The 262923-nt window shown below is 42.7% G+C and overlaps 10 protein-coding genes and 1 pseudogene across 38 annotated transcripts; 7 read left to right on the top strand and 4 right to left on the bottom strand.

Moving 5' to 3' along the window:
* The first annotated feature begins 10848 nt into the window (after nt 1–10848).
* On the top strand, nt 10849–19778 carry SLC11A1 (solute carrier family 11 member 1). 2 transcript variants are annotated; one of them, XM_017645612.3, is made up of 16 exons: nt 10863–11003; nt 11091–11204; nt 11516–11649; nt 12422–12544; nt 12860–12979; nt 13710–13816; nt 14260–14330; nt 14654–14721; nt 14876–15031; nt 15679–15837; nt 17118–17207; nt 17355–17474; nt 17905–18054; nt 18499–18572; nt 18980–19133; nt 19268–19778. In XM_017645612.3, the coding sequence occupies exons 4-16, from the start codon at nt 12473–12475 to the stop codon at nt 19364–19366; spliced, it is 1440 nt and encodes a 479-aa protein (XP_017501101.3). In that variant the 5' UTR covers nt 10863–11003; nt 11091–11204; nt 11516–11649; nt 12422–12472; the 3' UTR covers nt 19367–19778. The 2 variants fall into 2 exon arrangements, with proteins under 2 accessions (XP_017501100.3, XP_017501101.3); XM_017645611.3 differs by lacking the exon at nt 11091–11204 and having other exon boundaries at nt 10849–11003.
* A 2835-nt stretch (nt 19779–22613) lies between these two features.
* On the top strand, nt 22614–29504 carry CTDSP1 (CTD small phosphatase 1). 7 transcript variants are annotated; one of them, XM_073218111.1, is made up of 7 exons: nt 22614–23999; nt 25408–25556; nt 26025–26129; nt 26241–26297; nt 26872–27024; nt 27161–27346; nt 27777–29504. In XM_073218111.1, exons 1-7 carry the CDS (start codon nt 23933–23935, stop codon nt 27846–27848), a joined length of 789 nt encoding a protein of 262 aa, XP_073074212.1. In that variant the 5' UTR covers nt 22614–23932; the 3' UTR covers nt 27849–29504. The 7 variants fall into 7 exon arrangements, with proteins under 7 accessions (XP_073074212.1, XP_036872083.1, XP_036872084.1 ...); XM_037016188.2 differs by having other exon boundaries at nt 23778–23999; nt 27818–29504; XM_037016189.2 differs by having other exon boundaries at nt 23781–23999; nt 26028–26129; nt 27818–29504.
* Nucleotides 29505–35574: 6070 nt separating this feature from the next.
* On the top strand, nt 35575–57933 carry VIL1 (villin 1). Its single transcript, XM_017645616.3, has 20 exons — nt 35575–35708; nt 40093–40177; nt 40448–40522; nt 41351–41547; nt 42930–43038; nt 43194–43304; nt 44591–44793; nt 44897–44975; nt 45148–45246; nt 45935–46088; nt 46530–46630; nt 46720–46857; nt 47429–47587; nt 48600–48779; nt 49337–49482; nt 50187–50331; nt 50738–50926; nt 52391–52459; nt 53543–53683; nt 57710–57933. The coding sequence occupies exons 2-20, from the start codon at nt 40103–40105 to the stop codon at nt 57821–57823; spliced, it is 2484 nt and encodes an 827-aa protein (XP_017501105.1). The 5' UTR covers nt 35575–35708; nt 40093–40102; the 3' UTR covers nt 57824–57933.
* A 737-nt stretch (nt 57934–58670) lies between these two features.
* Nucleotides 58671–152372, bottom strand: USP37 (ubiquitin specific peptidase 37). Of its 3 annotated transcripts, none has more exons than XM_037016216.2 (25): nt 152148–152372; nt 147933–148028; nt 143578–143802; nt 140237–140408; nt 137164–137264; nt 135024–135202; nt 134614–134691; nt 126302–126399; nt 124906–124990; nt 118195–118356; nt 103560–103691; nt 103284–103407; nt 102610–102800; nt 99095–99212; nt 97766–97845; nt 93950–94114; nt 92208–92273; nt 89384–89525; nt 87067–87322; nt 73745–73911; nt 70803–70863; nt 67582–67697; nt 64299–64368; nt 63753–63891; nt 58671–63215 (listed from the first exon to the last, which is right to left on the bottom strand). In XM_037016216.2, the coding sequence occupies exons 3-25, from the start codon at nt 143731–143733 to the stop codon at nt 63128–63130; spliced, it is 2946 nt and encodes a 981-aa protein (XP_036872111.1). In that variant the 5' UTR covers nt 143734–143802; nt 147933–148028; nt 152148–152372; the 3' UTR covers nt 58671–63127. The 3 variants fall into 3 exon arrangements, with proteins under 3 accessions (XP_036872111.1, XP_036872110.1, XP_036872112.1); XM_037016215.2 differs by having other exon boundaries at nt 147888–148028; nt 152148–152371; XM_037016217.2 differs by lacking the exon at nt 92208–92273 and having other exon boundaries at nt 147888–148028.
* A 136-nt stretch (nt 152373–152508) lies between these two features.
* On the top strand, nt 152509–177268 carry CNOT9 (CCR4-NOT transcription complex subunit 9). Its single transcript, XM_017649558.3, has 8 exons — nt 152509–152924; nt 158821–159000; nt 160408–160523; nt 161784–161893; nt 166816–166925; nt 173202–173300; nt 173517–173608; nt 174968–177268. Exons 1-8 carry the CDS (start codon nt 152901–152903, stop codon nt 175134–175136), a joined length of 900 nt encoding a protein of 299 aa, XP_017505047.1. The 5' UTR covers nt 152509–152900; the 3' UTR covers nt 175137–177268.
* Nucleotides 170464–171887, bottom strand: LOC108390507 (ectonucleotide pyrophosphatase/phosphodiesterase family member 5 pseudogene; annotated as a pseudogene).
* Nucleotides 177269–177412: 144 nt separating the features above from the next.
* Nucleotides 177413–205082, top strand: PLCD4 (phospholipase C delta 4). Of its 2 annotated transcripts, none has more exons than XM_073218109.1 (16): nt 177413–184525; nt 189014–189071; nt 189189–189347; nt 190532–190760; nt 191876–191996; nt 192578–192809; nt 197322–197523; nt 198423–198567; nt 199200–199352; nt 200740–200919; nt 202186–202342; nt 202702–202818; nt 203024–203196; nt 203741–203876; nt 204193–204342; nt 204420–205082. In XM_073218109.1, exons 2-16 carry the CDS (start codon nt 189050–189052, stop codon nt 204524–204526), a joined length of 2283 nt encoding a protein of 760 aa, XP_073074210.1. In that variant the 5' UTR covers nt 177413–184525; nt 189014–189049; the 3' UTR covers nt 204527–205082. The 2 variants fall into 2 exon arrangements, with proteins under 2 accessions (XP_073074210.1, XP_017505055.3); XM_017649566.3 differs by having other exon boundaries at nt 191867–191996.
* A 694-nt stretch (nt 205083–205776) lies between these two features.
* On the bottom strand, nt 205777–222649 carry ZNF142 (zinc finger protein 142). Of its 5 annotated transcripts, none has more exons than XM_017649559.3 (9): nt 222419–222649; nt 220131–220443; nt 217351–217950; nt 216112–216276; nt 214357–215181; nt 211995–212172; nt 208276–211201; nt 207573–207678; nt 205777–206631 (listed from the first exon to the last, which is right to left on the bottom strand). In XM_017649559.3, the coding sequence occupies exons 1-9, from the start codon at nt 222512–222514 to the stop codon at nt 206162–206164; spliced, it is 5679 nt and encodes a 1892-aa protein (XP_017505048.3). In that variant the 5' UTR covers nt 222515–222649; the 3' UTR covers nt 205777–206161. The 5 variants fall into 5 exon arrangements, with proteins under 5 accessions (XP_017505048.3, XP_036872217.2, XP_017505051.3 ...); XM_037016322.2 differs by lacking the exon at nt 222419–222649 and adding an exon at nt 222004–222143; XM_037016323.2 differs by lacking the exon at nt 205777–206631 and adding an exon at nt 207067–207481.
* Nucleotides 222184–226520, top strand: BCS1L (BCS1 homolog, ubiquinol-cytochrome c reductase complex chaperone). Of its 4 annotated transcripts, none has more exons than XM_017649573.3 (8): nt 222184–222315; nt 223997–224365; nt 224464–224603; nt 224787–224981; nt 225247–225310; nt 225548–225717; nt 225954–226071; nt 226215–226520. In XM_017649573.3, exons 2-8 carry the CDS (start codon nt 224046–224048, stop codon nt 226462–226464), a joined length of 1257 nt encoding a protein of 418 aa, XP_017505062.3. In that variant the 5' UTR covers nt 222184–222315; nt 223997–224045; the 3' UTR covers nt 226465–226520. The 4 variants fall into 4 exon arrangements, with proteins under 4 accessions (XP_017505062.3, XP_036872221.2, XP_017505061.3 ...); XM_037016326.2 differs by having other exon boundaries at nt 222264–222287; XM_017649572.3 differs by lacking the exon at nt 222184–222315 and adding an exon at nt 222712–222789.
* Nucleotides 226521–226934: 414 nt separating this feature from the next.
* On the bottom strand, nt 226935–233665 carry RNF25 (ring finger protein 25). Of its 2 annotated transcripts, XM_017649575.3 has the most exons (10): nt 233523–233665; nt 230764–230838; nt 230405–230507; nt 230248–230315; nt 230088–230157; nt 228878–228949; nt 228649–228786; nt 228210–228302; nt 227796–227930; nt 226937–227596 (listed from the first exon to the last, which is right to left on the bottom strand). In XM_017649575.3, the coding sequence occupies exons 1-10, from the start codon at nt 233561–233563 to the stop codon at nt 227018–227020; spliced, it is 1374 nt and encodes a 457-aa protein (XP_017505064.3). In that variant the 5' UTR covers nt 233564–233665; the 3' UTR covers nt 226937–227017. The 2 variants fall into 2 exon arrangements, with proteins under 2 accessions (XP_073074211.1, XP_017505064.3); XM_073218110.1 differs by lacking the exon at nt 228210–228302 and having other exon boundaries at nt 226935–227596.
* STK36 (serine/threonine kinase 36) lies at nt 233632–260620 on the top strand. Of its 11 annotated transcripts, none has more exons than XM_037016248.2 (27): nt 233632–233718; nt 234284–234458; nt 235159–235299; nt 235410–235487; nt 236594–236724; nt 237006–237255; nt 238651–238744; nt 239025–239194; nt 239359–239546; nt 240062–240161; nt 241607–241750; nt 244341–244520; nt 245672–245769; nt 246215–246320; nt 247534–247684; nt 247867–247994; nt 248496–248600; nt 248946–249044; nt 249131–249219; nt 249464–249527; nt 249718–249828; nt 255280–255354; nt 255789–255963; nt 256221–256368; nt 256597–256744; nt 257298–258044; nt 259108–260620. In XM_037016248.2, exons 2-27 carry the CDS (start codon nt 234375–234377, stop codon nt 259249–259251), a joined length of 3948 nt encoding a protein of 1315 aa, XP_036872143.2. In that variant the 5' UTR covers nt 233632–233718; nt 234284–234374; the 3' UTR covers nt 259252–260620. The 11 variants fall into 11 exon arrangements, with proteins under 11 accessions (XP_036872143.2, XP_036872141.2, XP_036872149.2 ...); XM_037016246.2 differs by having other exon boundaries at nt 233660–233798; XM_017649576.3 differs by lacking the exon at nt 233632–233718 and adding an exon at nt 233824–233949 and having other exon boundaries at nt 239043–239194.
* The last annotated feature ends 2303 nt before the right edge of the window (nt 260621–262923 follow it).

Below are 262923 nucleotides of genomic sequence, written 5' to 3'. Positions count from 1 at the left end.
GAAAGATTATCATTTAAGTTTGAAGTAGGGATTAAACAATTTCAGATAAGCAAAACTTGAGGGAATTTACCTCCCACAAATCATCTCTACAGTGTATTTTGAAGCGACTGATCTACATGGAAGTGCTCCTAGGGCTAAATAGCCATCACCAGATAAAATAAAACCACAGTAAAGGAAGTAGACCAATTAATTACTAAGCAAAAGCAAAATTAAATCAATTACCCCCAAAGTCAGCCAAGGGATACACAAAGAGTACAGAATATGACACCTAATATATAAAGAATGGAGGAGGAAGAAAAAGAAGGGAGGAAAAAAGAACCCTTAGATTGTGCTTGAAATAGTGCACTAAGTGAGTTAAGTTAGACTGTTAGTTAGTAAAGAAGCTACCCTTGAACCTTTTGTAACCACTAATCTAAAGTCTGCAATGGCAATAAATACATACTTACTGATAATCACCCTAAATGACAATGGACTGAACACACCAATCAAAGACATAGAGTCACCAAATGGATAAAAAAACAAGACTCATCTATATGCTGCCTACAAGAGACTCACCTCAAACCCAAAGACACACAGACTAAAAGTGAAGGGATGGAAAAAAATATTTCATGCAAACAATAGGGAGAAAAAAGCAGGAATTGCAGTACTTGTATCAGACAAAATAGACTTCAAAACAAAGAAACTCACAAGAGACAAAGAAGGACATTACATAATGATAAAGGGGTCAATGCAGCAAGAGGATATAAACATTATAAATCTATGCACCCAACAAAGGAGCACCTAATTATGTGGAACAAATACTAACAGAACTAAAGGGGGAAATAGAATGCAATGTATTCATTTTAGGTGACTTCAACACAACACTCACTCAAAAGGACACATCAAGCAGACAGAAAATAAGTAAGGAGACAGATATACTGAACAACACATTAGAACAGATGGACCTAACAGACATCTACAGAACCCTCCACCCAAAAGCAGCAGAATACACATTCTTCTCAAGTGCACATGGAACAGTTTCAAGAATAGATCATATACTAGGCCACAAAAGGGCCTCAGTAAATTCAGAAGGATTGAAATTGTACCAACCAGTTTCTCAGACCACAAAGGTATGAAACTAGAAATAAATTATGCAAAGAAAACAAAAAAGCCCACAAACACATGGAGGCTTAACAACATGCTTCTAAATAATTAATGGATCAATGAACAAATAAAAACAGGTATCAAGCAATACATGGAGACAAATGAAAGCAATAACTCAACACTGCAAAATCTGTGGGATGCAGCGAAGGCTGTGCTAAGAGGGAAGTAATTGCAATACAGGCTTACCTCAGGAAAGAAAAACAATCCCAAGTGAACAGTCTAAACTCACAATTAATGGAACTAGAAAAAGAAGAACAAATGAGGCCCAAAGTCAGTAGAAGGAGGGACATAATAAAGATCAGAGCAGAAATAAATAGAATCAAGAAGAACAAAACAATAGAAAGAATCAATGAAACCAGGAGCTGGTTCTTTGAGAAAATAAACAATAAGCCCCTAGCCAGACTTATCAAGAAAAAAAGAGTGTACAGACATAAACAGAATCAAAAATGAGAAAGGAAAAATCACTATAGATACCACACAAAGAATTATTAGAAAACACTATGAAAAATTATATGCTAACAAACTGGGTAACCTAGAAAAAATGGACAACTTTCTAGAAAAATACAACCTTCCAAGGCTGACCCAGGAAGAAACAGAAAATCTGAACAAACCAACTACCAGCAACAAAGTTGAACTGGTAATCAAAAAACTACCTAAGAATGAAACCCCTGAACCAGATGGCTTCACCACTGAATTCCATCAAACATTTAGTGAAGACCTAATACCCATTCTCCTTAAAGTTTTCCAAAAAAGTGAAAGAGGAAGGAATTCTTCCAAATTCATTCTATGAGGCCAGCATCACTCTAATACCAAAACCAGACAAAGGTACCACAAAAAAAAAAGAAAATTATACACCAATATCCCTGATGAACGTAGATGCAAAAATCCTCAAAAAAATATAGCAAACGGAATTCAAAAATACATCATAAAGATCATCTGTCATGATCAAGTAGGATTTGTTCCAGGGATGCAAGGATGGTACAATATTTGAAAATCCATCAACATCATACACCACATCAACAAAAAGAAGGACAAAAATCACATGATCATCTCCATAGATGCTGAAAAAGCATTCAACAAAATTCAACATCCATTCATGATAAAAACTCTCAACAAAAGGTGTATAGAGGGCAAGTACCTCAACATAATAAAGGCCATATATGACAAACCCACAGCCAACATCATACTTAACAGTGAAAAGCTGAAAGCTTTTCCTTTAAGATCAGGAGCAAGACAAGGATGCCCACTCTCCCCACTTTTATTCAAAATAGTACTGGAGGTCCTAGCCATGGCAATCAGGCAACACAAAGAAATAAAAGGCATCTAGATTGGTAAGGAAGAGGTTAAACTGCCACTGTTTGCAGATGACATGATATTGTACATAAAAAATTCTAAAGAATCTACCCAAAACTACTAGATCAAATATCTGAATTCAGCAAAATTGAAGGATACAAAATTAATACACAGAAATCTGTTGCCTTCCTATATACTAACAATGAACTAGCAGAAAGAGAAATCAGGGAAACAATTTCATCCACAATCACATTAAAAAAAGAATAAAATACCTAGTAATAAACCTAACAAAGGAGGTGAAAGACCTATACCCTGAAAACTACAAGACTCTCAAGATAGAAATTAAAGAAGACACCAATAAATGGAAATACATCCCATGCTCATGGATAGGAAGAATTAACATTGTCAAAATGGCCAACCTGCCTAAAGCAATCTACAGATTCAATGCAATCCCTATCAAAATACCAACAGCATTCTTCAACAAATTAGAGAAAATCATTCTAAAATTCATATGGAATCACAAAAGACCCTGAATAGCCAAAGCAATCCTGAGAAGGAAGAATAAAGCTGGGGGTATTATACTCCCCAACTTCAAGCTCTACTACAAAGGCACAGTAATCAAGACAATTTGGTACCTGCACAAGAACAGACCCATAGATCAATGGAACAGAATAGAGAGCCCAAATATAAACCCAAGCATATATGGTCAATCAATATAAGATAAAGGAGCCATGGACATACAATGGGGAAATGACAGCCTCTTCAACAACTGGTGTTGGCAAAACTGGACAGCTACATGTAAAAGAATGAAACTGGATTATTGTCTAACTCCATACACAAAAGTAAACTCGAAATGGATGAAAGATCTGAATGTAAGTCATGGAACCATAAAACTCTTAGAAGAAAACATAGGCAAAAATCTCTTGAATATAAACATGAGCAACCTTTTTCTGAACACATCTCAGGCAAGGGAAACAAATGGAACTACTAAAAGTAAAAAGCTTCTGTACAGCAAAGGACACCATCAACAGAACAAAAAGGCATTCTACAGTATGGGAGAATATATTCATAAATAACATATCAGATAAGGGGTTGACATCCAAAATATATAAAGAGCTCGTGTGCCTCAACAACCAAAAAGCAAATAACCTAATTAAAAAATGGGCAGAGGATCTGAACAGACACTTGTCCGAAGAAGAAATTCAGATGGCCAACAGGCACATGATAAGATGCTCCACATCGCTGATCATCAGAGAAATGCAAATTAAAACCACAATGATATATCACCTCACACCAGTTGGGATGGCCACCATCCAAAAGACAAGGAACAACAAATGCTGGGGAGGATGCAGAGAAAGGGGAACCCTCCTACACTGCTAATGGGAATGTAAATTAGTTCAACCATTGTGCAAAGCAATATGGAGGTTCCTCCAAAAACTAAAAGTAGAAGTACCATTTGACCCAGGAATTCCACTCCTAGGAATTTACCCAAAGAAAACTATATCCCAGATTTGAAAAGACATATGCACCCGTATGTTTATCGCAGCACTATTTACAATAGCTAAGAAATGGAAGCAACCTAAGTGTCCATCAGTAGATGAATGGATAAAAAAGATGTGGTACATATACACGATGGAATATTGTTCAGCCATAAGAAGAAAACAAATCCTACCATTTGTAACAACATGGATGGTGCTGAAGGGTATTATGCTCAGGGAAATAAGCCAGGTGGAGAAGGACAAGTACCAAATTTGTGGAGTATAACAACAAAGCAAAACTGCAGGAACAAAATTGCAGCAGACTCACAGACTCCAAGAAGGGACTAGTGGTTACCAAAGGGGAGGGGTGGAAAGGGCAGGTGGGACAGGAGGGCAGGTAGGATTGAGGGGCATTATGATTGGCACACATGGTGTCAGGTGTCACGGGGAAGATTGTAGGACAGAGAAGTAGTGACTCTGTGGCATCTTACTATGCTGATATACAGTGACTGCAATGGGATGTGGGGGGGACTTCATAATATGGGTGAATGTCATAACCACAATGTTGCTCATATGAAACCTTCCTAAGAGTGTATATCAATGATACCTTAATAAAAAATGTTAATAACAGAAAAGAAAGTGACTCAGGGTTGGAGGGCTGAGGGTGCAGACTTCAGGGAGGGCCTCTCTGAGGTCTCAGTTGAGCTGAGACCTGAATGACAAGGAGTTAGACCTGTGAGGAGCTGCAGGAAAGGCATTCTAGGCAGAGGCAACAGCAGGTGCAAAGATTTTGAGATGACATGTCGAGTCAGAAGGCTAGGGAAGCCAGAGCACAATAGGGTGGGAGCACTGGAGGTGCTCAGTCATTGTTGTAGGCAGGACGAGGTCACAGAGTGAGGTCACCTCATCTGTGGAGAACTGAAACCAAAGCTGGCCCAACCCCGTGCTCCCGGAACATTTCCTCCGAGATCCTGAGAGCCTCCTCCAGCCCCTGATGCTCTGCAACAGCAGAGAGGAGGGGAAGGCAGTAACCTCTGACCTACAGAGCTCCTTCCTCTGCTGAGCTCTCTTGCATCAGGTGACTTGGGAAGAAGTCTGCTCTGTGACATCCATTTTGAAACTGGCTTGGTTTTAGATCATATCATTTATCCCTAGAACTTCTATGATTCCCTCCTCTTTCTCCATAGTACAAAGATATATATGTCTCTGAACAAAGAAAAAAATGTTGAGTACTTCTGCAGGGCCAGGCACTGGACTAGGATATGGGGATGCTGTGTGAGCATCAGGGCCAGGCCCTGCATACATGGCACGCATTTGGCCTAGAAGGGAAAAGATTTCGATCAAGGATCCTATGGATGAATGTGTAAGCATCGCCCATGTAAAGTGCTAAGAAGGAAATGTATACATGCAATATTAGCTTGTTTAATGCAGACTTGACCTAGTGTGGGAGCCCAGTCAGAGGGAAATGAATAGTAGTAATAATAAGAGTAAGCCCTATGTAGCACTTACTAATCCCTCCATGCAGGGTAATTCATGTGACTTTCACAATACTCCTATGAGATGGGTTCTGTTTTTATACCCAGTTTATAGATGAGGGAAAGGTTAAGGCCAAGGCCATCAACTGGTTAGTGGCAGAACTAGGATTTGAACCCAGAAAATCTGGTTCAAGTCTATGCACAAACCCCCTCCAATAAACAGATCAGATGTGGCTTTCTGATGAGAGCTTCCAGAACAGAAACAAAGGACACCTTCCTGGTTTAGATACATCCAGAGTAGGCTTGATAGTACACTGTCTTTCCCCTTTCCAAGGCACCATAAAAACGCCCCATTTCCTCCTGCACTGTCACTGACAGCAGCCTCACTGCTGAGTTGCCTGGGTAGACAGAAGGGGCATTGTGTTGAAGGAGAGAACAGCCTGGCCCTGGAGAAATCAAGGAAGGCTTCTTGGAAGAGGTCACACCAGCACTGAGTCCTGAAGAACAAAAGGCTGTTTGCCGAACAAAGGGCATGGAGGATGTTTGAGGAGGAAGCATCATATGCCAAGTCCTAGAGATGAGAGAGAGGGAGGGAGCATTGAATGTTTGAGCCACTGCAAGGGCTTCCGAATAAGATGGTGAAGCACCTGGGAACCCAAATAAAGTATGGCCCGCCATGCCGGACACTGAGGGACCCTGGAAATGGGGTAGGCAAATGCCAGAGTGCCTACCTGTTCCTGCATTTTTCCTCCCACAAAGAGCCAAAATGTGAGTAGATAAACTAAGAGCAGGGCTACACACATGTTGAGCCCTGCAAGGACCTTACTTTCGACATTCAACAACAAAATTAAAAACCAGGGCTGGTAATGCCCTTGGAAGATGCAGGTACAGCCTTCTGGATCTCTCTTGTGCTCCTCCGTACCTTTGGCTAAGTCTGCTGTCCCCCCAACACCAGCATGTTCTTGCTCAGTTTGGTGGCTCTCCATTTTGTTTTATGACGTACTGCATCAGGATTGACCTCTGTTATGCAGTCATCACAAATGTTCCGTTTGAGCTACACTGCGTCCAAAGACTTGGGTCAGCAAGCCTGAGAATTAAAACTACCATGAGCTTCAATGCTTGTGACAGAAAATGCACTTGGACTTCCGAAGAACTGACAGTGACCAATGACATTTTGGAACCCAGTTTACAAAAGCAACTAACTGCACAGTGCTGGGTGCATTTCTTGGGACTCACAAAAACTCTTTGAGATAAATACTTTTCTTATCCCCACTTCATAGGTGATGAGATGAGGGCCTAAGAAACGTGCCTAAGTCATAAAGCTAGTAAGTGAGATTCATACCCAAGCCATTTGATCCAGAGGCTCTGGTGGGTTGTTTTGTTTTAATCAATTTTATTGAGGTATAATATTCATTCAATAATACCCATCCTTTTCCTCCTTTTTAAAAATGGAAACAACTGCAGGCTCACACATAGTGGCTAAGAAACAATTCCAGAGATCTTGAGTACACTTTGCCCCCTGCCTCCCATTGGTAACATCTTGCAAAACTATACTACAATATTACAACCAGGATTTTTTCCCACTCTTTATGGCAGTAAAATATACATAAAAATTTACCCTTTTATCCATTTTTAGGTGTACAATTCAGTGGCCTTAAGTACATCCACATTGTTGTGCACATTGTTGTATCCATCTCCAGAACCAACCATTTCTGGAACAGTTTCTATCAACCCAGACAAAACTCTATCCATTAGCAACAACTCCCCTTCTCCCTCCTTCCCCCACCCCTGACAAATATCATTCTACTTTCTGTCTATAAATTTGCCTATTCCATGGACTTCATGTAAGTGGAATCAAAGAATATTTTTCCTCCAGTATCTGGTTTATTTCACTTATCTTAGTGTTTTCAAGGTTCATCCATATTGTAGCATGTACAGAATTTCATTCCTTTTTAAGGCTGACTACGATTCCATTGTTAAGTAAGCACATTTTGTTTATTTTTCTGTTTTTCGACATTTGAGTTGTTGCCACCTTTTCACTATTATGAAAAATGTTGCTATGGGTGTACATGTATCTGTTTGAATTCCTGATTTCAGTAGACCAGGATATGGACATTGACACAATCCACTGATCTTTTTCTGATTTCCCCATTTTTACTTGTATTCATTTGGGTGTGTATATTAAGTTCTGTACAATTTTATCATATGTGTAGGTTTGTGCATAACCACCAAGATCAAGGTTCTGAATAGTCCCAACACCAAAAGACCCTTTAAGCTACCCTTTCATAGTCACACCCACCTGCCTCTCCACTCCCCACCTCACCCATCTCTATGTGTGGGCAATAATCTGGCCTTCATTTCAAAAATTTGGTTATTGCAAAAATGTCATATAAATGAGACAATATAGTTTGTAACCTTTTGAGATTGGCTTTTTCCACTCAGCATGATTTCCTGGAGATTCATCCAAGTTATCATATGTATCAACAGTTTGCTACTTTCATTGCTGAGTAGTAACCCATGGTTTGTACTACAGTTAGCTTAACTAGTCTTCTTCTGTTGAAAGACACCTGGGCTAATCTAGTTTTTGGCTATTACAAATTAAGCTACTATAAACTTTCATATGCAGGCTTTGGGGCAAACATGTTTTCATTTCCCTGGGATAAATGCCCAAGAGTATATTTTTTGGTATGGATATGCCCATAGTCTGGTTAACCATTCACCTGTTGAAGATCAATATGGGTTGTTTCCTGTCTGGGCTATTACAAATAGAGCTGCTACTAAAACTCATGTACAGATTTTTGTGTGAACATAAATCATCATTTCTCTGGGAAAAAAATTGCCCAGGAGTGCAGATGCTGGATTATATGGTAGTTTTATCTTCAGCTTTTAAAGAAATTCCCAGTCAGTTTCCAGATGGCTGTATCATTTTATATTCCCACCAGCAGCATATGAGTGATCTAGTTTCTCCACAACCCCACCAACATTTGGTGTTGTGACTATTTCTTTTTTAGACATTCTGATAAGGATATAGAGGTATCTCAATGTCTGTTCATGATTTTTGCCCATTTCTAATTGGATTGTTTGGTTTTTTACTGTTGAGTATTAAGAGATTTTTTCCATTTCTAGATAATGGTCTAACTGCACAGTGCTGGTCTGTGGTCAGATACATGGTTTGCAAATATTTTCTTTGAGTTTTTAGCTTGTCTTTTCATCGTCTTAACAGGGCCCTTTACAGAACAAAAGGTTTTAGTGTTGATGAAGCCCAATTTATCAATTTTCCCCTTTATGTATCATGTTATTGATGTCAAGTCTAACAAGTCTTTGTCTAGTCCTAGATCCTGAAGATTTTCTCTTACTTTTTTCTAAAAGTTTTGTAGTTTTATATTTACACTTAAGTCGGTGATCCATTTTAAATGAATTGAGCTTTATGAAATTTTACTCTATACATGCAGGGTTTAGTATTCAGCAAATAGTCCAGGTCCAAGGGAACTGCTATGCAGATTTCTGGAGCTCTAGCTCACATAGCTTCCCACTGTCTGATACTCTGCCCAGAACCTCTATGCTGAACCATTACACTATCCTGCCTCTTCTGTAAGTTAAAGGTTATGCAGTGTATTGATCAGTTGATCAATTATACTTACTGAGTTCCTGACTATAGATAAGGACAAAAAAGATGCAAAGAGGAAGAAATCTGTCTTAGGGTTCTCCAGAAAAACCAATAGAAAATTAGAGACAGAGATGACCAATAGACAGACAGATGGGTAAATGGATAGATATATCAATAATAAGAAATTGGCTCATAGTTGGCTCACATGAGTATGAAGACTGAGAAGTCCTAAAAGCTGCAAGCTGGAGACCCAGGAGAGTGAATGGTGCCTATGATTCCAGTCCAAGTCTGAAGACAGGAGAAGACTAAATCCCAGCTCAAAGACAGTCAGGAGAGAGAGAGAATTCTTCCTTGCTCAGTCTTTTGTTCTGTTCAGGTTTTCAGTTCACTTAATGAGGCTCATCCACTTTAGGGAAATCTGCTTCACTCAGTGTACAGATTCAAACGTGGACCTCCTCCAAAAGTATCCTCACAGACGCACTCTGAATGTTTAACAAGTATCGTGGGTATCCCATGGCCCAGTCAAGTTGTCACATAAAAGTAACCATCACAACATCCTGCCTCAGCCCCAACCCCATCCATCCCACATGAGCCCAAGGTAGTGATTGGGAAATGTGTGCAAACCCTAAAGGTCAAGGATGGCCATAGTACCTTGAGCAATAGGATTGCACGGTGACAAACCATGAAGCTGCTCTCTCCTCTCTGACCCTTCATTCACCCACACCTTTCTAGTCCCTCCAGCCTCCTCTACAAACAAGGAGCAAGGAAATTGGCTCCTCCCTCCACCTTGGCTCCCCAAGTTTCAGCTGAAGTTTTTCACTCAGTGTGGGGGTACATCATGTCCCAGATCAGGTCTGGGCCTGAGAACCTGCCTGCAAAAGCAGCTAAGTGGGAGAGCACAGAAGAAACTGGGAGCTGGAAGAGTCTTGTCCACCATTTATCCAGACGTTACAGACAGATGAACTTTAAGTAGAATCATAGAAATGTTTAGATTATACAATATTTTCAATTCTTTGAGCCTAGTATTCACATATATGAAGCACATGTATAAAATTCCAAATTTTCCAGCATCCTTGACAAATCAGATGATATGGTGAGAGTGGACACACAGTCCCCCATGACAAAGCCTAGAACTCTGTAGGCACTTCCTTCTTCAGACAGAGTATATGTCTTTTGTTTTTCTACACTCTCCACCACTCCCTAATACCCCTTGGCATGGAGGCTTAGCAGCATTTGTCATTTATCACTGAGCTGGCACTGTTTTTCTCATTCCCAATATCTCATAGCTTATCTTACTGTATGACCTTCTTGGGCACCTATATGTTTGATCTCTTAGCTAGTCTGAGTCCTTCATTTAACAGAAGAAACAAGCTCAGAGAGAAGACAAGATCTGGTGATAATTTTAAGTGAATCAGTGCAGAAATCAGGACCAGATTCCAGTGTCCTTTTCTTCTAAGCATCTTCTTATCCTAATCTTCAGTGCTGCTTTCACTTTCCAGGCAGTGTTCAGAAGGTTTTCTCCTTGAGGCACTCAATGGGAAACTAGGCCTAGGTGGCCATCAGAACTCCATCCAGCCCATGGCCATGGGACTCCAGATGGAAAAGGAGAAGGGTCTGTTTGTGTATGGAGTGGGGAGCAGTCATGTGATCTGGACAGGAATGCACAAGTGGCAGGGAGTGTCTTGAAGTCAGAGCTAACTTGGGAGGCACAGGATATGGGGCGTCTGGAAGGGGCCCAGAGGTGTTATGAGGCTCAGGCCAGAGGGGAACGGAAGTCTGTACTATGGCCACCAGTCCCTTCCGCCAGAACTGGCCACTTCTGCCTTTGGAAAGTGTTTCACAATGCCCTGTGTGTCTGAGAACAGCTGAGATCAGCTGAGGATGGGGAAGAGAGTGTGGGCTTATACACTCACATACGCCAACACCCAGAGAGGGAGCATGGGTTAAGGAGTTTCCCGGCAGACCACCACGTGTCGAGAGTGCCTGAACTTGCCATCCTCATGCCAGGTGAGTATCCCCTCCAGGGACCGCCTGAATGGGGAGTGGGAATAGGGAACAGTCAGGGAGGCAAGGGAAGCCCTTGGTCACCCACAGGAGTCCTGTTCTCAACCCAATTCTGGATGCCAGCCTGGGGTTGGGCCTTCACATCCCCTTGATCTCTGTGTATCGAGAGTCCCTGGAGCTTCCTTGGCTGCGGTAGGAGGAATGGTGAGGCCAAGGGACATATGTGTCTATGTCAGTTTGCCCTCCTAAAGACCACTGTCTCTCTCCACATCCTCTGTGGCAAGAGAGATATGGACTGTGGAATCTCTGAGTTCATAGGAAAGGATAGTAAATCTCTGGAATGTTTGGTTGAGGGGTGGAGGTGATGGACGCAAAGAGGGAGTCAAAGGACCCTATCAGCTGGGCCTTGATTTCTCCACTTTGCCAGGAGGGTGGGGGAGGTGGACAGATGGCTTTCGCTCTGGGCGGTCTGAAAGCAGCAGCACAGTTGCCACGCTTCATGGGGCCCTTTGCAGGTGACCGGGGCCCCCAAAGCCTAAGCAGGTCCAGCTATGGCTCCATCTCCAGCCCACCCAGCCCAGGGCCACAGCAAACACCTCCCAGAACAACCTACCTGAGTGAGAAGGTCCCCATCCCGGACACAAAACCAGTAAGAATGCTACAAACTTCCTTGGGGGTATTTCAGGACTTACAAGTTCATGTGGGATCTCACAGGCTGCCAGAGGGAGGTCTCCTGGAGACCCTGGCAAGTCCCTTCCAGCTCTGAACTGCAGAGATGGACTGTGGTACCTGCCCGCTTCCTGCTTCTGTCCCCAGCACTTAGCTGAGGTGCTTATTATTTATCTAAGAATTCTCAAGTGGCTTTCTAAATGAATCTCAGCTTTCCTATGATGAGAGAAGGGCGTGAGGAGAGTTTGGGCTGGAGCTTCAAGGATTTGTTGTAGCATTAAAGGAACAGACCCAGACAAGGCCATCAGGAGAAATAAAGGAGATGTAGACTGGTTTCTGGGACTCTGTCACCATGCATTTCCACAATCTTTAGCAGATCGCAGGCTGCCTGGCCAAACTTTGGAATAGAGTGGGAGACCCTAGATTCAGTGGACTCCGGAGAGGACATCCTGGGTCTGAGAAGGGGCTGGGGGCCCAGAGAGGAACTGGCAGGAAGGCCTGACCACAATAAAGACCCCTTTCATGCCTGAGGATCTGCTGAGTCAGGGCCTGCACAAGTCAGGCGAGTTAGGTGCAGACCAGTTGCTGAATGTGGCCCATCCCGAAAGTAGACCTGATGTGACTCAGCAAATCCTGCTAGTTCCTCCAACCCCAGGCCTTCCCCTGCCCCTGGGGTGGCAGCTCCAGGAATGAGGATGAGGGCAGGGCTGGCCAGCCCCAGCTGATGACCCCCCCTCCACTCCCACCCACAGGGCACATTCAGCTTTCGGAAGTTGTGGGCCTTCACAGGGCCTGGCTTTCTCATGAGCATCGCTTTTCTGGACCCAGGAAACATCGAATCAGATCTTCAGGCTGGTGCTGTGGCTGGATTCAAAGTGATTGAGTCGGGCACCATGGGGAGAGAGGGGACCAGGTTAAGTGGGTAGAGACCCCGAGCTTTTCACATTTCCCCAGAGTGGCCTGCATGGCTGGGGTTCCCTGAAGCAGGTGTTAAGTTCAGATGGGCCAAAAAAGGGTCCCCAAGGCAGACCTGACAAAGTGTGGCGTAAATGGGAAGGGGGAAGCTGGTCTTCTCATCAAATCTCCCCAACTCGCTCCCCAGGGAATGTCCTTGGTTAGAGGGTACCACTGGCTCAAGGGCTATCAGAGACCGGGTCCCCTGGCTAAGGGCTCTCCCTACCTTCTCACAGCTGCTCTGGGTGCTGCTCTGGGCCACAGTGTTGGGTTTGCTCTGCCAGCGACTTGCTGCCCGGCTGGGTGTGGTGACAGGCAAGGACTTGGGCGAGATCTGCCATCTCTACTACCCTAAGGTGAGCTTGATGGACCTGGACAGGAAGCATCCCCAGGCCCCAAAACCCAAACAGCCATCTACAGCTTCCATGATCCAATAAATATACCATCTCAAGTGGGGCATCCCAAGTCTGTTGATAGAGAAGATCGAGGCTCAAGTAAATAACACCCAGACTGACAGTGGCATTAGAGATGCCTTGCTCATTTTGCAGAAGGGGAAATTGAAACCTGGGGAAATGGCTTGCCCAAGGTGAAAAACAGGTAGGTATCGGCTTGGGATGGTTATTGACTGATGTGGACACGGGGGACATGGCTGTTGTCAGTATCCAGGCAGGAAAACGGAAATCATGCCACGAGATATTTGAAAGGTATTTAATGCAGGGATGTAATCACAAAGGTGTTGGGAGGAAGGAGGTGTTACCCAACAGCCATCATTCGCTGCCAAGCTTCTGGAGGCATTGCCACCCTTGCCAAAATGGCCATCAGTGCTGCTGGAGTCCAGGTTGTCCGGTGCCCTTGCTAGTGCCACTGCCAGAAACACCACCAGAAGCAGGAGAAAAAAATGACCTCTCCCTGACTTTCAGTCTCCCTTAACTGTTTCCTAAGAAATCTAACTGGGAAGCCAGCCAGCAAGGCTGTCTTGCAGGCTTCCAGCCCAGCAGTGTAGTGCAGGCCATGCAAAGGTGAGTGAAGGACCAAGATGACAAATAACAGGCCCAGCCTTGATAACGGGTTATGTCCTTTCCCTAGGTGCCTCGCACTCTCCTCTGGCTGACGATTGAGCTAGCCATTGTGGGCTCGGACATGCAGGAGGTCATCGGCACGGCTATTGCATTCAATCTACTCTCAGCTGGACGGTACTGCCCCAAGGGTCCCCAGTTCTTCAGTCCAGGGCTGGGGACAGCTGCTCCTTCTTCCCCAGGCCTTATACTTCCCTGAGCCCATTTCATCCTGCAGTCGCTCCTGATTCAAAGCTGTTGCCCAATTTGCCAGATGGGGAAGCAGAGACTCAGAAATGCAAAGTGACTCATCTAAAGTCGCACAGACATCGGTCACCTCACAGTCATAGGAGTGCAGCCCCAGCCCCCCTGACATGCTGGTCCCCCACCCAGCATGGCCCTTCCTAGGGTTCTGTGCTATGTTCCCCTCTCCAGCACACTCCTGCTCCCCTCCCCCTTAGCTGTCTGGGGCAACTTGGGTCCCTGCTCCCAGGAGGCCAGATTCCACAGTCTCCAAACCTGAGGATGGGAGTCCAGGTCTCTGGACCGAACTGGGCTGACCCCAGGCACTCTCGTTTCAGAATCCCGCTCTGGGGTGGCGTCCTCATCACCATCGTGGACACTTTCTTCTTCCTCTTCCTTGATAACTACGGTGGGCTTGCTCCTCATCTCACAGGGAGCTGCAGGGGATGGGTGATATGGTGGCCACACGGGTTTGGGAGCTGCTATCCTGGAAGGAGGGTTCTGGGCTCCCTTGGGCTGGCTGTGCAGCCTTGAGCAAGTTACTTAGACTTGTCTTTCTTCATCTATAATACGAGGATAGTAATAGCACAGATGTCATTGGTCTGGGGTGAGGATTCATTGAGGTAATATATGCCAAGCACTTGGCTCAGTGCCTGGAACAAAGTGCTTAAGAAATTGCCTATGTTACAATTTTGGGAGATTTTTGGTTCTGCCCCTTTGCTCTCCCCCTAGGGCTGCGGAAGCTGGAAGCTTTTTTTGGATTACTTATTACCATCATGGCCTTGACCTTCGGCTATGAGGTGGGAAGCCAGACACACTTAAGCTCTCTCTGCCAGAGCGGGAGGGGAGGGGGTAGCGGTCCTTGGCCACGCCCCCTAGAAGCCTGGGTCCGGGTGGAGGGTGTGAAGGGCTGTTCAGGGGTGGGGCGTGGTCTGACCAGGCTCCTCCCCACAGTATGTGGTGGCCCGTCCCGCTCAGGGAGCGCTTCTTCGGGACCTATTCCTGCCCTCATGCCCTCGCTGTGGTCAGCCTGAGTTGCTGCAGGCGGTGGGCATCGTGGGTGCTATCATCATGCCCCACAACATCTACCTGCACTCAGCCCTGGTCAAGGTGAGCAGAGGGGAGGAGAGGGAGAGATGCCTGCTACCTTAGGGCCATGCTGGCTTGGCCCCAGGCCTGTAGCCCTGCCCCTTGGGCTCCTGCCTTCAGGATTTTAGGCGGGAAGTGAATCAGTCTCTATTCGTCATATAATAATAGAGCATCGACTGTGTGTGGGAGCTGTGGGTCAATGGTAAGAAGACAGACAAGTTCTCTCTTTTCCTAGGGCTTGCATTCTAGTGGGGGAGACAGACGGTGAGCAAGTAAACAAAAAAAGAATTATGACTGAAAAGTGCTCTGAGGGAAACAAAACAAAAGTATGATAGAGAATTACTGAGGAGGAGGCTACTCTAGAAAAGACAGTCAGGAAATGCCTTTCTAAGGAGGTGACCTTTGAGACATGAAGGATGGGGAGGCAGATCAAGGGGGAAGATAATCCAAGCAAAAGAAATGGCAAGTGTGAAGGCCCTGTGGCAGAAATAAACTGGGCAAACAGCAGGAAGGAGGCTTGGCTGACCAAGGCCTGCTCCGCTGCCATGTATGGCAATTTCTTTACAAATAACTGGGGCTTGGGGGAAACACAGAGAGAAGTGTGATTGGGGAGCATCTTGGAGTGTCTCTGAGGGACTTAGCTCTTCCCTCCTCTTTGACCTTCATAGTCTCGAGAGATAGATCGCTCTCGTCGGGCTGACATCCGAGAAGCCAACATGTACTTCCTGATTGAGGCCACAATCGCCCTGTCCGTGTCCTTCTTCATCAACCTGTTTGTCATGGCTGTCTTTGGGCAGGCCTTCTTCCAGCAAACCAACCAGGATGCGGTGAGGCACACCTCCCCAAGCACCCTGCTTCCCCATACACACATGTCCCGCAGGCTGTGCAGGAACTCCAGGCAGTGCAGCTAAGCCCTTTGAGTCGCTGCACTGAAGACACTAGTAGGGGAGGGAGTCTATGAGCCTGGCCTCTGGCTAGAACCCCCTTCCCAATCCCACTAGGGAGACACAGCTCACCCCGGGGAGGCTCGTAGAGAGTCAACCCACCCCATGGGCTGCAAGGCACTGACATTCAAGGGAGGTGACTGGGATGCAGGAGCTGAGTCTTGCAGGACCCAGCATTCCAGCTGCACCCTGAAGAATGGGCAGGGTTTGCCTAGCAAGCTGCAGCGGGGGTGTCCTGGGAGGAGGTGCCTGCCTGAGCACAAGCATGGACTTGGGAAGGTGCAGTCATTTTCTTCTCCGAGTCCTCTCTCCTGATAATCTTCATTAGCAGATCACCTGTCATTCATTCTACAAATATTCACTGGGCATCTGTTATGTACCTGGCAGTGTCCTGCATCTTGGGGATACAGCAATGAAACAAAGACCCTGTCTCTTGCAGGTTAAATTTGGAGGGTGGTAAGCAGACAGGAAACAAATCAACAAATTAGTACAAAAAAAGACATGTGAACAACGTTGTTAAGGAAGAAAAGGGAGTGATGAGACAGAATTGGGGGTGTGGTGAGGGAGGGGCTACATTAACCCAGGTAGTCAGAAGAGGCCCCTTGGAGGAGGTGTCATTTGACCTGACTTTGAAAGAGGGGCTGGCCTGCTGCTCCCTGGCTCTCCAGGATTTGGGACCTGTGCTTGTTTGTCTTTCTGAGTGGGTCTCTGTCACGAGGCTCTAATAACTGCTGGCCAGTGTTGGGCGCTTGCTGAATGATGGGCACTTTGGGGGAGGGCGGGCCAGGCCTCCTGGGACTTGGGCACTGCCACTGCCTTGCTGTGTGACCTTCAAGAGCAGGCCAGTTCCAGAGCTGTGGGAAGTGGGTCTGGGGTGGGGAAGCTTGAATCATTGCCAGCCGGTTGTCTCTGTGGTAATGCCAGCTTTACCAACAGAACCCTGGAAACTAGGTTTTCATGTGAATTCTTCTCAATTTTATATGTTGGCAACAAATTCACATTAAAGGGAAGAAAACTGTTAGCCAAATGTAATAGATTTGGCCTGACTCAGCTCGCAGGCCACCAGTTTTCCATCCCTGTTGTCAAGGCCTGTTGGTTTGACAGTCTGAGACTTGAATGTGCACTTCATTCACATCTCCCTCCTACTCCCTCCCTGCCCGCAGTTCAACGTCTGTGCCAACAGCAGCCTCCACGACTACGCCAAGATCTTCCCGCTAAACAACCTTACAGTGAACGTGGACATTTACCAAGGAGTAAGCGCGAGGCGAGGCAGGGCAGGGCAGGGCAGGGCAGGGCAGGGAAAGGAGTGATCCGACTTGGCTCTCCGCCACGCCCACCTCAGGGGAGGAACCTCACGGGGAGGGGCGGGGTCATGGGTCTGACCACACCCCGCCCTCCAGGGCGTGATCCTGGGATGCCTGTTTGGCCCCGCTGCTCTCTACATCTGGGCGGTGGGGCTCTTGGCGGCAGGGCAGAGCTCCACGATGACCGGCACCTACGCGGGACAGTTTGTGATGGAGGTGCGGTCTGGGGAGGCGGGTCAGGGAGGGCCAAGGATCCGAGGTTAACAGGCACGCTACGGAGGGCTCAAACGCGGGCCTCCTCCATCCTTAAAGCAGCCCAGAGGGCGCCAGGATAAGCCCCACTTCGCAGATGAGAAAACAGATTCGGAGAAGTGAAGCGCCTGGCTTGAGGCTGCAGACCCAGGACGAATAGGAGCCCTTTCTCCAAAATTCTGTAATCTTCAGCTTTCAGCTGTGAGAAGGAACCCCCCAAATTTCTCCCGTCCGTCTCCTCTTCCCCAGCTAGGGACAGAGCTGCCCCCATTTAAGAGATAGAAAAACAGAAGGTTCCCCCAGGCGTGAGATGGGCTGAGGGACGACAAGGGGGTTCCTGCTCTGGAATCCCCAGCCCTGCACCCCACCACCAAGGTGCCCACCCCAACCCCAGGGCTTCCTGAAACTGCGGTGGTCACGCTTTGCCCGCGTCCTCCTCACCCGCTCCTGTGCCATCCTGCCCACCGTGCTGGTGGCCGTCTTCAGGAACCTGAAAGACCTGTCGGGCCTCAACGACCTGCTCAATGTGCTGCAGAGCCTACTGGTGAGCCGACAGCCCCTGTCATCCCTACCTGCTGTGGAACTAAATAGGCACCACAGCAAAACCCCATACTGAGCACTATTCTGGATCCCCTCCCAGGCACTATTCTAAACACATCTTGCCTACAAGCTCACATAATGCCCACAACCCTAGGGGTTGGAACCCCCATTACCCCATTTTTCAGATTGGAAAACTGATGCATGCAGTTAATTGACCAGTAGCAGAGCTGAAATTCAAACTCAGGCAGCTTAGAACAAGAGTCCCCAAACATTTTCTCCTGCTTTGGAGCCCCACAACCTTGGAAGGCATAACCGTGGAGAAACTGAGGCTCAGAGTGGTTAGGAGGCATGTAGCCAGGCAGATAATGACAGGAGGCCCAGTCCACTCCTCTCTTTACTGTATTCTGAAGGCAGAGCCCTTCAATCCCATCCTCCCACTTCTCCCCAGCTTCCGTTCGCTGTGCTGCCCATCCTCACGTTCACCAGCATGCCCGCCCTCATGCAGGAGTTTGCCAATGGCCGGTGAGTAGTCCCCATCACAAGCACTACACTCCCATTACCACATTTGATCCTCACAACCACCCAGCGGTAAGAATCACCATTTCCCCATTATCCACGTAAGCTCAGAAAGGTTAAGGAACTTGCCCAAGGTCACATAGCTAGCAAGTTGGGGAGACAGGACTGGAATTGGGGATGGGGGCTATTGATGAAACCTGAGCTCCTCAGACTCTGCTCTTGCCCTATCCTGCCAATGTGGAGCCTGGGGGGCCCAGGAGGCAGAAGTGGGCGAGGGATCTGCTCCAGGTCCCACAACCCAGAGAAGACAGCTTTATGTATTCCCCTCACACACACACCCCAGCTCCAGGCTGGCTGTGGGCACTCGAGAGGAGATGATGTGGCCAGTCCTGAGTCTTCTTCCTGTCCCCCAGGCTGAGTAAGGGCATCACTTCCTCCATCATGGCGCTCATTTGTGCCATCAACCTCTACTTCGTGATCAGCTACCTACCCAGCCTGCCGCACCCTGCCTACTTCAGCCTTGTAGCCCTGCTGGCTGCTGTCTACCTGGGCCTCACCACCTATCTGGTACTATAGAGTCAGTGGGTGCCTTGGGGATGGAGGAGGCAAGGAGAAGGGGCAACAGATGGAAGGGGAGGGGTGCACTGGGGCTTCCCCAGAGGTCTTGTTCTCTCCTACACTCATGGCCGCCCCTCCTCCAGGTCTGGACCTGTTTCATCGCCCACGGAGCCACCCTTCTGGTTCACAGCTCCCACCAACACTTCTTGTATGGGCTTTCTGAAGAGGAGCAGAGGGGATGATCTCTAGATGAAGCAGCCTGGCTGGGGGACGGACTGAGTAGGGTAGACTGGCTGCAAACAAAGGGTGAGAGGGTGGGAAGCATGGAGGCAGCAAGATGGAGAGGGAGTTTTGGAAGCAGAACAACCTGGGTTCCACAGGGACATAGCCTGAACGAGTGATTAGCCTCAGGGTCTCAGTATCCTTATCTGTAAAACTGGAACACCACCAACCTTGCAATGGATGTGAAGCACTTTAACACACTGCCTGGCACTTGGGACTTTAAAAAAAAATCATTCCAAAGTGTTTATTGAGTACCTATAGGAGTGGTCTGACAGATCAACCCAATTAGGGGCTGGACATAGGCTCTAGATTTGCACTGAAAATAGAGTCTGGTGAATGCTAAATAAATGCTAGTTCACTTCTCCTCCAAAAGGGGTGATGAAAACGGGAAAAACAGGAAATCCCTGGACCATCAAGACGGCCCCCTAACTCAAATATCGGTTCCCTCCTCCTCTCGCTGGAGTGCCCTCAGCTTTTCTGCTCCACCCGCAACCCATTTCCCAGGTAGTAAAACGGTGACGCAGTTTCCCCTTCTTCAGGCACCAGGTCAAAAGAAACCCAAGAGTCCGTGCCTCGGAGGCCCAATTCATTTGCCCTGTCCCCAGGGACGAGGCGGCTGGGACTCCTACGCTGCGCGGTTCAAGCTCCCTCTGTGCCGACTCCCAGCTTCCCCTAGGGGCCCGGAACGTGGGCATTCACCGCTTCGGCCTCACCCCTCCCAGCCGAAGAGGAGGCGGGCACTCGGTGTCGCGCCCTGGGGCCTCGGTATCCGCCTTTGCGTAAAGAGGGTGGAGGGGGGAACCTGTGTGGGCGGGGAACCCCCTCGGCCGCTGGGAGCGGCCCGGCGCCCCTTCGCCGTGTGCAAGAACTGCACTTTACAGACGCTCCCTGGGCTGTTTCTAGACTCCCCAAGTCCCTCCTCCAGCCTCTTCCTGTCCCTCGGACCCCAGCCCCAGAGCTGTGGAGAACCCTGGCGAGTACGGGCCATCAGGTGTAATCCCTGCGTTGAGATTGGAGCGGGCGTAGTGCCCCAGTTTACTGGGGATCCAACGAGACAAGCTCCGCTTTCAGATTGGGGCACTTGTTTATGAGAAGAATTTTCTTTCTTAAAAGGGCAACGATGCTTGTGGGGCCTTCCAGGAGGGCGGGATTGGACAGGCAGGTATGGCTCAACCAAAGGGGGGAGAACGTACTTGGGCAAGAAGGCCACCCAATCCTCCGCGCTTGGCCCTGGAGAATATGGGGGCCGGACAGTGGAGAGAGGCATCTCCCAGACCGTCTCCAGCTTCCTGGACGTGCCCCCTTGCCATACCTCTGCACAACCCCCTCTCTATGCACTAGGCATTAATTGGGTGCCAGCTCTGTGCCAGACGTGGAGAGAGGCAAAGCCCCGAATTAAAGATGTCAGCTCTCAAGGAGCTCACACTCCCGTTGGGGAAGACCGCTAAACACATATCAAATCACTGTAAGGCGGGCGTGGGGCCAGAGAAGGTAACTCCTGGACAGGATTTTGAAAGCTGGTCAGGAAAGGTCCGGGGAGCAGTCAAGGGGAATGACCAGGCCAGGAGTGGGGAGAGGGTCCGCGTGTGTTACAGAGACATGCAACCTTGTGCCATCGAGTCATGCAACATAGATGTTGCGGAGCAGGGCAGGGACCCCAGAGGATGGGCAGGCTGGTCATATGAATTGTTAAGCCTGCGATTCAAATTTGGCAAGGAAGGCGGGGAGGGGAGGGCGCCAAAGGACCAGCTAAGGACCTACCCTAGGCTTGGGCTACAGACTAGCAATGAGGTAAGGCCAAGGTCAATCATTTCGGGGCAGGGAGGCCCCTACAAGGGCTGCCTCCACTCCCATAGCGGCTCTCCTCCCAGTCGCCAGGCTCAGATCTAACTGGAGCAGTGGGGAGTGCCCTGGCACCTTCTTTCTCTCCAGGAGCCTGCCCAGAATGCCCAGCCTGCCTTCCTACCCCAACTTGCCTGGGTTGGGCTCTAACCAACCCCATTTGGCAGATGGGGAAGCAGAGGCGCTGGATAGAGAAGACACTTGCGCGCAGTTGCCAAACTGAGTCCTGATGTTTCTGGACTCACCACCTGACCCACTACTTTATTCTTCCTGGGGTGCAAACACATGAAACGGATAAAAATTGTGGGTAAGGTACCCCCACCCCGGAAACTGCTGGGGTGGGGTGGGCAGAGGGATAGCAACTGCCCCTCTGCACCCCCACCCCACCCCACAGGAGGAAACCCAAAGAACCCGCCCCACCCTACTAGCACCAGCTCCTCCATCCCCAGGCTCTGGACCCTGCACTGCAGGGGGCTTCCTGCCTCCCCTTAACCACTCCGCCCCTACCCCTCGGCGTGCCTGGGGACCGGGAGGAGAGAAGGTCTCCCAGAGGAAGAGGCCCACACCAGCTAGAGGGGCGATGAGGAAGCGATAGAGGAGGCAATGGCGCTGTGGTGGCGGAAGGTAGGCGGATAGCAAGGGTCCTGGGCGTCCCAGAATCAGCTACCGTGCCCCTCGCGGGGACAGCCGGCCAGGTTCCAGCGTTCAGACAGGGAGAAACGGAAAGACAGAAAGACCAGCCGTCCAGCTAAGGCCTGTGGCAAGGCCAGGGCTTCAATCAGTCCTCCGCCACATGTTTCCTTATGGGATCCGTGCGGGCCAGGCTTCTGGAGGTAAAGCTGACACCCCGCCCAGGGCTGGAATCCCGCCTCTGCCCTCGCCGGAAGGCAGGGTTAAGTCGCTTCATTTCTAGGGGCTGTTTCTTTATCTGTAAAATGGGGTAAAAAGGGGGTAGTTCTGCGAAGAAGATGGGATTAGGCGGCGCTAACAGGGCAAGACCCGGACGAAGCACTCGCTACACGTTGGCGATTATTAGGATTAAATACAATGATGGAGGACTGCGGGCGCCGTAAGAGCTGGAGGAGGACTCCGGTGTCCAGCCTGGGGTGGGAGGGGTGCACAGCCCCGGACCTCCTCCTTTCGCCCACGTCGCAGGCAAGGTCCGGAGCTGGCGCACCCACGCGTCGGCACCGTGCTCCCCCCCTTCCCTTCCCCCGCGCGAGGCCGGGCCCCCCCCGCCGCCGCGCCTGGAGGACGTGAGCCGGGCTCGCACCCGAGGGCTGGACGGGACAGGACGCGCCCGCCCCGCCCGGCTGCCGAGGCCCGGGGGGAAGGAAGTGCTGAGGCTTGTTTGTCAAGGCTTGGCGTTACTATTTTTTAAACTGTGAACACAAAATAGTAACGACAAATGGAAGGAACTCAATAAACGGGGTTGGGGGAGAACCTGCAGACCTCACGGTGCATATAACCCGGAAGTTTCCCTTGTGAAAAATCCGCGTGGAAACGTGGACCCCCCTCCAAACGGTGTGTCTGCACAGAACGGGGTGGAACGGGTATTTAATAGTCTCCGACCAGTTGATGTCTGGTCCTCACAGTCGGCCCCTGTGCCCGCAGTGATTGGGCGCCCACTCTGCGGACGCTGCCTGACCCCCACCTTCAGTAATCAGAGCGGCCGGCGGGGACACAGAGGAGGGGACCTAGAAAGCCTTCTTGGTGAAGGTGGCATTCATCGAGGTCGACCGGGTTTGTATCCGAGAAGCGAGAGGAAGTGTGTTCCAGGCAGAAAGAACAGCTTGGATAACGGTCCTGAGGCTTCGAGACGCTGGGTGCCTGGCTAACCGCGTGGATTAGTTGGAAAGTAGGCAGGGGGCATCCGGGCAGGGAGCTCGAATTTTCACATCCTACAGACTCAGGTCACCTGGGCCCAAGGCTGCAGTGGGTGGTGACAGTCACAGTTGGATCTAGAGCACAACCATTTGGGGAATAGCAAAGAGCCTTCTCTCGCCCATTACTAACTGCGAGGTGGCCCCTACGACCATCGGAAACAAGACCCACCCATTTAGCAGAACAGACATCATTATTCCCATTTCCAAATAAGAAAACCAAGAAGCTGCTAGTATCCAGGTCTCTTGGAAAGCGCAAAAGTGGATCCGCGCAGCCTCCCTGGTGTGGGCGCTCCCGCCGGGCTGGGAGGGCCCCGTCCCCCGAGGCTCCGCAGTCTGGAACCGTGGGCCGGGTCTAGGGCCTGCCACGCAGCCTCAAAGGCTCGGCCCGGCGGGCGGGAGGCAGGAAGAGAGGCGGCGCCCCCTGGAGCTCGCAGGGACCGGGGCTGGGCCCGCCTCCCTGCCAGGCAAGCAGCGCCAGCCCCAGAAGTGGTGAAAGCCGCGGCCGAGTCCAGGTCACGCCGAAGCCGTTGCCCTTTTAAGGGGGAGCCTTGAAACGGCGCCCGGGTTCCATGTTTGCATCCGCCTCGCGGGGAGGAAACTCCATGTTGTAACAAAGTTTCCTCCGCGCCCCCTCCCTCCCCCTCCCCCTTAGAGTCTGGCTCCCCACCCCTCCGAAACTCGCGGGGATCCCTCCCTCCCACCCCTCCCCTCCCCCCCGCGCCCCGATTCCGGCCCGAGCCGGGGGGGAGGCCGGGCGCTCGGGCCAGAGTCCGGCCGGAGCGGAGCGCGCCCGGCCCCATGGACAGCTCGGCCGTCATTACTCAGATCTGCAAGGAGGAGGCGCGGGGCCCGCTACGGGGCAAAGGTACTGGGGCTGCACGCGAGGGGCCCCAGCCCGGGAGCTGCCGGAGGGAAGGAGGAAGGGGCCGGGACCTTCCCTGGGCAGCAGCAGTCCCCGCCTGAGGAGCTCGCCTCGGCGGAGCCCGAAGCTCCCAACCGAAGAGTGAGCGGGCAGAGTTTTGAACTTGCGGAGGTTCAGAGGAGCGGGGCGGGGCCTGGCGCTTCTGGACACTCCGGAGAACTCGAGGTGGGGAAACTGAGGCAAGGGACGAGATGGGGCTCCTTTCGGGTTTCTGGGGCTAGAAGTGCGCTTTGCCCGAGCGTCGCCCCCTCCCCCCCTTTGGCGCCAACCGGACTGGGAAATGGGGGTGTTGAAGAGGGAGCCTTCAAGCCACCCGCAGAGACTCTACCCCCCACCCCCACCCCTCTGGGCCGCAGTCCTGTAGGGTCGCGGGACGGGGCGCCGAGGTGAGAGCGGGCTGGGGAGGGGTGGAAAGATCTCCCGCCAACAGAGCCACAGTCCCCACCAACTTCCGCGTCACTCGTGGAGGTGCCGAGCCCCTCAGAGGCACAGAGACGGTTAACGCTTCTAAGGGTCTCCAGCGCGCTCGCGGGGAGCCCCGTGCGTCTGGCCGGGCACACGGCGTCCCGGCTGCAGGCCTGTGGGAGCCGGGCCTGTGCACCCATGCACCGACCAGGGGAGCCTCGCCACCCGCCTTGACCGGGCCCCTGGAACCCGGCGGGTTGGGCTGCGGGTCTGCCCCTCCCTGTCCCGGTGCTGACCTCAGAAGCTAGAAGTCGCTCGGGATCTGCCCACCTCTGGCCTGGTCCCAGCTCTGCCCGGGACTGGGGGGCCGGGTGGAGGGTGGGCCTGTCAATCTGTCCGCCGGTGCCCAGCTCTAGGTTGGAGGTCTGGGCGGGGTTAGGGGCGGAGGGGCGGGACCAGCAGATGGCCTTGGGACACTGGCTCCTAGCCCCCCGCCCACCCACGCTTGCCTCTGGGCCCAGCCTTATGAAGCACTTTGGACCCTTGGGGACAAAGAGGATGGAAGGAGGGCAGGAGTAGAGGACAGGGTCCCAGGCCCCAGCCCTCCTTGGCAGGGGCTGGACTGAGCAGTCGGTGCTCAGGTAAGGTGGGTGTCAAGAGGCACCACAGTGGGGCCGATCCCTCAGGTGTGATGAAGGCTGTGAGGAAAAGAGAAGGCACTCTCTATAGGCCCCTTCCAGCTAGCCCACTCTCGAAGGTGGACATCTTTCCCTGTACTAGGAGGACTTGTGGGTAGCAGAGAGATGGCCTGGAGCCATGTTAATGTGTCTTCCTCAATGAAGGGTGCAAAGCCAGACCCTCTCAGCCCAGAGGTTCGCACCTGGACACATGTGGATGCCTCTGCAGGCCAGCGTGCGAGCCCCCACCTTTGGCCTTCCTGCTTCAGGTGACCAGAAGTCAGTGACTTCTCATAAGCCCCGGAGCCGGGGCATCCTCCACTCACTTTTCTGCTGTGTCTGCCGTGATGATGCGGAGGCCGTGCCTGCCCACAGTGGGGCTCCCCTGCTTGTGGAGGAGAATGGTGCTGTCCCCAAGGTATGTGGAGGCCAGGTGAGGGCTGCAGGGGCACTGGGCTCAGCCTGGAGGTTTCGAGGAAAGGGCTCTCAAGACCCACCTGCAGGCCTTGGAATGTACGGAAAAGGGTGGGTGGAGCCCGCTTTCCAAGCCCTCCACCTTCCTTCCCAGGCCTTCCCAGCCCTAAAGACGTTCTAAGACGGCCACCCAAGGAAGGGCCCCTCAGCCAAGGAGATTCCCCATTCTCCCTTCCTAGGTAGAAGCTTTTCTCTACCTTAGTCTCTTTTCCAGGTGGTGCAGTGAGGCACAGAGCCAGGCAGCCAGCCCCAGGCCCCAGAGTTGACAGGGGCAAAGCTGGGAAGGGGATGGTCTATCCCCATCATCCCAGAGCCTCCCCATGTAGAGGGCTGGGGGGAGGGAAGACCCATGTGGGAGAAATGACTGGGTCTTGAGAGAAGTGCCCACAGCCAGCGCTGCCCATCCTCTCAGCAGACTCCAGTCCAGTACCTGCTCCCCGAGGCCAAGGCCCAGGACTCGGACAAGATCTGCGTGGTCATCGACCTGGACGAGACCTTGGTGCACAGCTCCTTCAAGGTGGGGGCAGCTGGCTAGGGCACTGGCCAGCGTCTCTGAGGGGACCTGCCCTGGCCTGGGGGGATGGTCTCTGAGGGCCCCGCCCCAGCAGCTCCTTTTCCCCCCCCACAGCCAGTGAACAACGCCGACTTCATCATCCCTGTGGAGATTGATGGGGTGGTCCACCAGGTGAGGGACTGGGTATGGGGGGAGGCAGTGGGCTTGGCATCTGCCTTCCAGACCCCAGGTTCCTACAGTCCTGAGAGCTCCCAAATGGGACTTTGATAGATGTGGATGTCAAAGGCCCAGAGAGAGGCTGAGACTTGCCCAAAGTCACACAGACCCTCAGGGGGTACCTGGCCTGACTTCCAACCCTTCAGGGAGAGGGTTTCCTCCTCAGCGACCTCCTTGCCCCACCCTGCCCGGGACCCAGTTCAAGTAATTCAGGATAGGTTGTATGCTGTCCAGCCTGTTCTCCATTACTTGGCTCGGGGGCCGGTGCCCTGCAGCCTGGGGGTAAGGAGGCTGCTCCCAGGCCTCTGTACGTTTGGCTAAGGCCATAGTCGGGGAAAGAACTGGGAAGTAGTGGTTGTCCATGAGGTAGGGCACAAGCCAGGAGCCAGAGGTTCATTTTGATCCTCTCCTGGGAGGATGGGTGGTTTCCCCAGTGGCAGTTGGGGTGGCTGGTGAATAAGAGCCCACAGGCTCTGGGCCTGGCCTTCCTTCCTGTGCTCCTCTGCCTCCTCCACTGGCTCCCTCCCAGCCCTCAGATGCCCCATCCTGGCCTGAGGGCCAGCAGTCCCCTCACTGGCCCACCTCCCAGGTCTACGTGCTGAAGCGGCCCCATGTGGATGAGTTCCTGCAGCGAATGGGCGAGCTTTTCGAGTGTGTGCTGTTCACCGCCAGCCTCGCCAAGGTGAGACCCCACCCTCCACAGGACTCAAAAGGCAGCCCCGCCTCCCATCTGTCTCCAGCATGCAGCTGGATGGACCTCTGAGCAGTGATCTCTGGGGTACCTTTGACGCCCAGATGACCCACCTCCCATCCCCCAGTATGCAGACCCAGTGGCTGACCTGCTGGACAAGTGGGGGGCCTTCCGGGCACGTCTGTTCCGGGAGTCTTGTGTCTTCCACCGGGGGAACTACGTGAAGGACCTGAGCCGTCTGGGCAGAGACCTTCGGCGGGTGCTCATTCTGGATAACTCGCCAGCCTCCTATGTCTTCCATCCGGACAATGCTGTGAGTGCCAGCAGGACTGGGATAGGGGGCTGAGACCAAGAAAAGGGACAGTGCATGCAGACGGCCTTGGCTTTGCTGCCCCCAGCAGTCTGTTCCACTGGTGTATAGACGGTGCCCACCATGGGCTGGGGTCCTTGCTGGGCACTGGAGCAGTTTCAATTTTTCAAACTGCCAGTTGTGACCTATCAGCGGATCACAGAAATAATTTAGTGGGTCCTAGTCAGGATTTTTGAAAAAATGAAACAATAGAAAATATCAGAGTGTTTTGTACACAGTAAGGTTATTTTCTAAGACTCTTACTGTATGTTTATTAATGTGATTTAGTGGGAGTTGCTGTCAGAAATGTTTGAAAACTGTGGGTAAGGGGCTTCCAGGAGGTGGCCCACCGAGCAGTGGGTGCTCAGGGCTGGTCTGCATCTTCTGTGCCCAGGGCCACCTGCCCCCCTCACCACCCTACACCCATCTGCCCAGGTACCAGTGGCCTCGTGGTTTGACAACATGAGTGACACAGAGCTCCATGACCTCCTGCCCTTCTTCGAGCAGCTCAGCCGAGTGGATGACGTGTACTCAGTGCTCAGGCAGCCACGGCCTGGCAGCTAGTGAGGCGCCCTGGGGCCAGGACCTGCCCCTGACCAGTGCCTGCACCCTTCACACGGACTCTTCCTTAAGAAAACGCAGCGCCAGGGGAAGTAGGCATCTCCCTCTGAAGCCTGGCCAGGCTGCAAAGGGGGCAGCAGGCCACACCAAGGGTGATGAGCCCTGGGTCCCTCAGTCAGTGCCTTACAACCTCTTCCTCCTCCTTGGGGGACCTGTGGGGCCCTATGTGCTGCTCCCCCTTTCTGTTTCCTTCTGTGCTGCCATGTTTCTCTGCTGCCAAATTGGGCCTCTTAGCCCTTTCCAGTTCTACTTGGGGGAGGGGCAGGGTTTCTGCCGCCCCGTGCCTTGGGCCCCCAGCCTGGGAACAGTGGACACCAAGTGCCTTGCTTAGAGCCCTTTCCCCTGCCCTGTTTTCCCAGGAGAGCAATCAGGTCAGCTCTTGCCTGGAACAGTCTCGTGGCTGCTCCAATCTAGGCTGGCAGGGCAGGAACCAGTCTCCCCCTCTTCTCCCTTGGGATTGATTAAGCCCCCACGAAACTCTGCCTAGGAGGTCAGGAGAGAAGATCTGTTACCGCTTCAGAAGGAAGTAGGGGATCTGGCCTTCAGGACCCTAAAGCCCAGCCTCTCTGGGCTCAGCAGTAGCTGAGGGCTGCTCCCCACATCACCTAAGTCCTGATCCCCTCATATCTACCTTGACCACCCCCAAGGCCCTGGGTCTTGGCTCCCCCAGCTCCAAGTGTAGGGGCATAGGCAGGACCCCTTTGTGGTGCCATATAAATATGTATATGTGTATATAGAATTTCAGGGGAAGGGTAGAGGAAAGAGTGGGGGTAGAAACACCCCTCCCTCACCCTTTTCCTGGGCCCATGAATTGGGGGGAGGGAGGGAAAGGATTTTTACATTTTTTAAATCGCTATTTTCTGAGTGAACAAGCTGGGCCAAAGGGCCCTGGGCCCTGTTCTCTGTCCCTCACACCCTCTTTGCTCCCATCATTCATTCAAAACACATTAATTGAGCACCTTCTCTGTGCCCAGCACTGTGCTAGACCCACCAAGCTGAGTGTATGTGGGGGTCTCTACACCACCTAATCAGTGCCTCTCCTACCCACCCCATACTACTTCACTAGTGCCTTTAGGGGATCTGTAGGAGGCGGGATTCTTCTTGGAGGGGTTTGGGGGTCTCCAGGAAGTCTGGCCAAGCTGTGCCCCCTCCCCTGTGCCAACCCACCCCCTGCAACCCTCCATGTCGCCCCTTGCTGGCTGGGGCAGCTCCCAGTACATCCTGCCTTCCAGCTCTGACTCCTCTATCTGGAACCCCTTCCCCACGCTGAGTCTGAAGGTCCAGGCCTTGGGAACTCCCCAGGACCTGATGGGTAAGGGGACCTATATATCAGTGCCAAGGGGATGTCAAGTAGAGACGTCATTACCCCTCCCCCCAGCTCTCTGACGGTGGGAGGGAGGACAAGGTTGGCCTGGGTTGGGTGACCTTGCCATTGAAGTGCCTTCTCTGTGATGGAGAGCCCCACAGCCTGATGGGAACTAAAAGCCAGACCGCCCCCCCATCCTGCCTCTGTGGTTATTGGGAAATGATATGTGCTCTGTGTGCCCCTCTTAAGCAAACCTTTTGGAGGGAGGGGTGATAGTGGAATGGTTGCCCCAGGCTGCCTGGGGCTTGAAATGTGAAAGGGCTAGGTTAGTGCACAGCCTTGAGCGGATTTGAGTGCACTGGGCTATACTATTCAATTATTATTTTATTTCTTAGCCTCAGTTACCTGATCTGCAAAATACAGACGTGCCCTCTGCAGAATTGATTAAATGCCTGCACGGGGAGAACTAAGTAATTTTAGCTTTAAAGCCAAACCAAGAAAGGCATCCCTAGGGCAGGCCCCTGGAAGCTATTTGGAGACGGGAGGGGTGCGGTCTGCCCTGGAGAGGAGGAAGGGGCTTGGGAGGCCCCAGGGGAGGTGCGGAGCGGGGCGAGGTACTGGGAAGCCAAGATCAGCTTCAAACAGAACTTTGGAGGCTGACGTGGGCCGCCAGGTGTCGCAGGCAGGCGGGGGCGCCAGGGTCTCAGAGGAGACTGGGTGGAGACGGGCGCTCGGTGCAGCTCACCTGCGCGCCCCCTTTACGCACCCCGCCTTCGGCCTCCTGGCCGCACCCTTTACGAACCTCCGGCCCACTTCCTGCCTCCCCCTCTCCGGCCCTGGCAGCACTTCCTTTGCAACACCGGGCAGTCCCAGGCCCTGGCAGGAAGTGCCCTCCCGCCTTCCCCGACCCGCTCTCCTGCTTCCCCGGCGGCCGCTAGAGGCCTCGCTGACCTCGCGGACGCCAGGCTTCCCCGGCCGGCCCCTCCCCCAGCCCGGGGGGCTGGGAGTGTCAGCACCGTTCACCCTTCTCCGGGAGCGGGCAGCCTTGCTCCCATGCTCCCTCCGGGCAGGGGCAGAAGGGGCGGGAATTGCCCCGCCCAAAGGTTGATCCCTGCCCACCAAGCTCCACCTCGCCACCCTTCCCACCCTTTTCCCCTTGCCTTGTGATCCAGCCTCCCGGTGCCCCAGGTGCTGCTCTGCCCCCCAAGTCTGAGAGGGACCTGCCACGGTGTGATAGCCGCACTCCCGGACTGCGTTTCCCTGGTAGAAAGGATCCAGGCAACACCGTTCTGGGAAGAGAAGCCTTCAGTGTCCTCCCTCAGCTGAAGCCCTAGATCCATCAGCAGGGCAGTACCCACCAGCCCTCCCTCCCTCCAGCTCCGTCAGGGCCCTGCTGGATTTCCTGCTCTCCATGCAAACACTGATTCTCCCAGATTTGCATCCCAGAGGCACCAACAGGCCTGGAAGTCACCAGGGCGCCCAACTTTGAAGGAGACCACAGTCTTTCCCCACCACTGCTACCCACACATTCTTCACCCACAGAGTTCAGCCCAACCACATGTATCAGCCAGGCACATTGCCAGGACCCAGGGACCCAACATGAGTAGGCGGCTAGGCGATTCTCTTCTCTCAAGGAACTCACACCCTAGTGCGGAGAAAGACGCCTGAACAGATTATTTCAAGCCTGAATGCTGCCAGTGTAGTGCAAGAGAGAGCATGGGAGGCAGGGAGCACCCGCAGACTCCTCACCCCACCTGGACTGGCTTTGGAGGCCTCTGGAAATACTTCCTGCAGGGCTGGGGTTCAGAGGACTTTGGGAAGGAGTGATTCAGGTGAAGGTAGGAGGTGTACCAGGAAAGGAAGCCAAAGCGTCAGGGGCTAGCCACAGTTGGGAGTGCAGGAAATGGCCATTTTGAAATTGCATGCAAGTGGGGAAAGGATGGGAAATGATGCTACAGAAACCAAGAGGGGCCAGATAATGCAGATCAATAGGCAGTTCAAGGGAGTGGCCTTTTTCTTGTAGATAGTGGGTGCCATTGAGGGACACAGGGCAAGAGAGGTGTGTTCTCAAACCTGGCAGAGAGCTTTGGAACCTAATCAGGGGTATGGGAACTGGAGCCCCTATGTGGCCTCTCCGTGGTTCTGTAGGTGAAGGCTAAAGACCTGAACTGGGGCAGAGGCAGAGGGGAGAGAAGGAGAAAGGATGGACAGGAGAGAGGAGATAACCTTGGCAGGAAGCTGTGGCTGGTTAGTTGGTGACACGGAATAGGTTAGGGGTGCAGGAGAAGGAGGAAGCCTTTGGAAATGTCAGCTGTGAAAATGTCTCTAACCAGTCCTGGATAGATGGGGCAGATATTCACTATTTGCTTGTTAAACACATGGCACGCACACACACAGCAGAGTGCAAGGGAACAGTCACCTGATAACAACATGCAGAAGTGATGACAATCTCTTTGAGAGTGGTTGGACAATATATATCACAATAATTTTTTTAATGTAGACACCATTTGTCCCAGCAATTCCACTTATAGGGATTTATGCTGTAGACAAAATGTATATATGAATAACCTTGCACCTATAAGGGTATTGAGTGCATACTTGTTTGCAATAACAAAACACTTGAACTAACCTAAGTGTTTACCAGCCAGCACCTGGTCAAATAAATGTTGCTGTATCTATAACAGAATATCATGCAGTCATGAAAAACAATTAGGTGGAACAGTCCAACAGAGTGATCTCCAAAACATTGGGAAATGAAACAAAGCAAGATTCCTAGCAATGCTGATGGTGTAGTCTCACTAAGGAGAAATATAAAAGCACACAAATGTACCTATATACTTTCTTATACTCCAATAGGGTACACAAGAAATAGGAATTGTGGTTAATCCCAGGGAGCCAGGGCTAGGGGACAGGGTAGGAGTCATGGAGGATGAGAGGGACACTTTGTTTTCTAGAGAAACAATTTTTTTTATTGAAGTATCATTGATATGCAATCTTATATTGGTTTCATGTATGTATACAGCACAGTAGTTCAGCACTTACCCAGATTATTAAAATCTCACCCCCGCTAGTGCAGTTACTATCTATCAATATAGGAAGATGTTACAGAATCATGGGCTATATTCTCTGTGCTGTACTACTAACTCCGTGACCAACTGGAGGGACACATTTTACTATTCACAGGTTTGTATTTTGAAATATTTTGCCAGGTACATTTATTTTTTTAAATAAAAATCAATTTAAAATGAAAAACAGCATCCTAAATATCAAAGTAGATATTTAGAAAGCATAAATTCCATTTCTTTCCTTCATTCATTACATGCCTACTATGGAGGGTGCAGCAGTGAGAAAAACATGTTAAAACAGTAATTACAAAATGAATATTACAAGAGGAGAAGCAGAAAGTGGCAAACAAATGGAAAATTTTGGGCTTCCAATACCAAACCATTGCCCCAAGGTGACATCTAATTGCAAAGGGGGAATGTGCCTGGACAGTGGGGATATCTGGCAGTCACCACGGTAACCAAAGGGTCAGGCTTCACATCATTCATGCTAGGACAACGACATTATGTACTTCCTGATGCCGTGCAATGTGAAGTACCAGCAACACCTTTGCTCATGCTACTCAAAGTGTGGTCCATGGACTGGCATATCAGCATCATCTGAGAGCTTGTTAGTAATGCAGTCTCAGACCTCACCCTAGACACACTGAATCAGAATCTTCACTTTAAATAGATTCCCAGGTAATTCTTACAATATTAGTTGGAGAAGTGCTAACCCTTTTTTCAAGTACTCTCGGAAAAAAGTGTTTAAGAGGAACCTAACCCAGACTTTAGATGTACTTTCGGTTTGTAGGAAATATTGGAGGAAGAGGAACAAATTAAATGATACACACAGACTCAGACAACATTCTACAAGACAACTGTCCTTCATTCAGGTAAGTTGGTATCATTAGACTGTTTTAGTTTTACAAAATGCTGAATAGACATAACATTCAAAAAAATGCATGACCTTCATTTGATCATGAGTCAATAAAACCAGCTGTTAAAGTCCTGGAGGGGATGGTTGGAGAAATTTGACTATGGACTGGATAGAAATGATATTAAAAATAATTGTTCAAATTCTCAGATGTGCAGAATTGAGAATGTCCTCAGTCTTAGGAGATGTGTGATAAAGCAGCATCATGATATTTGAAATTTAGTTCCAAATATATATATGGTTAATTCTTGAGTCCATGAGTGTTTTTATTATACTATTGTACTATTATTAATACTTTTATATGTGTTTGGCACTTATCCTAATAAATTGGAAATAATTTTTTATTATTTATTTCCTTAATTTATTAATTTATTTTACACTTTTGCCAGAACACTTCTCTTTTTCTTTTTTTTCTTTTTTTGGTCAGCAAGGGGATAAGCTCAGCCCCTCTATATTCTATTAAGGTTTTAAGAAATTAATTTAAAATTTTTTATATTGAGATACATACAATGAAATGCACAAATCTTAGTGCACAGCTTGATGAATTCTGACATGTAACCATTGCCCAGATCCAGATAATCAAATAATCTTCAAAATAATTTTTTAAAACATATGTTTGCCAAAAACATCCCAAGGCCAAATTAAAAGGCTAGCAACAAACTGGAGAGTACACCATAAATGACAGGCAGGTTACCAACCTTAATACAGTTAACAGATAAACAACTCAACAAATTAATTAAAAAGTCACAGAGAAGATGTAGCCAAGAAACATTTTTAAATGGTTAGCCCAGTGGTCATCAAAATAACATAAATCAACAACATGATGACTATTCTCTTTTTGTCAATCAAACTGACAGAGGTTTTCTTAAAAGCTGGAGCCCAGTGCTGGGGAGAATGTGGGAAAACAGTACTTTTCTGCACTGCCAGCATATAAATAAAAAGATTGTACATTAATGTGACTTTCTTGGAAGGCGATTGGCCTGGTCACATCTTTGACCCAGCAGTCTTACTTTTCTGGGCTTATCCCAACAAAAGAATAATGGGTGCAATCTAATGGCAGAGATGGAGCACCGCAGCATTCTTTGTAGCATCAAATAAGTGAATGAATGTGGAAGTTCAATAATGAGCAATTGGTTTTATAAACTATGCTATCTACCTAATGGATTACCATGAGACAATTAAAATGTAGTTGTAAAGTAACATATAATGTGTGGAACTAAAAAGTATCTGTCCATGTGTGAGTGTGTGTGTGTGTGTGTGTGTGTGTGTGTGTGTGTGTGTAGATGTAGATATTATGTACATATAGTACATGCACAGAGTTATAGATGAGTTTTTGGGGGTTCTTTTTTTTTTTTTGCCTGTTTGAGTGAATATAGACTCCTTTCATTCTCAAAAGAAGGCGTTATTTTTCAAATCATACCTGCAGTGTGATTACACATCTTACCAGACTGTGCATGAGCATGCTCCCACAGGCACCCCCAGGCACCCACATGCGCATGCACACACACACGAAATCTGGCCTCCACAACAGGGGAAAGTGTGGTCACGAGGAGGGGCTGCCCTCGCCCAACTCACTTCATCTCACTTGCCAGAAGACCATGGGTCAAAAGTGAGAGGAAATTTCTTCAGCGGTGGGGGTGGGAGACAGCTGCCCACGGCACTGAGTGTGCAGGCAAAGCCGACTTCGAGGCAGAGACCCGCATCTGAGAGGTCTGTGCTCCTTTCAAGTCCTGAATGAGATGGGGCCCCCTAGGAACAGGGGTCGGGGACTGAAGCCTTGGCTTCTGGGAGAGTGGCAGAGCAGAGTCCAAAGGCACTGGTTTATGGCAGCTCATAAAAACTCCAGGTGCAGCAGTGCCCCTGAAGTGGGGGGACAGAAAGAGCATTTGGGTCCCCTCTGAGCCAGCATCCTGTTGGGCAGGAGAGACCCCTAGGGGTACCATACCAGGGTCCCATTTGTCCTGGAGGGGGCCCCAAGTGTGAACCCCTGGCCCTGCATCCCTGGGTGCTGGGCTCACCTGCCCCAAGAGCCATTCCCCACTGGAAAGGAGGTAGGACTGATAAGCCTCCTCCCCTGGGTTGGTAGGCGCCCCTGCCTCTGCTGGCTGGTGTTGTGCCCCTGAAGTGAGGGCCCAGGGTCCGGGCAGAAGCACACCCCATCCTGGGAGCTTGCTCTGCAGCCAAGGGCGGGGCGTGTTGGCTCTGGCTGTCAGGCTGTCACTGGGCTCCAGTGCCCAGGGACCTGGCTGGCACCTGCCTCTCCCCCCACCCCATTCTCTCTCCTTCTCTAGGGCCCTATCTTCCCTTATATGGTGAAGGCAGTTCCTAGAGGAAGGGGGGTGGGGACAAAGGTCGCTCTCCTGCAGCCAGTTTGCCACAACTGCCTGAGACCTCCAGGTGGCAGCTGCCTCCCCAAGACAGGTAAGGCAATCCTGTGGGGACATGGGGACTGTAGGTGGGAGAGCACAGGAGACAACGCAGGGCGCCCAGCTTCTTGCTGGCAGCCTGGGCCCTCCTGTAGCACCTGGGGCCGGCGGGTGTTCAGGAGAGGCTTGGCACTCGGAGAGTCTGGAGAAAGCCGGGGCCCTTGCCTGGCTTCCAGGGCCTCCAGGGAAGGAGCTGCCCAGGCCCCAGTGCAGACGAGCTCTCTTTCAGACCTCACCTGCTGCCCGGCCGCCCCCCACTGGGCACCAGCCATCCCCTTGGCCTGGGCCCAGGACCATCTGCAGACACAGGACTTCTAGATTTAAGACTTGCATAGTTCCAGACAAACCAAGACTAGTTGGTCACAATGACCTCCCTCCCCTCCCCACATCTCTTTGCCCATTTCTTCCTCACCTGAAGAGGTTTCCTTCTTTGTGCTGCCATTCGTCTGATGTGCCTGGGAACTCAGAGCTCTCCTTTCTGGGGTGTGAGCAACAGCCATCAGAGGTTGAATGGGCAAGGCAGAGGCAGGGGCTGGTGGTGTCGGGGCCCTTTGGCCCTGGTCTACGCTCGGCTGCCCTAGCATGCACCTCTGCCCCTCACCCCTCCACGGGGACCCATCCCCTTGGCCTCACCAGCCACTACAGCTCCGTTCAGCTGAAATGGGGGGTGGGTAGGGGAGGTGGGAGCCAAGTCCAGACCAAGGACTTGGTACACACTGACCACTCCCGTCCCAGTAGACTTACTCAGGCATCTCAGGTGGGCCGCGGGCAGAGTCTGCAGGCTGGGCCACTGGCTCGTGCTCACCCACTGCTGTCAGGGGCCCGTGGGAGCCGGGGGTGGGGGAGGGGTGTCCTTTGTTTCAGAGACTGCCACATCCCTGTGCAGCTCTGAATGCATGACTGGGCACTGAGAGCAGTGACAGCACCCCAGGGCTCTCTGGAGTCCAAACCCAAAGACAACAGAGCAGCAGTTAAGAAAGGAAAGATAGGCCCTCGGGGGAGCAGGAACCCTAACTCCCTCCAGGGCTCCAAGAAGGTCCATCCCCTCCATTCCACGCTTTAGCCTTTCAGCTTCATGAATACTTATTGAGCCCTGACTACAGGCTGGGAGCTGGGGGCCACACAGACAGATGGCTAGGTCCCATTTGGAGGGGGGGGTTGCCTCAGACTGATAAACAGATCATTTTGTCATCATGTACTTAGAGGGCCAAGAGAGGACTAGGTCTAGATGCTTTGGGGCCCCCAAGAAGAACCCCCTAGTCTAGCCCGAGGGTTCTGGGATGGTTTCCTTGAGGAAATGAGACCTGAGTTGAGTCTAGAAGAACATGGGAGTGTTAGCCCAGTGAAGAAACGTGGGAGGGCATCTCATAAAGGGAACCACAGGAGCAAGGACTTGGTGGGGGGCACAGCAAGTGGGCAGTTTGGCATTGCTAGAAGGTAATGTGCAAGCAGGTGGGAGATGAGGGGGCAGGATGGAGAGCTGTTCAGAGAGACAGCAAGGCCGGAGGGTGGGGTGTTGCACAAGTGGCTGACTTGGAGAACTGGGGTAATGGTGCCCTTCCTCAAGTTGGGATCGGAGAAGGGAGGGGATCAGCGGTGAGGGAGAGCCAGTGAATTCAGGTTGAGGGAGAAGACAGTACATATTTAAACTGGGGACCCTACTGTTGGCAGTGGTGGGGCGAGGGGCTCACATTCCTCCCACCAGTTCAGGAGACACAGGAAGGCTCTGTAGGGGTGGGGAGACCCCACCAGGGTGGGGCAGAAGCCAACATGGATGGGGCAGGAGCACTTGGCGGGTATCCCTGTGGATACCCTGGGAGTGGAATACGCCTCTTAGAGCCACCCTCCCGAGAATCCCCTTGCCCATCCATGGCCCTGAGGAGTCTACCCTTCCCTGTTTAGGCTTCTGGAGGTCCCCAATCCTGGTATCTCCCTAGGGAGGGGGAGTACTAGCTTTTTCAAGCCCCTGCTCCCCTGCCTCTCCACTCTGATAGGCAAGCAACACTTCCTTCCATCTGAACTCTAGTCCTCTTGTGCACTCCCAGAATCAGAGCACTTGAAGGGACTTTACAGATTATCTACTTGACTCCCCTCCGCCACCCACCTCATAGATGACGAAAGAGGTCCATGTTCATACAGCTAGTGAGCATCAAAGAGTCTTTCTTGGAGAAAGGGGGTTGTAGACAAAGGTGGTGATTGAAATAAGACAAAAAATATTTTCCTCCTTTGTACCCAAAGTGGTTCTACTGAACCAGGAGTCTGGGAGCCCTGGGGTCTTTATGGGTTGAGAACCACTTCATGGAGGATTCCATGGCCAACAGGGGCATCAGACAGGATCCAGGCACAAGGGGCTCCTATAAGTGGAGTGCTGGCAGTCAGCAGGTGGCCCTGATCTCCTGGAAGGGCCACTAATCAGAGGCTGGGCAAGGAGACTTTGGCCCCCAAACTCCAGAATGCCAGGGAGAAGAGTCACTGCTCAGAACTCAGAAGAGGGAGTTCCCAAGTAGTAAAAGGCCAGCTCATTGTTCCAAGAGGTGACTCAGTCAAGGTGCAAGGAGAGATTAGATAGAGAGATTCCAAGTGTCAGCACAAGGAGGCCTGATACCTGGGGGCCACATGAGCCTTCATTCATTGTTCATCAGTTCAAGGAGCATTTATGGAGAGTGACTTCATGCCAGGCTAGGTGGTAGGCTTGGTGGGAAGGGATAGGAAATGAGGGACAAGAATAACTGGGGGCAGGTGGTTCTCTGCCCTGGCTTCTATCAGAATCACTAAGGAGTTTTAAAAGCTTTCATGCCCTGTCTCCCAAAACATAGATAATAAAGTACCCAAGCCTGGGCCCCACTCTGTCTTAATTAAATCAGAATCTCTAGGGATACATCCTGAGCGCTGGAGCATCAGTATTGTTTAAAAGTTCCCTAGGTGATTCTGATGAGCAGCTGGAGTGGAGAACACAGTTACAGGTCAAAACAGAAAGCGGCATAAAAGATACCATAAAAGAAATTTGGGGAGGGGCTGTTTCTTCTAGAACAGTGGGTGGAAGGTGGTTCACATTGGGAAAATTCACTTGTCATACATACATACATACATACATACATACATCTACCCATCCATCCACTCACCCACCCATCCATCCATCCATACATCCATACATCATACATACATACATACATCTAGTCATCTGTCCACTCACCCATCCATCCATACATACTTACGTACATACACTCATCCATCCATTAATCTACTCAGTCACCCATCCGTCTATCTACCCACTCAGCAAAGTGCCAGCACTAGATGCTAGAAATTCAGTACTGAACAAAAAAGCATGGCCCCACCCTCATGGGTTATACATCTTGTGGGCCACTAGGACAGTAACTGAGGGGTGTTTGGGGGTAGCTAGGAAGGAACAGGAAACAGCTGCATACTCTTTTTTTTTTATTGTGGTAAAATAGACATAAGATTTACCATTTTAAACTAAAGCATACAATTTGGTGGCATTTGGTACATTCACAGTGTTGCACAACCATCACCACTACCTAGTTGCAGAATTTTTATCACCCAGAATGGAAACTCCATTCCCACTAGCTGTCACTCCCTGTTTGCTCCTCCCCTCATGCTCTGACAACCACTAATTTGTCGGCTGTCTCTACAGATTTGCCTATTCCGGGTATTTCATACAAACAGAATCATACAATACATGGCCGTTTGTGTTTGGCTTCTTTCACTGAGCATAATATATTCAAGGTTCATCTACGCTGCAGTGCTTCACTCCTTTTTATGGCTGAGTAATATTCCATCGTATGTATACACCACCTTTTGTGCATCCTTTCATCTATTGATAGACATTTGGGTTGTTTCCACCTTTCAGCTATTGTGAATAGACCTGCTATGAACTTCACAAACAAGTTTTTGTTTGAACACCTGTTTTTCAATTCTTTCGGGTGCATACACTTTTCAGCTCTTATTTATTTTTTACTTTCTTTAAAAAAAAACAAAACAAAACTCTGTGTGATCATTTTTTAACCAAGCATAGCTTTGATTAAAATACATTTCAAAAAGAAAAACGTGTTTGGGGCAAGTAAACAAGGGCCTTGAGTGGGAGGCTAAGGAGTGGGGGCTTTATTCAGTAAATGACAGGGAGTCAGGAAGGTTTTTGAACTAGAAGGTGACAAGATCAGAGTGGGGTGGGAAGGCTGGAGGCTGGGCCCTTGCCAATCTGGGCCCAGGAAGGGGAGCCAACCCCTCCCTTCCTCAGGTCCCTGAGCCCTGGCCTCCAGGCATTGCTGGGAGCTCTCCAGGGCTGGGCTGGAAGAGCAGCACCAGAAACCCGGGGTGCTCCCAGCTCCTCAGTCGTTGCTCCCACATCCACTCCTGCCCAGGCTCATCACCATGACCAAACTGAGCTCCCAAGTCAAAGGCTCCCTCAACATCACCACACCGGGGGTGCAGATATGGAGGATCGAGGTGAGGCCTGCCGGATGTCAGGGGATGGAATGGACTGAGGCCTGGGATTCTCACTGTCCTCCAGTCCTGCCCTGCTTTCCTGTCCCCATGGGCCACCCTGCCCTCTCCTCAGGCACCAGCCACATTCCCTGCTCCTTTCCCTTCTCCTGTCCTCAGGCCCTCCTCCTCCCAGTTCTCTGCCTCTCCCAGCTCTCCCAGAGGTTAAGGTGGGCAGGGAAGCTGGGCATCTGGGGGACCCAGGGCAGCTCCCGATCCCCTTTCTCTCCCCAGGCCATGCAGATGGTGCCTGTCCCTTCCAGCGCCTTGGGCAGCTTCTTCGATGGTGACTGCTACGTAGTCCTGGCTGTGAGTGGGGGACGCACAGGGGAAGGGGCTGAGCGGACAGCAAAGCAGCCTGTGGCATCAGGGAGGACACGTGAGGCTGGAGGATATGGGAGAGCTGCCTGGCTTCACCGGCGGACAGAACTCGCTGGGTGTGCCCAGAGGCCCAGCCCTGGGTAGCTCTGCAGGGTCATGACAGAGATACAAGGAGCTCTTGCTGCCCTGGGCCACTGAGCTCCCAGCTGAGGTGATCTGTGGATTTATGGTCTTGGGGGACCTTCTGAGCTTTTGGATGTCTTCCTGCCTCGAGTCCACATTTCCAAAATCCATAGTCATCGACACCACATTTTCTTGGCTTTTGTCACATCCTGTACTATTAATGCATTTGTATTTTCCTTATATTGACTCACTTTTAAAATTGAAATCTATTTATTTAAAAACATAACTCTATCTTTCCCATAAATGGAAAGCAGTGCCCCATGTTGCAAGTAGACAGTAGCTATAAAATATTTACATGTTTCATATATACATTTGTGTTTCACCTAATCACCTCACAGACCTCTGACAGTCCATGCACATCTTTTGGAAAATGCTGTCATACCCAACCAAGTTATTTCCAAGGAGAGATGAGCAAGACCCAGAGGGGAAGCCACTTGCCCATGTCTCAGAGAGTCTGTGGCAGAGCTGGGGCCACAATTCAGGGCTCCTGGCCACCAGTCCTGTGTTCTTCTCCTACGCCCAGCTAACCTGTGGCCCAGGCCCCATGTGTGGGAGACCTTGCGAAGTAGGGAGGCCAGGAGGGGGCTGTGGAAGCCTAGGACCTCAGGTGCACTGGATACCCCCTCTCCCTAGATCCACAAGACGGGCAGCAACCTGTCCTATGACATTCACTACTGGATTGGCCAGGCCTCGTCCCAGGATGAGCAAGGCGCCGCTGCCATTTATACCACGCAGATGGATGACTACCTGAAGGGGCGGGCTGTCCAGCACCGGGAGGTCCAGGGCAATGAGAGCGATGCCTTCCGAGGCTACTTCAAGCAGGGCATTGTGTAAGGAGGGGCATGTGTAGGCTGGGTAGTGGGACCAGGGCTGGGGAGGGGCACCTGAGGCTGGGGGCCACAGCTGGTGCTGGGAAAGGAACTTGAAGCTGTGGGAGGAGCCCATGAGGAGGGTCCACGATGGACTTTGGACTTTTGGTGATTTTTGTTCTCCTTTCCTCTTCCCTACCCCTGCCCTTGACTTTCATCCCTTGAGTGTGTCTTTGGCCACCTCAGAGTTCTAAAATCCTGTAACTCTTCATACCATGAATTTTTCGTAAATCGACCCCATTTCAATGTCCTGGAGAGCTCAGTGCCAGAGGAGGCCTTCCCAGGCATCATATCAAGACTTCTCCCTGGCCAATGGGCAAATGACTGTTCCTTTGTTCTCTAAAGCAGACTTTTCACACAAAAGACCCAGATTTCCAGCTTTTCTTGAAGAATCTGAAGTTCTGGCCTTCAGGCTTTTCCCATGAAATATGTAGTCAGGAACCAAGTTGCTACTGATCAGTAGGATCAACCAGGAACTCCCTAGTTAGCCATAGTCCCCACCCCTCCCTTTTGTCTTGCTCCTCTTCTTCCCACACTCAGGGCAGCAGATGGCAGCTTTGGGAACCTGAGTTGGCAACTCTCCTGAGTTTGTCTGCTTGGGTTGCTCTAACAACTACCATAGACTGAGTGGCTTAAACAACAGAAGTTAACTTCCTCACAGTTCTGAAGGTTGGGAAGCCCAAGGTCAAGGTGCTAGCTGATGCCATTGCTGGTGAGAGCCTACTTCCTGGCTTGCAGGTGGCCCCTTCGTCATTGTGTCCTCACCTGGTAGAGAAAGTGAGCAAGCTCTCTGGTGTCTCTTCCTGTAACAGCATTAATCTCACAATGAGGCCCCTACCCTCAGGACCTCATCTCAACCTCATCTAAATTTATAACTTCCCAAAGGCCCCATCTCCAAATACCATCACATTAGGGGTTAGGATGTCAACATATGAGTTTGGGTGAGGACACAATTCAGTCCACAGCATCTGCTTTCTTCTTCACTCCCACTGCCCTGTCCTGAGAGTCCTGTCCTGTCCTTCTACATTACCACATTGCCACACACACATCTTTGCAGGTCTCTCAGCAGGGCAGGGACAAGGGTGAGGTCAGTGGGGCATCTAGGGGGCAAATTTTAAGGAGGCACTTGCTGCCAAGGAATGTCATGTGCATGTAGGCAACAGACTGACCTTGCACTTGCATGATCCTGAGAATGAGTGTCTCCTTAAAATTTGCACCCAAGGTGCCCCATGCATCACCCTAGTCCCAGCCCCAACCCTCAGATGGTCGCAGTGGCAGCAAGGCAGCCAGGATCTGTCACACCTCCCAACCACTCCCTCTGGTCAGCTCATCTCTCTTCTCAGGATCCGGAAAGGGGGTGTGGCTTCTGGCATGAAGCACGTGGAGACCAACTCCTACGAGATCCAGCGGCTGTTACACGTCAAGGGCAAGAGGAACGTGGTGGCCAAAGAGGTAGGCATCAACCAGAGCCCTGGGGCAGGGACTCCTTTCCCCACTCCCAGCCTGGGTGGGGGTCAGAGGGTGAGGAAGGGTGAGAAGCTGGGTGGGTGTGGGGAAGAAATGGCCGGCGTGTGAATGGAGTCTGCACCTCCCCTATGGCTTTCTAGGTGGAAATGTCTTGGAAGAGTTTCAACCGTGGGGATGTTTTCCTCCTGGACCTCGGAAAGCTTATCATCCAGTGGAATGGACCCGAGAGTAACCGCATGGAGAGACTTAAGGTAAAGCCCGCCCATGCGCCAGCCCCGCCCCCACCTGGCCCTGCCCCCTGTCAAGCTTCCCACACCCTGGCCGGCCCTCACTTCCCCAGGCCTCTCTCCCCTGACTGCCTTGGACAGTGTGTTTGAAGTGCATCTGAGTCTCGACACATGTGGGGAGAGGTGTGCATGTTGGAGTTCATGAGTGTGTACTTGTGGCTAATCCGCTGAGATTTAATGAGCCCCTGCTGTGTGGCAGACACTGTGCCAAGCGCTGGGGATTCGGTGGTGAATGAAATGGGCAGAGCCCTGCCCTGGCTCTGGCTCCCACTGGCCATCAAGTTGTGGGGAGACAGACACATAGGGAATAAGCTAGAAGTGAGGGGTGAAGAGGCTCTGGGAAGGCTTCTGAGAGGATTGGGTTTTGTTCTCCAGGAGGCCCCTGAAGGTCACTGTGACTTCTGAGTGGAGAAATGGTGTAGAGGGGCTAAGGGGACATGGAGTCCCTGTAGCCATCAGGGAGGAGTCAGTGAGTGCCTGGCCCATTGGCCAGGAAGTGGCTAGCATCTGGGCTGGATGGGGGTGCAGAGAGAGGGTAGAGCAGATGGAACTCAAAGCGCTGTGCTTGAGCAATCATGGGGGTGATGGAGTCCCATTTTCTGGGATGGGAAAAATCAGGAGCAACAGATTTGGGGAGAAAATCAGGAGTTCCGTTTTGGATCTCTTAAAATGGGGTTATCATGGAAATGAGATGAATAGATGAGAGCTGGGCTGGAGACAGAAATCTGGGCCTCAGCAGTCCACAAGGGCCCCGGGATGGTGAGCTGGCCTGGAGAGGGAGTGGGGACAAGGCGGGCTGAGGACAGGGAGCCAGGGTGTGTGTGAGCACCTGTGTGTGTGTTCACTGTGCTGTGTGTGTGTGCATCTGCATGTGCACACATGTGAGGCTGTATGTATACGCCCGTGTGTGTGTGAGCATGCTTTGGACAAAGAGACTAAGTACTGTGATTTCAGGGCTCAGCCCTTGTCCAAATGATGAAGTCAAATCACAAATTTGAAACAATATCAAACTGAAGGCTCAATAAATCCACCCAAAACACCCTCCTGCCAATGAGGAAACCTGCTTTCCCAAAGTATTTCTACTTGGTTTGCTTACGTGCACCTTATAGGTCTGGTCCCGCCTCAAAGGGGAACAGCAGAGTAGGGGCCTTATCCCTTGCAGCTGCTGCAGGGTGGCCCGGGGCTCTCCTGGCATGGTTTGGGTGGTGAATGCTGCCCTGACCCCACCAGCCTTCATGGGTCACCTGCAGGGCATGACCCTGGCCAAGGATATCCGAGACCAGGAGCGGGGCGGGCGTTCCTATGTGGGCGTGGTGGATGGGGAGAACGAGAAGGCATCGCCACAGCTGATGGACATCATGAACCACATCCTGGGCCAACGGAGGGAGCTGAAGCCAGCGGTGCCCGACACAGGGGTGGAACCTGCACTCAAGGCCAGCCTCAAGTTGTACCAGTGAGTGCCTGATTGGCCTCCTCCTGGGCACTGGGGGACTTCCTGGAGGCAGGGGCCCAGCTGAGGGGGTCCCCCTCACCCATGCTGTTCCTTTGTCCTGCAGTGTATCTGACTCAGAGGGAAAGCTGGTGGTTAGAGAAGTCGCCACGCGGCCACTTACACAAGACCTGCTCAGTCATGAGGTGAGAGGGTCTGGAGGCCCCCAGCCCCAACTCCCATCCCCTGCACCCTGCCCACTCTCCCCCAAACAGGTGCAATGTCAGGGGCTGTGGGGGGTGTGGGAGGGGAGATGTGTTTGTGCCTGCAGCTCCCTAACCCTGGCTCTCACCCTGTGCCTGTCTCTCCGGCCTCCAGGACTGTTACATCCTGGACCAGGGGGGCCTGAAGATCTACGTGTGGAAGGGAAAGGATGCCAATGCCCAGGAGAGAAAGGAAGCCATGAGCCAGGCGCTGGTGGGCATGGGGTCCTGGAGGAGGAGAGCTGCCAGGAATGGGGAGAGAAACAGCCTCCACAGGGAGAGGGAAGTGAGCTTAGCCCCAGCCTAGTGCCAGGCAGGGGCCAGGGAAGACTCTGGGCAAATGGTCTGTAGCTGCCCTGGGATTATCTGCATGCCAGGGAGCCCACCAGCACCAGCAGGCAACCTGGGGCCTCCTCAGGAAGTGAGCTCCTACCCTGAACTCGGTTCAGAGACAGGAAGGAGAGGGGGCTGGCCTTCCTACAAGAGTGGATTGGGTCAGCAGGGGGCCAGGGCAAGGCAGATTTGGGGTCGTTGTGGCTAGAGTCAGGTACCCTGGCTGGCTTGGGGTCTGCACTGAACTGGGGGTTGGGTTTAAGGTTGCAGATGGCAGCTGAGGGTCAGTGTTGAATTGAGAAGGGGTCACAGTTGGAGTCAAATTTGGCCTCAGGGTGGAGGTCAGAGGAAGGCTGGAGGTGGTGCCAAGTTTGGGGTCTGGTTTGGGATTGGAGCCCCAGCAGGGATGGGTTGGGGTCAGCATCGGGAATGGGACTGGGTTCAAATTTGGGCCTGGGACTAGGGTTGGTTTGTGGTTGGCTCTGGTTGGAGTTAAAGCCAGGCTTTGGCTCCCACTGGGGCTGGGGGTTGGGGAAGGACACAGCCCAGCTACCCCCTTCTCTTCCCAGAACTTCATCAAAGCAAAGCAGTACCCACCGAGAACGCAGGTAGAGGTACAAAACGATGGGGCCGAGTCACCCATCTTTCAGCAGCTCTTTCAGAAGTGGACTGTGCCCTCTAGGACCTCAGGCCTGGGCAAAACCCACACTGTGGGCTCCGTGGGTGAGGGCTGGCCTGAGACAGGCCAAGGCTGGGAACCTGGAGTGGGGTCAGGGGTCACCTGCCTTCCACCCTCCTCATTCATATGCACGCTTACCCTGGCTCTGGGCTCCCCACATGGGGTGGGGACACCAAGGGACATGGGTAAACTGAAGAATTGTCACAAAAAGGGAGCTGAGAACAACCCTTTCGTTTGGAATGGGATTGGTTCTCTCTGGATGCTAGAAGGCTTCAGTCTTCCACCAGACAATATTTACTGAGTTTTGCATTATAACTCTGCCACTCTTCAGCTGTGTGACCCTGGGTGAGCCACTGAATCTCTTGGGCCTTGGGTTCCTCATCTGTAAAATGGGTCTAAGAATTGTAGCTAGCACTCGTGGCTGTCGGGAGGACCTGGGGCCCTCAGCTGGTGACAGTTGGTGTCATAATCCCCCCTCACTCCAGCCAAGGTGGAACAGGTGAAGTTTGATGCTACTTCCATGCATGTCCAGCCTCAGGTGGCTGCCCAGAAGAAGATGGTAGATGACGGGAGTGGGGAGGTACAGGTACGGTGAGGAGAGAGAGGTCTGTGCTGGGTGGGAAGGGGTTGCTGGAGCCTGTCCTGGACCTCATACCCGCCTGGTGCTGGCCCCAGGTGTGGCGCATCGAGGACCTAGAGCTGGTGCCTGTGGATTCCAAGTGGCTAGGCCACTTCTATGGGGGTGACTGCTACCTGCTACTCTACACCTACCTCATCGGCGAAAAGCAGAACTACCTGCTCTACATCTGGCAGGTCAGCCTTCCCCACTCTGCTCCCAGAGCACAGCCAACTCAGCTCCCTCTCTGCTATGCCCCTGCTAAATGGCAGTCACCCTTGTGTTGAATACCTCTGGTGATGGGGAGCTCACCCCCTTTCTATCTGGGGACCCCACAGACATTGAGTACCCCCACTCACAGTCCTTTGCCCTCTGGTTTCTCTGGGTTTCCCTTCCAATTTCCATGGCTTCCTGCACATCCCCTTCACCTGCTTTCTGTGTCCAGATGTGAGAGGGCAGGGAGGTGCCTGGGTACTGGGCACCTCCAGTGGGGTGGTAGCCATGGTATTTCCTCAAAAGGGTACAGTAAGTTTTGCACCTCTAGTCCATTGTCAAGGCTGGGGTTGCGGGAGGGTCAGGGTTGGGCTGGGGTCAGAACTGAGGTCTGGGTTAGGTCGAGTTTTAGGCCATGTCCAAGGTGGGTTTTGGTGGGGAAGACGGTTGAATTTGGAGCCAGGTCAGATTTGGGGATAGAGTTGTTGAGGCTGGAGACAGAGTGAGAATTGGGGGCTGACCCAGTCCCACCCCTTCTGTCTTGCTCATTTCCAGGGCAGCCAAGCCAGCCAGGATGAAATCACTGCCTCAGCCTATCAAGCTGTCATTCTGGACCAGAAGTACAACAATGAGCCAGTCCAGATCCGGGTCCCAATGGGCAAGGAGCCACCTCACCTCATGTCTATCTTCAAGGGACGCATGGTGGTCTACCAGGTGTGGCTGCTAGACAGGGGAGCCTGGCAGTACTGCACTTGAGGGGCTGGGTATCCCAGGAGATGGGGAAGGGGATGTGGTGGGGGCAGGGCTGCGGGTGAAGCCCATTCTTTGTAGGAGGGGACTGTTTGAGGCTTCATTGCGTAAATGAAACTGGCTAATAGAAACAACCATTCAGTACTTTAAAACATACATGTATTGGGCACTTAGCATGTACAAGTACACTTTGTCTCTACACCCCAAATCCTTGGATCCACTGCATAAAAAAGGGTGTTACTTTGGCTAGATTTGCCTAAAGGGTGGACCTGCCTGAACTGCTCTGGTGCTCACATCATGAAATATCTCCTGCATTCACTTAAGCCATTGTCTGTTTATTGATCACCTACTAAGTACACAGCCCTCTGCAAAGTGCCCTGGAGACCCCACACATTGCTGTTTACCATCTTGCTGGGAGAACAGCGAACTAACAGCCCAAGCACGGTGACTAAAAGCCAGGAATACAAATTGAGTTCGTAGGGGAGTGTGAACACAGTCATCTGGGGATAGGCATAGAAATCATAGTAGAAAGGGGATCTGGATGAGGTCTTGGCCCTGGGGTCAGAGTTGAAGGGCTTAGTGGAGATAAAATGAGGACAGGCAATGCTAGGGGCACAGCCAGGACCCAGAAGGCCCAGTGGGAAGCCTGGCTAAGCTAAACTGAGGGACTGGAGGTATCAGAGAGTGAGTCTGGAAAGGCAGTTTGCATCTTCATCATGTGGGGCCTTCAAGGGCCGGGCTGAAGAGCTGGGTTCTAGTCTGTAAGCAGTGGGGAGCCAACGAAGGGTTTGAGCAGGGGGGGGCCATGACCAAAGCCATGTTCTGGAAAGACTAGTCTGGTGACCAGCATGGGGCCCTGGAGGGCAGGCAGACCCTGCCCCAGCCCCTCTTCCTCTGTTCTCTGGGTCCCGCCACGCCCTCATCACCTGCATTAATGACTCCTGCCTCTCTTCCTGCCTTCTTCCCACACCTGCAGGGAGGCACCTCCCGGACTAACAACCTGGAGCCTGTGCCCTCCACGCGGCTGTTCCAAGTACAGGGATCCAACACAAACAACACGAAAGCCTTGGAGGTCCCAGCGCGGGCCTCCTTCCTCAACTCCAACGACGTCTTCATCCTCAAGACCCCATCCTGCTGCTACCTGTGGTATGGGAAGGTATGTGCAGGGCTTAGGAGCTCCCCCTCCCCAGGTGGGTCTCAGGGATCCCCCAGCCTGAGAGCAGACCTGGGTCCAGTTGGAGCCTCTGGCTGCATCAGTCCTGCTCTCCAGTTCCCTAGCTGCCTCTTGCTCCAGCTCCCTCCTCCGCAGCTCTGGGCCTGGACATCCTCAGATCCTCTTCCTCTAGGTCTCAGTCAGTCTCTCCTGTTTGTCTCCAACCACCCGTCAGCCCAGTGTCAGGCTGTCCATGTCTTCTTTGGCTTTCAGTGTGCCTGTGCCTGTCACTGCCTCCCTGTTTATCTCAGCCTCTTGGATCCCTTTTGTGCCCCATAAGAAGGGTGCTGACTCTTGTCTCCTCTGCCATTCTTTGGAGTGTCAAGGACAGAGGAGAGGATGGGAGAACTGTCCCGTGTTGGCCATGTGCGTGGGGTCCTGACCCAGGAGAACCCTCAGAGCCAAGAGCTCTGGACCAGTGAATGTGGCAGACTGGGGGGATGGTAGGCATGGCACTGGAGATGGTCTCCTCCAGCACAGCCGATGCCCTCATTTCCCAGGGCTGCAGCGGGGATGAGCGGGAGATGGCCAAGACAGTTGCTGACACCATCTCCCGGACGGAGAAGCAAGTGGTGGTGGAAGGACAGGAACCAGCCAACTTCTGGATGGCCCTGGGTGGGAAGGCCCCCTATGCCAGCAGCAAGAGGTAACTCTGGGGTCCCTCCCTCTGCCTCCAGCTCTCCTTGTGAGGCTGGAGAGCTTCCCAGCACCTCCACACCCCTGGGACAGAGCTGGCAGCAGGCATGGATTGAACAGTGTGTGCCAGGGCCCCAGGGCTCCCAGATGAGTAAGGGAAGCTCATGCCCTTGGAGCCTCTCGGGCACAGTGCCGGTCTGCACTTCTCACTGTGGTGTTCCCCAGGGCCTGGTGGGGTGTTTTCTTGGCAAAGGGAGTTCACAGCCAGAGGAGACAGCTCAAAAAGAGGGGCAGGGCAATAGGAAGAAGATGCCGGAGTCTGATCAGTCCCTGCCCTTACATGCTGACCGAAGACCCAGAGGCTGAGGAGTACGAGCTTTAACTCTCTTTCAAATGCTTTTTCTAAAGAAGCGCCATGATCAACTATTCCCCAGTTCTAAAGCAAAAGGGCACGCACAGCAGGAGGGACGGAGGGAAGATATCAGAAAAACTTTCCAGCAGGACTACGAAGAGCCATTGGAATGCGTGTCCTGGAGAAGCAGTGGGGCTTTCTCCTTGGAGCACTCTTGGGCTCTTGGGAAGAGGGGGCAACTTTTGTATGATCAGAAGAAAGAGCATTTTCCTAGGAGATGGGCTTTTCATGTCAGAGTTCTTTGTCCTCTATTCTTCTTTCCCTACACCTTCTTCCTGCCAAACTGTTTTCTCATCCTGCAGACTGCAGGAGGAAAACATGGCCATCACTCCCCGGCTCTTTGAATGCTCCAACCAGACAGGGCGCTTCCTGGCCACAGAAATCCCTGACTTCACTCAGGATGACTTGGAAGAGGATGATGTTTTCCTGCTAGATGTCTGGGACCAGGTAGGCCTGAGGCCTGGGGCTGTCCTTCCCGCCACCTGGCTTCAGGGAGAGATAAGGTTTGACGTTTTCACAGGTCCCATATGTGATCTCACTGGGATTGGTATTATGAAAAATAGAAGGCTAAGAGAGAAGGCAGGTGGAGAGGCATGTGCCAGGAGGCCACTCTTCCCCCAAATTTATTTCACATGGTAGAGGAGTATTTTGAGGGTCTTTGGCTCTGGAGAGGCTGGGAGTCACACATTTGCAAAATAACTTCCCAATCTGTTTATTTCCCAAAGTCAAGACCAGATGGGGCCTGCACCAATGGGGGAGTCATTTGGTTCCTCTGCTTTATAGCTGAGCCTGGGTGAACCTGGGTGGAGTCCTGTGGGCCAGGAAGGATGACCAAGTTCTGGATTCTCTGCAGGTCTTCTTCTGGATTGGGAAGAATGCCAATGAGAATGAGAAGAAAGCTGCAGCCACCACGGTGCAGGAATACCTCAAGACCCACCCCAGCGGCCGTGACCCTGAGACCCCCATCATTGTGGTGAAGCAGGGACACGAGCCCCCCACCTTCACAGGCTGGTTCCTGGCTTGGGATCCCTTCAAGTGGAGTGTGAGTGGCCCCAGCCTATCCCTTTCAGCTGGGCACTTCCTTCCCTAGGTGGCTGCTTCAGGACACACCCAAAGGCAGGCGGTGGCCCCCAGGCCTTTCTGTTCCTTGTCATATGCTTGTAAAGTGGCTTGAGGTGGCTAAGAATAAAAAGTAAGGCTGCAGGAAGACCATCAAACCCTCTGGTGAGGGAGAGGGAAGGAGAAGTCTATCAAAAACCCAGGCCAATTACTGTGCCTTGGTGTCTCCTTCATGCATTAGATGTGCTTCAAGCTGTTGGACCTCACTGGTAAGCGCTGTGTGGACTATTTAAATTTCAATTAATTAAAATTAAGTAGAATTAATGATTCAGTTTTTCAGTGGTCACAATTTAAGTGCTCCAGTGGCCATGAGTGGTAGTGGCTCCCATATAGAACAGCACAGAAAAAGAATACTTCTGTTGTCACAGAGACTTCTACAGGATGCCACTGGTGGTTCCTCATGCCAGATGAGAGGAAATGCGTCAGTTCTCAAGGACAGACAGATGTCTCCCTGGCACTAAATTCTAAGAAAAAAGGGTCATGCATGTGGTCCTTTCCTCAGAAACACAGAATCAGACTTACACAGAATTTTCCTAAACTGACCCCAGATAGAAGCCGAGGGCTGGTCCTGAACATGAGGGTTTTCTGCAGGAAGGAGGGAGGCTAAAGTAGAGTGAGTGCTGGCCTGGTCGCACTGGGGGGCTATGTTGGCACAATGAATGAGTTCAGGGAAACAGAGAACTTAGATTTCCTCAAAAACATTAAACAAATAATTTCAGTGTTTAATGGGCTGCGTTACTCTTGAGGATGGATTCAAACAAACCTCAAGACTGCAAATCTAGATGCCATAGCTTAAATTCACATCTGTGTCTCAAGTCAGCAACTCTGGCAGCCTTTCCCTCACTTCAAGTCTGTGCTGGCTTCTCTCAAACTCACTCACTCATTCATTCATGCATGCATGCATTCATTCATGCACCATAAATGGAGCTCACAATGTGGCATGTTTGGTGCCAGCCCCTGGGATATGGTGATGGGGCTGCTCATGGAGCCCAGGCCCCTTCTACTCCCTTTACTCTTTCCCCTCGAGGCTCTGAAAGGAGTCCCCAGTGGTCCAGGACCCCTGAAACCCTCTGAGCCTACACAGTGTAGGCAGGTTCTCAAGCTGCTATGGCTGCTGTGGCCTCTTGGGGTGGCCTCCATCCCCACATCAGGCCGAGTGGGGACAAATAAGCCCCTACCCCAGCCTTTTCTGACCTGTCAGCCCTTTCCATGCTCATCTTCACCAGCCAGCCTCTTTTATCAGGGCCCCTCTTCCAGCCTCCCGCTGAGCTCCGTTTTCCCCTCCTCACCCCCAGGTTCTAGGCCAGCCTTCTTTCAGCTTCTGAAGAAAAATGGTCTTTCATTAACCCTGCTGAGACCCAGGTCTGATTTGTCACTTTATATGCAGAACACCAAATCCTATGAGGACCTGAAGGCGGAACTTGGAAACTCTGGGGACTGGGGTCAGATCACTGCTGTGAGTACTGGGCCGGGGCTGATCTCTGTGGGGGCCAGGTGATAATGGTCAGCCTCATTTGAGAGAAGACGTCAGGGCCCTGTGCTTTCCTTGTCACCATGTCCTTCCAATTCTTGGGCAATTTAACTTCAATGCCTCCAGCTGTTTTGTCGCCTCCATTCCCTAAAGAAATGGTTCCCAAATTTTATCATGCATAACAGAGTCTGCATGATGGGGAGCTGGGGGATTGGTTGGGAAGGCTTACTAAAATTCAGACTCCAAGGTCCCATTCCCAAAAATTCTGGTTTGTAGAGTTGGGTTGAAACCCAGGATATGCGTGTTTTTAACAAAGGGCCCAGGTAACTTGATGCAGTTAGTCCATGGACTATACTTGAAGAAATAATGATTTCTCTACTATCCTTCCCCTGAGGATCTCTTCTCCAGGTAGAAAAACTGCAACATCATTCAACCTTTCAGTTAGTTAACAGAAATGTATTTAACCTCCTGACCTGGGATATGGGAATATGAAAGCAAAGGCTTCCCTCCAAGAAGTTCATAGGTTTGCAGTGGAAGCAAGATCAAGTAGATGCTTCAGAAATGCATCTAGAACACAAGAGCAATTTCAGTCAGTGGATATCTCGCTCCTCGGCCCCACCCACATCCTGAGAACTCCGTGGCACTCACTAAGCCCTTCTTGGCAGACTGATGGCGCAGGCAAAAAGCACAGATAGGTCAAGGCTGAGTGAATTTACGGATCACAATTTCACAACAGATAAGAAAAAGAGGGTCATAAATGTCCACAGTTGACCTTGAACATCCAGGGGAAACCATAGACAAGTTCATAAGTCACAAAATGAAAGAATCACCTTGGGCCAGCTGGCTTTAGTTGCATACAGACCACCAAGCTTCAGCTTATGGGTCCAATCCAATGTGCTGTGTTTTTATGAGGAATGTGGTGTGTCTGCGGTGGGGAGACCTGGGATGGCGGCGGTGTCAAGGAAGGCTCCTTGAAGTGGTACCCTAGGATGTGTTGGTTCACAGAGAAAGCCTGGGAGGTAGCCACAAATCAGCTGAAGTAGCCACTGGTTTCCTTTTCATCCTTAGGAGGTCACAAGCTCTAAACAGAATGTGTTCCATGCTAACAGCAACCTCAGTTCTGGGCCTCTACCCATCTTTCCCCTGGAGCAGTTGGTGAACAAGCCCGCAGACGAGCTCCCTCAGGGAGTGGACCCCAGCAGGAAGGAGGTGGGTCAGACTCGAGGAAGAAGATGAAGCCATACGGCTTGTCCATTTGTCGTTGACCCCTAGATTGTACCCAGCAGATGACAAGGTGCTAGGACGCCCTGGTGAACAAAACAGACCTGTTCTCTACCTTTATGTGAGGTTTCATCTCTGTGGGAAGGAGCTGTCAGAGGAGCCTGGTTACACTGTTACTTAATTTCAGTAATAAGTCTCATGAAGGCTAAGTGCCATGAACTGTATTGCAAAAAGGAACCTGGTTTAGCCAGAGGATTTCCTTCTAAAAGGTGAGCAGGATTTATTCAGGCAAATCAGGTTATTCCTGGAGAAGGGGACAGCACAAAGGAAGCCCAGAGGCAGGGAGGAAGCACTGTGTGGAGTTAGATGAGAAGGTAAGGGGGCCACAGAGCCTGAGGTGGGCAGAGCTGGGGCCCACCTGAGCAGGGCCTTCCCTACCACCTTAGGAATGGTGGAGGGGAGCCTTTAGGGTTGAAGCATGGGAGTGGTAGTCAGATTTACACTTCTAAATCACTATAGCTGCTCAGTGAAGAATAGATGGGAAGGTGCAAAAGCAGCACCCACAAGTCAGGCTGAGAGGTAGGTGGGGGCCTAAAATAGGCAGTGGCTGGGGAGGTGGAGGGAAGGAGACGGTCTAGAGGAATATTTAGGAGGTAAAATCAATGACACTGGGTAATGACTAGATGGTGGGCATGGGGGGGAGGGGAAAATTATGTCATTCTCTGAGATAAAAATGAAGCTGGGTTGGAATGGGCTTAGAGAACAACCATGAGTTTAGTGGTAGCCATATTATTTGAGGCACCCAGGGGACATCCAGGGTGAAATACATGTCTGGTGGACAAGAGGTTCACAGGAGCCCCAGGACAGAATCTCATCAGCATCTGGTAGCTGCAGGCCTGCCTACATGGATTACTTGAAGGGAGGGAGCACAGCAAGAAGGGCTTGCTGAAAACATCGCCAATATTCATTCCTATTTCACAAGACCCAAACAGACTGAAAATCTAGCTAGATGATGTCTTGAGAAGAGAGAAAATATGCTCTGTATCTAATAAACCATAAAGAGGTCTTACAAATGAATTAAGGCCTCTACAGAGGAGAGATGCCTGATTTCTCCAAGAATGTGTATTTTGTCTGTTAGGAGTGTGGGCCTGGTTTATATCTAAGTGTATTGTTCCCAGAGTATTTGCACCCTGCCCTCCACTTTGGAGACCCCTTTTATGCATCTCCTCCCAAATCTGCCCATCTGCATCCTCACTGTAGTATTGGGGTGATCCCAATATATTATTATTTATTAATAATATTATTTGTCCTGCCCTGGTACATAGAAAATGCTATATAAATACAAGCTGTTATTATCATTGTCTGTTCTGTATCTGAGAAAACTGAGGCCCAGAGAGGGGAAGTGACCTACCCCTGATGTGACATGACTAGCTGCTAGCAAAGTCAGCAAGAACCAGGTCTTCTGAGTCCCACTGTTACCACTGTATCATGTGGCACAATGAGTTTCTAAAAGGGAAGGCCCCAATGTTATTGAACTAGGCGACTGACAGGAGGCAAAGTGGATTGCTAATTTTGAATGGAACAAACAGAATCAAGACAGCCCCATCATGGTAGAGGCAGTCTAAGTTAAAGTCTTAGATCCCTTTTTAAAAATCAGCTGTCTGATGCTGATTTTTTAAAATCACGGGAGTATGTACATTTTTTGCCAGAGAGCTGTGGGTTCAATGCCAAGGAGAGTGAGGGAGGTCTTCAGACCTCTCCGGCTGCTCCAAACTTGGAAGGGGAGTCAGTGACAGTAAATAGTGGGGTGGTGGATCTGCCTGCAGGCAGTTGCAAGAGGGTAATCTGTTTGAGCACTAGTGAGTAAACCAGAGGCGGATGTGGGCGTGGGAGAGGCTGGTAATCAGCTGGCAGAAACACAGCATTCATGAATAGGACCAGTGGAAAGATACAAGTCCACTGGGCTGGGCAGTTCCTGCTATCTAGCCTGGGGGGTCAGAGTCCAGAAGTCTCAACCAAGCTGTGGAGCCAGTCTGGCTGGGCCAGAGAGGGCACCTGGAGCCACTTGCACACTGAGGACACTGTAGGCACAGCTGAGGGACGTGAGAGCGGTGGAGTGGTGCTACAAAGAGGTTTGGGGTAGGCAGCCCTTCCCCATCCATTGGTGCCCAGACTGCTCATTTGCTCCTTCTTCCTTGCTTGGGGGAGTAGGAAGTTCCCAGAAGCCTTGAGGAAAGCATGCCCAGGGGCAGGAAGCAAATCTAAGGACAGGTTAGAGAACCAGGGCATCAGATTCACCTGAGCTTGAAATCCATCTATAGATGTTTACCAAGGTATTCAATTCAGGACTCTCTGTGGGAGCCCACAAAATACTCTCTGGGGCAACTCCATAAAGCAGAGCAGTCTAAGATTGAAAACTCACTGCTCTCACCCCAACCCTGACCCCTCCTGGTGCCTGGGGAAGCAGAGATGAAGGCTAGGAGATGGAAGTTTACGGCGATTTTAATTGGGTTTCTTACCTGATTATGCCTTCAAGGTATTGAGCTTGCTTTAAACAGTTCCACTGTCATATCATGTTAGCTGGGAGCAAAGGTCATTTCAGGCAATCCCCTCATTTTATGGCTGAAGATACATATCCAAGGCCTAGAAAGGTGACTCCCTGTCATGATTTCCAAGCCAAGAGTAAAAAGGGAGAATCACTCCCTCTAATCTTTTAGATCATTCACAGGAGAAGCCAGCACAAAGTCAGTTATCCAAATATTTTTGTTTTTCACTCAAAATAGCTAGGCAAAATTAGACTCTGAATTTGTTCTTTGGCTTTCCTAGCTTCTTCTCTTGAGTCTTCCCACTTACCTCCTTTGTACCTCTACTGCCACCTGCCACCATCTCAGCAAAACCTGCTCCTACATAAAAGTCCGGCAGATACATTTACAGTGGCATATAAGAGACTGATGAGGTTTAACATGTTACCTTTTAACCAGCAACAAACCTGTAAGCCAAGAGGGACAAGGATATGTGTAATAGTAAAATTCAGTCAACTGTCAGCACAAGTGTGCTGTGCAGGCCTCGGGTGGGGGAAGATGACAAGCCCTCATAGTATCCCTGCAGTCACTCAAGGAAGGGGGTCAGTGTGGTGCAGGGAAGCACTTATGGGAATCAGATGGGGGTCAGTGTGGTGCAGGGGAGCACTTATGGGAATCAGATGACCTTAACTCTCTTGAGCTTTAACTTCGTTGCCTGAAAATGGGAATCTTCAAATTGGCCTCAGTGCCTTTTTAAGTGCCACAGCAGTACACTAAGTTAGGCTGCTGCTGGCTCTGTCCTTGGACAGGCCCTACGTCTCTTGTGACCAGCCTGCTAACTAGATCCAAAGCAAGGTAGGACCGAGGAGGATAAGCGTCTCCTAAGGGTAATGGGTTTTTGTTAGGATAGCTGTGTCTCCTGTGATAACAGCAATTTAAATCTTACATATGCAGACTTCGGTAGACTCCCTTCTATGGCTCATCTGTTTATGCTTTGTGCCAAGCTTATGGAAAGAAGGATCCCCTAACTGTAGGTTCACTGTTCGATAAGATGGGTGAATGAGATATTGTTTCCAATGCCCTTTCATGTGTAATATTATTTTTGTACCCATAAAAGCATTACAAAGCAGGAGAAATTGGCTTTGAAGAAACTTCTCGCACGTTATAGAGAGGAAAACTAAGATCTGAGGAGAAGCCACTCCCTAACTGAGCTAAATCAAATGTACTCTTATTTCAGAGTAAGGGTGCATTTGACCTTGGTCAAAAGGAGCTCAATCTCCCTCATGTTGTTACTGTGCTTTTATTTATGTCCCCAATCCAGGGATTAAATCTCTTGGACCTCAAAATGCCACCCATCTCCCTATCCCTATCCCGGCTCTCTTGACAGTTAACCTGTTTTTGCTCTTCATTTAATTCCTATGCACATCTATGTGATTCATCAAAGCCAAGCTTGGGGAAGAATGTGACCTTTGTCCTCTGGCCCCTCTCCTAGGAGCACCTGTCTGTTGAGGATTTCACCAAGGCCTTGGGGATGACTCCCGCTGCCTTCTCTGCCCTGCCTCTATGGAAGCAACAAAACCTCAAGAAAGAAAAAGGACTATTTTGAGAAGAGTAGCTGTGGTTGTAAAGCAGTATCCTACCTTACTTGGGGAGTTTCATTTTGCTTTTACGATTAGTCCTAAACTAACTGACATGAAAATTTACTTGTACCTGTGAGCAGCCGTCTGTGGCTATGCCATTTTTGTTTAGTGACATACTATTCCTCCAGAAAGAGCCTGAGAAGCCTGTGGGCCCAACTTCAGCTCTCAAGGTGGTCACATGGTTTCCACTCTGGGGTGTTTCATCAGGTTCAACCAACCTGTTCTAGAGCTTTCCCTGAGAGCTGCCAAACACTACACAGAACATTGGAGTGCTAAGGGACCTTCCCTAGGTTTTTCTCTGGCATGACTAATTTTTATGTGGCAGGTGGGCTTAACCATTTTGCACCCTTATATCTTTCCCAGGGTAATGGCTTTGGCCTTTTCACATGTACTTCCCTCACGGCCTTAATCAGGGGATAAATTAAAGGGGAGGCTTTCTTGGAGTTGAATAGTCCAGATTTTCATAAGTTTCACAATGTGAGAGTAATACATCTACTGAGTCTCAGCTTGAAGCCTAAAATAAAGTATGAAATGCAAATGCTGCTGCACCCCCTCTCCAGCACTCTTAGTAAGGCAAAGGAAGAGCTTTGTTAAGGCCAATGCTGAATTTACTATACAGAACCTCCAAAAAGCTTCACAGTCTCCTCGGATGAACACAGTGGGAACGTGGTCACTGGTGCACCATTCCATTTCCTTTAAGGTGCAACAGGCTGCAGGATGTCCAAGTCAGAAGACCAACAGAAGGGAATTTTCACAACTTCCACAACTGTCTGAAGAATTATGTCCTTTTTAGAAATAACCGTCAAAACAACACAAGGTTAATAAAGGCTTTAATTTCATACACACAAAAAAACTCTATGCATAATTTAAAAAGGAAACAAAAACAAGGAAAAACCGTAAAGGATAGAGGAACAGTTCTGCTAAAACACAGATAAAGTGCCGCTCCATACAAAACAATATAAAGAATCAGAATCAACAGTCACTCTGAACACAAAGAAAATTACCTCATAAATGCGGCCAAAGCTGCCAGCAAGTCTGGTAGTGGCTCAATTAAGCAAAGTGTAGGAAACCTCTGTTTTCCCCTCTGTAGCATAAATAAACAACACTGACAACAGGCCAGAGAAGTCGGGGATGAAAGGAAAAGCTCAGAGGGAGGGAAACCTGGGGACAAGAGGTGTGCACAAACCATGTATGGTCTGTCTCTTCACTGTTTTGGTATTCGAGCTAATGAACTTGGGTCCTGATCCAGACCCTCATCCACTCTATTCTTACACCAGTGGACATGCCTATACTTCAAATCTCTGTATTTTAGGTCCAATGTTACTAAAATCAACTGCCTATGTTCATACTGACACACTTTTTGTTAATAATTTCAAAATCTCAGACATACAGTACACACAGAAAGGAAAAGTTTTTGTATATAAATATGATACAATGAAAGAGACTGCCTGAAGTCTCGTAATCAGAGCATGCCACGAGGGAGTCAATGACTGGTGAGACACAGCAAAAGAATTGTCACAACTCTCAAGGTGAACAGACTAGTTTTCCAATAAAATATATATATTTTTCAGATGTTAATAAGACACATCAACAGAGACAAAATTAGAATTTTGAAGTAATGCATTAGAAGGGTGTTAAAGGGCAGAAACTGTTTAGTTTTTGTAAACTTAAGAGCATCATCAGTGTAAAACACAATGGGAAGGAGGAAAAGGACGTAGTTGGGGAGACACTTTTCTGAGACTTGCGTCCGGTACTGGGTTGTTGGCGATTTTTCAAAAAATCTCCATATATACAAGACCGACATGTACTGGGAAAGCTAGCTCTGTTTTCCGAATTTAAAACAAAAGACCACTTAAACGGAGGTTAATTAAACAGAAAAAAAAAAGGCTGGATGACTAAGCATTGATTGCAGTCATTTCAGAGGAGAGAGAAGAAAAAGGGTAGTATTTGTTTTAATATAATCTCTTTAGTAGATCACAAATGAGTTTCCAAACTACCTTTTCTGTTTCCAATCCCCTCACCATGCCTTTTTTTTTTTCTTTTTTACACTTATAATACTCAACTGTATAGAGTCACTGCCAGGAATCTCTTTAATTTAAGCATTTCCAAATATTTTTCATTATACAACTATATTTGTAGCTATGCAGGTGTAGAGCTGTATTTATAAAGTTACATAATGGTAACTGCAGTATGGAAAAATAAGTAAATTCATGAATTCACTTGCTGAAGGTTCAAATTCTTAAAGCTTCTCTTTTGTAAGAATTGTACACTTGATACAAGAGAGAATAGAAATCTGTAGTCTAACATTTGCCTCCCAGAGATAGTTAACTGATCTGTACTATCACACTGCATACTTCTTAAAATGTAAACACATTTACTGTTGTTATATTTGTTATTGAGCCATTAAGTTAGGCCTGAAATTAACAGACCATGGCAAGTAAACAATTAACTCTTGGAATCAAAATATAAATAGAACAATTCATGGATTTGCCTCTTATTCTATTCTGCTGAGACCAAACTTGTGGCTGTGTACACACAAATATATTCCCTACGAAACAGGTTATCTTCTCATAGCTGAAATTATAGTCATGGCTAATAAAGTGCTAACAGCATCTGGCTACAGGCAACTTTCCAATTCTCCATAATCTCAGGTGCTTAACAACAATTTATTAAGTTTGAAATTAGGTTAGTTTTCCCTTCCAAAAAATTCCAATTAAGATCAGTTGTGTGCAGAGCAAGTGCTGTCAAGTTCCAATTACATGTCACTTAAAGTAGTGTAACCACATTTGGCATTTTCAATGGGAAGGTTTATAGTTATTGTGCAGGCTGCCCAGGACTAAGCACTCTGTTGCTATCTAACTTGTCCCTTCCTGGCCCCAACACCCTCCGCCCAATCTAAGCAAACTGATCACACTGCAAAAAAAAAAACAATATACTGTCTGCTTACAACTTAAAAATATATACAGCCGGCTCAAAAACACAACAAACCCCATAACCATGGCCAGCTGAAATCTCCGTCTATAGTTATGAACCCTTCTCCGAACCAAAATGAGAAAGGAACTGCAGTGAAAGTGATGAGAGATCACGTAGTAGAGGGAGAGGGAAGGCTGGCCAGGCCACAGCAGTGGATTTTGAGGACAATTCAGTCCCAAACTTGCAAGCCTATAAACAGAGAGTTAACTCATCTACCCCAATAACCTATTTTTAACTAACAAGTCCTGCCCAGACATGAGGATTAAATCAAATTAGGTTTCTAAGCCACATGTATTTCTAAACCACATATACACGCAAGCTATGAAAATCAGGTCACCTGAGGGTCCTTCATGGTCTAGGCTCATGGCATTTTTTGTTTTTTTTTTTAATGCTCTAATGCACCCCTCATTTCAAATCATTCCCACTCATTTTTAACAGTACCTCTCAAACACAAGAAGAGAATAAATAGTTCAATAATTTGATCACCACTCATTTATGAGAAAACCAGTTATTTAAAAAACAAAACAAAACAAAAGAGGCTCCATGGTGGAAATAAAGCAAAATCTAAAACGGTGTAACTTTTAAAACAAGTATTTTCCCATGCTCTATACTGCTGCATATTCTATCATCACACTATTTGGATCATTCACTATAGTAATAGGTAGGTAAGTAGGAGGCAAAGCTTTCATCAGTAGTTAAACAAAAGTACTGGAGCCATTTATGATTCAAATATTAAAAGTTTCAGAATAGTTCATGGAATCAGAACACACTGACGTTCCAAGAGTGGGTCTAGAACTCAATCTTAAGACAATCTTCCAGAAAAGATATGAAAACCTGCTATGGTTTTGTCCCTACCTCAGAACTGAATCAAGAGCGTATCTCCTTGCTTATAATAAAAGCAAGAAAAAACAAGAAAGAAAATATCAAAGGTTTCATTTTGCTACACTTATCTCTATATGTGATCCTAATGATCCCTGGGCTCACCAAATCATTTTGGGAACAGACTTCTACTTTCAAACTCATTTCTTTAAGTGATTTCACAAGCTGATGAAATACAGCTGAGGGACTAATGTAGCATTTAATGTTGCACCCCCATTTAGCCTCAACTCAGAACACCTAAAAAGTAAGATAAATATATTATGCACCTTAGTTATTTCTTAGTTCTTGGGATTAAACCAATCATATTTTATTTCCTACCCTGTCTTAAGGGCAAAACCAAACAGCAAATGAATTCAAACTTTATCCTATAGCTCATATACTTAACTTCACACTGGCAGCAGGGCTTTTAGCTTTAGTGGTCCAAAATCTTACCTTTAACACAGGAATACTCCTCTTGACTTCTCTGTATTTGAGAGACAGAGATACTAGCACTCTTTCTTATCCCTAAGTATTCTTGCTCCTCCCTCTTGTTTTGGTTGTAATCTGTTAGGGTAATGCATGCTCCATGGAAGAATGATACAGAAGAAAAAAATAAAGATTCCATCTTCATCACCATAATAATATAGATGATATACAATGAACGTACTGTGTGAAGGAAATCTCTTTAAAGAAAATACAAAGTGTACAATGAATACCAAATGTGGGACCACAACACATTCCAAAGCACCAACAATCCATTTCTTGGGACTGCAAGTAAACAGCAGAAGCATTACAAATCCATGAAGTAATTCTTTTAAAAAAAGTCCTCCAAGTTAGGTGGCAGGAATGCCCTGCCCCTTCTTCACAAGGGGGACAAACTGTCATTAGTGTAACATTGAGAGCTGGCTTTCCAGTGAACTTTACTAGTAAGAAACACAAATGGAACATTACACGTGAGTCAAACTACTCAAGGAACACAAAAGATAAATGCCAACTGATACGTAAATCTTCACCCATTTCTCAGGTGAATCGACTCTTTGATAACTTCACTTCTTCTCTAAACTGCTGTGCTATTAATTTTGAGCAGGCATACTCTGGTGGCTCATTCTAATTCTTTAAGGCTCCATTCATTCCACATGTATGTGTGTGTATGTACATATGTATATATATTTACAACACGTATTCCTAAGACAAAGGAAGTGCCACTCTTGTAGGAGGAAAAGAGGATAATCAGCTACAGATGTGAGACCGAAGTGTCCATAAAACAATCAGCTTGGAACATTCCGCATAACTGCAATTTTCATCTTTTGCTTGGCCCTGAGCTGTTTGTTGCTCCCGCATCAAGTAGAATTCCAAATTCTCCTCTGGCAGAGAAAAGGTGAGCGGGCAGCAGTAAAGGAAAATACGCAGTGCACACTGCCAACCCGGGGATTTGTTTCTCATGAAGCCAGACGAGTGGTCTTCCCCACTTCTAGGCTAAGTGCCTGAGAGTTCCTTTCTGTTTCCAGCAGCTCATCAAAGATCTCCCTTAAAACAAAACAAAAATAAAACAGGAAGTTTAGTGAGCAAAGCCAAAGGATAGGCAAAAAAGGATACTGATGAAGCCTGCAGGATCCCATTTGGTGCCTCAATTTATTAAATAAGCAGCTCATTCATTTGATCACCATCTTAACCCAAGTGCCGATTTCTGAGAATACTCAGGAGGGGAACAGTGACAGCAATGGCTAGCTCTGGTGAGAATGTGACATAGTTTCCTCCACATAACTCAGATCTCCTAGCTGATGTAACTGGCAGAACAAAATGATTTAAAATAGAACAGCTTCTAGTGTAAGAGTCTTTAGTTCCTCACACAGATGTTACTATGTGATAAGTAATTAATGATGCTGAGTTAAGAGAGAAAATACTCTGCATTTTTAAGGAAATACTGATATGAGCACTAAGCTAAGATAACAAAACCCAAAAATTGTCAATCAATATGTGATGAGAACATTTTAACTCTTAACGGAAAAAGAAAGAGTTTGGGTGATTTTTAGCCCTGGCTTCAGATCTGGCAAAGTTTCTTACTTGTGCATGTAAAAGAAGATATAACCACTCCGATCCCGATCAGTCTGCACAGAAGCCTCTTGAATTTTAGATACCTCTAGGTCATTATAAGTAAACCATGCCTGCTTCTTAATGTCATACACATCACTAATGTAATGACCTGAAATTAAATAAAATTGAGATTTAAAAAAAAACACTGAATTTTTCTCAGAGGAAATTTCAGAATGAGATACAAGCAGCCACCCCATCCACATTACCCTCAACGTTTTTAAAAGCCATTCAAAGAACATGTACAGAAGTCTACAGGAGATTCGAATATGCTACAATGGGACAACTTTTTGGATAAATAAATTTTCTTTAGGGGCATCTGCATCATTTATGAGCAGAAAAATTAAAACAGTTGCACCTATTAACACATTTGACATTTACTGTGATCAAAAAGAAGATTTCTAAGTTTTTCATGATGTATTCAACTTACACTTCACAAAGCTAGGCCCAGAGCAACCTGATAAGGAGTAAATGCTGGCTACTTCATTTATAAAATGGTGAATCATGATGTCCATTTACCTGAAGAAGAAGTGCTACCAATGTGACTGACAACACTAATGAGCCGATAAGAATGAGGAAGATTTCCTGTCTGGAAAACAGAAGTGAGCATGACTTTAACTCTTCATTTGAATAAAAGCAAACCACTACATTTTAATTTATTATCAAAATCGACATGGCTAAATTTCAGAATTTATGCAGACTCAATAAAAAAATTCAGTAGTTGGTACTGTTCATACCCCCAGACCAAAGAATTCTGTACTCAACTAATAATTTATTCAAAGAAAATAATTCAGAAAAAAGAGTGTGTGTATAAAATTATCTACTGTAGCATTATCTATAATTATGAAAAATTGGAACAACAGGCCCAATCACAGTTACATGGTTAGTGGTAGAGCATCTTAATATAGTATTATTTATTTTTAAAAGTTATGGGGGGGACTGAGACTCTCTTGTCCCCTCCTGGCGTGAGCTGGGAGCTCTGTCCTTTCACTTTATCTCTAAATAAAAGCCTGTACCTTGCTCTCCTACCTTGACTGTTCGCTAAGTTCATTCTTTGACTCCACAAACAAGAAGACCCCCCTGGCATCATCTTTGGGGGCTCCTCTGGGATAACTTCGGAGCCTGCTTTTTCAGGCAGCCCTGGCCTCTGAATGAGGCAGGGGGCGTTCCTAACTCTCTCCTAACTTCATCAATTTCACGGAACCCAATGCTAACCACCACAAGAAGCCATAAAACTGCAAATATTAACAGAAATGAAACCCAGGATGAAGTACCCATATTCTGAGGCCCCCTCGATTGATCAGTGATAGAGACCTAGCCGTGCCCCTTACAGCACCCCCCCTCAGCATGAAGCAGCCAGACCTGTTTCGCCCCTTTCCCCTAGCAGCAGCTACGGTCTCTATCTGTAGAGGGGGGAATGAGACAGGGCTTAGACAGAATAGGGTGAGGGCCTCTGGAGAAAGCAAGGCAGGATATTTATAGTCAGAGCAATGTAACTACCTGCAAGGAAACCCCCTACCAAAAGTCTGTGTTAAATATTAAGCTCTAGAGTCATTCTTCAGTGAGATCAGTTAATATTCCCCAGATAAAGAAGAGTAGCACATGTTTCTATTATGCTAATCATTTGTAATCATGTGTAAGTTTCACTTTAGTATGCTAAAAGGCTCAGGCCTATGTGCTGTCTTTCCTCCTTCAGATCTGATGAGGTGATTTTGCAAACTGGGCAACTAATTTAGCATGCAGATCCAGCTGTGGGCAGCATAGTAAAGGGCAGGAAGGATTCCACCTTAAAGGTAAGACTGCATTTTAACACCCAGGAGGTTTAACAAGTAAGATTTTACAGACAATACCTCAGCCCACCTTGGGAGCTGGGCAGGCAGCCTTTTGATATGCTCCCAAACCAGGATGCGGGTCCCAAAAAGAAATCAAGGCAGGAAATTCCTTATGTTAAGTTAATTTTTAATATTCAGGGACCACTTAACAAGTCCACACCCCTAAACTTTTTTTTCATATTCCCAAATATCCTCAACTGCCTATAAAACCCCTAGACAATGCACCACTATGGGCTCTCTTGTCCCCTCTGCCAGGAGCTCTGTCCTCTCACTGTATCTCTCAATAAAAGTCTCCCTGGCTCTCCTAAAAAAAAAAAAAATGATGTGGTCAAAGTGTCCATCAGTAGATGAATGGGTAAAGAAGATGTGGTACATATACACAATGGAATACTATTCAGCCGTAAAAAAGAAACAAATCCTACCATTTGCAACAACATAGATGGGGCTAGATAGAGGGTATTATACTCAGTGAGTAAGTCAGGCAGAGAAAGACAAATACCAAATGACTTCCCTTATTTGTGGAGTATAACAATGAAGCAAAACTGAAGGAACAAAATAGCAGAAGACTCACAGACTCCAAGAAGGGACTAGCGGTTACGAAAGGGGAGGGGTGTGCAAGGGTGGGTAGGGAGGGAGAAGGAGATCGTGGGGTATCATGATTAGTGCACATGGTGTGTGTGGGGTCACAGGGAATATAGTGTAGCACAGAGAAGAGAAGTAGGGACTCTGTGGCTCTTACTATACTGATGGACAGTGCCTGCAATGGGGTATTGGGGGGGGCACTCAATAATAAAAGGGTGAATGTAGTAACCACATTTTCTTGTGAAACCTTCATAAGAACGTATATCAATGATACCTTAATAAAAAAAAAGTTATGGGGTCAGCAACACGTTAACTTCGTTTTTTAAACCCACATGAATGCATATAACAATAGTTCTATAAATACAGGTATGTAAACATTTAAATAATGGAAAACAGAATGAAAAAAAAAGAGTTGCTGTGTTGTCACTGAGATTATGCATGATTTACATTTTAAATATTTTTTTAAATGCTATTAAAACATTATTAGTAGAAAAATAAAACAATTGAAAAGTGATATTCATACACTGCAGGCAGCACAGTAAGGTACAATGCTGGGAAGGAATACAGCTGCATGTAAGCCAGAAACCATTAAAATGTTCACAAACTTTGATACAGCAATTTACTTCTAGGGATTATTTAAAGAAAATCCTAAATACAGAAAATGTTACAATCATATTCAGTTCCTCAATGCAATACTTATTACAGTGAAAAAAACAGAAACATAAAAATGCTCAATGTCAAAATTAAATAAAATAAATAGCATGTTCATTCGAGGGGACACAATACAGCCATTAAAAATAAGATGCTTAACAGGTAATTTGTCTTTAACAAACAGTACAAAAAAACTACTTATACCATGACTTTTTAAAAGCATACTTGGGGTAGAGATAACAAAAGAATGTCAAAATGCTAACAGCAGTTGTGTTAGGATAGTAGGATCCTGGGTAATTAAAATTATAACAAATTTGGAAAACATGAAAAAGAAATTGAAGAAGGGAAAAAGATTCTAATGTGCTAGTTTAATGTAATCAATTCAATGGTTTTAACTTGCATAACAACCAATTAGTTTTGGGATTTAACTTTCAAGATAACATAGTTTGGTAGAGCTAAAGGTGATTTAATATACATATGACTTTGAGAGCTATGTTCCTTAAGTTATTACTCAACATGCACATGAGGTGATTAGGATATATTTCTGTTTCTGTTTCATTTTATTTTGAATCTTGTGTGTATGAAATAAGGAGCAAAGGGCAAGACAAAGTGAAACCATTTGCTGGCAGCCAAAGGGCAGAAAGAACATGCAAAGTGGGGCCTCTGATGATAAAAGAGCAGGAGGAATAGTCCTGACCATCTGACCAGTTCTACTTAGGGAATAAAACATCACCCACCTCAGCATTTCTTTTCAGTTCCTCAGCTTCAGCTTCTGTGTACTCCATATCTAAAATATCCTCATTTCCAGAGTCCTCATCAGAACCCAATGAATCCAGAAAAGAGTTGTTAAACTCTGAAGAACAAAAAGACAAAGTCTTGTAAAAGTTCTTGGACTAGACACAGAGAGGTATGGTTAAGAAGACAAAAAAATAGCTTGAGGTATGCATTTATTATCCTAAGAAAACATAAAGCATGCTATTACTAGGTTTTCAATTTACCCAGCCCACTCTGGGGAGTGGTAATTCAGGCACCAGTTAACCATAAAAGAAATGTTCCTTTTTCTTTTAAATATATTTATATGAAAGGGAATATAATTCTCATAACAAAGGAATAAAACTGAAGAGAATATAATTTTACAGATAATTCAATTTCACTAAATTCCAAGTTATATAAATTATGTTTGAAGTATGGGAGCAACTATGAACTATCTCACAGAAAAGAGACCATAAAAGGGTCACTATCTTTTTGTTTTCTTCAATATTAAATCACTTTTTGAAATTTAACAAAAATAAGGAAAATTCAGACTGTAACTATTTTAAGTTTCACCTAACATACACTAAAAAACAAATAAATCCAAGATCCACTTTTTCTCTAATAATGTTTTTCCATGGGAAGAATCCACCTTTAATAAAGGCTTTAAATAAAGAATCCCAGAAGCATTTGTAAATAAATAGCTCTGATTGCTTTAAAATATAATTCCACTAAAATCAAGACTAAAATGAATGCCACGAATGGGAAGAACAGGAAGAGACTACAGCATCAAAATTCTGAAAACTGAAAAGTAGACATGTGGGTGAGTTAGCAGACCCACGAAAGCCAAAGCCAAATCCTAAGCCAGTAACGGAAAAATGGCGAACAATCCAATTTATATCACAGAATCTTCAAAAATATACAACTTGGGATACAGGTACCTCTGAAACTGGAGGCTAATAAGGGGATAAAAATAAGGATTAGATGAAAGCTGTTTAAGAAACACTCCTAGATCTACTTTCCCCCATTTCATGCTATTGGGCAATGACAGAAGCCAGGAGCTCTATTCTCTGGAGAGCATAAGACAAGACTGGACTGGGAGATGCTGGGCACAGGGAAGGCCATGATCACCATGCGGAAAACAGATGAGTAGGCAACAGTTTACATGTTGAAGGATGAATGTTGAAGGATGAGTATAGGCTGCTTCCCATCCCTTCCTATACCTGCCTGCCAGAACTCTGGTGGCTCCATCTTTTACCTTTAGAGATTAGAAAACTCTTCTTTAGGAATCTGATCAGCCCAAGAGAAAGGCCTAAAATAGTAACATTATCCCCCAAACAGTCCCGTTTTGTAAAACTTAAAGTTGACAAGCCCCAGCTATTCATATGCTCAGAGCTTCCAATCACCTATTTCAGTTCCTTATTCTCAATGAGCTGACAGCTAAGGATTACTAGACATCTGAGGAAACCCTCTAACAAAGAATATAAAGACCATAATAAACACACAGGACAGAGCAATCTGGAGGAACTGAATCCATTCAGGGAGTAGCTTCAAATCAACAAACAAATGAAGTATATTTAATATCCTCAGAGGATTGAGACAGTACCACCTCCATAAACAAAATAATAAAAACCTTAAACCTTATAAAAAAGGAACAATCATGTAACAAATTAGTTCTTGAAAATTAGAAATACAATTGAAATAAATTACTCAAAAAAATGGTCAGAGTTGGAGATAAGATTGGAGAAACTTCCCAGCAAGTATGAAAAATGACAAAAAGATGGAAAACTGGAGATGAGAAATTTAAGAGGACCAGACCAAGAGGTCTAAGAGGAGTTTCAAAAAGAGAAAACAAAGTGAAAAGGAGGAAATCAGTGAACATTTTTTAGACTTGAAGGACAGTTTCTAGATTAAAATAATCCACTAAGTGTCCAGCAAAATGATGAAACAGACCCACATCAAGGCACTGTGAAACTTCATCACACTAGCAACAAAGAGAAGATAATACACTTTTAGAGAAAAAAGGTGACATCAGGATAAAGCATAGCTTTAGACTTTATAATACAGCAACCCTGCAAACAAGACTTTTACAATTGCCCATTAGCATGAAGTTGGGGGAAACAAAGCTTTCATAATGATTGCAAACCTGCATTCTATATTCAGACAAACTGTCAATCAAATACTAGGCTATAATGAAACTTGCAAGGTCTCCATAACATCTAAGTCCCTCTTTTTCAAGAGAACCACTGGGATTTTCTCCATCAAAGTTCAGGTAGATCAAAAATGAGGAGGCAGGAAATACAGAAAATAGGAGATTCAAACAAAGGAGAGAATCAGAAGGAATCCCCAAGAGAATGGTTAGAGAGCTCTCAGGATATCTGTACATGCATGTAGAGGGCACGCAGTAGACTGGAGCAATGACTTGAGACAGTCATCACTACCACTACTATACCATCTTTTTAATTTGAGGACAGAATGCCTGGGTGAACCTAGCTTGAATTGTTTGTTATTTTTAATAGTTTTCAACCATGTGCCAGTGAAATTCCTGCTCTCACCTCGATGCCCTTGTGTCTACCATCAGCCTAGAACACTCATTTCATACCACCAAAGTGTTCTGCTTTCATCTATCTCTGAGAGCCCGAACCAGATCAGGGTGATCTTAGAGACAGAAAATATAGTTAACCCACTTCCTGTCACCACATGTCCCTGTGGACTTCCAGCACCTGGTCTTTACATTAGTTCTGCCAAATGCCATGACTATGGTGAACACCATGTTTCCAAATACTCACTCCCCAATTTGCCCACTGACTTCCCCAGAGTGAGCTCATGTGAATGCAAGGGGAAACAAGTCACATTACCTACTAGGCGTCCCACCAGTGGCAATACTGCTCTTCCACACAGATGGACTACCAGATAGAATGCCCTTGCTTCTGAATTTTTTTTAAATTAAAAAAGTACATTGTTTAGTGATATGGATATAGATAGTAAACTTATTTAAAAAGAACATGCAAGCTAATGATGAATATGAATGTTAGAACAATGGTTTCCTCTAGGAGAGAGGGGAGACAGAGGGGGGATACAAATAACTGCCAAGATTCTTTTTACGTGAGAGGTGTTCAAATTTGCTACATTATTAAAAATAACAGACACAGTTTTATGCTCTTCAATGTTTGATATTTCACCATTTAAAAAAATGTAATTCCCTCACCTTGAAGACTTAACTCCGTAGCTCTTTTGAGGTCGTCATCTTCTTTCTGTTCCCAGGCCTCCTAAAGGAACAAAAGGAAGGTATTTGAAGAGGTATTGATCAAACTTACTTAATCAGCTGCTCTGGAAGTAGCTGTCAAAAATATTTTCTATAATATCATGGATGTCTGGAATTTGACCTTTTGAGGGATGTGGAGTTCTTTACTTTTTCTAACAGTGTCCTAGTGAAACACAACCTTGGGGGTTAAAAAGGCTTATATGCTATCTCCTTGAGTCAGTGACATTTGGCTTACCAACTGAAAGCTATTCAATGTGCTATTATGATGTAATTCCCTTTCCTCTTATATGTATGAAATACCTGGCACATAGCAGATACTTAGCAAACTGTTCTTTTTTTTCCTCCTTATTTATAGCATTTGCCCATTTTCAAGTTATAAAAACTTCCACCATGGCCAATCTGAAGTTACCCACATGCTCCTCAATGTGGAGTTGTGAAGAGATATGTACAGTCTATACTTTAAGGACCTATTGTTTCTTTTTATTTTATTTTGGTATCATTAATCTATAATTACAATAGTGACATTATGGTTACTAGACTTCCCCCATCAAGTCCCCACCACATACCCCATTACAGTCACTGTCCATCAGCGTAGTAAGATGCTGTAGAATCACTACTGTCTTCTCTGTGTTGTACAGCCTTCCCCGTGCCCCCCACCCCCTAAATTATGTCTGCTAATCGTAATGCCCCTTTCCCCCCCTTGTCCCTCCCTTCCTACCCATCCTCCCCAGTCCCTTTCCCTTTGGTAACTGTTAGTCCATTCTTGGGATCTGTGAGTCTGCTGCTGTTTTGTTCCTTCAGTATTTTTCTTTGTTCTTATACTCCACCTATCCACCTATGAGTGAAATCATTTGATACTTGTCTTTTTCCGTCTGGCTTATTTCACTGAGCAAAATACCCTCTAGCTCCATCTATGTTGTTGCAAATGGTAGAATTTATTTTCTTCTTATGGCTGAATAATATTCATTGTGTATATGTACCACATCTTCTTTATCCATTTATCTACTGATGGACACTTAGGTTGCTTCCCTTTCTTGGCCATTGTAAATAGTGCTGCGATAAACATAGGCGTGCATCTGTTTTTTTCAAACTGGGCTGCTGCATTCTTAGGGTAAATTCCTAGGAGTGGATTTCCTGGGTCAAATGGTATTGCTATTTTTAGTTTTTTGAGGAACCTCCATACTGCTTTCCACAATGGTTGAACTAATTTACATTCCCACCAGCAGTATAGGAGGGTTCCTCTTTCTCCACATCCTTGCCAACATTTACTGTTGTTTGTCTTTTGGATGTTGGCCATCCTAACTGGTATGAAGTGATATCTCATTGTGGTTTTAATTTGCATTTCTCTCATAAAGGACCTATTGTTTCTTAATTGTACCTATATGATTTTATCAGACCATGGGGTCTTTTATATTAGAAGTAAGTTTTTTAAAACAAATGATTACTATACATTACTTGTAAAATAGTTTGACATATACATCTTGATGACAAGGCAGCTTGAGAGATACTTCTTATAAATAAAAGGATATAGAGTCAATAGATGAATGGATAAAGACAAAGTGGTAGATATAGACAATGGAATATTATTCAGCCATGAAAAACAAAGAAATCCCATTTGTTGACAACATGGATGGACCATATATATATGGGCATAAAATAAAGAAATAAGTCACAGGATGAAAAATACAGCATAGGGAATATAGTCAATAATACTGTAATAACATTACAATAAGTATAATAACTATGCTTATTGTGGTGAGCATTTAATAATGCATATAATCATGGAAGCATTATGATGTACACCTGAAACTAAATAATGTTGTTTGCCAACTATACTTCAATAAAAAAAAATAATAATTAAAAAAAAAGGATATAGAACAGTTGGTTCTGAAGTGGTTTTAAAGCAGCAGTTCTCAACCTTGGCTGCACATTAGGATCATGGCAGGAGTTTTAAAACCCTTATTTAAAAAAAGAAAAAGAAAAGAAATCTAGATGCCCAGACCACACTCCAGATCAAGTACATCAGAATTTCTGAGGGGCAGAGCAGCCCAGGCATCATTATTTTTTAAAGCTCCACAGATAATATTAATGTGCAGTTAAGATTGAGACCCACTGTTCTAGAAAAATGAGCTTTTTAAATCTAATTATTTGCAAACACTGTGCTTTCACTCTAGGGAGTCTTGGTAAGTTTTTATTACTGACATGGCTTGGACTGCATAGGATTAGGCAACCATGAAAACATCACCTTTTAGTCAGATACCTGAGGTGACTGCAACAGTGCAAATCAACCAGCTCTGGGAACTATAAGCATAAGGAACTAAAAATTAAGAATAGATTATTACATAAAGAAAGGAGCAGATATTAGTCTGTAATTAAAATCTGAAACTTTAGACAATATTCAGATAATATTCCTAAGAATTTAATGTTGATTTTTTTTCCAAAATAAGCCGTTAAACTTTAAAAAAAGAGAAAGAATTTAATGTTCAAATTAATTCACAGGAAAGGATTTATATTTGAGAAATAAACAAAACAAATACATTGCCTTAATATATTAATGGTAAAGCCACAGTGGTATACTGGCTGTTTCGATAGCTTGAAAAATTAAGTTGGACTGGGCATGCTCTCTTAACCTGTCTTGTTTTAGCATGCAATGAATTACAGTAATGGGAGATAACCAACATTACATTTTGTTACATTTGGATTTTCAAAAAAAGAAAAACTATCAATGTTTCTGCTATAGACCCACTAAGAAAGCCCCAAACAAATTTTTTTGTACCTGGACTAATGCCTGACACATAGTAATGCTAAACACATATTTAGTTATTATTATTCTATTTCTTGGGAGAGACAGGTGTGGAGAAAGTAACAGTATAAATATCTCTTACTTGTTCCTGAAGGCTCTGAGCCAATGCCTGCTGAAGCTCTTGCTCTTCCCTTTCACGTTCCATATCATACTGCTGGAGCCAATCAACCTCTCCTTGAGATCCTTCTGGAGTTTTATTTTCTTTATTTTCATCACAGTCTTTAGTTACTTCAGTAAAACTGTCAGGATCTGAGGAAGAAGAACATAACATGATGGAAAGTCCTCTCAATAAACTGAAATCTCTGGACTAGGGTGACACCTACTGTACAGAGAGTAATTTATTCTAAACCTCATACATAACTTGCTTGGGACATACAATTTCATCTTACTACATCCAGATCAGGGTTTCTCAATCCCAGCACTACTGACATTCTGGGTGGGACAATTTTCTGTGTTGGGAGTGGGGGAAGTTGTCTGGCGTACTGCAGAACGTCTAGCAACATCCTTCACCTCTACTTATGAGATACTAGTAGTACCACCTCCCCCAACTGTGACAACCATAATTGACAGACACTGTCAAATGTCCCCTAGGGAACAAACTGCCCTTGGTTGAGAACCACTGATCTACAGCAATAGTTCTGAAACTTAACCAATCATCAGAAGCACTATGGTTAAGGATAGATTAAACAGCCATATCCATAGTCACATGAGTAAATAAACAATTAGGCTATAATGATTAAGCTAATACTGAGATTTTCCCATTTATTACATTGTATGTCAAACGAGTATGTTTTCACATTAATAATCAAATACGCCTTTGTACATATTCTAAATCAAAAGAGCTACATAAAATATGTAATACACATCTTAGGTACGACACCAGTGTATGACAACATATATATTTAAAACATTCATCTAGGGAGAGAAGAAGGAAAAAACTCTCATTTCTTTCTGTTCCTTCTTAATCTCTGGACTATGGCCTGCTAGGATAAACAGCATGGTCCTGATTTTGTTCTGGTTATTTGAATTATGAAAGCAACAACATTTCATTATGATTTTTAATACAGTCTGCAAGAGCAGATAGAAGGGACTCCATCTATCTAATCTGTCTCAAACACTTTACCAAAGCAAAATCCTCATCTTAACAAGTAAATTCTCATAAAAAGAATTTAACTAGTCAATAAGAATTACCTTTACCGATTCATTTTATATGGATTGTTTAAAAATTAGTATATGCTGTTTACCTATCCTAATACTTAATTTTAACCATTTAAATGATACTTTTCCATAGCACAGACAACTCTGAAGCTCACAGCATCTTGGTTTTGGACTCTATATCAATAACTTGTCATCATTTTTAAATTGTACTGAATTCCTTACTAAATACCATTAAAACTCACTTAATTTCAATAAAAGAGGAAAAGAAATTCAAGACACATTAAATGCAAAAAGCAAGCAGTAAGATCCCAACTTTTAATAAGTTATACAAAAGGTGTCAACAATTTCTTCCTTTCCTCTGTTCTTGGAAAAACAGTCATTTCCAGAGCCTGGAAGGGGCAGCTCTGAAGTCTTTATGAGCCTGCCTGTTCCCTTCGCCTTAGCTTACTGTATGTACCAGGAATGGATATCTGAGTCAACTGATCAGATTACTTCTGGAAATCTGGAACTGAGACATTCAAAGTTAGCTGATAGGTAACATTTATTAAGGGGAAGAAAGATTTGGGAGTTGAGACAGCTATTTTAGGGCATAAGATGAATATTATTACTTATATACTCATTAAAAAAAGTGACGGTAGTTTTTCTTAACCAGTAATTTTCACTCAATGTACCAATGTACCTCACATAATCCTGGAATTACACTGGTAATTAATCCATGTGATAGAAAACAGATACAAGAAAATTTACTTTGAGATATTAAAATCAATATTCCTTTGTCTTCAGGACAAGATTATCAGATGGATACAAAAACAACTTAAGATTTATGGGAACATATATGACCACAAAGTAACCCATTTTAAGGAAATTTGCACAATGGATCAAAGGGGAACTGTGTATTTAAACTCAGCATTCTTATACTGAATAAGTATCATCTTCCTCTCCCCCATCCCAACTGAAACCTGCTCCTTTCCTACAGTCTATATTTCAGTGAATGGGATCACTGCAGTGTTTTTTAAAGACAGGAACCTGGGGGTCATTTCTGACTTCTTATTTATCCCCTCATATCAGATACATCATTATTTCCTAATTATCTCTTGAATCCATCAACTTTTTTTTTTTCAATGCCAAGACCTTGGTTTAGGGCACCATTAACTTTTTTTCCCCCTTTTCTTTTTTATTAAGGTATTATTGATATACACTCTTATGAAGGTTTCACAACATTAACCCATGTTATTGTGTCCCCCCGCAATACCCTATTGCAGTCACTGCCCAACAGTATAGTAAGATGCCACAGAGTCACTATTTGCCTTCTCTGTGCTACACTGTCTTCCCCATGATCCCCCCATGTGTGCCAATTGTAATACCCCTCAATCCCCTTCTCCCTCTCTCCCCCACCCCTCACCCTTGGCAACTACTAGTCCCTTCTTGGAGTCTGAGGGCACCATTAACTTTTGGTCTGGACTTTGCAATAACTTCCTAACAGGTCTCACAGGATGACTTTAGTTCTCTACAATTTATGCGCTATACTGCAGCCAAGATGATCTTTTTCAAATACAAATCTTTATCAAATAACTGTTTGCTTAAAATTATTCAGTAACTTCTTAATGCTTTTGAAATAAAAATTCAAACTACTAATTATGGCTTTAGGAGTAAAAACTAGTCTCTGTTTTTCCATCTCAACACTGTGCTCTAGTCACGCAGATCATTCTCAACTTTTTAGTCCACTAACTTGCCATGACCTTCCTCACGTCTGGGCCTTTGCACTTGCTCTTCCTACTGGCTGGTGTTTGGAAACAGTGAAACCCTACTTAGCCAATCTTCCTGCTCCTCCTCAGCTGCCTCAGCCAATCTATTGGGCCCCAAATATTTAATAAGAATGTACTGTGTGCCAGGCATTGTTGTAGAAGGTGGGGATATAGTGATAATTAATTAGGGCACGATAGCCCTTACCCTCAAGGAGCCTACGTGCAAAGGATCTTACCATGAGAATGATCTTAACCATATTTGAGGGACAGAGATAGAGAATAACAGTATGGCTAAGGTAGTAGAATGAAAGAATGGGAAAGTGGAGATAAGCTATGGTCAGAAGCTTAGACTGAGTGTAATGGGAAGTCAAGTAAGTCTGAAGCCGAAGAGTGATGGTGTGGTTTGATTCAGAAAGATTACTTTGCTTTACTCATGAAAGGTTTGTCTGTTGGGAAGCAAGAATGGAGGAAGAGACATTAGGAATCATGTATACTGCCCCAGGTAAGAGATGGAAGACTACAGCTGTAGCTCTGAAAATGCTGTGATAAATGGTTTGATTCAGGACATATTTTGGAGGTACAGCTAACTGGACTTATTGATGGACTGAATGTGAGGTATGGAGTAAAACAAAAAATCAAGAAGGAAGTATTTTTTGGCCTGAGCAACTGGATATATGATAGTACTATTTGCTGATATGGGGAAGGCATTTAGGGTTGGACAGGCAATAAAAATTAGACAGCCAAATGGACATTTCAGGTAGGCATTTCAATATACAAGTTTAAAGCTTAGGGGTGAGATCCGGGTCAAAGAGATGAATTTGATATTTCATCAGTCTGTGAGGCTGTGGTACTATTTAAAATCACTTAGGGAAAGAGGTTAAGCAGAAAAGAAGACAGCTAAGGACAATATCCTATGAACATTCCAATAGTTAAGAGTTCTGATGAGGGAAGCAAAATAAACAAACCTTGTAATGAGTAGTTCGTTTAGTAGGAAGAAAAAAACCCCAACAACTGTGAGGTCATGGAAGCTCAGAGAAGAACATTTATGAAGGTTTAAATGTTAAGGAGAGAATGGTGGATTGTGTGAAATACTGCCAGGTAAACTTCATAAACATCATACACCATTTCAGTGGAATGGCGGAGGATGAAAGCCCACTTGGAGAAGCTGATGAGAGAAGGGGAGGCAGTAAGAAGGTGGAGAAAATGAAGAAAACAGTTCTTTCAAAGAATTCTGCTGTGCGGGGAGCAAAGAAAGGGGGCAGTAGCTGGAGGGGAACGTAAGGTCATAAGAGGGCTTTTTAATGATGGGTGATACTAAGGCACAACAGGAATCATTTAGAAAAGAGGAAAGGTCTTTAGAAGGCACAGGCAGATGAGACTCTGGATATGACTGGAGGGACTGGCCTTAAATAGGAACAGAGATACTTCTTCCATAACGAAAGTAAAGGCAGTTTTCATCTATTGCCATCTATTTTCTTTGAAACATATACAGCAAAGTTACAACTGTGTGTGTAAGGAGAACTGGAGATTTGACAATGAGATCCTGGAGACTGAGAAATTTACTAAGGTATAACAGAACTGATTATATTTTGGAGACAAATAATATTTTGGAGACAACTGGGAAAATGTGTGTGGGCTCTATACTAGATTTATATATGGAATTACTGTTAATATTCTTAGGTGTGAAAATGGTAAGAAAATTTCCATATCTTTGGAGATTCAGGCTTAAGTACTTTAGAGTGAAGTGTCTTGTTACCTGCAATTTCAAATGGTGTATGTCAACGAACCATTACTATCAGTATTCTTACTCTTGTGCAGTCCCCCTCACAGAGCATCTGGGTGATCTTGTGAGTGTTTTAGCCAATAAATAGTGGTGGAATCAATGCTGTGTATTTTAAGCTGAAACATTAAGGAGGCCTGGCAGCTTCCCCTTTTATGTTTTTGGGAGCCTTGAGCTGTTGTATAAAAAGCTGGGCTACCCTGCTGGAGAGACCACATGGGAGGGAAAGGCTCTGACATGACATGAAGAGATGAAAAGATGAAGAGAGGTGGGAGAGGGGTAAAGGGAGCAGAAGGAAGGCACAGAAACGTTATTTAGCCATCGCAGCTAAGCCTTTTAACCAATACCACCAAGGTGAGACAGTAAGCCATCTTAGATGTTGCAGCCTAGTCAAACTCCAGCCAACATCACATGCAACAGAATCACCAGCTAAAACCAGTCAACCCCCAGAATTTTGAGAGATATTATTGTTGTTTTAAGGCACTTTTAGAGGATAACTGCTATAGAAATACACAGGGGAGGAAGTAAATGTGACAAAATGTTAATTAATGAATCTAGATGAAGAGTACACTAGTGTTCATTGTTTTTTCTTCAGCTTCTCACTGGACTTGAAATTTTTAAAAATAAAATAGAGAGGATTTGATCATATTTGACAATTTCTTAGAATTACTGTTAATTCCTAAAATATGACAACAGGATTGAGAATATATTTTTTTTAAAGAGTTATCTTTTAGAGATACTGAAATCCTTACTGATGAAATGATCTAATATCTGGGATTTATTTCTACATAATCCAGGGAATAGAATGGGATTAAAAAGGAAGCTGGGGGAGGATTAAAAATGGCAGTGTGAGAGGTGAGACAGAGGCTTCCTCCCAAAACCACATATAATACAAAAATATAATTAATATAACTAATCCTGAAAGAGCAACAGGAAAGAGGACTGTGCCAGACTGCATACACCTGGAGAAAGGAGCAGACCTCACAGAACAGGGTGACATACTAAAGCTGTGGCCAGGCATGACTCAAGCTCTTCCCCCCACCCCAGTTCACCAGCGGGAGGAAGAGAAACTGAGCAGGGAGGGAGCGGAGATCTGGGACTGCTGAATAACTAACTCCGGAGATCTGCTCTGGGAGCACAAACCTACATTTCATGGTGCTTGCATGATACTCTCGTGATTAGGGGGTTGGAAAGCTAAGACAGGCAGAATTCCTGGACAGACTGAGATTCCAGCTGCTTGTGGAAAGCAGGGATCCATATCTGGCTGCTCTGGAACAAAAAAGAAAGGCAGGCAGTCTGAGAGACTTTCTAACAAGGAAGCCCTTAGCAAGAGGGCTGCTAAAGGGGCAAGGATTGCACAGACCTTACTGCTCAGGAGGAAAGGACAGGTAGACAAAATTGTCTGTGTGCACTCTGCCCAGCAGGTTGGGAGCTTTCATGATCTTCAGGTACTCCAGCTCCCTGGCTGGCAACACAGCTCCAAGGACCCCCTCCATGATATGCAGCCTACTGCGCCTTTCTCCCAGCCAGCCCCACCTGGCTCACAAACCGGCAAATGCTACCATGGCATTAGGCCAGCCAGAGGGAAGATCTGTCTACAGCAACTACAAACGCAAAGCACAGAGGCTTATACCTGTTTGCTTGGCCCACTGGTTCAGGCAGTGGAGACAGGAATAGCAACCAGGAAGCAGGAAACTGCTCTTTCCTCCCCCCAGGCACCAATACCACTTCCCTGCAACCCCTAATGTTGTTTCAGGGGCTGAGCAGCTCCAGAGAGTAGAGCTTCTGGGTACTAGAGGGCACCATATACAAATATGAAATGCCAAAGGAACCCGGTTCAGAGTAAAATTATTAATACAACTCCTGAGAAAGATTTAAATGACATCGACCTCGTAACTCTTCCTGAAAGGGAGTTCAAAATAAAAATCATTAACATGCTTATGGAGGTATAGAAAGATATTCAGGAACTCAGGAATGAATTCCGGTCAGAGAAAATCGTTGAAGAGCACAATGGAGGGTATTAAAAGCAGATTGGATACAGTGGAGGAGACAATAAATGAAATAGACACTAGAGAAGAGGAATACAAGAAGCTGAGGCACAGAGAGAAAAAAGGATCTCTAGGAATGAAAGAATATTGAGAAAACTGTGTAATGAATCCAAATGGAACAATATTCACATTATAGGGATACCAGAAGAAGAGAGAGAAAAAGGGATAGAAAGTGTCTTTGAGGAGGTAATTGCTGAAAACTTCCCCAGTCTGGGGAAGGAAATAGTTGCTCAGGCCATGGAGGTGCACAGATCTCCCAACACAAGGGACCCAAGGAAGACAATACCAAGACATATAGTTATTAAAATGGCAAAGATCAAGGATAAGGACAGATTATTAAGAGCAGCCAGAGAGAAATAAGATCATATACGAAGGAAAGCCCATCAGGCTATCATCAGACTTCTCAACAGAAACCTTACAGGCCAGAAGGGAGTAGCATGATGCATTTAATACAATGAAGCAGAAGGGCCTTGAACCAAGATTATTTTATCTGGCAAGATTATCATTTAAATTTGAAGGAGGGATTAAACAATTTCCAGATAAGCAAAAGCTGAGAGAATTTACCTCCCACAAACTGTCTCTACAGTGTATTTTGGAGGGACTGTTATAGATGGAAGTGTTCCTAAGGTTTAATAGCTGTCACCAGAGGTAATAAAACCACAGTAAAGAAAGTAGAACAGCTAATTACTAAGCAAATACAAAATTAAATTAACTATCCCCAAAATCAATCAAAGGATAGACGAAGAGTCAGAATATGATACCTAATATATAAAGAATGGAGGAGGAAGAAAAAGGGGAAGAGAAAAAAAAATAACCTTTAGATTGTGATTGTAATAGCCTATTAAGTGAGTTAAGTTATACTCTTAGTAAGGAAGTTAACCTTGAACCTTTCGTAACCACGAATCTAAAGCCTGCAATGGCAATAAGTACATACCTATTGATAATCACCCTAAATGTAAATAGACTGAATAAACCAATCAAAAGACAGAGAGTCACTGAATGAATAAAAAAAATAAGACCCACCTATATGCTGCCTATAAGAGACTCATTTTAAAGACATACATAGACTAAAAGTGAAGGGATAGAAAAAGATATTTCATGCAACTAATAGGGAGAAAAAAGCAGAGTTGCAGTACTTGTATCAGACAAAATAGACTTCAAAACAAAGAAACTCACAAGAGACAAAGAAGGACATTACATAATGATAAAAGGGTCAATCCAACAAGAAGATATAACCATTATAAATATCTATGCTCCCAACATAGGATCACCCACATATGTGAAACAAATACTAACAGAATTAAAGGGGGAAATAGAATGCAATGCATTCATTCTAGGAGACTTCAACACTCCAATCACTCTAAAGGACAGATCAACCAGACAGAAAATAAGTAAGGAGACAGAGGCACTGAACAACACATTAGAACAGATGAACCTAACAGACACCTACAGAACGCTACACCCAAAAGCAGCAGAATACACATTCTTCTCAAGTGCACATGGAACATTTTCAAGAATAGATCATATACTAGGGCGCAAAAAGAGCCTTGGTAAATTCAAAGATTGAAATTGTACCAACTAGTTTCTCAGACCACAAAGGTATGAAACTAGAAATAAATTACGCAAAGAAAATGAAAAATCCCACAAACACAGAGCCTTCACAACATGCTCCTAAATAACCAATGGATCAATGACCAAATAAAAACAGATCAAGCAATATATGGAGACAAAAATTCAATACCACAAAATCTGTGGGACACAGCGAAGGCTGTGCTAAGAGGAAAGTATATTGCAATACAGGTCTACCTCAGGAAAGAAGAACAATCCCATATGAGCAGTCTAAACTCACAATTAAAGAAACTAGAAAAAGAAGAACAAATCAGACCCAAAGTCAGTAGGAGAAGGGGCATAATAAAGACTAGAGCATAAATAAATAAAATCGAGAAGAATAAAACAATAAAAAGAATCAATGAAAGCAAGAACTGGTTCTTCAAGAAAATAAACAAAATAGATAACCCCCTAGCCAGACTTATCAAGAAAAAGAGAGTCTACCCATAAAAACAGAATCAGAAATGAGAAAGGAAAAATCACTACGGACACCACAGAAATACAAAGAATTATTAGAAAATACTATGAAAAATTATATGCTAACAAACTGGATAATCTAGGAGAAATGGACAACTTTCTGGAAAAATACAACCTTCCAAGGCTGACCCAGAAAGAAACAGAAAATCTGAACAGACCAATCACTAGCAATAAAACTGAACTGGTAATCAAAAACCTACCTAAGAACAAAATGCCTGGACCAGATTACTTCACCACTGAATTTTATCAAACATTCAGTGAAGACCTAATACCTATTCTCCTTAAAGTTTTCCAAAGAGTAGAAGAAGAGGGAATACTTCCAAACTCATTCCATGAGGCCAGCATCATTCTAATACCAAAACTAGGCAAAGACACCACAAAAAAAGAAAATTACAGACCAACATCCCTGATGAACATAGATGCAAAAATACTCAACAAAATTTTAGCAAACCGAATTCAAAGATACATCAAAAAGATTATCCATCATGATCAAGTAGGATTTATTCCAGGGATGCAAGGATGGAACAACATTAGAAAATCCATCAACATCATCCACCACATCAACAGAAAGAAGGACAAAAACTATATGATCATCTCCACAGATGCTGAAAAAGCATTTGACACAATTCAACATCCATTCATGATAAAAACTCTCAACAAAATGGGTATAGAGGGCAAGTACCTCAATATAATAAAGGCCATATATGACAAACCCACAGCCAACATTATACTTAACAGCGAGAAGCTGAGAGCTTTTCCTTTAAGATTGGGAACAAGACAAGATGCCCACTCTTCCCACTTCTATTTAACATAGTACTGGAGGTCCTAGCCATGGCAATCAGACAACACAAAGAAATAAAAGACATCCAGATTGGCAAGGAGAAGGTTAAACTGTCCCTGTGTGCAGATGACATGATATTGTACATAAAAAACCCTAAAGAATCTACTCCAAAACTACTAGATCTAATATCTGAATTCAGCAAAGTAGCAGGATACAAAATTAATGCGCAGAAATCTGTGGCATTCCTATACACTAACAATGAACTAGCAGAGAGAGAAATCAGGAAAACAATTCCATTCAGTTGCATCAAAAAGAATAAAATACCTAGTAATAAACCTAACCAAGGAAGTGAAAGATTTATACTCTGAAAACTACAAGACACTCATGAGAGAAATTAAAGAAGATACCAATAAATGGAAACTCATCTCGTGCTCATGGATAGGAAGAAGTAATATTGTCAAAATGGCCATCCTGTCTAAAGCAATCTGCAGATTCAATGCAATCCCTATCAAAATACCAACAGCATTCTTCAATGAACTAGAGAAAATTGTTCTAAAATTCATATGGAATCGCAAAAGACCCCGAATAGCCAAAGCAATCCTGAGAAGGAAGAATAAAGCAGGGGGATTATGCTCCCCAACTTCAAGCTCTACTACAAAGCCACAGTAATCAAGACAATGTGGTACTGGCACAAGAACAGACCCAGTGACCAATGGAACAGACTAGAGAGCCCTGATATAAACCCAAGCATATATGGTCAATTAATATATGATAAAGGAGCTATGTACATACAATGGGGAAATGACAGCCTCTTCAACATCTGGTGTTGGCAAAATTGGACAGCTACATGCAAGAGAATGGAACTGGACTATTGTTTAATCCCATACACTAAAGTAAACTCAAAATGGATCAAAGACCTGAAGGTAAGTCATGAAACCATAAAACTCTTAGAAGAAAACATAGGCAAAAATCTCCTGAATATAAGCATGAGCAACTTCTTCCTGAATGCATTTCCTTGAGCAAGGGAAACAAAAGCAAAAATGAACTCATGGGACTACATCAAACTAAAAAGTTTCTGTACAGCAAAGGACGCCATCAACAGAACAAAAAGGCATCATACAGTATGGGAGAATATATTTATAAATGCCATATTCGACAAGGGGTTAACATCCAAAATATATAAAGAACTTATACGCCTCAACACCCAAAAAGCAAATAACTCAATTAAAAAATGGGCTGAGGATACAAAGAGGCAATTCTCCAAAGAAGAAATTCAGATGGCCAACAGACACATGAAAAGATGCTCCACATCCACATCACTAATCATCAGGGAAATGCAAATAAAAACCACAATGAGAAATCACCTCACACCAGCATCAAAAAGGATGGCCAGCATTGAAAAGACTAAGAACAACAAATGCTGGTGAAGATGCGGAGAAAGGAGAACCCTCCTACACTGCTGGTGGGAATGTAAGCTAGTCAACCATTGTGGAAAGCAATATGGAGGTTCCTCAAAAAACTAAAAAAAGAAATACCATTTGACCCAGAAATCCCAGTCCTTGGAATTTACACAAAGAATACAACTTTTCATATTCAAAGACATATGCACCCCTATGTTTACTGCAGCACTTTTTACAATGGCTAAGATATGGAAGCAACCTAAGTGTCCATCAGTAGATGAATGGATAAAGAAGATATGGTACATATACACAATGGAATACTATTCAGCCATAAGAAAGAAACAAATCCTACCATTTGCAACAATATGGATGGAGCTGGAGGATATTATGCTCCATTTATGGAGTATAATAACAAAGCAAAACTGCAGGAACAAAATATCAGCAGACTCACAGACTCCAAGAAGGGACTAGCAATTACCAAAGGGGAGGGGTGGGGTAGATTGGGTGTGGAGGAAGGTAGAAGGGGATTGAGGGGTATTATGTTTAGTACACATCGTGTGGGGTCACAGGGAAAAGTGTAGCACAGAGAAGGCAAATAGTGAATCTGTGGCATCTTATTAGAGTGATGGACAGTGACTGTACTAGGGTATGGGTGGGGACTTGATAATATGGGTAAATGTAGTAACCACATTGTTTTTTCATGTGAAACCTTCATAAGAGTGTATATCAAAAATATCTTAATAAAAAAATTTAAAAAACAGCGTAATTGCTAAAAAATAAAAATAAAATAAATTTAAAAAAAGGAAGCTGGGGTGCAGATGAAACAAGATTACTGGCATTTTGTTTATAATTGCTGGTAAGAGGTACAAAGGGGAAGGCTCACCATACTCACCCACTTTGGTCTTTGCTCACTATTATCCTTAAGTTTTAAAAAAAAGGAATTGCAGAAGCAACAGTATCTTTTGGTTTCAGTTACAGTAGGAAGGTGAATGAAATGGTGAGGTTAAAAAACACAGAAAACACAACTGTGACCTGCATCCAAATGAGGAAGAAGGTGGCTAAAGAATAGAGGATATTATCTAAAGGATATAATGAGTTTGCTTACTAATGAGTTTGCTCTTCTCAGAACTGCCTGTAGTTGTAAATCACCTGTGATTATTAATGATTTTGATAACCTCAGTGTTCTCCATTGGCACAAATAATCTAGAACTACTTGTACATAAGAATAACCTCCTTTGTTAACTGTAGGGAGATGTAGGACTGAGCAAAGAATTCAAAGGAAGAGGTGAAGGAAGGAAATAAAGTAGCAAGGGACAAAAGCAGTAATATTAGCCAATGATATCTAAGGGCAGTAATTATAAGTTTAATAATAGAATAAAAATCATAAGGATACTTCCATCTAGAGGGGAAAAGGAGGAATACCTATATTTTAAAAAATCATTGTTTCTAGTTAAATTGAATATATATTAATTCTTGCTTCACTTGCACATAAAATTCAAAATTGATAAGGTCATAATCCCAAGAATATAAAAAATAATTTTGTGATATACTACCATTCTCTTCATCTCCCAAATCCTAGGCTTGCTGTACTAAAACACATTAGCTAGCTAGAGATAGATATTAGGCGTATCAGGAGAAATGAATGAGTGTTGGCCATAGAGTGGTAGTAAAAATTTTCTACCTAGAAATCTTAAAATACCCATAGCGTAAGGCAAGGAGGCTCAGCCCTGTTGTTCCCTTTTTTAGCTTGAGAAATACAATATGAATAAGTTACCACAAAAATGATTTTTTATCTGTATAGTCCTTTATATCATATGTATATGATATTCTACTATCCAACATTCTACTTACAACCTTCTAAAGTATGTCTAGTAGATCCCCAAAGAGGTAAGAAAGAGGTTATTAAAGAGGTAAAAAAAAAATTAACAGTTAGTTAAATGGTATAGCCAAGACTAGAGGCCCCAGACTTGACCTCTTAGTTCAGTGGTCTTTCTACCAGCAGGGATGAACTCAAAGGAGAATAGGGAACTCAAATTATTTATACACTGAAACTCAGCACAAGTCCAGATATAAATGAAGAAAGAATTAGACAAATTTCTGAGAGCAGTGGTGAGAGAGAAGTGATCTGAAACTCACAAATATTTATTAAATGCACATAAGAATACTAACTTTTCTTTTGATATGTACCTTTCTCTTTTAATATGGCATACTTTACCACTAGGCTCTGGGACTACTCAAAATAGTTACTTCTCATTTGTTAAACTGTTAAAAAAGCATGAAAGTTATTTAATTAGCTCTGTTATACAGATCCATCTCACCTCCCATTATTTGGAAGTCACTTGTTAATATAAGGCTTTGGAACACAGTTGTGACTTGTTTAACAGTTGTTTATCTTCATTGAACCTACCTGACTCTATGATTGTTTTGGGCTTCTCAGTCTCCATAGGGTCTGGATTTTCAGGCATTTCTTGAATATCATCTTCTGCAAATCCAGTATCTGGGCTGCTGGTTGGTTTATCATCATCTTCATGACTCAGAGATGGTGAAGCTTCTCTCTTACTTATCTCTAAAACTGCTGCTAGAAGCTCTTCTTCGCTTATCCCATCATATCCTGAGTTTTCCAATTCAGATTTATCAGGCTCTATTCTGCATGATTTTGATTCCTGGTACCAAGAGAGTTACTTTTAGAGGAAAGCAGAATGCCTACAAATATATCAATCTTAAGAGTTTTAAGTGAGGCGTTTATTTCTTAGAAGTTTCCTTTCTTTGATGCTTACGTTATTTAACATTCAATAACCAATATATAAACTCATCGGCAAGCCTAATTTTCTTTCAATAATAACTACGTAAATATATGTTTATTTTCTTGATTATAATAAGTGTGGAATATGCTCTTTGTAGAAATTTGGAAAAGACAAAACTAAACTTTAAAATTCACTCAAAATCCATCACTCAGATAATTACAGTAAGAATTTTTGGTATACTTTCTTCCATATATACATAATTATACTGTAAATATTCTGTCACTACATCTAATATTCCTTTTTAAATGCTGGCAGGTCTTGTTCATTTTTTTTAACAAACAAGAAAAATAAAAACTGCATCAGAATAATAACTACTATTTTCTGAATAACCTTCTCTCATTTCTGGGAGAATTTCTGAGCTGTCATTTTTCGTTCAAGATGAGCAACCTGACAAACCACTTCTAGTTTTAAAGGGTTTAAAGTAAGATGAAACAAGTCAGAACAAAAAATAAATACTAAAATAATCGTTATCTTACCAAAAGGGAGGTTTAAAAATCAGTCACATGATATGACAGAAACTCCTAGAAAAGCTTATATTTTCAAAGTATTAACTATCAGTATGTGTCAAGAGAGATGATATAGTTATGTCCTCACACCCATTATTTAAACCTTTGGATTACCTGGTTGGCCATGTTTACTCTGTTTTCCATATTAACAATTAGTACCAAAATAAAGCAAGTTATTATTTGAGTACAAATACGTTAAAGGAGCTTGGAAGGTTAACAGGAGAAAGCAATTTATCTACAACAACTTCCATTTCTTAGAAGTCTCAATCCTGGAAGCAACCTAAGTGCCCACTGGTGGATGAATGAACAAAGAAGATATGGTATACACACACATATATACCTATGGTGAAATACTATTTAGCCATAAAAAGAACGAAATCTTGCCATCTGCGACATGAAGGCATGCACCTTGTGGTTATTATGTTAAGTCAGTCAGATAGAGAAAGACATAGAATCTCACCTATATGTGGACAAAAAATAAATAAATAAAACCAAAAAACCAAGCTCATAGATACAAAGAAGAGATAGGTAGTTGCCAAAGGTTATGTGTTGGGGGTATGGGTGAAATGGTTGTAGGGGGGTCAAAAGGTACAAACTTTCAGTTATAAAATAAGTAAATCATGGGGATATAAATGTGTAGCACATTTACAGGTAATAAAACTGTATTTCATATTTGAAAGTTGCTAAGAGTAGCTCACCATAAGAAAAAAAAATTTTTTGTAACTATGTATGGTAATGTATGTTAACTAGACTTCTTGTGGTGATCATTTTGGAATATATAAAAATACAGATTCATATATTGTACAACTGAAACTAATATAATGTTAGGTGTCAATTATACCTCAAAAAACAAAGCAAAACCCGGTCTCAATCTACCTTTAAACAGACTGGTTTGTAGCTACACATAAAGTATACTATTTAAAACTAGTGTTTGACAAAACAAACAAAACAGCAATAGATTCAAAGACACTGAGAAGTGACTGGTGGTTACCATGGGGGAGGGGTTAGATGGGTGGTAGAGGGTGAGGGGGATAAAAGGGCACAGAAAATTCTCAATCACAATGTAAGTTGGTCACAGGCATGGTAGTATAGCATGGAGAACATACCCAATGATTCTGTAATATCTTCCTATGTTGACAGATAGTAACTGCACTTGTGGGGGTAAAGATTTAATAGTATGTGTAACTGCTGAACTACTCTCTTGTATACTTGAAACCAATATACATTGTATATCAACTATACTTCAATAAAAAAGACATTAACCCCACCCCCCACAAAAAAAACTACTGTTTGAACATACCCATTAAGTTTATGATCTACTTTGTGTATTTATTTAGTTTGATGACGGGGCATTTGTTTGGACAGTAAGAAGTATATAAATCTTTGTCAGGTATTTTGATGAGAAATTACTTACTTTTTCCAAGTCTTCCTGCTGATGTTCACAGCCTGACATTTCACAAAGTCTCTGGCAAAGGGCCACAGAGCGTTTTAGCTCATCCTCACTGTCTGAATCAAGGCATAAAGCCAAGGAGCTCTTGGATTTGAAGGTGAAATTCCTGTAATTTAAGAAAAAAAAAAAAACCCTTATTTAGTCTCATAAACAACATTTGTCCTTGTTATTCTTTTGATGTAAGAATACCAATAAAACAAAAAGCTTTTCCATTATGGAAATGATTTAACAGAGGAAAAAAAAAAGATACAGCAAAAGAGATACCTTTGCCCTACTCCAAAAGAGCCATGCTTTAAAAATCAGACAACTCTTAAGCTAGTATATCATCAGTAAACCAATCACTTTGTGCCTTTTTTCTTTTAATGATCAACCCCAAAGATGTTTATTATCTTTATAAAGCAAAGTACTCTACTGAATGCATGCAGACATAGCAATGAATAAATGTTTTTGACAAGAGGGTACATGAAGACTAATTTTTGATCTTTTAAATTATGATCTATGTACTTTAAAATTAACAGTAACATTCCACTTATCCAACTATATATTAGTTCAGACTTCTGGTAACCTGTATCTTCCAGAACACAGGGATTTAAAAGTAAAAAGGCTTCTGAGGAAGCAGCAGTTTCAAAACCATGCACTTCACTTTTTAGACAGAGTCCCTTTCTTTTCCCAGGAAATGGTGTATAAAATAATGTAGCAAGTTCATCAAGAAATGAGAGCTAAGAAATGAGAGAGAATAGCCACAAAAAGGACCATAAAGAAATATAAAATCACTTAATATAAAGGTAAACTGTCTTGTAAGATGAGCCTCTGAGGGCTTTACTATATTAAAACAGTGTAATAACTGATGCTCATAATGCTGATTTTAAGTCATTATAATATTAAGTTATCTTCAGTGTATTTTATTTACAAATTTAAGGAATTCTATAGGGTTATAAAGAATATAACTACCTAAAATGGTTAAAAAATTTTGAAGATTAATACTTAAAAGGCAATCTTCAGTTATATAAAAATTCATCTCTGTGGAATATCAAATATCATTCTTCCATGATACCAGATAAGTAAGGTGTTACTGTGCTGTCTCCTAAGTGAGCTAAAGATAAACTAAAGGAAAAATGGTAAAGGTCAAAGAGCATGAATTTTCTTTGATGGAGGATAACATAAATTCATATGCTGTACTAAAAGAATATATAAAATGGAAATTGGAAAAATGCAATTAATCTAAATGTAAACATTGTAAATAAATATATAGAAAGATGGCACCAAGAAGTAAGAGGCCACAATGGAAACCAGAATTGCATAGCAATGTAGATCAAAGAAAAGAGGCAAGTGGTCAATGATAAGGCGAAACACAGCCTGTGGCTGAGAGCAGCCAGGTTATCACTGCACTCCAGCCTGAACACTTGAATAACCTTTACATGTTTAAAAGGGTTTTTCGTATAACTTAGAAATAGCCAATTAGCCATTTTAATTCTTCATTTCTGATTTCATGCTTACCAAGCAAAACCGAACATATAAATTTGTTTACCCATGCAAATAAATACTTTGCTGAAGGAGGGTGACACCTGGCTACTAATGTACCAGGGTCAAATGTGACAAATGACAAAAGACATTGTAGAAGAACCAAAGTTACTCTGATTCATAACTCAGCCTCTTTTAAGTTTGATCGGCATGACAAGTCTTCTAGGGCCTAATTATCCTTTGCAGACCAACTCTCAAATTCTTACACCAGTAGACCCTGGAGAACAGATGACCATGCCAATTATAATGATGCCCAATGAAACGATTTCTTTCTTGAAACTATAGTGATTTGGTACATAAAGAGTGCATTCCATTAATAGTTACTATATTTACAGAAGGCAGCTTGCCTGTAGTAATGAAAAATATTCATCCTGTAAATGCATCACTTGCTCACTTTCTAAGCAGCCAAGTGGTATTGCTCATTTGTATCTTGAGAACGGACAAGAGAATTCATATCGGTACCAATTCAGATTTCTAGTCATGTTAGTCATCTGGTTTTAATTGCACTGAAAAATAATTAACAGGAGGAAAAGAAAATAACAGTTCCCAAATGTCATTTTATGGTTGTATAAGCCCCCCCAAAAGCCCTTCAACAATAAAAGTGTCTCTTTTCTAAAAGTACCTTGGGACAACAAAGTTTTAGAAAAACTAATTTTAAAGACAAAATGACAAACAAGTCATTTAGAATTGTCTAATCAGGAACTGTTGTGCTTCTAGTTAAATCACAGAGGAGGTATATTTTTAAAAAGGCACTTGTTTTCCTTCTTGGACAAACTTTTGGTCTTAGGCAAAAAATACAAAACATTTGCAGAACAGCTACATTCCAGTGTATGTTTGTTTCCCTGCTTCCTTTCCAGAATTGCTCCAGTTCAATGTTTAAGACAAGAAGTCCCAGACCGGCTAGCAACAGGTAAAAAGGTATTTTGGGATCTCCATGTGTATCTTTGAGGAATGGTGCTTCAATCCTTAAAATCCCTCATCATCAATTTCTAAAGTCATAGGATAAAAATATTACATATTAATACATGACTTAAGCTTTAAAACAAATTTGAGAGGATCACCTGAACTTTCTTCACAATTAAAAAGGTGTCATACCCTAGATTATAGTTTAAGGCAGATTCAGGAAAATTCCAAAGTATAGTAATACAGAGCAGTTATCATGCAAAAAGAGAAAAAATAAAGAAAAGGGATGGGGATAATCTTGGAAATTAGGGTAAGCCAAATCCTTAAAAATACAAATCTTGGGTACACAAGGAACATAACTCACTTTGAAGGTGTAGAAGGGCTGGTGATGCAGGAATTCACCATTTGAGAGGCTTTCAATGGTCTAGAACTATCAGAAAATTAGAAGATATATAATGTATACAATTACAGTATTAAAAATATATAATTAACTTACAAAATGAATTATTATATACTATTGTCTTTTATATATCCTCTTAAAAAGCAAGCAATTTTAATACTCTTAGTAGCAATAGAGGCCAAAGGGAAAACAAAATACCACCTCTACGCTCTCCTGGATCCAATGATCTAAATAAACAGCATTGGAAACAAAGCAAATGTAATGCATATGAAAAGAACAACTTGGGAAAAATTATCTTAGTTCTTTACTTATAAGCAATAAAGTATTAATAGCTCTCATTTATTGAGGACTTATGAGATGTCAAGCACTGTAGTAAAAACTCACGTGTATTACCTCACTTAATGTTTACAACCACCCTATTGTTTTCCCTACAGATAAGTCAAGAAATTTGTCCCAAGGTTTAAAGTTATTAAATTGTAGAATCAGACAGCCTGGCTTCAGGCCTGTAATCATAAACAGTCGACACCAATGGTTTGACACAGTACTACTGACAAAAAGAGTAATAGTTCTACCAGTAGAGAGCAGTTTGCATCAAGCAAAACATCTATTCCAAAGAAAGTTCTAAGAGAAAACCAGAAACCCAAGACTTTCTGGGAACATGTCTGTATTAGTAGACCCATTGAGGCCTTTAGCATAAGCTTATAAATAAAGCATATATTCAAATTATTAATTCAAGGGGAAACATATTTTACAAAACTGCATCAATTCATGTTAGCAAATGTTCATTCATTTTCTGAAACGTCTACTACTCTAGCCAAGAGACTTGGCTCTTCCAGTTTCTAAAAAATTAATATTTTTGGACCACTTTGGATCTTCAATGTAAAATTAAGAATTTGGGCAAAATCTCTAAAATCCCTTTTACTTCTACAGTTCCAGAATTTTCTGGTTCTACCAAACTAGTGTTCAAGTATAAAAAAGAACTATATAATCCATGGCTCCAAAGTAGTAATTCAAGTACACAGAAGAAAGAGCAGCATTCAGAGAAGTCCTAAAGTTTTTCTGGCATACATGATGAAGTAAAATCAAGAAGTAAAGGTTATTTCTTTCCACATGGAAGAATTTCTAGAAGCCAATGAAGTTCTTCACTCATACTGGTGATAATACATTTATGAAGACATAACCAGTTTATTTATTGGTGATGTGAATACACAACCAATTTGGGGGACCCCAGCTGAACATATAGTATATTATTTCTCAAATTTGCATATCCCAAAGAGTCAGCAAGGTATTTGTTAAAAATATTGATTCCCAAGCCCTATCTCAGATCTACTACAACAGAACTTCTAGGGAAAGAACACAGGAATTGGTATTTTTGTGTTTAGGTGACTCTTATGATTATGCAAATTAGGTTTATATTCCTAAAATGTACCAAACTGTCTTCCAGTGATCTAAGAATTAAGAGCACTCCCTAAAAAGGTAACTTACTATGAAAGGCAATTAATGTACTTGGAAGAATTTTGTTTAAGCATTTTATTCAGTTACTTTAATTAGGCAGTAATTTAACACAAAATCCCAAAATAAAGCAAAATAAAATCTCTTTCTTGGTCTGATTTTACCTGGGAGTCATGTTATCTAGTTCAGTCACTCTTTTGCTCAGATACTAAAGCCTAAAAGGAAGGTATAGAAATGCTCTCTCAAGAACTTACATTGCCATATGTGCACTCCAACCAAGGGTGAAGGGTGGTTTTGTATTTTCAGTGCAATGAGATGACAGGGTCAGGTATCTTGGAATGATGACTTGCTGCCCAATCTTGTTGTTAAGTGAGAGAGCAACATTGAAGCTGTATCGTTTCAAATGAAGAATGAGGATCCTGAAAAACAGGAGATAATTACATTGCTAGTTCATATATACTAGAGGTAGCTAGCTATCTTACAGGTGAAAAGCAATCACTGTAACTAACCACATTAGATAGCTTTTGATTTAAAGAATACATTTGACCAAACTAAAGATCCTTCAAAGAACATTACTGAATACCTGCCACGTGCTAGATACTAAGAATACAAATAAAGATAACATAGGCATTCAGTGGATTAATGATATTTGGGTAAAATATTTACAATGTTCCTAGAAAAAAAAATCCATCAAATAAACTACAACAGACAAGAACACTAAATTTTTAAATGCTGATATTGATACTTGGATAAATCCTTGTATTATTTACTTCAAAATTTACATTGTTTACAAAAAAAAATTAGGTGCTATACAACCACTAATGGTTATTTAATTAAAAGTTTTAAACAAGCCCTTTTATTTGATGGTGAATGTTAACTTTTCAAGGCGATTTTTGACAAAAATTTATTACTTCAGTAGCACTTGCTCTGAAGAAAGCTAATAAAGAAATAGAACAATTTTCTCCACTTAGAAAAAAGTTCTACAAAATTTACATGCCAAATCTGGTTTGTGGGTCTGAAAAGGTATTTAAGCTCTGTTGAAACACATCTTTTTAGTTACCATTGGTCACAACATTTTCACCTCTCACACAGAACATCATCTCCACCTGCTGGACTAAATATATTTCACAGCTCACAAGAACACTTATACTGAATTTCAGAACTCTTATGGGTATAGACCTCCATTCTAGGCAGAAATAATGTATGATTATGGAAAACTATTTCCTTTCTTACTGTATATACCTTTATCACAGAAGCCACAAATTGAAAATTTTGTAAGCTGAAGTTATCAACTGTATTTCTCTTTAAAAAGCATGCAAGAGCCACAGATCAATGGAATACAATAGAGAGCCCAGATATAAACCCACACTATATGGCCAATTAATATATGATAAAGGAGCCATGGTTATACAATGGGGAAATGATAGTCTCTTCAACAACCAGTGTTGGCAAAACTGGACGGCTACATGTAAGAGAATGAAACTGTATTACTGTCTAACTCCATACACAAAAGTAAACTCAAAATGGATCAAAGACCTGAATGTAAGCCATGAAACCATAAAACTCTTAGAAGAAAACATAGGCAAAAATCTCTTGAATATAAATATGAGCAACTTTCTCCTGAACACATCTCCTCAGGCAAGGAAAACAAAAGCAAAAATGAACAAATGGGACTACATCAAAATAAAAAGGTTCTGAACAGCAAAGGACACCATCAGTAGAACAAAAAGACATCCTACAGTATGGAAGAATATACTAGTAAATGACTTATCTGATAAGGGGTTAACATCCAAAATATATAAAGAGTTCATACACCTAAACACCCAAAAAGCAAATAACTCAATTAAAACATGGGCAGAGGATCTGACAGACACTTCTCCAAAGAAGAAATTCATATAGCCAACAAACACATGAAAAGATGCTCCACATCTCTAATCATCAGTGAAATGCAAATTAAAACCACAATGAGATATGACCTCACACCAGTTAGGATGGCCAAGATCAAAATGACAAGGAACAACAAATGCTGGTGAGGATGTGGAGAAAGGGGAAGCCTCCTACACTGTTGGTGGGAATGTAAATTAGTTCAACCATTGTGGAAAGTAATATGGAAGTTCCTCAAAAAACTAAAAATAGAAATACTATTTGACCCAGGAATTTCACTCCTAGGAATTTACCCAAGGAAAACAAGATCCCAGATTCAAAAAGACATATGCACCCTTATGTTTATCACAGCACTATTTACAATAGCTAAGAAATGGAAGCAATCTAAGTGTCTATCAGCAGATGAATGGATAAAGAAGAGGTGGTACATATACACAATGGAGTATTAGAAAGAAAACCATTAAGAAGAAAACAAATCCTACCATTTGTAACAACATTCATGAAGCTAGAGAGTATTATGGTCAGTGAATAAGCCAGGCAGAGAAAGACAAGTACCAAATGATTTCCTTCATTTGTGGAATATAACAACAAAGCTGAACTGAAGGAACAAACAGCAGCAGACTCACAGACTCCAAGAAGAGACTAGCAGTTACCAAAGGGAAGGAGTTAGGGAGGGTAGGTGGGGAGGGAGGGAGAAGGGGATTAAGGGGCAATATGATTAGCACACATAATGTAGGTGGGTCACCGGACAGACAGTATAGCACGGAGAAGACAAATAGTGACACTATAGCATCTTACTACACTTACTAATGTATAGTGACTACAATGGGGTGTCTGAGGGGGACTTGATAATATGGGTGAACGTCAGAACTACAATGTTGCTCATGTGAAACCATCATAAGATTGTATATCAATGATACCTTAATAAATAAAATAGAATGAAAAAAAAAGAGTAGATTGGCTTTAGTACTGAAATGAACAAAAGCAGAGTCAAGTCTAATAATTAGGATTTATGATACAATGGCTTCTATTTTACATGTTTGAAATAAGTTAACCTTTAATACAAGTGACATACCAGAAAAAAGAGAAAACCATGAAGAAAAATTCCCCTAGTATTTCTTTTCCATTTGAAAGATCAAATAGCTAGGCAATGGGAAAGGGAACAGAACACATTCAGCTTACCAGGTCAAACAAGTATTTTTAATTGTGTACTGGATTTCCTTAGTTAATGACAGTTGGTAATAACCAATCCTTTGCCTTCAAATTTGTTTTTCCTCAACCTCCTGCCTCAACACATTCACAAATAGGAAAGAATAAGTCTCTTAAATAAAAAATATGGACTATATGGTCAACATACTACCACTATGCAATGATTTAGAAAGTCATTTATTTAAAAGAAATTCATTTTGAGAAAGGAGTAGATTATGGAATGCAAAAAAACTATAGTCTCTAGGGGTTAGGTTCCAGAAACTCCACACTTATTCATAGAAAACTGAACCCAATAAAAGAAAGTAAGGCACTTTGCAGACAAAGTGCCATATAAATACTTAATGTTAAATAATAACCTTGTTTGTAGTTCAGATCTCTTCTTGGAAACAAATAACTAAAAGCTATTCTATAATCACATCGTATTTTTTCTAACTAGTTTCGTTTACATCTGTTTACACAGAGCCATTACTATAAATTAATTTTACTCCTAATTCAGAATTCTTATGATTACAGGAAACTTACTTATAAGATTCTTTGAATAAAGTAATGCAGAAAAAAAATCTGAATAAAATTGCAGTAATTTACTCTTCCTATTTTTTTCATATACACATGTGTATATGTGTCTGTAGGTTTTCACTGAAGGTTTTACTGAAGGTTTGGTTAAAAGAGGATAACTCAGGACAAATTATAACTGGATGGCACACATTACTCAATTAAGAATCTACCAGCTAATCCCTATCATTATTCCAAGTCTCACCAGCCACATCCTCTTGTCGCTATCTTCTTAGGACTCTCAAGTTCCTTCTCCTCTTCAACATTCCAAATCCCCTTCCTATCTTAGGCAAAAGCATTCTAGCTTTCCTTCTACCCTTTTCACATTTCAGCTTTGATGACCTTCCTTAACAATCCACTCTGGCTTATTCAGTAATATTTATAAGAACTTTAAGGAAGAAAAATTAAAGAGCAATTAATTTTACCTGGGTAGTCTGTTAAATTTGTGCCTGACAATAGCACACTTCCCACCACACTTCTCACAGGAATACTCAAGTTCTTCTGCCTGTAAAAAGACAAGAGGGAAGAATAAAGCAGCATGAAGTTAAATCAGCATTACCCCATTAAATGCTAATAATCTTCTTTAAGTCATAATAGTTCAGTGGAGTGACAACTCTGACCAGTTTAATATTTTGTGTTCAGAGCCATTAAGACTTACTAAATTAAGATCTAATCCTCAAAATGTATAGTATCATGCCCTATTTCAGAATTCCTAATTTTCTTCTTTACCAGGGAAACATCTCAATTTACAATAGTAACCAGATTTTACAGTAGCAGATTCTCAATCTTTTCCCATGGAAACATAAGAAGCACTGCCAAGAGTATATCCAGATTTCACATTTGGCCATAGCAGAGATAAGATCACCTTCAGGTTAGGCGGAGTTCTTGGTCTGTTAGGTGTAACTCTACCCCTTTCTTATAATGGAACTCAATCTTCTGGTGACAGCCCACTAAGAACAACTGCTCTAAAAAGACCAAAGTTTGGGGTGGATATCATTACCTAGAGAAAACTGAAACAAGAAATCCTTAAAAAATGGGGGTAAAGATACATAGAAAAGCTTCAAATTCTAATGATAATAACAGGAACGGTAAGGAACAATTAAAACAAAGAGAAAAACAGAGTATTTATCTTTGGAGCTGAATGTTCATTTGAAGTTTATATTTCTTTTTTGACCTTAGGAAGAAAAACATGCCCATTTGCTATAACAAAACAAGAACCACTATTAAATAGACAAAGGGTCATCCTGACAAATTTCTAAGTTATCATCAGTTATAAAGACTGCTACACAATAGGTCTAATTATGCCCCAGAAACTTTCTGAGTATCTTTAACAGTACTATCACAGACACAAATATTTATCTGCAGCATTGGATAAATGTTTGTTTCTAACTGGGTACATATAACCTAAGGAAAAGCAGAGACCAGTTTTTTATTCCTCAGATCTACTTAGTGTCTCCAATTTTAATTCACATTTTAGCATATGCTTCAAATTAACATTTATTTACAAATAACTGCTTCTAAGCTTGTCTAAAACACTTGCTATTTAAATGTATAGCAATTTAAGCATTTTCTTCTTCAATAGTTAACAATTAGACTTATCAAGCTTTTTAAAAAATTTTATTTACAAATATTTCATTTGTTTTCCTTGCATGTAATTTTGTCAAATCTCTGCCTTAAAGAAACCAACTTCAAATACTGTTATCTATGATATATAAAATGTAGTTACATGAAAACACCGAAACATATTAACTTACTCTAAAGAAAAGATCAAGGGAATCCTGAATTGAACGAGGAGGGAGTGGCTTTTTCCTTCGAGGAAGATCAATAGAGAGGTCATTAAATTGTTCTCTTTTGGGAATAATCTCTCCACATCTTTAAGAATAAAAGAAGACAAACACAAGCATTTGTAAGCCTAACTGTGTAACATGGACTATAAGTAGACAAAAAAAATACAACATTTAAGACTTCTCATGCTTACTTTAAGCCTTAATAAATCAGTACAAGAAAAAACACCCTCAATTTTAAGTGTTGAAGTATTTTCTTAAAATGCTAAATTTAAATTTTTTCTATTTTCAAAAACCCCAAAACTGAAAAAAACTGAAGTATATCATACATACAGAAAAGTAAACCACTCAAGTTAAACTTGATGAATTACCAGTTAACACATCCACGTAATCACCACTCAAATCAAGAAAACACTATGAACTCCCTAGAAGCCCCCTTCACATGCCCCTTCCCAATCACTATTCCTTTTTTTCTCCCAAAAGGTAACTATTATCCTGACACATTGAGTTTAGCCTGTTTTTGAACCTTATATAAATGAAACCATATAGTATGTTTTCTTTATAACTAACCCCTGTTGTTCAACATGATTTTAAGATTCAATCATGCTTGCCACAAAAGGCTGTAGCCCATTTTCACTGATGGTTAGTATTAATCTGCTTGAGCATTCTGTAATTTGTCCATATTACAACTAAAGGACATTTGGACTGTTTCCAGTTTTTGACTATATGAACAATGCTGCTTTGAAAATTCTGTGTTCTTGGTGAACACGTGTAGGCACTTCTGTTAGGCAGCAGAACTGTTTGGTCATTGATAGAATTCCAAAAATGGGCTTAGAGATCAAAACACTATATTCAATTTGCTTGGAAGCAAATTTATTTCTTTTAAATAGTTTTGGTTGACTTTTCCATTTTGTCTGCTTATCAACATTTTTAGTAATATTCAATTTTCTGCCCCAGTAGTTCTACTGCCACAGTTAAAAACTAGGCATCCTAAGATATATTCTTCATTCAACAAATATTTGAGTGCCTCTCTTATAGGCAGAATTCTAAGACAACCCTTACCCTTGTGTAATTTCACCCACTTTGAGTGTGGAAGAACTTCTATAAATGAGCCATCACTCCCATGATTGTTACTTTACATGCAAAACAATTTTGCAGATATAATATTACTAACACTTAATATTATCACAGATAATTTTAATATTATCTTAACACTGAGTTAATGAAAAAGATTTTTTGGGTGGGTCAGACCTAACCACATGAACTCTTTAAAATCTGTGTCATGAGTTCTCAAACAGAGGAAGACAGAGATTAGAAATCAGAGAGACATACGCTGTCCTGCAGGGAAGGAAAATGCACTGTTGTGAAACTGCCTATGGAGGCAAATGGAAAGAAACTATATGCAGCTTATAGGAAGTAAGTGGTCCCAGCCAACAGTCAGCAAGAAAACGGGACCCTCAGTATTACAAGTGTAAGGAACTAAATTCTGCCCACAACCTTAAAGAGTCTAAAAGGGGTTCATATGGAGGTGGTAAAAAGAAGTCAGGTTCTGGATGTATTCTGAAGGGAGACTGAAGAGGATCCACTGATGTAGGAGATGCAGCAGTAAAAGAGAAAGAAAAGAGTTAAGAAATACACCACATTTTTGGACTGACAAACTCTAAGAATGGAACTGTCATTACTGAGATAGGGAAGAACACAGATGATTTAACGGGGAACATTAAGTACTTAGTTTTAGATATTTTAAGTTCTTTGGAGAATTCATAAGAGTTCTTCATACTCAAGATTATTAGTATATTGAAATGCCTTTATAGTGATTAAAAATGAGCAAAAAGTTTTATATAAATGTAATATAAAAATTAAAACTATAATAGTTTTAAAAAAACAAGTATACTTGGCAAACTGGCTAAACTAACCTACAACTAGATGGGGTAGAGACTAAACATGGAAAATTATAATTCCAGGGATAAGGTGTATGGAATTTTCCTTCAGTAAGAAATTATTTCTGGTTTAAAGAAGATTTCTTTAACACTCTTGTACACTCCCAGACTTGTACACTCTTGGTCACTGTTCAGCCCAGCCACCCAGTGTACCTACATCCTGTGAGCCACATCACTTCATGGACTGGTGCATACACCTTAACTGCACACTCAGCATTTGTGTGCTGCACAACTGGACTGCCTAATGCTGTTGTCACAGTGCAGCAGCCACTTCTGTGATATGGCCTTTTTTCTTTCTATGCTTTCTGTGGCCATTTCTATCAGAGGCAACCTAAATATTCCACAATGTTAAAGACAAAATTAACAAAAAGTATCAATACCTAGATGTAAACTAGTAAAACTGTGAATTTCAAAAATAAAGATACCACAGATTTTCAGGAATAAAACATTATCCACAGAATTAATTTCTTCTCAATTGTCGCAGAGTAACAAAATATGATGGACAGTACATGTAATATGTTGAGGGAAAAGGCTCTGTCTGTCGACTCCAAGAAGGGACTAGAGGTTACCAAAGGGGAGGTAGGTAGGGGAGGGTGGGTGGGGAGGGAAAAGGGGATTGAAGGGTATTATGATTAGTACACATGGTGTGTGTGTGGGGGGGGTGGTCACGGGAAAGACAGTATAGCACAGTGAAGGCAAGCAGTGAGTCTGTGGAATCTTACTACACTGATCGACAGTGACTTCAATGGGATATGGGTGGGAGTTGATAATATGGGTGAATTAAGTAACCACAATGTTTTTCATGTGAAACCTTCATAAGAGTGTATATCAATGATACCTTAAAAAAAAACAACAGGCTCTGTGTGTCTCAATAATTCTACGTTAAGTAATGTGTGAAAGCCACATAAATAATTCTTCTTGTATAGGGGCTTGGAATATTTCCACTCTCTCTGAACAAAAAAATGTATTCACAGCTGTACCATTGATAATTAGAAGATTAATCAAAATAGAACCTTCTGATGTGAAGTACATGGTACAGAAGTTGTGATAATGGGATGTAAATTAATTAAATGTATAAAGTAAATCTGAGTAATTAATGTAAACATGGTTAAAAAGCATTGCAACAGTTAAGATTAATTCAATTTTTGATCTATTTTCTAAAAATCCCCATTTTTAATAAAAACAACTTGGTTCAAAAAAATAAGCAGCTATATAGAAGGGAATCTGTTCAGGGAAAATGAAAAGAAGAACAAGATTTCCCAAAGAGCTCAATATTCCACAGAGTGATTAAAAGAAAAAAATGTAGATTAAAATTAACTGTTTAGTCAGTACTAAAGCACATAACACAACATTCAAGTTCTCCTTAGTTTTCATTCCAAGCATTGTTATAGCAGATAAAGACATAGAAAAAAGGTATTTGGTAGAATTTATGTTTCCTTATGATATAGGAAAGGAAGATGAGCTAAGAATTAAAATCTTCTAGAAAAGTTTTAATCACTTGCCATAAAGAATTAAAAGTGAAGAGTTTTCTTAGAGACTACTTACGCTTTACAGATGATGGAGTGCTGAACCTCAAACTCCAAATTAGTAATTACAGGGCAAGTGTATACTCTGGTGGCTGAAATATCTGGTGAATTATCTTCTCCAGGAACAGGTTCAGTCTTCCAAGTTTTATTTAATTTTTCCATATCCTCTTTCAGCTGGTCTAAGCACTGACTTAAAAATTCATGAGCATCCTACAACGGCAAAATGTCCTTAATCAGATAAAAACATTTTTTGTGATAGTAATAGCTTGTTGACACTGTAATTTATAAAACTAAAGCACTTCAAAGTCAATACCATAAGTGATCTAACAATTTTGGGGTACATATTTTGTGAATAAAAACAGATGATGGGTTTTATATTCTTAACTACCAGTTGGATTAGCATGAATGAACATATGACACACTCCAGCCTTACTTTGTTGCTTTTTTTAAAGTAATTTTTCTAAAATAGCCTTTGTAGCTAAAAGAGCCTAAGTTCTGCACTGGCAAACAATATCTATATTATTAAAATACGATAAAACACACACACAAGAGGCATAATGAATCTTACCCTAAGTCCTTAGATTTTTTAACCTGTGATGAACATACACAAACCTCATTTTAAAACAAAAATCAGGAAATACTAAAATCATTTCAATTTTCCTTATCTCGGAAGTGTTTAAAAACAGTACTCACATTCTGCATATAACCAGAGAATCTCTCTGCTGTAGCTGAAATGGCATTTTTAACCTTCTTGAGTAAATCTTTTTTGGTCTCTGAATTACAGATATCTTTTTTAACAAGCAAGTGTGCAAAGCGTCTGATAAAACAAAAGAGACAAGTTTAGCATGTTTACAAAACACTAAATGGTGTGTTTTGAAGATTAACAATGCCACATAAACTTTTAAGTGTGTAAAAATCCACTATTCTATAATCAGTAAGGTAAAACGTTGTTCAGTAGGTAATAATTACCTGATAAGTGCATTAAGTGGAATTTTCTTCCATGGTATACCTTGCTTAAGCAAGTCATTTGCAAATGATTGAAGTGAAAAGAGAGACTGTAAAATAGCATTCATATAGCAGGTATTTCCCAAGTTGGAGAAGCTGAAAATAAAAAAAAAAGTACTCTTGAAGATAACAATAGTTTCTGAAGTATGTTCACTAGAACAAGAGTTCTCTACTATGGAGTGTGTGAGAATCACCTGGAGGGCTTGTTAAACATATTGCTGGGCCCCAATTCTAGACTTTTTGATTCACTAGGTTTGGACAGAGAGGGTGTAAAAACATGCATTTCTTACAGGATCCCAGTTGATGCTGCTGCTGCTGGTTTGAGGACCACACTTTGAGAACCACTGCATTGTAACACTAAAACAACTTAGTTTCAGCTCAAGGAAAATTATACATTTTCAAATGAATGCTAAAAGGCACTGGGGACTTATCCAAAAGCTATTTGATCTTGTTTATAATTCTAATTTTTTCACAGAGATACAATTTACTTATTTCTCTTAAGTATATGCCCAGAAGTAGAACCACTGGGTCATAAAATAATGTGTGTTAACCTTTAATGGGTATTGCCAAACATTTTTCCAAAGTACATATTTCAAAAACATTTTTTTTCTAGCTGCTTTTAAAAGTCTGTCCTTATCCTTGATCTCTGCCATTTTACTTATTTATTATATTTTTATTATAATAAAAACATACACTCTTATGAGGGTTTCACAAGAAAAACAATATGGTTATTACATTTCACTCTTATTATCAAGTCCCCCCATACCCCATTGCAGTCACTGTCCATCAGTGTAGCAAGATGCCAGAGTCCCTGTTTGTTTTCTCTGAGCTAGTCTTTCCCATGACCCCACACACATCATGTGCACCAATCATGATACCCCACAATCCCCTTCTCTCTCCCTCCCCACCTGCCCTCCCCTACCCCTCCCCTTTGGTAACCACTAGTCCCTTCTTGCATATTTTAAAAACTTTTATGTGGAAATATTCTCAAACTTTCAGAAAAGTAGCACAAGAATATACTTTATCCACATTTCACCAATCATTAACATTCTGCATTACATGCTTTATCATTTAAGGCCTCTCTCTCTATATATTTTTCCTGACTCATTTGAGAATAAGCTGCATACACCATACCCCTCTAGTCCTAAATACTTCAGGGTATATATTTCATAAGGATTACAACATCCTCTTATATAACCAGAGGATAGTTACCAGAATTATAAAATTGAATGCTGATATATTCTTTCTAATATACTTTCTTTAATCCAACTTTGTCAACTGATCCAATAGTGTTCTTTAATAGCATTTTTTCTTAAGTTTAAGATTCAGTCTAGGATAACAATGCATTTAGTTTTCATGTCTCTTTAGTTCTCCTTAATCTGAAATAATTCTTCAGCTTTCTCTTTCATACTGACACGTGTGAAGAATACAGTCGACCTCCCTCATAATGGCTTTGCTATTTCCTCATGAGCTTCAGCCAAGGCTGGAAGAGCACACAGTGACACACAGTGATACTGTGTACGTCCAAGGGCATCGCATCCAGAGGCACATGCTACTTTTTTACTGCACCCTGGAGAATTTCCAGTTCAGACTATAAGAAAGCGTCAGGGTCTGAAATTATCCTAACACCATAAACAATGAAAAAAACTGACAAAATTGGACCACAGGCAGTGCATGACTGTGATCCTTAAGAGAAGGGAAAAAAATAGGTGAACCCTACTATTATGCAGGGTTTTTGTCTAGAGGCAATTTGTGAACTGCAGTCCAGGAAGGGGTACCCAAAGAGAGCCCGGAAATCTTGCTGACTTAAGTTGAAAGAAATTGGAGTTTGAGAGGCTGAGGTTGTTAAGATTTCTGGGAAAGACTACTGTGAAGAGGGAGCTATGCAAAGGAACAGCTCCAGAAATCTGTACAGGAGCGCTGCCTGAGGTATTCAGCTGAATATCAACCTGTGTGTGCTTAGGGTATAACGCCATGACACCAGGCATAAAGAACTTCAAGGAAAAGAATGATTACTGGGGAAGTATTAACTGAATAACTCCCAGAGCTCATGCAGGATCTAAAATTGTTTGAATCCCCACCATTCAAAGTGCAGACACCTAGATAAATTCATGGGTCATTACATTAGTAGATCCCAGAGGGGCAATGCTTTAGGAAGGGAATTAAGTTACCTTTGGTATAAGGCCACTCTAGATTTGACCCCAAAGACCTTAACCAAGTCTCAAAACAACCAAATCCAACTGCAGACAAAGATTATTAAAACAGCTATTACAAATATGCTTGCTTCGTGTGATCAAAGATAACCATAAACGTGAGGAAAGAAATGGAAGTATTAAAAAAAAACAAATAAACTTGTAGAGAGGAAAAACAGTATTTGAAATGAAAAGTTCACTGAATGAGTTTAGACACTAAAAGAAGTTTGAGCTTAAAGACACAGCAATGTAAAATATCACAAAAAGATCTATGTGTTTTATAAAATTTAAAATAAAATTTTATAAAATCAAATAATTTTGTTTTAAATATTTTACATATATATAAAAGCAAATAATGTTTTATTTCCCTTTCTTTTTTACAAAAAAGGTAGCATACTATATATATACACTCTTAAGCAATTTGTCTTTACTTACCAAGACATCCTTTTTTTTTTTTTTTTTTGATTACAGCCATCCTAGGGGGTGTGATACCTCTCTTTGGTTTTGACTTTATATACTTAATACTTTTCTACAGTTTCTTTTTCATAGCAGCACAATTCTCCACTGTTTCTAGGTAGGTATTTGTCCATTTCATCTACATACTTAATTTGCTGGCATACCACTAGTCAAGTATTCTTTTAATCCTTTTTATTTTGGTAAGGTTGGTAGTAATGTACTCACTTTCGTTAACTGATTTTAGTTGAGTCTCCCCTCTTTTTCTGTCAGCTTAGCTAAGGATTTGTCAATTTTGTTCATCTCAAAGAATCAATTTTTGGTTTCAATGATTTTCTCTATTATTCTTTTTCTGTTTTTTAAATTAAGGTATTATTGATATACACTCTTATGAAGGTTTCACATGAGCAACATTGTGGTTACTACATTCATCCATATTATCAAGTCCCCCCTACACCCCATTGCAGTCACTGTCCATCAGTGTAGTAAGATGCCACAGAGTCACTATTTGCCTTCTCTGTGCTATACTGTCTTCCCCGTGATCCCCCACACACCATATGTGCCAATCATAATACCCCTCAATCCCCTTCTCCCTCCCTCCACACCCAATCTACCCCAACCCTCCCCTTTGGTAACTGCTAGTCCCTTCTTGGAGTCTGTGAGTCTGCTGCTGTTTTGTTCCTTCAGTTTTGCTTTGTTGTTATATTCCACAAATGAGGGAAATCATTTGGTACTTGTCTGCTTGGTTTATTTCACTGAGCATAATATCCTCTAGCTCCATCCATGTTGTTGCAAATGGTAGGATTTGTTTCTTTCTTATGGCTGAATAGTATTCCATTGTGTATATGTACCACATCTTTATCCATTCATCTACTGATGGACACTTTGGCTGCTTCCATATCTTGACTATTGTAAATAGTGCTGCGATAAACATAGGGATGCATGTCTTTTTGAATCTGAGAACTTGTATTCTTTGTGTAAATTCCAAGGAGTGGGATTCCAGGGTCAAATGGTATTTCTATTTTTAGTTTTTTGAGGAACCTCCATATTGCTTTCCACAATGGTTGAACTAGCTTACATTCCCACCAACAGTGTAGGAGGGTTCCCCTTTCTTTGCATCCTCACCAGCATTTGTTGTTCTTAGTCTTTTCCATGTTGGCCATCCTAACTGGTGTGAGGTGATATTTCATTGTGGTTTGTATTTGTATTTCCCTGATAATTAGTGATGTGGAGCATCTTTTCATGTGCCTGTTAACCATGTGAATTTCTTCTTTGAAGAACTGTCTGTTCATATCCTCCACCCATTTTTTAATTGAGTTATTTGCTTTTTGGGTGTTGAGGCGTGTTGAGTTCTTTATATATTTTGGATATTAACCCCTTGTTGGATATCATTTACAAATATATTCTCTATTGTTTTTCTATTCTCTTATATTTGCTCTAATCTTTGTTACTATTTTCCTTTTGCTAATTTTGGATTCAGCTTGATCTTCTTTTTATAGTTCCTTAAGGTGTAAAGTTAGGTTATTGATTTGAGGTCATAAAAAAATTTGATAAAATACACATAACAAAATCTTCCATTTAATCATTTTTAAGTATACAGTTTAAAACAATATTCACAGTGTGGTACAACTATCACCACCATCTATCCCCAGAATTTTCTTTATCTTCCCAAGAAGAGAGGAGGAGGAGGAAGAAATCGTAAAGTAGTACAAGAACAACAAGAAAAAAAGTCCCCCAGTCTTTGCATATTGGCTTTGTGCTGGGATTCTTTGAGTGGTTCTCTGGGCTATTTATAACTGCCTTCGTCTTCACTACCTGCTTGCACTGAGCTGTTGATTAGCCAGAAGTGAAAGCTTGAGGTTTTCTTAAGTCTTTTCTGAGCATGAGCCCTGAGCATGTGCATGTTTTTCAAGATTACCAAATACATAGAGGGGTTCTTGTATTTCTTATCACTTTTAAATTGCCTTTTTCTTATTTCAGTATTTGCTGTACACCTTTGTTTTCCAGAGTTCAGACAATGTTGACTCTGACAGTTTTGCTTGGTTTTTCAATGTTTCTGTGAAAGGATAGGCCCTTACAGTCTTGCCATTTTATTGATGTCTTCTTCCCTTTGCAATGTAAGAAATTCTTTTTAATCTAGAGATATCAGTACCTTAATTTGTTGCAAATATCTGCTTCCAATTTGTCTCTGTTTTTGGTTATGAAAAATCCAATCTTTATGCAGGCAAACTTATCAATGTATCCTTTTATGCATCTTGATTTTGAGTCAGAGTCACAAAACCTTTCCCTATATCATGGCTATTTGTTCCTGTATTTTTAGAGTTTCATGTTTTAAATTTAGCACCTGATTAATGTGGAATTGATTCTTGCATACAGTTGAGGGATAAGTTCAGGCACACCTTGGAGATACGGGCTCAGTTCCAGACTACCACAATAAACTGAGTATCACAGTAAAGACAGTCAAATGAACTTTTTGGTTTCCTAGTATGCATGAAAGTTATATTTATATTACGGTCTATTAAGTGTGCAATAGCATTATGTCTAGGAAAAAATGTACATACCTTAATTAAATAATACCTTATAGCTAAAAAATGTTTATCATCATTTGAGTTTTCATCAAGTTGTAATTTTTTTTGCTGATGGAGGCTCCTGCCTCAGTGTTCATAGCTTGTGACTGATCAGGGTGATAGTTTCTGAAGGAAGGGATAGCTGTGGCAATTTCTTAAAACAAAAATGAAGTTTTCTGCATCAACTGACTCTTCCTTTCATGAATGATTTCTCTGTAGCATGCAATGCTATGTGTTAACATTTTACCCATAGAACTTCTTTCAAAATTGGAGTCAGTCCTCTTAAACCCTGCCACTGATTATCAAATAAGTTTATGTAGTATTCTAAACCCTTTGTCATCTCAACAATCTTCACAGTATCTTCACCAGAAGATTCCATCTCAAGAAAATACTTCTTTGCCCATCCATAAGAAGTAATTCCTCATCTGTTAAAGTTTTATCATATGAGATTGCAGCAAGTCAGTCAAATCATCAGACTCCACTTTTAGTTCTGGTTCTGTTGCTGTTTCCACAACACTTGCAGTTACTTCTTCCAATGAAGTCTTGAACCCCTCAAAGTCATCCATGAAGGCTGGAATCACCTTCTTCCAAACTCCTGTTCATGGTGCTGTTGTGACCTCTTCATAAGAATCACAGATGTTCTTAATGGCATCTAGAATGGTGAATCCTTTCCAGAAGGTTTTCAATTTACTTTGCTCATATCCATCATAGGAATCACTATCTATAGCCACTACAGCCTTAGGAAATGTGTCTCTTAAATGGTAAGACTTGAAAGTCAAAATGACTCCTTGATCCATGGGCTACAGAATGGATGCTGTGTTAGCAGGCATGAAAACAACATTCATCTTGTACATCTACATCAGAGCTCTCGGGTGACTGGGTGCATTGTCAATGAGCAGTAATATTCTGAAATTTTTTTTTTCTGAGCAGTTGGCCTCAACAATGAGCTTTAAGTACCCAGTAAACTATGTTGTAAACATGTGTTGTCACCCAGGCTTGGTTGTTCCATTTAGAGAGCACAGGAAGAGTAGACTGGACCTAATTCTTAAAGACCCTAGGATTTTCAGAATGGTAAATTGAGCCTTAGCTTCAACTTAAAAATCACCACCTGCATTAGCTCCTAACAAGAGAGTCAGACTGTCCTTTGAAGGTCTGAAGCAAGGCAATCACTTCTCTCTAGATATGAAAGTATTATACGGCATTTTCTTCTAATGTAAGGCTGTTTCTTCTACACTGAAAATCTATTGTTTAGTGTAACCACCTTCTTTAATAATCTTAGCTAGATCTTCTGGGCAACTTGATTCAGATTCTACATCAGCATCTGCTGTTTTATCCTGCACATTTGTTATGTTACGAAGATGGCTTCTTACCTTAAACTTCATGAATTAGCCTCTGCTAGCTTTGAACTATTCTTCTGCAGTTTCCTCATCTCTCTCAACCTTCACAGAACTGAAGAGAGTCAGGGCTTTGTTCTGGATTAGGCTTTGGTTTAAGGAAATGTTATGGCTGGTTTAATCTTCTATCCAGAACACTAAAACCTTATATCAGCAATAAGGCTTTTTCACTGTCTTGTGTGTTCACTGGAGTAGCACTTTTCATTTCCCTCAAGAACTTTTCCTTTGCATTCACAGCTTGGCTGTTTGGCATAAGAAGACTAGCTTTTGGCATTATCTCAGTTTTCCTCATAGTCGTGAGCATAATCATTTCCAGTTTTTGATTTAAAGTGAGAAATGTGCAACTCTTCTTTTCACTCAAACAAACAGCCAGATAGTAGGCATCCTTGGACTTTTTCCTGATCTTAAGCAAAATACTGGTTTTAGGATTAAGGTATATATTTAATAAGTTAATGAAAATATCCACTGATTCCTATGTTCTCAAGTGCTTTTATCAGAAATGGGTGCTGAATTTTGTCAAAGGTTTTTCAGTATCAATGAAGAAAACAATTTTCTCCTCTGACCTATTAATATGGTGAATTATATTAACATATTTCCTATTCTTACAAAACTGGTATAAACTCATTTGGTCACAGTGTATTATTTTCTTAATGTGGTTCTGGGATCTGCTCACTAATATTTGACTTAGGATTTCCTGCATCAGTATTAGTAAATGATATTGGCTTGTACTGTTTTGGTTGTTACCTGAATAGGCTTACACTTCATTAAAATTAAGAATTAGCAAAAATAAACAAGTGAGACTGCATCAAATTAAAAAGCTTCTGGACAGCAAAAGAAGCCATCAATAAAATGAAAGGTAAGCTACTGAATGGGAGAAAATACTTGCAATTCATTTATCTGTACGGAGTTAATATTCAAAATACATAAAGACTAATACAACTCAACAGCAAAAAACAAAAAAACACCCCAAAAATCCAATTAAAAAATGGGCAGAGGATCTGAATAGACACTTTTCCAGAAAGAGAAGACATACAGATGGCCAACAGACACATGAAAAAGATGCTCAACATTACTAATTATCAGGGAAATGGAAATCAAAACCACAATGAGATATTACCTCACACCTGTTATAATAGATACTATCCAAAAGAAAAAATATAGCAAGAGCTGGCGAGGATGTGGAGAAAAGGGAACCCTTGTGGACTGTTGGTGGGAATGGAAATTGGTGCAGCCATATAGAAAACAGTATGAAGGTTTCTCAAAAAATTAAAAATAGAGCTACCTTATAACCTAGCAATTCCACTTGTGGATATTTATTAGAAGAAAACAATAATACCTAATTATTAAAGATATATGCACCCCCATGTTCACAGCAGCATTATTTACAATAGGCAACACATGGAAACAACCTATGTGTCCATCAATGGCAATGGATGAATGGAGAAAGAAAATGTGGTTATACAAACAATGGAATATTACACAGTCACAAAAAGAACCAATCTTGACAACTGTGACAACATGGATAGAGCTTGAGGACATGAAGCTAGTGAAGTAAATGAGAGAAAGACAAATATTGTATAATCTCACTTATGTGTGAAATCTTAAGAAAAAGAAAAAAAAAAAGAACTCACATAGAATAGATTCTTTTAGCTCAAGGCAAGTGGGCGTGGGGAGTGGGGCAAAATGAGTCAAGGAAGTTAAAAGGTACAAACTTCTGATTGTAAGTCATGGGGATGTAATGTACAGCATGGTGACTATAGTCCATAACATTGTAACACATATCTGCAAGTTCCCAGGAGAGTACATCAAAAGTTCTCATCACAAGAAAAAAATTTTTTTTAACTATGTGGTGATGGATGTTAATTAGACTTGCTGTGGTGATCATCTTTCAATATATACAAATATGGAATCATTGCGTTGTATGCCTAAAACTGATGATAATGTTATAGTCAGCTACACCTCAATAAAAAATAATTTTAAAAAGTCAGTATTGGAAGCTTTCTTTCATTTTCTACACTCTGAAGCAATTTGCATAGGATTGGGATTCTCAGGTCTCAAGATTTAACAGAATTTCTCTGTGAAATCACTTGAGTCGTTTGTGGGAGCAACTGGACAGATTTCTTTTTTCTCTATAGCAATAGGTTTTGGTTTTTATTCCTCTACAGGATTAAGTAAACTGTTAAGTAAACTGTATTTTCTAAAATAAGTATGCACACTTCATCTGTATTTTCTAATTCTTTTTGCTTAGAGAAGTACAAAATAGTCTCAAATGAAATTTAACTTTCTCTATATTAATACTTCTCCCCTGTCATATCTTACTCTGTATATGTGGTGTTTTTTTTGGTATCATTAATATACAATTACATGGGCAAAATTATGGTTACTAGACTCCCTCCATCATCAGTCCCCACCACATACCATCACTGTCCATCAGCATAGTAAGATGCTATAGAATCACTCCTTGTCTTCTCTGTTATACTGCTTTCCACACCCCTCACCTACAGTATGTGTGCTAATCATAATGCCCCTTTTTCCCACTTAACCCTCCCTTCCCACCCATCCTCCCCAGTCCCTTTCCCTTTGGTAACTGTTAGTCCATTCTTGGATTCTGTGAGTCTGCTGCTGTTTTGTTCCTTCAGTTTTTTCTTTGTTCTTATACTCCACAGATGAGTGAAATCATTTGATACTTGTCTTTCTCCGCCTGGCTTATTTCACTGAGCATAACACCCTCTAGCTCCATCTGTACATGTGTTTTTATCTTAACTAAAAGAGAGGCAATTTAGCTATGTTGTTAATTTTTTCAAGTATCCATATTTTGATGTTAATGTAATCTGTTTTTCAGTTCTCTACCTCATGCAATTCTCACTTTTATCTTTCTTATTTTCTTGCTTTTGTTCTTTGGTTTACTTTGTTCTTTCATTTTGCTTGTTTTGAATTTGGAATTCATTTATTTTCATCCTTTCATCTGTACTAATATAATGTTTATATGACTATGATTTTTCCTCTGATTGCTACTTTAAATATATCCCATAGATTCTGATGTATAGTGTTTTCATTATCATTCATCTTCAGAACATCTGTAATTTGTGTTTGACCTAAGGGTCATTTAATGGGGTTTTTAGAATTAGTTGGAAGGTGCCTTTTGATAGTCTCATGTTTAATTTCTAGTTTTATTTCACTGTGAGCAAAAGATGCTACTTCTCATTTATTGAGCCTACTGATTTTTCCTTTGTGCCCTAATATATTAATTTTTGTGAATGTTCCATGTGCTTAAAAAGGTTTATCTTCTATTATCAGAGTACAGAACTTTATATCCACAGATCTACCTGATTAAGTTATTTAGATCTCTGTTTTACACATTCAACTTTATCAGCTATCAGGACTGTAACCTTTGCTTTTTTTTCCCCATCAGACTGCTAAATCTCTTCTCCTTTATTTTAAAACTTTAAAAATCACTGTTTTAGGTTCATCTCTAGTATACAACAGAGTTGACTTTATAAGCCAATTTGAAAATATTTTTCTCTTATTAGGTGTGGTACTCCACATTTCCTGATATGACTGGATTCAACTGTCATACCGTAATTTTACTTATTTTTCCAGTGTGTTTTAGAATTATTTTTGTTTTTAAAGAGGATTGAATGTTTTTAGTTGTTATATCTGTATTTATACTTTTAAAAATAGTATCCTAACCCTTGTTTCTAATGCTTTTTAAAACTCATCTGTCCCTCTTAAATGGCATCCTTAGACTCATACTTATTACTTATGACTCAATCTTCATTCATTTTCCTTTTTCTCTCCATCCATTTTCTTCTATGTGTTCCTACCATTGTTTCCAGTCTTAACTCTGTAATTGAATATACGAAATGCTCATCATCTCTCTCTTGTCACCGCTTGGTTGAAGCTCATACTCTGTAGAGTCCTCAGGAAGAGCATTACGTATACAGTATGCTGAGTTCTTCCACTTTAAAATTTCTCTAGCCTGCACTCTTTTTTCTTCTAAAGAATACAGTCAATACAGTGTAGCACAGAGAAGGCAAATAGTGACTGTGGCATCTTACTACACTGTTGGGCAGTGACTGCACTGGGGTATGGGTAGGACACGATAACATGGGTGAATGTACTAACCACATTGTTTTATCATGTGAAACCTTCATAAGAGTGTATATCAATAATACCTTAATAAAAAAAGAATACAGTCAATAATAATATTGTAGTAACTTCAGAGGAAAACTAGACCTATTAAGGTGATCATTTCATGACACATAAAAATACCAAATCACTGTTGTAGACCTGAAACTAATATAATACTGTATGTCAACTTAAAAAAAAAAAAAGGAATGGTGTAATCTGCCAATAAATCTTTAAAAAGGCCATGCTGTAATGAATTAGTAATAGACCAGTGATTTGGTCTGGATGTTCCCTGCCTGGCCTCACTGCCTGGGTCCTAGACAAAGCACGGAATCTGAGAGCACATTACCAAAGGAGAGTCTTGCTGAGTAATGTGAAGTTGTCAGCCCCAACTAACAGGGTCTTCTCCAACCAAATACTCTCTCTACATGCAATGTCAAATTCATTTTCAATAAAAACAGGTCCTTAGAGGTCACCTTTTATTGGTGGCTAGTAAAGTGTACTACAGCAAAGGGCCTGCCATAAGTGGCTTGTACCAATCAGCTCATTCATATTCCCCATGAGCTCTGCATAGATGTCTGGTCTCCTCAGCTGGGTCTGACAAAACAATTTCTGGCCAAGGTGGAAGACTCAGTGATGTAGGAACATATCCTTGTGAAATGAAGTACTCTATAAACTGAACCTTTGGTAAGTAGACCATAAAGAAGCCACTCCAGGCGGAGGGTCTCAGGATGCTAGACTTGCACACAAAAGCCTGAAGGTGCCAGGCAGAGCCGAGGCCTCCATGGCTGCTGCCATTCTTCCCTTAGCCTACCCAGCATTCTTCACACCTTGGATTAGCACAAAAAGCTCTCTTCATCCTTTCTTTCATCAAGTTCCTTTTTTTGTCTTGCTTTGAATGATGACTTTGCGAAGTCTGGTGTCAGCCTATTTCTCTTGCCCTTGCAAATTATTTCATCTTCTTGACTCAAGGAAATGAGGATTTTCCCTTAAAGTCTAATAGCTGTACTAAGATGTATCTGACTATTCAATTTTCCAGGTGCCTGGAGGATTCTTTCACTGTATACATTCAATAATTTATTTCTGGGAAGTTTCTCTCAGTTTTAGTTTTAAATATTAGTTCTATTTCACTGTTTTGATTTGCCTCTTCAGGAGCTCTACTTACTTACATGTAACATGGGACCTTCCTTGCCCGTTTTCCACTTCAACCACTTTCTCTCTCACTGTTTATACTTCTTCATCTCACTTTATCCTTCTCAGTTGTTTTTTTGTTTTTGTTCATGGCCCTCATTAAATTCTCATTTGAATTTACTTCCCCTTGGGGACCTTCAATTTAGACTTAATTTGTGATGTGATGTTGTCCTTCTTGTTCACCTTTTCTGAGTTCAAGCAACTGTCATTTTTTCCTACTTGTCCGTTTTGATTCCTAGGTTTGAATCCCTGATTCATGGTGCTTTTCTCATTTCTTCAAATGATTGTTGGAGAATAGTTAACTCAGTTTTGAGTGGCATATAAATTATCTTACAGTTAATGTTGGTTTTGGGGGTAGAATTCTTATTGGCCTAAGTCTTTTATGTTTTGTTTTGTTTTTTACAGTTTTGTAGGAAGCAGCCTGATTTTTACATTCCTACTCATTTTGAGGATAGGGTTCCTAAGCACACTTTCTCCTGTTAGCTTAATAAAGTGCGATTTCTTTAATGAATGGTGGTGGTGGTGACGGTGGTGGCAGGAAGAGAAGGAAGGGTTGACATGTCTTGTTCATCTTTTATTTCAGTCCAAACCTTAATTTTCCTCTCATTTTTTCTTTTTACTTCTAACTCAAGTCTCCAGATTCAGCTGGTTCTTTCCCCACAAGTAATGCTTCTTTGAGACTGCTGCTTCTGATACCAGTTATTTTCAAGCCCCTTTCTTATAACCAGTACTGAAAACTATGAAGATCTGGACCTATATTCAGTATTTTGGTACTTACTTTTTTAATCTCCTTAAAAATGATTTTTTTCTGTGCTTCATCTAAGTCTTCTACTTCTGTATATTTTTTTCATGGAATCTCTTAAGCCTCCTGCCCTCCATTGTCAGCACCACAGGCTCAGAGCAGTGGGAAACAGGAACACTGCTGGAATTTGGTTTGCTTTTCTACTTAGTTGTTTGAAGTGATGACATTTTTTGTCTCCTAGTGATGCTGAAGGTTTTAAGTGCTTTTCTTTGTACTTCTCATTCATTTTATGTTTTCTGGAGATTTGTGGGGAACACTGAAATTAGGTAGCTTTCTTTCCTATAGATCTGAGTTTTCTACTTAAAAAAAAAAATTTTTTTTTTTAAGGATTCCTTAGTCCTGAGTATTTAGCTTACTGGAAATACTACACTCTAATTCCTGGAATAAGTTTTAAAAAAGGAAAGCTGTATTTCTAGAGATGGAGTACATGGGTACAGGTACTATACAGAAATTAAAGGAACAATGGCGGCAGACAGTGAGTTTGGAGTACCAAGGGTGGGTAGTTCTTGAATATATCAAAGTACTCTGAAGGTGGTAAATGACAGAGACCAGAAATAAACAATAAAATACACAAGGGGAGACAATAAGAAAATGAGACAAATAAAATCAAGGTAGACAGAGATAAGATGTGGATGAAAAATAGTAATAAAAAGGAAATAAATAAAAGTAACATAAGAATGCTGTTCAGTAAGGGAACAGCAAGATAATAATTTGAGGCAGATCAATCAGAATGAAGAACAAATATTTTAGAAGACAGAGCAGAAGAGGCTCAGAGAAAGGAACAGGTAAGTGAAGAAGTGAGATGTTCTCACTGAAAATTTTATATTGTATTCTACTAAGGTATGAAGCATGTAAACTACTATGGATAAACCAAAGCAGCAAACACAACTCATTCAAGTAGAAATATAATCTTTACTGGTAGAAAAACTGAGTGAAAGTAAAAGCATACAAGCTGGTAGAGGTTTTGGGAGAGCAATCTGGTATGAGTAATAAAAAACTCCAAAGTGCCTTCCTTAGTCTTAACAATTCCTCTTCCAAGAATTTTATCCTATAGAAAAGTTCAAGCAAATATTAAAAACATATAAACAATCTAGCTAGGACTGTAACTGGAAAAAAGGGAAATCTAAATGCACACTAAGATGACTGAAGGTTATAAAATGAGGATGCCCATGATTTAACTGGAATGAAAAAATTAGGGAACAGAGAAATAATATAGCATAATGGCTAAGAATGTAAGTTGAGCCCAACAACCTAGGTTTACTACTACTGTACTACTGACTGCATCACCTTGGGCAAATGAATTAACTTCTCTAAGCCTTAGTCACTTCATCTGTAACAGAAGATTTTAATACGTCTAATCACAGAGCCACTACAGGGTTTAAAGAAAGCATTCATTTAAACACTCAATTTGAAGTGAAAACATTTCACTTTCTTCTCTGCTTACTTGTTCCTTTCTCTGAACCTCTCTTCTTCTGTCTTCTAAAATGTCTACCTTCCAGTTTAATCAATTTAAACAGTTATTACACGATGATCTCTTTTTTTGGGTCTGTTAAATAAAAATCTAAGCATGAAGAGGCTGGGGTGGATAGAAATATAACAATGTTGAAGTATCTCAGGAGTAAAATAAAGTGTATGGGATTAGATGCTTTTTTGATTTATGATGAATATGGTATTATTTATATTTTTCAAAGTACAAAAATTAGAGGCCAGATAATGGATTTAACATTATTGATATGATAAATCTTTAATTAAGTGAGCAAATATTTTAGAACTGCAATTAATATGACTCCTTTCATCATTTTTACATCAAGCAAAACATACTTCAGTTGAATCACTTTATAAAAAGAAGGCAAAATAAAAGAATTTACCTACCCTTGCAGTTGTTGCTGTTGGTGAGAGGAAAGGGGCACTCTTGGTTTGTTCCAGCCAGTGTAATCCTGGTTACACCTCAGTTTTTTAACAGAAAGAGGAGCTGGCTGAGGAAGAAATCCCAAACTTCTTTTGGCAGAGGGAGTTTGGCTTGAAACATTAGTCCTATAAAAATGAATGGATAATGAAGAAGCAAAACATTTTAAGAGGTACTTTCTCCCTAGCAGATTCAGAGAAGTCAATGTATAGGGAAAAAAATCCTAAATTTGGGGAAATATCAGTAATGATCACTTGGGGAAAAAAATTCCACAAATGTGAATCAGTAAATGTGTTGACAGAGAGTGAAAAAGACATATAATACTATACCTACTTAACCTATAATCAAAATAACTCAAATATGGCTTGAGAAAAACTATAGTTTTATTTTTTTATTTACACTTATGCACTTAATTGGTATCATACATTAGTTTACTTAATTTGAACACAATGACATAGTTAACTTTTTCCACTATTACAAATAATAACAGAAAACAAATATTCTTAGCCAATCTCCATGTGAACTTCCTATGGTTTATATGTTAAGCAGTGAAAACATAGGAAGTATTTTCAATTTTAACTTTAAATTTTCCTAGATATTGTAACTGTTTTCCAAACAGGCTATACCAATATACATGTTTCCAATGGAGAATTTCCACTTTTTCACATGGTCCCCATTACATTATTATTAATCTAATGAGTAGAACATGATCTCTTTATTTTACTTTGCATTTTCCTGATTGCTACCAAAACTGAACATAGCTTTATAATTGTTTACTCTTCTCTGAACTGCTTTTGTGTATCCTTAGTTTTATTTTGGGTTCTTAATGATTTATAGCTTTTAAATATATTCTGTGTTCTAATACTCTACTATATATTTTAAGTTTTTACATAATGAAACTTATCAACCTTTTATGGTTTACATTTTTCTATCTTGCTTAAGAATTATTCTGTAATGTAAAGTCACATAGATGTTTTCTTATATTTTCTCCCACAATTTAAAAATCTTTTTTTCCCTTCCATTTAGGTCTTTAATCTGCTTGCACTTTTTTTTCCCCCACATATTGTTAAGTAGAAATATATATGAAAAAAAATATTTTTTAAGGAAAAACTAATTGTCCCAAATGGCTTTTTTGTCTGGCGAGGACATCTGTTAGCCACTGTTTGTTTTTTTACTTAAAACAAAAAAAAATTGTGACATAAAATACTTACAGAAAAGTGTATAAAAATTGAATGTGTGTCACTGTGGTTCAGGATGTTGACAGTGAGGGAAGTTGTGCATGTATGGGAACAGGAGATAGAGAGGAACTCTTTACTTTCTGTTCAATTTTGCAAACTGTTCTAAAAAATAAAATGTCAATTAAAAAAATGTGAAGCTTAAAAAATTTTTATAAAGCAAATACCTACTTAACAACTCTTTAATATATATATGTATTTTTTTTAAGTGCCTTTTCCCAATCACAATCCTGTTCCTATACCCTAAAATTTATCAATAGCTTTCTCTCAGTTTATCTCTTACAATACACTCCTAAAAATTCTAGCTTGGACAATGAGTGGTATATTTGTTTCCCTCTGTTTACTTTCAACCTTTCTTGATTTTCATATTGTAGTTGTTTCTCTTTTAAAAAGCATATAGATTATTTTTCTTCCTTCATAATCTAGTCTTTCTTTTTAACTGGAAAATTTAGTATATTTATATTTAATGTCATTATTGATTTGGGGTAGCAACTGTTTTAATATCCTTGTCTACTAATTCTATCATCTGTGTCATTTCTCTGTATTTGTTGATTAATTTTTCTCCTCCATATGAGCTGTATTTTCCTGCTTGTTTGTATGCCTAGTAATCTTTCCTTGGGTGCCAGAGAATGTCAATTTTATCTTGTTGGGTGCTGAATATTTTTTACTTTCTACAAATGTTATCTTGAGTTTTGTTCTGGGATGTGGTTAGGTTACCTGGAAACAGTTTGATCTTTTTGGGCCTTGCTTTAAGGTCTGCGTGAGGGAAAAGAGCAGCAATTAGTCTAGTGATAGTTTTCCCTCACTAGTGAGCCAAGACCATCCTTAGCATGCAAACTGCTGCTATTAGGGACCAGAAACTATGCCTGGCTTTATGTGAACTCCTAGTATTATTCCCTTAGATCCTTTTGGGTGGTTCTTTCCCTGGTCTTGGCTAGTTTCCTCACCTGCAGATAAGCTGATCAGCACTCAAGTGAATAGGTATTCAAGGTGGCCCTCTGCAGATCTCTATAATCTTCGTGCAGCTTTCCCTTTAGTACTCTGCCCTGCGAACTGTAGCTGCCTTGGCCTCCCCAGATTCCTACCTAGCTGTTTCAACTCAGAAGTGCACAGTGCTCTCTGCTCAGTTCCCCTTCCTTGTATGGCAGCCTGGGAAATTTCTCAAGGAAGCAAGCTGCAGTTTCAAAGCTAATTAATTGTTTCCTGTCTCTCAGGGACCACTGTCCTTTAATGCCTCATGTCCAATGTCTTGAGATCCATGTATTCATATATTTTGTCCAGGTTCTTAGTTATTTCATGAAGGAGGGAAAATCTGGTCCCTGTTACCATCTTGACCAGAGAGGCGTCTTTAACTTTTTAATATGCCTAACTTAACTGTGGCTTTCTCTCAAACAAGAAAAAGAACTTAAAATGTCTACTTCTCTGTATTTTTCGCATTTTTAAATTTTTTTCTTAATGTCTAGTATTTTATTATTTTGTGCTTTTAATCCTACCATTATCCTTATTGTAGAAAAACTATTAAAGTGTATTTGGATGCATAGAATAACCCTGGAAGGATGAAAGTTACTTCTGCAAAGACAAAATGAACAACTAGGAGTTAGAAAAGAAAGGGAGGCTTATTTTTCACCATGCACCCCATAACTTTTTATGTTTCTGCAATTTGTACTTATTATACAAAAGATATTTTGAAAGTATTTTGGTTTTATGCTTTCCCAATTTTTTTGCTCACTGATATTCATGTCCACTTCTTTGTTCAGTCTGCTTCTCACTGGACAAATTCTGCCTTTGTATTTCTAAAAATAGCATTATTTGCCTACATTCTTAAATTATAATTCTTTGATTCTATCACTCCAATGTCTTCTGTTCCTATTATTGCTTGTGTCAATTTCTAACACTTTAAAATATTTTAACCAAGTACTAACCAATACATCCTTATATAGATGATGTATTTTCTTTCTAGTAGCTTTTAAAATTTCTTTACCCATCATCTTTTGGGTTTTTATAAAAAATATATTTGCTATTTGGCATTTGTTGGGGCTTATCAGTGTGTGGACTTTCATCATTTTCATCCACTATTTCTTTGAGAAATTCTTTACCTTTATTCTCCTTAGCCTTTTTTTCCAAAATGCTATTAAGACACAGAGGGTAGACCACGGAGCCCAACACACTCTCTTCATTTACATTTACCATTTTCTCTCTGGGCTGTATTCCATGATCATGCCTTCTTGATGTACTTAGTGGATGCCCCAGTCTGGACCTCTAATCTGCATAGTGCTTTTTTATTTTAGGTGGTTCAGAATTCTTGCCCCCATGCAGGTAATAATAAAGCAGATGCCAATCACTGCAATTCCCATTTTTGTGTATTTCCTCTCTGCTTAGGGAGCATGGGGCAAGCAGCAGATTTATAGTTCCAAACCCAGGTAGTTATACAGAAAAAGTGTTCTGCTTTGGTTTAGCAGCACAGAGATTTTTAGATACCTAGCTTCATATAAGAAATCAAGTTCCCTAGAGGGTATTATGCTCAGTGAAATAAGTCAGGCAGAGAAAGACAAATACCAAATGATTTCCCTCAGTTGTGGAGTATACCAACGAAGCAAAACTGGAGGAACAAAATAGCAGCAGACTTACTCCAAGAAGGGACTAGTGATTACCAAAGGGGGGGGGGTGGAGAACGGGACTGTAATATCATGATTGGTGCACATGGTGTGTGCGGGGTCACGGGGAAGACAGCGTAACTCAGAGAAGACAAATAGGGACTCTGTGGCATCTTACTACACTGATGGACAGTGACTGCAGTGGGGTGTAGGGGACACTTGATAATAAGGGTGAATGTAATAACCACATTGTTTTTCTTGTGAAACCTTCATAAGAGTGTATATCAATACCTTAATTTAAAAAAAAAGAAAAGAAAAAAAATCAAGTTCTGGTCTGGGGTCATGTTCAGTTCCCAAGCTCATATTTTGAAAACCAGGCCCTAAATACCTGACTCCAGTGATGGCTTTCAGCTTTTACTCAATATTAGTTTGCTCATTGGTCTGGAAATGTTCACCTTATATTTGAGTGCAGCTTTGCATTAAAAAAATATTTTTTTCCCTTAGTCATTCCTATGTGCAATGAATATGCTCATCCTATTATTTTGAGAAGAAATCTATGATTTAATAAATCATTTGCAAATCAAACTTAGTTTTTTTAAACTTACTTTAAGAGTCTTCTAATAAGTAGAAATACATCAAGTTTCCTCTCTCTGAAATTGTTAAATAACTTAATTACTACTACAGTCACAAGGTGCTTAACAGATACCACCCAAGGCTGAATATACCTAAAAATACAGTACCAAATTCTTTCTCTCACCTTAATCATTTTATAGAAATAATCAAGATATTTTTCCACTCTGAATTAAATTCAAATAAAAAAAACAAAATGTGAGTTAACAGGTCATTATATAGCATATCTATTATATACCACCATTACCCTCAATTACTCCTTTACGATTGCCCCTGTGTTACATTCTGTGATCATACATTCTTAACAAGTGCTTAGCAATTGTCTCACATGTTTATATCTAATACATCTCAAAAAATTTAATCTACATCTATAGAATCAGCAATTTCTGACTAGCTTTTACTAGCAAAAGAGACTTGCTAATATGAAACTAGTTTTAAAGAAAACACCTTAACGTTTGGCAGTAGTTTAACAAATACATAGGCAACAAAGGCAATTTAAAAATGCCTCTCAAGAATATACAATGGGAAGAAACAGTCTTTTCAGTAATTGGTACTAGGAAAACTGACAGCCACATGCAAAAGAATGAAACTTGAATCACTGTCTTAACACCACACACAAAAATAAACTTGAATTAAAAGACCTAATATAAGATCTGAAACTTTAAAACTCCAAAAACATAGGAAGTAAACTCTTAAACATCAGCATTAGTAATTTTTTTCTGGTGATAGTTCCTTAAGCAAGAGAAAATAAAAGCAAAAATTAAAAAGTGGGACTCCATCAACTAAAAAGCTCTGCACAGCAAAGGACACCATCAACAAAGCAAAAAGGAAACCTACTGAATGGGAGAGGATATTTGCAAATGATATATCTGATAAGGGGCTAACATCCAAAAATACTAAAAAATTTATATAACTGAACAACATCAAAAAGCAAATAATCCAACTAAAAAATGGGCAGAGGACCTGAACAGACATTTTTCCAAAGAAGACATATAGATGGCCAACAGACACATGAAAAGATGCTCAATATCACTAACCATCAGGGAAATCCAAATCACAACCACAATGATGTATCACTTCACACCAGTCAGAATGGTTAATATCAACAAGACAAGAAATGACAAATGTTGGTGAAAAAGGAACACTCAAACACTGTTGGTAGCAATGTAAATTGGTACAGTGACTATGGAAGGAGGTATGGAGGTTTCTCAAAAACCTAAAAATAGAAATACCATATGACCTAGCAATTCCACCCCTGGGAATTTACCTAAAGAAAACAAAATCACTAATTTGAAAAGGTATTTGCACATCTATGTTCATTGCATAAGTATTTACAATGGCCAAGATATGGAAGCAATCTAAGTGTCCACTGACAGATGAATGGATAAAGATGTGGTACATATTTCCAACAGAGTATTACTTCATCATTATTCTTACCATTTGCAACACATGGATGGACCTAGATGGTTACAATGCTCAGTGAAATAAATCAGAGGTATACAAAAGATTTTACTTATATGTGGAATCTAAAAAACAAAACAAACCAGAAAGACTCATAGAGAAAAACCTGGTGGTTGCCACAGGGAAGGGGCGAAGGGGAGGGGTAAAACTGGTAAAGGGGATAAAGAGGTACAAACATCCAATTATAAAATAAATTAGTCATGGGGATGAAAGTATAGCATAGAAAATGTAATCAATAATATTGTAGTATCTTTGTATGTTTACAGAAGGCAACTACACTTATCATGGTGAGCATTTAGTAATGTATATACTTGTCAGATAACTATGTTGTACACCTGAAACCAATACAACATCGTATATCAACTATCTTCCAATTTTTAAAAGTTACCTGAAATAATAAATGAAAAAATTAAAAATAATTTTTTAAAAAGCCTCAGAGGAGAGATCTTGTTTATCACTTGGGACAAAGGAAAATACAAAGATCTAGAATCTGATCACATTACCAGTCACCTGTGGCCTCAGTACATATCTTCCTAGATCTCAGTTTATTCATTTGTTGAAAATGTAAAAAGAGCCTGAACTAAAACATTTCCTCAGTACTTTCTAACTAAAATGTTATGAGTCAGTGATTCTCAACAATTTTGTGCTTTAAATTAGGGTATTCACTTAGACCATAATGCACAGCCTATCCCATCATACAGTATTTTGAAGAAGTGAACTCTTCAAGTTCTTCACAAGCCACATAACCAATACATACCTGTCTAGGTTAGTGCTGCCAGAAGAGTAGTCCTTGGATCCAGCTCTGCTGCCATAAAAGGATGAGGACTGCAAAGGCAAAAGCCCTAAAAAAAAAATACACACACAGGAAAAATTTAATTCCTAAATCCACCATTAAAATTCATCTAATAATATAATTATTCATTAAGCCTGTTTATATTTAAGTCTTTTTTCCCCTCTTTCTTTTCATCAGAGTAATATATGTATGTATATGTTGAGATTTAATACTGTGGGAAACATTATAATAGCAACAAATACTCTCCTGCCCCAAAGCTCCATAAATTTTGCTTCTAATTTCTAATATATTTTAAGACTTAGTTTTTCTGATTTCCTCCGTAACACTAGATGTTTCTATATCATTTTAAACAGTATCAATTGAATCCCTATTATAAAAAATCAGAAATTTCTCATTTACATCACCCCTACTCTTGTTCTGTTCTCAGCAACCAATTATAAGTGTTTTTTAGTTCTACTAACTTCTACATTTTGTTCCATAAACCTTATCACTTAATCACTTACTTCTCTCTCCTCTTCCACATCAATTTTTGTGTAAGATGTACCTTAACTTCAACATTGTTAAGGCTTAGTACATCTTTAAGTTTTCTGTTTCCTAACTACTGGTTAATTATAAAAGTTAAAACCATCAGTGAAGTTTACATGATGTATTATTATTTCAGTGGTAAGAATTATATTAGAGAGACTTCTTTCTGTATGAGTCCAATGTCACAACCCTGAACCACTAAAAGGAGAATGTTCCTAGCCTCTTGACCAAATGAATTCTCTTAAACTCTTTAATTTATCAAAATCATGCCAATGTTGAACCATTTGAGCTTGCTTCAATTTAATTTTAGGTTGGCAAAATATTCAAATCAATAGCAGATAACTGAGTCTCTAAGGAGTTCAGAAGATCAGAAAGATATTTAAATGCTGGAAATTCATTGGCAGTCTAGCTTACAGTTTTTGTAAAAACGGGGTACAAGGTGAGCTTAAACAACTGCTTTAGGCAATAATTACAAGATCTTCTGGAACTTCATGTATGTAGCAATATTGATGAACTTTAATTTCAACCATTTTAACTCCTTGAATTCATTCTATGGTCCAATTACTTTGACAAAGGAATTTAATTCTAGGCAGTTAAATAGGAAGAAGGTAAGGCCTACATGCTTTGTAAATAGAGTAATAATTCCCATATTTCTAACACTTTAAAGTATTTTAACCAAGTACTAGACACAATTTGGTACCCAAAAACTAGTACTGAATTATGCAGTATTCCTGTAATAATGTAGAGAGATTATGTCCCAGTTTAGGTTTTTATTTCTAGTCTAATACATCATATAATAAATGAGTATTTTACATAAAGACCAAACAGGACTTACCTGGTGTCCTATTCTCTTCTGACTGCTTCAAACTCAGTTGCTTCTCTCGACTGCTGATTAAATACTTTCTTGAGGGATCTGTCATGGCCTTGTTGTTGCTGCAGTTAACAATTTAACTCAATATACATAGGTGTATAAAGATATAGTTCTTAATTTTAAATGGATTTTTAAAAAATTTACATTTCAAGTGCTGAACTCATTGATTTGCTTGGAAGTTAGGTTACAAGAGGTCAGAGACTTAAGTAAATGAATATCATGAAAGTAAGTTTTCATTACCAAGGCAAAAGGCAATTCAATCCATAACCCTGGTAATAAGGCAAAAATGAAGAAACATTTTCTTTATAAGAAGTCAAACCAGAGACAGTAAAATTACATGGACTTACTTAGCCAAATGCAAGACCAGATGAATGATTCAGCTACTGAGACCAAAAGAATCAAGAGGTAAACTATTCAAGCTTGATACTAAATAGGTTTAAAAAGTAAAACAAAATCCCAAGTGCTCTTATAGTCTGTATGACTTGAAATACTATTTACTAAATGTGAGCATCCTATCAATTAATAGTGATTAAACTATTTTAAGTTCAGGAACACAAAGTCAACATTTCTTATAACCCATTTTTCCCCTATTATTCCCAAACACCTGAACAATATAAGTAGACTGGGTCTGTTCAGATAAATGCCCATGCTTTGATTAAAAGTGCTAATTTTAGGAGAACCATCAATATGTAAATCCTGTAACTGACAACAAAGATGCTCCACCAGATTCCCTTTGACCCCATTTTTGTGTCCTCCCACCCATACCAATTTAGGTATGTTTTCAATAGCCAGTACCTACGGTTCTTCTTCAGAGGACTGTTCTCAAGCTACTGGAGCTACTTTGCCTGCACTCTGAGAGTCACAAGTAAGGTCAAATGCTAGAGCATAGAAGCCCAGTTCCCTTGCTCTGCATTAGAAAACGGTAAGATAAAATTTATATAATAGATTTTCTCTCTGGGATTAGGATGAAGCCTAACTTGGCATGATTTTTCCCTAAGATCCCACTAATGCTTTGTTTCCTATACTTCACTGTCTTGCTTCCCCCACTTCCTTTCTGGTAACCCCTGGAAGCACTTTCTTAATGAATCACTCGCAAATTCATCTGCATTTCAAGGTCTGCTTCTGGGGAACTTGATTTCCTCAGCTGGTACTAGAAATGGGCCTAAGAAAGCACACACTAAAGTCAGGATTCTGGAACTGGACCACTTATTTGGCAATGGCAACAGAAATCCCATTACTGGCAGTAACACCTCTGGCATCCTATAGTGTTACAATTACTAAAACTTTTCATCTGTAGTGAATTGGGATGGAACAGAGTAGAAGAGGATATGGCTTATACATCTCTAGCATTTGAGAAATGTGGTAGACTGAACAATGGATCTTAAAGATCTGGCAATACAGAAATGTTCTAAAACTGGATTACTGTCATGTTTCAACAACTCAATAAATTTACCAAAAATTATTGAACTGTACATTTAAAACAGGTGAATCTTATGGTATGTGAATTGAACCTCATTTAAAAAATATTTAAAAGTTGTTTAAAATATGTCCCAAATTATTCCCTTCCTTGAACCCAATTCCCCCTCCCCCAATCAAGAAATGCAGTCTATTTCCCTATCCTTTAATGGGGCTGGCTTTTTCTTCTTTTGATTTCCCCCCCCAAAAGAATGTGACAGGCATAACAGTGAATAAGTCCTGTTCCTAAGGCTAAAGATCCTAAATCTTATAAATTTCCATTCACTCTCTTGGAACCCTGCCTCTGCTATGAGAATAATTCCAGGCTAACCTGGTAGAAGATGAAATGAAATACAAATGGCCCAATCACCCTCATCACCCCAATCATTAGCCAGCCAACAGCCTGTCTTCGAGTAAAGCCATCCTAGACCAGCCAATTGCTAGTCCACCCATCAACTGACCATGGATGCATGAGAAAATGAAAGAATCCAGCCATAATCAGCTAAGTCTGGCCCAAATAAGCAGAACCACTCCAGTGACCATCAACTCATAGCAGTAACAGTTACTGTTTTAAACCACCATGTTTTGAGTGGTCTGTTATACAGCAATAGATAACTGATACAAGTAATATGAGGTGAATAATCATCATAAAGACTATGAAACTGGCTGGTTTTGCTATGAGTGTTGATCTAATCAAGGGAGAAAAACGATAGGCTCAGCTGAGCTAATTATCAACTTAAAGACAAAGACACCATGCAGAATCCCTAATCCAAGGAGAGTTGCAGCCCAGATCCTTAGGTTTCAAGAGCAAGACCATGCTGTCTGCAGCAAGAAATTATACATCATTTGTAAAGTATAGCATGCTACTGGCAAATCACTACCCTGAAAGACATTAAGGGGCTATGAAACCCAAGCTAGGTATCATGAACTGGGTGGGTGCTATGATTTCTCTCAGAATCATATCTACTCTGAACTTGTAAAATCAGGAAATTACAACAGTAATCCATCATAAAATGAGAGTGCTGTATCAGGGATTAGTTCCAAGTAAGCAGGAATAGACAACAAGAACCGAGCTTGTGAGCATTCCCTATGACTAGCTACAAGAGAAAGAAAAAATCTGGGCCTGATTCATGGGTGGGTCACCTCAGTACATCTGTACAAGCTGAAAATGAACTGCTGCTGCACTATAGCCCCACTAAGGGACTGCCCTAAAAGACGGTGGTGAGAGGAAATCTACTATGCAGAGTTTCAGAGGGATACCTCATTGTCTGCTTTGCATGGAGAAGAAAGTGGGTCAGGGACTTGGGAATGGTGGCAAATAGTTTGTATGATGATCAGGGACCTGAAAAGAGCACACCTAGAAGATCAGGGAGAAATGATTTATTGAAGAGATATATGCATAGCTTTATGGAAGTGTGTACAAAGGATGAAGAGGTGTTTCAGATGTTAATGCTCTTACCAAAGAATCCCACTGAAGAGATATTAAACAAACGGGCAGATAACTAGTTCAATAGATGCCAGTCAATCTCTGTACTCAGCCACCCCAATACTTGCACAAAGGGCCCTTGAGTAACAGCACTCGTGACGAAGATAAAAGCTATGTACACACTCTACAGCAGGGGCTCCCTTTCACCAAGCCTGGTTTAGCTACTGCTGCTGCTCAGTGTCCAACTGGTCAGCAGCAGAGACTGATGCTTAGCCCGACAGAGTATTCTCTCTTAAGAAAACCCATCAGTCATTTGGTGACCAATTGATCACATCAGGTTCCTTCCATTCTAGAAAAGGCAGCGAGTTATGAGTGGGACTGGCATTTATCTTAGGTTTGCTTTTAACTTTCCTGCCCACAGTGCTTTGGCTGCACCACTATCTGAGGGCTCCTAAGCATGTGATTTATTACTTACTAACATGAAATCTCACATAACATCATCCTAGAACAAAGAACCTACTTTACGCAAAAGAAAAGGAGATCCAATGGGGGCATACAATCAAAGGATCCACTAGTTACCACAAAATGACACTACCCCAAAGCTGATGGCCTGATGAGGTGTTCCAACAGCCTTTAAAGGTACAGCTTAGGATTCAAGATACAATGTATTACATTTATACAAAATACATGTATCTGGAAACCAAAGAGTAGTAGTAGGAATGTTCCTACTCATTATCATTCTCAATAACCCCCATGGAGAATTGGTGTTTCCTATCCCAATTTAGATTTTGTGGGTCTAGAAGTCCTGGTTGCCAGAGGGGAAACTTTTTCACCAAGGGGGACAGTATGAGTCCCATTTTATCTAAAGCTTTGGCTGCTATCTAGTCATTTTAGGCTCCTTATGACAGCAGATTAACAGGCAAAGAAAAGTTATCCTACTGGCAAGGGTAATTGACTTTATTGTAAGGAGGCAGGGTTGCTGCTATATATATAATGAGAGCAGGAAGAATATGTTTGGAATAAAGGGGTTTCACTAGGGAATCTCTTAGTGCTCTCATGCTCAGTTTTAACTATGAATGGGCAGTTACAGTAACCATGGCCTGACAAGTACATGGTGACCAGGGGCTTGGACCACACAGATAAAGACCTCAGACATCCCACCAGGCAAACCATCCAGACCAGCAGAAGTGTTAGTGAAAGATGCAGCAAATCTAGAATGGATAAGGAGAAGGAGATGATAATATCAGTTATAGCCTCAAGGCTATTTGTAGCCATAAGGACAATAAGGACTGTAGCTTATCCCACTAACTTTCCTTTTATAAGATTCACACCCAGAAATTAGGAAGCACCAATGTGAAGAATCTGTGATCAAATGGAATGAACTTAATAGTGATGCTCCATCAGAGGTCCTCACATCCCTTTTTGTACTTTTCACACCTCCAGACTATGTGTTTTCAAAAGCCAGCACCTGTAGTTCTTCAGAGGACTGCCTTTGAGCTACTTAAAATATTTTGCCATTTAGGCAGAGCCAAAAGCCCTAGGGCAGTTGTTAACCAAAGACTGTGGAATATGGCAACATGAAAGCCCATCTTCTTTACCTCAAGTTGGGACAAGCCCTGCTAGATAAAGATGAAGTTTACTCTCTGTGGACTTTCACCTAAGATCGCACCCTTGGTTGGCTTCCTGTCCTTCTTTCCTCATCCTGTTACTGGTCTTTCCTATTTCTTACTTAAGTCACTTGAACAAGTATATTCATCAAGAGTCTGCTTCAAGGAAGCCCAAACTTCAAACTTCTCCAGTAAACCCAAACTTCAAAAGAATCTAATTATAATGGTGGAACAAGTATAACTAACCCATCAGAGATATACGCCTCATTAGAATTTTAAGTGGAACAACAGGGATGTTCCTAAAGTGTGGCGGATATAGTGGACTGGCATGCAACAGTCCATTACAACTACCTTTTACTTACCTCTCTGTTCTACAGAAGCAAGAAAGCTGAAAACATTTTCTAGTTAGTGTTCGGGATGTGATTTAAGATAAGGCAATAACATGTACTTGTGCAAGATTTGGAGAGTGGAAGTAAGGCAGAGGCCATGTTATTCCATTATTTCTGATGGCAAACATCATCATAGAGGTGTCAAGTTTTTTGTTTTTTTTTTTCGAGAGGGCATCTCTCATATTTATTGATCAAATGGTTGTTAACAACAATAAAATTCAGTATAGGGGGGTCAATGCTCAATGTACAATCATTAATCCATCTCAAGCCTAACTCTCGTCAGTCTCCAATCTTCTGAAGCATAAAGAACAAGTTCTTACATGGTGAACGAATTCTTACATAGTGAATAAATTCTTACATGGTGAACAGTACAAGGGCATTCATCACAGAAACCTTCAGTTTTGATCACGCATTATGAACTATAAACAATCAGGTCAAATATGAATATTCATTTGATTTTTATACTTGATTTATATGTTGATCCCACATTTCTCCCTTTATTATTATTATTATTTTTATTTTTAATAAAATGCTGAAGTGGTAGGTAGATGCAAGATAAAGGTAGAAAACATAGTTTAGTGTTGTAGGAGAGCAATTGTAGATGATTAGGTGTGTGCCTGTAGACTATGTGTTAATCCAAGCTAGACGAGGGCAATAAACCATCCACGGATGCAGAAGATATCTCTCAAAGCAGGGGGGATGAGGTTCTGAGCCTCGAGGTGTCAAGTTTTTAATAGAAGACTTCCAATCTTGACAGTGGCAGCATGGTTCTAGAGATGACAGCTTTCACAACAGCTCCAATTCAGCTGTTAGCTTCACAACAGCCAGGAACATCTCTGGTGACCTGATCTGGGGCATGGTCTCAAAAGCACTCTTGACAGCTTAACCTAAAGCCTTATCTTTTCAGCTTTCCTAATGATTCTGTAAGCTATTTAATACTCTTTATATGCAAATACCTTTGTGAGTAAACTAGCTAGGATGAATTTTGTTCCCCACAACTGGACCTCAATACACAAATTTTGTTACTAGAAGTGGGGTGCTACCATAACAAACCTACTAAGTAGCACTAGCTCAATAGGAAGATAGAGGGTAAGGACACAGATGTTATAGACTAAAAGCTGGTGACTTGTTATATCTCGGCAAAATATTTACAAAACTGTTGTCTGTAATGTCTTGGGAGGCAAACAGCATCCTAAACAAACCTGAAACTCTAAAAGACTGAAACAGTAAAAACACTAGTCTCCAGTTCTGTTAGTGCTTTCTATTGCTTTCAGCAAAGTCCTATCTATCTGAGATAGAGAAATTCAGGCAAGAGCTTGTCATCTTATAATCAAGGATGAAAAGGAATACAGCTCCCTGTGCCAATGGTCTAGAACTGAAATTGGCTGGTAATCTGAGACCATACAGGACCAAAATAATCCAGTTGCTCTGAATCTCAAACTGAGGCAATGATCAAGGTAAGTGGGTAAGTAGTTTCGTGAAAAGACAACTTTCATTTTAATATTAGGGGAAACTGGTTGAGGGGTATACAGAAACATTCTGTATTATCTTTGCAACTTGTCTGTAACTCTAAAATTACTCCAAAGTCAAAAAGTTAATTAAAAAACCAAAACAACAACAAAAAGACTGGCCCCAGTTCTTTCTCAAGCCTGATAAAGCCTGCTTGTTCTACCCTTTAAGAAGCTTCTAGACTTCTAAAACTTCTAGTTATCTACCTAGACACTTTTGAACTTCTAGAAATACACCAGCATAAAACAGTCTACAAAAGCTGCATGGCCACAAACAAGACCAGTCTTCAGAACCTACTTCAGCTATGACCTTGAAAGGCAACAAAAGAAACCTACCAGGAGGTGGCAAAGCCTTAAGTCATACAGAGTACAATTAGCAAGGGAGTTTCTCCAGCAGATAGAACAGATATTGCAATGTGGGCTAACCAAGAACTTACTCCACTGCCTCCACAATTTCTGCACAGCAGTATTTCATCACTGCTGTAGACCAGCGACTCTTCCAGTTTACTATTCATGCCTTTTCTAAATGGAAATTTTTATTGTGTTATCCTGTGCCTTCTCTAGCAATGTATAATGAAATGCGTACAGAGATGGAGTGAAGATGTCTTTTTGTTTTTAGGCACAAGACCATAAGGCACATGGTCCAAGGCACATTTGAATGTTACAGAGAGGATTGCACATCACCCAGAGATCCTGGGCTCTGAGCTGGATGCAATGACTAAATGAGACCTGGAGGCTGTCTTCATTAAGATGAGGGTAAGAATGTCCTTTGTAAGGGAAGAATGGTGAATGGGTATACTTTAATCTATAGCAGTGTTAGTTGTCTCCAAATAATGACTGTACCCTTCTGCCACAATACTAGGATCTGGGCTAGCTTATTTCCCAGACTTTCTTATAACTTGATATGACCACATGACTCTGGCCAATGTGATACATGCCCAAGTGGTATGTACAATTTCCAGCCTAAAGGAAAACAGTATTCCCTCCCTTTGCTCTTTCGTTCCTTTCCATCAATAGGAATGCAGATATGACAGGGGAGGCTGAATCGGCTAACTTGGCTCACAAAATGGAAGCTACTTACTAAGGATGGCAGATCAACAAGATTGAAGGAATCTGAGTCCATGGTGATTGTAATTTCAGATCATCAGTCCTATCATGTATCCAGATTTTTACATCTGTTACAGCAGCAGAACTAAGATCCCCATTATTTTATAAAGTTTCTTAAGCTTTTTTCAACTCCTTTCTGGTGGCCCCTTAACCTCAGATACCAGTTAACTATCAACTGATTTCTGTTATGGTATTGAGGTATTAACTAATAATTGTATAGTAAGTTTTCTCCCCCAAAGACAAAAAGACAAAACAAAACTCCCATGATGAGGAAGAAGACTGTGAGGTGGTGTCTATACTATTATAAGACTACCACCTTTTTGCTCAACCCAGAAAATACCTCTAAATGATTGATGCTCCTTGCCTAGAACCTATGTAGGGTTCAAATCATTTTACTCTTGGCTAAGAAGGTACATTTTCACATGAGTAAGGTAAAAAAAATTTTTATAAATAAAGGAAAGAGGGAAAGGGTTCACACTAAAAGAGTAGCCAACAAGAAATAATCTTTGTAGAGTTCTTTAGCTCTATTCTTCATTTTAGTATTGCAGATAAAAAGAAAAAAGCTAGAAAGGGAGAAGTTCAATGAAATAACCAAAGCAACAGCAACAGACAAATTCTCCCTGTTCAGCCTACAATCTATTGTCAACAAAGCACTTTAAATTCTGCTCTTCTACCTTTAGAATTTTCATCAGTTGAACACCACCCCTCAATCTTCCCTAGTGGTTGTAATTACCAACATAAGAAAACCTGATCTAGTATCATAAAGGTTCTTAAAACAACTTACGATGATGAATCATTTTCCTTAGGGTAATCTTCATTTAACTCTGATCCCGATGATAGCATTCTTTTCCTTTTTTCAGTCCTATAGAGAACAGAGAAAAAAAGGTTATTTTAAGAAGTCATTAATTCCCATCATTAAAAAGTATAAACTGACACACTCAAGGACCAGAACTGTGACAATTCTCTACAATTCTCTACAACACATTTAAATCAATATACTGCATGCTCAACAGGTGTCACTGATATAAACCACATTAGACAAATACCAACAATGCACTCTATACTTTCTTCTTCTAACACTTTACTCCCTGGACAATCTTGTTTTTATCAAATTACTGGTCCTTCTAAAAGGCCTGAGAGACTTTTATAAACATGCACAGCTAATGAATAAGACAGAAAAAAGGTTTATCATACCTATTTTCTAATACCCCTGACCTAAGAGGTGTTGATGTCGACGTCAAAGAGGGGACACTCCGGGTGACAGTTATTCCACTTCCTGCTGCAGTCTTAATCGATCCTCTACCTGGATTACCAAGAACCTTTCGAAATGGAATATCGTCTTTAGTCTCCAAACTTCCTCTTTTTGAAGAGGCCTGTAAGAATAAAGTTTAACATAGCTTAATCTTCAAAATAATTGGCATACTTTTAGACCAGTGATTCACATATGGGGAACTTTAAAAAAATAGCCACAACTGGGGACTCATCTCCAGAGATTCTAGCCTAATTGGTCTGGCGTAAGGCCCATTCATCAGTACTTTTTTAAAAAAGCATTCTAGGTGTCCCTAACCTCCATGTTTTTCAAATGTCAACTATATTTCCCATTTTATTCTTGTTTTTATTAAATGCTGGTCACAATCTACAGAACTGATTTTATAAACCCACTAAAGGGGACCACTTGTGAAAACATAAATATTTGCTCCTGCTAAATATGTTAACTTATACATTAAATATTCCAACACTTTAAACTTCTACCCATAAATGGATGAATCTCAAGGTGATTACACTGAGTGAAAAAGCTAGACAAAAAAAAATTATATACTGATTCTACTTATATAAAACTCTAGAAAATTTGCACACTTAATCCATAGTGACAGAAAGCAAATTTTTTATGGCTTAGGGATAGGGGCCAGAGAGGGAGCAGAAAGGAAGGACTACAAAAAGGGATAAAGAAAATTTAAGGGTTATGGCCATGTTCACAGGTTGATTGTGGTGATGATTTTACACCTAGATTTTACAACTGTACCAAATTGTACAATTCAAATGTGTGCAATTTACTAAATGTCAGTTATACTTGAAATGTAAAAAAAAAAACAACCCTATCTATAAAAAACAAAAATGAAATCTTATTCATGGTTCAGTTCAGTTTAGTAAATGGGCTTAATAATCACCTCTCCACACAGCCAAAGAGAACTCATATGTTTATGTAGAGGAGAGAGTCAAAGCTTCTCTTATTTTACACCTGGTTTCCCTTTGTGAAACAAATTAGAAGACATAGGACTGCTGAGTTGCAATAATGTACAGCAAGTCTCATGGCTGGCTAAATGATGTTTATGAAAGAAAAACCATTTAAAAAGCAAACAGAAGACCTCAACAAAACAGTCTGGTATCATACAGTGGACGGGCAAAGTTCATAATGTAGAACAGACCCAAACAGCTCCAGAGAAATAACAGCAGCAAACATTTATAGAGTTGTTAGGATGCGGTATTATGAGCTAAACACTTTTTTTTTTTTAACTAAAGTAACACTGATATATAATCGTATGAAGGTTTCATATGAACAACATTGTGGTTTCAACACTCATCCATATCATCAAGCCCTCACCCCCACCCCACCCTACATTGTAGTCACTGTCTATCAGCAGTAAGATGCTATAGTCATTACTTGTTTATTCCGTGATGTACTGCCTTCCCCGTGACCTACCTATATTGTGACTGCTCATTATAGTGCCTCTTAATCCCCTTCTCCCACCTCCCCCGACTCTCCCCAACCCCTCCCCTTTGGTAACCATTAGTCCCTCTCAGAGTCTGTGAGTCTGCTGCTATTTTATTCCTTCAGTTTTGATGAGCTAAACACTTTTACATGCATTATCTCGCACAACCCTTAAAATATTATTGCTGTCTCAATTTTACAGATGGGCACTCAGACTGAGGGTACTTAAGGAACTTCTCCCATGACCAACAGCTAGAAAGTGGCAGCACCAGGTCTCAAACCCACATCTAAAACCAATGTTTTTAAAAACTATACTATACTGAGGTTCATACTGACCACATCAAGCGAAGGTTAAACCACATAACCTTTTTACTCATAAACTGTAAGTGACGAATGTGATACATTTTAGAAATATTTTCACAGAAACAGAGATTGAGAGAGCCAAAATGGTAAATGTCAGGTACATGGAAAATATCCTTGATAGATTTACTAGGCATTGTTGATTTACCAATGCCAGAACTACTAGGCATTACATCTAAACCCTACTTCTTGCAATGACCCTGTAGAATGTATGTCTATGATTATTACTCTTTTAAAAAGCTAAGAAGATTCAAATGAACATACCTGATTGTCAGAGTAAGAAAGCTGCCTGTTGGTTTCCTTCTGTGAGGCTCTGCTGCCCAGAACAGCTCCAAAATTACCAGAACCCTGAGAAGGTTTCATGGCTGGACCAAAAACAAAAAATTCTGAATCACTTAAATAGATTTATCATTATTATTGTAAAAGTGAAGAAACACAAATGGGAAGAGATAAAACAAAGTGCTTATCAACCAATTCTTTCTAAGAGAAAGTATATCTGACACATACAGTAATTTAAATTTAGAACTAGAGTTTCAAAAGCAAAAAGTTAACATGCAAAAATTTGGGAATATGTAATAGAAAGATAAAATGTCAAATACAAAAAGAAAATGCTAGAAATCCTGCTATATAAATATTTGGTAATTAACACTGTAGAAAAGTTAGCCACTGTGTATCCATGGCACTGATACTGGATGCCTAAGTAACACGGAGAACCAGTGACAGATACATTTCCAATAATGTATACTCCAAAGCACTCTTGGTATGTTCAGCAAGTAGAATTATCCTATTCCAAAGAAATCAGTGCTACTTTAAAGAACATGCAGGGTACTATATAAATATGAATTTGTATATATTTTAAAATGTATTTTATACTTTAGTCAATTTCCTGCTGGTGATTATCTGGAATGTTTAATTTTTAAAAACTGCAAACCACACTGAACGTCCTTTCATGTATCTTTTTGTACTAATAGGAAGATTTTTTTAGGATAAACTCCTTAGAAGAACTACTGCTGGGGTAAAAGATGTACAATTTTAAACTACATGCTATCACCACTTATTCCTCCAAAAATACTCTAGTTCCTACCGAGTGTATGACAGTACCTTGCTTCCCCTCGTACTACTACCAATGTGCACTTGCTTAATTAACTACTGTGAGGTTGAGATGTTTTTTTGTATTTAAGGGCCACCGATTTTTCTTCCTGAATTTCTTATATGCACTTTTTGTCCATTTCTCTACTAGATTCTTTTCCACACTTGGAAATAGGTCTTTGTATATCAGCAATATTAACTCTGTGACTGTGGCTGGTATTTTCTTCTTTTTTTTTCCTTGCCACAGAGATCACTTAAACTTTTTACATATTCCAAGTTATAAATCTTTTCCTTTATTGATTCTGGATTTTGTATAATGTTAAGAAAGGTCTTTTCCTTCCAGATATTATGTTAAAATCTACTCTCCCCTTTTACTAATATTTTTATCATTTTATTTTTTATATTCAAATCTTTGATGATGTAAAATCTACTTAGATGAAACAAGTGAAATAAGGTTCTAGCTTTACTCTCTCTTCTTAAATGGTAGTTGTTTGACCTATATTTTTTCCACAGATTTGAAATGCCACACATATGTTAAATGCTTTAATAGTATTTTTATGTTAATTACTTATTCTGTTTTCTGCAAAGTATATACTCCACTTTGGGGCAGCTAAAGGAACTAAACCTGAAAGATTAAACAGCTTGCCCAAGGGTACAGAATAAGTTAAGTCCATGGCTAGCTACTCTAATAACAGCAGTGACTTACTGAGTGCTTATCATGTGCCAGTCATTATTTACATTTATGAGCTCTAATTCTTTAATAAAACCTGAAATTAAGGTGATATAACTGATTTTAGAAATGAGGAAACTGAAACTCAGAGTCATTAAGTGACTTGCCCAAAACCACACAGGAAATAACAGAGCTAGGATTCAACCCCAAATCTGTTCATGACTAAAGATCATATTTTTCCATTATGCCATGTTGTTCAGATTTAAACCGAGGTCCCCAAACAGTCTACTGTGCTTCCCACCCCCAATGTATTTGGAGATATACTTTTCTTACATCAATTCTTAAAATAGTGATTCAATTAATATGATGGATATGATGGAATAAAACAAAAATAGAAATACAGACATAGTTCCTGACATATTCTAAAAATTTTAAACAGTACTCAATTCCTTGATCCTAAAATTCAAGTTATTTAGTAAATTGACAAAGCTCACATTTGCTGAAATGGAAACATAATGAACAGGTACTTAATGGACAACAACCATAACGTTTTTTTCAATTTTACAAAGAACACAGTGTATCAAATAGAGATATTTATTAAATACAAGGAGGAAACATTTTCTAATGTTTATGTTAAAAAACTTGAAAGTTTGTCAACTATAAAATACTTGTAATAAGTGATGATGATAGAGCTGGAGACTAATAATAGTGGAAAACTCATTTTAAGTAACAAATTATTCTTAAAGAGATATCTGTATACTATCTGATTTTTTTAAAAAATCAGAACATTTTAAATGAAAACAGTTGAAGTGAGCAGGGGAATCTGATCATAATGTGATTTTTTTTATCCTATTTTCATAGCAAGAATAAAACCTCACAATAAGTTTCCTATAGAAAGGCAAGTACCTAAGATTTATGGAGCAAGGCAACTTTTCCCAAACATAATTTAAATCCTCCTTCTTTTCTAGCCATATTGTTCTGTGAAATCTTTAGGGTTTCCTACACATAAAATGATATCATCTGAGAACAGAGATAATTTTACTTCTCTTTCTCATTTAGATGCCTTTCTTTTTCTTGCCTGAGTGTTCTGGCTAGGAATTCCAGTATTATGTTGAATATAAGAGGTATGAGTAGGCATCCTTTCCTTGTTCCTGATCTTAGAAGAAAATCTTTTCAGTTTTTCATTGCTGTGTATGATGTTAGCTGTGGGCTTTTCATATGTAGCCTTTGTTATATTGAGGCACTTTCCTTCTATTCCTAATTTGCTGAGTGTTTTTATCATGAAAAGGTGTTAAAGTTTACCAAATGCTTTTCCTGGATTGAGATGATTATGTGGTTTTTGTGCTTCATTCTGTTAATTTGTAGTAGTATACTGACTTTTCATACCTTGAACCATCCTTGCCTTCCAAAAACAAATCCCACTTGTCATTCTCCTTTTAATGTACTGTTGAATTCAGTCTGCTAGTATTTTATTGAGGATTTTTGTATCGATATTCATCAGGGATACTGGTCTATATTCTAGTAGTATTTTTTTTTTTGTAACTGCTAATGTCAAACCCTGAGAAAATCACTGCTCACCTGCATGAAGTCTGTTTTGATGGACTGCATCTAGAAACAACCTCATTTCCTCTGCATCCTTACTTGGCACTTTATCAATAGACAAGAAGCTGTTATCTTGTAGAGTTAACATTAGACGGCTTTGTTTTGCTCCACTGGGTCGAAGCACCACATTTTTAATGTTATGACTCAGCTGATCAACACAAAAGGAAAATTATCTTATTAAAAATATATGATAATGAAGTATAAGTTGTAGAATGAGTATTAAACTTTATACTAAGTTACACTTATTTTTCTTCATATTATTTAAGTGGGTTTTTCTCCCTAACCAAAAAGAATTTCCATTTCTTGATACCTTTAAATCAGAGATTTTTTTTAGAAGATACAAACACATACTATTAAAATATAATCCCAGCATTCTTGATTTTGTGGAGATAATTTGCATATTTTTAGATATAAAGTTATAAAAACTATTGAGTTACCAATTTTCAGAGCCAAAATGGCTAAATAGTCACCAGTCTAGAAAGCCATACTGGATTAGAGACTTTTTCTTTCTTTCTTCTTTTTTTTTTTTTAAACAAACGCTTGCTAAGAAATCTGCCAAATGGCTTAGGTAACTGCCCTGTAAAAGGATATATTAATTCAAACTATAATCCTCAAAAGAATTCCACCTCTCAAAAATGCATCAAAATAAACCTTTACCAATGTAAGAACACATCTTTTTTTCTTTTTTATCTTTCACTCAACTTTTATTCAATCACACATCACAAGCATCCTGGAAGTCTCTTAGCTTATTTCTCCCACTCCATAAAAATCTGGTTCATTAACCCTTTACTTCTCCAGACTCTGTGGATATGTGCTATGAAGTGATTCCTTTTATTTTTTCTTAGAAACTTTTCCAAGACTAAATTAATATATCCTATAGTTTCTTTATTGTCTAAGTAATTCCTGCCAGTTAGGCCTCCTTATTCTCTAGTGTTCTCTCTCAGCAGGCAGATGCAAAGGTGTCTAAGGTTGCCTTTTGCTAGAGACACCTCTGAACAGCATAAAGAAAGAACAGCATTTCATAAGTTTTTTTTAATTTGAGATAATTCTGATTTTTAGAAAAAAATGAAATACCAGTTTTATTAATCAAGCTCAATTTATATTCAAATTTTAAATGATACATGTTTAGCTTTAAAGTAAGTCTTAAATTTATGTCCTTCAGTTCTTGAGTGGAAATTCTATCATAAAACACAGTAACTAGTTTCAGATGCTTTAACTCCAAAATATTTAAATGAGCAGTAAAGCATAAAAAAGCAAAATAGATCACATAAAATCATTATTTCAGTCAATATACCACTTTTTAAAAATGAAAGTTGAATATAAGGGGAAAAGTTTGTTCATTAACAAATAAGATGAGAATAACCTTGAACTTGATGCCTTCAACAACTGAAAATCCTCTCAAGCCCCATAATTTTAGTAACTACCCATATGGTGAGGCCTCCCAACTCTTCTCTAAGTCCAGATCTCTGTACTGGGCCACCAGTCCTATTTACCCAATGCCTACTAGATACCAGTTTCTGAATGCCTGACACCTCAAACAAGTCGTCTCTCTCAATCTTCACACCCCAATTCTTCCCCTCTGCTCCTTATCACAGAGGACTTGAAAGGAACTACCGTCCACTCAGAAACTTACGAATCCCCCCACTCTTCTCTCTTTCACTGTCCCCTCCAAATCTAGTGAGTTAAGTCTCCTTGAAACCTCTTCAAATCTATCCTTTCCTCTTGCTTCTAATGTTTTTTCCTTTGCTCATTCCTCATTTAAACCCCCATAAAAATCTCCTACGTGTCCTTACTCTCTCACTGTTTCTTGAAATAAAGTCACCTGCCTAGTCCTCAAATGAATATCAACTTGAGATTATTGGCTCCTTAGATACTAAGTATGCCTTAGGATAACAAATAGATACTTCAAGATCTGGTTCCTATTTAGCTCTTCAGCCTCTACTTCTGCTACTCACTCTTTTGTCCATTTATTTTAAAATAATGTTTTGGTTCCCTAACGGTTGATTCACACTTGGAATGTGTTTATCCATGTGTAGAAATCACCATGGCCCAAACTCCACTGTGTTTAGCAAACTCCTATATATTCTCCCAAATCCTCAGAGCACAAACCACTTTCTTTTTTGTGCTACCTCAGTATCTTTGAAATGTTTTTGCAGCTGAGAATGTATTTAGTTACACTTAAATTTGAGGGGAAGTGTCTCATTAATCTCTGTATTCTTGGCCTTTAGCACAATACCCACCACAGTAATCTGAAAGTGGTTAAATAAATGCTAAATGCAAACTGATCCAGAACTGAGAAGAGGCTGAAATCAGAGATAGAACCATCATGCTCCTGAAGATCTATGTCTGCTTAAATATGCAAATTTTTACTGAGTGTTAACTTGGGCTGAGTACTGAAAATACAAATCTCACTTGAAAATAATCTCTCATTGAAATGTAAATTAGTAGATGTACATGGCAGAAACTACTATTGTTTCTATTACCCATGTCACCACCTCCAATCTAAGAGTATCTTTGACACACAAAATAATAAGCAATGAATTTTTAAAGTTCAAAAGCAAAGACAAATGGAAATTTTACCTCCACCAGGTCCTTAAGGATAGTTTTATAATTGTTCAACAGAGTACCTCAGTTTAGAATATCATACTTTTGTATAATCTAACAAATATAGAATTTTAAAGTGCAAAAAAATGTTTAGACATTATGTTCTTAAATTCAGCTCATATTAAGATGAGTAGTTCTTGATGCACAGAGAAACAGTAAAGAAGTGAAAACAAATTAACTATTTTTTTGCACTAATACAAATGAGATCCTTATAAAGCTTACAGTTAGAAGGAAACAGCTATAAGGATAACTATGAATGATTATCCATGAATGGTTCATACCATAACCTTTAGCAGGATTATTTACGAAGTAGACATTAGCTTTTAGAAGACACTAGTAAGTCCTATTAAAAGCTAACACTAAAGTGATGAACCTACCACATGTTAAGAAAAAAAGGAATAACTGAAGTTATCCTACAGTGGTTTTTAAAATAATTTAGATAGTATCCAAATTCAATTCCTCTCAGATTCTTCCTTTGTTTTTGATAGGTGATTACTTCCCATTCTTTATTATATACCATTAACAATGCTGCTGAATAATTTATAAACTATTTATATGAAAATAGTAGTGGCCTAGAAATAAGAAGCAAGAAATATTAACCTAGGAGGAGGGCTACAATGATACTTAAAATGGTTTGGCATGGCTAGTGAATGGAACAGCTATTCACCAGAGTGTGATTCAAGATCTATTTCCATATCAAAATTTGGTAATACCTGAAATATCCTTGGAATTCCTCCAGTATTGTAGTGAACTACTAGACTGACTTTATTCTCCTTTTCCACAATTTCAAAGGATCCTTCTTTCCATTTTGTGATTCCAGTTTGCATACTTCGAATTCTGATAGGACCATGTATCTTCAGAGTAGACATTCTTTCTTTAAAAAATAAATTGCTTCTAGGCAAAGCAAAAAGCAAAAATACACCTTCACCTGAAAGATTCTAAGGAAGAAAAATAAGATAGTAAGTCACAATTTACTAGTGATTAAAATAAGAGTTTGAAAGAGAACACTGAAGATTCTCTTAAGTCCTTTTCTCCATTTCAATAAACCTTTTATTAAGCATCCTGTTGCCTTGATTAGCTGGACTGGCATGGCTAAAAAAGACAACTAAAAAGCAGTCACTGACATTCAGTGACTCAATCTACCCACTTTTTGTTTCTTCTGTACATGTTCCTTCTTTGCCTTATGTCCAGCACCTGTGCCCATTTATACCTAAATTTTGTATTTTGCACCATTAAAAATTATATTGCTGCCATGCCACTAAAGGCATATCAATCAGGAATACTAAAGATTCTGTTCGCAATGTGATTGCTCACAGCAATATGACCAACTTTTACTGCCCTTCATGAATGCTAAAGGGTCTTAAGTTTCAACCACAAGGAGAAAAAAACTTTCAGATGATACCGTTTCTTAGAATGGTGTTCCTCCCAAAATATCAAATATCACCATAAAATTACTTCTTACAGTCTAAGCATATTCACATGTATAGAAGATATTAAACATATAAAAAATAGTAAGAATGATCAAATTAGTTTGACCTCCAGAATTCTATTTGAGAAAATCATTTAGTCTCTAGGGAAAACTAACAAAAAAACCTCTCTTCCTAAGAACCACCTATCATTTATATTTAATATTACCGTAACCGGAAAGAATCTTTACACCAATTTTTACCTTGACAAATATTATAATTACCCAAAAGAATTTCTAAATACTTAAAAATGACTTACAGCAATGATAGAATGTCTAAGACTCTTCAAACTAGCTAACCAAATATCAGCAATTAGTTACATAACAGAGAACGTTAATAGTGTCTTACTTACATAAAAATATACATACACACAATCATCTAACATTGTTAAAATAAACTTAATACTACTTCCAAATCTCTAAAAACAATGCCTCTAATGCAGATTCTTGCTTGTAACTGAATAAATTGAAAATTATAAACTTTGCCTCTGACTAAACAGCTCAACTAGGAAAGCTAAAAAAAGTAGTATACAAAGGAAAAATACTAGGTCTAGATATCAAGTGACAGCTCTGTCACCTACTAATTTAAAACTTACCTTTTCCATCCATTAGTTTCTCAACATTAAAAGTGGAATAGCAAATGCTATATAGTTGCAGAATTAAATGAAATAACACACATTAGGCACTCAACAGACAGGAGCTTTAATATGAATGGAATTAGTATCCATTTTATGAATTTAGTTCTTGTCTGCAATACCTCTTTCTCCAAAGACCCTAAATAAACTAAGTTATTAACAGGAGTCTCCAACTTAACTCCCTATAGAGGCCAGACAGCTGACATGACTTAGGCAGACAAAATAAGAAAATTGCTTCTCAATCTAGCCAATTTTCCCATGTAGAAATGAACCTAGTATTGCCAGATCATCTACTTTTTCAAGAAAATGACATAAAAATTTCTATGTAAAACTGCCCATTTTTAACTGTGGGCAATGAATTCAAATTTATTTTTAAAAGCTAGAAATCAAACAAAATCCACTTGTGGGTAGGCTACAGCCTAGGGACCTGTATTTCAAGGCTTCTAGGCAATGTACATCAAATAACTGGGATGAAATTTATAGAGATGTGAAAATACTTTGAAATTTAAAAGGTGTTATATATTGTAAGTCCTTTATTCATTATTCACTCAGCAAATTTTTTGAGTTCCTACTGTCGCCAGAAAATAGCGTTAATTTGCTGGGTATATGAATTTATTAAGTAATGGAGACCACTATTGTTTATAATAGACCTGTTTCTTAACACAATATTTTGCTCAAACTGGGAACTACAGAATTTTTTGCTAGCAATGTGTGTCTGTAATACATTTTTTTTGCAATTAATAATTTGGTACTTAATTGTCTGGATATGTCCTTGAGATTTTTTCCCCTCTTGTCTCTCGGTAATGCCAAAAATGCAGGGCCCCCCTTCTATCCCTGTTGCCCATGCCAAAAACATGAGTTATCTTTGATTCTTCTCTTAATGATTACTATATTGGATTGGAAATGAAAGATCAGTTCTACCTCCATACACTTTCCCACACATCTTTATAATGAATAGCAGATCAAATCACATCTCCTCATTATCATTCAACAGCTCCCCACTGTTCTCACAATAAAATCTAGGCTCATTAACATTATCTAAATACTTTTCAAGATCTAGGGTCTACTCAATTCTCCATCCCCAACAAGCCCTCTAAATTTAGCCATCTGAATTAACAATTTCCCTAAAAAAGCCACACATTTGCATGCCACTGTAAGTCTGCACACACTGTGGTCAATCTGGAAGATTTTTATGAACTTTCCCCATTCTCCACAGCTCTCTTTAATTTCTTCTACCAGCTATAAAAATCAAGGCTCAACTTAAATATTATCTTCTTTAAGAAGCTCTTCCTAGCTGTCTTTCAAACTTTTTCTCTAATCCTATATCCACACTGAAACTGTTTAATACATTGTATCATGTGCTTATCTCTGATTAGAGCATTTATCACCCTGTGTCATTTACCTCTTTGTCTATCCAGACTTTGCTGTTTGAAGACAGAAAATATATTCTTTAATCTTTGTATCCCCACTAGGAACAGTGTCTGACACATAAGAAACAAACTCATTATTCAAGAATAATGAACAAATCAGCACTATCAATTTTATTCAATTTACTGCTAAAAAAACAGCAGGGAAGCAATAGGGGTTAAAAAAAAAATACACAACAGCAGATCCCAGAACTATAAATCTCTTTAACATGGTCAATACAGGGTTATATTTACTAAGCTCTTTCCAAGGTATCAGTCTGCACTGTATTACTGAAAACCCATCTTTTGAATACTGTATCTAAGCTTTTCCTATGTGCACCTGAACTTCTCAACTAAATGCAAAGCTGTTCTTAAATCTTAAAATTCAATGAGAGAAAAACCACTTATGAAAAACAAGACTATGCAGTTACAGAATGTGTTAAAACAAAAACATTATTCATTGTTCAATGAAGAAGCTCCATTTTAAGAGTTTGTCAAATTCCCTCATGTTTCTTCATATTGTATGGGTTAGGATACCAAATTAAAAGGAAATAATATAAAACCCCTAAAATAACATTATCTTATTGTTTTGCTTACAGACTAAAAGTCATAAAGGTCACTGACCTTGAATTCCTACAACAAAAGCATAGTTTTAAAAATTATTCAACAAAATTTGGAGGTGACAATTTAAAAGTTCAGTAAAGCATATGAGAAATAAACTATTGGTTACTAGTTTATCTATACATAATTCTCTATATGAGATACCAAATTTCTATACAATTCTTAAACATTTTGGTGCAGAGTTTTGGTTAGGTATGTAAAATTTTATTTCAGATACTGAACATTTCTAAAATAATTTCTCTTAGCAACTTCTCTCTCTTCTAAGGAAAAAAGAAAACCTAAGAGGTTCTGGACATAAAACGGGCAGAACCAGTAACATAAAACTTTCTTAATTCCTCAACTAGTCCATTACCTGATCTTACACTAAATGAACTACATCTATTTATGTACATTCATCATATTATCAGGATTTGGCCCATTTGCCCAAGCAAAAAAAACTAAGTTTCTTTTTCAATATGTGGCATGATCCAGTAACAATTAAACTTTCTATGAACCTAGGACAAAGACAAGGTTACTTTGAATTCTGTAATGCTAAGTTGCTATCACAGAGATATTAGGAAGACAAAATAAAATAAAAAACTATTCTTTAAGTACATCCACGAAAGAGATTCCCCTTTCCCTAAATTTCTTCACAATTATTAAACTTACTATTCAATTTTGAGCATTCTATGAAAGCATTATCAGTAATACTGGCAAAAATATTTCCATACTCTGCAGTTATTTAAAGGCTCCCATTTAAAGTAGTACTTTGAAAACATCCTTATCCAGAGGGCATTCTGTGATAAAGCAAGCATGCTGTAACATAAAACTGTTATTACAAAGAAGAAAGAAAACTGTGAATCTTGACAATTTGCATACTCTGGGAAATACAAATCCAAGATAAAAACATTACTTACTTGTCAATGACTTTTACTGAAATACCCTATGTAATAACAATTCACCTTTATTCTGATCCTTGTGCCAAAGGCAATGCACTCTTCTTGGGGAACTACTCATATTCTGCAGCTATGCCAGTTCTCCGGAAGACATCAACTCAGCTAAAGAAAATACAAATGTGCCTTTTAAAAAAAGTATTTCCAAAAAAAAAGCAATTATACAACAAATATTAACCCTTTCTTTCATTGTCTAAAAACCACAAATTACCTTACTGAAGACATTTAAAATATAACGCTCAAGATACAAACACACAGAAGATTAATAGAACTTTAGGGATATGTATATGCTGTACAAAATGAGGGACTCCAAGAGGAGGACTGAACCTTATCAGGTGTCTTGGTTTATTTATACCTGCTACATTTTGCAAGAAGGCAGTGCAGAAGAGAGTATCCTTTGCTGAATTTATAAACATTGTTTCATAATGATGTCTTAAGTCTTAAAATACCACTTCCAAGATGCGTTGATACAAATTTCAAAAGGTGGGTAAACTAGGGATTTTTATTTTTCTTTCAAAACCAACTTTTATTGGTTTCTCAATGTAGACCTCTCTTAAGCCTCACCTTTTCCTTAAGTTCTACCCAAAAATCTCTCAGTGCCTTCTCGACTGTTTTAACATCAACGTCAAACTCATTTGTTCACTCAGAAAAAGATCATTTATTGAGCTACTCCAATTTGATGATAAGTGTAGGGATATAAATGTGATGACACAATCCATGCCCTTCTTGAAAGGCGCCCAGACTTCCCTGTATTTGTCCTTCCACCATCAGACAAAAAATCTTAGCATCAGCTTTAACTTCATTCTCATTACCTAAAAACCCAATCTTTTCACACCTACTACCCTAATCCAGACACTCATCACTTTGCCACCACTCCTAATATTTATTATGCATTTGCTAAACATAATGCTAAGTGCCACACATGCATTATCTCATTTAATTTTCACAATCCTAAAGCACAGAGATTGTTATCTTTATTTTACAGATGAGGAAAGCAGGGCTTAGAAATATTAATTTATTCATGGCTAGAGTCAGTAAGAGACAAACTAAGTCTCTGCACCAGAACCCACACTCTTTAACCACCGTGTTGCATCCTCACCAGTGATTTGCAGCAAGTCACTTCAGTCTCTATATTCTTTCAGGATTTTTCCATCCAATCAATCCTTTACTCTATAAACCCATTCTGAAGAACTACTCTTTTTATTTCTTACCAACTAAATATGGACTAGCTGTCTCAAGTGTGCATGTTTGGGGGGCTGGTGGACCTGTCTTCTCTTCTTCTGGACTACAACAAAGTAACAAGCACTTAGTAAGTGCAAAATACTTACTATTGATGCTAATTCCCTCCCAAATATTAAAAACATTTTAATTTTATTATAATACTTAATATAAGATCTACCCTCTTAACAAATTTTGAGTGTACAATACAATATTGTTAACTACAGGTGCCATGTTGTATAGCATATCTCCAGAACCTATTCAACTTGCTTAACTGAAACTTTCAAACATTTTTAGCAGCTCATTGCTACCTATAAATACAAATGCATGTGTTTGGCATTCATACACTTCCTATTTTGCAACACAAGTCCTATTCTACACACATACAAATTATTAAATTTCAGTATTTTCTCCCATATCCACGAACAACTTACTTAAATATGGAATTCTCCATCTATTTTTGGCAACTTCATCCTCACTGGTCTCATAGTTTAACCTTTTGTTAAAATGTATAAACCACTGCTCTGATTTCTAAAAGCTTTGTTTCCTGAAAGGATCCATAAAACAAATGAACAAAGAGATTAAGAGTAGTATTGTGGTTGAAAGTAAAAAGAAGTTGACCTAGATGAGGTTTATCTACAATTCAGGCTAAAATATGAATTATTTTATGATATAAGAATGGATAAAATCATCCAAAGCTGGAAAACCCTTTTTTTTCTTTTGTGATCTTTAATTGTGTACAGAGTGAAAAAGTACTTGTCATCAGATGACAAGAATATTAGTAAGCTGGTGCTTCCAAAGAACATAACAGTTCTTACAGCAAGTCCCAGTTCACTTATCCATTTAACAAATTTTTGAGAAATAGAAATGGTTACTACCATGTATTTTAGAAGACATTAATCACACAAGTAAATACATGAGTTCTGAAAAATGATATAAAGTATAGCACATAATGAGAGATTATAGTAGGCTACCTGATTTTAAGACTTGAGCAGGGAGGGGAGAGGGTATCAGGAGAAGGCTTCTCTGAGAAAGTATCAGTTAAGATGAAAATTGAATGAGTTAATTAAGGATTCCACTGGAACAATCTAGGCAAACAGAACAGCATGTGCAAAGGCCCGGTGATGGAAAATAACTTGGTGTGGCTAACAAAATGGAAAACAGCGTGGCTAAAGTTTACTGACATTGAGAGGGACGGTGGAAGATGAAGTTAGTGGCACCAGAAAGAATCAGGTTGTGTAGAATCATGTAGACCATAGGTAAGGATTTTGAGTTTTACCCTAAATGTAATAAACATTTAGCACTAGGAAATCCACTAAAGGGTTTTAAGCAGAGAAATGACATGTTACTACTGAACAGAGAAGTGATGAGGTTTGTTTGGATTTGGGGAAGAGTGAAAGAAGCAATGGAAGAAAACAGAGCAACCAGATAAGACAGCACTGAAGTGATTCAGCTTCTAACAATTACAATAACAATTAATGCTTACTGGCTATTTCTTGTGTGCCATATGCTACTATGGTTATCTCCTTTAATCTTCACAACAACCCAATAAGGTGATTATTATTCCCATTTTACAGACAAGAATACAGGGATCTAATGACATTACATTCAGGTGAAAGAGAATTGTGGCTTGAACTGGAAAAGTGATACTGAAGATATAGATTCAAAACATATATTAGAAACAGAATAAACAGAACTCGACAAGGGTATATACACAGGATGAGACAGTAGTCAAGCTTTCAAGTTTTTAGCGTATGTAAGTGGATAAATGGATATGCCACTTAATGAAATGGAATACTAGAAGAGGAAATTTGAATATGGAAAGATTAAGACTTCGGTTTTGGATATTTTAAATCCTTAAGAAAAAAATCAAGTGATGTCAAGCAGAGAGAGTTGGCTGTTGAGATGCTGAGCTGGAAACAAAAATTCTCAAGTCATCCATATATACATAGGTGGAATTTATAGCTTAAGCTGGAAGGGAAGAGTCAAAGGAGAATAGGACTGAATCCAGATACTCCTTTTTACTCTATCACACACATCCTGCTATGATTACTGACAACTTTGATGTAACTGGTCTTTTCATTCCTCATTCAACTTCACCTTTCACCAGAATTCAACACTGATTACTTTTCTCATCTCTTTTACAAGACTTGTCCTCCTTTTATTCAGTTACTAAATGCCACGTCCCTCAGGGCTCCATCCTAGGTCCCCTTCTTTTCTAGCTCCATACTCTCTTTAGGCATTTTTATCCACATCCACATCTATTGCTATCAACATGGCAGATAGTATATACACATATATCTCTGTATCCAGCCCAGAATTCTCCTCTGAACACCAACCCAGTAGTTAACTGTCTCCTTGTCATCCTTTCTTAGCTATCTCTCCCAGTTAGAGACTTGTCAGATACTGCCACCCCAAAAAAGACATTTACACAAAGCCGAAATTTTAAAAAGGATTACCACAAAACCCTACAGGCCAACTCTCCAAAACACAGATTGTTGTCACCAATTATCATTTCGTTCCATGAATCATGACCTAAAACAGGTAAACCTGACAACCTGATCTGATGGCTAGGGACAGGAAGCAACCAAATGCACGACAAAAATACAATTTTAACAAGAGATGGTTAGAATAGGAAAGAAGGTGAGGAATGGTAATGAAGAGTATCATGTGCAAGGCCTGATGGATGTGCTGCAACGGGTCACCTGAAGAGACACAGGCCATGCTAAGGGGCGAGTGGCGGACGACGACAGCCCCCAACGAAAAGGGGACAGGTTCGGGTTAAGGAAGAAGCGAGTGACATTAAAGACCGGGTCAAAAGAGAGGGGCGCCAGAAGGAAGACCATGTGAAGCCCGGGTAGCGACGAAGGGATGGGGGCGAGCAAAGCAGCAGCGAGGCGAACTCCCGAAGAGTGAACGCCGAGTGGGCGGACCGCAAGGGGCGAGGGGAGGGGGGGAGACTTGGGGAAAACGGCTCAGTTGAGAAGCTCGCCGGGTCCGCCTTACCTGTGCTTGCGGGTCAGGAGCCCCGAAAGGGCCTGCCGGAAGCAGAGTCCGCGCGAAGGGGGAGGAGCCGGGGGTAAGGAAGGAAGGGACCCCGGGCCGACGGAGAGGGGCCGCTCTCTCCCCCTAAGTCAGGTACAGCGGCTGATGGCGGGAACTGTGACCACACGCAAAGACGCACGCACGCACGCACGCACACCCGACGCGACCAGATGAGGCGCGTGCGCGCAAGCCTTAAAACTCTGCCCCTTTTACGCCATCAGCCCCGCCCCTGCAGAAACTGTAGTACGCATGCGCAGTTTCCACTTCACCCGCTCGACTTCCCACCGTTTCCCTCCTACTCAGGCCAGTTGGGCATGCGCACTACTTGTTCTCCGGGAAGTGCGGGCTTTTGCCGCCCTTCACTGGCCTCCGGGTGAAGGTCAGAGTTCATGCCCCTTTCTGGGGATACATGCTCGCAGCAGTGGGATGCGGGGGCTAGTCGGTGGCGGACGTCCTTCCAGCCCTTAATCCGAAGGGGCAAAGGACGTACTTTGTCTATAAACTTCCCGCCGATAGCTAGGAGGCGGGAAGAGGCTGTGTGGGTGGAGTCAGGAGTGAAAGGTCAGAGAGTTGCAAAGGGGGCGGAGCGAGCCGTAGGTCGATGGCGGCTGCAGCGGCTGCTGCGGCTCAGCATATTTGGCAACAGAGGCGCTGAAGCAGGGACGCGAGTTGGACGCGTCCGGAGGAGGGAGGAGAGCGGCGGCCGCTCCCAACATGCACAGCCTGGCCACCGCTGCGGTGAGTAACTGGGCCTTCCGGTCTGGACCACAAACCCCTCCTCAGCCCCGCGTTGCGGCCTCCTCTCCTAGCTCCCTGTGTTGGGGCCCGGAGTCCACCTCTCCTTCCCCCAGCCCTTGAGGATGCGGCCTTTTTCCTCGCCCCTTCTTGGCTGTGGTGGAGCCGGCCCTCAGTTTCCTTGTCTGCCTGTTCTTGCGGTCTCCGGCCCCACTAACCGCGTTCTTTTCTGGCCCCGGGGCCTGTCCGCACCTGGAGCGCCTCCCTCGCGGCCCGGACAGGCCTTTTACTGAATTATTGTTCTGAGCAGTTTCAGAGCGCCAGTTGCGTGCTGGGCATCGGGAGGGATGAGGGGAATTTCTTGGTCAATATGACCAAGTGAGTTCTCACTGCCTAGGCACAGAGCAGCGGGAAGAAAATGGCTTCTGGCTGAAACCATTTTCTTTAAAGATGGAAATTCTGAGATGGGAGAAATGAATAATTCTTGTAACTTACGGTTTTCTGCTTTTAAAACTATTTTCGCAAATCGCATTTTACCAGCGTGATCTTTAAGAAAAAGGGATCGTATAATTCATTTGTCTGTGATGATATAGAACTAATTATATGGCTCCCCATTGCATTTAGGTAAATCCAGACTCCTTGCTATGGTTTGCAAGGCCCTCCTTTACTTTACTGTCCTTAGGCAAGTTTACAAGTCTAGTCTTACGTCACTTGCTCTGTAGACTCCAGCTACACTGGTCGCAGTTCATCCCTTCTACCAGCGCTTTTCCACTCCACTGTGCACTTTCTGATCTCTTATTTTAGAATGCTCTTCTTATCCACACCATCTTAGACACAAACACACACACACAGCATGTGGGTGTAACTGGCTCCTCTCAAGTCTATTCTGGGACAGGGACAGGGATCGTGTAGGTCCTGTTTACCTGGTTACACCAGTGACAGGACAGTTCCTGGCACAAAGTAAGGTCTCAGATACTTCGCTGAATGAAGGGTGTAGATGAGAGGGCAGTGACTACTGAGAGCACATAGCCATAATGGGAAAACAAGAACATATGATTTAAGCACACTCTTGAACGCCCATCCCACATTTTCTCTTTCCCAAGGTGAAGTGACTTGAGAAAGTAATATACTGAAATTGCATTACCAGGTAAAATGACATAAGTACTAAATGGAGGACCGAAAAATTGTCTTAATGTTAAATATAAAAAAGTGAGCTGTGACTAGCCTATGGAAACTGCAGTCTTTTGGGGGGCCAGTGGCATCTCTGCTTCCTGTCACCATGTTTCTAAGTGTAACTATTCAAAGTGGACATGTATCTTTTATAGCTCTCAATTAGGTGATTGTAATTTCCCCCGCTGTTTTGTTTCTTCTCCCGTATTATACGTGTAATTTGGGAAGAAGCAGATGAGAAGATGAGATTGCTACTGGTAAGGGAGGGGCAAGTTAAACAAGGGATTCTTCTAAGGTTGGCTTGTCCATCTCTCAGAAGCTAAATATGTCTTCTCCAGGCTTTGATACCAAGCTGCAATTTTCTCTGTGCCTCCCCAGACTATACTTATTCAATTCCTTTCAGTTTCTCCCTCATGCATCCTTTTGAACAGCTATTAATGCTGTGGTTATTATTTATAATAAGTACTCAATACATGTTTCGCCAATTAAATTTATAGTTCCTTCCATTTATTTAATATTTGAGCTTTTAGTTACCCTTTTTCCTGTTAATGCTGTTTGGTCACAAAAACTCCAGGTTCCTTTGCACCACTCATTTACTAGAATATTTGATTAGTGAGGAGACTGAAGTATAGAAAAAATTGAACCACCTCTCCCAATTCTTTGTGCCTTCCATTAGACTAGGTTGCCTGTATTATTGTGGTGTGGGGAAAGGGACATTAATGGTATATATCACTCACTAGAAATTGAGAAGAGTTAGTAATATGTGCAACAGTGCCTGCAATAACTTAAGCCATTTGAAAAGATGCTTTTTGCCTGATGGAAATTTGTTATTTGTCTATACCTTTATCTCTTCTTGAAAATAACAGGTAAAGTATCACTTGAATTAGGGATATAGTACTATCAAAGGATTATATGAGCATATGTGAGTGCAGATGTTACTCATTACAATGAGGAATTGAGGTAATTTGAGAAGTATCTTAAGTTTTGACTCTTGAATGGTATTTTATTAGGCTGGAAATGTGTAAATAGACTTGTCATTCTTTACAGAATATATCCTAACATCTTCATGATTGCCACCATAGGATATCATTTCTTTCTTACATCTATTAAATAGGGACAGAAATACCACACGGGATTATTCTGAAGATGAAATAAGAATAACAAAGTGCTCAGTGGTTGTCTAGGTTCATTCACTGGTTAAATGACTTGCTCTCAGACTTTTCAGCCTTGGGATCTTAATTCCTGCCTCAACAAATTAACAAACCACTTTGTTACGGACCTTGGAAGTTGCTTCAGATTAATTGAACTATAAATCTTCACATACCCTGGGTTTCTATAATGAATGTTGTGCTAGTGATCTAAAACAGTCAAAGGGAAGTCTTTAGGAAATGCATTAGGTATGCCTTTTTTTTTTACTTTCCCCACTAATTTCCACTGGCAATTCTAACATCCTTAAACCCATGTCTTGACCTCACTTTCCACCTACACAGCAGCATCATTAATCATTTTATATCTTTTTATTGAAGCTATGCCAGATTAGACTCCCAGATGCCCTCCTTTTTGGCAAGTAAAAAGAACGTGATACATTCTACCAGATCTAATTCACACAGTCTCCTCCTGTGTCTTCTGTTGAAGCTTTAAGCAAGTTGCCTACCTTGTCTTTGCTTTTCACTTCCATTTTAAAAAGGTATCTTGAAGAACATTCTGGCCCTTACTTTATAAAGATAAGAGAATAATTTAGCTAATTTAACATTTCTCTTTGGCACTATTTAGGAAGTTTTCATAGAATGTCATCATTATGTAGACACCCAAAGCCACATGTTGAGTCATCTCCAGACTTGGGAAAAAGAATCTGTATTTCAATCTAATTCCATTCTTTCTTTATTCACTGTCACATATTTGTTGGTAGGAAAACCTACAGCTATTTTGGCCCTTGAGCATAAGGTTGCATTGATAGATTGGTTATTTTCCATTAAAGAAAGCCATCAACATCAATTTCTTAATTTACTCACAGAGCGTAAGTAAATCATTTCTTTTCCATTTATGGATAAATTGGTCTTTTTAATAAAAGTTCTAAAACTTTTCTCTTCTTTATTTTAAGTATTAAGATCTTTCAGAGTTAGAAGACCAACTATTGGTACCCTGTGTTTATGACACTTGAAGTTAAGTGGTGACTCACTTTGGTTAATGTAGCAAATTATACAGAATTGTAGCAATTGAATTAGGAATCTTTATTTTTAGAGGTGGATCTTTAAATAGACAACGGGAAGAGGAGGCAGTCTGCCCACCATCATGCATTCATAGTTTCATCAGTTGTAAAATGAGGATAATTACACATTGTGATGATCTTTAAGTGAAACCATGTTTTTTTAAAAAAGTGCAATACATTTCCCTCTCTTCCCTCATGCACCACATCCCCTCTTTCACTTCCCACTCCCTTTTATGAAGACATAAGTTTTCAGATTCTGATAATTTTGTGAAAGGTGTGCCTCTCTTCGAAAGGAGAGTAAGATACATTCTGAGTTTTGTGTCTAATGAGATGCTAGAGTTGTTCTGTGGAATTTTATTCAGGGATGATGTCCAGAGTCTTTTATTGGTTATCTGGCAATGTAAATTAATATGTAAATCAGTAGGTAACTCAAAGTGTAAAATATTTTCCTTTGTATTCTCCAAAATAAACTTCCTTGCGTGATAAAATTATTTGTTAATGTATGTGGGAGGGGTGTGTGTGCTGTGTGTGTGTTGGTGACTATCATCAGCTAAATTATGCCCATCTGAGCATGATTTGACATAGGGAACTGTGTCAGACTTTCACTGACTCTTTCATTAAAATGATGGCTATTAAGAACCTTGTAAACTCAGTAAGTAGTAAGTTTCCCAACATCAATATTGTTCATAGTGCTGATTATTTTTCAGATTCTGCTGAACTAACAGCAGCAACATTTTAATTTTTGTCTGACGTTTTTGTGTATTCCCTATCTCTGTTGTCTAGGTTACAGGAATAGTTTTATGGAAAGTCATCTTTAGATCAGAACTAATGTTTCAGGCAGGTGAGAAGCATCATTAACAAAGCAGTGAAGAGTATGGACTCTGTTGCCAGATTGCCTGGGTTCAATTCCTGCTTTTGCCACTTAAGTTTTAGATAACTTCTCTGTTCCTCAGTTTCCTCATCTGTAAAATGAGGGTGGTGATAATAAGTTCTGATTTAGGACAGTGCCTGACCGAATAAGCACTATGTATGTTAGCTACCATTTTTATTTTGAGAAGTAACTATATTCATCCCATAACAAATAGGTATTGCTGTTAACTGCTATTAAATTGGGGGTTTAAACTAACTCCTGCTATTAAAATGGGGGCAAAATTCAACAAGGGTGATAAAAAGGAAGGTCTCTGTACTAGATATTTCCTGGTACCAGTTGTTTTCACTGCCTTCGCATTGCTAGAATGGCTACAGAGTATTGCTGGTAGCAGGAGGCCATGGCCTTAAGGACCCAAGTAGGCACCAGAGATTGGCCCCTCCAGAGTAGCCAGCACCACTCCAGGGGCACCATCTCATTGCTGGACTGGGTTTGAAGGAATTTACTAATGGTGGTGTCTGGGGAGCAGGACTTTGGGGAGAGTTGACTGAAGTTAATAACTAATCAGGATAGGTACTCCATTGCTGGGATGTCTGTGAGGCCCCTTTAAGTTACTGAATTATGGGTCATCTAACAGACTGGGCAAGAAATCCAAAGCTAAAATTTTAGCCCTTACTTCCACTGAGCTTTTAAGGTAATGTAATACTCTAAGCCTACTGTGTCTTCTGGTAGGAATTACATTTCCAAAAATACTTTTTTTAGTTGAGGGCCTGTCTATAGAAGCATAGAAAGGGCAAGTGCTTGGACAGTATTGCTTCTGCTGAGGAGATGACAGAAAAAGCAACCCTATGCCTTCTACACCATATTGTTGCTTTAGGAACCTTTAGAGTATGTATAAGAATCATTAGTATAGGAGGAGTTTTTCCAAATTATACAGTTTTTCTGCTCCATGGAAGGGGATGCTGGTATTACTGGGGAAAGTTCAGCAATTAGGGTGGGGGAGGAGGTAGCTTTTTCTTCCAAAAACTACTACAGGCATGTGGTTTAAACAAAAAATGTTCATGCAGATTTTATTGTATGCAATGAAAAGTTGCCTATATAGACTCCAACCTTAGAGGTAACTACTGTTAGCAGTTTGTTATGTGTCCTTTCAGGAATGTTGTATGTAAATATCTAAGACTGTATATATTTGTGTATTAATGGAAGAATATCACATATATTATTCTGTACTGCCCCCCTTTTTTGTTTTTTATTTAGTATCAGCATATACAGAACTGTCTCTTCTTTACGGCTACATAGTATTCCATATAAAGATGTACCTGTACGTGTTTAACCAGTTCCTTATTGGGAGATATTTGTTACTTCATGTTTTCTGCTTTTGAAACAGTGCAACAGTACACATCATAGTAGGTCTTCAGTACAGCCCAAGTATTCCTATAGTATTAATTCCTAAACATGGACTTACTAAAGGATTGTGTACATTTTAGATTTTGATAGATTGAATTAGTTTACATCAGGTGTATGTATTTAGAAAACCTCTGGTTTTTATAAATATATTTATGAGACATATTCTTGACAAAGTAATACTGCAGAGTAAAATTTGGTTTGACTATAATAAACTCACTTGTCTACTTTCTTGTTTTCACTTGAAGCCTGTGCCTACTGCGTTGGCTCAGGTAGATAGAGAAAAGATCTACCAGTGGATCAATGAGCTTTCCAGTCCTGAGACGAGGGAGAATGCTTTGCTGGAGCTAAGCAAGAAGCGAGAATCTGTTCCTGACCTTGCACCCATGCTGTGGCATTCATTTGGTACTATTGCAGCACTTTTACAGGTAGGTAAATATCCATGAGTTGCAGTTCAGTCCTGTTCATCACACTATTCTCTCTCTACCTTTGCCCAAATGATTTTGAAGACTTTAGTAGGATGATTTTTTTAAATATTAGCCTTTGTAAGAACCTGTTTTGGAAAAGTCAGAGGTGCTTGTCAAAATGCAAATTCTTGAATCCTACCTAAGAGATTTTATTTAGTCTGAGATTAAAAATCTGTAATTTTAATAAGCACCTCCCCCACTCCCAGGTGTTCTGATGCAGGTGGTCTGAGAACTACACTGTGAGAAACACAGCATTAGGAGTACTACAAGGCAATTCAACATGACAGCGGGGAGAAGGTACAAAGTAAGGTGTAAGGATGCAAGGTATATTCTGGGGAAAGGAAATGTTAAGGTTAAGATACAACAGCTTTAGGATTAAAGATGGGTACACTTGTGCATTAAAGAATAAATAACTGAAATTTAGTACTGACCAGAATGGTCACTGGTGGAGAATAAATTGATAAGTTACAGTCCTAAGATACCAGGATAGTGGAATGATCATCCTTTAAAGTACTGTACAAAATTTCCTAATAATCAGATTAATTTTTAAAAATCTGTTAAGTAAATTCACTGCTGCATGTAGCCAAAAAAACTAATCTTAGAGAAATATTTTTTTTTGGTTTTTAATTTTTTAATTTTTATTAAGGTATTTTTAATATACACTCTTATGAAGGTTTTACATGAAAAACATTGTGGTTACTACATTCACCCATATTATCAAGTCCCCCCCATACTCCATTGAAGTCACTGTCCATCAGTGTAGTAAAATGCCACAGAGTCACTACTTGTCTTCTCTTACAGGAACATTTTTATGTAAAAGCTTTACAATTAAAACACATGGAATTATATTCAGCAAATCATCACCTTTTTGACATATATTCACTGCTGTTTGTACATATCCCCACACATATACCCATGTTTTTATCTCCCCCTTTTTGCAGCTGCTACCTAACAAAACTCAAACTTCTTTATGATTTATTGTGGGTTTTTTTTACTAACGTTTTCTGGCCAGCTGTCTTATCACTGTAACTTAAGCAGAGTGTTGACAAAAAAGAGGGGTTATAAATACAAGATTCCATCAAGTGAAAGCCTCAACAGCTGCAGGATATAAGAGGAAGTGTAGATGACAACTGAAGTTGCAGCCATAGATATATTTCTAGAGACATATTTAGAAATGTCTGATAGTCAAGTATGTTTATGATGAAAGGATAGAAGCATTGTTTGTATCTGCTCCCTCTTTGATGGTTCAGTTCTTACAGGATATGTGGCATTAAGAGGTTTGTGAAGTTTTTTAAGTTTTCTGCCTTTATATAGTAGGAATTTTATAAGTTATTCCTTGTTCATCTGGTGCTCGTTTCCATATTTTAGGAAATTGTAAATATTTATCCATCTATCAACCCACCCACCTTGACAGCACACCAGTCTAACAGAGTTTGCAATGCTCTGGCATTACTGCAATGTGTGGCATCACACCCAGAAACCAGGTAAGTGCTTTGAATGAGTTTGAATAAGGTTTGATTGAATATGGTCTTAAACTTTTTCTGTACAAGAGAAGGAATGTGCAGTGGGATGCATGTATGTGAGTGTGTATCATTAGGATTCTCATTTCCTTTTTTTCTTCTGAGGAAGTTCTGGTCCCTTAATTCACACATTTTAGTGTAGTAACAGTACAGGCGTACCTCATTTTATTACACTTCACAAATAAAATCGTTTTTACAAATGAAAAGTTTGTGGCAACCCTATGTCAAGTTTGTTAGTGTCATTTTTCCAACAGTGTTTCCTTGCTCCATGTCTGTGTGTCATATTTTGGTAATTTGCACAATATTTTTTCATTACGTTTGTTATGGTTATCTGTGATCAGTGATTATGATTTGCTAAAAGCTCCGATGGTGGTTAGCATTGCTGAATTACTAAGAGGGTTTTTTTAAGCACTTAAGAAAAATGCAAGAGTACTTTGTAACAAATTTGGGGTGTTGGCTCTCCTGCAAGGTGTAACTATAAATAATATTAAGTAACTAGACTGATTGCCTGACATATTAGCTACAGATTAAAATGTTTTTAGAATACTTAGTATATCTGAAATGCTCTAGAAAAAAAAGTGTGCGTTTAAGCATAGCAGATAACCTGTTAATAGTTGCTTTGTTGTTGTCATGGTTTATAAAGTTTTATCTGACTGTACCTGAGAGTGTTATTGTTCATTCATGAATTAGATGAGGGAAAACATCTAGGAGAAACTCTTAGCACTAAATTGCATTTTATAACCTGTTTTGAAAAATCTGCAGTTGGATATTTTATCAGTTTTTAAGATACTTGGTGCTGATTATAGGGAAAATCATGTATTCTCTTAACTACTGGCATGGACTGAGGTTTTTTAACCTTGACACTGTTTGACATTTCAAGCTGGGTAAGTCTTTGTGGTGGGACGGGGAAGGGACTATTTGTGGACACTATAGGGTGTTTAGCACCATCCCTGGCCTCTGCTTACTGGATGCCAGTAGCACCCCCTCATTTGTAACGACCAAAAATATATCCAGACATTGCCACATATCCCTTGATGGGCAAAATCACCCCAGTTGAGAACTACTGATTTAGACGAATGACCAGTAGCAGTAACAGTCTTTCCTAAAGATTCCTTTGTCTAACAATGTTATAGACTTTGCAGAATTAACCGCCTGGAAATTTGAAAGTGTAAAATTCTTAGAAATTGACTCAGGGCTCTGAATATGATAATTTTTTTCTTCTAGGTCAGCATTTCTTGCAGCACACATCCCACTTTTTTTGTATCCCTTTTTGCACACCGTCAGCAAAACACGACCCTTTGAATATCTTCGGCTAACCAGTCTTGGAGTAATTGGTAAGTTATTAGGGTTGTTTTGCAAGCCTGAAATCCTTATTGATAATAGCGATTTTAATTTAGATGTTTTGTCTTGCCTTGTATAGCTTTTGTTCACCAGCTGTTTTTGTCTTTGTGGTTGAGTCTGTTTTCAACTAACAAATATCAGGAACATGATAGCTCTTACCAAGTACCAAGCTGAGTGTTATTAATAAAGTTATGAGGCCCAACATTTGGGATCAAATTCAGCATATATGTAGAAACTTAATTACTGGAATTAAAGGGAAAGTAAAGAGCAAGAACTTCAGTCAATAAATAAAGAGTATTATTACAGGAATAAGAATTTGAGTTTGGTTTTTTATCTTTCTCATTTCTAAGCTGTTCTCCCATAACTCCAGGGGTTTCTTTGTATTTCACCTACGTAAATTTTTGCTTGCTCAAGCTAAATGTTTCCATCTACATTTTCTATGGGAGATATATCTAGAGTGATTTTTTACTCAAGAAAAGAATATATCAGTTATTTCAGATTTCAGACTCATGGGTAGTAAAGAACTATCCTTATATTTGTGAAAAGCAGATACATTGGAGGTTTCTTTGTTAAATCACCTTTCCCTTTTTCAATGTCTTTTCCTCATAGTTTTTGCTTTTGTACTGACTAAACGATAAAAGCATTGATTCTACAAACTTTGGTATGACTCTTATATTCAACCTGTGTTCACATCCTATGACTATAAATCATGAATCACGAAGTATAATTTAAAATTTTGGTATTTTTAAGACATATTCCTTAGACATTTTAGCCTACCTTTAGGGAGCAACCATTATCTCATATATTCCAAATGAATGTTGTTTTTACATCTCCTCCCAGGTGGTACTCTAATAAGAAATTTTTTCCCAATATATTCCTTTCTGCTTTTAAAGTATACAAATTTCTCATGTAGGATTTAATTTGGATTCAACCATCCTTAATTCGGATTGGGGTTTTGTTTGTTTGTTTTTGAGAGGGCATCTCTCATATTTATTGCTCAAATGGTTGTTAACAACAATAAAATTCTGTATAGGGGACTCAATGCACAATCATTAATCAGCCCCAAGCCTAATTCTCAACAGTCTCCAATCTTCTGAAGCATAACAAACAAGTTCTTACATGGTGAACAAGTTCTTACATAGTGAATAAGTTCTTACATGGTGAACAGTGCAAGGGCAGTCATATCACAGAAACTTTCGGTTTTGATCACGCATCATGAACTATAAACAATCAAGTCAGATATGATTATTCGTTTGATTTTTATACTTGATTTATATGTGAATCCCACATTTCTCCCTTATTATGATTATGATTATTATTTAAGGAAATGCTGAAGTGGTAGGTAGATGCAAGATAAAGGTAGAAAACATAATTTAGTGCTGTAAGAGGGCAAATGGAGATGATCAGGTCTGTGCCTATAGACTAAGTATTAATCCAAGCTAGACAAGGGCAACAAAACATTGGATCCGGTTTTTTTGACTGTTGCATTGGATGATGTATTTATGAAATATTAAGATAAAGTCAACAGTGGGGAGTGAAAAAAAAATACTTGGACATCATTAAGCCAATTGTTCATCCTTGCATATGTTTTCTGAAATTCAGTTTCTACAAGTCAGTTGAGAGAACAAGTAGAAGGTAAATATTTGGGCCTAGACTTTTTGCTTATAGTTCAAGGGTTATCAGACAAGCTTGAATGTAAGTGAAATGATACATAAGAGAAACTGAAAATACTTGAAACTAAATAAAAACTAAAACAACATATCAAATGTTTAGGATGCAGCTACAGCAGAGCTTAGAGGGAAATTTGTAGCATTAAATGTTTATACTAGAAAGGAGAGATCTTTAATCAATGACCTAAGCTTTTACTTAAGAAAAAGAGCAAATTAGAACAAAGCAAACAGAAGGAAAGAAATAGTAGAGAACAGACATCAATGAAAATGAGAACAGAAAAGTAATAAAGTCAATGAAACTAAAAGCTGGTATTCTTTTAATTGTAATATAATTGACATATAACATTTTATTAGTTTTAGATGTACAATATGATGTGCTGTATGTATATATTGCACAGTGATCACAATAAATTTAAACAGCCATCACTATACACAGTTATAAAATGTTTTCTCTTGTGGTGAGGACTTTTAAGATCTTTCTTAGCAACTTTCAAGTATACAGTATAATACTGTTACTGTAGTCACTATGCTGTACAGTTTATCTCCATAACTAACTGATAACTGGAAGTTTGTGCCTTTTGACCACCCTCACCCACTTCACCCACCCCCAACTTCTTATTGGAAAAATTTCAGTAAAATTGAGAAACCTCTAACCAACAGATAAAGAAAAAAGAGAAGACACAACTTACACATAATCAGGAATGAAGGAGTATAAGATTACAGATATTAAGAGGATAACAAGGGAATACTGCTAATAACTATATGCCCATAAATTTGACAACTTTAATCAAACAGACAAATTCTTTGGAAGAAACAGTCTGCCAAAGCTGAATAGTCTTACATCTATTAAATACATTGCTTTTGTAGTTAAAAACCTTCTAATATTGAACACTCCAGGGCTAGAAGGTTTCACTGGTGAATTCTACCAAAAATTTAAAGAAGTAGAATCAATTCTACAAAACTTTTCCAGAACATAGAAGGCTTCTCAGTTTTTGATGAGACTAACATTACTCTGATAATAAAAACCAGAAAAGGGTATTGTAAGAAAACTGTAGGCCTATCCCCTTATCAACATAAATGCAGAAATTTTCAACAAAATGCTAACAAATATAACAGTATATAAAAAGTATCATCATGACCAAGTGGGGTTTATCCCAGGAATGCATGCTGGTTCAGTTTTCAGAAATCAGTATGATTGACCATATCAAGAGACCAAGGAAGAAACATCATATGATCATTTCTGTAGCTTAAAAAAAAAAAATAGCCTTTGACAGAATTCAGTGTCCATGAGGAAAATACCAGCGAAGTAGGAATAGAAAGGAACTTTTTCAGCATGATAAAGTTCAAAAACCAAAAATCAAAAACCTATCATTAAGATTATAGTTAATGTGAAAAACTGAATGTCAGCCCCCTAAGATTGAGAAGAAGGCAAGAATGTGGGTTCTCAAAACCCTATTCACTGTCATCCTGGGTATCCTAGCTGTTGCAGTAAGGCAAGAGAAAAAAATAAAGGGCATACAAATTAGAAAGAAAAAAAATAAGACTTCACAGACAACATGATTATGTAAGAAAGAATACTGAAAAATCTATTTTTAAAAACTATAATTAATGAAGTTATTAGCAAGGTGTCAGGATATAAGGTCAGCATACAGACTTATGTGCTAGCAATAAATAATTAGAAATTGAAATTTTAAAAACCTACTACTTATAATAGTACCCAAACATGTGAAAAACGGTGTAAATATCAAGATATGTGCAATATCTGTAACTAAAAACCATAAAACAATGATGCAAGAAATAAAAAAAGACATAACTATAGAGGTGTACCATGTCTGTTGATTGATATATCAGTGATTCAATATTGGTGAGGTGTCATTTCTTCCCAAACTATCTGTAGAGTTAGAACAATTCCAGCAAAATCCCGGCAGTATTTTTTTTATAGTAATGACAAGCTGATCCTAAAATGTATGTGGAAAGGCAAATGATCTGGAATAGCCAGGCATTTTTTTAAAAAGACAAAAATTGGGAGACATATACTACCTGATTTTCAGACTAACTGGAAAACTACAGTAATCAAGAGTGTTACATTAGAGAAAAGATAGGCTTCTAAATGAGTGAGCATCGTGGGGAGTCCAGATATAGACCCACACAAATATGGTCAATTGATATTTCACAAAGGAGCAAAGGCAATTTAGTGTAGAAAGGATTCAATAAATGGTGCTAAAACAATTGGATATCCATATGTTAACAGTAAACCACGATCCATACCTTGTATTCTATACAAAAAATTAACTCAGTGGATTTTAGACTTACATGTAAAATATAAATGAAATAATTACTTGACATCTGCTGTAAGCCATGCTAATAAATTATGGTATTTGCTGTTTGCTGTGGGGTTTAGAGATATAGCATTGGTAAATTGCCAGTTTTGATTAAAGCAAGTGATATTCCTTATTCTCTCCTAAAGTGGTTAAATTTGGTTGTTACAGGTCCAATTAAATAAGGCCTTTCATCTAAAAGCTAGTGATGCATTGGGCAGCTCAGAGAATAATCATTTGTTTAATGGGGCCCCGATTCCCTGTATACAGGATGGAGAAGATACCACTTAACTGTGTCTGTCACCTACCTGGTAGAGGTGTCAGTTTAAAACCCAGCAGAATAATAGAATTGGCATGAATTTTAGAAATTATCTGTTCCAACTCTTATTTTAGAAAGGAAGAAACAAGCCTACAAAGGGAAGGTAACTTTAACCAAACTTAGGTAAACTGGTTGTGGAACCAGGTGTGAAGTCTGAGGGGGTGGGAGGAGGGTGTGTGTTTCTGTGTTTCTTCTTGTTTTGGTATATCCTAAATGTTTGTGCTCTTAGAGGAAATAGTGGCTATTAAATAACCAGGAAGTAATGTTTGTTTATGCCCATTGTGAAGTAGGAGTCAAAGTGACACCATTTCTTTACTGACTGAGAATATGCTTTGATACTGTTATACCAAGTGCAGTAGAAAAATGATTTAGATGGCCAAACTGCTGCTAGCTACATAATGGTCCAAATTTGGTACCTGAACTTAGTGCTGACTGATAAGTCAGCCTGTGCTTTTCTTCCCTTTTTTTCTTTAAACGTGGGTATGAATCTGAATTTCCGACGTACAAACCTCAGACGTTAACTCCAAAAACGAATTGGATGAGGACTACAAAGTTAATTCAGCTGGAAACCCTGACTCTGAAATAATGTTGTCTCTATTTTCTTTTAGGAGCTCTCGTGAAAACAGATGAGCAGGAAGTAATCAACTTCTTATTGACAACAGAAATTATCCCTTTGTGTTTGCGCATTATGGAATCTGGAAGTGAACTTTCTAAAACAGTATGTACTTTTAACGTACTAGGGTTCTTACATTGTGGTGGCTCTTGTGTTATTTCTTTATGGTTCTGGGATCATTTTCTGCCTCCACTCTTTTTGAAACTTTTAAAACATTGTATCTCATTTGAATAAAAATTGTTAATGATTATTAAGAAACCCAGACCCTTCATTAAGGATAAAAGTTAAGCACTAACTTTCTCTTTTCTCTGAACCTACTTTACCCTCCACAGGTATATTATTCCAAACATTTTTTGTGCAAATTCAAGTGTATATATATATATATTTGAGTTTTTGCTTATTTACTTAGCACTTCAACCATGAATGTTATGACTGGGTATAGAAATCTCATTTCAACTCTGTTGATAATGCTCTGTATCTTCTGCTGTTGAATAATGCAGAAAAATCTTAGGCCAGCCTAATTTTTTCATTTTGTTGGTGAACTTGCCTTTCCTGTGTGGATATCATTAAGTCTTTTATTATTTTTAAGTTTACTTGTTAGTGTCGCATCAGATTTTTTTCTGGAAGAGCATATTGTGTCTCTTTTTTATTTGTTTTTATAATTTTCTCTTTAATTTGTTCTGGCTTCTCAGTTGAGCAACATCAGTTATGCTATATTGTCTATCTTTCATCCCTCTTATCTTTTTTTCCCTCTAATCACTTTCAGTTTTTTTAATTTCATATGTAATTTTTCTTAAGGCTGCTTTTCTATGTTGCTGGATATTCTTAGCAATATCCAGCCTTTGCTTCTAAAGTGTGCTCAGTCACATTAATTTTTAATTCAATTTATTTATTGCTGAGTTAGATGTAAGCAGATATGATTTAAAATTTATTTTGAATATAATACATAAGGTAAAAAATTCAAATAGTATAATAGGCATACAAATAAATGGAAGTCTCCTACCTAAGCCTCTGAGTTCTTCTTCCTAGTGGTAATCAATATTAGTTACCACTTTCTTGCATCCTTCCAGAAATATTTTGTGTATATGTGTAGCTGTTCGGTTTTATATTCATATTTTTCCTAGTGTCTTACCCTCTCCTTCTCATGTCTTTTCAGCTCTTTTTTGAATTTTCTTTAAATGTGTTGTAAGGTCCATGTTTTCTTCAATTTCTTTGAAAATGTCGATAATTGTTACTTGTTACTGTGTCTTGGGGTATGTGTCTGCAGAAGTAACATGTTGGAGCAGTTCTACCCAAGATTGCTGTTGTTTAAAACTAACGGATGGAAAGAGGTGGTATGAACTAAATTTGTCGGCTTTTGAGTCAAGTAATTTACCTCTGAATACTTTCTACCTAGTCTGGGGGATGTGTGTTAGGGAGGTATTTATACTTCTCAGTTTTCTACTTTGACACAAAGGATAAGTGTAGGCCTAAGTGCATGCTTTTTTCTCTAATTTCTTCTCCAATTTTAGTTCTTTCTGTTAATTTCAGTGGCTTTCTGGGACATGATTGGAATGTGTAAAACTGTATCCTGGCATCTCTTGTTAGTTGTTGCCTATAAAAGCATTTTTAAGTTGGCTTCTTTCGACTGGGGCAGAAAAAGACTCATTTCTTCTTTTGTGACCTCTATTCCTCTTCTAGGAACCCACATCCTAATGATCTCTCCCCTATTTGCATTTCTTACCCATTAATTAATTCATTCTGATTGGCCTTTCTACTTCACCTAGAATACTTCTCATATCCTGCCTTATATGATTAATGGTCAGTTCCTGCTTTGTCTTTCTTCCTTTTTTCCATGGAAATAGGGACCTTATCATGTTTACTTTTATATGCAATACTTACTTTAACACCTTGTCATAGTAGGCACCCAATAAATCAGAGGGTCTCAGTCAGGGCTGTTGCATGATCACCTGTGAAGTATTTTAAAAATACAGATGTCCGGGTCCCATCTCAGATCTCCTAAATCATTCAAAGAGTGATAAAGTCTAAACATTTGGGTTTTTTCAGAAATTCCCCCTAGGCAAGTGTATAGTGGAATTCTTTGGCAAAGCTGTTCAGCAGTATCCACTATAAACATAAGCCTACCCTGTGAGCTAGCAGTCCCACTCCTAGGTCCATACCCAAGAGAAATGAACTTAAATGTACATCAAAGCATGACCAAGAATGTTTATAGCTGATTCATTCTTAAAGGATAAATTGTAGGATAGTAATAAACAAACTACACAGTAATTTAAAAAGAATGAACTGATGATACATTCAGCATAGCTGATCCTCATAGGCATTATATTAAACAAAAGAATCCAAACATATGAATTTATACTGTGTAGTTCCACTTATGTGAAAAAAATTCAAGACCAGGCAAAGCCAGCCAGTGGTAATAAGTCAGAAAAATGGTTACCTCTTAGGAAAGGATATTGACTGGGAAAAGGCACAAGAGAATCTTCTAGGGTGCTGAAAATGCTCTGTATTTTAATCTGGTGTGTTCATAAATGTGTCCATAGGTAAAAACTCATCAAAATAACACTTAGTACACTCTGTGCACTTTGTGTGTTTTATTACATGTTTGTTTGTATTAGTTTTCTATTACTGCCATAACAAATTGCCATACGCATGGTCACTGAAAACAACACAAATTCTCTTAAAGTTTTGGAAGTCAGAAATCGTAAGTCAGCTTCACTAAGCTAAAGTGAGGGTTGTCAGCAGGGCAGTGTTCTTTCTGGAGGCCATGGAGAAAGTCCTTTTCCTTTGTGTCTCCCGCCTTCCTGGAATTTAATTCCTTAGCTCATATTCCCTCCTTCAAGTTCAAGTCTCTCCTTTTTTTTTTAATCTAATTTGATTTTTAATGCAACAGCAATTTAGTTTTCAAAGAAACTATATTATACAAGAGAAAACACTGCTGAGATGGTGCCCAGTCTCTTCTGTTCATACCAGTGCTAGACTACATAGGAAAGAAATGTATATTCATGATGTCTTCATTATTACAAAAATCAGAGTAAAATAACTTATCAGGAAGTAGCAATAATGAATTTTATGAAAGAAAAAACATGGTTAGAATTCATCTGTATTACAATCTTTTTTTGAAAAAAAAAAATGAAAAGACATGACCTTTAAAAAGAAACCTGACAAGGAATGCCAGATGTATCATTCTGTCGGGAAAGCATCTCTCTGAAATTCAATGTTCAAAGGATGTCATATTTGATTTTCAACAGTTCTTTCTTCTTACTCTCCCAATTTGAGATAGACTTCTACATTATTTAGGAATTATTAAAAATTTCATTCCGTTCGAAGAATAGGTAGCAAGGATTCTGTGACATGGATACAGAAGGTCATCTTTTTCAACCAAGTTATAAGACATAACCGTCAATAAAGTGCATAAAAGTACCTACCAGAAGCGTAATTTAAACTGCAATATGTAAGATACTTTAAGTGGTGCTAATTGCCAAATATGTACATTATATGTGCCAAGTCCAAATATGACAGGAACTTATCTACCCTAAACTAGAAAGAACAACACAAACATATTTCCACATAGTTAATCCTCTGCAAATATGTGTATTTTGGTCCACCCGTGTGTGTGTGTTACTGTGCCTGTGTATGTATGCAACTGCCTAATGGTATGTGCAAACGTCAGAAACCGGTTTCCTAGAATCTGAAACCTCTAAATACTGACATAATTATACAATCTCCACTCAAGAAAGCATTAGGCTTGCAACAATGGTTGAACTACTTCAGCCTGCATATCTGGTAAGGCAGGGATCTGACTGCGAATTAAATGCTTAATGAGGATTATAAAAAATACAATAACTAAAATGCTACCAAGAGAGACCCCTGTGAAATAAGCATATGACTCCTTTTGTTCATACTCTCTTGATTTGACGCCGCCATGGAGGAGTGTAGTGCTCTGCAGGTAAGGAATTCCTCTTGGAGTTGTTGAACTGAGCAGATCCTGAACATTCCTGAATGATCCATTGTGTGGCATGGCAGTGATACTGAGGAGGTGGCAGAGCAGTGGGTACAGATCGGTGGAGTTCATGGCTTCTTTGGTGAAATTCTTTTTGAAGACAGGCCTATGGGCTAAAAAGATTGGGTGCATTTCTGTTAATGCGTTATCATAACCATTGTTGCCTAACAGAAAGCCATCTGACTTACTCTGCACAATGTGCCATCCTTTGTCAGCCACTGCTATGATTGGCTGAACTCTCCTGTTGTATTTATAATGCCATTGTTCCAGAATCTCTTCTTTTTTGTAAACAGTAAGAGTAGGATGCGCATGAGCTAGTGCTTCATATACTTCATCAAACTTCCCTTCCTTTGGCAGGATAGCTGCTACTGGAGACTGGTCTATGAGGCTATAGTGGTCTTTATCCAGGTACTGATCTAGTTCTATCACCCTTCCCTCAGAACACTGGCTCATTCCATGGTCTCTTGTGATGACTAGGTTCAGACAGTCCCACACCGTTGCCTTCTTCAGCATCTGTATGAGATACCCTAACTACTTCTCAGCATCTGCAATGACAGGCCCTATGAGTGGGCTGTCAGGCCCCAAACTGTGGCCTGTGTCGTCAGGCTCTTCCCAATAGAGAAGACCAAGATTTATGGGCTCCTCTGATGTAAACCATTCAATGATTTAGGCAACTCTTTCTTCAAATGAAATGGACTCATTGTAAGGCATGTAGTGAGTAGGAAAGCTCTTATGTATTTCTACATCTGTTCGGGCCACATGGCTGCCGCACTAGTATGTCCTGCCCTCTGATTTGTGATCCATATTGGTGTTGCTTCTTCCCAAAACTCAGAATTGTAAATATTCATGTTATCCAAGGAGAAAGATTTGTTCAGAATAGGATCAAACATGTCATTGGCCAGTTTGCATAGAGGCCAGTTACCAAAGTATAATGGTTAGGGTAGGTCTTTGTAATGAAAATGTTAGTAACTTGCTTCACACGAACACTGTATTTCATAACATAATGAAAATGGGGTGTTGGAACTCTAAAAGTAATCCCAACAGAATCCATCAAATGAAACCAGAAGAACCTTTTCCTGCTCAGGTTCGAGAGAAAATGTAATAAAAGGTATTAATGCAGCTAGTATGAAGGACACCAAGGGGAGCTTTGAAGTCATTTTCAAAGTACTCGATCAGTTCAGTGTAAAATAATCCTCGCAGCGATCCAGCCACTCCGCACTGTCTCAGGGCAATGGGATCAAGGGCTGGAGGGGCTCCTGCCCGCAGACCCAGGGCCAGAGTGGAGACGTAATGGTAGCGTGGGACACCCCTTGACCTCACAGCCACTCACCTGCCAAGTCTCTCTCCTTTTGTCATGTCTCCTCTGTGATCAAATTTGCCTCTACCACAGTTTTATAAGGATGCACGTGATTACATTTAGGGCCCATCTGGATAATCCAGGATGATTAATATCATACCACCACCACGACCCTGCCAAGGTCCTTAACTTAGTAACATCTGCAAACTCTCTTTTGCCATGTCACCCAGCGTGTACAGGTTTGGTGATTAGGACCTGGAAAGCTTTGGGGCTATTACTTAGCCAGCCACAGTATTTTACCCCAGTAAAATAGTAAAAAAAACATTTCCACAGTTAGTTCTGATGAACAGCCAAGGAAGAGAACCATTATAATAATTGTTTGACTTAAATTAGTATTTTTAAAATTTCTTCTATGTAAGAGTGAGCTTAAGTTGAGGATATTCTTTTGTACTTTCAGGACAGTTTTCAAAGGGATGCTTAAAAATCTTATATCTTAAAGATCTTTTTAAGAATAGGGAAATCCTTACCTACCTCATTTGGAAGCAATGATGCATAACTGAATCTCTAAAATCACCTTGGCCCATGGAAAAAAGAAGAGGCTTTGTGTTCAAACTAGGTTTGGATCTCAACTCTGCAGCTTGGTAGCTTTGTCCCTTGGGACCTTAACCTGACAAGTTATTGATAAACAGTTATAACTGGCACACAGTAGGTGTTCAATAACTGAGAAAGTCTCTATGTTTTTAAGAATCTGAACATTACCCAGAACCTATCCATTTATGTAAAATGAGACTAGCAATGGTACCTACCTTACAGGTTTAATATGAAAATAAGACAAGGCATGTTATGCCTTTGGGGAAAAGTCTGGCACAAAGTAAGTATCCAGTGTAGTAATACTTATTATAAACTTACAGAGTAAGTGTTCAGTAGGGTAATATTTCTTAATTTTTTGTACTCTGTATCTTTTCAAGTAAGTAGTGTATAATGTAAAGACCTCTGCTTAATTTTCTGATTTGTGGTTATTTCTGGGAGATGATTAGATAGTTAGAAGAGAAGTCTGAGGAATGCTTTTAATTTGGTTTTCCAGGTTGCCACATTCATCCTCCAAAAGATCCTCTTAGATGACACTGGCTTGGCTTATATCTGTCAGACATATGAGCGTTTCTCCCATGTTGCCATGATCTTGGTGAGTTCTTTTTATCTGCCACCTTTGCAACCACCTCTGATCATGCAGCTTAGTCCCTTTGCAGTTGACACTGAGTGGTTTCAGTCTTTCAACTAGAAATGACAATCCTGGACCCTTGTGTATGATTCTTGCAATATCTGATCTCTCATGCCAACTAGAATTATTTTATATTTTGTGGGTTCTTTTCCTACCCCACCCCATTTTGGGGGGAAACAGGGTAAGATGGTCCTACAGCTATCCAAAGAGCCTTCCGCCCGTCTGCTGAAGCATGTAGTGAGATGTTACCTTCGACTCTCGGATAATCCCAGGTAAACATTTACAGGATTTGTAGAACTATGGGGAAATACTGTGGTGAATCTTTAGATATAGAAGTGACGTAACTGCACTTAGTTTGTTTGATACAGAACTTGATTAATTCCTTTTAAAATTTCAAATGCTTAATTTAAAAATCCATCAGAATTTTATCTCCCCCTTGTAATTCCGTACCCTGCTCCAACATTCCAGACAGTCCAGACAGATCCCAGGCAACCTTGTGATAAATTGCTCCTGTGGTTTGAGCTTTCTGCTGCCACTCCAAGTGGTCAAAAAAGTTAATTTTCAAAGATCTCTTCAGAAAGGAACACAGCCCAGGGGGCTCTTCTTGAATTATATTTCCAGTTCTTTCCCTGATTCCTGTAAAGTCCTTGAGCTAATTATTTTATCTCCCGATGTTCATAATGTTTCTTCCGTTGGAAATCATATATTGTAGATGCAGTGCATTTTAGAAATGTTTGGCCTTTTGCTTTTTAAATCCATAATTCATACTGAAAGCCACTTGCTCAGATTCTGCTAAACCACATAATGGTATAATTTCTGTGTTCCCAGGAATGGAGGTAACTTGATGTAATGTGAACTCAGCCTCTTGCCACTGAGGTTATTCAAGCCTTAGTTTTTTCTCAGATCATTTTGTTCTGTCCTTCAGTGGTTCCTGTTTTCACCAAAATTTGAAAATATGTTTATTGAAAATTCCACTTGTGCAAAGAAAACAGGTCCGGATACAAAAGCTATGACTTGGTTTAAAACAGCTTTGTAAATAGTTAACATTTACCTTTTTGAGGTTTTCAGATTTGACATTCTGCTGGTCATCTTTTAAAGAAAACAAAACATTTAAAAGTTTGATAGTCATAGTTTTGTTTTTATTGCTCATCTTTTATTAAGGATTTTAACTATAAAACTGAGTTTTTGGAAAGATAAATTTAATTAGTTTGGAATTTAATGTCATACTATGAGTCAGATCATATTCCCTGTTAACACACTGATTTTAGAAATGTTCCATTTACTATAACTCATATATTTCTAACAGTATATTGACAATATTTATAGTAAAATCACAAAGCAGTTTGAACTAAAGTAAACAGTTGCACCATTTTATTCCGTTTTGTTTTGCCATGAATTTCTACATTGGGGCATCATTCTGAAAATGTTTGCAGGCTGCACATCCTGGAGATCTCTGAGCCCATACCTAATATAAGCTTTAAAGAATTTTAATGCCTTTTCAAAGTAACTCAACAGAGCCATAGTTTCCCAGGATACTGTCTACTTATGTCTAAGAAAGGAGCTCTTCCCTGTCCCCCAAATGTGAGTTTATTTGTTGGTCTCCCCGGTTGGTTTGTTTGTTTCTGATGTAGGGCACGTGAAGCACTCAGGCAGTGCCTCCCTGACCAGCTGAAGGACACGACCTTTGCCCAGGTGCTAAAAGATGACACTACCACGAAACGCTGGCTTGCACAACTGGTGAAAAATCTGCAAGAGGGTCAGGTCACCGATCCCAGGGGTATCCCCCTGCCCCCTCAGTGATCCTCCCCTGTCCCCTCCCACAACTTCCCCAAGTTGGGGAGGGGAGGGGGAATCTGCGAGGAAAACAGCTCAGGTTTTATTATCGACCGGGAATAGGACAACCTCAACGTTGAACTGCACTGGAGAAGAGGGGCAAGGTACCCCTGCTGAGGTGTGTGGGCTGCCATCTCAGGCTGCCTTAACGACCTGGGCTCCCTGTGCTACTCCCAGGAGGTGGGCTTCTGACACAGCAGTCTGCCACCACAGCCCCAGAAGGGTGTCAGCACCAGCAAATGCTGTACTTGCAGCATGTCCAAGATGACCCTTCTCCCCCACCTCAACCTAGTGGCTGGCAGGGAGGGGAGACAGGGTGATAGTGGCAGCACTCTAGGCATGGTGACCGCCTGGGACCAAGCCATGTGGCATTTTTTATTTTGCTTTCCTGAAAGACTCAAGATGTGTCTCTTCATTCTCTCTCTCAGTATTTGTTTACTTTGGTATTTTGTTTTTAATCCCAGAGAGAGGTGCATTTAGTGGACACAGCTGTAATATTCAGCAAAACTTTGTCAGTTGGCACTGTTTACAAGTGTGTTAGCTGCATAAGCTCAATAAAAAGTTGGTCTGAGCATTACATCCCCTCTAGCAGGCCAATAGCTACATGAACTGTTGGGAGGAATGGGAGGGAGGGGAAAGATACAAAGAAAGCCAAAGGACAGCGGGAACTCTTCCCTTCCATTCTCCTGCACCCAGTTCTGGATGCCACAAGGACCATAACCTTGTTTCTGGCTTTAGCTGCTAGCTTTTCCAAATCTCAGTGCTTTTCCCTTTTTTACATCCCTCCTGTTAAACTTAAAGCAGATGTCTTAATTCATCAGACTGTCCTGGAAGGGTATCATATTGGGGGATGAGAGTTGGCGGTGGACCTCCCCTTCAACTGAATTCCTCAAAGATATTTTCTGGATGACTTTTGAAAGGGGAGGTGCCTGGGATTCAGATGATGGGCTTCTTGATCCCAGTCTTTGCTTTAGTGTGAATTTCTTCAGCTCTGTCTTTCTTCATGATTGTACTTGAAGCAGTATTAGAATGAGTTAATTTTCTTCAGATTTAAGATAGAGGGCTGTACTCTGTTTGCCTGAGTCTTTTTTTGTTTGTTTGTTTTGACACATTCCCTTTTGGTCTATGAGAACTACAGGGTTGTCACAAAAGTATTTTCCACTTTTTCGTATTGTGTCAGAGAATCTCCCTTCCTTCTCTGGAGCTTTAGATGACTCTGTTCACAATCCAGAGGATTCATCTGTAATCCGGTGTAAACTGCCTTGCTTTCTGCCAATCCTTCCCTCTGCAAACACCTGTTCTCTTTCACTCATCCTCATCGCCAATCAGAGATGGGATTATTACTCCAACTAGAGACAAACCAAGTATTTTCTGTCCACATTTCACACAGTTGAAGGTGTCCCTGAAAAAGTTTGGAGAGGCTCTCTAAGGGGCAAGGTTTGAGACTTTTGCAGAGGCAGTTTTGCCAACATAAGGGCTCTTTCAAGCCGACTTTCACAAAGGGAGCCGGCCTTGCTAGTTGGCTTCTGTCTCTTCAGAGCCAGGAAAGTAGTAATTAAGTATCCTAGATATAGGAAGGGTAGAATAAACACTTAACTCCCCTCCCTTCCAAGATGAAGAGGAGAACCAGGCCAGCTCTCAGTCTCAAGCCTGAAGACCTTGGAGAAAACGGAAGACAGCATGGATTAAATTGACATCTTGACTCCCTTCAGCCAGTAGTTTGTGATCTGGAGAGTCCAGCTACAGTAACCCTGATTTTTGCCAACCACCTTTCTGCTGAGCCAAAGTTTTCTCATTTCCCCTCCACTGGGGAAGCAGCTGAGGCCCAGGGCTTTGCTCCCTGGGAAGTTCTCTTCTCTCTTCATCTTGTGGTGCATTGGCCATGTAACTGTGCCAGTAGTGTCTTAATTATTGTTCCATCTATTCTCAGCTGGCCTTGGACCCCACATTTTGGGGGGTTGGGGTGGAAATGGGTATTAATCCTTGTAGTTGATCCTGATGTCGTGTGTGTATAAAGAGAACCTTCCCCTCATTTTTTGTTTCCATCTGTCTCCCTCAACAGGATTGAAATAAACATGTGTCTGTTTTTATAAAACTAATTTTTCTTTTAAACTGGAGATTTTATTTTGTCATTATAGAGATAGCCAGATAACTGGTCAGGTGATCCTCATCACCCTTGCCTCTACCCTCTGTCCACCTACACTAACACTGTCCTGCCAGGAGGGCAGTGACGGTTCCTTTGTGGATAGGTCCTTTGGGAGAGTCTTGCTGATGTACAGAAGCTGTTTGGGAGGCTGAGTTGGTGGCCTTTATCTGATAAAGTATCTCTTGCTGGAACAGAACTTTATTCCTGGCCATAGTGGCCAGTAGAAGAAACCTGTAAATTAAAAGGTAACACTTGAAATATTTTATAACAGACTTGAATATTCATTTCCTTCTGTGGTTCAAGACTTAAGAGCACATCTCCAGAATTGTTTGTATGCCTGTTCCTTGCTCCCAGTGAGACAGACTCTTCCAGCTTCCAACTTTTCTCTAAGGCTTTGGAAGGCCTGTAATGGTTTCAGTGGTGGAACAGGGCAAGGAGAGACATTGCTAACCTTAAAGGCTTGCCTTTCTTACTATCTATGTATATGATTCCATTGCTCATTATTTGAGCTGGGAAAGGGGGGAAATAACAGTCATTGCTATCAAAAGCCCAAGGAAAACATTTGGAATAGGAAACCATAGAATGAAATGAGATTTATTTCCTGAATGTTGTGGAATTGAATCTTAAATATTTTAATACATTTCAAAAACATATAAATTGAACAAGTCTCACTTAATTGATATTATAACACTGTACTGTAAAACCAAGAATATGCATATTCTTTTTAACTACATCGGCAGATTTACCATCGTGGCTGGACCTCAAAAAATTCCAAAAATTACCATCACACAAGCCTCAAAAAATTCCAAAAAAGAATGTTCTCTGAACACAGTGGAATTAAGCTAGGAAAAGGAAAATTGTTAAGTCTCTGTTTAAAAAACATGCAGTGCAGTTTTAAATAACACATGGGTCACAGGATGAATCACAAAGGAAATTAGAAAAAGAATTTTCAATTGAAGATATGTTGTATCAAAACCTATGGTGTACAGGTAAGGCAATATTTTAAAAGAAACATTAAGCTCATATATTACAAAAGAAAGGCTGATGTCTAAGATTCCATGTCAAGAAGCTGGGAGAGAATAACAATACAGAAAAAGCAAAAGTCAGAAAAAAAATACAATAAAAACAAAGGCAAGTAATTACCTTGAAAACAACAGAATTGATAAGCTCTTAGTAGAATGATTAGGAAAGAAAAAACGCATCAACATTAGAAATGGGAAAAGGGGTATCACCCATATCTTAGTGCCCAGTCTTTCATAAACTTCCAGAGACTATAGGGAAGGGGACAGATCCCAGCTCACTTGAAGTAAAAGCAAGCCACCAAAACCTGTCAAGGATATCACAAAAATGGAAAACCAAGGGCCAAATTCTCTTGTGAGTATAGAGATAAAATTCCCAGACAAAATAAGTCAAGTCTAGCTACACAAAGATAATACATCATATCTAATTTGGGTTTACTGCAAAAACCGAAGGGTGGGGTGGCTGTGGCAATTTCTTAAGACAACAATGAAGCATGCTATGTCAATGGACTTCCTTTCATGAATGATTTCTCTAGCATGCAACGCTGCCTGATAACGTTTACCCACAGTAGAGTTTCTTCTGAAATTGGAGTCAACCTCAAACCATCCCGCAGCTTTAGCACCTAAGTTTATGTAATATTCTATATCCCTTGTCGTTTCAATAATCTTCACAGTTATTTCGCCAGGACTAGATTCCATCTCAAGAAACCACTTTCTTTGCTCATGCATAAAAAGCAACTCCTCATTCATTAAAGTAAGAAATTGCAGCAATTCAGTAACATCTTCAGGCTCCACTTCTAATTCTAGTTTAACTATTTCCACCACATCTGCAGTCAGTCACACATTTATGGTTTAAGTTCGCTGACCTAAATCGGTGTGGTTCATGGCATCCAAAATAATTAAACTAGTAACATAAAAGATCACTAATCACAGCTCACCGTAACATAATAGCAAAAGTTTTTGAAAGACTGCAGGAATTTATACCAAATGTGGCACAGAGACAGGAAGTAAGCAAATGCTCTTTGGAAAATGACGTCAATAAACCTGCTTGATGCAGGGTTGCCACAAACTAAATTCGTAAAAAAAAAAAAGCAGTGTTTGCACATCGCAATAAAGCGAAGCACAATAAAACGAGGTATGCCTATATTCAAATCATTCTCCATGAGATGAGGAATGAGACAAAGATGGCCACTATCGTACCTCCATTTACCATTATACTGGTCCCAGCCAGTGTGATAAGCCAAGAAAAAAAAACAGGATTATAAAGGGAGGAAAAACCCACATTTCTACTGACAACATGATTGTATAACTAGGTAATCCAAAAGAATCTACAAACAATTGAGTTTAGCAAGGTCATAGAATACAAAGTCAATATACAAAAATCAATGTGTTTCTAAATTCAATACAAAATAGAAAAAAATTTTAATTAGCACTAGAAATCAAGTAGCTCAGAATAGATGCACCAAAATGTAGGCAGAATCTTTATATTGACAAAGTGAAACATTTCTTGAAAGAAACACATAAATGGAGAGATTGTCTCCATGGGATTGAACTGCAAGTGTGCAAATTCATTGATCCCGCTGGTTAAACCCAATTCAAAGTAAAATCCCAGCAGGTTTATTTTTCTGAAAATTGACAAGCTAATTGTAAAATCTGTATGGAAGTGAAATGCCACAACAGACACAAAGGCACTCTTCAATAAGAACAAAGTTGGAGTCTCCATTCCCGTATATCCTTACTTTCAACCTTTTAGTAACAAATTTCTGTAGAATTTCTTTTGTAAACAGCACGCACTTGTATTTTGTTTTATAGCCTTTCCTGACAGCTTCCTCTGTATAGAATAATTATATTTGGACTTTTTATTCAATCTTGTTCTCTGATTCTATACCTCCTTTCCCACCCCCTACCCCCGTCCCCTTGTTTTGTTTTGCTTGTTTGTTTTTAATTTCACTGGAATGGAGGAATGGCTGTATATTCTCTGGTCTCATGATGTTATTATCCTGGCTTTTAATGCTACAGGTGATCTCATGTTAATAATTTTAATGGAATTGAATATTTTGAGTTGCTTTTTTGACCACCAAGAAGGGCTTTATTTCAGAAGTTTGAGTAGTTTGGCTGGATAGGCTGGGGAACTGGTCTCTTAGTCCCTAGCCTGACTATCCTATGAAGCAAGATATTTAGAGCATCTCTGCTGGTGTCAGGAAGGTCTAAGCTTGCATGGGTGGCAGCATGAGAGTACACTTTTTAGGTCTCCTTCTTTACCAGCTGCCCCTTCATTTCAATTTAGGGCTTCTAGGCCTTTCTGGGCATGGTTCCCAGAAAGTCCTGATGCTGCTGCCGTGATCAGGTTTCTGGATCTGTTAATAATAGACAACAGTGGGGGAAGGGCCAAGATCATTATGAAAATTGGAACAATCAAACCAGATGGACTGTTTTCTATATCCAGGGTCCTGTTTGTGTGCTCCGTGAATCTGAAGAGCATGCACTACAATAGGCATGTCTTCTAAGTCACTTGTTGGAGCTATTCTAACCATGAGGGTCTCCAAGTGCCTGCCCAAAAAATCAGAACACATGATCTGGGGGACACTGGTGTGTTTATGGGAACACTGAAACAGAATATTTGAGATCTGGTGTCTTGTGTGGCAAGGTTTCAGCCCCTGCCAAGTTCACTATGGATCCTGTGAGACTGAGAAATGACAATGGAATATTCTTGGGGTAAGAGGGTTTATACCCGGCTTTATTCTTCCGGCAGTAGGTCAAGCACTACAATCACATGTGCATCCAGCAGTCTGCAGGTCCCTAATCCATCTCCATCTCTGCCACTGCCCAAAGCACTGGGCAGAGCTTTTTGTATAACTCAGTCAAAAATAGCTTATTTCTTACAGGTGTGGAAGCAGCCTCGCACTAGGCCACTTACATCATCAAGTAGTTTGGGGTCAGGTGAGTATCCATAGGAACTTCCATTTTCCCCACATCTAGAATCTACAAACTCCAGGATGAATGATAATACCCCTCACAGAACACCCGGAAGGGAAGGAGATTGGACAGCAATTACGTGAGGCAAATAGTGACTGAAAGAGGCAAACCATGTATGATTCTGGAGCGTAGAGGAGAAGTGGGGAATATGAAGGGGCAGCACAGAAAAATAATGACATGGTGGCTGAGGGGGTAGAAATGGGAGAGTAAGACACATATGTGAGGCAGGGCCTCCTTTAAGTAAAATCTAAAATCACAGTTTCCGTTCTGACGTTCCCTTCATCTTGCTGTTCCCCGTGGATGGTCTCCTGCTTGCCCTCCCTACACACTCCTCTTCCTTTATTAAAACCTGCATTTAGGGTATGGTAAACTCAACTTAGGTACAAGTGGTGAAAAACCAAGAAGGCTTCAGGAATTACCAGTTACAAATTTGAAACCTTCTTACTGTAAAATATAACATATAGAAAACAACATTAAAAAACTAAAGCAATATTAACTACATATAGCTTAGTATGTTATTATAAACTGAAGACCCTTATTAGCACCCAGGACCAGAAAGAGAACTTGGCCAGCTATTTCAGAAGCCAGCCATTTGCCCAATCCCATTACATCTCCCTCCTCCTAAAAGCAACCACTATCCTGATATTTATGGTAATCACTTAGGAAGATTTTATTTTAATGGGAGTAAAGGTTTAGCTATAAATAATCCCTAATGGTAGAATTTTAGGTAGTTAATGATTTGGGAGGAGTCAAGAGGCAGCCAAATCTCAGCACACATTATTTCATACAGTTCCCTCTGCCTAAGTGATTAAGACAACTCACTGGAAAAGGACCCCACAGAAGTCCAAGACTGGGCTGTGCCCTATGCCCTCAGCTGCCTTACTGTCATCCACAGATCCAGAAAGAGCCACCTATACAGTCTTTGCAAGGCAGAGCAAAGTAGGCCCCAACTCGCAGTGTTTCGGAAAGTACAAGGGACTGGTTGTCTGCAGCTGATGTGTGAGTCCAGGACATCGCCTAAATGTCCTTGGGTTTCAGTTTCTCACTCTGATGTATGGGTCCAGGGTCATAATAAAGCCCTTTACAACCCTATTCCTCTCTAAGGAAAAAACTTGGTCCCTTATTGTTGGGCAATCCAATCACTAGGTGAGACCTCAACCCCAGGAGAGGGTACTTGTCTCTGACCAAGAAAGAATTCACGCAGGTCTGATGAGTGCAGATAAGGAAGAAATTCATTAAAGCAAGAGTAGCAGTGAAGGGCAGCAGCCATGCAGGCAGTAGAAAGCAAGGAGGAACAGGGAAGAAAGGGAAGTTCATTGAACTGCTCAGCATAGGGCAGATCCCTTGCCAACTCCTGAAGCCAAGGTCACCTGGCATCTAATGCCCAGTTGAATCTGCACGGCATGGGAACTAAGCCCCTAGCATCCCAGGACTCTGGGGAGCCCCAGAGCACTGAATGGAGTGAAATTATGTTCTGAGAACTTCCCCAAATCAGAGAAAGGAGATTTTCAGGCAGGCTAATAAAGAGCACAGCCGTATAGCTGCAGTCCAGGTCACTCAGGTGACAGGAACTTGCAAGCCCCAAATCAGAAATCTCAGTAGCCCTCCCTTACTTGCCTGAAGTAGAACAGAGAAAGTAAAGACTTGTGCTTAAGTCCAGAAAATTGAATGTAGTAGTGAAGTAACAAGGACGCTTACCACCAGTAAAGGGGTCTCTTACTAACCTCCTAAGAGGCTTGGAAGAGTGAAGAGAGAAAGTGCAGTAAGCTGAGCAGCAAGAAGGCTTTATTTAAGGCAAAGCACACACAAAGAAAGGGGCATGAGGGCAGCCTCAGGGAAGAGGCGTGCCTAAAGCCTTTAGGATTCAGCTTTTCAAGGATTTCAAGAAGGGGATAAAGTGGCCTCGTGATGTCTATTCTGTGGTGGTAGAGACGCTGATGTGATCAGTCTTCTAGATGTTCTGTAAGAAAAACTTAAGGAACTTAGAGACGGTGTTCTTCTCCAAGATAATGGTTACCTTCCAGCATGGAAACATCACTTAGGACTGCTCGCCTGGCCTTACGATAGGTTTGGTTGGTGGCTTAACACCATAAAATGTTGGGAATCATTACCCCCTAACTCCCTGGTTTTCAAATGGAATCTTAGCCTTAAGATGGGGTCCCTCCTGTTCTTACTCTACTATTTATATCTCAGCATTTTTCATTATAGGGAAGAAAAATTAATCATGATGTTTGTCCCACGTCCTTGTTCTACCTCACGCTTTCCTCCATTTTCATTTCTGTTTCAGCTGCCTATTTACTTACCCTTGTAAGAAACTCATTACATTCCTTTCCCAGATGGGTGTCTTTCTGGTCTTGTGTTCCTCTTTTCTCCTTGATTCTCACACACCATGAGTCTGCTTCATCTTGACAGACACCTTTATGAACATGCCCATGTGTCCTTGTGTGGAGGTGCCGAACGACTGCTCATAGAGTGAATGAATATAAATGAAGAATGAATGAATGGTTTCATGCATTCACGTATGCATTCCGTCAGTATTAAGCAAGTGATATATGCATAGATACTAACCTATCCCTCTACACTTTTAAGATTCCTCTTTCCTTTTTCCTCACCTTCCTTCTTTCCCATCCTGTCTTTTTTCTTTTCCCTGTGTCACAGTGCTAAACTGAGTGCCTTTCGAGGCAGGATGCAGAGACACAGATGCAGGCTAGTGGAAACAGACACCATGGAAAGGGGCCAGATGAAATAAGGGCCAACAGCTGTGTAACATGCAGAGCGAACCGACCAGAATGAAAAGCAGTGATTCATGAAGCACTGCAACTCAGATACGCCTTGGGTTTTCCTTTTAGAGCTACTGTGAGATTGGGGTCAGTGAGGGCTGGCCTCAAGATGAAGGGCAGCCAGGCTCCTCCTCCCTGGAGAGGTGGTGCGGGGCAATCCCTCCCCTTAATCCTTTTCCACCTGCCCCTCCCCCACTACCCCTCACACTGGCCAGTGTCCTGGGCCTTTAAGAGCTGAAAGGCTGAACTGAGGAGAGCACCTTCTCCTTCCCTCTGGCTATAACGCTGCCAGTCGCAGCAGCAAACTGCATTAGAAGAGGAGAGAAAGCCAGCGAGTGCCAGAGGAGCAAAGGAGAAAAGGAGCTCAGCTGGGATTCCCGGTCCCCCAGCGGAAGCAGCACAGAACTCACAGACAGGACTGCTATCCTGCCCACGGTAAGGGCCTGGAGGCTCTGACTAGCCTCCGCTCCAAGCTCTGCTCTGCCTGACTGCCTGAGTCCCTGCCTTCGCCCTGCACATGCTTATCCGCCCTGATTAAATTGTACCCTGGACTCCTTGACCCAAACAGGTCCGCAAGGCTCCAACCTCCTAGTTCTCTCTAGTTTACGCTCTTTGATTTAGTTTTCCTCCTGGCTGTGTCAAGTCGCCTTTTTATATGGGGACCTCTTAGCTACCCAGAGCCGCCACTCAGAGGTGAGCACCACCCTAGTGAGGAAGAAAGAGTTGGAATAGCCCGGCTTTCCCCAGATGCATTAACAGACTGTTGAAAATACCAAAGGAAGGTTGGCCAAGACCCATGCGTAGTATAGCAACCTTAGTAATGGGGAGAGAATCATACGATTTCCTTGGAAAAACCAGGGTTTGAGTTGGATACCTCGGTGTTAGCTTGCTCAGTGGACCAGGGCAGTTTGTTGGCACACCAGAGCGCTGGGCTGGGAAGAGCACTTGCCTCTAACCCTGACTTTGCTCTTAACTGTGTGACTTTGGACAACAACTCTGATCTGTGACAGGAAGGAGTTTAGGGTTTCCTAGACTTGCCTGTGTATCAGGGGTGCTTGTCAAAAATAAATATTCCCGAGCCTCATCCTTGGAAATTCTCATCTGGTATATGGTGGGCGGGGCTAAGGAATCTTTTAAGACACACTCACTCCAGGGAGGAACTGATATATAGCCAGGGACCTCTGGATTAGATGTGCTAGAGTCATCACACTCTAGCATTCTGAGGGCTATGACCTGTGACCAGTCATTCTGCCCTCTTTAGCTGAACCAGGTCAGGCATAATCCTGCTCAGAAGCAAGAGACTAGGCAAAATTATTCTCATCCTTCCTGCCCCTTGGAGAGACCTGAGATACCCCAGACTCCACTGTAATGTTATCGGCACTATTGGCAACTCTGCCGAAGTCCATCTCTAGGTGACAGAAGCCACCTGGAAGTTGAGGGACCAAATCTTGCTCAGCAGCGCTGCCCACTTCCCACCTTGTTTTGTGTGTCTGTTTTCTCACCTGTATTTTAGAGGGTATTATCTGTACCCTTGAGATCTCCACATGTCCAGGAGGGAACAGTAAGACCCAGTCTCTCTTCCTGTCAGTCTTCATCCTCTGCTCCTTGCCTCTGGCTCTTGCTCCCACTCCCAAATCCTTTGTCCCTTCCCTCTTCACTGCACCTACAGCAGCTGCGACCATCCTTCCCCACCTACCTTCCGACACCAGAAGAAACACCAAGACCAGAACACCTGGGTTCTAAATTGCATTCTCTAGGCAGTTTGTTTAGTCAGTCTCCTAGGATACAGGGGAAAATGAAGCTGAGCAGAGGGATGTGTTACTGAGTATCCGAACCCAAATGCCTTCTTTCTTGGACCACATCCCTCAAGGAGATGAGAACCAGAGCTATTGGGAATTAGAGAAGAAAAAAGAGGAGGAGGTGATGGGGGAAGGGATGAGAAGAGGAGAGCATAGAGAGGCTGACAAGTGAGCAAATAGGCAGAGAGGGGATCAGGAGAGAGAAGAGTGAGCTGAGAAAGGAAAAGGAAGGGGTCAGGCAGAGGGTGGGAAAAGGAAAGAAAATGGGCAGACAGAAAAGAAGAGCTATTAAATGTGAGATATGGTGGAAACAAAATGATGAGGGGTGGGAGTAAAGCATTGATATCCCTCATTGATTCTTAGCCCTGCTTCTTTTTTTAATTAAAGTGTGATTGATATACAATCTTATAAAGGTTTCACGAACAACGTTGTGGTTTCAACATTCACCCATATTATCAAACCCTTACCTGCCCACCCCATTCCAGTCACTGTCTATCAGCGTAGTAAGATGCCATAGAGTCATTACTTGTTTTATTCATGCTGTACTGCTTTCCTCATGATCTACCTATATTGTGATTGTGAATTATAGTGCCCCATAATCCCCTTCTCCCTTCCCAACCCCTCCCCTTGGTAACCACTAGTTTCTTCTCTAAGTCTGTGGGTATGCTGCTATTCCTGCAGTTTTGTTCTGTTTTTATACTCCACAAATGAGTGAAGTTATTTGGTACTTATCTTTTTCCACCTGTTAGCCCTGCTTTTAACCTGTTTCCTAGAGAAAGTCCTTGCTAAGGTCAGAGTCTTGGTGAGATCTCTGAGCTGGTCAGCTGGGAGATCTTGGTTCTAGTCCCAGTTCTGCCACTTAATTCATTAGGTGACTCTGGAAGTCCCACTAATCTTTCTAGTCCTTGGTTCCCTTCTCTAGAGAACAAAGTCCAGATCTGATATTCTGTGTTCTGAGTTGAAACTGGCCCTCTTCTGGCTACATGTCACCTGAATACAGGTTTAAAATAGTCATTGGGGAATGGGAGCAGAATTGGAAGAGCATGCCAAGCCCTGGGGTTGGAAGAGTTGGAAGAATTTTACCAAAGAGGATAAACAATTTTCTAAGACTGGTCTGAGAGGAGGTGGGCTCCAAAACAGGGCTCTGTTCCCAGGCTCTTCATGTTTCAGGACACCATTGTGAGGGTCCTGGACACAGTATAAGGGAAGGTAATTAAGTCCTCTCCCAAGACAAAGGCCCACCCCATCTCAGAGTCCCTATGCCCCAGACATGGGAACTGAAGTTTAGAAAAGGGTAAGGCAGGGTGTTGGCTGGGGGGATTAGGCTTCAGCCCCAGGCTGACCCCATCCCTCCCCAAAGTCTGAGGACCTGGGATATTTAAGAGGGTTACTTTCTACTTCAGTCTTCATATAGCTTTTTGCAAGCCTCAGATTCAAACTGTGCATCTCGACCCAGAAAAGTAGAGATGCTCTTCCATCTTTCAGGAAACACTCTGTGTGCCTTTCTCCATCCAGAGGTTTCAGCCTGCAGAGCCTCAGCCTGCAGCAAAAACTTTTCTTCTTGGAACTGTTCTTTCCTGAGAGTTGCCTTGAGTTATCTTTCCCACTTAGGTACAGAATGATTCCCCTCTCCTCCTGAGCACCTGTACAGTGTCACTACTTTAGAAAGCCTTCCTTAGGTCCTGCAGTCAGGGAAGCTGTATTTTCAGTAACCTCCACATTCTTCCCAAAGACTTAGTCACTCCTTGATTTCATCAGCTCTTCCCACTGTAGAAAAAGAGGGCACTAATATGCTGTGTGACCTCAGACAGGTCACATCACATTTCTGGACTTCTTTTCATTTGTAAAATACAAAAAGTTGAAATGTATGATGCTTTTTTTTATTAAGGTATGATTGATATATACTCTTACGAAGGTTTCACGTGAAAAAAACATTGTGGTTACTACATTTACCCATATTATCAAGTCCCCACCCACACCCCAATGCAGTCACTGTCCATCAGTGCAGCAAGATGCCACAGATTCACTCTGTGCCTTCTCTGTGCTACACTGTTCTCCCCGTGATCCCCCACACCATGTGTACTAAACATAATACCCCTCAATCCCCTTCTCCCTCCCTCCCGAGAAATGCATGATGTTTTAATAGAACACTAGCTAATTGCTTTAATGATTCTTTTTAGTTTTTTAGATGTTCACCATTGTCAACATTTTTAACTTATCATGTAAAAAACACATTTCTATTTATGTGTAGATCCTTTGCTTATTCAAAAGCGTAGAGCTTTATATTTCATGAGCTTTGCCAACTTCAGAATGATTTGGTCAAGAATTGAGTATTTCTTATAATGGCAGAGCTAAAATCAAAGTGGCCACATATCAAGTCTTCTGGTTCTCTTGAAGGGAAGTTTATTTTTACCTACTAGGACAACTCAATCAGGTCCTAAATTAGCGTATATCCTGAAGGAGGTACTCTGTTTAAGTAGAGAAAACCTAAGAATGCAGGTCTGAGAATATGTAACTTATTCTATTAAAACAGAATAACGGATGAAAAGGATTATAAAATATGCTTCACAGTGTGAAGGTAGAAGATGTCTTATTTAGCTAAGTACAGCACTAAATGCTGTAGAAGAGACAAAACACACTCTTTCCTAGCCATTCAGGAGCTGTGTGATCTACAGGGGAACAACAGGGAAGCTGGGATGATTCCACCTGGAGAAGAGAAGGCTAGCATGTAGAGAAATTCCAGGTTCTGCAAAGGGGAAGCCAGCAAGACAGTGTTTCCCAGAAATGAGGAGCTGAGAAGTGTGACATGGGATTACCTAGTGGATTATGGGGTACTGGGAAGGAAGCAGGTCTTAGGCAGGAGGCTGTGGTTTAGTCCTCTGGAGAAACAGCATGGGCTCTGGAATCAGACAGGTTTAGTTTAAAGTCTGAAGCCGCCTGTGATTTGAGCAAGGTTTCTTAGCCTCTCTAAGCCTCAGTCATCAAACTCAAATAAGTAGTATAAACAGCGACAGACTCTGTATCTGAAGTGCCTGACATGGTTTTCCTTTATTTTTTTCCTTGATCTGTTTCTCCAAGCCACCAAAATTAACCCAGAGTTTTTTGTTCCTCTTTGTTCATGCAGGTGATTTTGGGGCCACAGCTGGTGGAGCAGTAGGTGATGGCGTCCCAGCTGCAAAGCCGTGAGTACCCTTGTAGGAGAGGAGGGCCTGGGGAGACAGCCCAGGGGTGTTCAAGAGCTCCTCCTGGGCCTTGCTTCCTCCCCTCCAGCTACCCTGCCTCTGCTTCTCCTGGCCCAGGGCTGCCCATCAATCAAGACCTGCTGCTGATGCAGAAAGGCACCATGATGCGCAAGGTGAGGTCCAAAAGCTGGAAGAAGCTAAGATACTTCAGACTTCAGGATGACAGCATGACAGTCTGGCATGCCCGGCAGGCAGGAGGCAGTGCCAAGCCAAGCTGTGAGTGACGTGGTTAGGTGGGGTGGGCACATGGGTGGGTAGGACCCTGAGGAATCCAGCAGCTTGAGAGCAGGGGAGGGACCAGGGTCCTGCATTGTGCCCTTGTAGTGTCCCACTTGTGTATGTGTCTGATCCTGTAAAATAGAAATTATAATAGTATTTTTCCATTAAGGCTCTTATGATGATTAAATTAATTATTGCATGTAAAGGGCTTAGAAGAGTCCTGGCACATAATAAGGCTCAATGTGCAGGTTATATCTTCTTGTTTTTGTTTTTGTTGTATGAGCATGATCTCAGGCATCAGACTGCCTGGATTAACATCCTCGCTCTGCCACTTTCTAACTGAGTGCCTTTGGACAAGTAATTTAACTTAAACTAAGTTTAGTTTTCTCATCTGTAAAAGGGGATTAAATAGTACCTGCCTCGTAGGTTAGAGGGACTCAGTGAGTGAATGCATAAAGCACCTAGCATGGGACCTGAAAACCAGAATGCACTGAATAAATTTTAGCTGTTATGGTGAATATTTTTAAATATCATAAATGCATCATAACAGTGTGCATCCTGTTGGCCAAACACTTTGTGATCCCTCTACAAATCTGATCACAGGACACATCTAAGAAAGTCTGCTTTAGAGACATACTCAAAGCTCAAAATCCATACCACCCCCAGCTGAGGAAAACGGTTGGAAGAATTTCTCTGGCTTCCTCCTAGACATCTGGAAAGAGAATGCCCTCAAACCTGGAACTGGGCATACCATGCTTTGGTGTAACTACTTCTACCTTACAAGTGTGTTTCCATTTGTCAGCTGCTCCAGTCCTCCTGTAATTACCAGAAGGACTAGCTGTGGAAGGGACCACCATCCCTTATTTAAATAAGGACCTTGAGGGGTTAAGTCATTTTGGTCCTGTCACACTGCCAGCTAGTAGCTGGAAGCCAGGTCTTGCCACTTGGAGCACAGGCCCCTTGCTATGCTGCCTATGAAAACAGCAATGACTCATGTGGAATCTTGACTCCCTAGGGTCTGCATCTTGCTGTACTGTGGCTTTTAGAATTTCAGCCTGTGGATGCTGGGATTCCTCCTCCATTTTGTTCCATAGAGAAGAAAGGAATATGGGTCCATGACCCTTAGCCCCTGTGGTTTAGTGGACTCTTCCTCAGCACCCCAACTTGCTTCTTCCTGGCAGTTTCAATTTCTGACGTGGAGACAGTGCGTGAGGGCCATGAGTCTGAATTGCTGCGCAGCCTGGCAGAGGAGTTCCCCTTGGAGCAGGGCTTCACCGTTGTCTTCCATGGCCGCCGCTCCAACCTGGACCTTGTGGCCAACAGTGTTGAAGAGGCCCAGATCTGGATGCAGGGACTTCGGTTGTTGGTGGACTTTGTCACCAGCATGGACCAACAGGAGCAGCTGGACCAGTATCGGCCCGAAGGAGTCAGAGTGGGGGCCAGGGGTCACCGAAGGAGCCACATGCTGCAGGGATAGGGACCGATGGGAGGAGGTGCAGAGTGAGGGATGCCCAAGAATCCAGTGTGGAGGGCAGGGACGGCTCAGGCTGATGAGAGGCTAAGGACATTGAGGGAGAAATGGTGACTTGGGATGGTAAAGACAGCCAGGCAGAGTTTGGGCTGAGTCAGACCCTCCGTGATTGGGGGAAGGGACAGTGAGAGCCAAAGAGCCAAAGAAGGTGCTGATCCCGAGAGCTAAACAGAAGATCTCAGTGGTATTAACTACCATAGGCACAGGAAGCAGCCCCTTAGAGGGCATGGTGATGTCGACTCACTTCAAGTGTCCTAGATTGTATTCACTTCTTACAACCGTTCATTCGTTCATTTATTCATTCATTCACCATCTATTGAGCAAAATGTATCAGGCATTAGACCAGGTTTTAGGGGTACAAAAATTAATGAGACTCAGGTATTGTTTTAGCTGATGGAGAGAACAGAATTGTGTGAATAATCTAATAACCATAGAAGTGTTCCGGTACTTAGATTATTTGTAGGTATTCAAAAGAAGGAGAAATATTTAATTCTAGTTGAGAGTGTTCTAAGAAAGCTTCAAGGAAGAAGTAGCATTTCAGCTGAGCCTTAAAATTGAGTAGAATTTGAACACAAAGAGAGGAGGAAGGAAAGGCACTCCTGCCTGAGGGAACAGCATGCATAAAGGCCCAGAGATATGAAATTAAAGAGGAGAGAGAATGGGACAGCAGAGAGCAGGGAGCTGGAGTCTGGCTAAAGTAAAGGGAAAACAGAGGTGAGCTGAGAAGGCTGGGTTGGAGCCAGATCATGGGAGTGAAAGACAACTTCTATGTTAAGGAACTTGGGCTTCCTTCTGCAGGCATCAGGGAGGCCTTTGCAAGCACCTGAGCCATGCAGGGACAAGACAGATTGGTTCTCTGGGGAGATTATTCTGGAACATTTAATTGGGGAAATAAATTGGTACACCTGTGTGTATGTGCGCACACATGCACACACACACACACACACACACACACAGTGCTTTTGCCTTGACATCCTTGACCTTGATGGCTGAGTGACTGGTTCCAGCGTGGAGACAAAAACCAGGATGGTCGGATGAGTTTTCCAGAAGTCCAGCGGTTACTGCGCCTGATGAATGTGGAAATGGACCAAGAACATGCCTTCCAGCTCTTCCAGGTGAGTCTTCCAGAGAAGGATTTACAGAAGCCTGCCACAGCCATGTTCTTGGCCAGAGGTACTCTGACCCCATCCAGCAATACGCATTTGTCCAGTCCTTCCTGTGTGCCTATCATTACGCCAGGCTCAATGGCAAGTGGCAGTGACAAGGTTCTTACCCTTCAGTCTTGTTGGAAAGATGACTCATAATCTTATGAAAGGTAAAGAACAGTATGTTACTGTCTCAGACCTTAAGGACCTCTCTGTCCCTGGCCAGAATTTCACAGGTGTCAAGTACAGTGGAAACTCCAACTGGTTGTGAGTAAATAGGCAGAGATATCTGATCTTTTAGGGACCTTTGGGGCATTTAACTCTTTCTGGTTGAAATTATTCTCTAGTGGCATATTGTATGGCTGAAATTTTGCTTTTCACTTATTGAAGCGGCTTCTACTATGAACATTAAAAGTCAGAAGCTCTGTGGGAGTTTTGTGGAAGCATGTTTGGATACATCTGTCCGTAAGATTGTCCTTACAGGACAAGTTAAAGCCATAACGTTTGCTATTAAAGGGTTCATCCACTCTTCTCTGAACCTTCTCCTGTAGGCAGCAGACATGTCTCAGTCTGGGGCTCTGGAGGGAGAAGAATTTGTTGAGTTCTATAAGGCACTGACTCATCGTGCTGAGGTACAGGAACTGTTTGAAAACTTCTCAGCTGATGGGCAGAAGCTGACCCTACTAGAATTTGTGGATTTCCTGCGAGAGGAGCAGAAAGAAGGAGAACATGCTTCTGACCTTGCTCTGGAACTGATCGACCATTATGAGCCTTCAGATAATGGTAAAAGGGCTACAATGGAGAAGCACCAGGCATGGGGACAGGGAGGGGGACCAAGATTAGAAAGGTGTGGAGAAAACAGCATTCTGCCTATCTCAGGGAAGGCCAAGTCCATCCCTACCTTTGCCCCCTGCCCAATCCTCTTTATCTCATTCAACTTACTCCTCCAAAGGAGGGCAGCCATTTCCTGCCCAGATAAGGCGGGAGTCTCCAACGTCATGCTAGACCTTGCAGGAGGAAGAACATTCCCTAAGTCCCCTTTCCTCCATCTTGCTCATGCACAGCCTACACTTTCAGAAGTTCTTCCTTTTATCAGCCTTGGTCCTCAGTGGAGATGAGAAATCCTGGATCCTCCTGCTTTGGCCTCTTCTCCTCTAGTGCAAGATTCCTTTTCTGCCAGTTCCCTTCATGGTTTGCTGTCCCCTGAAATGCTGGCTTTCCGCCCTTTGCTGGGCTTTCTCCAAACTCTCTAAGTGGTGTTCCAGTCTCTAAGCCCCTGAGCCAGGAAGCCAGTCAGCCCTTGGCTGAGGGGAACGAGGAAGAGGCCAATCATTTAGCTTTTAACAAGCAGAGTTAAAATATGCCCTCTCTGTCCTCAAACCTTTTTCCTGGTCCCTTTTACTGACACCTCCTGTCTTCCATTCCCTTCAGAATGTGAAGAATTTACATTGTAAATAATAAATGATTTAGGCACTTTCACACCCTTTACCTCCTTTAGTCCTCACTGCAACCTTGTAAATCAAAAGCATTAATCTCTACAGGGACTTTGCTAAGTATCCCATAATGTGCTAATATCTCCACATTACTATTCTAATCCACCCAATGACCCTTTGAAGTGGTTTCTATTATTAAATCGGTTGTGCTAAAGAGGAAAACTGAGTTTTAGAAAGATTAAATGATTTGTTTCAAAGCCAATGACTAAGAGGAGGGACTGGGATTCAAATCTGGATTATTTGACTCTTTCCTGGTGCTTCTCTTGAGAATAATGATTAGAGATGAGATGAGTAAGAGCTGGACAAGTGACCCAGGTTTCCTAGGGCTTAACTTCCACCCCCTTTCATTCATTCATACATTCATTCATTTGTTCACTCACGACCTCAACTAAGGAATTTAAGAGTCAAACAGAAAGTATTGGAGTTACTGGTTCCATATTCAGGTGGGTGGATGAGATGAAAAGGGCTGTAAAGCAATCATTTCAGAAAACTAAATAGAAAAGGAATGTCAGGGGGTTATGAAATAGGATCTTCTATTCCCAGGGCAGGATCCAGTCCACATCAGTTACATTTTTTCTCCCTCTCACCGCTCCCCTTGTACTCTGATCTCAGGTACTGTAGTCTGCCTGCAGAGTAGTATCAGTCAGGAGGCCTGGGCTCAAATACCCACCTGCCTTCCTAGTGAGTAACCTTGGACAAGCCAGCTAACCTATCTGAGACTCAATTTTCTCACTTGTGAAATAATTGGTCAAATGAAATGATACACAAGAAAAGTATGTGGCAACAGTGGACTTATCCTAGAGATCTGAGTTATTACTGTCAAGAAAGAAACTTCCTGCCCAACTTCCTGCCATTCTCCATCTCTAAACCTTGTCCAACCTGGAGCAAGGAAGCTGGACATGAGAGTCAAGTTGTTTTACCTCCCAAGGAGCCCCTGCAGCAATGTTACCCTCAGTGAGACTACATAGCCCAGTGGCATAGACCTGCTGCTTGGATTCAAATTCTGGCTCCTTCATTTACTGTTATGTGACTTTTGATAAGTTATCTTACTTCTCAGGGCAGATGATATCAAATCTACCTCATCATGTCAATGAGTGCATTCAGAGAGATGCTGTGTATAACATCCTTTGCAGAAGACAAGTGCTCAATAACTCTTAGTCATTGTTGTTACCATATGAAGCCCATGCTGAGATGGCTGAGGGCTATGGAAGGAATGACAGGGCCCTGCTCACAAAAAGAGTGCAGTCCCAGGGGATGTTGGATAAATACTCCTCAAAACACCACGTGGGAACTGACGATGGGAAGAAACCCTCAGGTCCTATGTGGCAGCAGCTACACAGCCCAGGGAATAAAACACAGGTCTTATTACATCGTGTCAGTAACAAGTCTTTTTTCTTTTTTGTATCATTAATCTACAATTATATGAGCAACATTATGGTTACTAGACTCCCTCTATTATCAAGTCCCCACCACAGACCCCATTACAGTCACTGTCCATCAGTGTAGTAAGATGCTATAGAATCACTACTTCTCTTCTCTGTGTTGTAGGGCCATCCCCGTGCCCCTCCCCCCCACATTATGTATGCTAATCGTAATGCCCCTTTTTCCCCCTTATCCCTTTCTTCCCACCCATCCTCCCCAGTCCCTTTCCCTTTGGTAACTGTTAGTCCATTTTTGGGTTCTGTGATTATGCTACTGTTTTGTTCCTTCACTTTTCTCTTTGTTCTTATACTCCACATATGAGTGAAATCATTTGATACTTGTCTTTCTCTGCCTAGCTTATTTCAGTGAGCATAATACCCTCTAGCTCCATCCATGTTGTTGCAAATGGTAGGATCTGTTTTCTTCTTATGGCTGAGTAATATTCCATTGTGTATATGTACCACATATTCTTTATCCATTCATCTACTGATGGACACTTAGGTTGCTTCCATTTCTTGGCTATTGTAAATAGTGCTGTGATAAACATAGGGGTGCATCTGTCTTTTTCAAACTGGGTTGCTGCATTCTTAGGGTAAATTTCTAGAAGTGGAATTCCTGGGTCAAATGGTATTTCTATTTTGAGCTTTCTGAGGAACCTCCATACTGCTTTCCACAATGGTTGAACTAATTTACATTCCCACCAGCAGTGTAGGAGGGTTCCCCTTTCTCCACAACCTCGCCAACATTTGTTGTTGTTTGTCTTTTGGATGGTGGCGATCCTTACTGGTGTGAGGTAATATCTCATTGTGGTTTTAATTTGCATTTCTCTGATGATTAGTGATGTGGAGCATCTTTTCATGTGCCTGTTGGCCATCTGAATTTCTTCTTTGGGAGAGTGTCTGTTCAGCTCCTCTGCCCATTTTTAAATTGGATTATTTGCTTTTTGTTTGTTGAGGTGCATGAGTCTTTATATATTTTGGGTGTCAACCCTTTACTGGATATGTCATTTATGAATATATTCCCCCATACTGTAGGGTGCCTTTTCGTTCTGTTGATGGTGTCCTTTGCTGTACAGAAGCTTTTCAGCTTGATATAGTCCAACTTGTTCATTTTTGCTTTTGATTCCCTTGCCCGGGGAGATATATTCATGAAGAAGTTGCTCATGTTTATGTCCAAGAGATTTTTGCCTATGTTTTTTTCTAAGAGTTTTATGGTTTCATGACTTACATTCAGGTCTTTGTTCCATTTCAAGTTTACTTTTGTGTATGGGGTTAGACAATAATACAGTTTCACTCTCTTACATGTAGCTGTCCAGTTTTGCCAACACCAGTTGTTGAAAAGGCTGTCATTTCCCCATTGTATATCCATGGCTCCTTTATTGTATATTAATTGACTATATATGTTTGGGTTAATATCTGGACTCTTTATTCTGTTCCACTGGTCTTTGAGTCTCTTCTTGTGCTGGTACCAAATTGTCTTGATTATTGTGGCTTTGTAGTAGAGCTTGAAGTTGGAAAGCAAGATGCCCCCTGCTTTACTCTTACTTCTCAGGATTGCTTTGGCTATTCAGGGTCTTTTGTGGTTCCATATGAATTTTAGAACTATTTGTTCCAGTTTATTGAAGAATGTTGTTGTTATTTTGATAGGGATTGCATTGAATCTGTAGATTGCTTTAGGCAGGTTGGCTATTTTGACAATATTAATTCTTCCTACTCAAGAGCATGGGATGAATTTCCATTTGTTAATGTCCTCTTTAATTTCTCTTAAGAGTGTCTTATAGTTTTCAGGGTATAGGTCTTTCACTTCCTTGGTTAGGTTTATTCTTAGGTATTTTATTCTTTTTGATGCAATTGTGAATGGAATTGTTTTCCTGAGTAACAAGTGTTTGATTTTGATTCTCTCTGGGCCTGTTTCCCCATCTATAAAATTAGCCTTTTGGTCTGAACACTGTGGTATCCACTGTGGTTAACCATGAGCTCCATGTGACTATTTAAACTTAAATTAACTCAAATTAAAATTTTAAATTCAGTTCCTCATTCACAACAGCCACATTTCAAGTGCTCAGTAGCCATCTATGTCTAGAGGCTATAATATTGGACAGTGCAGAATATAACATTTCCATTATTGTAGAAAGTTCTACTGGTTAGCACTGAGTTAGAATGATCTTAATGATTCCCCTTGTAGCTTTTACATTATCTGAGCATGGGGATGAGTGAAATGACAGACACTGGGTGCAGCAGGTTTGGGATCTGGAGGCTGGGAACAGACACCATCTGAAAGGCAGGGCCCTGGAAGGGTGGGGTGGTGGATAGGCTTAGGTGTGCTGGGGTGCTTTCTCTCAGAGCTTCTCACTCTAGTGTTCCCTGACTCCACACCCCAGGCAAGCTGCGACATGTGCTGAGCAAAGATGGCTTCCTCAGCTACCTCTGCTCAAAGGATGGAGACATCTTCAACCCGGCCTGCCTCCCCATCTACCAGGATATGACTCAACCCCTGAGCCACTACTACATCAACTCCTCTCATAACACCTACCTAGTGGGAGACCAGCTTTGTGGCCAGAGCAGCATTGAGGGATATATAAGGTGCTGTGGGGAGCTGGGGGGAAGGAGTCCAGCTCATGAGAAAGGACTGTCTGTGGGAAATTGAGGGCAAGGTCAGTGGATAACAGAGGAAGATGTCAGGGGGTTGTGGCTGAGGAGCCTGGACACCTGAGAGACTTGAAGAGGTAATGAAATCTGGCAGGAGGGTGGTGGTGAAACCCGGTGGGTAAATAGAGCTTTTCTCTTTTCATAGGCTATAAAACTCTCTTGGAACTCAGGTCCTGAAAGATTTATTTAGAACAAATAAACTAAATGTTAAAATGGAAGGCAGTAGAGCATAGGAGTTACAAACATAGGTTCTGGAGTCAGACTATTTGAGGTCAAATCCTAGCTCTCTGACTTGGTATTCTGGGGCTAAGTATTTAACCTCTCTATGCCTCAGTTTCCCTAACAGTGAAATGGGATGATAAGAGTGCCTGTTCAGTATGGATTGTTGTGAGAATCAAATGAGACAATCCATATGTCAATAGCTAATAAATGTACCTGTTTTTATTGTGATTAATCATGGATTAGATGGAATTGTCAAGATATCTTTGTAGTGCCAGCAACTGGGTAGTAGCTTCAAGGCATACAAAGATGAGTGGAACATATAGTTTCTGCCCTAGGATGTCTAGTAGAGAAAATAAAGTGTAAATTTACTAAGAGTTTGAAGAACTCAGGTGTTGTGTAATGATATACAGCCAGCCCAGGAAGCATCGTGAAGCATGTGAGGGCCTGCTAAGGAAAGGCTGAGTTGGGTCGGGTAGGGGGTGGAGATCAGTGTGAGCTGCAGCAGGGTCCAGTGCCAGTGAGCACTGTTCTCTCCAGAGGTGGGGAGAGGGTCCGTGGGTGGAAGAGCAGACCTTGAGCCCTCCTGTCCCTGGGGGTTGTTGTTCTTGCAGGGCACTGAAGAGGGGGTGCCGCTGTGTGGAAGTGGATATATGGGATGGACCTAGTGGGGAACCTATCGTTTACCATGGACACACCCTGACCTCCCGCATCCTGTTCAAAGATGTCATGGCCACTGTAGCACAATATGCCTTCCAGGTAGGAACCCCAAGATGGCAACACTAGTGAGGCGAGAGGATCAGAAGAAAGAGTGCCTGGCTCTGGGTCTGGGAAAGGAACAGGCACAGGGGAGGTCGTATCAAATGGCATATATGTAAAAGATTTTAGCTGTGAAGCATCAGACAAATATTAAGGGGCTATTCTGAATAAGTTAGATGTGTTACTAATTAGTAGTCAGAGGAACTTGCACGAAACTAGTAACTATGCTTTTAACAACTTCTGTCACTCATTTGGGAGGGGGTGGAGAAAGGAAAGGAGAAAGGGCTGGGTGGGGCTGGGGGACAACAGGAACCTGAAGAGGAAAGCCTGGGAGTAGACCGTGAACAGGTAACCAGAGAATGGCCTGGCCTTCCCACTCTGAGCCTGAAAACTCTAAGGTCCCAGAGGGATCTGGGTCAGACTTGGCACGGGTTTGAGATTTGAGGTCCCAAAAGTGACTTTTCAATGTGGGGTGGGCTGCAGGCCCAGCAAGACCTCCTTGAGGTCTGGAATGTGGTTGGAGGAGTCTAGCAATTAGGGTACTCAGTTGAGTGAGTGACTGGGGGGCCTGGAGAAGCAAGAAGGTTACAGGCTTTAGAATCTGGCTCCAGCGCCTCTCTCCTCCCCATCAGACATCAGACTACCCAGTCATCTTGTCCCTGGAGAATCACTGCAGCTGGGAGCAGCAGCAGGTCATGGCACACCATCTGACGGAGATCCTGGGCGAGAAGCTGCTGAGCGCCACTTTGGATGGGCTGCTGCCCATGCAGCTGCCCTCGCCTGAGGTAGGACCCTGCTCCCCCAGCGCAGGTTCTACTGTGGCTGTTCATAGGCCCCACCTTGGCTCCTCCTTCATGCCCTTCTTGTTCCCTCCTTTTCACCCTTAGAAGGACCATCGTGCCCTTTCATATCCTTGGAGTCAGCTTTAATTTTCAAAAAATCAAATTGAGCACAGAATTCTATTTATAGTTCTTTAAATTTTAGGTCAATTATTTACTTTGTATTTTTTTTGTTTTGGGGAAAGTCTTAATTTTTTTCCTGATAGTTCATAATTGTTGCAGACTCTACAAACAATGTATAGAAAGGGAAATCCCCCCCATCATAATCTCAGCCTCTCCCCAAACAGCTGTCATAGATGTTTTAAGTGATTATATAAACATCCGTGTGTATATGTATTCACATTTTTACAAAGATGAATGGTATCATCCTCTATATCCCTTTTATATCTCACATGTAAGATACATCATAGATGTCTCTTCATGTATAATCTTTCCTTCTTAACAGCTCTGTGGTATTCTACTTTATGTTATGGACCATAATTTATTCTACCAGTCAGATGGTAAACATAAGCAGTAAATGGTGAGCATTTAGGTTATTGAGAATTTTTCACTTGTATGTATAGCTTACTCTTTCTTTGAGATGGATTCCTAGAAGCAAAATTGCTGGGTTGAAGAGTTTGCATGTTGGCATTTTGGTTATTGCCAAGTTGCCCTCTGGGAAAAATGCGCCAGATTGCGCTCCAGCCAGCATGTAAGAGAGTAACCACAACTAACTGCAGTAGCAAGTTGATGCATAATGGCAAAGATACAAAAGAAAAGTCTAGTTTTTCAAAAAGAAAGGTCTGTCTTCTTTTGAATTAATTGGTAATATTTACCCACTTTTATTAGACTTTTAATTTTTACTGATACATAATAATTTTTTTAATGTTAAGGCTACTAATGCTTTGGAAAAATTTTTTTGCAGTCTTTTTTCTTGCCTTACAGTGTCTTTTGCCTTATAGAGGTTTTTTAAGCTTTGTGTACTCAAATCTGCCAATCATTTTTGTCTTCTGAGTTTTCATCTCGTGTTTCTAAATGCTTTCCTACCTTAAGATTGTTTTTTTTAATTCTTTATTTTCTTCTAATACTTATATTCTTTATATTTACATGTAAACCTTTAATCTTCGAGGACTCTATGTGTCACATTTGAGGTAGGGAGTCACCATTGTTTTCCATACAGATAGTGATATTATAAGTTTGCTTAACAATAGGGAATCTCTACTGCATGTGTCCAGCAGCCTTCCTGTGGGAACTCGTGACCACTCACTTCTTTTGTGTTGAGGTGGCCCTGTGAGAGCAATGGGACCCAGAAGAGTCCCAGAGCAGACAGGTCCCTTCATTTTGTGTCCCCAAGGCACTTCGGAGGAAGATCCTGGTAAAGGGGAAGAAGTTAAGGATGCTTGAGGAGCTTGAAGAAGAGGAAGCTCTAGAGTCTGAACTGGAAGCAGAGCAGCAGGTTGAGCTGGAGTTGGATGCCCAGTTTGAGTCTGAGCCCCAGGAGCTGAGCCCCTGTAATAAGGACGAAAAGGAGAAGGTAGACCAGGAGGGTGGTCTTTCTGCTTTGGCATTTGGTCAGTCTGTACCATAAGCTCAGAGTCCACATGAGAAGAGACTAGAGCCAGGCAGGGTGGAAGGCCAAGGAGCAAAATGTTCCCAGTGAAAGAGGCTTAAGAATGCATGCACGACATCACTATACACTGCCATATATAGAAATACTGCAGTGGCTTTCCAGCTTCTTTGGGCCATGAAACTTTTTGAATGAAATCTTAAATATGCGCTCAGTAGAGAGACACAGAGCCATCCTAGTTAAAGACCCATTTGGCTCTCTCCTGGGTCCCCCCAAGTGACTCCTGAGACATTTTTATACTTAGCCGCCTTAAAGGCCAGTCTGAAAACCACTGATGGGTGTGTGTGTGCAGCATTATTATATGGAGTAAGTAGGGCTCACTGGAGTGACTGCTGTGACCTCAACTAAAGTGGACTTAGTTAGAGAAAGCTTCTTGGGAAGGGTGAATCTGAGGAGGGGCCAGAAATAGCCACAGAGGAGCAGGTAAAGTTAGGGAAGGCGAAGGCTCTGAGAATGTTGTGTCAGTGTAGTCCATGTCCTTGAGGGGAAGGGGCACCACTGGGGGGACCACCAAGATCCTGATTTTAAGCCTGCATTTCTCTTCTTGTGCACTTGCTTGGCTCAGCTGACTTCTAGCTTATCCTGTTCTCTCTGGGGCTGTGGTATCTCACCTGCTGTCATGTACAGGGATGGAAATGGGATTTCAGGAGACAAATCTAAAGATACTATTCTGAGCACCTCACATCCTTCCAAGTGTGACTTCCATGACTATTTGCATACCTTGACATATCTGTCTGGGTTCATGTACATTTTGACCAAAAATTATTGTCAATTTGTTTTAAAATATGAGAAGTACGGAAGATGACACCTATTTAAAAGTAATAATAAATTAAAAACCTGTTACCCAGAAAGTAACATAGAGCAGACCCTTTAAGCCCAGAGGCTGGAACTGATCCCATCAGTATACGTAGACTGCCTTTATTCCCGTTCCCATCCCCAGGTTGTGATGTGCCTGCTGTTTTGTCCGCCTATCTGTTGTCAGGTTATGGCTCAGGCTCCTATTTCCAAGCCTGGGTTCCTTCTCTTTCCCAAGCAGGTGAGGCAGGAGGGAGAATGCAGTGGGGAGGCAGTGGGGAGAGTCATAGATTGGGTGAAGTTTAGATCTTGGCCATTGGCTTACCTCTCAGATTGCTAAGAGTTCAATTCCATCTTCCTCTCTTTGGCCTTTTCCAGAAATCCAAGCCTATCTTGTGTCCATCCCTCTCTGCCCTGGTTGTCTACTTGAAGTCTGTCTCATTCTACAGCTTCGCTCATTCAAGGGAGCACTACCACTTCTATGAGATATCGTCTTTCTCTGAAACCAAGGCCAGGAGCCTGATCAAGGAGGCTGGTCAGGACCAAAAGAGAAGGACAGGGAGGGAACTGGGATGGGTAGGGTCAGGCCTGACAAGCCGGCAGTGCGTCCTAAGAAAGAGGGCAAGGTCGCTAAGGAGGGTTGGATGAGAGTAAAGAAAGTCCTCAGAGCAGGGACGGGGACAGGAGTTACAAATGATGGGTTCAAGGCTCTAGGGGAAGAAAGCTGGGGGAGATGACCTGGATGGAACAGAGAGGCACCACGAAGCTTTCTGGAGTCAGCGTCAGGAGGTGCAGGGGAGAAGAGCGAAGTGTGTGGGCAGGGTCCATCCTAGGAACACAAGGGAGGGGGAGGACCCACCCACTTCCCCCTCTCTCTCTACACCCTTTCTACAGGCAATGAGTTTGTGCAGCACAACACCTGGCAGTTGAGCCGTGTGTATCCCAGTGGCCTGAGGACAGATTCATCCAACTACAACCCCCAGGAACTCTGGAATGCTGGCTGCCAGATGGGTGAGGGGGCAGCAGGGACCAGGGAGAGGGGGTGGAAGATCAATAGGTGAGAAGTTAAATCCCCAGTGCCAGGCTGAGAAGGGATGGCATCTATGGAAGAATTCCCAGCAGGCCCTTTTACACCCAACATGTCTTCTTAATTCCCTGAAAGAGGGGCTGGATAGTCCCCAAGATGACCCCTTCCCCTTTTCCTCCTGTGGCCCAGTGGCTATGAACATGCAGACTGCAGGGCTGGAGATGGACATCTGTGATGGGTTCTTCCATCAGAACGGGGGCTGTGGCTACGTGCTGAAGCCAGACTTCCTGCGTGATGCCCAGAGTTCCTTCCACCCCGAGAAGCCCATCAGCCCTTTCAAAGCGCAGACACTCCTAATCCAGGTACAATGGAAAGGAAAACCATTGGGAAGAGACTGGGATAGCTGGGATAAGAGCGGGAAGAGGTGGCTGGGCCTGACAGGAGGGTAAGGCTGAAGGATTCCTGATGAGGGCAGGCTAGCCTGATCCTTAACAGCACGGACTTTGGAGCCAGTTGCCTAGGTTCAAACCCATTTGCTAATTGTGTGACATTAAGTTCCTTAACCTCAGTCTCCTTACTTGCACCATGGGTGTAATACTACCTACCTCACAGTGTTGTGATTACTTAATATGAAGTGCTGAAACAATGCCTGGTGAAGAGTATAAGTGCTATAAAGGGGTTACTGACATTAACATACTTTCAAACCTTGTTAAATTTCTACTTGGATGCATTTTAAATTGCAGATAGATTACTAGAAAACAATGTACTACCCATGGATGATTAGTTTTGCAAACTCAAAAGCTATAGAGCCAGGTCCTGGTTCCTTCTCCCCTTCCTGGGGGTGTGAAAGCTGGAAGGGGGCAGGGCTGAGCAGGAACTGGTGAGGTTCCAGAGCCCTGGTTGCAGGTGATCAGTGGTCAGCAACTCCCCAAAGAGGACAGTACCAAAGAGCGATCCATTGTGGATCCACTGGTGAGAGTGGAGATCTTCGGGATCCGCCCAGACACAACCCGGCAAGAGACCAGCTACGTGGAGAACAACGGTGAGACTGGCTGTGCTGGGGGCAGGTGGAGGAACAGGACCATTGTTTTCCACCATCCTGCCCTCCATTAGGTATAGTCTCTGTAACCTCCAGTGGGCAGTGTGGGACAGGACAAAGCAGGACTTGGACGTCTTGGGTCTGGCCCCTCACTTACAAGTTCCAGTGACCTGGGCAAATTCCTTACCCATTCTGAGTCTCAATTTCCTTACCTGTAAAATGCTGTGAAAATTAAGTGAGAGAATACAGGGAAAGCAACCCAGCATGGGCCTAAAGAAAAGTCACCAATATCTGTTCCTTCAATCACCCCCCACTTCAGGTTTTAATCCGTACTGGGGGCAGTCACTGTGCTTCCGGGTCCTGGTACCTGAATTGGCCCTGCTGCGGTTTGTGGTAAAGGATTACAACTGGAAGTCCCGAAATGACTTCATTGGCCAGTACACCCTACCTTGGACCTGCATGCAACAAGGTGAGCCAGTTCTTTGACCCCTGGCCAACACCCCACAGTGGCTGCCTTCCTAACACGGCTCTCCTACCCCTTTCCAGGTTACCGCCACATACACCTGCTCTCCAAGGATGGCACCAGCCTCCATCCAGCTTCCATCTTCGTGCACATCAGCACCCAAGAAGGGCTGGAGGTGGACGAATCCTAACTTGAGCAATTCATGGGAGGGGTGGGGGCACTGGCTTGACATTGTAAAACCTGGAAGGATCCTCCAGAAAGCAGGCAGAGGTGAAAACCAAGCTTTGGATTGTGCATTCCCAGTCACAAAATTATCTCACCCTTCCTAACAAGCAAATCTAGAACCTGATTTTTCTTTCATCTTCTCTTTCTTTTCTTCATTTGTACAAGTCTTTCCTATTCTTTCCTTTTGCACATTCTGTATTGGACTTCCTTCTTGCTGTAGGCTTAATTGCAAACCCAGATCTAGAACTAATCTCTCCCATCAACTCTGGCTCAAAGGCAGATTGCAACTGGAAATCCAGAGAGGCTTGGAGCAGAGAAACCCAAAGAGGCATTAACCCCTCCACTCCCAACTTCCTCAAAACCCAGAGCCTTGATTTATGGAAGGATAAATCAAGTCTCAAGGCTCCCCAGACAGACTGGGGAAGGAGATCTGACCCCAGTACTACTATGACTCTCCAGAGAACATGGCACTGGACTGCTCCTCTATAAGCCCACCAGTAAAATAGAGCTTCTCTCCCCAAGTTGGCTTCAGTATGGTCTGTCATTGTTGTGTAAGAAGGAAAGTATAAGGGTTGGGGGACATTTGGGTAGACAGGTCCAGTAGGCAAAGGGAAAACAGGTTTCCAGGGAACGCCCTGCATGTGCTACATAGGAAAGGTACATAAGTACAGCTTCTAAGGGACTGAGAAGTAAGAGACAAAGAAGGAAGACAAAGAGACAAAGACCCCAGCCCTCCGAAGACTCTGCACAGACTAGTCCTGGTTTATGCTGTCCTGGCATAATTATTACCAGTACCCTTTAATTTTCCCAGTGTGTCCCAGTTTAATTATGCAGTCAGTCTGAGGCACTCATAGAATTTTGGATTAGAGGCTTACCTCATCTGCGTTTCACACTGTCTTTGTGCTTTAACTCTTTGATTCAGACTGCTGAGCCAGTCTAAGGATTGGTGCTGAATTAAAGCTGCTTCCAGGAGGAGGCTTTGTGGGTGGCAATCCTCACTCTATAGGCAGACAATGGGGACTCGGAATAGGAAGCAGGGCAAGGGCCAAGACAGGCTCAGGACAGAGAGGCAGACCCCAGCCTGTTTCAGAATCAGTCATTTGGTGACTATGGAGGGTGACAAAGGAGAGGTAGAGGTCTGAGAGGGGACAGGGCAGATCGAGATGACAGCTTGGAAACATTACGACGGACTTGAACGAGTCCATAAGCTAGTAATCATCTATTTAACATGCTTTATAGAGCATTAGACACAACAGCACATGCAGTTAGATACAACTGTTTCAAGGATGATGAAGAAAACAGGACTTGATAGGAGGGAAAGAGAAGACAGAATGGGTAAAACCAAGATCTTACAGCAGGGAGTCAGAGTGATGGTGAAGAACACTAGGAACTCACAGGTTAAAAACTGTGCCTCAACAAGAACTCAATTGTGGTCCACATTTCTCTTTTATATACTCTAAATTTCAAAGTACTATAGCCAGAGTCCCAGGGGGATTCCAGCCACCCTGATACCCCAAAGGCAGCTCTTCCCAGGCCCTGAACTCCTCAGGCTAGCTCTGGTCCCAGTCTGTGCCTCGTTTGTGGGAGGCGTGGGAGGCTCTCAGCCCTCAGGTCCAGTTTGGGGAGCAACACGAGTGGGAGGGCTGAGCTCCTCCAACTGCACGTCGTGCAGATGCACTGTCGGGGTGCTGGGGTCTTTGCCCACACCTTGATTTGGGTCAGCTTGGTCAGGGTGGTGCCGGCGCACATGCTTGACCACCTGGAATTTCTGCTTGGCCTTGTAGCTGCAGAGGCGGCAGAAGAAGGGGTGGCGGTCGGTGTGGGTGAGGGCGTGATGGCGCAGGCCGGCAGCCCAGCGGAAAGCACGGTGGCACACGTTGCACACGTAGGGCTTGGCCTCACTGTGCTTGCGGAGGTGAGTGCGCAGCAGGAAGCGTGTCTTGAAGGCCTTGCCACACTGCTCACACATGAAGGTCCGTGCTTCCCGGTGCCGCGTCTCCTGGTGCACACGCAGGGCATCAGCCCGGTTGGTGCAGTACTCACACTCAGAACACTGGTATGGCTTCAGTCCTGTAGGACAGGGCAAGGACAGGGAACATACCACCACTAGCAGGGGTGGAACAGGTTCAGTGGACCATAAGAGTCACTGGGATCCTGGGCATAAAGAACACAAGCAGCTAGCTGACTTAGGACCATGTCTTTGGAATGTTCCAGTCTTACCTGATATGCTCTCCCAACACAGCCTCTTGTATACAATGGGGTGCTCAATGGATGCTGATAACTAACTGGACCCCTTAGTAGCTTCTTGACAGCAATGAACACTCAAATATGACAAGGTTTCCGAATAGGCAATTCTAACCCCCTTTTGGTCATGGGATACTCATGGTACTTGGGAATCCAATTAAATACAACTCCTCATTCAACTTAAGAAATAAAAGAAAATGCTTGAAAGAGAAGGGGTAGAGGTGAAAGCAGCAGCATTCATAGACACAGAAAGCCTTGAAATGCACCTGATTAATTCCTTTATGTAGGGGGATCATATGTGATAATTACAGGCATAATATCATTGACCCTTTTCTGAGAACTCACAGTTCGTGGACTCCAACCCCGGGGGAAAGAAAAGGTAAATTAAAACAGGTGAAACCTCCACTTTCTCCTCTACTCATCGTTGGTGCCATCCTGTCTGCAGGAACCAGGCTGATGGGCCCTCAGGCACTCATGCTTGAGTCGCGGCGTTTTCTTGGTGGGAGGTGGGTGACCTTGTGCCACAATCACCTGGGAAGCTTTGGCAAAGTGCATATGCCCAGACTCTCAGGTTCACATCTTGTGATTCTGACAGGTCTTCAGTAGTTTGGGAAGCTGTTCTGGCCATTTGGCCAAACTCCTAACGCCAGTGAGATAACTGATGTGCGCCCTAAATCTGAGTAAGGACATACACCATACTTCAAGGATGCTGGGTGTCCCAGAGAATGGGGTAACCCCTTGGGCCTGTCATAACCACAGAGACTCACCTGTGTGCTTGGTCATGTGGTACTTGAGCTGGTTCACCCACTTGCACTTGTAGCCACAGTCAGGGCACAGATACTTCCGTTCCTCCTTATGGATCCGCATATGGTACTAGAGGAGGGAAGAGCAAAGAGTATGCCTAGAAAATGTGCACCCCTTGGTACCAGTGATGTGGAAATAGAGGAAGCAGGCAGAGGAACTGTTGGCAGACAACCCTGTTCCTTGCTACGATCTCATCCATACTCCCATTACTGGTAGGTCTCCCAGTCTGGCTGCTTTGACACCAACCTAACCCATTGGGTCTACCCCTAGGTCTGTCCTGACTAGCTCAGCTCTGCCATTATTACTTAAACCCCTAATTCTGTTTATTAACCTGTAAAATGGGAAGTAGTAACTATGTCTCATATTTTTGAAAGGATTAAAGTTTTAGTGCTCAGCATATAGTAAGTGCTCAAAAAACCTAAGATGTTATTATCTAGCTTATCCCCAACCAATCACATGCCTTTATCATGTCAAGCATGTATTATGGAATTTTATCTTGCAACAACCTTGTGAACGATTTATTTCCCTTTTACAGATGAGAAATCTGGGGCTTCGAGAAGTTAAGGAACTTGATAAAGATCAGAGAGTTGGGATTAGAGAACCCAGGTAATTTCCTCCACAACCTGTACTCCTTTCATTCCTGGCCCCTGTGGCCTCTGACCTTACCTTGAGGCGAGAGGGGTCAGCACAAGCGTAAGGACAGAGGTGACAACGGTAGGGCTTTTCCCCCGTGTGGATGCGGCTGTGCCAGGTGATCTTCTGCCGGTTCTTGGTACTGTAAGCACAATCAGTACACTTGTAGAGCCGGGTGCCCCCATGCCCCTTCACATGGTGATCCAGCACCAGCTGATGGTGGCATGCAAAGTCACAAAAAGGGCAGTGCAAAGGGGGCTGGCCGGCACCCCCATCCTTGTGTGAGGTTGCTGCCACTGCTGAAGCCCCCTCATGCTGCTCCAAGTAGTGCTTCACCAGGCCCACCCGCTCCCGGGCAGCAAAGTCACAGAGCTGGCAGCGGTGGCTGAAATGCTGCTGCCTCCGGTGCTCGTCCAGGGCTGGCCGGCTAGGGAAGGCCTCCTGGCAGGCCCCACACTCGAGGCGTGGGTGCTGTTTACGGGTGTGTCCTCGCAGGCTCGCAGGGCTGGCACACAGCAGCCCACAGTGGGAGCAGTGCAAGGGGCTCTCAGTGGCCTCCACAGGAGAGCCAGGGGCTGGGGGTGTAGGCGCAGGGTGCCGACGCAGAGCATGCTGCTTGAGTGCTGTCTCTGAGCTGAACTGGGCCTCACACTGGGGACAGGCAAAGGCTGGCGTGCCCTGGTGGCAGCTGTTGACATGGCGAGTGATGTCGTGACGAAGGTAACCACTGTAGTCACAGAGTGGACAGAAGTGGGTGGGTGTTTTGTCATGTACCCTGAGCTGGTGCAAGCGCAGTTTGGAGTTGGTACCAAATGTCTGAGGACAGGAGCTACAGGGAATGCGGCCAACACCTGTATGTCGGGACTGATGAGCCTCCAACCGATACCGTCTGGTGGTGGAAAAGTCACAGAAAGGGCACTGATGTGGCTTCACTCCCTCGTGCTTGAGTCGCCGGTGCTGCTGTAGGCACCGGTTCTGTTTACAGGTGAAGCCACAATCCCCACACTGAAGGGGAGGTCGGGGGCCTCGGGCTGGGGCTATGGTGGAGTGCCTCCGCTTCTGGTGGAGCCTCAGGGCAGCAGCCACAGAGGCGGTGAATGGGCAGAGGCCACAGTGCAGCTCTCCAGACTCTTCAAGGGGGCAGCCACGGGTCTGGTGAGTCCTCAGGGCACGTTCCTGCTGGCAGCTAAAGGGACATGTCGGGCAGGAGAAGCGAGCCCCCTTCTGCTTTGGAACCAGAGCTGTGACCCCATCACCAGGGCTGCACTCCGTATTCCCGTTGTTTAGGGGGGCAGAGTCCACACTGCTCTGCAGGGATGAAACAGGCTGGGTCTGAGAAGCCCCTCGCTTTACCCCCACACTACGTGCCCCCCGGCAGCCTTCAGCCACATGAGAGGTAATGGAGGAGAGCCGGGAACAAAGGAACATGCACGAGTTGCAGTGAAACTTGCCCTGCTCAAAGTGGAACTTTTCAGGGGTCTCTGTGGGTAAGGAGTTTCCTGAAGGAGGGACTGAGGAGCCAGAGAGTGTGGCAAGAGGCTCCTCTATTTCTTCTGGCTCCCTAGGAAGCTCAGAAGGAGCATCTTTTGGGAGCACTAGCTCTACTTCTAATGGGGTAGGTGAGGGCTTACCCCCTTTGGCATCTTCTGCGGCCTGGCTGCCTGGGGGAAGAGGATACAGATGGACAGAGGAATCTGACCTGGACAAGACCTTGTTCTTTCTGAGCAGAACAGGGCACTTCTTCAGCAGGTGGGTGCTAAGGCCACGCTGTTGCTTGAAGCCAGCCCCACATTCGGGGCACAGCAGGGGCCCCTGGTGGCCCTGGCACCCAGTCCTGGAGTGCAGGCTCAAGGCCTTCTCCCGGCGGGTAATGAAAGGGCAGTGTGGGCAGCTGAAGGCCCGCCCCTCTCCCTGTATCACTACCATCTGAACCCGCCCTTCCAGTACTAGCGCCTCAGCCTGTTCTTTGTCCTGCCTCCTTAGGGCCTTGAGTAAAGACTCTGACTCAGGGAATTGGAGCAGGGGTGCTGTCTCAGTGGATGGAGTTGCCTTGACAGTTCCCTCCAACTTGTTAGGGGGGTCCTCTGAGGAAGGGGGATTTCTGAGGGTCTCAGGAACAGGCTTTTCCAGAATGGGCTCTTCTTCAGTACTCAGGCCAGAAGTCCCAGCACCTTCAAAGGTAGACAGTTCTGCCAAAGGTCCATCTGGCCCTTGTAGTCTCAGGGGACCTGAAGCATCCAGGGGCCTGAACTCCACAGGGGCTGCTTCAGCAGTCTCAAGAGGTTGCTCAGCCACTGGTTCCAGCTCTACACCCAGGGCCTCGAGGTGTAGAGTGCAGCCGCCCTCATCTACTTCTGCTGGCCTGGGGCTGCCAACCAGGCCAACCCCCTGGGGAACCTCACTGCCATCCTCTCTTCCAGCGCTGTCCTCACAGGTCTCTGGCAGGCCCTGGTCCAAACTGGGATCCACTCTAGTCCCAGGGTCGTGGTCTGACCCTTCAGGCTGGGCAGACAGATGACTTGAGGGTTCTGAGTCTGGTGGGGGTGTCGGGCACTGCCTGGCCCCCTCTGGCACCTGGCTGCCATGGCGGAGCTGCCAGACCTGGTCCCCAGGCACATAGCCATGGGCCTTGCGCTTGTGGAAGAAGAGAGTGGTATTGCTGAAGGTGCGGTAATCGCAGAGAGCGCAGCGGAACTCCCGAAGATGGGTGTGTTTGCAGTTCTCGTGGCTCAGCAGGGCCTGCTTATGGCGGCTCTGGTAGCTACAGTAGCGACAGGGGTAGAGTGGGGCCGGCGAGCCAGGGTGGTGCTGAGAAGCCATGTGCTTCTGCAGCTCGTACTTCCGCTTGCAAGCAAAGGCACACACCTCACACATCAGGGACTTGCCCTGATGCCGCAGCTTGTGGCTACTCAGCTGATCAGCCCGGTGGCAGCGATAAGAGCACTGGTTGCACTGGTATCTGGCAAAGAGGAAAGGGGCGCGGTGGGGAGGGGAGGGCGCAATCACAGTCATAAATCAATCATAACAATCGACAGTCAGGAAATACACTTACTATGGACCAGGCTCTATACTCAGTATTGTACATTTATCACCTAATCTAATCTTTTTTTACACAATCCTACAAAACAGGTACCCATTTTACAGTAAGGAGACTTTAAAGCACAGAAGTTAGTAAGGTGCCTAGTGTTACAAAGGAAGCAAAGGCCAGAGGCAATCTAGCTTCAGGGCCTGTGTTCTAAGCCGTACTCCATATTGCTTCCTAAAGGGAAGACATCATGAATCAGTAACTCAGTGTGGACATTTAGGGAGTTTACATGGCTACAGCCCTAAGGGGCAGGTTTCTGTGCCTAGTTCCTCTTCTCCCATGGAGGCATGAAAGCTAAGGAGAAACCCCGTAACCAGCTGTGCCCATAGATCAGAGGGGGACTTGCCTGGATTTGCAAGTAGCCAGGATTAGGGCCACAAGTATAGTCTAATCTACTTTTCCAGGACTGGACTCTGAGAACTCAAGTGACACCTTAGTCTCTAGGCATGTACTCCAGGTCGATAGTCCCTTCCCTGAGCCCAGAGGGCTCTCACCAGGCAGACTGGACCACAGGCAAAGATTCCAGCTCCAGGCAATGGGGCTGAGAGGCATTAGGAGGAATCTCTCTGGGGCCAGAAGAGCAATGGGGCCACAAGTTGAATTCAAGAGGAGGCTAGCTGAGTATAAGGTTCTGGGGACAGGGATGGAGGCATGTGTGTGCTCATACCTGAGGTCCCCTGCGTGTTTTCGCATGTGCACACTGAGGTAGTGCTTCCACTTGGTGACATAGCCACACTCGGTGCACATGTAATCCTTGGTGCTGGAGTGGGTCAGCATGTGCTTGGATAGGTAGCTCACGTCTCGGCACGTGAAGTCGCACAGCTCACACTTGTGAGGTTTCTCACCTTGTTGGATGTTGGGGTGGGCAAGAGAGGGAAGAGGACACAGGTCAACACAGACTGAGTGAGCAGACAAACCATTTTCCCCAGCAAGCTTGCCCTGAGGCCAAGAAGGAGCAAAAGCCCCATGTGCTACCTGGGGTAGATCACAACAGATCTTCACAGTCCCCCTCAGACAGCTACTCTGCCACTCCCACACCAACGGAGGTGGGAGGAAAAGGAAGACTGAGCTTCCCCAAACTAGTGCAGAAGTCCACGCTTGGTGGTTATGCACTTGTAGGCACTAATGGCCAACAATCTGGTTTTTGTCCCAGGTTCCAGACAATGAGCTCCTAAAACCCTTGGGATTTCCTAAGTGATAAGAATGTCTTGTCATTCTTAACTAGCCCCTCTGGCCCACATCGGTATTTATGCTAATGAGTGACACAGGGTGGGGGCTGGTCACTAGAGCAATCTAAAGGGTGGGAACTTACAGCTCTCCTCTACACCTTAGGGAGGGGAGGGGAGGGGAGCTGGACATTTGCAGAGTTTCTGGGTTGGTGAACAGAGGTGCTGGGAGTGTGGCTGAGCATTCTACCTCTTCTCCTATCCATTGCCCATGCATCTCTTCTGTTTGGCTGCTCCTGAGCTGCAACTTGTATAATAAACTTGTAATAGTAAAGAAAAAAAAAAAAAAGCATGTGACTAAAGACAACCGCTCTGCTTGGCCCAATTCCTTCCAGTTTTGTGGAAGAGAAAGAGAAAATATTAGACAATACAACATAGTGGTTAAGAACTCTGACTCTAGTGTTCATGCAGTAATAAAGATATTAAGAGCCAACTTCTATATGATGCTATGTGCCAGGCACCTTTTCAAACACTTTCTAAAAATGCCCTCTCTTACCTAATCCTCCCAACAGTCCTATGAGGAAGGTGCTATGATAACCCCATTTTACAGGGAAGAAACTGAGGCACAGAGAAATTACAAAGCTGTTAAGTGGTGTTTCAAATCCCAGCTTACTACTATGTGGCCTTGGGCAGGTCACTTAACCCCTCCAAGTCTTAGTCTCCTTGTCTCTAAAGAGAGACCTCACGTGGTTGATATGAAGATTAAATGAGATGTCCCAGACCCCTCAGTGGTTTCAGCAAGAACTCAAGGACCATGTAGCTGGTCAAGACCTGGCACTGAGAAGCTGGGGTCATGTTCCCTCAGGACCCTTCCCTGTTATCCCTGCCAGCCCACTCACTCCTTTCTCTATGGTTAAAGGCAAGCAACGCTGTGTGCTGGCTCTAGTTCTGACACTAGCTGTGTGATCCTGAATCAGGCCATTCAAATTTTCAGCTACTCATCTAAACCTGTCTTCCTTACAGGATTGTTATTATGGATTAAATGAGATACTATGTAGTGAAAAAGCTCTGTAAACTATAAAGCACTCTATAGACTTAAGGCCTTTAGGAAAGGCCTCAGGAAAATGAGATTTTATGACTAAAGCATGTACAGAAATGAATTGTTCAATGGGAACAACAATGGCTTTGCCCTAAGCTGCTTAAAAACTGTCCTACCCAACTACAGTTTTTGATGAGACTTTTTTAAGTGTTTTGTCAATCCACAGATGATTACACAGAGATCACAAATGGGATGATGCAGCAGGAAGCCTGCTTTGGTTGTCACTCACAGCATCGGTAATGTGCTGAACCAATGAAGAATCTAAGTGGAAATATTTACAGCTCCCAGTTCATCAGACACGATCATGTTTCGGTGTCATGGCTGCCAAGGCTATAACACATATGAATGGCTCAGTCCCCCTTCCCCTCTCCCATTCCAGTCTCTCACAGCATGTCCCAAAACGTGAATTGCCAAGGAAGGTATCTGTCCTGGCCTAGGTTTCTTCGTTTTGACAGGCTGGATGTTGACCGCTCAAGCCTGACAAGGGGTGGGCATTACTGGACGGGACCTTAAGGGTGGGGCACAATACCACAGTGGTCAGAGCACGGGTCCTGGATCAGACTACCTGGATTCAAAACTTAGCTTGACCACTTTACTAGCCGAGGGACACTCAACTTAAGGCTCATTTGTAAACGAAAATACTACATTGATCTCTACGAATACTAGGTCAAGTGAGACCGTGTATTCAGAGCCCTTCGTATGTCTGATGGTGTCTGCCATCATCACCATCACCACCACCATGCAGTCATGATGGAGGACCTCACCGGTGTGTAGCAGCATGTGTCGGATGAGCACCCTCTTGTGGGCGGTGGCAAAGCTGCACTCAGGGCACTGGTGGATCTTCTCATGAGCATGCATCTTGCCCACATGGTCCTGGTAGGCCACAGGGTTGAAGGTGATGAAGGGGCAGAAGGTGCAGCGCAGCTCTTCACTGCCGGGGTGGCCCTGCTTCTTGTGCTTGCGAAACAGGTGCTTGTTGGAGCAGGCGAAGTCACAGTGGGGGCAGTGGAAGGCATAGTGGCTCTTGTGGTGAGCCTCCATGGCTTCTGCTGTGGCAAAGAGCATGGGACACGAGTGATGGCGGCACTCCACAGCCCGCACCCCATGGGTCTCCTTCAGGTGCTTTACAAAGGCCTTGCGGTCAGGTGTGGCATAGCTGCAGCCTTCCTGGAAACAGCGCAGGGATAATGGCTCTGCTGCAGCCGCAGCCGTGTGGCTCTTGAGGTGTTCCTTAAGGGCCTGGCTGAGGCGGAATTCCTCATGGCACACAGGACAGGCATAGGTGTCTGAGTAGAAGTTGGAGATGTCTTCGTGCATGCTGGCCATATGGCGGTTGAGTGCATTCCTCTCCACTGCACTGTAGTGGCACAGTGGGCAGCGGTGGGCCTTCTGGCCCAGCTCTCGCAGCAGATGGGTCTTGAGCTTACTCTTACTGGTGAAGAACTTCTGGCAGTTGGGGCACTGGAGGCTGGGGTCTGGGAAGTGGAGATGTAGGTGCTCTACCAGATGGGTCCGCTTCTTAAAGCAGCGCTTGCATTCTGGACACATGTGGGTCTTGAAGAGGGACTCCGGGCCAGAAGCCACATCCCCTGGGAGAGAGAGAGAGAGAGAGAGAGAGGCAAAGAGGGTGGAGAGCAAGATTTTTAGATAGGTCAGGGGCTGGCCAAATAATGGGAGAATCACAGTTTGCCTAAACACAAACAAACGTTGTATGGCCTTTCCCCTTTATCTCCAGGAAATCAAACAATAGTATCTCAAACACTGTAGTCTCAAAGAAATGAGAAATTCCAGTGTTTAGAGAAACAAAATCACAAGGACTTCTCAACATCACTGTGGCCTGTGTGAAGTGCTTTACACAGCCACCCACCCACTGACTATTCCTGAGTTCTTTGTCTAGAGCTGCTCAAACAGCTGTCTGGATGGAGCATTCTTGTTCTTCTTGCCCTTGTTCCTGGGGATAGGCAGGAGGCTCAGCAGAGTTGGTTGGATGGAAAAGAACCCCACAGGGAGTGAGCATAGGGAAGAGAAGAAGGTATTCCTGCTTCCAAACACTAGGTCACTGAAGTCTAGATCATAGAGAGCTGGTAACAAATACAATCAGATCTTTTCTATTCCCTTGAACTCCCTGTGGGCTGGGTTTCAAATGTTATTGTACTGAACTGGAAAATTGGGAAGCAAGGATTCAGAAAAAAAATCTTAAGGGGCTCAATGCCAGACAAGACAGGATCATCAATAACCTCTGGTATCTTTATACTATGAAAATACCCTCCCCTTCCCTGCAAAAGAGCTTTCTGCCTGAGGAAAACCAGTCCAGGAGAGCAGACTCTATTTACCTCTCCTCTGTGTTACTAGTCTTTACCCATTTATCACTTTCCCACTAGACATGTCAAAGTGGGACACTAAGAACAAAACAATCTGAACCAAAGTTCAGAAAACAAAACCCTACAGCCTCGATGCCATGCTCGCCACAATCCACTCTTCCCCTCCAGCAAGAAGTTCAAGCCTCATCATGTCATTACCTTCCAACTGCTGAGACCTGCCCTGGCCTTTCTCCAAGACTCTCTGGGGGTCCTTCAGGGTGCCACCCTCTTCTTCCTCTACATCCTCCTCTTCAGCTGGTTCCTGCCCAGGCAAGGACGTACCTGCTTCCTCTGAAGACTCTTCCTCCCCTGGCAGTTTGGGAGCTGGAGGCACATAAAACTTGATGATGTCCACAAGAGCCAACGACAGCACTGAACACTTGTACTCTCTTCTTGCTGGCAGAATAACCCCATCCCCATTCAGCATAAGGGACTCTTGGGTTCTAAGTATATAAATCTATTTCCACTCAAGACAAGGACACAAAGATCAACAGCTATAAGTAATGCTCCAGCCTAAAGGAAATCAAACCTCAGATAACACCATCTTCAGACCCCTTGAAAGTATGAACTTAGATGTCACTGGAGAGGGGGTAGGGAGCTGAGAGGTAGATAGTGGATATACTACACTGCCCTGGCTCAAGTCCCCAGGGCTAATGACTCAGTGCAGAAGAATGTATCCTGATCTCTAAACTGTTATACTAAGAAGCCCAACTCAGCAATTATGGATCACACCCTCAAATCCATCCCTTCTATCCTTCAATAGCGCCAATTGCCTCAGTAAGGCAAAGACATATGACAATTTCCAGGAAAGAGGATTCTTCTCTTTGGGAACAGAGCACCAGTGAGTCTTAGCAAACCAAACTCTCTCACCAGCATTCTGGCCTCTGCTGGTCTGGTTTCTCTATTTCCTCCTGCTCCTCTACTCACCCCTGCCCTCTTTTTTGAGACCAAGAGGAGTAAGACTCAGTTAGGCACCTCCCCACTTGGCAGTTTCTTTTTAAAATAACCTTAGCTTCTCCTGCCCAATCCCAAATGCTCCATAAGGGAGCCCCTAGGCATTCCTCCAGTGGCTATAGCACTGATGGGCATTTTAGCTTCTGCCCTCAGGAAATTCTGAAACAGATCAGAAAAGTATATTGGTTAACTAACTTCAAGTCGACAGAGTAGCTGAAGCCAAGTCATGGACAAAGAACTTCCTTTTTGTCCCATGTATTCTGATTGGTCTAAGGTTGTTAGATGCCTTCCTATGTCAGCCAGTAATTCTGTCCTCTTGAACCACTACTCTGCCTTCCCTTGCATTCATGCACACATTCATGGCACTGGGAAGAACTGTGTCTCCTACAGCATTGACTGTGGCTGCATTCCAGGCAGGGGACTGCTGGGCCCTTGATCTCCTACCTGGCAGCAGCTCCTGGGCTGGAAGACACGGCACAGCAGACAGTTCTCCCTGCGTCCTGGGCCCGTGGCTCCGTTGATGCTGCCGGAAGAGTTTGATGTTGGAGCCCATGAAGCTGCAGTGGTTGCAGTGGAAAGGGTAATGGGTCTGCCGGTGCAGCTCCATGCCCTGCTGACTCCCAAAGAGCAGGGGGCAGCCCCGGAAAGAACAGGGCACAGGAACGGCTCTGTGGGTCTGCCTCAGGTGGTGCTGCAGACCCTTGCGATCTTCAGCGGAGAACACACAGCCAGACTCTGGGCAGGAGAAGGTGCCAGGAGTGCCCCGGTGAATCTTGAAGTGGCTCTTCAGGGCCTGGGGTTGAGCAAATTCTTGTCTACACACAGGGCATGGCAGGGTGCTATCTGGTGGGCTCTGGCCCTGTAGAGGGCCAGAGACTGTGAGGTTGCTGGGGGGCAGCTCTACAGAACTTGGGGAGCTAGAAAGGCCCTGCACAGGCTGTATAAGGGTCTCAGTGCACTGGTGCAGGGCCAGCAGAGTGGGCTCTGCAAAGCTTTGCTCACAGCGCTCACAGAAGTATACCTCCACCACCTTTACCAGGACACCTGCAGGCAGAGGACCGACAGAAAGGCACAGGATCAGATGGAATGAGACTCACAGGAGTTAGTTACTAGTAGAACTATAGGCCAATCTTTTAACATTTGTGGAGTGCAGATGGACTTTAAGTCAGGTTCTACACCTGGACTGTAATACCTTGTAAGGCAGTGACTATCTTGCACATGTGTTTGGATTCCCAGCATCTAGCACAGTATTTGGCACAAAACAGGTACATAATAAATATTTGCTAGATAAATATAACAAGCATTAATCAACTCTAGAAAGCATTAAGAAAAGGCAATATATTTTGCCCAAATAAAAAATGAGAAACTTTCAGAAGAAGACAATGACAATCTAGAGATAATACATGCAATATAAATGACAAATTGTTACTTTCACATTCTGTGAAGAGAGTTTCAAAGGCACAGTAATTCATAAAATGGAGAACACTGTTTTTGAAAAGAGCCAAAACATGTTCATAATCACTGCCTTTTCTTAAGCAATGGGCAGGACTTTGATTTAAAAAAGGCTTAGGAACACTCACTTGGGTCCCCACTCCTAAGAGAAGAGGGACTTACAATTCTGTGAGGTGAAGGCCACCATGTTTATTTATGGTGGAGCCATGACTCAAGCCCAGGTTTGTCTTACATTTATTCTGTGGTCTTTTTTCTCTTTATTATTTTTTGTTTGAATAAAAATTTAGTGCAACAAATTAAATGAAAGGTAAGTATATACAGAAAGGATAACCACCTACCACCCTCACACCTGCAGTTTGCTCCATATCCTTTCAGGCCATTTTGGGTCATTTTTCTATAATTTGCATTTTTTTATTTTCACTTGCTACATAGCAGATTTTTCTTTTCTTTTTTTAAATCTGTGTGGTGCACCTTTAGATCTATCTTGTATTTTTTTGGTCTAGTTTATTGTACTTTAGAGCATAGATAAATCAAAATGAAATTTTGCCCTGACTGATGGACATTTGGGTTGTTACCACCAATTACAATAAAGCTGTCCTGCACACCTTATCCCTGTTATCATTGTGCATGTGGATGAGTCTTCCTAAAGGCAGATCCCTGAAGTGGAATTATTGGGTCAGAGTATGCCTATTTTAATATTTATTATGTAGATAAATTGACCTTCAAAAGATTATGCTAATTTATAATCTCCATAAACTATGAAATAGTTTCCCCACCACCTCACCAACACTAGGTTGGATAAAAATGTTTAACTTTTGCCAGAGTTGAGAAACAAAAATGGCATTTCATAACTATTTTTAACTGGAATTTGTGTGTTAGTGAGATTATGCATCCTTACGGTTAATAACTTATTTCTTTAGTGAGTTGCATATAGGTTTCTTTTTCTCTTAAATAAATACTGTTTCTTTTTTATTATGGAACTCCTTCAATTTTTAAAATATCAACTTTTCCTTATATGCACTTCAAATGTTTTCCCCAGGTTCTTTCTCTTTTTAAATTCTTTCTTTTAGCAATATAAGTTTAGAAATGTTTTATGATCAAATTAGCTAAGTTTTCCCAGTCTTCTTTGTCATTGTACTACACTGTCAAGGGAAGTTGTGGCAACTGTTTCTGGAAGATGGCAGTTAAAAAACAAGGAAGTTACCTAAAAATAAGAGGCTGTAGATATAGGAAGAATAAAGGGGAGAACTTTCTTCTAGCATAAACATTGGTGTTTAACTCCCACTCTTAACAACATACCGTGGATGAGTTACAAGTGTGTTATACGTGAGAAACTAGGGCAGGAGAATACCAGATGACTTCTGGGAAGCCCTGCCAAACCCAGGGTGGTAGAGAGGCTGGGCCTTTTTGCCTAATTCCTCGCTGCAGTTTCTGGGTAGGAGGGTCAATATGGTGGAAAGAATCCCCAAGGACTACAGGAGTAAAGATTGGGCAGGGGTGTCAGAAAGGGCTTTTCTTGTGGATTACCGCCTAGCAGACACTGAGGCCCTCATAGGGACAGAGTCTCCCACAAGCCTGGTACAAGGTTGTACACCACCTCGCCAGTTTTCAATCAACATTGACCAACTGCAAATCAAATTACAACATCCCTAAGTCCAAAAATAGGGTGCTACCTTGTGTTCTCATCACATTTATAAAAATGGATCAAAAACAGCACAGATAAAACCTCAGGGCTATTTATCCCACTGGTCTGCTAGCAACTGTGTTTGTACCTGAGGTCTCTCCAGGAGCACTTGGGGACAGGTTTCCAGCTACTGCCTCCACAATGATCTCCATGTTCCCTGTGTCCTCTTCAGTTGCTGTGGCCTCTACCAGCAGGCAGCCTGGGTCAGCAGGCAAAGGTGTGGAGTTTCCAGAAGGACAGGGGCTCTGGATGGGCTCCAGGATTTCAGGGTTAGAGAGGGGTGGGGGGACGAGCAGTAGCTCAGGGCATAGTCCATTCATCTCCCCAGTTGTGTTGGCTGACTGGGAGTCCAACACAGGGTCTGTCATCGCACTGACTTGTATGTTGTGGACTCTTAAGTGCTGATAGGCAACCAGAAGAGAGACCAAACAAAATATGGTTAGATCTCTCACTTTCTCCCCAGCTGGTGTGGGTGCACAGCCCAGTTCCTTCCCATTTAGGCATTTCCATGCATGGCAGCATGCCACACCTAGTTAACCTACAAGTTTTCTTTTTTGTGACAATGTTTGGAACAAAAAATATAAAGATGCTAATAGGGACCAATATTAGAAAAGAGCCAACAAGTTTTGGCCAATACATTAAAGACTGCAGGTTTCATTTCTTGGAACTGAGTGACTTTGGTCAAATCATTAGGCAATCTGGGTCTCAGTTTCCTTATCTGCAACAAAACTGGGTGGGGCTGATGGATCCCAGAGGTCCCATTATTATGATCTCACTGTTCCTTAGCATGGGTATAAGGCCCTTCCTTCATGATCTGGCTCTTGCTGACCTCTCCAGACTCATCTTCCACTTCTCCCTCAAGAGTTCTCTGAACCAGTCATACCAATGATTTGCCATTCCCCCGACCCACCACATTCTCTTTTGCTTCCCTACCCTCACGCATGCTCCTCTTTCTTCCTCTCTCTCAGCCTGACGGACCTTTTCTGTTTCTCCATCTCTCATCTGGATAACCAACTCCTAACTATCCATTAAGAGTCTGCACAAGTGTCACGTGTACTTTAAGGGCTTCCCAACACTGTTCATCTCTCTGGAGTCCTGACGGCACCTTGTATGTAGTTCTATCAAAAACTGCACTGTTGTTTACCTAGCAGTCTTCTTCCCTAGACTTGGAGATTTTTGAATGGAATTTATTGACACTATCACTTCACTACACAAATCACCATCAATATGTGCAAGTTAGACCAGTAAGCAGATTCTAGTGAAGAACTGTAGACCCAGAGATGCAACGGAGTAAAGCTAGGTTTCTACCAAGATACCAAACCAGCAGTACCTTAATAAAGTAACACACCTAGCGAAATCTCAAACTCATTGACTATGTCCTCATATTGAACCCTGGACTACAACTGAGAAATGAATGCCAACTAAATTACATATTCTGTTATGCGTGGCTGAAATTAGTTTAAGATGAATAATTAGTAATTAACAAGAATGACAGTAATCACTTCACGAAACTGAGTCACGGTGTCTGAGTAAGGGCCTAGAGCTAGGAAATTAGGTTGCAGGTGAGAATCCTGCACCTTGAAACTTTGCATAAGAGGGATTCAGAAAATGTCAGGCAAGTGCACCTCGGAGGTCGGCAGATCTTTGGAAACCGCAGCCTCCTCTTACTGAATATTGTCAATGTTCTGGGTAATCTTCTAGCTCAGCATATATGGCCTCAGGGCGGAAGCCAAAGAAGATACGGTGCTGTCTAGATTGAGAACCTGAACCTTCAGCCCCTGGAGGGCGGGGTGTGGTGGGAGACAGGTGGGCAAGATAAGAAATGAGCTATCTTTGGGGCAGGGGCACTGAGGAAGAGAAATGACAAACTGAAGCAGGGAGAAGACCCGGAGAAAAAAAACGACAGCCGGCCTGGGGACCAAGCCACCCGGGTTTTCACCTGCCTGTGGGCTCTGACTCACCGCGTGGCCTTTGGACGGACGGTCACCTCGCTTCTCTGGGCCTCAGCTTTCCTATCTCTGTAAAGTGGAGGCGATGACAGCGTCTACATCGTTGGGCAGGGGCGGGAATCACAACAGCCGGCCAATGGAAAGCCGTTTTGTAACCTTCAGGGCTTGGGGTGGAGCATAGTCAAGATTATGGTTGTGAGAGGGCAGCGGGTAATCCGGCTGGGTCCAGAACAGTGACGCGGCTGAGGCACTGGGGCGACCGAAGTGATGAATCAGCGGGGCCCCAGCTCGTCGCGGTATCCCCTTCAACACCTCCTCCTGAAGGTTCCCACCGCCCAGACCCACCCTTATCCTGGGGCTCGAGCAACTTTTGCCTCCGACCCCCTCCACCCGCACTCCCTAATAGTTACGCCGCGCAGCGTCTCACCTCCCAGCCCCGGGCCGGTGGGAGCCGCGTCTCTGTGGTTGGCCAGAGCTGGAGCGGCCTCCCGGGACTCCCTTTGTGCGACCGCCTCCGGCCCATCCGCCTTTAGGACACAGGGCATGTGGAGACCCCTCTCTCTTCCTTTCGTTGGCTGGGGGAGTACTCTATGGTTTTTTTCTCTCCTCCTCCCCTCTCCTCTTCCCCCAGCCATGAAGCCTAAGGAGTACCATAGAGAGTCGTGGGGCAGAGTGGCATGGCCTTCTTGGTGGGTGTGGTGGGAAGTAGGTGAAGAGCTAGGGGGCGGGGCCGAACGGCTCTTCCCTCAAGTGCAGAGGGGTGACACCATCGAGAGAGAGGGCCAGAGAGTCATGGCGGTAAGGGGGCGGAGTGAGAGATTACTCTCAGCCACATTGCTCGAGGCGAGCTGGGCTGTGAACGGGGTTCGGGAGGGGGTTTCTGGGCGCTCGACTAGTAGCGGGAGTAGGAAGGGCTTTGTCTGTGGCCTTCCCTACATAGGTATTTTGGAATTCTGGATCCTACTCTGAGCCTCAGCCGTGGTCACTACTGTTAGTTCACCGCCTTGCGTCCCAGGTGCTGAGCAAATTGGCCGCGGGCGGGGAGGAGTACTGGCCTCTTACCCCTCGAGATCTTACCGCCTATATTTGGACCGGGTCACGTTTTATTAAGGGGGTTGGGGATCTCCATGGATGAGTAGCAGATGGGCAGGACTTCAACTGGAGAGAAAGGAGAGAATAAATTAGAATGGCCATTCTGAGTCAAGAGAACTGCTTGAGCAAGGAGGGGATTGCTTGATACATTTGTTCAGCAGAGTGTATTAGGAGCTAAGCCATGAAAGGTAAGTGGGTACGTGTGGTAGAGGGTTTTGAGTACCAGGCGGAGGACTTTTAACCTAATTCAGGGGTCTTTTGAGAACCAACCATTGGAGGTGTTGGAGTAGGGTGTGTGATAGGATTGAAGCAGATCCTTATGAAGAGCTGAATCTCTGGCAGTTTGGTGAAGCAGGAGATGAAGACCCATTAAGATGCAGTTTCAAGAATTAAACATCATCTTAGAGACAGTTTAGGTGGGAGGTAATAAAGGAAACTGAACATGTTAAGAAGATATTTAAGGGATGTTACTCATGGTAATAAAGCATGGGGTTACTGACTGGTCAGCGGAAGAGAACATCTTCATCCCGTGCTAACTCTGGCCACTGGGCCCCTTCCCATCTCAGCTGGTCCCAGGACCACCAAATTTTTGTCCATCCATTACCCTGATGTTAAGTTGGTGACATTGTTCTCTCAGTTCTTAGGGATCTTCAAAGTCCTCTGGCAGGAAACTGAGGTATGAACAGGATAATGAAGGACAGAATAGAATGAGGGGCCTGGAGTTTTGGTCCTTGCATTCCAGCACCACTCCCACCCACAAAGAGAAGACATTGAATTTCACTGAAGTGCTGACCTGCCCTTTCTGCTCCTAGCTTCTGCAGGAGGGAGGGGACCAATGTACGGAGGAATTGTGGGGTTCAGTTTCTAAACTAATCTTGTATGTTGTCCCATCCCCTTTATTCCCTACCTCCAGGTTTTGAAAATGATTCAGGGCCTCTAAGGTTTGGTGTGTCCCTTTCAAGATGCCCCTCTCAGACTTTGTTCTGGCCCTGAAGGACAATCCCTATTTTGGGGCTGGATTTGGGTTAGTGGGTGTGGGCACAGCCCTGGCCCTGGCCCGGAAGGGCGCCCAACTGGGTCTGGTGGCATTTCGGCGCCATTACATGATCACACTGGAAGTCCCTGCTCGAGACAGGAGCTATGCCTGGTTGCTTACCTGGCTCACCCGTCACAGTACCCGTACTCAGCACCTCAGTGTTGAGACTTCGTACCTTCAGCATGAGAGTGGCCGCATCTCCACTAAGTTTGAATTTGTCCCAAGCCCTGGAAACCACTTTATCTGGTAAGGTTGGGGGTCAGGGAGGGCTCTGAGAGTAGAAGAGAATGAAGGGAGCTGGGTTTGACCCATTCATTGACCTCATTTTGATCATCCCTTTACAGGTATCAGGGGAAATGGATCCGAGTGGAAAGAAGCCGAGAGATGCAGATGATAGACCTGCAGACAGGGACTCCGTGGGAATCTGTCACTTTCACAGCTCTGGGCACTGACCGAAAGGTTTTCTTCAACATCCTGGAGGAAGGTGTGAGATGACACAGGCTTTATAGGGCATTTGCAGGGATGGACATATTTGACAGCAGAAAGAAGTTTGGAGAGGAGAATCTGAGTTCATGGGGTCCAGCAGGGCCAAGGGAACTAGGCACAGCTGCCTCGTTGTGTGGCTGAGAGAGGAATTGCTGGCTTTGTCTCATCTACCCCCTCCCAGCTCGAGAGCTAGCCTTGCAACAAGAGGAAGGGAAAACGGTGATGTACACAGCCATGGGCTCTGAATGGCGTACCTTTGGCTATCCACGCCGCCGCCGGCCGCTGAGTTCTGTGGTTCTAGAACAGGGTCTGGCTGACCGAATTGTCAGAGACATCCGGGAATTCATTGATAACCCCAAATGGTACACTGACAGAGGTAAGCAGCAGCTGGTGTCTTGGCCAGGCTGTTTTTGATGTGGTGTTAGAGCAGGAGGAAAGGGGTGGTCTCTGGCCAGATGGAATGTATAAAGCTCTAGCCTAATTTCCAGAAACAAAGGGGAAAGAAAAATTGCCCAAGGGGATGATCTCTTCAATTCTAGATCATCAGTTCTCCAGGGGGCAGTGTTGGGAATGAATGTGGACATTTCAGACAGTACACGATTCATTTTAGGTCTTGATTATCATCCTGGCTATATTCCTAGGCATTCCCTACAGACGTGGCTACCTGCTTTATGGGCCCCCTGGTTGTGGAAAAAGCAGTTTTATGTGAGTAGGGTTGAAATTTCTCTTAATCCTCAAACTGGGGAAAAAGTGGGCCAGTGGGGCTGGAAAGGGAAATAAATGTGGGGAATAGGGACCAGGATAAACATGGGACATGAGAAACGTTAGGGTGGAGTGGCAGAACGATTGGGCCTCTGAGAACACCTCATACAGAGGAACAAGTAGCTGGGTCCCAGGACCAATTCCCACGTTGTCAGCCTCCTGTCATCCCATCCTCCGTAGCACAGCCCTGGCCGGGGAACTGGAGCACAGCATCTGCTTGCTGAGTCTCACGGACTCCAGCCTCTCAGATGACCGGCTCAACCACCTGCTGAGCATGGCCCCGCAGCAGAGCCTGGTGCTCCTGGAGGACGTGGATGCTGCCTTTCTCAGTCGAGACCTGGCTGCAGAGAGTAAGTGAGGGGAGTTGAGGGAAGGGAAGTCTTTCTGAATGAGGGTAAATGAGGTGTATAGGAGTGAGGAACAGTGGAAGAAAGTATAAATCCCGAGGCCAAGAGGATGCCTAGCTTAGCATCAAGGGCTCACAAGAGGCACTGAGAAGTAGGGGAATGTGGCACATAGGAGAGGGGCTGTTAATCTTAAGCAGGGCTATGGCCACCCATGCTTCTTCATCTCTGCCTTCCTCTAGACCCAGTGAAATACCAAGGTCTAGGCCGTCTCACCTTCAGTGGATTGCTTAATGCTTTGGATGGTGTAGCTTCCACTGAGGCACGCATTGTATTCATGACCACCAACCATGTTGACAGGTAAGGAGTGAGGTATGTTGACACTGAGGCAAGAGTCCACCCCCCAGTGCCTTGGGAGGATCAGGAGGTTCAGAGGGACCATCATTTTTGGGGGTGTTAGTGGTACTGTGGCCTGGGACTCTTCTTGTGCTGCCTTCTCTTAGGCTGGATCCTGCTCTGATACGTCCCGGGCGAGTAGACCTGAAGGAGTACGTGGGCTACTGCTCACACTGGCAGCTGACCCAGATGTTCCAGAGGTTCTATCCTGGGCAAGCATCTTCCTTGGCTGAGGCCTTTGCAGAACGTGTCCTTCAAGCTAGAACTCAGATCAGTCCTGCCCAGGTACAGGGCTACTTCATGCTGTACAAAAATGACCCTGCAGGGGCAATTCACAATGCTGAGTCTCTGAGGTGACAACCAAGCTGTACTCAGCTGTCCTCTAGGAGATCAATAAAACACCTGCCACACTATTCTGGTCTCTGACCTCCCTTCCTACCTCCCTGTATTGGTACTTGATTAAGAAACTGGGTTGCAATTACAAATGCCTACAGGGGTTGTCAGGTATCCACATGTAGTGCTGGGGGTATAGCCTAAGACAAGGAGGCAAAAAGAGACACTATAGTAAATGGGAAATGTATAGTCCTCTACCTAAACACTTTCAAAACAAAAAAAGTATAAAAAATATGGGTATATACATGGTTATATGGCATACGCTGCTTAAATGTTGGCATTCACTAGTTTTCCCTGAAACGCACCACACTAGCTGAGATGTCACACTCCTCTTTACTGTGACCCTGATCTCTCAGGAAAAGACTCTGGAGCAAAGTTGGGGCTACTCTCCCACACTAGTTTTGCTAGGAATTTACAAAGAGAGCCATAATTCAGAGACTAGGTGCTACTGAGCAAACAAGGCCAAATCTCTTTATTTCCCCCCTCCCGGCCCCAAATCCATCCCCCGACAGTACTGCTAGGAACCATCCTCAGATTCCAAGCTCAGGGGCTCCCTCTGAGTACCAGGCTGGTGGGCTCCCCGACCCCGAGGCAGGCGGGGGTAGGAAGAACCCGGTGTCCGCCCCTTGGAGCGTTCCCAGCGAGTACGGTCCCGAGTCCTGCGGGATGGGGGACCCTGCCAGTTGCTAGGCCCCTTCTCTACGGGAGGACCATCAACCCCTTGGTTACAGGGTTCTGCCTTTAGGTCCATGGGCTCCTTGAGAGGCCCCTCAGGAGGTCGTAGTTCCTGGGTGTCACTGGTACCTTCAGGGGCATTGCACTCCCTTCCCTTTAGGTGCCTCTGTTCAGGCTGTCTCCAGGGGCCTCGACTGGCCCTGGGGGGATCTAGCATAGCTTTCTGGGCCTCGCCCAACCTTTGCTGATTTGGCCCAGCCCCTGGAATCTTCTCACATGTGTATTGCAAGGTCACAGGCAGAGGAGTTGACAGGGTGGGTTGGGCAGTTGATGAGGTGGACAATTCTGTGGCAAGGGCACCGGGTGGGTGGGATCCTCTGGAAGCATCTACAGCTGACTCAGGTTCCAAAGCGGCTGGAGGCTAGAAAGAAACGAGCAGATGCAGCGAGGGAGATGCACTTCCTAAAAGCAGGGCCTGCAGGCCCCCTCACCCACTATCTGAGCTGACCATCAGTTTACAACCTTTCTGGGTAGAGCAAAACTCACCTAGGGCCACGGCAGAGGGATGCTGGTAGGAAAGTTGGTGGCATTAGGAGAGGAGTGAGAAACCCTTCCCTCACCTGCTGGAGGCTGATGAAATACCGGTTTCGCTCAGCCTCAAGGTCAATGATGCCCCCCTTCTCCTGCTGCCTCTGGTAAAGCCGCTTGCGCTCTTCTTGCTGGCGTAAGCTCTCTGCATTAGGCTGATATAGCTCCTGTAGGGAAGCAGAATAGCAGAGAGGAAAGAATAAACAGTACAAGGCGAGTTGAATCCCTGCTCTTCCAGAACTTCCTCAGACCTCCATGAGGTTCTTGGATTTGTCCCTCAGATTTGGGCTCCTGAAGCCTTAGGCCTAGTGGGGACTGTGGCTTTGCAGAGGTTCCCAGCAGGTAGAGCCCAATTCCAGACACCTCATTTGAGGCAGACAAGATGCCATCCCCCCTCTTTGGAGAATGCCATTATTCCTGGCTCAGATTAGAGGGAGTTCCCTTACCATGGGCTGTTGGGGTTCAGGGGCTGCTTTTAGTGAGGCCAGATCATACACGAGGGGCTCTCTGCACACCGGACACTGGACACCGACACCCTTCTAAAAAGAGAGGAGAAATCACACCTGTTTCTTGGTCCAGTGTTGTCCAGCTGCCTGACCCTATCAGGCAGCCTCATCTATGGAGGGCTGGGACAAAGGACAGGTTGCATGCCTGTTGGGCAGTGAGGGATACACAGCAAGGGATGCCTAGCTCTCAGGGGTCTGGGAACCCTGAAACTGCATGCAGTTATGTGTACATCAAGATGCCCTTTTTTTCTGGATAAGGTAAACTTGTTAATCTCAAAGGTATCTATGACCCTAAAAATGTTAGGAGCACAGGAGTGGACAGAAAAGTCTGTTGTGAGAGTTATTGGTGTCAGGTGAGAGCAGGGGCTGGTGGGTTGACCTGTTTGGTGGTGGCATGCTGTCGTTCCTGCTCCTGTCCTTGAGCCTGCAGCTCGTGCTCCATGTGCTGGATGTACCGAGCAAGGCAGTGGCAATGGAAGTAGTGGTAACAGGGTGTTTTGGTAAAGGCTTCCTTCTCCTGGAGGGAGGACAGATATAGTGCATTGCATCAGAGCTCCTTCATGAGCCCTCCACTCCCAAGCAGACCCCAGATCCCAGGAGAAACCCACCTGGAAACCATAAAGGCAGATGACACACTGGCCATGGGGAATGTTGTTGTCTGTAAGAATTTCTTTCCCTTTCTGAGAAGAGAAGACACTGTTCAAACAGGGAGGCAGCGGCAAGGGCTGTGAGCAAAGCGGGTCCACTACTCCCAGAAGTGACTAGCGGGACTGTCTCCCACCAAGCCAGCATGTTACCTTGTCTCCATGCCTTTCTGCTTGATGCTCCCTCTGCTTGGAATCAATCCTCCTCCATGTCCCTGCCCCTCTCCCAAAATCTGCCCTGCTGCAAAATCCAATTGAACTGTTTTTCCACCTTTAGTATTTCATCTTAGGGATGAAAATAATACACCTTTAGAAAGAAATGCTCAATTAAAATATCTTCTGGGGTGCCTTTCTCGGTCAACACCTTTGAGTATCACTCCCCCAGTGAGTCTATTCTGCAATCAGCTTTCAGAAAAAATCGTGACATGGACAATGCAAATGGACAAAGAATTCAAAAGGCATTGAGCTGAGCTATGAAATAACACATTTGCACTGCTGTTTGAATAGCTAACACTCTGGAATTCCATAAAGTTCAAAGCTGCATTGTGGAGGCCTGACTCAGGAGTGCTGCAGTGGCGTATGCCCACTCTCTCTGACTCTAGGCCACCCACCTTCATTCTTTTCTGAACATTTTTCTTAAAAACTCTGAAGTAGGGGAAAACCAAACTATTTAATTGTGTGTTTTTAATATCAAAGAACAAAAGTTATCTGGGTATATTCACTTGTAGCTCTATGGATTATTTCCCATGGGTTATTTTCTTTGCTAGGGTAGAAAACTGAGTAAAAGAACCATGACTTTTCTAGTCAGCTCCAATGGCAGACTAGCCTTAAAATGTTCATTTATGACTAAATCTTTCAGGCAGTATTCATCTCTTGCTACTTTCAGTTGCCAGTGCCAAGGAAACAAGAAATGTGCTGTAACTGAGGAAAAATGCAAATCAAAGAGGAAATGTAATTTCCTGTGAAGATGCTGGAATAGGCAACTTGGGGAAGCTAAAAACTCCCTTTGGAGGATATTTTGAAACAAGAGTCTCATCTTTCTGGATTAATTCAGGTCTTATTTAAACAAGAACTTCATGACTCCAGATGTATTTGATTCTAGGCTCATGGCCTCCCTTAAAACAAACTGCTCCAGCTTGAAGAGGACATTTTGCCAGGTTAGCATACCTCTTACCTCAATGAGTTCATAGAGCATGGCAGTACCCAGCCCAGCATTGGCCACATGGCTCAGTGCCTGTGAAATCCTGGAGGAAGAGGGCAAAGCAAACATCAGGTCTGCCTCACCAGACTGAGCTGCATCCCAAGGTTTCCCAGCTCTGACTAGCACAACTTACTTGTGGATCTGTTCATCTGAGAGTCCTCGGGGATTACGGATAGAGATCTCTGGCACCTCGTGGGGATACTAGTGGGAGATGGTAAGTTACTGCTCAAGCACTCCACTCCAGGGCCTCTCCCCTTCCTCTCTTTGCTACCACAAAGTAGGGGCCTCACCTGTGCGGGGACCTGAAGCACCAGAGTGAAGCAGACATACTGTGAATCCTGGTCTTCTGCAGTGGCAGGATGCAGGGTGATGTAGATCTCCCATGGTGAAGATCTGAAGGTGAATGAAGTGGAGACCTGGGATGAGACTGGGCAGGGGCTTGAGGGCTGGGGAAGATGGGGATGAGAGTAAGTAACACAGGGCGATGAAGACAGCACTGGGCTTTTTCTTTTTAGTGGAGGTAGGTGGGTAAAGGAAGAGTTTTTGTCTATATGAGAGAAACATTGTCTCTGAATCAATGCTCACAGATTCTACACAGAATACTCTCATTACTAAGGGGACTCCTGCCCACCTCTAGTTGAATACATACCTGCCATTTCCTTTAACCACTTGTAGTTCATCCAGATAGATAGACTCTAACACCTCGACTTCAGAGGAAAGGACCCTAGAGAGACAGGGGGAGACTGACTCACCATTACAGCTTTCCCTGTTAAAAGTCTGCTAAGGCTAATGAAGGCTGGCTTTTGTAGAAAAAGGTAATCTGCTTGAGTGCATTTTCTTGCTAACCTCCATAAAAATGGGGGAAGTATGTTTCCTTAAGTTGTCAAGTGGCCAGGTAGGAATCACAGGAATCAGAGTTACAGAGATCATTTCTGCCAACAGATGAGGAATGGATTCCCAGGCAGGTGAAAATGACCAGCCCAAATCTCAAGGCTTAATAGGCAGAACTGGGACCAGAGCCAGGTTTCCTGACTCCCTGCTTAAGTTTCATCACACTGTGGGTTGTTCCTCAGTGACCAGCTCTCTGACTCAGAAATATGACAGCCATTGATGAGCACTGAGGTCACCAGTTCCACTACTGGCCTTCCCTACACCACTGTTCACATGGAACCCAGGGTCTATATGTTGCCAATACCAGTCAAACCTAAGCCTTCCCAAAGGAGATTTCAACCTCAACAGAACAGAGCCTGATGGTATAAAGGCTGTGCTGTAGTGGAAGAGCCTTAGCCTTGGAGTAATAGGTATCAATCACTTGTCAGCTACATGATCTGAGTAGAGTTGACCCTTGAACATGGGTTTGAACTGCACATGTCCACTTATATGCGTGTCTTTTTCAATATATGAAAAATGTTTTGAAGATCTGCAACAATTTAAGAAAACATTCTTTTCTCTAGCTTACTTTGTTCTAAGAATACAGTTATCATACATGTAACACACAAAATATGTGTTAATCTATTTGTTACCAGTTAAGGCTTCCAGTCAACAGTAGGCTATCAGTAGCTAAGTTTTTGGGGAATCAAAAGTTAAACTTAGATTTTCAACTGCATGGCGGGGGGGGGTCGGTGCCCCTAATCCCTACATTGTGTTCAAGGGTCAACTATTTATCTCTGTAAGCCTGAGTTACCCTGTCCTACCATATGCAGATATCACATACTCTGTAGGGTTATTGTGAAGATGAAAAATGATTTATTTACATAAAGTACCTAATAGCATCTTGGCCATAGTGGCTAATCTATGTCTCTTTTCTAACGGTTCTTCCTTAAAAGGAAAGAGAGAAGGATTCAATTTATGATCCTTGCTGTCTGGTTGATCTAGATCAACCTGCCCAGTTAGTATTAATTTATTTATGACCTTTGCTGTCTGGTTGATTTAGATCAATCTGCCTATCCAGTGGTCCTGATATAAATTAGAGGATACACGTTTAATCACAACAACATCATTTGTAACGACACTGAAGATGAGTGGCTTGAGTCCACAGCTCTACCCAGATAATACATGAAAAGATGCATGCTTGGTTTGCTTTCTTGTAGTTATATTTGCCCTCTTCACCAGAGCAGGGCTGCCCCTAGTTTAACACATATATTGGTGGTTCTCAAAACTTAAGTCTTAGTCAGACACCTCAAAATATAAAATAGATACCGGTGAAGTAGTTCTGGTTGACAAGAGCATGGGAGTTTCAGGGCACCACAGGCTAGGGGGGCAATCACTGCTGCCCTCTCTGTGGCTCAAAGTGGCTCCTCAGAGTCTTAAAGTTCCCTTGAACAGTTTGAAAACCCTGAGTCTATATGGCCTTAAAAAGGCCAGTACTGGCTGGGCTCTCTGAACCAATGAAATATTGAGAAGCAGCCTCCATTAAGAAGCCTTTCAAAACTCCACAGACTCTGTGATTTGGATGTGAAGGATGGGATGGGACTGGATGGGCTGGGCTGTGGTGAGGTGATAAAAAAAGAAAAGGGTGGGGAGGGGAACTGCAGAATGTCTTGGTACTAAGAACATAAAATCTGGAGTCAACCTGGATTCCTAGTCATAGCTATTATGTATTTTTTGGCAATTCATTTTGCCTCGTCAGGTCTCATCTCGTCTCTTAAGGTGCCTAAACTTTAGAGTTAGTAATGCAAAGGAAGCTTATATAAGTTACAAATCCACTGTGATCCTCTCAACCAAGTGGGAGGTAGATGCCACACCCACTTTTTTACGTCTGAGGTCAGTGACTCACAGGAGCTAGGTGGCCTGGCTAGCATCACACAGCTAATAAAATGTGGAGTGAACCCACATTCATACTATTTCCAAAATCCAGAGTCCTTCAGGTTCTGGTGTCTTGTTAAGAATGCTCGAGAGAGGGGCTAGGAGAAACTTTTGTGAGGTGTAAAGCTTTATTCAGACAATAGCCCTCGGTGCTGTTGGGAGGGGGTTACGTTGAGGTTAGCCTCGGCGGAAATAGGCTGATCCAAGGGAAAAGAGGGACGGGAGCTGGTGGACATCGGTTCCAAGAGGTAAAAGGGAGGTGGGGAAATTTGTTAAACAGGCATCCTCCAGGACCCTGAGCAAGTACACCTCAGGGGGAGAGAATGGGATCGGTGAGGCCAAGGAGAAGCAATCGAACCAGATAAGGCGCTGCCCAAAATGGCCTGGCTGGCGCAGATCCGGGCTCCTCTCCTCAGATTAACACCCCTCCACCCACCCGCTCCCCTGTCCAGAAGCTATCTTAGTGAGAGATGTCAGCGTCTCTGCCATCCCTCATCCCTCGCTCCGTCCCACATGCCCGCCGTACGGACCGTCTGCGGCCGCCGCTAGTCTCCCGGACAGGATCCAGGCGGTCAGCCTAAACCCGTGCCCCCCCAAAGTTACCAGTCCTCCTCCCCGGGAGCTGCAGACGAAGGAACCGCCATGTCCTCTCCGGCAGACAGCCGGAACCGGAAATGCTCTCTGAGAGAGTCGGAGGAGGAAAGTTAAGGGGCGGAGAGAAGGTGGCTAGAGGCCGTTTCTAGGCAACCGCGGGCACTGCTGGTCAAGTGACGGCTCGGAAGTGCCCTAGGAAGTGCCTGTGAGCGGTCCTCCGTCTCTCCCACACTTCTGAATGCCTCTGTCCTCTGAACTTCTTATCAGCTCTAGCGAGGAAAACTGGTAACAGTGGTAGTCTAAAGAGACAGGCAAGGCAGTAGGATGCGGGGAAGAATTATAAGTCAGGCAAAGTACGCAGGCGGCCAGGAGGGGCGGGGCCGGAGGTCAGGGCCGGCGTCTCTCGGCCGGAGGAGCTTGAGCTCCTAGGCTGGCGGTGAGAGAGGGGCTGGGGACTGCGGAGCCCGGGGGCAGGAGGTGTGGGCGGGGGTGCAGGGGAAGATGGAGGTGACGGGAACTTGGGGGAGGGTGGGAGGGTTGGGGTCGGTGGGCGAGGCTGTGGGGAGAGGCAACAGGTCGTATTCGGGAGCGAGGTTGAGTTGGGGGACAGGAGGAGACTGAAAGAGGAGTAACTACGAGAGGCGCTCAGTTTGCTTCAATATCCCATCTTTCCATCCACTCCACCCTAACATGTTTTTGTGGCCTAGATTATTATGAAAAAGGAAATAGCAAGGCAACTAACATTAACCTTTCTTCCCTGCCCGAACTAGAACTCCCAGATGTGTGGAACTGTCGCTGGAGCTGTAGCCCTTCACCACCACCTGTACCTTCTTAGTTCTGAGGGTTCCTGAAACCTCTGTCATGGAAAAGTACCACGTGTTGGAGATGATTGGAGAAGGCTCCTTTGGGAGGGTATACAAGGGTCGAAGAAAATACAGTGCTCAGGTGGTGAACAAAGAGATTATCTCTTGGGTGGGATTCTGTACCCCTAAGTCCGTTGGAAAACAGGGCCAGAATACCAACCTGTAATCCTAAAACAATGACTCCTTCATATATACTTCTTATAGAGTATGAGCTCTGTTCTTGGATTACTTGGATTCAAACCTAGCTCTACTGTCTAACCTTAGAATTATGGACAAATTACTTGACCTCTCTCTCTCTCTCTCGGTTTCCTCATCTGTATAATAAAGATAACTGATTGATAGGGTTTGAAGATTGAATGTGATATCACACTGAATCACATAGTGCCTGGCACCTAGTAAACAATAAATAAATCATTATTATTGTTATTAATTTCTATCATACCATGCAGGAAGAGATAAACCACTTGAACTGTATTTTTCTGTTTTCATTTTTTTTTTCCTTCCCTTCTCCCCAATTCCCTTAAATCTTGAGTTCTTTACCCAGGTCAAAATATCTCTCCCAGAATCCACCAAAGATATCTATCTAGCAGAGGCTGTTTCCTCCTAGGATGAGGGGTAGGGGAAGCCGGGGTAAGGTCAGTGTATACCATGGGGAAGTGATGTGGGAAACTAGCAGGTATACTGAGAATTGCTCAAACAATCTAAAGCCTGAGCTGTGGAGCTCTGAGGCTAATGTTTCAATAGTGTGGTTGGGCCTTGACTCTTAACCTTACCACTGACAGGTGGTGGCCCTGAAGTTCATTCCAAAACTGGGACGCTCAGAGAAGGAGCTGAGGAATCTGCAACGAGAGATTGAAATTATGAGGGGTCTGCGGCATCCCAACATTGTGCATATGCTTGACAGCTTTGAAACTGACAAAGAGGTGCACTTTGGTTTTGGGTCAACTCTCCCTGAGAAGGAGGGCCCCAGGAATTTCCGAACGTTAGAATGCATATATCTGGAGCTATTAGTACCATTGCCTTCTCCCTGCAGGTGGTTGTGGTGACAGACTATGCTGAGGGAGAGCTCTTTCAGATTCTGGAAGATGATGGAAAGCTTCCTGAAGACCAGGTAGGTTTCCTGGCTCAAACTTCTCCCTGCCCCTGACCTCTCTTCAGGTTAAGGACTGGTAAGGAAAGCTAAAGGCACTGAGAGTTTCTGTTTTGAAGACTCCTGAGAAAAATACAAGCAGCTGGGTATATATAGAGGCAATGTGGTGGGACTGTAAAGTATGTGAACACTGGAGCCAGAATCTCTCAGTATGTGCAAAGGTTGGCTCTGCCACTTTCTAGCTGGATCCTCATGGACAGGGATCCTCTCTGTGCTCAGTTTCCTCATTTTAAGATAGAAATAATAGTTCTGTCTACCTCATGAGGCTATTGTGGAAAATAAGTTAATGCATATAAAGTGTTGAAAAGAGTGCTGACACATGGAATTCAATATAGCTATTAGTAATGTGGTTGTTGTCGCTGTTAGGTACCTCTGGGGAAGAAGGACCAGTGTAGTGGTACTGGAGAGGGCAGGAAGGGAGAAGGTTTTTGGTTAAGGCAGGGCTCATCTCCAAGGCATAGTGGTTAACAATGGGATTTGCTTGAACACATTCTTTATCCACACCCATTGTAGGGATTTCTCTGAACTCTGTCTAGCAAGTAGGCCCCCCTCAGGACTTCCTATTGCAGCATTCTATTTCCTTCTGAACATTTGTAAGTCATCATCTTATTTGTTTTGTCTGGCTTGTTTGTTTGATAACTTCTCTTGAGGGTTGTTTTTTTGTCTTCTTTAATAATAAGTAATATATTGAAGGCTTGCTAACTGTGAGGCACTGTTCTGAGAATTCCATAACTTTACATGGATTAATCCCCACAATAACCCTATGAGGTGGGTGGCATCATCATTGTTACCTTAATATGATGAATCTGAGAGGCACAAGATAATTTGCCCACAGTCATGCAGCTGGTAAGCGAGACTCAACACATCTTCCTTGAATGGGCAGACAAACACAAAGAACGAATGAATAGGAGAGCAAGAACTAAGTAAGGTGTCATGTAACACTCTGGGAGAAAGGGAAGAAGGACAAGATCATGTCAGCAGTGGTATGGAGGAGTCTTTGGGCTCATCAGCAGGCTCCTTCCTCTGACCTTTCCTTTCTTCCTCCCACCTAACTATTGGACATCTAGGTTCAGGCCATTGCTGCTCAGTTGGTGTCTGCTTTGTACTATCTGCATTCCCACCGCATCCTCCACCGTGACATGAAGCCACAGAACATCCTTCTTGCCAAGGGTGGTGGCATCAAGCTCTGTGACTTTGGGTGAGGAACCTGACCTTCCATCTCTGCTTCCATTTCTGCAGAAAGACTTAGACCATAAGTCTTGACTTACTTGGTCTCATTTTAGAACATAAGACCATATGCTTGACTTACTTGGGCCTCATTTTAGAACATGAGCTGGAGACTGGGCTTTCTGCTTGGTCTTTTGTAAGGTGCTCTCTCTGCTCAGGTTGGATCTCTCACACATGATGGGTAGTAGTAACCAGGTTTAGTTTTTATTGATATCTTCCCTCTTCCCATTTCCATTCCATCATCTTTTGCAGATTTGCCCGGGCCATGAGCACCAACACAATGGTGCTGACATCTATCAAAGGCACACCACTCTATATGTCTCCAGAGCTGGTGGAAGAGCGACCATATGACCACACTGCAGACCTCTGGTCTGTCGGCTGCATACTGTATGAACTGGCTGTAGGCACGCCTCCCTTCTACACCACCAACATCTTTCAGCTGGTCAGCCTTATTCTCAAGGACCCTGTGCGCTGGCCTGCCACCATTAGTCCTTGCTTCAAGGTAATGAATATGGAAAGGGAGAATACTTTTGCATCAGAAACCTATCTCTGCCACTGTTCCCATTTCCAAAATCCTTTTCCAGATTTGTAGGAGGACTTTGCAGTTACTGAATTAATGCAGGACCTGGGTCAAGCTGCCTTGCTTTTCTACTATAGGGCCTTATTCTGGGAGGCTGTTCTAAGGTCTGCCCAATTTGGATATAGCAGCTTCCCCTTAAGCTATCCTATGTCACACTGGAAAGGTAATTTCAAGACATCAGCGACAGATACTGGTTCTTTTACATACTTTCTGTTCTACCTATATCCTATCAGATGAATTGATTGCCTGATACCTTCATTTACCCACACAGCTTTCAATTCTTTTCCTGAAAGAAGGAATCTTCACATGTCCAGATAGCCAGAGCTGGTGGGCTAGCTCAGTGATTAGGGACAGAGGATAGAGGCGGTGCCTGCTCCTTGCAGTTAAGTCTCAGCAGGGTGGAAAGGGAGGAAGGAAAAAGAGTTCACCCTTTTTTTCCCTTAATCTAGGGCATGATTTGGGCCTTCAATGGAATTTAAATGCTACCTTCTCCCAGAGTGAACCCTCATTATAACTTTCCTTTGCTTTATCTAAGGTGGAAAGGGAAAAGTTTCTCCCTAATCTGTTTAGTTTGGGGAGGCCCAAATAATTATCAAAAGAATCTAAACATAGGAAACTTAACTGGGTGATATACATTCCCCCATAGGGTAGGATATTCCTTTTCCAATAGGGGAAATATACAGGTATCTTCAGTAAGAGCCATGTGTGCCAGTCACCTTTTATGAATAGTGGTCATAATCTGCTAGTACCTTCTCTTCTTGTTCCAGGCCCAGTTGAGGATTTTCCCAAAGATACCTCATAACAGATGCTCCCTTTTCAGACACAGTCTCCCTACCCCTCCACCATATGAAGACTGGCAGGAAGATCTCTGTTTTTGAGTGGTCCCAAACACATCTTTACACAGTGACTTTTGTGTGTGAGTGTGCTTTTAACCACAAATGCATCTGTTCCCATCCAGCTGCAAACAAAGTGCAGTCAAGGAGAGGGCAGAGTGAACAGCTTGGGACTCTTTTGAATATTTGCTTTCTGAAGATGATTGTGAAGGTGACCTCTTTCTCTTTCTTCTAGTTTCTTCTCACTTGTTCACAGAGCTGGTAACACTGAGATTTCTGTTTTTACTTCTGGGGTTCCAAAATGTCCATGGACAGGAATTGGGGCTCCCCAGGAGGTGAGGAGTGAAGAGTGTCCCTGAAACCAGGGACAGGCCTAAAGATAGGGTGAGAGAGGGTGTGCTGTAAGAATGGACTCAGGTTTGCCAGTTTGGCTGAGGAGTGAGGGAGAGCCGGTAAAAAGTAAGGTTGTTTTTTCTGTCCACAGAACTTCTTGCAGGGGCTGCTCACCAAGGACCCCCGGCAGCGTCTGTCCTGGCCAGACCTCTTACATCACCCCTTCATTGCTGGTCATGTTACCAGTGAGTCATGAGGGCTTTTGCACTTCCCTAGTGCTCTCCCCCATCTACTCTCTGCCCCACTATCCAGACCCAACATACCTTCTTTACCCCCCAGTTTGAACTTTCTTTCTGGCTCTTTGCCTAACCTTTGCCATTTCCCCTGCAACCGCCTGCCCCACTTTGTCATTTTGTCAAAATGGTCTCCTGCAGAACCCTGGAGATACTGCAGTTGTCTCTGGCCAGGTGGAAGTGGTGATTCAGCTCAAGTATGATCATGTCTTCCCCCCTTCTGTCCCTGTAGTAATTTCTGAACCAGCAGGCCCAGATTTGGGCACCCCATTCACCAGTCGCCTACCTCCAGAACTTCAGGTCCTAAAAGACCAGCAGGTGCATCAGCTGGCCCCCAAGGGCAGTCGATCTCGCATCTTGCATGAAGCCTGTAAGCGCATGGCTGAGGAGGCCAAGAAGAAGGTGTGTGGGGCCAAGGGGAATATGTGATATGACCAGGCTAGTGGCTGGGGGAATTGAAGGATGAGGGTGACTTCCTAGTGTTGGGAAAGAGCCACAAATAGGATTTGTACTGCCACTGGCAACCAGATAGTTTTGATGCAGTGTCTTCTGCTCACTTCCCACAGAAACACCAGAACACAGGACCTGCCCTTGAACAAGAGGAGAGCACCAGCAAGGTGGCTTCTGGCACAGCCCCTCTGCCCAAAGTGAGGGCCAATCCTCAGGAACCAGGCCTCTCGGCTGGGATCTTGGTAGCAGAAGTGAAGAGCAGCTGGGCTGAGTGGGGAGCTGGAGAGGCCCTCCCTGCACCTCGGTGAGGAGGGTATAGCTGGGGATTTATAGGTTTAGGTATCTTGCAGATCTTTGGCTCTCACCAAAGTGAATACAACACAGTCTTTCTCACTATCCTGTGCCTGCGTATGGACAGAGCCCTGGGAGTCTTAGTCCTAGGTTCTTGAATTCTAATTCCAGATGCTTTCCTGATTCATCAGGAATTATGGGAACTTTCTTTTTTCTATGCATGCCTCAGTCATAAATTAACTGAAAGGAAAGAATCATCTCCACAAAAAAGGGAAGATTATTTGAGTTGAGACCAACAGGTGAAAATTCCCAAGGTAGTCTTGAGAATAGGAACCAAGTGAGAGAGTAGTAAAGGATATGTGGGTAGCAGTCTACATATCCTGTCCTGGCCATATCCAAGAAGGTCTCCTCTATCCAATCCTGTATGTTCTTGTTCTTCATTCCTGTCCTGGGCCTTGAGGGAGGGACAAGGTAATGAATCCCAAGCCTCACAGGTCTAGAACTCCTACTCCCCACTTCCTCTGGCAGGGAAAACCAGATCATCCGGGATTGTGAGCAAGCCTTCCCAGAGCCGAGGCCAGAGGTGGTGGGCCAGCAGAGCACTGATGCAGTGGACCTAGAAAATGAGGTGAGCCCTAGGGGCTTCTCCTGGCCTTGCCCCTGCCATGGGATCTCGGATCTGTGTAGATGTTTTCCTAGAACATCGTCTCCCAACCATCTAAGTATGGGCTCTCCTTGTGTTAAAAATTGCCTTCTTATCAATTTATAGCTTTTAATTGAATAGTATCTGAACATATAATTATAAAAAACTGGAACACATAGGTAAAAATGAAATCCCCCCTTAAGCTTACCTCAGTCCCAGAGGAGTCTACTGTTATATGAGTTTAGTCTGTCTCCTTCCAAACTTTCTGTACTTTTACATGCATGTATATGCTTATATAGAAATGCATAGTTTGGCTGTTTTTACATAACTGAGGTCGTATCATGTGTATTATTTTGTACCGTGCCTCTTACCATGTGACCTATTGTAGAGATCTTTCTACATCTGAACATGTAGTTCTCTTCTGTTTTATCAGAGTTTTAACTTACTATTTTGAAAGAATTTCAAACTTAAAGAAAATAATAAGAATACCACCAAAAATTTCGTATACCCTTTCATCCAGATCCACCAATTACTAAAATTTTGCCACATTTGCTTTAGGATTCTATTAATTTACTTTAGGATTCCATTTATAGGATTATATAATTATATATATGTGCAATTTTTCTGAATCATTTTGGGGTAAGATGCAGACATGCTCCTTTGTCCCTAGGTATTTGCTTTAGTGCATATTTACTCAGAACAAGATTGTTCACTGGCACGACCGTAGTACAATTACAGAAGTCAGAAATTTAACATTGACATAATTGATGTAGTTCTGTTACTTAAGCTACAATCCCTGTTTGCCAGTTGCTCCGGTAATGTTCTTTACAGCAAAAAAAGCCCTTTTTTTTTCCTTGTCCACAATCTGATCCAGTGTTGTTGTACATTGCATTTAGTTGTTATACTTCCTTAGTTTCTTTTGGAGACTGAAACCGTTCCTAATCTTTTTTTTTATCTTTATGATTGGCAGTTTTGAAGTGCATGGGACAGTTATTTTGTAGAATGTTCCTCAGATTGATATTTCCTCATGATTAGATTCAAGTTGTGCATTTTGGTAGAAATGCTACATAAATGATGCATCTTCAGTACTAAAGTCTTTTTAATAACAATGGTATTTCTTAATAAGGATATGCCATGATTTGTTATTCCATTACTGATTTGCTTTATGATTTTTTTATTATAAACCATGCTGCAATGGACGTCCTCCTAAGTATCTCCTTATACACATATGCTAGTGTTCTCCAAGAGATTTTCCAAGACCTCTTGTGTACCGCCAGCTGTACCTTTTTAAACTGGAGGCTGAAAAAAATACACCTGTGCCAAAGGAGTTACTGGTTTCTTGCAATGATTCCATGATTCCTCAGGTTAGAAGCTACTACCCTTGAACCTTACCCATTCCTCCTGACCTCTTTCACTTCCTTCTGCCTCAGGAGCCAGACAGTGTCAATGAATGGCAACACCTGCTAGAGATCACCGAACCTGTGCCCATCCAACTGAAGGCCCCTCTCACACTGCTGTGCAACCCTGACTTCTGCCAACGCATCCAGAGTCAGTTGCATGAGGCTGGAGGGCAGGTAATGGGCAGAAGGATACTGTGGGTGGGATTTGAGATTATTTTCACAGGAGGCTTCAAAATAATGCTGACTGACATGAGGAGAAAGAGAAAGTGTGTCCCTTTCCGATTCTCTTTCAGTCCATCTACTCAATTCAAGGGGATTTGTTAACTTTTAGTAACACAGAAAGAACAGGCCTTGGGTTTTTCTTCCTGAATGGAAAAGTACCCATCTATAGCAGGGATTGGCAGACTTTCTGATGGTAAATATTTTAGACATTGAGGGCTGTGATAAAAAATGGAGGATATTATAGAAGTACTTCCATAATGAGAGAAAACATATTTCCAACAAAATTTTTAGTGATGAAATTTAAAAAGTAGATGTAACAAATGTACAATAGTTTCTAATACAGATATGCTAATGAGAGAATGAGATTGTTTTTTAGGGGATAACATTTTGCTTAGTTGGCATTCATAGTTAAGTGTTCTCTCCTATAAAGCCTTTCCATGCTTCTCGGAAATTTCCCTCCTGGGAACTCACTGAAATATGTCGCCTGCATCTCTTTCTCTCTCTTTTCTTTGAAGTTTTTAAGAATAATTTGTAATAAATTAACCAAGGTGTGAAACCATCACTATAATCCAATTTTAGAACATTTTTATCACCTGTAAGATTCCTCATACCCATTTACAGTTAGTTACCATTCCCATCCCTGTTTGCCAGCAACCTCTATTTTCTCTCATAGATTTGCCTTTTCTGGACATTTCATACAAATGGAATCATACAGTGTACAATGTTATGTCTGGCTCCTTCACTTCGCATAATGTGTTTGAGGTTCATGCATGTTGTGGCATGTATCGATACTTCATTCATTTTTATTGGTGATTAGTATTCTATTGTATGGATGTATCACATTTTGTTTATCCATTCAACAATTGATGGACATGTGGGTTATTTTTACTTTTGGGCTATTATGAATAATGCTGCACTGAACATTGATTTGGAAGTCTTTGTGTGGACATATGTTTTCTTTTCTCTTGGGTGGATACCTAGGAGTGGAATTGCTGGGTTGTATGATAAATTTATGTTTAACATTTTAAGAAACTGATGAGTAATTTTTCAGTGGCTGCACCATTTTACATTCCCACCAGAAATGGTCCCCATTTCTCTACATTCTTGCCAACATGTATTTCTGTTTCTTTTTGATTATAACTAATCTAGTAAGTGTGAAATAGTTTCTCATTGTCATTTTAATTTGCATTTTGTTAGTGACTAATGTCCAGCCAAGCATCTTTTCTTGTGCTTATTAGTCATTTGTGTATCTTCTTTGGTGAAATGTCTATTCAGTTCTTTTGCTCATTTTTAAATTAGGTTGTCTCTCTTATTATTGAGTTGTAGAGTTCTTTGTGTATTCTGGATACAAGATCTTTATCAGATATATAATTTGTAAATATTTTTTCCCAGTTTATGATTTGTCTTTTTGTTCTCACAAGAGTGTCTTTTGAAGCACAGAGGTTTCAAATTTTGATGAGGTCCAGTTACCAATTTTCCCTTTGCAGATTATGCTTTTGGTTTTGTATCTAAGAAATCTTCTCCAAACTCTTGAAGATTTTTCTCTTAGTTTTTCTAAGAGTTTTCTAGTTTTAGCTCTGACATTTAGATCTTTGACCCATTTGAGTTAATTTTTGTGTATAACATGAGGTAAGGATCTAAGTTTGTCTTCTTGTATGTGCATATACAATTGTCTCAGCACCATTTGTTAAAAAGACTGTCTTTTCCCCACTGAATTGCTTTGGCACCTTGCACCTTTTTTTTGCTTTACACATTGTCCACCTAGTGCTGGATAACTTTTCAGTAGGGAAGCAAGTTAAAAGCTCTGCCTTCAGTGTAAGACTTCCTGAGATGGAATTCCAGCTGAACTTCAGTTATGTAATTATTGACTACTTACGTAACCTATATAGACACTTCAGTCTCATCTTCCTCAAAATGAGTATTACTTTACAGGGTTATTGTAAAGATTAAATGAGCATTTAAGTGAAAAGATTTAAAACAGTGAATGGCATATTGTAAACCACTTGATGTAATTGTTATGAATAACCTTTTAAAGAACAACCACTTAGAAATATAATATTGTCCTTAACTTGCAGATTGTATAGAAGAAAGTGGTAGGCTGTATTGGGCCTGAAGGTCATAGTTTGCCAACCCCTGATCTAGAGTAGAATAATATTGTTTTGTCTGTCTGGAGCTGAATAATGTTGTGTGTCCATTGTTTTTAATTTTCAGAAGTGTGTGTGTGTGTGTGTGTGTGTGTGTGTGTGTGTGTGTTTTGTTTATAAGGTGAAGGGCTGGAGAAGGTGGGGAGCAGACAGCAATGGCACTGGGTCTGACACATCCTGAGGGGAGGTCACCTCCCCCTTGGTCATGGCTCTTATAAGTCAGGTGCCCTGACCACCTATATTCCTCTTCTCTGGTAACTCTATTTCTATTCTTCTGTTCACCTCCTCTGGGCTTTAGACTCACAAAGAAAGGAAGGAGAACATTTGGTCCTCTTTGCCAATCCGATTCTCCTTTTACCTGTGATAATGTTGCCATCTCTTTCCCTCTTGAAACCCAGATCCTGAAAGGTGTGCTGGAGGGTGCTTCCCGCATCCTTCCTGCCCTCCGGATCCTGAGTAGTCTTCTATCCAGCTGCAGTGACTCTGTTGCCTTGTATTCCTTCTGCCATGAAGCAGGGCTCCCTGGGCTGCTGCTCAGCCTACTCAGACACAGCCAGGAGAGCAACAGTATCCAGCAGGTAAGCACTATGCCAGCAGCCTCTAAAGACGTAAGGGGATTTCTTTTTAGAGTGCTCTTCTTCAAATTGCCGTCTCCGTTTGGCTCAACTGCTTTGTATTTTCTTTCTTCCTCTCTACTTAGTAGACTATACATTACAAAGTCTACAACACCTTCTGAGGCCAGGCAGTAAAGTTTTCTAAGTGTGACTATACAGTTAGTGGCATAAACTGGAGATCTCATGCCCAGTTCAAGTGGACACTGTCTCCTCAGCTCTCTTTCACTGTTGCCGTGTAGGAATATGGGCTCAGTGTTGCCCATCTTGCAGTTTTCTAAGAGAAGCTGGAAATCTAGACTTTCTGTGCAATTTCTCAATAGTTAGAGCACTGTGTTTTGAAATGTTAAATCCTAGGTAGGCTTTGTTGACCTGATTTTGTAGAGCAGGGTACTGAAATTCAGAGGTTAGCTAATTCACATGGAGGCACTGGCTTTTTTTTTTTTTGGTATCATTAATCTACAATTACATGAAGAACATTATGTTTACTAGGCTCCCCCCTTCACCAAGTCCCCCCCACATACCCCTTTACAGTCACTGTCCATCTGCGTAGTAAGATGCTGTAAAATCACTACTTGACTTCTCTGTGTTGCACAGCCCTCCCTGTGCCCCCCACGCACTATACATGCTAATCGTAATGAGGCACTGACTTTTAATTGGTCATACTCTTAAGTGGAAGAGCTAGGATTTCAGGCTCAGTATGTTTGGGGCCAAACCGCTAATTCCCCATGCCATGTCCTGCTGCAGCTGAGCTGAGAGGACAGAATACAGAAGTGTTTACCCGGGCCTCAGTGCAGGCAGCTGGAAGTTGCACTCTGCTGATGAGAATTAATCTTAAGTGTTTTCAAGGAATTTAGAAAAGAATTTGAGCTATTTTGAGAAACAGAACCTCCTAAATTTCAAAATGCTGTTCAGGCCAAATAAGACACATTTCAGGCTATTTATAGCCCATTGGCTGCCACTTTGTACTTCTAGCTCTACTCTCTCTGTCCAAATGTTCTTTTCCCCCTGCCCTTTTCTGTTTGGTAAGCTGATATCTGATGCCTTTTCTTACTGCTTTTTCTATTCTTTGTCCCGTCCCCTGCATTGCCCTTAATCACTGTCCTCTTTCTTGGCAGCAATGTTGGTATGGAACTTTCTTACGGGACCTGATGGCTGTGATTCAGGCCTACTTTGCTTGCACCTTCAATCTGGAGAGGAGCCAGACAGGTGACAGGTGGGATAAAGGACCGTTTTGTTCCGTTGGCCAGTTTGGCTTCTTTTTCTACCTTCATTCTTCCTCAGCCCATTAAGAGGAGGTTAAGTAAGGAGAAGTGGAGATTTATGACAGGTTTAGGGATCAGCTGACTGACCCCTTACAGTCCAGCTAGTTCTCTTAACGACTGTGAGACATCTCAAAGTTTGCCCCAAGACTTCCAGATTTTAGGGTCAGCAATCACCGTACACTAAATGAAAGGGTCAAGATGTGAATAACCTAGAAAAGATGGCAAGGAAGGGGCTTGGAGGGTGTATATAGAAGACAGCATGTTTAGTGGGGAAGATGGGATGGAATGTTCTGGTGTTCCTTTGCAGATTTTCCTCCCTACCCAGAACTGACCCATTCACCACATCTGGTCTTGTAGTAGAGAGATGACAAGAGATCATGGCTCATGTTTTCCCAGCCTACAGGTGTTTCAGGAGGCTGCCAACCTCTTTCTGGACCTGTTGGGGAAACTGTTGGCCCAACAAGATGACTCTGAGCAGGCTTTTCGGAGGGACAGCCTTATGGTAATCAGGCTCCACACTTCCAGAGTTCTGTCTCTGCTGTCTTTCCCTGTGTTCCTCCTTTCCCCTTTCTTAACTGTATAGGATTAGAGCAAAGTAGTACAACAAACATTTGTTGAATGCCGACTATGTGCCGTATCCCACATGAGTAAGAGAAAGTCCCAGTCCTGAAGGGCCTAGAGAATAGTCTAATAGGAGAGACAAAAAGTGCTCAAGGGCAACTGGGTGAAAAGTATATTAGAACTTGTATAAAATGCAGAAGCACCACTGAAGAAGATATGATTAATGCTACTTGGAGGATCATAAAGGAAATCATCTCTGCTAGCATTTGAAGAATGCCTAGAAGTTTGCCAGGTCAATAAGATAGGAAATTAGGGAAGACATTCCAGGCAGAAAAAACAATGTATGTAAAGGCCCAGAGGCATTAAGCAATGTGGTCTATTTCAGGGAACCACCAGTAGAAGTATTTCTTCTTGAAGAGGCTTGCACATCAGCTAGTATTTCCCAACCTTGTTTGTCCTACAGACTAGTAAATTATGTGGGTTTTCTCCTCTGGGCTCTTGAGGAGTGAGGGACAAGGAATGGAAGATTGAATAAGAACACAGTTGAATTCTGACTGATCTCAGAGGAGACACTTAGAGAGGAACTTGTGCAAGGAAGTAAACAATTGCCTGGTCACTGTTCAAACTGATAGTTGGGAACACAGGTCTGGGCTACATTCTTGCCTCCAGCTAGTAGTCCATTCAAACTTTTCTGGTCTGAGAGCCTATTTTAACATCCCTTACGCCTTTAAGTCAGAAAGCTTTTAATGTCTAACTTATATTTTGGCCAGCACTTCTCATATGTCACTGTGCAGCGAGTAGCATGGGGAGCTTGAAGTAAATACCCCATCTCCTGAAATTCCGAATCAGTGGATTGGATTGAGAGGGACCCATGAATCACCAGGAATTTTTATATTCATGGTCAGCAGGTAACACTTTGAAAAACATCATTTGGAGAGTAGTTGATCAGAGAATAGAAGGATTGACACCTAAAATTTCCATCTTTGAATGAACCAATATAATGTATTTCCTGTTCAAGGAACATTTAGAATTTACATGTCTGGCCCCTCTGGGTTTTTCTCTTTTCTCAGGTTCTCTGGGGATTCTTGCTGCTTACCCAAAGTGCAGTCAGTGTTCCAGTGCCCTACTGTTAACCTTGCCCTTGTCTCCCTTAGTGCTTTACTGTTCTGTGTGAAACCATGGATGGGAACAGCTGGTCCATCTCCAAAGCCTTTTACTCCAGTCTGCTAACAACACAGCAGGCTGTGTTGGACGGGCTCCTTCATGGCTTGACAATTCTGCAGCTCCCTTTCCACACACCCCCAGGTAAGCAAAGGGGAGGGGAGAGTCTCTTGACTTGTTGAGTAGGTCCAGCACTGGCCATTCTACTGCCATCGCCTAGAATACTGCCTGGCATTTAGTGAGTGCTCATAAAGAACAGAAAAAAATGAATGGGGATCTGAGGGAACAACTGGATCCCACCCTGCATTCTTTGCCTTTCTCCATAGAAGCCCTGCAAGTGAGCCAGCCACCTAGGGAGCAGAGTAAGGATCTGCCGGAAGCTGTTTCCTCTGCGCTGGCAGCCATATGCACTGTTCCTGTGGGACTGCCTGCCTGCTGGGAAGCCAAGGAGCAGGTATGAGCTGCAGTTTCTTGGTTCCCTCATCCCTACTGCTAGAGCTTCTCAGAAATGTAGAAAAATAAGCTTTTCTGACTCCCCTTTCTCAGTTCTTGGAGAAACAGATGCTTCCACCCTGGGTCTGGGCTGCTTGTAGAATATGATGTAGCCAAACTCCCAGAGCCTTTGGCCAGCTGGTTACAGAGCTAAGTGACAAACTGCCCATGTGGTAGGGTAGCTAATCTGCAGCCACCAGTGATGCTTCCTCAAGGGCTCAGAATTTAGATTATCTGCTCCCTTTTGGCCAGCAACACTTCGCTACACTGGGTTAAACTAGGCCGTGATTCTTGGTTCTGCATTGACAGTGAAGACTGGGAATGCAGTGGGGTCTGAGGTTCCCGGTGAACCCAGGGAAGAGTGGCTAGTGAGGGGTTGAGAGTCCTGATTAACTGGAGATATGAGAGGAATAGGATTGGAATAATTGGGAAGGGGATTGAGCCTTCAGGTATGTCCCTCTAGATCTCTCGGCATTTGGCAAATCTGCTCTCTGAAGATAGCAGCCCTCTGAGGCCATCCCTCATCTCTGGCTTACAGCATCCCAGCCTGTGCCTACACCTTCTCAAGGTACTGCCTGCCTGGAACTCTTGGCACTTCAGCTTTCTTTTTAACCCCCAGGACAGAGAGAGAGAGAGACTGAGAGAGTTGAAAGACCCTTTTGGATGACCCCTGTTTGCTTTTAAATCTCTCCAGTTGAGACGGCCTCACTGTTAGCCAGTCCTCCCTGGAACTTTCAAGTGTCTCTATCTCATTATCTTTACAGCATTAAGTGCAAGTGGCCTGAACTCTCAACACCCCCAAGTGTGGGTACCAGATCTGTTGAGAGGCTAGCCTGCTTTTCAGCTGAGGCTTCCAGTCTGGGAGCCCCAGGGCTGCTCTGCCTCTCTCACAGACTCCTTCCCCCTCCCTTAGGTTCTCTACTCCTGCTGCCGAGTCAGTGAGTGCCTGTGCCATCTGCTAGGGCAGGAGCCCCTGGCCTTCGAGTCGCTGTTGATGTTGGTCCAGGGCAAGGTAGGCCAGCAACACAGGCAAGCATCTCATGGTGGCGCCACCATCTCAGTCAGAGGTTGCTTTGATATCTCGGGCTTCCTCTGTAGGTGGAGGTGGTGGATAGGGAAGAGTCTGCTGAAGTGGCGCTCTACCTCCTCTTCCTTCTTGTCCTCCAGCTCCAAGATCTGCCCTCTGGGTGAGTCATGTAAGAACTCTGCCACCCATATAGCTCACCCTGACATGAAACCTGGCAAGTGGCACCCTACAGCTTGTTCTTAGGAGGGATTGGGATAGAGAGGTTGAAGTTTGCTTTACAAAGAACCTAGATTCTCACCAACTTTGTGGCCTGGAGGTAGACCTGCAGCCTGTGTAGAGAGGGAAGGCTACTCACCATCTTCCTTTCACGCTTCTGCATCCCTTGGTGGATCTCGTCTTTTCAGAATGGAGAAGCGAGGCAGTGAGATTGCCACTCTCTTCACCCATTCACACATCGTTTCTCTTGTGGTGAGTTTTCATCTTTCAACTTACTCCCCATTTCAACCTGTCAGTCAACTTTTGTGGGAGCAGGGGAGTCACTCTCCTATTTGCAACTTTTATGAGGCGTCCTCCTGGACTAGGACGGAGACTAAATCCTCTCCGCCTGCCCCGAATATCATTCAGATTCAGACATTCTCTCTCCTCTAACTCTCCACAGAGTGCAGCAGCCTGTCTGTTGGGACAGCTTGGTCAGCAAGGGGTGACCTTTGACCTCCAGCCTGTGGAGTGGATCACTGCTGCCACACATGTACTGTCTGCCCCTGCGGAGGTGAGGTCCCACAGGGAAGGCACAAAGTCAAACACAGGGACTGCATTCAAGGGGAAAATGCCCCGTGAAATGCCAGCAAGCCCAGAGTAAACTTAAGGAGGGGTTCAGAAATCAAGGAGTCTTTCTTTTCCTGTCCTCCTGCCCTCAGATAATGTACCCCTCCTAGCCCTGACTGGTCAAGGCTTTAGATTTATTAACAGTTGGTACTACTTTTTTTTTTTTCAGTCAAAAGTATGGTTTATTCTCATCAGCTGTGAAAAGAGATCCCTCCCATCACTGACTATAAAAACATTCTGAATTGCTATTCTTCATGTGTAATTATATGAAAAATGGCATAAATACACAAAAATGGTTTGCAGTCTTATATTTAGTCTTAACTTTTTCAAACAAACTGCTTTGTGTACATTTTCACAATAATTCTCTCTAAAAACTATTTGAAACTGAGTGATCAGAATTTTGGCAGAAATCTGCAAATAAATGAATATATGTTCAATAAGAGCTTTCAATAAAGTAACAATGATATAAACATGAAGTAAAACAGTAAATTATAGCATTTTGAAATTCTTTTTTTTTTTTTGAGAGGCATCTCTCATATTTATTGATCAAATGGTTGTTAACAACAATAAAATTCTGTATAGGGGGGTCAATGCTCAATGCACAATCATTAATCCATCTCAAGCCTAATTCTCGTCAGTCTCCAATCTTCTGAAGCATAACGAACAAGTTCTTCCATGGTGAACGAATTCTTACATAGTGAATAAATTCTTACATGGTGAACAGTACAAAGGCATTCATCACAGAAACTTTCGGTTTTGGTCACGCATTATGAATTATAAACAATCAGGTCAAATATGAATATTCGTTTGATTTTTATACTTGATTTATATGTGGATCCCACATTTCTCCCCTTATTATTATTATTATTTTTATTTTTAATAAAATGCTGAAGTGGTAGGTAGATGCAAGATAAAGGTAGAAAACATAGTTTAGTGCTGTAAGAGGGCAAATGTAGATGATCAGGTGTGTGCCTATGGACTAAGTATTAATCCAAGCTAGACAAGGGCAGCAAAACATCCACGGATGCAGAAGATTTCTCTCAAAACAGGGGGGGTGAGGTTCTGAGCCTCACCTCTGTTGATCCCCAATTTCTCACCTGATGGCCCCCCTGTGACTGTGCCTGTCTTAGGTTGTTCCTCCCTTGAGGAATCTTACCCGTCTCTGGCTAACCAGTCATCTTCCGGGGCCATACAGGGAAATGTAAAGTTGGTAAGTGAGAGAGAAGCCATATTGTTTGAAAAGGTTAGCTTTTTACTTCTTTGCAGATTTATGCCCTGTGGCTTCTATGCCCAGCACTTGTCTCGAGGTATCTTTACTACCTGGAGGAATTATGATACTCGGTAAATTCGCTATGAGGCATGAGTTCTATTTAAGGATTGTAATTAGGAAGGAAGAAGAAAAGCTATAGAGGTAGCATATGGAAGAAAACATGGGAGGATTGATTATTTCTTTGACATATCTTCTTGTAGAGTACCTTAAGCATGTATAGGTTTTAAACTAGCAACTAACTTGCGCTCACATATTAACATAATAGGAATACGGTGACATAAACAAAGCAAATCTATAATTACCATCCATCTCCAGTGAAGCCAAGAAAACCGTTTAGGCACCCTAGGCATTTGTGAAAATTTGTCTATGATATGATGGATATTGTCCAACTGTACTTGAACAGTCTGAGAGAAATCAGACAAATTAGAGCAACCCATTTCTGGGATCTGTTCACATCCCATATGTTCTTTTAACCATAGATAGTCTATATTCATAAGATTTTGGAGTGCTACAACTTGTACCCCTCCCAACTCCTGGTTGAGTTCCAACAGTACAGATCCGGTCAAATTCGTTGTCTCACTGTATGCACATGCCAGCCTAGACATCTCCCTCCTCATTCCAATGGCAAGTCCAGGAGATGGTGGGCTGGATGCAGCCACAACCGCAGCATCGTCCGGATCCCTGTGGAGGCTTTTTGATGATCATCCCCCGGCACAAGTCCTCCAGAGAGTGCTGATGCCGGAAGCTTCTCCTCATATCGTATCTTAGTTCATTTTCTGGGTAGCCAAGCTAGGCCTTGATCTTCTGCATAGAAACAAACAGACCCTTTGCCCACACTTTGACATGCCCTCTATACCAGTGTGCAGAACTCATTGGAGGTCAGCACACAGGAACTGCCTTTTTTTTTTTTTTTATTAAGAGAAAGGAATATTATCAGAAAAATAGTACCTCCATAGCTGATCATCTGACACCCTTTAAGTGATCAACATTAAGGATATTTAAAGCATGCATTGATCTTTGATTTACCAATAGTTTTATCCTATCAAGGAGTAATCCCCCTTTTCTTTCTTTCTTTTTCTTTTTTTTTTTTAATCTTTAATCTACATTTACATGAAGAATACTATGTTTACTATGCTCTCCCCTATATCAGGTCCCCCCTAAAAACCACATTACGGTTACTGTCCATCAGCTTAGCAAAATGTTGTAGAATCACTACTTGTCCTCTCTGTGTTGTACAGCCCACCCTACCCTTTCTCCCTCCCCCCCCATGCATGCTAATCTTAATACCCCCCTTCTTCCCCCCCTTATCCCTTACTTTTTTTTTTTATTAAAGTTTCATTGACATACAATCTTATAAAGGTTTCACATGAACAACATTGTGGTTTCAACATTCACCCATATTATAAAGTCCTCACTCCCCCATTGCAGTCACTGTTATTAGCATAGTAAGATACTACAGAGTCATCATTTGTTTTTTTCTGTGCTGTACTGCCTTCCCTGTGACCTACCTGTATTATGATTGTGAATTATAGTGCCCCTTAATCTCCTTCTTCCTCCCCCACTGCTCCCCTTTGGTAACCACTAGTCCCTTCTTGGAGTCTGTGAGTCTGCTGCTGTTTTGTTCTTTCAGTTTTGCTTTGTTTTTATACTCTACAAATGATTGAAGTCATTTGGTATTTGTCTTTCTCCGCCTGGCTTATTTCACTGAGCATAATACCCTCCAGCTCCATCCATGTTATTGCAAATGGTAGGATTTCTTTCCTTTTTATGGCTGAGCAATATTCAGGTGTATATACGTATCACATGTTCTTTATCCATTCATCTACTGATGGACACTTAGGTTGCTTCCATTTCTTGGCTATTGTAAATAGTGCTGCAATAAACATAGGGGTGCATATGTCTTTTCAAATCATGGATCTTGTTTCTTTGGGTAAATGCCTAGGAGTGGAATTCCTGGGTCAAATGGTATTTCTATTTTTAGTATTTTGAGGAACCTCCTTATTGCTTTGCACAATGGATGAACTAATTTACATTCCCACCAACAGTGTAGGAGGGTTCCCGTTTCTCCTCACCAGCATTTGTTGTTTCTTGTCTTTTCGATGTTGGCCATCCTAACTGGTGTGAAGTGATATCTCATTGTGGTTTTAATTTGCATTTCCCTGATGATTAGTGATGTGGAGCATCTTTTCCTGTGCCTGTTGGCCATCTGAATTTCTTCTTTGGAGAAGTGTCTGTTCAGATCCTCTGCCCATTTTTTTAACAGGTTATTTGTTTTTTGGGTGTTGAGGCATATGAGTTCTTTGTATATTTTGGATGTTGACCCCTTATTGGGTAAGTCATTTACAAATATATTCTCCCATACTGTAGGGTGTTTTTTTGTTCTGCCAATGGTGTCCTTTGCTGTACAGAAGCTTTTTAGTTTGATGTAGTCCCACTTGCTCATTTTTGCTTTTGTTTCCCTTGTCCAAGTATATGTGTTCAGGAAAAAGTTGCTCATGTTTATATTCAAGAGATTTTTGCCTGTTTTCTTCTATAAGTTTTGTGGTTTCATGACTTACATTCAGGTATTTGATCCATTTTGAGTTTGCTTTTGTGTATGGAGTTAGACAATAATCCAGTTTTATGCTCTTAAATGTAGCTGTCCAGTTTTGCCAACACCAGTTGTTCAAGAGACTGTTATTTCCCCATTGTATATTGATGGCACACTTAGGACTTCTAAAGGAGGAAGGAGACCTAAGTTATCTGAGGAGTGAGATTTAGTCTTCTCTTCCTGAAGCTTCTGCTCATCTTGGTAGCATCCTGATGCTTAATCTCTTCCCCTCCTACTGCAGTTACACTCACTTTTCCCTCTACTTCTCCTTAACTTAGATGGAAAAGGTGGCTCACATCCTGTGAACTCTTCAGGAATTCAGCCCATTATGAAGCTTTTCTGCTTTCTTCTTTTCCAGGCCTTTTCCTCCTCTCCTTTTTAGACACTCCGGAATATATTTCCCTCGTTTTGTAAAAAAGAAGGATAGACCTCATATTGAAATTATTGTCCCGCCTTACTTATGTATCATTCTTTATAATTTCACGTGCTATCTTCACAACACACTTGAAAGACACATGAAATATAGTAATACTCATCTGCTTTTTCTAGATAAAATTGAACTTCACAGAGGTGGTGTATTAGTGATGGCACTAACATTCATCGACTAGCCTAAGTCAGAAACCTGGGAGTTGTCACAGACCTCTCCCTCTTCTCCATATTTCCTCACCCAAATGGTTTCCCCAGGTCTTATGTATTTTGCCTTCCTATTGTCAGATCTTCTCCTGCCATGGCCCTGTTACTGACCTACCTTAGTTTTTATGCACATCATCTCTACCTTGGAATATGGCCCTGCCTGGATCTCTCTCCTAGGTTCTCTCTAGTCTGTTCTCTTCACTGCTACCAGAGTAAGCTTTCTCAAAAACCTAGTTATTTGTTCAATAATTTTTTAGCATAGAAATATGCATTGAGTACAGAACACCATTCTAGGCTCTGAGGATACAGCAGTGAAGAAAAGAGACAAAAAGTCTTATGTGGAGCTTGCATAAGTCCTCAGTGGCTTCCTATTGCTTCCAGGATAACATCCAAACTCTTAGTCTGCTATTCAAAGCTCAGCTCTTACCTCTGGGCTCTATAGTCCTGCTGTACTGAAAGAATTACCACTTACAAAATTCACATGGCCTTTTATAACCTGCCTTAATGTCATGACTTCCCCTTGGAATGTTCTCCCTTTCTACCTTCTCCTCCTCCTGTCTGCCTTTTAAACATTTCATCCATCAGTATTCTACCTCCAGGAGGTAGAGGTAGGCATTCTTATCTGTGTCATTCCACCTGACCTACAACTTTGGCCTCTTGAGCAGCAAGTGTCTTCTTAACCTGTGGTTGTATGTCTGCCTACCCTACCAGGCTGTGTGTCTTTAGGATAGTGTTAGTCATTGAATGACTAGGTAGGAATCAACACTCCCAAGTCCAGAAGAACCTCCCCACTATACCTGAGGCTGAGGAAGAGCGCTTTTGCCTGACTGGGATTTGGGTGCCCAGGCTTGTGAGGCCACCTCATCCCTCTCAGGCATCTGAATTCTTCTTATCTCTGCCAGGTCTGGCTGCCTCCACCTGGTGGCTGTGGATTCTACGATGGCCTCCTCATCCTTCTCCTGCAGCTCGTCACACAGGTATAGGAGCATCCTAGGTTCCCTGGGAAGTAAGGAAAGAGAAACTAGGCATCTTGGGGATCCACTGGACATTAGAATGAAGAAGCAACCCACATTCAGCTCTAATGTTAAGCTACAGTGCCGGTGGTAGCCTTAGAGTGGGGCCACTTGCCCTCAGTGTGGACCTATTCAGCTACATCTCTTGGGATTCTTTTGGGAGAAAAGCTGTAATTCCCTGGTTTCTACCAGACATGCACATGAGTTGAGGGGCCAAGGGGTGAAGATGTGATAAAAACAAGGAACTGAGATAACAGGGAAATCCATGTAGGAGAACAGAGAAATTATTTCTGGGACTCCTTTTCCTTATAGGTCAGGGACAGAAGTAAAAAAAGGCATTGGCGTTTTGGCTCCTGACTCCGCCCTCCCCACCCTCTCTCCTTCAATTTTGTCTATAGCAGGAGAAAGGAAGCCTGATAAGGGACATAGCCAGCTCAGAAATGTGGACTGTGCTGTGGCACCGCTTCTCCATGGTTCTGAGGTTCCCTGAGGAGGTAGCTCTGCAGGAAGAGGAGCTGTCACTACCCAGTCCCCAAAGCCTAGAGCCAGACTGGACTTTGATCTCACCCCAAGGTATCTTTCCATCAGTGTGGCTTCCTTTGTACTGGGAGGGGCTGGTGCCTCTCAAGAGGAGACGGCCTAGAGCTGGGTTAGCTAGCTTGTGGAGATTTTCTGCTGCTGCCTGGGGAGAAGAGAAGATGGCAGTTATGCTAGAGCTGCTCAAGGATGTGGAAGGGACTGAGTAGGTGGGAGCCCTGGGAGCCATGAGGAAGCAGGGGCTTCTGGGCCTCTTGCCTGCTCCACTAGGTCTCCATTTTTGGTGTTTCCAGGCATGGCAGCCCTGCTGAGCCTGGCCGTGGCTGCCTTCACCCAGGAGCCCCAGTTATGTCTGAGTCACCTTTCTCAGCATGGAAGTATCCTTATGTCCACCCTGAAGCATCTGCTTTCCCCCAGCTTCCTCCATCAGCTGGGCCAGGCGTGAGTTTGCGCTAGAGGTGGAAAGTCCAGGAGATTCAGAGTGTCTGTGGTGGGGTTGGGGAAGGAAGGCAGGAGAGAAATAGTTGACAGCTTGAGCTATGAGGCAAGCAGTGGGATTGATGAGATTGGAGAAAGGAAGCTGGATTTAGGATTGAGAAGAGAGCAGGGAAGAATGATAAAGGGTGAGTGAGCAAGACCAAGTAAATCCTTCCACACTCCCCTCCTTAGGCCTCACGGGTCTGAGTTTCTCCCCATCATGGTGCTCTCTGTCTGCCAGCTCCTCTGCTTCCCCTTCGCCCTGGATGTAGATGCTGACCTCCATGGAGGTGTCTTGGCTGACCTTGTGGACTCAGAAGTTGCTGCCCACCTGCTGCAGGTACTTGGGAAGCTACCAGGCATGAAGGTGGGAGAGGAAGATGGCCAGCCTTGTATACTCTAATTTACTTCCTTACAGCTCTCCTAGGCCCTGGTAAGAGCAGATCACCTGGTTTGATCTAAGAGAGAGCATTCAGGCCTGGACAGAGGCATATGGTTGGAGCTGGGGGCTGATGCTCCTCTGTCCATCAGTCCTTTATTGGGACTCTGTTGGAGCTCAGTAGGGAGAACATCCTAGTGTAGTCACTGGAGTCTCAGCTCCTCAGGCAGGAATTACTTCTGTGACAATTCTTGGCATTAATCAGTGCATCATTGAAGATGGAGTGACTGAGTCCTTACCGAGCAGGGAATGAGCTTAGAACAAACCTGTTCTCTTAGGCTCCACATTGTGATTCACGTGGAGTGCTGTGGGTCAGGTCTTCCAGCTCTGGTGTTTCTTCCGTAGCTTGGCTTTTCTCTCCCCCAGAGTTGGACTCCTTCTCGCTGCCTTGCTCTGATGTACTCTCCCTCTCCCTGAACTGCTTTTGCCGGGACCCCTCCCCCTCTCCTCCCAGGTTTGCTGCCACCATCTTCCATTGCCACAAGTCGAGCTGCCCATCAGTCTCCTCACACACCTGGCTCTGACAAACTCCACCTCTCTCAACCAGTTTGTGAACACAGTGGCTGCCTCCCCTAGAACTATCATCTCGTTCCTCTCAGTTGCTCTCCTGGGTGACCAGCCACTGCTGACCTCTGACCTTCTTTCCCTGCTGGCCCACACAACCCGTGTACTGTCTCCCAGCAACTTGTCCTTTATTCAAGAACTCCTGGCTGGCTCCGATGAATCTTACCGGCCCCTGCACAGCCTCCTGGGCCACCCAGATAATTCTGTGTGGGCCCATACTTATGGGCTCCTGGGACACTTGCTCCAACACAGTGTGACCCTTCGTGGGGCGCTGCAGAGCCAGGCTGGGTTGCTCAATCTTCTGCTGCTGGGACTTGTAGATAAGGACCCTGCTGTGCGGCGCAATGCCAGCTTCGCTGTGGGTAATGCAGCTTACCAGGCTGGTCCCCTGGGACCTGCTCTGGCAGCTGCGGTACCCAGTTTGACCCAGCTGCTTAGGGATCCTCAGGCTGGCATCCGGCGCAATGCTGCATCAGCTCTGGGCAACTTGGGGCCTGAGGGGTTGGGGAAGGAGCTGTTAAAGTGCCAAGTACCCCAGCGGCTCCTGGAGATGGCATGTGGAGACCCCCAGGCAGATGTGAAAGAAGCTGCTCTCATTGCCCTCCGGAGCGTCCAACAGGAGCCCTGCATCCATCAGGTACAGCCCAGGGGATTATGGACCATGATGACTGGGTTGTATTTCCCAACATTGGGATAGTCTTGAGGGAATTGAGACATCCAGAAACCCAAGCTATATACCTCTCTGGGAGCCGGAAATCCAGGGTCAGTGTCTTGGAGATGAATTCTCCAACTACCATTTCCCACTCTGGAGAAGGGAAGGGACCTTAGGCTGCGAGATGCCTGGTGTCTCAAGGATCACTGTTTCTCTCTTCCAGAGTCTGTGAGAGGCACGTGAGGGAAAACTAGGATTTGTTGAGGTTTAGAATGGTTTCATTCTGGAGGCCATGAAGATGCTATCTTTTTTAGCACTTAGTGTGTGAAAAACACCATGTTAATTTAAGCATTTTACCTTTATTATTTGGTTTAAGCTATCCAGTTCCTCATTTTGCAGGTGAGGAAACTGAGGCACAAAGAACTTAATAACTTGTTCAAGTTAGAAAGCTAGTATGTAGGCTTGACTTTTGAACCCAGGAGTCTGAATCCAGAGCCCATATTGAACCACTGCTTTATTCTGCCTTCCTAGTCAGTTTTCAGTATATAAACAGCCAAATGGAAATCACACATCCACCTGTGATAAGGCTAAACCTCCAAATTATCATAACTCACTGTGCTAACCTTGAGTGGTTGATGCCAAACAGAAATTTTGATAGGATGATGATGATACAGATTATAGGATTCTCTGGCAATCCATGTGGAGAATAATAAAAGGGATTCTTGGTGGTAATGAGGTTATGACCTGCTGGTCTGGATCCATTGCTGGGAACCACACCTTTTAGCTCACTACCACTGCTGCATTCCTTGCCTCTTCTTTGAAACAAGTGCTTGGTCCTTTGGTGCCTTGGATTCATTGTAACCACAGAATGGAAGTGAACCTCTAGTCCTGATGATTCCTGTTCCCAAGGTTTCTCTGTTCTCACACAATCTTAGTTGGAGTCCCCCAGGGCCTATTTTCTCTTTGTCCCTTTTCTGGAGTGGGAATTGCTGGGCCAAATAAGAGTCCTCCTCACGTTATGTTCTGTCATCTGCTCTCTATCCCACAGGTGCTGGTGTCACTGGGTGCCAGTGAGAGATTGGCCTTGCTCACTCTGGGGAATCAGTTACTACCACACAGCAGTTCCAGGCCTGCCTCCGCCAAACACTGCAGGAAACTCATTCACCTCCTGAAGCCAACCCACAGCACATGATCCCAGATTCCTGGGATCCAACCTTGAACCTTCATTGCCCTACTATTGCCAACCCTTCCTTTTTTCTACTGTACAAGCTACCAACTCAACTAAGAGCTAAAGAGACTAAAAAAGAAAGACAAGCTGCCAACTCAACATATTTTCAAATGAGGAACTAGAAGAAATTTATATATGAAGGTCCTTCCTACCCCCAGATTCAGGATGATTTTAGCCACAAACTTCATTATTGTTGGTGCCACAGAAGATTGCTTCCTTCTTTACATCTTGGGGTCTTTCTCCAAAAATGTGCCTTTAACCCCAGGAACAAACATGCTTCCTGGACTTTAAGGAGACACCGTTTACCAGAGACCTTTCCTTTCTGGGGCTCCTGCAATCTTCCTAGCAGTTTCTTGCTTCAGATGCCCTGGCCCCAGGACAGTAATGGGAGACAGAGCCTGTCTCAGCTCTAAGCTATGGGCACAAATGTTATCAGTCCTCACTGTGGAGGGGTCCCCAGCCGATAGCCCACATTCCCATCCATGAGTGTATATCTTTTTTCTCTCTCTCCCTCTCTCCCCCTCTCCCTCCTTGCTTCCCTCTTTTACTTTTTTTTTTCGTAGCTCTGTTTGTAAACTCTTGTAATAAAAGGTGTGCCTCACTTGGTGTTGCCAGGGTAAGGGGTTGCGAAGCTTAGCTCCTCTTTTAGCTGCTCTGTAGTGCTGGAAGTACCCATGTCCTCTTCACACAAGATCCTGGTTTGGGAGTTTTTATCTTTTCCTGACTTCAAGCTTCTTCCATCCTAGATGAGCTACATATGGTTGCTTACTTCCAAGCCAAGGCCAGTAGAGCTGAAATTGGAAAGGATAGGATTAAACAGAGAGGTAAATTGGATTGCTTTGTGATCTCTGGTTTAGTGGACTAATTTTAATGTTTGGTGGCCTTTTAGTGTACCCTAGCTGCTTTAGAAGGGAAGCTGTTTATAGTGTCTGTGCAGTTTACCGGAAAGGGATGTTTGGCAGACCCACTTACTAGAATTGTAATCCAGATGGAAACTTACTGAAAGCTTAAACCTTGCCTCATTGGATGGCTTGCAATAAGCTTCCCAGGGCTCTGATTTTTCCATCCATAAAATAGGGAGACTTTTTTTTAATACAATTTTTTTATTAAGGTACTATTGATATACACTCTTATGAAGGTTTCACATGAAAAACAATGTGGTTACTACATTTACCCATGTTATCAAGTCCCCGCCCATACCCCATTGCAGTCACTGTCCATCAGTGTAGTAAGATGCCACAGAGTCATTACTTATCTTTGTGCTACACTGTCTTCCCCATGATCCCCCCAACACCATGTGTAGTAATCATAATACCCTTCAATCCCCTCTCCCTCCCTCCCTCCCTGCCCTTCCCCACCCCTCCCCTTTGGTAACTGCTAGTCCCTTCTTGGAGTTTGTGAGTCTGCTGCTGTTTTGTTCCTTCAGTTTTGCTTCATTGTTATACTCCATAAATGAGGGAAATCATTTGGTACTTGTCTTTCTCTGCCTGGCTTATTTCACTGAGCATACTACCCTCTAGTTTAGGGAGACTACATTTTTTTTTTTGGCTGATTTTTTTTTTTTTTGAGAGGGCATCTCTCATATTTATTGATCATATGGTTGTTGACAACAATAAAATTCTGTATAGGGAACTCAATGCACAATCATTAATCAACCCCAAGCCTAATTCTCAACAGTCTCCAATCTTCTGAAGCATAACGAACAAGTTCTTACATAGTGAGTAAGTTCTTACATGGTGAACAGTGCAAGGGCAGTCATCACAGAAACTTTCGGTTTTGATCACGCTTTATGAACTATAAACAATCAGGTCAAATATGAATATTTGTTTGATTTTTATTCTTGATTTATATGTGAATCCCACATTTCTCCCTTATTATTATTATTATTATTATTATTTTAATAAAATGCTGAAGTGGTAGGTAGATGCATGATAAAGGTAGAAAACATAGTTTAGTGCTGTAAGAGGGCAAATGTAGATGATCAGTTGTGTGCCTATGGACTAAGTATTAATCCAAGCTAGACAAGGGCAACAAAACATCCACGGATGCAGAAGATTTTAGGGAGACTACTTTTTATCCCTCTTTAAATTCCAGTTGTATCAGAGATGAAAGATGAGTAAAGTACCCTTATTTTTATAAGGAATTTTATTTAGTCCTCATTTTCATCACCCACTGTCTATATATTTTAGCAAAAATAAAATAATGTCTTTCCTAGAAGCCACCATAATTTCTTCCCGTCTAGATTATTTCCGTGTGCCAGTTACTGTTTTAGGCACTGGAGATTACAGCAGTGCTTGTGTGTCACAAAGTTTCCATTCTGATCAGGGAGACAATGAACTTACTGAAATAAGTGAATTATGTGTAGTATGTCGGAGGTGACAAACGCTTTGGGGGAAAATCTAGCAGGAAAAGGGGGACAAGGTGTGCTGAGTTGAATGGTCCAATAGGCCCTCACTAGAAAGTGACATTTGAGCAAAGAGGTGAGGGAATAAACGTGCAGCTATCTGAGGGAAAAGCTTACGCAGAGAGAATGATGACTTTGAAAGTTGGAAGTGTGCCTGGCATGCTTGAAGAGCTATGAGGGGGCTAGTTTGTTTGAAAGAAGTGAAGTAGAGGAAGAATAGTAGGAAATGAGAACAAGAAGGTAATGGGACCAGATGTGCAGGCCTTTTAAACCTTGTACTTTGAGTGAAGTAGGGGGCTACTGGAGAGTTTTGAACAGAGGAGTGTTGTGATCTGCCTTATATTCTAAAAGATGACTCTTCATTCTAGTGTTGTGAATGAACTGGAAGGAGTGGGGGAGGATGGGAAGCGGGGTGGGTAGTTAGGAGGCTATTGTAATCATGTGAGAGATAATGGTATTCTGGACAGGGGTGGTACCAATGAAGTGGTAAAAAGTAGATTGTGGATATATTATGAACATGGAGCAAATAATATTTCTTGACTGATCGCATGTGGAGGTGTGAATAAAAGAAACCAGACAAGAGTGACAGAAAGATTTTTGGCCAAAGTAACTGGAAGGGTGGTATTATCATTAAAATGGGGAAGGCTAGTGTTGGCAAAACTGGACAGCTACGTAAGAGAATGAAACTGGATCATTGCCTAACCCTGTACACAAAAGTAAACTCAAAATGGATCAAAGACCTGAATGTAAGTCATAAACCATAAAACTCTTAGAAAAAAATATAGGCAAAAATTTCTTGGACATAAACATGAGCAACTTCTTCATGAACATGTTTCCCCAGGCAAGGAAAACAAAAGCAAAAATGAACAAGTGGAACTATATTAAGCTGAAAAGCTTCTGTACAGCAAAGGATACCATCAGTAGAACAAAAAGACATCCTACAGTATGGGAGAATATATTCATAAATGACAGATCCGATAAAGGGTTGACATCCAAAATATATAAAGAGCTCACATACCTCAACAAACAAAAAGCAAATAATCCAATAAAAAAATGGGCACAGGATCTGAACAGTCACTTCTCCAAAGAAGAAATTCAGATGGCCAACAGACACACGAAAGGATTCCACACATCGCTAGTCATCAGGGAAATGCAAATTAAAATCACAATGAGATATCACCTCACACCAGTTAGGAAGGCCAACATCCAAAGACCAACAACAAATGTTGGTG

This window comes from Manis javanica, chromosome 12 (genome assembly GCF_040802235.1).
Source record: "Manis javanica isolate MJ-LG chromosome 12, MJ_LKY, whole genome shotgun sequence".
NCBI lineage: Eukaryota > Metazoa > Chordata > Mammalia > Pholidota > Manidae > Manis > Manis javanica.
Note: the sequence above shows the minus strand (reverse complement) of the source record. Positions and strands in the feature narration are given on the sequence as shown.

What these genes read in the sequence shown, in the direction of transcription:
- RNF25 (XM_017649575.3), bottom strand. Translation starts at nt 233,563, where the DNA reads ATGGCGGTTCCTTCGTCTGCAGCTCCCGGGGAGGAGGACTG. An exon ending in AGCATGCCACCACCAAACAG is followed by an intron (nt 228,303 to 228,648) that starts GTCAACCCACCA and finishes CTCTCTTTTTAG; the next exon opens with AAGGGTGTCGGTGTCCAGTG. An exon ending in CTGAACCCCAACAGCCCATG is followed by an intron (nt 227,931 to 228,209) that starts GTAAGGGAACTC and finishes GCTTCCCTACAG; the next exon opens with GAGCTATATCAGCCTAATGC.
- BCS1L (XM_017649573.3), top strand. Translation starts at nt 224,046, where the DNA reads ATGCCCCTCTCAGACTTTGTTCTGGCCCTGAAGGACAATCCCTATTTT. An exon ending in CAAATGGTACACTGACAGAG is followed by an intron (nt 224,982 to 225,246) that starts GTAAGCAGCAGC and finishes CTATATTCCTAG; the next exon opens with GCATTCCCTACAGACGTGGC. An exon ending in ACCACCAACCATGTTGACAG is followed by an intron (nt 226,072 to 226,214) that starts GTAAGGAGTGAG and finishes GCCTTCTCTTAG; the next exon opens with GCTGGATCCTGCTCTGATAC.
- ZNF142 (XM_017649559.3), bottom strand. Translation starts at nt 222,514, where the DNA reads ATGGGCCGGAGGCGGTCGCACAAAGGGAGTCCCGGGAGGCCGCTCCAG. An exon ending in ACACATGCTGCTACACACCG is followed by an intron (nt 212,173 to 214,356) that starts GTGAGGTCCTCC and finishes ACATCCAACAAG; the next exon opens with GTGAGAAACCTCACAAGTGT. An exon ending in CTGACCCCTCTCGCCTCAAG is followed by an intron (nt 207,679 to 208,275) that starts GTAAGGTCAGAG and finishes TCCCTCCTCTAG; the next exon opens with TACCATATGCGGATCCATAA.
- USP37 (XM_037016216.2), bottom strand. Translation starts at nt 143,733, where the DNA reads ATGTCTACTCTGAAGATACATGGTCCTATCAGAATTCGAAGTATGCAA. An exon ending in TCAAAACAGACTTCATGCAG is followed by an intron (nt 137,265 to 140,236) that starts GTGAGCAGTGAT and finishes TTTTTGGTCCAG; the next exon opens with CCATGAAACCTTCTCAGGGT. An exon ending in TCTCTGGTTATATGCAGAAT is followed by an intron (nt 102,801 to 103,283) that starts GTGAGTACTGTT and finishes TTGCCGTTGTAG; the next exon opens with GATGCTCATGAATTTTTAAG.
- CTDSP1 (XM_037016188.2), top strand. Translation starts at nt 23,933, where the DNA reads ATGGACAGCTCGGCCGTCATTACTCAGATCTGCAAGGAGGAGGCGCGG. An exon ending in AGAATGGTGCTGTCCCCAAG is followed by an intron (nt 25,557 to 26,024) that starts GTATGTGGAGGC and finishes CCATCCTCTCAG; the next exon opens with CAGACTCCAGTCCAGTACCT. An exon ending in TGGTGCACAGCTCCTTCAAG is followed by an intron (nt 26,130 to 26,240) that starts GTGGGGGCAGCT and finishes CCCCCCCCACAG; the next exon opens with CCAGTGAACAACGCCGACTT.
- STK36 (XM_037016248.2), top strand. Translation starts at nt 234,375, where the DNA reads ATGGAAAAGTACCACGTGTTGGAGATGATTGGAGAAGGCTCCTTTGGG. An exon ending in CTGAGGAGGCCAAGAAGAAG is followed by an intron (nt 239,195 to 239,358) that starts GTGTGTGGGGCC and finishes CACTTCCCACAG; the next exon opens with AAACACCAGAACACAGGACC. An exon ending in CCCTTTCCACACACCCCCAG is followed by an intron (nt 247,685 to 247,866) that starts GTAAGCAAAGGG and finishes CTTTCTCCATAG; the next exon opens with AAGCCCTGCAAGTGAGCCAG.
- CNOT9 (XM_017649558.3), top strand. Translation starts at nt 152,901, where the DNA reads ATGCACAGCCTGGCCACCGCTGCG. An exon ending in GAAGTGAACTTTCTAAAACA is followed by an intron (nt 166,926 to 173,201) that starts GTATGTACTTTT and finishes TTGGTTTTCCAG; the next exon opens with GTTGCCACATTCATCCTCCA. An exon ending in CGACTCTCGGATAATCCCAG is followed by an intron (nt 173,609 to 174,967) that starts GTAAACATTTAC and finishes TTTCTGATGTAG; the next exon opens with GGCACGTGAAGCACTCAGGC.
- VIL1 (XM_017645616.3), top strand. Translation starts at nt 40,103, where the DNA reads ATGACCAAACTGAGCTCCCAAGTCAAAGGCTCCCTCAACATCACCACA. An exon ending in ACGGGAGTGGGGAGGTACAG is followed by an intron (nt 46,631 to 46,719) that starts GTACGGTGAGGA and finishes TGCTGGCCCCAG; the next exon opens with GTGTGGCGCATCGAGGACCT. An exon ending in CCCTATGCCAGCAGCAAGAG is followed by an intron (nt 49,483 to 50,186) that starts GTAACTCTGGGG and finishes CTCATCCTGCAG; the next exon opens with ACTGCAGGAGGAAAACATGG.
- SLC11A1 (XM_017645611.3), top strand. An exon ending in CCATCCCGGACACAAAACCA is followed by an intron (nt 11,650 to 12,421) that starts GTAAGAATGCTA and finishes TCCCACCCACAG; the next exon opens with GGCACATTCAGCTTTCGGAA. An exon ending in TGCACTCAGCCCTGGTCAAG is followed by an intron (nt 15,032 to 15,678) that starts GTGAGCAGAGGG and finishes TGACCTTCATAG; the next exon opens with TCTCGAGAGATAGATCGCTC.
- PLCD4 (XM_017649566.3), top strand. Translation starts at nt 189,050, where the DNA reads ATGGCGTCCCAGCTGCAAAGCC. An exon ending in ATAAGGACGAAAAGGAGAAG is followed by an intron (nt 200,920 to 202,185) that starts GTAGACCAGGAG and finishes GGCCTTTTCCAG; the next exon opens with AAATCCAAGCCTATCTTGTG. An exon ending in CAGCTACGTGGAGAACAACG is followed by an intron (nt 203,877 to 204,192) that starts GTGAGACTGGCT and finishes CCCCCACTTCAG; the next exon opens with GTTTTAATCCGTACTGGGGG.